Source organism: Pelodiscus sinensis, chromosome 5 (assembly GCF_049634645.1).
Source record: "Pelodiscus sinensis isolate JC-2024 chromosome 5, ASM4963464v1, whole genome shotgun sequence".
NCBI classification, from domain to species: domain Eukaryota; kingdom Metazoa; phylum Chordata; order Testudines; family Trionychidae; genus Pelodiscus; species Pelodiscus sinensis.
Window position 1 is genome coordinate 87,569,572 of NC_134715.1, and position 243,793 is coordinate 87,813,364.

General features: G+C 43.3%; 4 protein-coding genes and 1 long non-coding RNA gene across 10 annotated transcripts; 4 read left to right on the top strand and 1 right to left on the bottom strand.

Moving 5' to 3' along the window:
• The first annotated feature begins 7,996 nt into the window (after nt 1–7,996).
• On the top strand, nt 7,997–112,122 carry TEC (tec protein tyrosine kinase). 4 transcript variants are annotated; one of them, XM_006113450.4, is made up of 18 exons: nt 7,997–8,438; nt 33,995–34,177; nt 71,794–71,898; nt 74,492–74,573; nt 83,875–84,003; nt 85,434–85,474; nt 86,993–87,174; nt 88,401–88,466; nt 92,042–92,096; nt 92,242–92,321; nt 94,897–95,030; nt 96,899–96,973; nt 100,566–100,737; nt 100,889–101,105; nt 102,676–102,740; nt 106,349–106,467; nt 106,837–106,994; nt 110,512–112,122. In XM_006113450.4, exons 1-18 carry the CDS (start codon nt 8,229–8,231, stop codon nt 110,587–110,589), a joined length of 2,151 nt encoding a protein of 716 aa, XP_006113512.2. In that variant the 5' UTR covers nt 7,997–8,228; the 3' UTR covers nt 110,590–112,122. The 4 variants fall into 4 exon arrangements, with proteins under 4 accessions (XP_006113512.2, XP_025035703.1, XP_025035704.1 ...); XM_025179918.2 differs by lacking the exon at nt 7,997–8,438 and adding an exon at nt 30,448–30,791; XM_025179919.2 differs by lacking the exon at nt 7,997–8,438 and having other exon boundaries at nt 34,038–34,177; nt 74,533–74,573.
• Nucleotides 112,123–112,271: 149 nt separating this feature from the next.
• LOC102449644 (tyrosine-protein kinase TXK) lies at nt 112,272–171,190 on the top strand. 2 transcript variants are annotated; one of them, XM_075930463.1, is made up of 15 exons: nt 112,272–115,574; nt 140,955–141,012; nt 141,230–141,335; nt 143,093–143,304; nt 145,717–145,782; nt 147,039–147,093; nt 151,099–151,178; nt 153,693–153,820; nt 154,505–154,579; nt 157,685–157,856; nt 158,283–158,499; nt 160,706–160,770; nt 163,886–164,004; nt 164,825–164,982; nt 166,182–171,190. In XM_075930463.1, exons 1-15 carry the CDS (start codon nt 115,559–115,561, stop codon nt 166,248–166,250), a joined length of 1,596 nt encoding a protein of 531 aa, XP_075786578.1. In that variant the 5' UTR covers nt 112,272–115,558; the 3' UTR covers nt 166,251–171,190. The 2 variants fall into 2 exon arrangements, with proteins under 2 accessions (XP_075786578.1, XP_075786579.1); XM_075930464.1 differs by having other exon boundaries at nt 153,696–153,820.
• A 5,547-nt stretch (nt 171,191–176,737) lies between these two features.
• Nucleotides 176,738–183,552, top strand: LOC142829650 (uncharacterized). The gene is made up of 3 exons (XR_012904302.1): nt 176,738–177,341; nt 179,647–179,831; nt 183,432–183,552. It is a non-coding gene; the product is annotated as an uncharacterized LOC142829650 (long non-coding RNA).
• NIPAL1 (NIPA like domain containing 1) lies at nt 183,395–210,159 on the bottom strand. 2 transcript variants are annotated; one of them, XM_075930465.1, is made up of 6 exons: nt 209,992–210,159; nt 194,762–195,028; nt 192,332–192,388; nt 190,341–190,431; nt 187,001–187,161; nt 183,395–184,068 (listed from the first exon to the last, which is right to left on the bottom strand). In XM_075930465.1, the coding sequence occupies exons 1-6, from the start codon at nt 210,002–210,004 to the stop codon at nt 183,437–183,439; spliced, it is 1,221 nt and encodes a 406-aa protein (XP_075786580.1). In that variant the 5' UTR covers nt 210,005–210,159; the 3' UTR covers nt 183,395–183,436. The 2 variants fall into 2 exon arrangements, with proteins under 2 accessions (XP_075786580.1, XP_006113510.1); XM_006113448.4 differs by lacking the exon at nt 209,992–210,159 and adding an exon at nt 209,628–209,775.
• CNGA1 (cyclic nucleotide gated channel subunit alpha 1) lies at nt 210,049–243,352 on the top strand. Its single transcript, XM_075931125.1, has 10 exons — nt 210,049–210,185; nt 224,526–224,648; nt 226,738–226,848; nt 228,262–228,426; nt 231,132–231,194; nt 231,558–231,587; nt 231,679–231,792; nt 235,446–235,553; nt 239,387–239,493; nt 241,968–243,352. Exons 2-10 carry the CDS (start codon nt 224,542–224,544, stop codon nt 243,350–243,352), a joined length of 2,190 nt encoding a protein of 729 aa, XP_075787240.1. The 5' UTR covers nt 210,049–210,185; nt 224,526–224,541.
• Nucleotides 243,353–243,793: the final 441 nt, after the last annotated feature.

Sequence of the window (243,793 nt, forward strand, 5' to 3'; positions counted from 1 at the left end):
CTCAGCACAGCCCATCTTAAATTTCCTAGCTGACAAATGAAAGCTGTTTGGCAGAGGACTAGATGGGATTCCTTCTGCAGTCACAATTTCTGAACTGATCACCAACGTCACCGAAAGGTGATGCCAGACATTGTTCTCCATTTGCTGCTAGCAATGCTATTTGTAGAGCACACTTATACCCTCCTGGTCTAAACCATTTAGTACCAACATTGGGAATAAAAATATTGGTTGTGCTATGATGAACAAGCTAAACATTTGTTTATGGCCTTTTGTCAATCTCTGATTCTTTCTTAGAGGAACTAAAATGAAAGTTAATTCATCTTCTTAGTTTTAACAGATTATTAGTTTAACCTCCTGGGTCACTGAGTACAGTTCCCTGCCATCCTATATCAGTATTCATAAACATACCAGGTCTATCTGAAAACCAGCTAAATTGTTTGCCTCTGCAGCTCCTAGCGGAAGGCTGTTCCAGAGACTTACATGAGGGATGTTAAAATTAGATTAATCATCTAATCAAATAGTCAGTAGGATTTCCGTTGACTATTCGATTAGTCGATAAAGGCGCTTCCGCTTTGAAGTGTACCAAGAGCCCACCCAGCTATTGCTACATTTCAAAGGTGGAACACCACCGCTGCACCCCTGCCCACTCCCCCTTTCTATTAAAAGTGTCTCCTAATTTCCTTGACTGAGCTCTATTTCATAGATGGCAGCAAGGGTGATGATTTGTGGTCTTTAAAAATTATTCTACTCCTGACATTATAACACCTACGAGTGCATTGAGGCAACATCACTTCTGTGAGCTTGATTGTAAAAAAACCCCAAAAAACAAAAAAGCCCATCAAACCAAAAAACCAAAGCTACACAACTATCAGAGGAGTAAAATTATTAGGTAGTGAATAAGCATTATAAACTGCTGCTGAGGGAGCTATACTTTGGCTTATCTGGGAAGCTTAACGAACCAGCAGCTATAGAGACTTTTGGGACATATACTGGCTTTAGGCTTGACTGTTGAAGGCCTGTCACTAGTGGTGAATTTTATGATTTTCACGTCTAAAAAATTAAGCATCTGTTTATTCACTTTGGGGTTTTGAGGGATAAGGTATGCAAGTGCAAGAAATGACAAAGCTGAAAAATACTTCAGTAAGAACAAAATAGTTAAAAGTAACACTATCAGACTAAAACATAAATCATAGTCCAGATTCTCTGGTTAAGTTGAGCTGAGCTCACAGGAATGGAGGAAGGCAAAGATGGATTTACACCAGTGTTATTCTTCCCCAACCTAGAGGTTGGCCAAGTGTTGTATTGGCTCTGGGCCATAAATTGTAATCTTAAAGCTCACTCAGGGTATGTCTACACTACCCTCCTAGTTCGAACTAGGAGGGTAATGTAGGCATACCGCACTTGCAAATGAAGCCTGGGATTTGAATTTCCCGGGCTTCATTTGCATAAACTGGGCGCCGCCATTTTTAAATCCCTGCTTGTTCGAACCCCGTGCCGCGCGGCTACACGCGGCACGAACTAGGTAGTTCGGACTAGGCTTCCTAGTCCGAACTACCGTTACTCCTCATTCCACGAGGAGTAACGGTAGTTCGGACTAGGAAGCCTAGTCCGAACTACCTAGTTCGTGCCGCGTGTAGCCGCGCGGCACGGGATTCGAAGGAGCAGGGATTTAAAAATGGCGGCGCCCAGTTTATGCAAATGAAGCCCGGGAAATTCAAATCCTGGGCTTCATTTGCAAGTGCGGTATGCCTACATTACCCTCCTAGTTCGAACTAGGAGGGTAATGTAGACATACCCTCACACGCAGCTACCCACAGCTCCCAAGGACCATGAAGACAATTTAGATTGCTGGGCGTAGGTATACCCCCTTCCCCACACCCAAGAATGCTGACAGTAGTCCCTCTATGCCATCCCTGTACCATCCAGGGTTCCCTTTATGATTGGTATACAATCACCAGGATGGCACAAGGAAGCTACCTTGGGACCAAGAATTTCATTCCATTTGTTTAAACAACTTTTTAAAAACATGAAGTATGATTAACACCATAGAAAATTTGAGGAGACAGATTTTTTCAATCTGATTTTTGAGTCATTTGCGGGGAGTCTGTGTACTCTAATTCTTGCATCTTAGATAATGGGAAAAAAATCAATGTTGCTTTTGTTTGTGTTTCACATTCAAGCTCGTTATGATTCAGTTTAGAGGTTCAAAACACTGCAGGGAAATATTTAAAAAACACTTGCCTCTTCACTAGAATTAAATATTTTATTGGGCTTGGTTTTTATAAAAGCACTTTTTTTTTGGTTTTTTTTTTTTTTTTACAAATGTTATATTTTGGGCCAAATTCAAGTTGAAAGGGTCCTTTCATTATTTTTGGGTCTGCCCCAAAAGTTCAGGAACAGTAGGTTTTTGGCGACAACACCGCAGTGATGAAGAGGACCAGGTCAACATTTCCTTTTTAAAGGAACTAAACCCATGACAGCTTTTTTAGCTTTACCCATTCTATTCTATTTTTAATAAAAAAGAAACAAACGCACAACAGGGTAATTGGTCATACTTGATAATAAATAGGAAAGGAAAGGACAGAAAACATGAGATGGCAACTCAAGGGCAGCTTGGGGTCCCCAAAGTTTATACAATAGTCTTCAGATATTTTGTGTACACACAGTATGTCACAGCATGTATTTTTGGGGTTGCCAGGAGATGTCAAGCTGAAGCCCACCCAAAGCTAAAGGCCCTCCTTTGTGGGGGAGGAGCCATTGAACCTGGATCATAAGTGCTAAGGACAAGGGGTGGGGGGAGAAAAACATACATACTAAGGTGAAATTTAATTTAAAAAGGTTGAGAATCCCTGGTTAAGACAATTGAATGCTGCCCTGGAGAATTAGATTCTATCCTTGCCTCTGTGAAATACTTCATGTGTGTTGGACAGGTCTCCTAAACCAAATTTTTTACAGATGATCACTAAATTGTATTCCTTATTTTCTGGTTAGCTGACTTAAAGCAAAAGGTTCTGATTTGCAAAGTGCTGAGTAGTTGCAGCTGCAACTGAAGTCAATGAGAGCAGGCTTTGAATGTAAAAGTGCAAGATCATGCTTAGTAATCTGACAAAAGTCTTGTGTCTCTCAAACTGGGCACTCAAAATTAGTGAATTTTTTATCCTAATATCTCCATGCCTCATTTCATAGGGGTATAAAGGATTTATTACTTGAGTAATAAGCACCAAAGGAACCCATGAAGACACTAACAATTCTGGCCTCAGAACAGGGTTGAGTAGTGTGCAAAGTATGAGGCTATATATTGAACAGCTAGACAAAAAATTTAAACAAACTGCTTATTAAGTGGGCATCATCTATACTATGCACTGAATCAGGCAAGGGTGACATGGAAAAATAGTACACTCTGATGATTCAGGTTTTTAATTTCATGATGCATACGTACAAAAGAGCCTTAACTTTGTATGCTTGACTTTGAAGTCTTAATTTTTAATGTACTTGTGTGTGTGTGTGATAGACCATCCCTAGTAATATCCAGTCAAGCACCTACACAACCCCAAAGGGTGGCCCAGCTCCTCAGGGAGAAGCCTGCAGAGGCAGAAGCTGTAGGGTGCAGGAGCACTGCACTCCCCTCAGGGGACCAAAGGGAAGGCACAGGCAGCAGCCAGCAGTATGAGCCTGTAGATTGGAGAAGCAACTTGCTGTCATGCCACTAGACAGAGAGAAGCAGCACTTTCCCCTTCTCTTCAGCTGGATGGCATGGCCATCTACTAATCTTTCTCAGTCCTCCACTCTGTAGGCTTACCACTGCTGGATGAACGGCAGGATGCAGCCCATGGTAGGAAGAAGGGGTGGCCAGGGTTTGGGGCTAGTGGCAGGAGCAGATACGCAACACACAGCTGCTAGGGAAGCATGAAATTTTGGGCAATTTGGAGCCCCAAATTTTTGGCACCCTACCCACCAGTGTTGTTTGCTTATCAGTAGGGACAGCCCTGTGTCTAGGTAAATGAGGCAGAGTGAGGGGGAAAGAGCTTCTTCTTTCATGAAAGAACAAAAAGACATACAATGAAATTTTTAAAAGGTGGCAAATTCAAAATGGAAAAGGAAAAGCTTTTTCACACATTATAATTAGGCCGGGGAACTCATTGCCACAGGAAGCTACTGAACTTAAGAACTTAAGATACAAAAAGGGATTGGACCCACCTGTATTGATAACAAGAATATCTAGAATTATAACAAGGACAAAAAAATTAGAAGGTATAGTCATGCACCAAGGTTTAAGCCAATGTCTGTTAGCAAGTTGGAGGACACATAACAGAGGGAAAATATTCCTCATCTACCTCTGAACAAAGCTGGTCTTAGGGGTGGGCGAGCCAAATGGTTGCCCGGGTCCGCCATTTTCAAGGGCCCGCCAACAGAGCCAGTCTTAGGGGCGGGCTGCAACCGCATTTTGGCCCGACCTTCCAAATCTTCCTCCAGTTTTTTTGGGTTTTTTTGATTGATGCCCAGGGCCACCGATTGGTTAGGACCGGCTCTGCCTCAGAACAGTTCAAATCAAGTTCCTGTTGGAGACAGGATACTGGACAAAATGGAGCTCAGTTCTCATCTAGAATGGCACGTGAATGTTCCTGAATTCACTTGGGGCTTTGCTACCTGGAAGGCACTTAGGTCTTGTCTACACTGCCACTTTGCTGTAGCTTTCTTATTCAGGGGTGTAAAAAAAAACCCCCATACATACACCTCAGTGGATAGCAAGGCACAGTACTGTTTATACTGGCTCTTTACAGGTTCCCAGTGCTGTTAGCTACTTCCCTCATGGAGTGGAGGTGGTATAAGAGCACTAGGAGAATAATCTCCCAGCACTGGTGCTATGGCCATGCTGTCGTGGCTGTATTTTAAACTTACAAAGCCCTAGATAATGAGATGGCCCCCCTCCATGCTTACTGAAATGGATTTATGGACACGAATATGCATAACTCAAAGATGTTTTGGACAAAATATCTCATGTAACCTATCAATTTTAATGTCACAATCTGCTGGATTTGCATATCTTTTATGTATGTATTTCTCTTGTATGAAAAGAGAAATATGGAGTGGTTTTAAATGTGCAAATGAAAGCCATCAAGGATGTTCCCCTCAATGTCTGGATGATCACCTGTAAACAGCCTCCTTTGTCCTTTAAGTCTTGGCAGTGGTTGGTCCTAGGAACTATCATAGTGCAAATTGCGCAACTTATTTCAATGTTATTTCAAAATAAGGTGCTATTCCAAAATATCCCTTAAACCTCATGTAATAAGGGTTACAGGAATGTCAGAATAGTAAGCCCATTATATTTTGATATAACAGGTTTGCTCTTAAGACCCACAATAGTTATTTCGGGATACGGCCGCTGCGTCGACATAGCCTAAGGTGCCACAGGATTAACATTAAAAACAATTACAGACTTACATGTCTACCCCTTGAAATTTTAAAAAACTTTTAACTAGCTATTGATCCGCAAAGGGATTTTCCTTCTTAAACAGAGGGAAGGAATAAATGACCAGTTTTCACAATGGAAAGAGGTAAATAACTGGGTCTCCAAATAATCTGCAAAAGGGCTTAAGTATTGAGAAGGCAAAATTTGCTAATGATACAAAATTACTCAAGACAGTTACATTAAAAGACAACTTGAGAAGAATCTCAAAATTGCACAAAATAATACACGAAATCCAATGTTTATAAAGGCAAAGCAATGAACTATGGAAAACATCCCTGACTATAAATACATACTGAGTAGTAACAGCTAATTTAGGCACCCTCAAGAGAAATCTTGTGGATAGTTCTCTGAAAACATTTCCTCAATGTATAGTAGAAGTCAACCAAAGCTAACGATGTGAGGGACCACGAGGGGGAGGGAATATAAAATGAAAGAGAAAAATAGTATAATGCCACTATATAAATCCATGCTATACTCACACCTTGAATACTGTGTACAATTCTGGTTACCATCTTTAAAAAAAAGACAGCAAAGAATACAGAGAAGGGTAAAAAAAATGCGTCAGGCCTATGGAACAATTTCCATATGAAAAGAAATTAAAAAGATCCTATTCAGCTTGGAAAAAGAGAGGACTTTGGTAAGTCTAGAAAAGTAGTGTGCAAGTTGTGGTCTACAGACCACTGTATGTCCACAAACTGTGTCCAAGCTTTCCAGAAGAGCCTGTATTCCATTCAGAATTTGAGGTTCACAGACTAAAGACTCAGAGTCACTGGTCTATAAAATTATGAATGGTGTGGAAAATATGAATAGGTATGTGTTCACATTACACCGAACAAGGGATCACCCAATGAAATTAACAGAAAGCCTTTGGAATTCATTACCCCTGGACATTCTGCAGGGAAGAAGTATCAATGGGTTCCAGAAAAGTCATGAGTTCAAAGAGGATACATCCATCAATTGCTTTAGTCAAGATGGTCAGGGGCACAATCCCATGGTCCAGATGGTCTCTAAACCACTGATTGCCAGAAGCTGGAACCAGATGACAAGGGATGATCACTCCATAGTTGCCCTGTTCATTCCTTCTAAATCATCTGGCATCGGCCACTGTCAGAAGACAGGATCCCATGCTAGATAGGTCTTTGGTCTGTTCCAGTATAGCTACTTCCATATTTTTCCTATTTCTCTATTTACTCTCAATCATTCTCTTCTGTTCCTTTCCCACTCAATTAAACTTTTATCTTTATAGTGATGTCATTCCATATAAGTACCAATCTTAACATATTATTAGCATCTTCGAGTCCACAATAGCCAAGTCACTCTTTCTACCCCTCCCCACCTCGTTTTTATTGAGGAAAAAAAAAAGTCTATCGGTGTGGGTTCTCAGCCCTACAAGATTTTAGAAATCTTCCCTCTCTGCATCATCTACAAAAGGGTACTTCTACCTTGAACAGACTTATAGAGGTTTCTTCTTCCCAAGGTTGGCTTGGGTGAAGAGTGGAAACATCATTTGCAAGCAATAACTGAGAGGAGGTGAAATTGAACAGCAGCTGCAGAAGTGACTTTAGTTTAGAGTATATAAAATAAACTTTTAGAGCAGACCAATGACACAGACTTATCACTTGTATACAGGTCTTGTTTGGTATAAACACCCATTCCCTTTATTTCACTTTCCCAACCCAAACCTAGAACAAGATCTTAAACCCTCCCTCCCAAAACACCATATAGTGATTAACTCTCTGAGTCCTCAAGAGACCACAATCTAAACTACTTACATAGTCCTTCTTATTTTAGCACACAAGAGGTTTCTCAAACTATATATGAGTTCTTTCTCCACTCTTTTCCTATCTCTTTCATCATCCCCTTTTAGAGATTGGCTTACAGATTGGTCTGCAAGTACCATTTAAAACAAATCAAGGTTAAGGTCTGCCTACAGCCTCTTCTTTTAGTCACCCTAAATTCACAACTGATCCATGCAATCTCAGGAACAGCAAGATGCAAGACTCTTTTGCCTTGCTACTCAATCCATATAATCATCCTTTCTCCCACCCCACCACCTTTTTTTCTGGAGAACAGGGCTTTCCCCTTTTAAGCTTCCCCCCCTCCAGGCAAACAAGCCTTATAGGTGTGTCTGGTTAGTGCTGGCTGGTCTCAAAAGGAACTTGTTAGCCATTTCCCTCCTAGAGAGAGAGGATGTGCCCACTCACAGGGCAAAACAGCTGAGCTAGCCATTTCAAAAAGAGATGATTCCACATTGTCTACCAGATCCGAAAAAATGACTTTAGGTTAGAGTGTGGATCCAGCTCTGAAAGTTGTGACAGATACGCCCCTGATTATACTGGCATGATACTACACCGAATGTAAACACCCTCAGATGTGGGGAAGTTCAGATTTTTACTTGCAAACTTCCTGATTTGGGGCAATGACTCGTTTCTGACCTCCTCCGCGTGCCAGCAGGGGAGCGCTACCAACAAGGGCACGTCTAGCCACTGCAATCGGAGAGTTTTACGGGTGACAGACCGGAGAAGGGGAGGAAAATGGTGTTTTGGGAAGATGAAGGCGCGCAGGGCACCGGAATCATGAAACCTGCTCTCCGGCCGGCCCCCGGGCCGTAAGGTTTCCCCGCACACGGCTCAGAAGGCAGGTGTTTAGGGAGGGAGTCCACAGGACAGAGCCGAAAACGTGGCCGAGGAGCCTCAGTGCTGCGAGCGGAACACACAGCAATTCGCAGCTTCCTTTTTCTTAGCGGCCGCCGCGTAAAATGAAAGTACAGGAGCTTCACCGGGGGCTGGGCTGGCTGCTCTCCGGCGGGGCAGTGGGAGGAGGAAGAGAAAGGGGCGGCCATCTAATTGGTGACCGGCCCCCGGGAGGGCCAGGCTTCAAGGCAAGCTTGCGCCGCAATAGCGGCTCTAGGGCTCAGCCTTCCCACAGCAGCAGGAGCAGCGCCCTTCGGCTCCAGCCGCGCCTGCAGGTAAGGGCTGGGGGCGCCTCTTTTCCCACCTGCCGCTCGCTACACTGTGCAGCAGCGAGGCAGGGAGGCGAAGGTGTGGGGAAGGGGCAGTGTGCACCCCCTGGCGGGTGGGGGAGCTGCTCTAACAAGGAAGAAATAAAGTTTCAAAGGGGTATCCGAGTTACTTTTGTAACAGGAAAAACTTAAAACAACAATGGTCTGGTTGCACTTCCTAGACTAACAAAACATGTAGATGGTATCGCGCTTTCGTTGGCACAACCCACTTCTTCAGATGACGGGAATGTTGATTCCGATCATCTGAAGTGGGTTATGCCCACGAAAGTACGTGATACCATCTACATATTTTGTTAGTCTAGGAAGTGCAACCAGACTATTTGTTGTTTAAGGAAGAAATAGTTCTGCCGAGAGAACGCCCACACTGTGCTCCTCTTTCCCAGAGGTTTCGTTCTTTCCAGCCTTGGGCACCTTAAGACCAAGGCTCAGTGAGGGTTGTACCCTATCCAGGAGGGCTAAGGGGTGACAGGTCCTAATCTATGCCATGTGCCTAAATACGGCAATGATAGATAAATCCGCACTAACTAGTAATTTAACTGAAGGTGTGCTGCTCCTGTTGCGTGTGGGGACAAGGGAGTAAACAAATAAGTAAAATAAAAAAACTAAGTCTCATCAGTTCTGGAAAGGGTGAGACAAATAATTTTTTGCATGACCTGATAGACTTTCACGATCATTTCATAAGTGAGCAAGTGCAGAGTTTACACATTAGCATGTTTCTGAGAACACTTCACAACTTGTGATACTAAGTATAGATCAGTGTTTCTCAACCTTTTTTTATAAAGTACCCTTTAAAAAAAAAGTGTACCCCCCCAGTACCAACAGTTTTCAGATACACAATTTTTTCTACCATTGTAACACATTCTACCATTGCAACTTAATTGTAGCTGGGTGGGCAACGAAATTTTTGCATGTAAAAAGTACAAAAATACAAAATCGCTGTAAAACTTAACAAAAATTCAGTTCTCCAAATTTCAGTTGTGTTGACTTACCCCCCCAGACTTCTCTCAAGTATCCCTGAGGGTACTCATACCACTGGTTGAGAAACATGGGTATAGATGAAAAAAGTTCTCTACGCAGTTTTAAATCTCACTGCAAACACCCTCAGCAATCGCTTAGAATTGTATATTGCTTATTATGTGACATTGGACTTGAGTGTATTTTAGGGATTGTGAATTTTTAATTTTTAAAGAAAGCATTCAGAGACTGGTTGCTTACAATAGCTAAAAATGGAAGTAAATAAGATGGAACTGATGGACAATGTTGCCCTGGAACAGCATTTTATTCATGAGTGAGGTGTCATGATATTATTGTATCTTATAATTTGATGATAAATTAAAAAACCCTAACTTCATTATTGTAGAATCTTTTGGAAACATGAAGAATTTTGACATCTCTAATAATTTGTAATCACTATAAAAAGTGTGTAGTTTTTATTCTGTTTTAGGATTGGTCAATGTGTATGTTTATAAATTAACAGTGCAAATACAATACATTGTAAAATGTTTTAAGTTTTATGCAGATGTTTATCTCAAATATTTAAGACGTTTTCTTTTTAGAAGACAATGCAACTTTGTACTTCATATGGTCTAGACAAGTGTTTCCACATTTTATTTGGCCTTGAAACTCTTTTAAACTAGAAAGAATTTTGCAGAACCCCTAACAATAGTCTAATATATGGAACTGAAAAAGTAGACTACAAATAAGTAAGGATAATAATAAACATGCTAAACAAGGTCATGAGATCAAGATTTAGTTTAACTGCACATATTTAAAAACAAAAATCACATTTAATGTGTACAAAAAAATTTTAAATCATAAAATGTTATTTTGATGGAATTTTTTTGTGGAACCCTTATTTTCACTTCATAGAACCCCAGAGTTCCGCGGAACACCATTTGGGAAACACTGATCTAGATGGTGATTGTGAAAAGATGCCTATCCTTTATTAGTCAGTGATGTTTTACTTGTTTTAATGTTTTCATTTACCTTTGTTTTCCCTGGTATCCCTTTTCTTGCTGCTGAAATTTAAGACTTTGTTTATGCATGTGTTTGTATAAAGGTTTCACTAATAGAGGTCTCTCTCTCTTCCTTCCCCCACTCCCTACAGAAATGAGCCAGATAACATGGTACAAATATCAGAGAGGTCAACACAATAATATTCTGACATGGTGTGCTAGTAGTTGTTGTAATAAAAAAACCTGATTTTTTCCATCTGAACATTTTGAGGAATGTACATGATTTACTAAGTTTATGTCTAGACTGCAAGCTTCTTTCAGAAGAACCTTTTTTCAAACGAGATTTTCCAAAAAAACTTCTTCTGAAAGAGAGTGTCCACACACAAGTGCATTGAAAAAGCGATCTGCTTTTTTGAAAGATAGTGTCCACACTGAATGGACTCTCTCTCACATTTAAGCTGTGATTACTATGGATGGAGTGGCCACCAGTGCACCTGTGCTTTTTCCTCTTCTTTCGAAAGAACTCCCTCTTCCACATCCACACACACCTTTTTCCAAAAGAGCTCTTTTGGAAAAAGGCTTCTTCCTCACAGAAAGAGGTTTACCAGTGTCGGAAATCCCCTCCTGTTCTGTCTTCCCCTTTTCTTCCTCAATTTTTATTAATATATTTTTAGAAAATAAATACATATAAATGTTTCACTCTTTTTTTGGTAGAGTGGGAAAGCTGAGAATTAGCTGGAACATGTATGCCATTTCTGTCTTTTTAAAAATAAAACAAGAAACAACTAGTAGTGACTGGTATTTGATTATTGTCCTTGTATGCTGGCAATTCTAAGTCACTCTGCCTCATGCTAAACCTTTCAGACCTTTATTCACAGTAAGGATAATAAAAGTAGAAAAAATACCATGCCGCACAACTCTACCAAAAACTAAAACTATTACAAACAATAAGGCTTGGTTTTATAACTGGAGTTTTAGAGGTTTTACACAATGGCTGATAGTGGTCAGAATAAAACATGCATTTAGAAAAGAAAGGGGTTTCTTGAAAGTAGGGTGGGGTGGACTTTTGGAAAGGGTTGGGAGCAGGAGTCAAGGGAGATCAATTCCTAACTGTAGAAGCCAACACAGTGAAGAGCCTGCTGTGTTAAGCATAATCTCTAAAAAGTGAGTGCTCTATTAAAATGAGGCAGAGTGAGATAGAAATTCTTGAATATAGACAAGCTCTACCCCTTGAATGATGTTGCTCATGGTATTTGTATTATATCACCCAACTATTTTCAGGGGGAAAAGGGTACCTATATGTGGTATAGATAACCCCATAAGAAATCCTGTTAGGACCAAGGTCAATATACTGTCTAACCCTGGAACACAAAATTGAGACACTATCAGTTTTACCTCATAAAATATTTTCTGGCTAAAATAGAGAGATTTAGCTTCCTCACAATTAATTCGTACATTTTTCTCTGTCATTTTAAAAGTCTGTTTGCATTTCTTATATGTTTATACTAAGTTGTGAGTGAAGTAGTAGTTCTGGGTGCTATTTTAATTTTCAGCCATGAACCTGGATGATATTTCACTTGTAGATTATAATTCAGTGTGGGAGAGCTATAGGACTGTCTTGAATTTTTGAACTACAGGATTATTTTCTAGAAAAAGCCAATCAAGATTATTTTTTAAATGCCAGTGATAGGAAAAATCTACCACTACTGTTGGTATTTTGTTAATTATCCTCACTGGTTTAAAAAAAAAAGTGCACCTTATTTTGTCTGAATTAAGAATCAGTTTCCAGCAACTGGGTCTAATCAGTCCTGGTCTGCTAGAATGAGGAGCCTTTTGTTACAGAATTGTTGTCCTTCACGCAGGTACTTATAAACTATGATCACGTTAGCTCTCAGCCTTCTCTTTATTAAGTCAAATAGATTGAACTCCTATATCCACAAAGGTATTTAGGAGCCTAAGTTCTAGTTTTAAGCGCCACTGTGCAATTAACAAAACCTTCTCTTGGCTGCTGCTGCCTACCCTGGTAGACACCTACATTCATTTGGTACTTGAGTTTTTGCTGTGAAAGTACCCTAGACACCTATATTTCTGCCTCGGGGAATGTGCTTTAGGGATGTTAAATTTAGTTTAATCAGCTAATCGACTAGTTGATGAAATTTTCATCAACTAGTTAATATGCTGGGGAGCTACAGAGGGGTTAGCTCCTGGCTCTGGGAGTTAACCCTGCTGTGGCTCTGCCTTTTAAATGCCAGCCCTTAATACATTTAAAAGGCTGATGCGCAGTACAGGAACCTGGCGCAAACTGGAACAGCTGGATTCCCAGCTTGTGCCTGGTCCCCCTCCACTGTGTTTATGATTTTTAAATGTATTAAGAGTCTGCCAGGTGTATTAAGAGTGCACCTCTGCTTTTAAAATGAAGTGTCTGAAACTGGGCATGAGCTGGGAATCAGCTGATTCCTAGCTCGCACGGGTCCAGCTAGCTCTCTGCCTCCCCCCGCCCCACCCCAGCAGAGATAGTGCTGGGAGAAACTGGCTTTTAAGCTGGCTCCCTCCAGCACAAACTCCTGCTTCCCCTCTTAGAGGCAGCAAGGGGGGGCGGGACAACTAGTTGAGGGACTAGTTGACAATTTGATAAGCTTTTGCTTATCGGATAGTTGGCTAGTCAATTAGCTCCCTAATGTGTATTGCTGCCTCATTAAAAGAATCCAGATGCCTGTGTCCCACCTAAAAGCTGCACATGATCTTCTGGCATTTATCTGACCCATAAGGCTCAATCTGGTTTGTGGTCTTTGAATGTGCCTACCAATTTGAGTCCTATTTAAAATCTGTCCAGAGGAGGCACCACAGCTCTTTTAGCTCAGTTTCTTACACTCACCTGAGATGTGAAACACTCAGGATCAATTCAGCCCTCTGTCTGATAGAATTTTAACAGGAGAATGCTCTAACTATTGAAGTAGGGGATATGTTGATGTGGGTCTCTCTCTCCTGTTAAAGCTGTTCCACTTTGGATAAATATAATATAATTAGAGCACGGGGATTGGACCCTGGTCCAATTCTGGATGGGTCCCCTAGCTGCGAAGGTATAAAATCACACTCTCAGGCATTCCCAGACTGAGTGCTCTAACCACTGGGCTAAATGTTATAAGGTGGACACCATAACTTACTCCTATTCTGGCCATTTTGTGTGGAATGAGGTAGGTACATAATTAATTCTCATAAGAAACAATTTAGGCACCTGTCTGACTCCAAGAGGGATTCCTGGTTGTGGATCATTAGCAAGGAGGTGCCTGTCTGTGAGACAGAGCTTGGGACAAACCTCTCTTGTAGGTATCTAATCGGGTAGCTCAGGCAGATCCCCACCTTGGGTACTGGCTTTTGTGGATTGCTTTCTCAGGCACCTATTTCTCTGATCCCTTCACTGCATGGGGAGTCAAGATGCCAAACTCAGGCTTTGTGGCTCTTTGTTCCAGTAATTTTGTAGGCACCTACAAGTTAGGCAATGCAGTGCTCGGTCCACTGTGGATCTGGGCCTGGAAGTCTGTCATTTTTAGGCATATTTTCCAAACTTTTAATCATTATTGTGGCTCTTCTCTGAACTTGTTCGAATTTATCAACATCCTTCTTGAATTGTTGAAAGCAGGACTAGTCACACCAGTGCCAAATACAGAGGTAAAACAATCTCTTTCCTCCTATTTGAGATTCCCCTGTTTATACATCCACATGTTGCATTAGCTCTTTTAGTCATAGGGAAAACAGGACTGTATCTAGGTAGCTACAGCTATAGGCTATGTCTACACTGAATAGCTTTCCCAGGATACTGGAGGTATCCCAGAAAAACTCTGCCGCATTCATGGAATGTGTCCACTTTTTTGGAACAGTTTCCAAAAAAGGGGCATGTTCTTTCAGCGTCCCTGTACTCCTCATTTTATGAGGAATAAGGGTTCTTCGAAAGAGGAGGTTTTTCCCACATTTGGCCCCATATAAATAGGCCAAAGGTCAGAAAAGCCTCTTCCAAAAAAACAAGCGGAAAAAGATACATAAATTGTGGTTCACAACTTGTGTATCTTTTTCAAAAAAAACCCAAACCAAATGCAGTGTAGACATAGCCATAGAAACACAAAATTTGTGTCGCAAAATATGTGAACAATTTAGAAGGGTGAACAGATGGTACAGAGGGAAAGAACCTATGTCATACAGGAAATGGTATAAAGAAACATTCTGGCATTCTGTGTGTGCCAATGGCATTCTTTTGCCAGTTTGCTACTGTGTGTGTTATGAGTTTTTAAACTATTTTGGGATGTGGTCTGATTTCTGTTTCAGAGTAGAAAGACAGGTGATTTTGATGTTTAAGTGCTGGCCTACAGATGATTTAATGAAGAGAAGGAAATAGGGCTTAAGAGTAGGGGCTATAGTTTCATCAGTCTTTCATCAGATAATTCAAACAGTCTCTCTTTGGTAGAAATAATTTTTAAAAAGTATTTACAAGTAGGGAGTTGCATCCCAATATCAATTTGAGATCAGTTTGACATCTTCAGAAAAATGTACCTCTTGCCCCAAATGTTGCTTTCATATGACATTTGTTTCATGCTTCTCAAAGTATCAGAAAGGTTTCAATAGTCCCTTTATGTTCCTTGTCAATATAAAGGTAATGAAAAACCAGCTGTAGAGATGTTATGGGAAATAACTTACCTACCTCACAAGAGTGCAATGAGAATTAATATTTAACACAAGGTCAGTTACTACTGTGCAAAGAACAGCCTTTAGAATTCCCCAAAGGATCAAAATTGCTGACTCCAGTTCTGTGGTTTTTCAAACTACAGGTCGTGACCCAGTACTGGGTTGTGGAATGTCAGGCACTGGGTCTTGTTCTGTAGGTTGATCAGGTGACCCGTGGGGGTGCTAAGGCAGGCTACCCACTTATCCTGGCACCACAGACTGCGCTGTGCCCCAGAAGCAGCCAGCAATAGGCCCGGCTCCTAGGTTGGGGGATGAGAGCATGCATAGGGCTCTCTGGAATTCCTCTGCCCCAGGCACTAGCTCTGCATTCCCATTGGCTGGGAACCTGCTGCTGGCTGCTTCTAGGGGACAGCATGCTCTACAGTGCCAGGGGAGGCAGGAAGCTTGCCATAGCACTCCTGCTGCACCACTGACTGGGAGCCACTCAAGGTAAGCACCTCTTGCCACAGCCCTGACACCCTGAAAGCTGGAGCCCCCACATAAACCTCAAAACTCTCATCCGGAGCCCATGTTCTAGTCAACTTATGTTGGGTCACAGGCATCAACTATATTCTTCAACTGGGTCACAAGAAAAAAGTTTGAAAACCACTGCTCTAGTTTCAGTAGGGCCCTATCAAATTCACGTTCTACTTTTGTCCACTTCACAGTCTTATTTAAAAATAGTGAATTTAATTATTTCATCTATTTAATCTGGCATTTCACAGCATTGGAGTTGTAGGGTGTTGACTCCAAAGGGTGTCATGGAGACATCACAAGGTTATTGTAGGGGGAGTCACAATATTGCTGCCTCGACTTCTGAATTGCGGCTTGTAATGGTGCTGTCTTTCAATCTGGACAGTTGAAGAATCGTGGCTACTAGCTGGGAGCCCAGCTGTAAAGGCAGAGCTGCTGCCAGCAGCAGTACAGAAGTAAGGATTGCATGGCATGTTATAGTATAGCTACTTCTACTTCTAAACTGCTGCCTGCAGAACTGGGTCCTCAGTTGGCAGTGGTGATTGCAACTCCGCAGGTGGCAGCAGAGAAATAAGTGTGCCACAGTAGGGTATTTGCATCCCCACTCTTACTTCTGCATTGCTGCTGACAGGGCATTGTCTTCAGAATTGGGCACCTGGCCAATCGTCACCACTGTCCAGCTGCTCAGATCTGAAAGCAACACAGAAGTAAGGGTAGCAGTACCACAGCCCCCCTAAAATAACCTTTTGAACCACCATGCAGCTCCCTTTTGAGGCAGGACCCCTGATTTTAGAAATGCTGGTCTCTCCCATGAAATCTGTATAGTAAAAGGGCAAAAGCACACAAAAGACCAGATTTCGCAGGGAAGACCAAATTTCATGATATGGTTGTGAATTTGGGAGGGGTCTGTTTATTAGTATAGACATTTTTTCTAGATCTTGATCACCTGCGCAGAATGTAAGAAAGAACTTTTGCTACAGAGATCACCAAGTTCTCCCAAATTTCTCCTCTACCTACTTTTTAAGCCTTTGTGGTGCTGCTCTCCTGATCAGAATAAAATTGTAGAAGAAGAAACCCTGAAAATATAGCAATTCTGTATTTGATTAAACTGTTGGTTGGCATTCCACAGCTGATAAGATTGTGGCGACTCTAGTCTCAGTAGAATTAATGGACTCTGCTCCCTATAATATTATGTCTCTCTAAATCAGGGGTCAGCAACCTATGATTCACAAGCCAAATATGACTTACTAGGGAGCCAGATATGGCTCTTGTGCAGCTTGAGCTCAGCCCATTGGTCCCCCTGCAGTAGGGAGCCCACACTGGTGCTCCAGCCTCACAGCCCCCAGCAAGATTGGAGCACCAGTGCCAGCTTCCTGTGTGAGCCTCCGCCCCAAGATCTGACTTACAGGAAAGAAGCTGGAACCAGAAGCAGCTGTGTGGGGCTTCTTCCTTGTTCTCCTCCCTGGCCAGGGGAACAGCAATGCAAGGACACACTTCCTGGAGACTTTCCCTGATGTGCCCACTGGAGCAGCAGAGAAAGCTTCCAGTGCCTGGGAGTGGCACACGGCATGGAAATAAGTGCCCCCTCATGCCCAGACCCTGCATCCCCTCCCTTGCTGAGATCCTGTACCCCCAGCCTGCTCCTGCTCCTTTCCCCCTGGCCAGACACCTACCTCCAGCCTGTTCCTGCATTTTCCCTTGTGCCAGCACCCTCTCTACTGACCAGATTCTGCCTCCTCCCTTGCTCCTGCCCTCTCCCCTTGGCCAGACACGCCACACCTCATGCTCTCACACACTCCTGCACCCCACCTTCTGCCCCGATCCTGTTTATCCATCTCTATCCTACTCACTGGCAGCCCTTCCCTGCACACTGAACCTCTTGTTTTTGGCCCCAGAGCCTAGGGGGCCCTACAAAATCCACTAACCCTTGAACCCCAGAAGAATTAATCCAGCCTGAGGCCTTGAACCTCAGTCCTCCCTCCCCTCCCCATCAACATGGGGCTGGAGCACGAGGGAGTGCGGTGTTTCAGTTGGGGCCACATCAGTGAGGGTTGGGTTTGGTGTTTTTTTCGGCGCTTCTCACTTGTGTGGTCCCCAACTGATTTTTTTGTGGGTCAGTGGCCCAAAATCCAAAAATGGTTTCCCACTCTTGCCATAAATAAAGTCAATGTTGAAACCTTTGTTTTAAAGGGGTAGCAGTGTTAATCTCTAAGGGTATGTCTACAAAGTTAATTCGAACTAACAGATGTTAGTTCGAATTAACTTTGATAGGCGCTACACACGCGATCCACTAGTTCGAACTTAATTCGAACTAGCAAAGCGCTTAATTCAAACTAGGTAAACCTCATTCTACGAGGACTAAGCCTAGTTCGAATTAACTAGTTCTAATTAAGGGCTGTGTAGCCACTTAATTCGAACTAGTGGGAGGCTAGCCCTCCCCAGCTTTCCCTGGTGGCCATTCTGGGCACCACCAGGGAAACTCTTCTGCCCCCCTCCCAGCCCCGGAGCCCTTAAAGGGGCACGGGCTGGCTACGGTGCCCGTGCCAGGTGCAAGCCTGCCAGCACCCAGCCAGCAGACCCTGCACCTGGCACGGCTCGAGCCAGCCACCCGCTGCCACCCAGCCCTCCGCCTCTTCCCGGGACCAGGCTGGCAGCTCCCGGGAGCCTGCCCGGGGCCGCAAGAGGCAGGCGCCCACCTGGTCTAGTGTGGACATCGTGGACCTCATCCACGACCTCCGCACTAGGCACAGGAAAGTGGCCGTCTAGGGCAGGATAGCTGCCAGCCTGGCCACCCAGGAGCAGGTTTGCATGAAAATCAGGGTTGTCCAGTGAGACCCCCGACCCTGAGCCCTGAGCTTAGAATGGCCGTACTGGGTCAGACCAAAGGTCCATCTAGCCCAGTAGCCTGTCTGCTGACAGCAGCCAACACTAGGGACCCTGGAGGGGATGGACCGAAGACAACAACCAAGCCATTTGTCTCGTGCCATCCATCTCCAGCCTTCCACAAACAGAGGCCAGGGACACCATTTCTACCCCCTGGCTAATGCCACTCAATGGACCCAACCTCCATCACTTTATCTCACTTCTCTTTAAACTCTGTTCTAGTTCTAGCCTTCACAGCCTCCTGCAGCAAGGAGTTCCACAGGTTGACTATTTGCTTTGGGAAGAAGAACTTTCTGTTATTAGTTTGAAGCCTGCTACCCATTCCTTTCCTTTGGTGTCCTTTAGTCCTTCTGTTATAGGAACTAATGAAGAACTATTCTTTATGCACCCTCTGCACACCATTCATGCTTTTATAGACCTCTATCATATCCCCCCTCAGTCTCCTCTTCTCTAAGTTGAAAAGTCCCAGTCTCTTTATCCTCTCTTCATATGGGACCTGTTCCAAACCTCTGATCATTTTAGTTGCCCTCCCCTCTCCCATCCTCTCTCTTCCCCTCTCCCACCTCCTTTTCGCAGTCTCCCCAAGTTTTGTTCAATAAAGAGAGTTTCTATTTTTGAACACACGTGTCCTTTATTTTGTACATCAGGAAGGGGGCTAGGGAGGGGAAAGTGGAAGGAGATGAGGGAGGAATGGGGTACGAGCCCCCGATGGGGAGGACTGGGGTGGCTCTGTGGGCTCCTCGGGGTGGAAGCTCTCCTGCACCCCCCCTGGATGGCAGCCTGCGGCAAGTGCAGCCGAGCTGATGTCCGAGTGCTGTGATGTGCCGAGTGTGGGCACTCAGGGCACTCGAAGCCAGGACTGTTTTGCAAGTGGGGCACCCCTGGGAACTGTCTGTCCGGGGTGGGGGGTCGGGTTCCTTTAAGCACAGCCCTCGGCTAGCCTGTGACAGCAGCTCCACGCTCTAAGTCCTATTCTGATGCCCTGCCGGCACTGCTTCTGGCCATCCTTAACCTCGGTTCAGGGTCCACTCAGTGTGGACATGCTAGTTCGAGGTGTACCGGTAGTTCGGAATAGGAATCCTAGTCCGAACTACCTAGTTCGAGCCCCGTGTAGCCGCGCTGCACGGGGTTCGAACCAGTGGGGTTTTAAAAATGGCGGCTCCCCACTTATGCAAATGAAGCCCGGGAAATTCAAATCCCGGGCTTCATTTGCAAGTGCGGTATGCCTACATTACCCCGCTAGTTCGAATTAGCGGGGTAGTGTAGACATACCCATAGTCAACTAGTTGCTTACACCCCTACATCTGGCTGCAGCGATCCTGGCTCTGCTCCTCACCCAGCATTGTTGCCTGAGTGCAGCAGCTCAGACCTGGCCAGGGAAGATAATTCAGCCCCAGCCAACCCCCCACATACTCTAATTCCCATCCTCAGTGCTCTGTCCTGCCTCTTGCACCTCCCTCATACTCCTGAGCCTCTCATGCACCCTGACCCTGAGTCCTGCTCCCTCACATTCACAAATTGCACCCCCAGCAGTAGCAGAAGTCCCATTAAATAAAGTCTTTGGGTACAATGTTTAATTTATGCTATTAATCATCATGTTAATTAACATTATGTTGTATATTTTCAGTCATGCAAGTGGGCATTCTTATACTAGTTCTTGGTTGACCATTTGTTCTGAATTTTGATGTAATTTGGCTCTTTGGTTTGAAAATGTTTCCAACTCTGTTCTACATAAATAAAGTGCCATTACAGGATGAACTCACACACAAGCATGCATGCTTGTGGTAGCACTCTTTTGTAAATAGAAGTAGGTCCTTGCCAATGAATGAACAAATAAAAGTTAACCACAAATACAACAAAATGTTCTTACTAGCATGGTGTTTCCTCTTTTTATATCTGTCACTGGAGCCCAATAACTGAATGAACCTTAGCCCCATCGAGTTTTATAGCAGTTTAACCCTTCCTGTGCAGATTCCTTAACTCTGCAGGCCTAAAAAGAAAACCATGCTTTTGGTCTTGATTCTATTTGGGTAGGTCCTGCCCAACTGTCCAGGGTTTTCTGGGTCCCAGAGGAGGAATTTTCTGATCACACGCACAAAGTTAAACTTATCAATATGTTTAGACAAATAAAAAGATGTTAAGTGTTAAGTTTATGCTATACTTCCTGTGTATTTAAAAATGGATCTAAGTTACAAAGTTCAGATTGAAACTCTTCCATACTTTAGGAGGGTTTGGTTCTGGCAAAATCAAATATGACGGTGCACATATCTACTATATATGTGGGAGCGTTTGTCTGTGTCCAAGTACTTCTAAATTGTAAAACCTAGAACCACCAAAATCGGTCTACAGCTTCCTCCTATCATAACTTAAAGCAAGGTAAGGGTAAGGGTTTGATTATGCCAGGAGAAAGGGATTGCTTCTCAAAACCACACAGAAAAGAGACAATCACCAGGCAGGTGAAAGGGACTGGCTGGGGGCATGCCCCCACGTCTGGGAATGCCCCAGCTCTGAGTCTCCCAGGCACCCTTTTTTGGGAGGGGGCTAAGATTCCTCCACTTTGTATGGTAACATTCCATTCATTTCCTGACACAGGGTAAAAACCTGCAACATGCAGTTTGCTGCATTGCTCACTCTACCTAGGGAATGCAGGGACAGATGAACTTGGAACTGATCCAGCTGTGCCTGCTAGAGGTGGAATGGCTATGGAGAGGCATTTTTCTCTTGTCCCCATGCTGTGGAGGTGAGAGGGGGTTGGGGGTAGTCCTCTCTTCCCACAGCAGCCTGCATACTGAACCCTTCATCCCTAGCCCCACCCCACAACAATGACTTAAATGAAGCATGTACATTTGTTTTTCTAGAAAACAAAAATTAAGTTAAGGACTTGGTCAATGCTAGGTAAATCTTCTAGTAAGTACTACAGGAGAAATGTCAAACCCTAAATTTCAAGACATCATGCGTCTGGAAAATATAGACATCTATTTAAAAACAGACTTTTTTACTGCTTCCTTATTTTTGAGCTCCTCTGCCTACTTCAAATGTGTGTGATGCTTAGTGTTGCCAACTGCCACAAATTTATGTGGTGTAATACAAATCTGGCCACTGGTGAAGGAGATTTCTATTCAAGACACAAGCAAAATTGGGCCCCATTGTGTTAGGTTTTATATAAGGAATCTATATAAGGTAGAATCATCTATGGAAGGTACCTTTAAAGGTTATCAAGTCTAATACCCTGCACTGGTGGCAGAAACAAGCATCATAGACCATCCCTGATGGATGTCTGTCTAAATTGCTCTTAAAAATCTCCAGTGAGGGCAAACTTCCCAGGCAATTTATTCCAGTGTTTAACCACCCTGGCAGTTAGGAATTTTTTCCTAATGTCCTACCTAAACTTCCCTTGTCGCATTTTAAAACCATTGCTTCTTGTCAGAAGTCAAGGAGAACAGTTTTCCCTCCCTCCTCCTTATAACAATCTTAGATACTTGAAAACTGTTATGTTCCCTTTCCATCTTCTCTTTCCCAGATTAAGAAAACCCAAGTCTTTCAGTCTTCCCTCACAGGTCATGTTTTCTAGACCTTTAATCATTTTGTTGCTTTTCTCTAGACCTTCTCTAATTTTTCCACACCTTTCCTGAAACAGGGAGTATAAACAGAGTAAGAGACAGACAGTATCTCCCTGAAGAATTACAATCTAGTGCAAAATGTTTTGAGAGAGTTGGCAATTTCTGCTGTAGCAATTTTTAAAATATGAACCACTATGCTAACCCTGTATTAGTACATAGATTGTTTACTACTGACACTGTACATTACTTTAACAGGATCTTAAAAATAACTTATTGGTAATACAGGGATTGAAAAAACTCTTGCAAATGAAATAATATTCTCTATCCACTTAAAACATGTGACATTGTCACTAGCAATAAAATAGTTGTGAATAAGTACTAATCAAATACATTTACATATGCCACATATAACATTTCAATACAGGACATTACTTTCACAACTATTTACAGTGCTCTAATGCATCTTGTATATTATACATACTTACAGAACTTACTGCAAGTTAAGAACTCAGTTTTTAAGACTGAGATGATAAAATCTGATCAGTCCTTCCTTTTTACATTATTCCATAACTTGAAAACAAGGGGCTGCTCTATAAGTTAATATAGGCATGTTGTCACAGCGTGGACTCACTGCCACAGCAGCTCCTGCTGGTAGCCCTGGGAATTAGCTTTTGTTTGCTCGCTGGACACCTTCCTCTAGCTGGTTTCTCCCTGTGTCCTGACTTCACTCTCCAGTCCAAACCAACATCACTCTTGGACCACAGTGTCCGCTCTAGTGTTTCTTGACCCCCTTCTGGGGGAGGGTTGGGCCGCGTTTATCAGTCTTTGCACTCCAGGCAACACTCAGTTCCCCTCCCAGAAAACATCAATTTCCCCTATATCCTCCTTGTCTCAGTGACCTACTGCCAGTCTTCATCTAGCCCCAGCCTCAGGGGCAAACTGCAGTCTGTAATGGCCACTCATCATTGGCAAGGGAAGGGGGGTGGACCTTCTATCTTTGCCTGCCCTGGCTTCCTCTCTGCAGCCCTAGTAGCTTCAGGCTGTGCATCCTGAGAGCTTGCCTGGCCAAATCTTCCCTAGCACTGCTTTACCTCCAGCAAGAGCAAGTCCTCCTTCTCTCTCTCTGGCTATGTCTAGACTAAGTCCCTCTGTCAGCAGAGGGATGTTTATGAAGCACTTCGAAAGTGCAAATGAAGCCGGGATTTAAATATCTTGCACTTCATTTGCATAATCATGTAATGGCGCTTTTTCGAAAAAGCGCTATTTCGGAATTGAAACCACAGTCTAGACACGGTTCTTTCGAAAATGGGGCATTTTTTCAAAAGATCCTGTAAACCTCAAGGTTCTGTAAACCTCAAGCACCCCGTTTTTGAAAGAACTGCTTCTAGACTGCGGTTTCAATTTCAAAATAGCGCTTTTTCGAAAGAGCGCCATTATGTGATTATACAAATGAAGTATGGGATATTTAAATCCCAGCTTCATTTGCACTTTCAAAGTGCTTCATTTACATCCTAAAGAGGGATGTAGTCTAGACATAGCCTCTGTGTCCAGGAGCCAGTCTTTATTTAGCCCCCAGCTGGGCCCTAATTAGCAATATCAGCCTCAGCTGGGGCTTCACTCTCAGCCCTCACTCAGGGCTGGGCTTTGCCCTCAAAGGGACAGTACAGGGCAGATGCCCTGTCACACACACATAAAACAAAAACTAAAACTTCTTTATACATGATAATTATTTTCATGTATTTAAAATAATTATTTTCATTCTTTCTTTTTAAGTGTGGTAGTGAGTGTGGTGCTGCAGAAGACACAAAACAAGCCAATCAGTTCTTAGTCCAAAGTATTTCTCGTTCATGAGGCAATAGGAAGAGGGCACACTAGGGAGCTGAGAGGAAAGAATAACTTGAAGTCAGCCAAGGGAATGAAATATTACCAGAGGTCAAAGTCAAGCGCTGTGCCTTTGTTAACAAAGAATTGGGATACATTTATGGCCATCTGTAATTAAACGTTAAGATAAGAGGACTCAAGTTTCATGCTACCAAGTGTAAACCCTTCATTTCTGATCTGAAGAAGGAATCTCCCTGTTGCTTCACCCAATTTGCCCAGTGAATTGTGGACATATTGTAACCTTTTATGGAAGCATGTAAGATAGGCCACTGTTAGAGGCAAGATATTGGACATGAATCACTAGTCCAGTTTGATAGGTAGCATGGATGAGTTTTAACATCTCTCTCTTTAAGAGGGACTATCTCTAATTTTCAGAATTATATTGACCATTTAACCAGTCTTATTATTGACAAATCTCTTTGGGTCTGGATCTGATAGTGAGCTATTTTTACTCCATTGTGACTACAGTCTTGAATGGAGTTACTTATGATTTACATTGAATTAAATGAGAATAGAACCGGGCCTTCTGTGTCCAGTAGTCCAATGGAGTTCAACGACTTGTCATTATCTCTTTAAGTCTATATATAGCAAGCCACAAGCTTAAAAAAGAAAAATATGGTAAGTTGTGAAAAACTTAGTGCCCCCCAACTGAGATTGTGTGCTTATGTTTTGCCCTCACAAAGAACTGAACGGTACTTTCATTCTGAAATCCTACTCATCTCAGAGAATCTGCAAGAAGCAAATTTTTCACCCAGATGCCCCTTTGCCTCTATGCTACTATTTTTTATCTCTTACCTTTACATTTTGTTTATCAAGTTATTTACCCTTACAAATAATTAATTACTTGTGTTCTTTAGGCAGTTATAGCTAGATATCCAATTTACACACTCAGGCCTATTTTCACAGAGATTGAAGGTTATGCACAACTTTGCTTACAGTTTTGAATTCTGTATGAAAATTTGACCAAGTCACATTTTTGTTGTTTAAAATAAAACCTAGCACATGTAAGAAAGGAGGGGGAGTTGGAGAGTCTCTGCTTTCATCAAAAGCAAACCAATATGTTTTGACTTCTTCTTTTTGGCAGCATAAAATACACTTAAAATATCCCTATTATGCATTTTTTTCCTATTTCCACTTTCAAAATCATATGACAGACTTTGGTAACAGTCAGTTTGCTATATTTATATTCCTGTGACATTTACCTTTTAAAAGTTTCATCCAATATACCAACATAAAGTGAGCACAGAAGTAGAAAATTTACATACCACTTTTCATCGCTTAACTAACATAGGGCCCTGTTCTGAAATTCTTACTGACTAATCGCACACTGGCTACTCAAAAGAGTAACTACTATTCAGTGTAAATGAGGGTTGCAGATTTGGGATCAGAATTGTGATATACTATCTTGTGAATAAGGGGGATGCGGTATACGTGGTAAACCTAGACTTGAGTAAAGCATTTCATGTCTTCTTGAATGACATTCTTTTCAATAAACTAGGGAAATACAACCTAGATGGGGTTACTTTAAGGTGGTGCATAACTGGTTGGATAACTATTCTCAAGAGTAGTTATTAATGGTTCACAATCATGCTGGAAGGGCATAATAGGTGGGGTTCCATAGGGATCAGTTTTGGGAACGGTTCTGTTCAATATCTTCATCAATAATTACATATTGGCATGGAGAGTATGCTTATTAAGCCTGCAGATGATACCAAGTTGGGAGGGGTTGCAACTGCTTTGGAGGATAGGGTCAACATCTAAAATGATCTGGACAAACTGGAGTAATAGTCTGAGGTAAATAGGATGAAGTTTAATAAGGACAAATACAAAGTACTCCACTCAAGAAGGAACATTCAGTTTCACACATATAGAATGGGAATTCACTATCTAGGAAGGAGTTCTGCAGAAAGGGATTTAGGGTCATAGTGGACCACAAGATAAATACGAGTAAACCTTATGATACTTGGGGGAAAAAAAAAGCAAACATGATTCTGGGATGCATTAACAGGAGTGTTGTGAGCAAGAAAAGAGAAATGATTCTTCCACTCTATTCTGTGCTGATTAGGTCTCAATTGGAGTACTGTGTCCAGTTCTGAGCACCATATATCAAGAAAGATGTGGAGAAATTGGAGAGGATCCAGAGAAGAGCAACAAAAATTATTAAAGGTCTCAAAAATATGACCTATGAGAGAAGACTGAAACAATTGGGTTTGCTTGGTTTGAAAAAGAGAAGACCAATAGGGACGTTATAGCAGTTTTCAAGTACCTAAAAGGGTGTTACAAGGAGGAGGGAGAAAAATTGTTCTCCTTGACCTCTGATGATAGGACAAGAAGCAAGGGGCTTAAATTGCACCAAGGAAGGATTAAGTTGGACATTAGGAAAAACTTCCTGACTATGAGAGTGGTTAAACACAGGAATACATTGCTTAGGGAGGTTTTAGAATCTCCATCACTGGAAATATTTAAGAGCAGATTAGACAGACACCTGTCAGGGATGAAGATGGTGCTTGGTCCTGCCATGAGGGCAGGGGACTAGACTTGATGATCTCTCAAGCGCTCTTCCAATTCTAGTATTCTATAATTCTATGATTCTATCTCTACATGCTATGAAAGTGTGCCCATCAGAACTCTGTGTTTCAAAACCCTTTAAATTGAAGCAGGGGCATTTATATCATTTTAATTCAAATTACATAATGTGTTTATAATCTTCACAGCACTGTATCTGCTGTTAGTTTGTACTGAAGGTACTTTCAAGCAATTCATTTGGCTGACTCTGTGGCAAAGCAAAGGCTAAAGAAGAGCAGTTGTACAGGATGGAAGAAGATATATTTAAAAAACACAGTTTTTCTGGATGGGAATCCATCAATTAAGCATAGCGGCTTTGCACCACAGAACATGAATTACCAGATAAATGTTGCCATACCTAAAGTGTAGACGAACTTGGAAAATACAGAATTTTGAGTTGGGATTTATTTTTTGTTTTGCTCTTCTGGGTGGCGACATCATAGGCATGCGCAGCACATTTCATTAGGGTGTGCACCCGAATAATTTTTTTTAAATGTACTCTTTGACCCCCATTAGCCACACCCCCTGACCTCTATTAGCCATGTCTCTGGGGGTAATACTTTTGGGGCAATATGGACACATGACCAGAAATAAAAGGTGTCCCCCCCAAGGACTTTTCCCACCATTCTCTTACGAATAGGGATTAGTTTGGCCCTCACCAACTGCCCCCCATGCAACTATCCTGCAATTCCTTTAACCCAACGTGTGTGACATTAACTCGGGCGGTGAAGAGGCTGGGGGAAGTGTCCCCTCTAAGAGTTTCCTCTCAGGAGCACAATACATTTTGTGTTGTGCACCAGTACTGAGTTTGTGGCTTGTTTGGATGTGCCACTGTGGCACCCAAGTTATTAATAAGTATCTTGTAAACCTCTACCCTTTCCCTCTGCTGCCATGTCTCCTCCCCTTGCTCCATCAGCTCCCCTGGTGCCTGCTGCCCCCAACCCCCCACCCTCCTCTGCTGTCCTGACTCCTGCCATTCTCACTGCCCTTAGCCTTCTTAAGACCTGCCCCCCTCCACCAGCCCTTCTCTCCCCGCCTGTGCCCACTCCTCCAGTAGCCCCACTCTGATCATGTGAGCTACCCCTCCTCATCCCCTCTCCTAACACCTCCCACTACACTCCTGCCCTGCCTCTCTCCTCTGGTGCTGGTCCCTCCCCTGCAGGTGTCTGCCCTTCTGCTTCACCCCCAGAATCCCCTGGCACCTGTACCTTCCCTACCCCTGTACCCTCCTGGTGCCTCCCCCTTCCCTCACTGCCCCTGCCCCCTGTGCCCTCTTTTTCCCTGATGCCCACCCCCTCACCACCCTCTGCCTCCGTCCTCCTCATTCCCCTGTGTCCTCACACATGCCTTGCTTGATCCCTGCCTTCCTCATGCCCACCCCTTCTTTCAAGCCTTCTCCCGGCACCTTCCCTTCTTCCCTTTAGCGCCCCAAAGCCCTTCCCCTCTCCTCTCCTAGCATCATCCTGTCCCCCCTCTCACTGACACTTCCCCTCCTGCCCTTTTCCTCATTGTCTCCACTTGGCCCCCTGGCATTTGTCTCTCTCCTCCACTCTGTCCCTTGGTGTCTTCTCCTTTCTTCTCCTGACCTGCCCCCTTCCCCTCAGCACAAGCCCCTTCTTCTCTGACCCTTTCCCCCTATTTTTCCCTCCTCCTCCAGCAGCCGCCAGCTGGTCTGAAAGGGTATGTCTACACTACCCCGCTAGTTTGAACTAGCGGGGTAATGTAGGCATACCGCACTTGCAAATGAAGCCCGGGATTTGAATTTCCCGGGCTTCATTTGCATAAGCGGGGAGCCGCCATTTTTAAATCCCCGCTGCTTCGAACCCCGTGCAGCGCGGCTACACGGGACTCGAACTAGGTAGTTCGGACTAGGGTGCCTATTCCGAACTACCGGTACACCTCGTTTCACGAGGAGTAATAGTAGTTCGGAATAGGAACCTAGTCCAAACTACCTAGTTCGAGCCCCGTGTAGCCGCGCTGCACGGGGTTCGAACCAGCGGGGATTTAAAAATGGCGGCTCCCCGCTTATGCAAATGAAGCCCGGGAAATTCAAATCCCGGGCTTCATTTGCAAGTGCGGTATGCCTACATTACCCTCCTAGTCCGAACTAGGAGGGTAGTGTAGACATACCCTCACAGAGTTCTAGGGTCGCCCTGACTGTCGCCCTTCTGGTGCTCCCCCTATTATGTCTCTTAGGTTTCTCAGCCCCCTTTTGGGCCACAAACCTCTACCCCGCACTCTCTGGTTCCCAAAGTTCCAGCAGTCTCCCCATCACCTGGTGCCTGCACCGGGTCCAACTCATAGGGTTGCCAGGTGTCCGGTTTTCTACCGGACAGTCCAGTTTTTGGGCCCTCTGTCTGGTAAAAAAAAATCCAGAAAATACCGGACACATGCAATGTCTGGTATTTCCTGATTTTCCGGCTGGGCGCCAGACTGAAGCCTGGTGGTGGCGGGGGGAATGACTGGAAGGTTGGGCACAATCGGCACTGGGAGCCTCTAGTGGGGGAGGGGGAAGCTAGCGGGGGATCAGGGGCCGCAGGGCTGGCCGGGAGGAAGGGGGAGCTGGGAGGAAGGAGGTGCAGGAAGCAGAGCTGGGAGGGGGGGTTGAGGAACACGGGGTTGGCAGGGAGGAAGAGGGAAGCTAGGAGGAAGGGGGGATGGGAAGCAGCTCTGGCGGGGTGGGGGTCAGCTGTGCTGCCCCCGACCCCCCGCATTGCCCTGACCCAGCCGCGCTGCCCCCGACCCCGGGCCAACCGCGCTGCCCCCGACCCCCCCCCCAGGCCAGGCCAGGCCAGCCACGTTGCCCTGAGCCAGGCCAGCTGCGCTGCCCCCGACCCTGGGCCCGCCACGTTGCTCCCATCCCCTGCCTGGGGACAGGCACACCCCCCACTTTCCCACCCGGGGTTTAAACTTGCCTCGCTTGCTGGGGAGGCGGGGTGACGATTCTGCTCCCTGCTGCCTGTTTCCATGGGGTCCTAAGACCCACCGGTTTTAGCCACGCACGCGTGGCAAACCCCACGCATCATCCCCTTTGAAACATTAGGGTGTGCCTGGGCACACCCGGCACACCCCGTTCGCACGCCTATGGGTGACATGCAGATTTTGTCAAACATTTTTCTGATAACATTTGAGATTGTTGGTGAAAAGCTTACTTTCAGACCTCCACTGTTTTTCTGGCCCACTCTGCCAGACTCCCTTATGACCCATCCAGACACGCTAGTCAAATTATGTTGGGTCGTGGGCATCAACAGTTTTCTTCAACTGGGTCATGAGAAAAATAAATGAATACCACTGCAGTAAGACATTATTTAGAAGTAGATAAGTGCAGGCCAGATTTGGTTGCCTGATTCCCTTACTGTTTACTGGAACATCCACTTTGAAGTGCTAATCATCCCTTAACATTAAAGCTAGGAAACATTTCTTTAGCTGGTATGGATGTTTTAAGAGTTCATCACCAAGTTTACCATAAACAATTATTCCAATGACAGACTACAATGCAATGGTTGGAAATGGGAGTAGGAGATCTGGGTTCCAGGACAAGTTCTGCTTCTGACTCATAATGTGATGCTAGTCAGATTACTCAACCGCTCCATGCCTCTTCCTCCTCTGGAGAAAGGGAATGCTGATATAGATCTTTATAAAGAGCTTTTATCTCTACAGATGACAAGTGCTGTATAATTGTCAAATATTATTATACTGACAGATTTAGGAGAAAGGTTTCTACCTACTGGTATTTGTTCCAAGGAATCAAATAAGCATGTTTTGATGCTTATACACTTGCATATCTACAAGTGCCTCATGTAAAGTTACCTCGTGTATTGACACAGAATTCTGATACTTAAAGTTGGAAGGTATTAACAGTTTGATGTTTTTCAGAGGTGCTGAGCACTGTCTGGTCCACGAAAGCTCATCACCTATTAAACCATCTTGTTAGTCATTAAAGTGCTACATAGTTTTTCCTTTTGTTCTGTGGTAGTAGTGAGTACTCACCAACTCTGCAAATTAGACTATAATTGCTACCATCTGAGAGAGGCCTGCAAGAACAGGGACAGATCCTTGACAACAGGTATTGTGAAAACCTGGAAGGGTGGCACCCCGAAACTCTCACAAGTGACTGGAACAAGATGAGTGATGTGTCAATAGAGGGCAGTTTCAGTTTCTAAAGAATGATTTTAGTAGTAAGCAGAATGCTTGTAGGAAGTTACAGAAGGAAAAATTAAAAACCTGCAGTGAAGCACTAGTATTGACATTTTGGTTACGTACAGGTAAGTTTGACAATGTTAGATTCTCTTCTAAGAACTGGGGCAATTTTGAAAAAAAAAAGTTGCCAAACAACATGTGAGGGTTTTTAACTTCCTTTTAGTAATGGAAGTTGTAGATAAGAAGCCCCACTGCTTTAAAAATGTACAGGTACGTACTCCACTAGAGATTCTATACCAAATCCTGGTAAACTCCTCAAATAGTAATATGTTGTTAGAATTATGTGAAATGGGGAGTTGGTTCCTAATTATAGAGGTGTGAATTTAACAGTGTTTCAGTCTAAATACCACCAGTAGCAACTGAGTATTGTATTTCCTCAATGTTGATAGTGATTGTTTTTTTTTAAATGCATCGTCTTTAACCTTATTTTTGTCAAAAGGTTTTTTATTTGTTTTTGTGTGGCTTAGTACCGAATAGTCTTGAGTTGGTGATGGCTGGTAATGAAATGAGACTTTGTAGAAGCACCAGTTTTTAACTCATGGTTGATTTTGCTTTTGTCTTACATTCCTCTGTGTGTTTTAGTTGATTAAAACAAAGATTAGAATGAGGGGATTATAAACTGAGGCAAATATTTATTGGTATAATTTGCACCTGCTGCCACCTGGAACAGGAATTGGTGTAAGAGAGAGCATGATGGGGGCATGTGTGTATATGTGAGAAAGAGAGATTGCAGTTGGCTAAGCAAGGAAGAAATTATAGACAGGGATGTTTTAAGATGGACTGCAGTCAGAACTGGTAATTTTTAAGTAATTAAAACAAATATTTTCTTACCTGTCCTTTCCCTATCAACTCCATGATCTTTTCTTTTTTAAACAAGGAGTGTCAAACTCATCCCCAAATTTGGTGCCTGAGTTAGTGATGTGAGCAGACAAGATGAGCATGAGTTACAACAATCTTTCTTCACTACAGGAAAGATGTGTGATCAGATGATCAGCAAAATGAAATTTGTATATGTCTGCCTGTGCATGCATGTGTGTGTGAGAGAGGGAGAAAGTTCTTGCCATTTTTTAGATAACTACATATTAATGTATTTATAAGAATATAAAAGTACCACTTCCATTTTTATAATCTTATATACATAAATTCTAACCCATTTTCATAGTTTTTAAATTTACATATAAATCGTAGACTAAATTTATAATATATGTACAAATATACAGTATTTTGATAAGATGGGATATGTGCACTGAGAGAATCTATATATCTGTGCAGGTAAGCAGGTAGATATATGGCAGGGGTAAGAGAGCAGGTAGCACAAATAAAAAGAGGCGTTCAGTGACAGGACCAGACCAGGAGAAGAAGATGTAAAGGTTATAATTTCACTTGCTGTCACCATAAAACACATTTTACATTAAACACATTTTAAAATGTATAAATTATTTGGTTCAAGACAGAGACTAAAGAACAAGAAGGTAGACTGGGCAGTGACATAGGTGCTCAAATTTTATTTAAAATTCATTATTATAATGCAGTATTGAGGGCTCACAACATTTGAATATTTTTAGCACTATATTATGAGATTGTCATTTTATCCATATTAGATCTGAAAAGTCTACCAATAATTTATGAGGACAAACATGCATGCATTTCCTGAATGAATTTTGAAACACTGGTGTGTGCAATGATGTGTTAATGGACTTGGACGCTGAATTCTCTTTTTCATTAATGGGAAGGTCTTTGCCTCCATGCACATGATAAATAAGAGCACAAATTAGAATCTTTAGAAAGCTGACAACACCTGTTGTAGATAGAAGGAAGAATACTCACTTGCTGATTTGGGGAACTTTCAGTATTTGCCTCGAGCTTGCTTTTTAATAAACTTGGACATTTCTCGTCATCAGTGCCTCATGTGAGAGCTCATTTTTAATCTTAGTTTTCATAGGACATTTTGGCCCAAATTTTCAAACATGTCCACTAATATTCAGGGCTTTAGTTTTGGAGTCCTCAACTTGAGACATTGAGACTTTCAGAGATATTAAACACCCACAATTCCATTTGGCTGGTATCAGTTACAGAGGTGAGACTCTTGAACAGGTCGGATATCTACATAAAAAACCCTGTGAGTTCCCTGACCAAGATTTTCAAAGGTGACTAACAATTCTGAGTACTTAAATAGTTAGGTGCCCAATGTGAGATAGTTTAAAAGGGCTTGATTCTGAGAAACAGGTACTTGGCACTTTCTGAAGTTGGACTCCCCAAACTTACGCATCCCAAATCACTAATAAGTTCTGAAAATTTTGTCCAATATAATGTATAAGGTCAATTTTCAAAACATGATCGCTATTGATGCATATTTAATTTTATGCATACATGGTAAATGCAAAGTTGCATGTGCACAAATGGAGGCCATTTTGAAGATGTGGCCCATTGTATCTAAAACAAATGTCAGAATGAATTGTTACTGATTGTGCTACTTTTGTTTTGTATTCCTATCTTGAATTCCTGCTTCTTACCTGACTTTGAACAATAGTTTCCTGTTAAACTTATGACTTTTATTTAAAGAGATATGATCCATGAGAGAGCTATAAAAATAAAGTTAAGGGTCATGAAAGATTTTCTTCCAATTGTTGAAGCTATGATCAGCCTTTGTAGGACATAACTATTATCCATATATACTTCTTATTTTGCAACAGTTTTAAATGTCTGTTTATCTGAAGTATCTATATAGGTTTATGGTGTATATTATTTAGAGATAACAAATATCATAAGGCCTCTAACCGACACCAATCCTGTGCATATGATCTCTTACACCAGCCTTGGCTAATTAACAGTTTCAGATGTACAGTGCATACATTTTCAGGAAAACTTATGCCTAAGTTCACAGTAAATATGGAGTTGTATGTAGCTCATGGAAACTGTAGATCTAAAGTACACAGTATTCTATTATGATCCATAAATTGTCCATACACAAGATGCAGGGTCCTGCAAAGTATGCCATTTTTTTTTATCAGGAAGGTGTAGCTCTCGGGCTTCTGGAAGTGTGCCAGTTTAGCCCTCATTTGAATATTCCTGTCTAATAGTTAACTTTCTTAATTTCCAGGATATTGGGTCTGAGTTATATTTTTCCAAGTTCTCAGGTAGCTGCACATAAAAGATACCTCCATTTTCATTGCAACAATACAGTCTACCTTAATCTATTGGCCTGTTTTTTACCCAGACGTTTATGATCGTATAGTAAATCGCTCTCTTTTCCCACTCCCCCTTTCAGTATTTGATATTCAATGGCTGGAAACGGAGCTATCAAGTGGCTGAAATGAATATGAACACTATCTTAGAAGAGATTCTGATTAAAAGATCACAACAGAAGAAAAGGACATCTCCGTTAAATTACAAAGAGAGGCTGTTTGTGCTTACAAACTCAATGTTGACATACTATGAAGGTCGAGCAGAGGTAGGAGATAAGGTTTTATATTCCATCACCTTTGTTCTTTATTGAGAGAAATGCTTGCTTTTTTGTATTAATGGTTTTCTTCCTGCAATATATTGAACCTTGTCTGTTCTGGGAGGTGTGATGGCTGTATGTAACATCACTTGTTGTTTCTCTGACTGATAGCACAGAGTTATGGAGGTGTAAATGGTAAAGCAATTACAAAGTAAATGTAAACAAAGATCTAATCAAAGTCTCTGTCAACTATTAATCTCTAAAATTATTATAATCTCTCTGAGAAGCATTTAAACCAGGATGGTAATCTCAGCCTCCTGAGTACTGTGTGAGAGAGGCTTAAGCTACAGTAGGAACTTTAATGGTACCCCATTTCCTACAGGACACTAGTGCTACACCCCTTGTTGGGCCTCACAGACGTCTTCACCTACAGAGTCAGTACAGGACCTCACATAAGTGCTGCCCCTAACCCTCTCCCCAGGAACACACAAAAACCTCTCACCTGAGTTAGGTGGTTTAGGTCTGCAATCCAGGATAGCAGACACTGTTCAAGATAAAGGGTAGAGACTGGCTTCTACTTTTTTGGTAATCTGCCCATTTTTTACTTTGCGTCTTCCCACAATTTTCACTTTGTGCCAGAAGGACTGACAAGTTCTTTCACAGTTCATTGGGAAAGAACCATAAAGGTCTGTACAAAAACCAATGGGGTTATGCGTTCAGATGTTCTAGCAACTCACATTTGGGAGAGCTGCACCAGTGAGGACACTGTAACATGGTATGATTTTGCACTATGGCTATTCACACACAGACTAGGCAGGGTGCTGATCACCTGGGCTAACCCTGCAATGAAGAGTTGCACCAAGGAGAGAGGCACCAGTTGCATACACAGAGTACACAGGCAGGCTACATTACAGCAGCATCACTGTGTTTGCTCATACAGTATTATATACAAAAGAAAAAAACAACAAATGGTCTGGTAGCACTTTATAGACTAACAAAACATGTAGATGGTATCCTGAGCTTTCGTGGGCACAGCCCACTTCTTCAGATGACCAGAGTTAACTTTTGTTAACTATACAAAAGACTAAATGAAAAGAACATTGAGATGGTGAAGTCAAGCGTTTTGCAGAAGTTGGGAAAGATGGTGATTAAAATTGCTTGTCAGTTGTACAACCCCATGTAGACTTTTCCCCTCTTATGACAGACTTACCTTCCTTTTGAAGTTATCTAATGTAAATATTGAGTGAAACAGCATTTGATGTGAATAACACAGATTAACTAAATTGTGCTCTCCTTTATATTAGTATACTAATTTAAGCACAGTTACTGAAATGAAGCAGAAACAACAAGCTTGTTCTTTGCTACACTGGCAGCTGGACCACTGTCAGCCCCAATTAGCTATGGTCAGCAAAAAGTCATTTTTGTGGTTTAGACAAATCCTCTGATTCTCACACTCAAGTGATCTCTAGAATCATTTTTATTGGATAGCCTGAACCTGATATTGACAAAAGCATTTTCAAAATCAATGACTGGATTCTCCGTTCTGCTTAGATCACTTTGTGCAGTTTAAGCGGCAGAAACTAGTCTTAAATGGCTGGAGATAGCCAGTGGAGAATTCCTTTTGTTCCGCAGAAAGGGATCTAGAGGTCATAGTAGACCATAAGCAAAATATGAGTCAACAGTGTAAAGTTGCAAAAATAACCAACATTAATTCTGGAATGCATTAGCAGGCGTGTTGTAAGCAAGACATGAGAAGTAATTCATCCATTCTATTCTGTGCTGATTATGTTGGTCCAATTCTGGGATCAACATTTCAGGAAATATGTGGACAAATTGGAAAAAAATCCAGAGAAGCGCAACAAAAATGATTAAAGGTCTAAAAAACATGACCTATGGGAGAAGACTGAAAGAATTGGGTTTGTTTAGTCTGGAAAAGAGAAGACTGAGAGGGGATGTGATAACAGCTTTCATGTAGCTAAAAGGTTGTTACAAGGAAGAGGGAGAAAATATTCTCATTAACCTCTGATGATAGCACAAGAAGAAATGAGTTTAAATAGAAGCATGAGGGGTTTAGGTTGGACTTTAGGAAATACTTCCTAACTACTAGGATGGTTAAGCAATGGAATAAATTGCCTAGTGAAGTTGTGGAATCATCACTAGGAGATTTTTAAGAGTAGGTTAGAAAAACCCCTATGGGGGCTGGTCTAGATGATGCTTGTTCCTGCCATGAGTGCAAGGGACTGGATTCAATGACCTCTTGAAGCTTCTTCCACTCCTATGATTCTGTGATTCCACTTGCAGAAAGTTGGTGGAGGTGGCTCAGTTGCCTCTTGAACCAGCTGTCCCATCCTGGGTGTGTAAGAAGAAGAAAGGGTACAACAGGGAGGTTCAAAGGCACAGTGGAGTGGAGCCCCATTGTGGTGGATCCTCCCCTGGATTACAGCATATTACAAAGTTTACATCCAAGCCAGGTTTTACAGTAGGCCACTTGCTGCTTTAACTTCCACTGGGGGTATGCAGCCAAAGACCAGAAAGCTTCAAGCTGACCCTAGCAGCCGCCATTCTCCACTACTGAGCAGATCTCAGACATACTGGAGGTTCAAGGCCCAGATGTATACTTGTATTACTATATTGACTATGTAGTTACCAGGTGTACTTGTGTTGGGACATGGATTAATCTCTCCATTTTCTGTTCATGTGGCTCTGGTTTCAAAAGTTTCTTCGAACAGTTACCTAACCATGCATGCCTTGTCTCACTCAGTTAATTTCACCATTATTTTGAGCCAGAAATTAATGCCTTTTACTGCTCACCCTGAGGAACCTGTCTTTTTTGTCTGAAATTCTTTTGGATGCTAATTGGGCTTCCATTGATTTGACTCAATCTGCATTCTCTGTGGATTCTAAATTTGGAAAGGCAGGATGCATTTTTTAGTAATTTCCATTTAACAATATCTCTACTCTATATTAAATAGAGATTATTAATATATGAAGGTAGCTCTGAAACACTGATATTAGAGGTCCTTTGTGTTGCTAAATAAATGAAGTGGAAGAGAGTCTGTTTTCAGGTTTCTAGCAGAGGTTATAGATCTTTGTCTACAGTAAGTTAGTTGATGGTATATCTGTAAACTAGATCATGTCACATCTGATGATTCAATATTAAAATAGTCACAGTGCTTCTAGTTATTATATCTTACTGTATTTGAATATAATAGTTGAAGGGTTACTTCTCAATCAGTTATGTGGTTGAAATACAAAGGTTGAATTTTGTTGATGAAGGAGAGATATGGATATAGCATAGAGCTAAGCTAAGGATTAAGGTTGATGTTCACAGTTAAGATTGATGAGTAAGACTGGGCAATTATCAAGAGGATATCGTAATATCTGCGTTCAGTTACAGTGGTATCAGTGTAACGCATTGTGATGCATTAAATAACTCTGGGCCATCATCTACTTCTGGATGCACATACACAACTCCCCAAATAGCCTATAAGGCTGAGGTCTGAAATCCTGACTCAGGCTACGTCTAGACTGCAGAGTTTTTGCGCAAAAATGACTGTTTTTGCACAAAAACTCGCAGAGCAAGTCCACACTGCAAGCGCATTTTTGCACAAGAAAATTGACAGTAAATCAGAAGAAGAGAGGGATTTTTGAACAATAGTTGTTCCTCTTTCTACGAGCTCTTGTTCAAAAAGGTGTGTAAGGATGGGAAATGGGGGTTTTTTTTGCACAAAAACAGCCTATGGAAAGAAGCACAGGTGCCCTGGTGGCCATTCTGTTAATGGCAATCAGAGCTTTCTTGCGAGAGAGCGTCTTTCAGTCTGGACGCTCTCTTGCACAAAAGCGCATCGCTTTTCCCATGTGCTTTTGCAGTGTGGAAGATCTCTTCTGCAAAAAGCTTTTTGCGCAAGAAGCCTGCAGTCTACACATAGCCTCAGTGGGTGTTTTCCTGAGGAATTACCAAGTAAAAAATGAATGAGGAGCCTACAACTTGACTTCAGTTGAATGACTGGGTCAGTCCCTTAAAAAGAACTCAGTTAATGTGCACAAGAGAAATGGATTGTTCGTGACTATACATAAACAAAGTTAGATACAGAAGTGGAAAATTTTATATATATAACAACAAAAGGCAGCCAACCATGGAAACATTTATTCTTGTAATGCTAGTGTGATTTCTAATGAATTGTACTGTATGCAGTCATCAGTTGGAGTACATTTGATCCTTCACATCAAGTTATGCAGAAAACAGATTTTATTCTTGGTTTGACATGTCTTACCTATAATAATGTGTCGTAATGCTATTTAAATAATGAAAGCTGTCTAATAACTATAATGTATTAAATAAAACAGTGTTTTCATGTGTTATTTTATCTGTTCTTAACCTGCTAATTGTGTCTTTATATCTATCCTTAAGCAACTTAGTCAGAACAAACTTATCAGGACAGTGGTACAACATATTCATGGTGAATCTGCATTCTACTGTCCTCTAACAATGTAAAAGTATTAATTAAGACACAGGCACTGTAAAAAGCTGTTGAAATTGAGATGATGTGCAGAGCTTAAGTGTGTTTTTGTGGTGGATAGGGGTGAGTGTCACAGACCTGTTCAGAAATAAGTAAAATATTGAGATTGTTGCTGAGAAGCACCCTTCAAATATTATCTTTACCAAAGCTGCTGCTGCTACCAGAGAGCCTTTCCACTTAACTCATTATCTAATCATGTCACTAGTGCTTTATCAGTTAAACAAATCTGCATCATCAGGAAAAAGGGAACGTTTTGCAGATTAGTTTAAGCAGACAGTTTTTTAAAAGGGAAACCACATACAGTACACTGCATGAAACTGCATGAAACTTTGGGGAGGGAAAATTAGAGCCACGTATGCTTGGGCAAAGCGTTAGATTTATGAATAGTACCCAGGCAATTTTTGCGTTCTTAGTAAGCAGATAGAATCTTTGTTTTAAAGTTAAATTTCTTGAAGATATCCTGCTTTTAGAGAATTGGGAGAACAAAGAGCTTTATTTAAAGTGAAAAAGGACACAAAAAAGCTCAATAATGGAAATACACCAAAGAAAGGTTTAGCTTAATATACTGTGATGAGAAATGTAAGAACTAGTTAGAAAGGAAGGATGTTCTGTTATGGTTAAAGATGGCTTCCATTCTTGGCTGTATTGCTCAGATACTGTGAAATTATTGTGTGGGTGTTGGAAGATCGCATGACTACCTTACAGTATTGTACTAGCGACACAGAAGTAAATCAGTGACTGATTAAAATCCCCCAAACTCCACTAATCTCTTACGGGTTGAACACTGTGTCAGTTTTGGAAAGAAACTTTACAGTCAATTTTCACATTGCAAAAGTGGCCAATTGGAATTGAAGATGATAGAAAATTTTCTGCAGATTTGCTCATCACACATGCACTAGAGATGGAAGTTGGAGAAAATGACCATTGTCCCCCGTTTTAAAACTTGAGCATGTTCACAGATGGGGATGCCAGTTAAGTAGTGTGGGCAGCTGCTCCCTTGAGGAGCACCCCTGGATTGCAAATGCCTACAGGTTCACTTGAGCATGAAGGACAGGCAGCCTGCTAGTGCTTTGAGCAGACCCCAGAGTTTCTTAAGAAGCCTGTTCTCACAGTAGAGCCATGACAGTGCTGTCAGCCACCGTTGCTCTGGGTGGGAGAAGGCACAAGTAAATCAATGCACCCTCTGCACTTACAGCTGGTGAGTGGGAACACTGGGAAGATGGGGTGGAATGAGAATCCACCTTCATTGCTTTCTGTATGGGTTCACAATGGGATTTAAAACATTACATTGCTGAATTTTGCAATGCTTAACTTTCAGGCACCTTGTAATCATGGAACAGTGCAAGGACCCTCAAACCTAGGCTCCCAGTACAATGAGTAGGGAGAGTCGGATGCATAAGAATGTATCTGGGCAGAGCTCATTCCTACTGGTGGCCCTGCCTAGGGAAAATCCACTGCTCTGCTGCTTCCTACCTCCCAGTCATTACTCAGGATGATGTGGCCACAAGAGAAGCCATTGGTGATTGCATGCGGCTATGGTGGCTGCACTGAGAAACAGTGATCTAGATAATTACTACATTATGTTTTATAAATTGCAGCTGGATTCACTGACTGCTATGTATCCTCTTCAGATGTCTTGAAAATATAATATAGCAGAGGTGTTTTGATGAGGAAACAAACTAGAGAAACTAAGATGCTTTTATGATGAAAATATCCCCAAATACACAATCCACAGAGCCCAGGATCAGCTGGGCAGTCCCTAGCTGACCCTGGGCTCCACGGCAACTGCCACTTTGAAATGCCTGAGGCAGCATTTTAAAGAGGCAGCCGTGAAGCCCAGTGTCAGTTGGGGACTACCAGATGATCCTGGGCTCCCGTGGCAGCAGAACTCAGGGTCAGCTGGGTCAGCTGATCCCAGGCTCCTAATGTGCTGCCCCTCTGAGGTGCCGGGGTGGCGTTTTCAAGGGGCAGCGTGATGCAGAGCCCGGGATCAGCTGGGGACTTTAGCTGATCCTAGGCTCACACTGAAGATTGCATTACAATCCTAATCTCTATAGATTTCTACTGATCAGTCTTGATTTCTCCTGTAGGATCAGTAGCCATAGGAACTGATACACCTGTAGACCCTTTCCTCTATTCCAAATCATAAGGATTGGAAATATTAGGAACTTTTTGAAAGTTTGCAACTCTAATTTCCACCACTGCCTGCAGGAGCTGGAGAGAGGCCACGACACTGACTGGCACAGCTCTTTTAGATAGGTTGAAATGCAAATGTGTGTTGCATGCTCCACAAGGATAGAAACAGTCACCCCCAAAGCAGACATAGTGCTTCCTGGAGCTCTTGTTGGGTTGAGTCCATGAATTTCTCAGTGCAAGGATGTGGCTTTATTCCACAATCCCAATCTATTCCGTTACATATAATTTAGATTTTTGTGTTATTTAGCACATTTTTATGCAACTGGGCATAGTTACTTTCACCCACAGTAGTTTTTTTCCAGCATTATTTAGCAAACGAAGTAAGAAATCAGAATTATGGAACTGCTATCAGGATATGTGAGGGGAAACAACTCATTTGTAGAGGTATTTAGAGGAGTATGAGTTTACATTTGAGTGAATACCAGACACTGCAACGATATAAACAATAAAGAAATAAGTGAATCTTCAGGATCTCATATTTAAGTGCAATATGAAGATGCTATTTTTAACAATCACTTTTTATCGAGTATATTTTGGTTATTCCTCTCCCAAACAGTTGATGAGACCTTTCAAAAGTCATGACATTTTATATCAGGAACTCTCAAATATTTTTCATGCTATAAAACATCTAAATCTGGAGATTTTATCTTGAAAATCCACATTTCCAATCCACAATTGTGTAACGTCCCTATGATGACTACTGTAATTGTTTCCACACAGTAAATAGTATTAGAAAAAGATTTACTTCTTTTATTGCAATTTAGTAGCTGAAGACAAGCAAGAGCCAGCATCACGTGACTAGCCAACTCTGACTGAACCACCAGCAAATCTTCCTTCAGCTCACAATTTGAGAACCACCGTTTGCTATATCAGTAACAGTTCTACCTACATTGCCAAGATATCAGTGTTATCCTACTGTTAGAGCTCCCTGTTCAGTGTGAGCAATGAGAAAATCAAGCAGCTATGTCATATGTGAAGTCCCTCTCCCAGATCCTGCACTCTCTTCTACACTGATCCTCCAGGTCACAACCCCCGCCCAGACCTGGCACCTCCTTCTCCACTCCATTCCCAGGTCATAACTCTCTCTTTCACCTAACCTTCATCCCAGCCTCTACACCTCCTCCATTAATATCACTTGACCACTTACCAAATTCTTGGAATGGCCCTCATCAACACTTATTGCCAATATATGTTTGGGGGACTAAAGACACCTGGAAATCATATGGATAAGTCTCAGCTAGTCCTCAATTCTGACCTACTCCCTATAATTCTTCACCAGACCCTTTCCAGAGATATAGCTCCTCTTCTCCCTCAAGAGCATAAGAGTTTACAGTCTAAATATAAGTTGAGACAAGAGGTATCCCCAATAGAAACAGATGGGTATTGTTTGTGGCGGGGGGGAGGAGGGTCAAGCAAAGTCTCACCAAGGGCTGGTGATGGGTTTAACAGCTATACTTTGTTTAGGATAAATGTAAGACACAATTAAGCTCTTCTATAGAATAAAGACATCTGAAATAATAGGAGCCACCAATCACACTGGCTGGAGCAGCTCCTGATCTTGTGTGCCAACTTCAGTGCAGACTGTCAAAAAGCAAAAACGTCAGACTGGTTATGTTTTCTATTCTTTGATTTCATCAGCCCAGTAACAAGTATGAACTCCCAGAACACTGTGATAGTCTTACCATGGAATCCCAGACAGTCCCCTGCTACATTCTAGTCCAGTGTTTCTCAAACTGCGCTCCGCGGAGCCCCAGAGCTCTGTGAGACATCTCCAGGGGCTCTGCAAGGTTGACAAACTGGAAACATCGCTAGATACAACACATACAGTCAGTGGACTGCTGGGACTCCGCATAAATTTTTACGCATGTAAAGGGCTCCAGAGCCCAAAAAGTTTGAGAACTGCTGTTCTAGTCTATCTTGCCATCCAAATAAGCTTGACTCTGTGGTTGATTGTCATTTTATACCAAAGATCACACAATATTCAGGTTACTCACAGTTCCAAAGGACCAGTCACTTATCCATTTGCATCTTAGATCTCACACAAAGACAACACTTAGTCAATCCTATAGTAAACTAACTAAGGATATAGGCCATGACCACACTACAAAGTTAAATTGACCTAAATTATGTTGGAATACAGCTGCTGCCAATTATTTCACTCTTGCATGTCTACACTTTGTTTCTTCTCTCAGAAATGTACTTCTTACCAGGAGCAATTGTATTGGCTGTACTGTCAGTGTGGGGGGCATTGTGGGATGGCTTTTGAAAGCCAGTAATAGTCTAAGATGTGTCTAAGGTGGTGTAGCAGGGCAGTTACTTTGGTGGAAGAGAGATTTTAAGCATAAATACTTCCATAGTTAGGTCAACCTAAGCTGCCTTGTGTTGACCTAATTCTGTAGGGTAACTCAGATCTTATTAACTAAGAAAAATACATAGTTATTGACAAGGTCAAAACAGATAAGCATAACACACTAACAAAGGAATTACAGTGAGGCTTCAAAAAGTAATAGGAATTTCTATTGTAAGCAAAGTCTGAATATGCTTTAGGGGCTAAATTAGGCAAAAAAGCCTAGGATCCCTGGCACTTGCTTAGAAATTCTCTCCCAACAGAGTTCAAACAACAAAAGAATAATAAATTTTCATTAACAGACATTAAAGCTGTGATGAATTCAAGCTTCCTTCTATTGAGTTGTAGGATTCAATAGTCCTGTCCATCAGGAATAATACTTTCTGTAGGAATCCAGCATTTTGCATTAGGTGAAGCGTTCCCTCACATTTGCTAAATTACATAGTTTCAGAACAAACATTTTACAGTTAGGGTGTGTCTAGACTACAAGGTTTTGTCAACAAAAGTCTACTTTTGTCGACAAAACTATATCTGTGTCTACACTACTGCCAAGTTCTGTCGACATAATGTTGACAGAACTCAGCGTTTTGTCGACGGCAGTAAACCTCATTCTATGAGGAATAATGCCTTTTGTCAACAGAGTTCTATTAACAGAAGGCGTTATTGCATCTACACTGTCCTTTGCATCTACACTCTCATGTCGACAAAGCGGCTTGCTTTGTCGACAGAACTGGATGTAGTCTAGATGCTCTTTGTCGACAGTATCTGTCGACAAAGCCTCTGTCGACAAAAGCCTGTAGTCTATACGTACCCACTGAGAGCAAACACATAAGCGCTACTTTATAGCATGGGATATTGAAGTTATAAATTAGATTAATGCCAGAAGCAACTTTCCAAGCTTTCCTTGTTTAGTTTAGAAAGAGAAGACTGAGAGAGGATATGAGAGCAGCAGGGTGTTACAAGGAGGAGGAAGAAAAATTGTTCTCTTTGGCCTCTGATGATAGGAGAAGAAGCAATGGGCTTAAACTGCAGCAAGGGAGGCTTAGGTTGGACATTAGGAAAAACTTCCTAACAGTCAGGGTGATTAAACACTGGAATAAATTGCCTAACGAGGCTGTGGAGTCTCCATTGCAGGAGATATTTAAGAGCAGGTTGGATAGACATCTCTCCGGGTTGATCTATTCTAGACAGTTCTTGGTCCTGCCATGAGGGCAGGGGACTGGACTTGATGATTTCTGGAGGTCCCTTCCAGTTCAAGTATTCTATGATTTTATGAAGTCTTGTAACATTATTATAAGAGTAATTTCTATTTTAACTAAACTGACTTATAGGTGAGCTAGATTGGTTGGCTAGATTGGTTGGTAAGGCTGGAGATGGATGTCACGAGACAAATGGCTTGGTTATTGTCTTCGGTCCATCCCCTCCAGGGTCCCTAGTGTTGGCCGCTGTTGACAGACAGGCTATTGGGCTAGATGGACCTTTGGTCTGACCCAGTACGGCCATTCTAAGCTCAGGGCTCAGGGGTCTTAGTGGACCACGTTGATTTTCATGCAAACCTGCTCCTGGGTGGCCAGGCTGGCAGCTATCCTGCCCTAGACGGCCACTTTCCTGTGCCTAGTGCGGAGGTCGTGGATGAGGTCCACGATCTCCGCACTAGACCAGGCGGGCGCCCGCCTCTTGCAGACCCGGGCAGGCTCCCGGGAGCCGCCAGCCTGGTCCCGGGAAGAGGCGGAGGGCTGGGTGGCAGCGGGTGGCTGGCTCGAGCCGTGCCAGGTGCAGGGTTTGCTGGCTGGGTGCTGGCAGGCTTGCACCTGGCACGGGCACCGTAGCCAGCCCGTGCCCCTTTAAGGGGTCCGGGGCCAGGAGGGGGGCAGACGAGTTTCCCTGGTGGTGCCCAGAGTGGCCACCAGGGAAAGCTGGGGAGGGCTAGCCTGCTACTAGTTCGAATTAAGTGGCTACACAGCCCTTAATTCGAACTAGCTAATTCGAACTAGGCGTTAGTCCTCATAAAATGAGGTTTACCTAGTTCGAATTAAGCGCTCCGCTAGTTCGAATTAAGTTCGAACTAGTGGAGCGCTAGTGTAGCGCCTATCAAAGTTAATTCAAACTAACGTCTGTTAGTTCGAATTAACTTTGTAGTGTAGACATACCCTTAGTTTCTTGTCAATATGATTTAATTAGAGCACAGCAACTGTGGAGCTAATGTGCACTAAGGGCCTTGCCAGTGTGGACACTTCGAGAGTTACATTGCTGGGAGCTGTTTTACTATGCTCAAACTTGCCAGAGTGCATTTCAGACATGAAGAAGAGCTCTGTGTAAGCTGGACTGCTTGTCCCTTTTACCAACAAAAGTTTGCACAATAAAAGATGTTACCTCACCCACCTTATCTCTCGAAGGGTATGTCTGCACTAACACCCTAGTTCGAATTAGGGTGGTTAATGTAGGCAACCGAAGTTGCAAATGAAGCCAGGGATTTGAATTTCTCGTGCTTCATTTGCATCTTGCCGGGCGCTGCCATTTTTAAATGTCCGCTAGTTCGGACTCCGTGCCCGCGGCTACACGCGGCACGGACTAGGTAGTTCGGATTAGGCTTCCGATTCCGAACTACCGGTACACCTTGTTCATGCAAATGAAGTCCAGGAAATTCAAATCCCGGGCTTCATTTGCAACTTCGGCTGCCTACATTAACCACCCTAGTTCCAACTAGGGTGGTAGTGTAGACATACGCGAATATAGCTTTTGTCCTGCAAGGAGGCTCTAGACCAGTGGTCTCCAACCTTTCTAAGTGCAAGATCACTTTTTGAATTTAAGTGCAATGTAAGATCTACATCAAACCTGAATACCCTTGCCTCTTCATGCCCCTTCTCCAAGGCCTTGCCCCTATACTCTCTGTCCTTTCTTCCTCCCACCCTTTCACCAGGCAGGGGCAGAGGGTTGGGGCACAGGCTCTGGTCTTGGGCTAAGGGATTTGGAGTGTACGGAGGCTCTGAGCTGAGCCTGGGGCAGAGAATTGGTGTGTGTGGGTGTGGGGGAGTTCAGGGTCTCTAAAGGAGTTTAGTTCCAGGGGGCTCAAGGCTAGGACAGGGCCTTTGGGTGAAGAAGGGGGTTCATGACTGGGACAGGGGCTCAGAGCTGGCTCCAGCTGGACACTGCTTACCTCAGGTGACTCACCCCTGCCCTGGCCCTGCACTTCTTTCAAAAGCTGCCAGCAAACTCCTTCCATCCCAAGCCCTGTTGTGCTGTGCCTCCCCCGTCCTTCCCCCACCCCCCATTCTGTGGAGATAGAATACAGGGTAGAAGAGGGGGCACCCTGACATCAGTGCCCCCTCCTCTCTCTTCCCTGCTCTGTGCTGCAAGCAGGAGGCTCCCAAGGGAACGGGGAGCTCCAAGGCAAAGGGCAGGAGATGCGCAGCAGTGTGGGGAGGGGCAGCTGAAGTGCTGTGCTTTGTAGCCCTTGGCTAAATCAGTGACGATCCCCTGTCAGAGGCTCCAAGATCTACCAGTAGATCCCGATCACCTGGTTGGTGACCACTGCTCTAGACCAACTGTGGCCAAACCGTAGTGCGGCTCTTGCCCCCCAAAAGTGCAGTTTGTGAAGCCGCTCCTGTGCCCGCACCCCCGCCAGCTCCCTCCCAGCCCCTGGCTTCCCTGTGCTTACCGGGTTGGAGCTGCGGGGTTTTAAAAATGGTGCCCAAGATGGCACCCGTCTTAAAGGAATGGCTTCCTTTAAAAAAAAATTTTTTTTTTAAATTTGTGTTTGCTTGACAATTCTGTTCTGGGGGCTTTTGTTTGCTTGACAATTCTGGTGTGTCTTTCTGCATTTTTTCCGCCACTGTTTCAGCTCTCATTGTTAAACGGGTTGGCCACCCCTGCTCTAGATATGTATACTATCATACCATGTTCATAGGACACCTCAAAACAGTTTTGTTCTTCCCCATGTCCCTCTCTGATAATAATCTGTCCACTCCACCAAGGCTGACCCCATCTGATAGCTGAGCTTTTCTCTTTTTTAAAGCTCTCTCACCAAGTGTAGTATGCCTCATGGGTAGGGTGGGGATTTCTGAGCTCATAGCCTTTTCCTGTTGAGTTTGGGGTTTGTATCTCAGTAGCCATCAGTATAAAACACTTATGCAAATACTTTTACTGGACTTAAATTAAAGGAATGTGCTGAAGCTAATCCTTCTATAAAGTTTGCTAAACTAAGGCTATATGTACATTACCTCTTTTGTCAGTATAACTTAGGTTTCTTGGGTGTGGGAAAAAACCCCACAGGCAGCGTAAGTTATACCATCAAAAGCACTGGTGCAGATGATGCTAGGTTGACAGGAGAGCTTCTCCTATTAACATAGCTACTGCTGCTCATGGAGGTGGTTTTATTAGGTCCATGGGAGAGCTCTCTCCTGTCACTATAGAGTAGCCACAGAATGATTTTACAATGGTGTAGCTGTATCAGTACAGATATAAGCTTGTTAGTGCAAACTTGACCTAAAAATCTCAATACCTTTATAACATTATGGCATAGTCACTTTCATAGGAAATATTGAACCTTAAAAACCAACTGAACTTGCAAGAGTTACTGCTCAAGCTGGAGAGGAAAAAATATAAAGAACACCTGAATTAGACTGTTAACCAAAATGGAGTTCATATAATTATTCCCCCTTTCTCTTTTATGTAATGCCTAGACACTCTGTTCTATATGCAGAACAAACATATAGCAAGAGAGTTCATGCTCAAAATGTTATACTCGTAAAAGGTCAAAGAATGTGAGGGAGGAAGTAAGTATTTTACAGACGAGGAATAAGACACATTTCATCTTTGTGCAAAAGACCTGCAGAATGGACCATGTAAGAACTCAAAATGGCTTAGATGGGACATACATGGTACATATGCCTTAAGATTCTTATCCTCACGGAGATGAATTTCACGATATGTGAAGAAAAGTAAATTTTGAAGCAAAATCTCCCAATGTTGGCTGAGAATTATTTGGTGACTGTCAAAAAAATAAAACTACAGAAATCTTCCTGAAAATTCATATTGTAATTTTATATATTTAAATCATCCTTGTGGGATTCCATGTTATTGTTTACTTGCTACATCAGCATCCATGTCAAAGAAGTAAAGGTGCAACTAAATATTAGGTCATGCATGGTAAAGAATGAACATAGCCCTACTTATGTGCCTTATGCAAATACAACACTGTAGCAAGTGCATAAATGTCTACGTTTGACTGATAGCTTCTCTGTTACAGGAAGAATAACTTACAGATATGCTGTAGCAATGGTTAGGAAATTGCATCATCATTGTTGCTGAGGAAACAGGGCTGGTATGCTGAAGATTTTTCCTTACTCTTAACTTGGCCATTAGCTTCCTTCATTTGTATTCAACTGTATTCTCAATCTATGGCAACAAATTCTCACTTTTCTGCTATATAAAATGAAATCTAAACACTTCCTTTTGCTCTATTTTTTTCTTACTGTTTGCCTCATAGAGTTCTATTAACAAATCCTATCACTTTTTGTTAGTTGACTTTTATCTTAAATTCTCATTTTATCAGCTACTAGAAGACTGACCTGGTATTGCATGGGTCATTCGGGGCAGAGGACTAGCAATGTGGGAGGTAAAGGAGTCAGGACAGAGCCTTGGAGATGGGGGGAGGGGTCTCAGGGGAGGAGGGCAGGGATATAGGAGGAAGCAGGAATCAGAGTGGGAGGTTGAAGAGGGGTAATCAAGGCAGAGGGCTGGGAATGTGGGGATGCAAGAGTAAGGTTTGGAGGTGAGAAGGGGCTTAGGGCAGAAAATTAGGAAAATGGGGGAGATCAGAGGACGGGGAGAGAGTTTAGGGCAGAGGATCGGGTGGCCATTGGCTTCTCCCCAGGGGCAGCCCAGGGCAGTGGGGACCAAGCACCCTGCCTGTTAGCTTATCCTTAAGGGCAAAGTGGGACCAGTGGGGCTTTTTCCCTCACCCCTCCTCACTCCTGGGTTGGGCAGGCCGCAGGGGCTTTCTCCCTTTCCCTCCACCCTCCCAATCTGGAAGAGGCAGCAGGGTTTTTCTCCCTCCCACATGATCCCGTGGGAGTTGGCAGGGGCTTTCTTCTTCCCCCAGTTTGGTGCAGCGGCCAAGGGGGAAAGGGGTTTGAGGTGGGGGAGCCACCAACCCTGTCCAGGGGCCAGCCATTTAGAGCCCTGGTCCCCAGCTGGCCATTCTCTTGGTGGTTCGGTGCCCCACTGTGGTCGCTGCAGTATAGCTGTCCTCTGTGCTCGCTGCCTGCAGAGATTACTCTGCATATTGCTCTCCTGCGATCAGCCCCCTCCCTTTCATAGTTCAGGAAAACAGTCCAATTCTAGGCAGATCCTATTTTCCTGGCACAACCAAACCCTGACCCTGCTTTAAGTTAGGAGTAGAGGAAGCTGCATGCCAAATTTGGTGGCCCAACTCATGTGGGCTACGTCTACACTGGCCCCTTTTCCGGAAGGGGCATGTAAATTTCACCAGTCGTCGTAGGGAAATCCGCGGGGGATTTAAATATCCCCCGCGGCATTTAAATAAAAATGTCCGCCGCTTTTTTTCCGGCTTTTAAAAAAGCCGGAAAAGAGCGTCTACACTGGCCCCGATCCTCCGGAAAAAGTGCCCTTTTCCGGAGGGTCTTATTCCTACTTTGAAGGGGCCAGTGAAGGGCACTTTTTCCGGAGGATCGGGGCCAGTGTAGATGCTCTTTTCCGGCTTTTTTAAAAGCCGGAAAAAAGCGGCGGACATTTTTATTTAAATGCCGCGGGGGATATTTAAATCCCCCGCGGATTTCCCTACGACGACTGGTGAAATTTACATGCCCCTTCCGGAAAAGGGGCCAGTGTAGACGTAGCCATGCTGTGTCTAGACTACATACCTCTGTCGGCAGAGGCATGTAGATTAGACACACAGGCAAAGTCAAACGAAGCCACGATTTAAATGATCGTGGCTTCATTTACATTTACATGGCTGCCGCGCTGAGCCGACAAACAGCTGATCAGCTGTTTGTCCGCTCAGCGCGCTAGTCTGGACGCTCCTCTGCCGACATCAAAGCCCTTTGTCGGCAGCCCCGTTATTCCTCATGGGATGAGGTTTACCGGGGCTGCCGACAAAGGGCTTTGATGTCGGCAGGGGAGTGTCATTTAAATCGCGGCTTCATTTGACTTTGCCAAACAAACAAATCTACATGGCTCCGTCGACGGAGCCATGTAGTTTAGACGTACCCATACAGTCTGGGGGGAATCCTTGAACAAACGAACTCATGGATGTGCATTTCTAAAATATATTGATAGATTTCAAATTAAAGGAAAAATTGAGATTAGTTTGTATTTGCTTTATTTATAATAATATATACAAAATCTTTACTTGGAAGCATTTAGAGTTGCTAGACATTCAGCAAAACTTAACACAAACCAAAAAGAAAGGAAATGAAAATGAGGCTCCGTAACAGGCTGGGTACAACTGAATGATTGTTAACGAATTAGGCACTTATACAGTTAGTGATTTAGGATAAAAAACCTGAAAGGTATTGAAAATTGGTAGTTAGTAGACTAAATGCCCTTGAAGAGCTGTGTCTCATGGTCTTTTCCAATTCCCTAGTCTGAAATCCAATGAAAAGGCTCTTGTTCATTTTAATAGTTTTTGATCATACCCTAGCAGAAAAGCTGGCTCCACGGGATACTGGGGCTAGTCAAACTTGCATGAGGCTCCTGAATGTTGCAGAGAAGATGTATAAAATGAGGGCTAGTGTTCAGGACAGCCTGATCTAGTTTCATGCTTAAGTTTTGGAACACAAGCTCCCTATGAAAGTGGGCTAGCAATATCATGGCTATGAGATTTTCCAAGTATAAAAACAGGGGACAGGCAGCAGAGAATAGACAGCATTGAAAGCAAAGAGATAGAGACCAAGCATGAGTGAGAATGGAGCTACTTCCTGGCAGAAAGGTTTGACTCATGAAGGCTTAGCTGGCGTTCTTGCAACTCGAATGGCTTGTGTGTAGTTTTTTGACACTTGAAGATAAGCAGAACTTTGGTACATTTTGTAAGTTAATAAGTAATAAGAAAATTTGCAGAATCACCAGTTTTAGTTCCAAAAGGGAAATGACCACTGAAAAGTTCTACATTTGTTTCTATTCACCGATGAGACAATAACATGTTTGTAAAAACTGTGATTAAAACCCTCTTCCTCAAACATTTGTCTATTTCTTCTTACCTTAGATTTTCAGGGTAAGAATTATGTCTTTATATGAATTTCTACAGCATCTTATAATGGGGTCCCAATGCTGATTGTAGCCTCTAAGTCAGGGTTGGGCAATAATTTTTGATGGGGGGCCACTCCAAGATTTTGGAAAGTGGTCAAGGGCCACATGCTTCCCTGATATTAATGGAAGAGATGCGGGGTTGGGATGGAGGTTGGTTGCAGAAGGGAGCTTGGGGTAGGAATTCAGGTACAGGAGGGCCTGTGAGGTCTGTGAGGGAGTTTGGCTGAAGGAAGCAGTTGTGACCTGGGGCACGGGATTGGGATTCAAGGGTTTGGACTGTGAGGTTTCAGAACAAACTGATAAACTTGTAACAGTAACAAGTCACCGGGACCAGATGGCATTCACCAAGAGTTTTGAAAGAACTCAAATGTGTAATTGCGTAACTATTAACTGTGTTTTGTAACCTATCCTTTAAATCAGCTTCTGTGTCTAATGACTGGAAGTTAGCTAATATGACATCAATATTTTAAAAGGGCTCTAGAGGTAATCCTAGCAATTACAGACCAGGAAATATAATGTCAGTACCAGGCAAATTAGTTGAAACTATAATAAAGAATAAAATTGTCAGACACAGATGAACATAATTTGTTGGGGGAAAAGTTAACATGGCTTCTGTTAAGATAAATCATGCCTTACTAATCTACTAGGGTATGTCTACACTACAAAGTTAATTCGAACTAACAGACATTAGTTTGAATTAACTTTGATAGGGGCTACACATGCAAACCGCTAGTTTGAACTTAATTCGAACTAGCGGAGCGCTTAATTCGAACTAAGTAAACCTCATTCTACGAGGACTAACGTCTAGTTCGAATTAAGTAGTTTGAATTAAGGGCTGTGTAGCCACTTAATTCGAACTAGTTGGAGGCTAGCCCTCCCCAGCTTTCCCTGGTGGCCACTCTGGGCACCACCAGGGAAACTCGTCTGCCCCCCTCCCGGCCCTGGAGCCCTTAAAGGGGCACGGTCTGTGTATGGTGCCCATGCCAGGTGCAAGCCTGCCAGCACCCAGCCAGCAGACCCTGCACCTGGCACGGCACGAGCCAGCCACCCGCTGCCACCCAGCCCTCTGCCTCTTCCCGGGACCAGGCTGGCGGCTCCCAGGAGCCTGCCCGGGGCCGCAAGAAGCGGGCGCCTGCCTGATCTAGTGCGGAGATTATGGACCTCATCCACGACCTCCGCACTAGGCACAGGAAAGTGGCCGTCTAGGGCAGGATAGCTGCCAGCCTGGCCACCCAGGAGCAGGTCTGCATGAAAATCAAGGTGGTCCACTGAGACCCCCGACCCTGAGCTCTGAGCTTAGAATGGCCGTACTGGGTGAGACCAAAGGTCCATCTAGCCCAGTAGCCTGTCTGCCGACAGTGGCCAACACCAACTACTCCGGAGGGGATGGATCGAAGACAACGACCAAGCCATTTGTCTCGTGCCATCCATCTCCAGCCTTCCAAAACAGAGGCCAGGGACACCATTTCTATCCCCTGGCTAATACCACTCCATGGACCCAGCCTCCATGAATTTATCTAACTTCTCTTTAAACTCTGTTCTAGTTCTAGCCTTCACAGCCTCCTGCAGCAAGGAGTTCCACAGGTTGACTATTTGCTTTGTGAAGAAGAACTTTCTGTTATTAGTTTGAAGCCTGCTACCCATTCCTTTCCTTTGGTGTCCTCTAGTCCTTCTGTTATGGGAACTAATGAAGAACTGTTCTTTATGCACCCTCTGCACACCACTCATGCTTTTATAGACCTCTATCATATCCCCCCTCAGTCTCCTCTTCTCTAAGCTGAAAAGTCCCAGTCTCTTTATCCTCTCTTCATATGGGACCTGTTCCAAACCTCTGATCATTTTAGTTGCCTTCCCCTCTCCCACCCTCTCTCTTCCCCTCTCCCACCTCCTTTTCCCAGTCTCCCCAAGTTTTGTTCAATAAAGAGAGTTTCTATTTTTGAACACACATGTCTTTTATTTTGTACTTCAGGAAGGGGGGCTAGGGAGGGGTAAGTGGAAGGAGGTGAGGGAGGACTGGGGTGGCTCTGCGGGCTCCTCGGGGTGGAAGCTCTCCTGCAGTCCCCCGATTGACTCCCCCCGGATGGCAGCCTGCGGCAAGTGCAGCCAGGCTGATGGCCAAGTGCTGTGATGTGCCGAGTTTGGGCATTCAGGGCACTCCAAGCCAGGACTGCTTTGCTGTCCCTCATCGAGTTAGACAAGCGAGTGGGGAACCCCTGAGAAATGTCTGTCCGGGGTGGGGTCGGGTCCCTTTAAGCACAGCCCTGGTTAGCCTGAGACAGCAGCTCCACGCTCTAAGTCCTAATCTGATGCCCTGCCGGCACTGCTTCCGGCCATCCTTAACCTCGGTTCAGGGTCCACTCAATGTGGACATGCTAGTTCGAATTAGAAAAATGCTAATTTGAACTAGTTTTTATGTCTAGATGCACTAGTTAGAATTAGCTTAATTCGAATTAACTAATTCGAATTAAGTTAGTTCAAATTAGTGCTGTAGTGTAGACATACCCCTAGAGTTCTTTGAGGGGGTCAGCAAACATGTGGACAAAGGGGAGCTGTGGATATAGTGAACTTAGATTTGCAGAAAGCCTTTGACAAGGTCCCTCACCAAAGTCTCTTAAGTAAAGTAAGTTGTCATGGGATACGAGGAAAGGTCCTCTCACGGACTGATAACCGGTTAAAAGACAGGAAAGAAAGGGTAGGAGTAAATGGTAAATTTTCAGAATGAAAAGAGGTAAGTAGTGGTATCTATACTGGGACCAATCCTATTCAACCTATTTATATATGATCTGGAGAAAGGGGAAAACTGATCAAGATAGTTAAGACTAAAGCAGACTGTGAAGAGCTTCAAAAGGATCTCACAAAACTAAGTGATTGGGCAACAAAATGGCAAATGAAATTTAGTGTTGACAAATGTAAAGTAATGCACATTGGAAAAAATAATACCAACTATACATACAAAATGATGATGGAGGTCTAAGGGTATGTCTACACTACCTCCCTAGTTCGAACTTGGGGGGTAATGTAGTCATATGGAGTTGCAAATGAAGCCCGCGGTTTGAATTTCCCGGGCTTCATTTGCATAAAGCCGGCCGGCACCATTTTTAAATTGAATGAGGCATACAGCTAGTTCGGATTAGGAAGCCTAATCCGAACTAGCTAGTCCGTGCTGCATGTAGCCGCGCGGCACGGGGTCCGACCTAGCCGACATTTAAAAATGGCGCCGGCCGGCTTTATGCAAATGAAGCCCGGGAAATTCATTTGCAACTCCATATGACTACATTACCCCCCCCTACTTCGAACTGGGGGGTAGTGTAGACATACCCTAATTTAGCTATAACTTTGCGAGAGAGATATCTTGGAGTCATTATGGATAGTTCTTTGAAAACATCCACTCAATGTGCAGCGGCAGTCAAAAAAGCAAACAGAATTTTAGGAATCATTAAAAAAGTGATAGAGAATAAGACAGAATATCTTATTGCCTCTATATAAATCAATGGTATGCCCACTTCTTGAATACAGATGTGGATGCCTCATCTCAAAAAAGATATATTGGCATTGGAAAAGGTTCAGAAAAGAGTAACAAAAATAATTAGGGGTTTGGAACAGGTCCTATAAAAAGAAAAGTCCCAGTCTTTTTAATTTTTCAACTTAGAAAAGAGGAGACTAAGGGGAGATATGATAGACGTCTATAAAATCATGACAGGTGTGGAGAAAGTGAGTAAGAAAGTTATTTACTTGTTCTCATAATATAAGAAATAGGAGTCACAAAATGAAATTAATAGGTAGCAGGTTTAAAACAAATAAAAGGAAATTTTTCTTCATGCAGCGCACAGTCAACCTGTGGACCTTCTTGCCAGAGGAGGTTGTGTAGACCAGGACTTTATTATAGTTCAAAAAGAGCTAGATAAATTCATGGAAAATAAATTAATCTATTGCTATTAACCGAGATGGCTAGGAATGGTGTCCCTAGCCTCTGTCAGAGGCTGGAAATGGATGAGAGAAAACCAGCAATGATTATAACTGCATAAAACAAGAGAACAAGAGTTCTATGACACATTGGATGACGCGACCCAGTGATTATAACAGATTGTGTTTTTAGCCTCATGAAGATTTTCAAAGTTTAGTTAAGATTTTAAAATTTTGTCTGGAAGCACGATGGTAAACTTCAGAAGAAAATGGTAGTTCAAAGGTGCTGTGAGGTAATGCTCCCAGTTTAATTTATAGGGGGGCTAAATTCTGTCCCCACTGAAGTCAACAGAAGTTTTGCCACTGATTTCAGTGGTCTCAAGGTTTCTTCCTGTGTAGTTATAACCCAAAACTCCCACTGAAGCTAATCAAAGCTTCTGAATAAAAACTAATGAAACAACAGGGTTTTTTTCCAGAAAATTATCTTATCAGGAGGGAAGGAAAAGGTGTCTTTACCTCCTCAGTGTTTTCAGAGTAGGTTTCCCATTTATTTAAGAGTAAGTGTTCTGTTCCCCCTCCCCATTTGTATAGGAACACTGCTCGCTATTCCCCCTTCCTCAGGACCCAAGAGGAAAGTGCAGTTTTCTGCATTCCTCACTCTGGCTAGAGCAATGATTCAAATTAAGCATGTACATTTTCCTTTTATTTTCCAAAATACAAAAATTAATTGAGTTAGGGTACGTCTACATTAGGGAGCTATTTCAGGATATCGGAAATATTTTGAAATAGCTATTCTGTTTCTTTTTAGTGTGCCTGTTATTTTGAAATATAACAGGCTCGCTATTTCAACGTCCCTGTAAACCTTGTTTCATGAGCGCTAAGAGATGTTTCGGAATAGAGCTTTATTTCAAAATTACTTTGAAATAAACTGCACACTTTGCGTAGTGCAAATTGCACAGCTTGTTTGAGGGAAGGGTGCAGTGTAGACATACCCTTAAGGAACTGAGTGATGCCAGGGAAATTATAACTGGAGACAGATTGTGCTTTCCACATATAGCAACCCCCATATACAGGTTTAATTTTTATTTAAATGAAGTTACTGTTTTAAAGCTAAATGGACACAGAATTAATTATGCCACTGTCTAATGGGATTTTATTCAAATAATGCAACCCTCTAATTTGAAAACTAACTAAAAGCAACGTAATTTCTTTTGTAATAGAGGGTCACATATGAAAAAGAATCTTCATTAGTAGTTCTCATGGCTAGGAACCAAGGAGATTGTGTCTCAGGCCCAGCATTTTAAGGGAGAGCTTTGTTTGTAGGCAGGGATAGAAAGTGCAACAGTCAATTACTGCATTTATGTTAAGTCACTCTGTTTTACTTCACCACAAAGAGGTTTAGTGGTCTGTGAAACTGAGGGGAAGTAGAGTAGCAAACTTGCACTTGTCTTATTGCTGAAAGAATATTTGGAATCAGAGAGGAGAGAATTCAGATTTAATTACCCACATTTAATTTTTTCCTATGTTTATCATCTCCAAAGCATTAAATAATGCGCCAGTGGTAAAACTGTGCCAGTTACTTGAACTGGTTTGGCACACAATGGATGTACAAACGGAGTAACCTAGATGCAGAGAGGGTAAAAGATGATGAGTCAGGAAACACAACCATTTGTTACAGGTGGCACAGGTAGTGACATGGGGGCTATGTCTACATTGCCCCTCTTGGGCGCAAAAACATATGCAAATGTGGCAAGGCGTGGAATATCGCCGTGCCTCATTTGCATAATTAATTAGGCTCCATTTTTGTGCAAGAGGCTTTTGCGTAAAAAGAAGCTATCTACACAACTCCTTTTTGTGTAAAATCAACCTCTTGCATAAGAGGGGGATTTTGCACAAAAAGGAGTTGTGTAGATAGCTCCTTTTTGTGCAAAAGCCTCTTGCGCAAAAACAGAGCCTCATTAATTATACAAATGAGAGGTGGCATTATTCTACACTTTGCCTCATTTGCATATGTTTTTGCAGAAAATGCTATAGTGTAGACATAGCCAAGATGTTTATATGCAGAGGCAGTTTTTTCTTACCTCAGGAGGTTAGATACTTATCCTGCTGCAGTCATCTTGGCATATCATTTACATTCCTTTTGCATATCCATTAGTGTCAGATTGGGGTGAAGGAGTTCACAGAAGGGAGAGGGGAGTTTGTGTGAAGAAAAGATAATGCAGTCACAGGCTTTATCATCTTCAAGGAATTTCCATGTGGCCAGAGAAGAAAAACAGTATATATCCTTTTAGTCTCTTCTCCAAGTCACCCAGCCTCCACACACCCCTAGTGAAGACCCAAACAGGGCAGAGTGGTCTTTACAGGGTACAGAAGAATAGGTATATGATACCAGGGCTGTGGCTAAGCTTCTCCAAAGAGATGGGTCTAAAAAGAGTTCTTGTTATGCGCACACAGCTCTAGAGGGGCAACCTAACCTACTTATTTTGCTGGAATTACATAGTATTTTGAGTGCTGTGACTTACAGTATTTGCAGATTCAGGCCTTAACATTCTAATCTGACTAGTCTGTCCGTTGTCAAGCTGAAATACTGGTATCTATCTGAGGATTCTTTTTTTCTGACCAGGTATTACATGATTCAACAAATTATTTTTTGTCATTCACTCAGATATATTCATACAATTCAAACAATACAGTTTGGTGATAGACAGGACTGATGGAATGTGATATAGATAAGAAAGAATTGTTAAAAATGACTTCTTGGTAAAAAACCTCAAACCCCAATTTTGCTAAGTGCAAAGTATTTTTAAATACTATAAAAGACACTGGAGTCATACGGCTTTGTAGTAAAAAGTATAAGAGTGTCACTATATGCCTTTCTGTGCTGAAATTTGAGATTAGTAATGTGCCTAATTTTGTTTTTTTAATTTTGAGAAAAAAACTTGTTTTTGTTGAAGAATATTTATAGATTTATCTGGAGTTAAACATCCTGTCATTCTTCCTGATGCCTAACCACTGAATCATAAGCTTTTAAGACACAACTTCTCTGCCTGCTCTCTCTCTAACTGCTAGCATGCTAAAAGTAACAGGGTACTTAAAAGTGTGTCTTAGACCTTCATGTTTTCATTCGTATATAATTATTAAGGTTATCATTTATTGTATGCGATACAAATAGTGATGCTTCTAATTAAGGCTACTTTACACCTCCCATTATAAGACTGTTTTTAGTTGCTTATACTTTTGGCAAACTTTAACCATTCAGGATGAAATTTCCCATGCCAAGTGTCTGCTTCAGGCTGAATTTGTTGTGAAAGTTTTAGCAAAAGTGTTTCAGACATTTCTGAGAATGAAATTAGGAAAGATATGTAGTTTTGACCATGTTAATAAATGAATTTGAAAAAAAAATTAGATGCTATGTAGTTCCTCCATGCTTTGGAACAGGTATGTGAAATTTGGCTGTAGGAGTGGACCCTCTGCTGGGCATATACCCTCTTCTTTTTCCATGGAAAACCATTCAAATTTGGCCAAGATATGGACCTCTGAAAAAAAATCATTTTGCACATACCCAATAGAGATTTAGCTGTAAAATCCTAATTCTGAGAAGATTCTGTGTGCACTGAGCATGTTTCACACAAACCCTGTGTGAAGACCAGACTGCGTATGCACCATCTCCATAAAGCAACTTGGTAAGCTTCAACTTAGGCTGCAGGGGCTATGCAGGACTTTTCCTGCAACTAGTGTACAGGATCAATGTGAGGCTGGACACCAGAATTCAGAATAGGAAAATTGTTTTTCCTGTCCTTTCAGTGCCTCCTCCTCCCCCCCCCCCCCCCCCCGGGTCACCCAAGCGGTGAGCAGGAACCAACCTGATTTAGAATGCAATGGAGTGAAGAATGGTGGACATGAGTAAAGGTGCTTCCAGAAGTTATAGAATGGCAAGCAGAGGGGGAGGGATGGCAGTAGCTATAAGTTGCAGGGTCGGGGGGAGAAGGACACAGGAGACAATATGGGATAGGAGTTGGTGGGGTTGAATAGGAACAAAAGAAGAGAATGGGCAGGAGCCAGGGGTCAATGAGTGGAGGGGAGAGGGCAGGAGCAGAAGGGAAGGGAACAAGAGTCAGAAGGTTTTATGGACAGATAGGAAGAGAGGAGAACAGAGGAAGAAAGGTCTGTAATTACAGGTTGGACCTCTCTGGTCAGTCCCAAATGAGGGATTTTGCTGGACCAGGGGAGGTCGACTCCCATTCCTCTACTGATGAACTCTAGTCTCTCCCAGGGTTCATCAGCAAACCCTCTGTCAGCTCTGCTGTCAGCCAGTCTGTCTCCCCTCCTGCCCTGAGGCTGCTGGGGCTCTGCTGCTCCTGTGATGCTACTCTGTGACTGCCCTAGAACACCTAGGGATATAAAGGACTAGTTGACTCTCCAATAAGCAAATGCTTATCAGATAGCCAGTTGACTAGTCGATTTCCCTCCCCCTTCCTGCCTATATCAGGGTACGTCTACACTACCCCGCTAGTCCAAACTAGCCGGCATTTAAAAATGGCGCCGGCCGGCTTCATGCAAATGAAGCCCGGGAAATTCAAATCCTGGGCTTCATTTGCAACTGCGGATGACTACATTACCCCCGCTAGTTCGAACTAGCGGGGTAGTGTAGACATACCCTCTGATAGCAAAGGCAGCAAAAGAGGGGAAGAAGGGATATTTCAAAGTGGCAGCACCTCGGCGTTTCAAATGGGCAGCCGCACAGCTGATACCCAGGTCAGGTGTGCAGTGCTGCCATGCGTTGAGCCTGGGGTCAGCTGGGGACTCTACAGCTGACCCTTAGTTCTGGGGAAATGCGGCATAGAACCTGCAGTCAGCGGGGGAGCCCCCCACTGACCCAAGCTCCGCATGGCATTTCAAAGCGGCAGCGCAGCATGGAGCCCCACTAGGGACTCTTGTACATTTCAAAGCTCGTATGCTGCATGCAGCCCGGAGTCAGTTGGGGGCTCTTGTACATTTACAAAAGGAGGAATGTGGAAGTGCCTATCAACTAGTTGACTAGTCAATTAAATGGTTACTTAACATCCTTAGGAACACCAGACTCCTGGCTCCCTGCCTGCTGCTGGGCTCACTAGGCTCTCTCATCCAGAGGCTCTCTGGTCCAGCAACATCTGTGTTCCTGCTGGACCATGGATATTGCCAGACCAGGGAGTCCCAGACTACAGAGGTTCAACCTGTACCAGATCACATTCCCCTCCAGAACCTGAAATTGAATCCAGGAGTTCTGAGACTCTCCCTTTACTGTTAACAAAGAGCTGTGAAACCCTCTGACAATGTGTGTCTCATCCCCTAGTATTGTTTGACCCACAGAGCAGAAATACCCAAACTGTGGAGAGAAGGAGAGCTACTCAGCCCTGTTCTTTCCCCAGCTCTGCTCTAGTTCTGGCCATATTCTTGTCCACAGCCTAGGCCGTGGCTTCAGCTCCCGACCACAGCCTGGAGCTAGCCAAGGCCCTCAGCCATGGCCCTTGCTACCAGTCCTAGCTCCTGGGCCTGTTCTCAGTCCTTGGTTCAATCCCGGGCCACAGACCCTCCTTCCAGCCACAGCCTCAGCCCCAGCCCTGGCTGTGACTCCATGTTCCCAGCCTTGGCCTGACTCCAACCTCCATTTTTGAACCCACTCCTGGCTGTATCCCCAACCACAGCTCTGGACTTGGCTTCAGGCCTCAGTTCTGACTGGAGAAAGGGGAGAGCACAGATAGATTACATGACAGGTAAGGGGGGCACCACATAAAAATGTGGGGACCACTGCATTTGGATAAAAGCCTAGTACTACTGCCAGGTGGTTTGTTAGCTCAAGTGGTAGAGGTCCGTTCAGTGAACTTAAAAGGTTCAAAGTTTAGATACTAGTCACAAAGCTTCAAACCTGATGATGATTGAAGTGGGGAGGTGTCAAAATAATTCCATATGAGAGAATACCAGTTTTTCTTTTGTTGGTTTGACATTATCAAATTACATACAATAAACTGCATTAAGTTTGGTAGTCAACCATGCAAAAAGTTAGGAGATTCATACTTAATGTTGCCCATGCAACTTTAATTTGGTCTTCTTGTGCATTCACATAACATAACATTTAATTATATGATAAAATATTATTTTTTCTACTGGACCCCAGCCTCTGAATGCATCGTACTCTGGGAATGAAAGAGGGATGTATAGCAAATGAGACCTTTGCCCATGTCTTCACTCAGTAGATCAACACTGTCACGATCAATCTTCTGGGGTTTGATTTAGCAGGTCTAGTTAAGTACCTTTAAAAATGGAACTCAGAGGGTGAACATAAGAACATAAGAACGGCCGTACTGGGTCAGACCAAAGGTCCATCTAGCCCAGTATCCTGTCTACCGACAGTGGCCAGCACCAGGTGCCCCAGAGAGGGTGGACCGAAGACAATGATCAAGCGATTTGTCTCCTGCCATCCCTCTCCAGCCTCTGACAAACAGAGGCCAAGGACACCATTTTATCCCCTGGCTAATAGCCAGGTGCTCCCATTAGCATCCAGTACTCCTCCTGTCAGCCTCCCTTGACACTGGGGAAACTCAAATTAAAGTTCATGGACTCCAGCTATGTAATTAATGTAGCTGGAGTTGCATCTCTTGATTCAATCCTTCCCTTTAGTGTAGACCACGTCTTTGTATTAGCCAGGCATCATTTTTTACACAAGATAGAAGGTGTGTAGTAGATGAGACAGGGAACAACAGCAATAGAATAGATAGTCTGATGATGAAGGACATTTAATTACACTCTAGAGAGTCTATTCTTGTCTCTACCACAAAGTTTTTCTGCTGCACAATCCACTTAAATCAGAATATTTACAGTTGGCCACTAACTGCATGTTACTCATTTTCTGAGTGCCAAATGTGAGACACCTGGGGCCAGATTTGCAGATGTCTGCCAGTACCGCCTTTAAATATAAAATGTGTTATAAAAATGTTAAGTACTATGGAAAATTAATGTCTAGTTGTTTCATTTGAGGCATGCAAAATTAGAAGACACTTGAGAATTTTGGCCTAAATTCAGAAATGCCAGCCTTACTCTGAGACTTTTAGGGATGTTTAAGAAAAAAATTAGGAAGGTTTCTTGGACCAGTGGCAACGGCCAAATATGCACAGCCAAATACAGATAGGGTGCTGGGATACGTGCCTTGAAGAGTTGCAGTGCATTTTAGAGGAACTTCTGTGCATATTGGAGTAATAACAAAAGTGATACATGTCGTACCTCAGTGTCTTGTACCTTGGTACCTTCGGTACCCTTAACTGTCAGTGTCGTCTGGTCCGGATCATCCTGGCGCGCTCCTGACAGGACCTCTACTCTGTCGGTGATGATAAACTTTCAGCTGCGTGCGTAACAATCGGTACTCCCTTTATCTAGAGTGTTAGACCCGGTGCACTTGGGTCAACACAGGAGATCTCTGAGAGGCACCGGAAACGACAGATGCAGGCAAGGTTTGAAATCAATTGAGCAGGTTTATTGTCAAATGCGAAGCTCTACCAGTTGGTAACAGAGATCAGTACAATGTTACACCACTGGGTACTATGGCTCGCGTTGACAAGGTACCAACACCGGGCAGGCCTATTGCCATATAACAGATATTAACAGCAGTTAGTCAAAGTTAAGCTACTGTGCATTCTGTAAGTTTAAGCAATGACACCTGCCGTTCAGGCACCTACTGCACCCCCCGCCAAGGTTGGCCAGAGAGCACCTTTTGCGGTGTCCTTTTATAGACAAACAACTTACATCACTTCTTTACGTGCCAGGTTACCACCCTCTATTGCCTAGTTACCACCCCTCACCTTATGGAAGGGGGGCTTATTTACTATCCTTCATGCTGTCAATCTCTACCCGGTCCTGAACCTAGGTCGGTATGTACATTAGTTTTTAGGGAGTCTTTGTACCAAGACATTTCTTATTAAGATGTTCCGTTACTCCCCTTTGGCTTACAGTTTGTACCCAGTGCCTCCCTGTGTCCTTCCATGCTCTACCTAACTTACACAATTACACAGTTATCAGTAGGGCCTCTTTCTTGGCTCCTGTGTTACTCAACCAAAGTCTTGCTCACTAGATTGCAAACCTCTTGCTGTTTTCATGTTACAGGCCTCTATTTAGGCCTACTTACTCCATGTTACTGACCCTCAACTTACTACAATACAAACTGAGTAACATTTTACTTAGTAAAATCAATAGCCACAACCATGTCAAGTCATGATATTGGCGATATTCTGACTGCTTTGCAAGCACCGTGCAGGTTGCTTGCTTGGCCTGTGACAGGATTGTCTTGTCTCAATTTCTCATGTCAGGGTTGAATTAGTATGTGCGCTTTGGTGATCATGAGTGATTCAAAATTTTTATCACCAAGATTTGGTCTGAATTCAGTTTGTGCACAGGAGAAAACATTTCTGAGTCAGAGTTCCTGTTAGGAATTTGAAGTGTTACTTTAACAATCCAGGCCAGAACACTATTGCATCCATTATCTATGATATGGTATGCTGCTGTTTATCACAAATGATGCATATCAGAACAGATGATTGCATGGTATCGACCTAGTAAGGAGCAAACTGTTCATGCTTTGTGTCTTGCTGTAACTGATCTTTCAGCAGAGATGAAAGCTGCTGCATGAAGAATGCAGTATCATTATCTATAGCAGTCGTCCTGAATGCAACATTAGCTACTTCTGCGTATTGTAACATAGGATCAAGCAGTGGCAATTTATGCATTATGAACATGTCCACGTCTCAGTTGTACTAAATGGAAGAATGGCTTTAAGTCTATTAGCCTCACTGTCAGGGGGCTGCCCCCCTCTTCGGGAGGTGCCGCCCAAGTCCAGGGCATAGTTTATGTTGGAGGCAAAGGAGAAGTAAGAGGACAGTTAAAATAGTAGTTGTTCTTTCTCACCTGTTAATGTTATTTGGTTCCTTAAACTGTTGGAGTGTTGTCTGTTAACCCCCTACCCCTTCCCTGAGTGAGTGCAGAAGAATGTCTGAGGTAAATAGCAGGAGTAAACAACAATACACACGGCCCCCAGCAGGGTGTGCACACGGCCCCAAGAGGCCTAGACTCAGAGGCTGCATGTGGCTGATCCTTGAAGGAGAGAGGGACAGAGACACAGTGGTGGTGGACCATCAAGTGAAGCCTCCCAGAACGCCCTCTGCTCAGATCGCCTAGCCAGCGGACCAGCTTAGGAGTCAACTTGGGAAGATCAAAGAATATGAACGGCCTTCTGCTCGCCTTATCATCCTGCCTGGGACTGTAAGTGTGATTGAGTGTATGAATGAGATTCCCCTCCCTTCCCAGTTTTAGTTGAATAAAAAATCCTTTACACTCCCATGTGGTGATCCCCTCTCCTTAGTGTTTAAAGCAGTTGCAATCCACATCCCCTTGCAACAGTTTAGACTGCTCGGGTCTAGTCTCACAGTATGCTGTCCCTATATTAGGGGAAATACGGCCCACTGGCCTAGTCTTAAAGTACGCTGCCGCTGTCTCAGGGGAACACGGCCCACTGGCCTAATCTCACAGTATGCTGCCCCTGTATTAGGGGAAATACGGCCTCCTGGCCTAGTCCTTTGTATACAGGCTCTGAGGCCTAGTCCTTCAGCCGAGCCCCCGCTCACCGGGGTTCAGGGCAGGAGGGGTGGGGGGGCCCGGGCCCTCCCTCTCCACCGGGCCCCGACCCAGGGCCCTATCAGTGGCAGGCGGCTCCCCCCACTGGCTTGGCGGCGGTTCCTCCCCACAATGCGCTGAGTCCTCAGGGGCTTCTCCAGCTCCCTGCGCTGGGTCACTTCCTGCCCCCTTCCCCCGGCCCGTGGCGCTCCCACCGGTCGGCGTGAGTCAGGTGGCTGTAGCGGCACTTCCCACGTCAGCGTCGGGGTTTGCGGTGGCAGGTCCGGTGCCTGGGTCATGGGGGCCTGGCTGGTGGCTCCATCGTTGGGATCAAGCCCAGCTTGGGCCTGGCAGCGGCACGTCCAGCGGGCCTGGCGACTCCCTCTCTGCCGGTCGGGTCTGCGACTCAGGAGGTTGGGCGCTAGCTCTGGCTCTGACGGCGGTCTGCCCCCTCTGAGCAGGCTGGCGGCCCTTTATACCGTGGCTCCCCTGGGAGCATGCGCAGTAGAGTTGCGTGGGTGGGGCCCTCTCCACCCCCTGCGCCAGGTGGTTTCCCTGAGCTTGAGTCCGGGGCGGGGCCGCCCCATCACTCTCACCATATTCTCAGAAGGAGAAGCAGGACTGGCAAGTATCTGAGCTGTCTGATAGCATCATGTGTCATAATATCCTTGTCATCTTTCATAATAGTCTTGTCATCTTCCTGATTAGAAGTGAGGTTGTACTCTACTTCATTTTGCTTCTGCAATAACTAGTGGCTTGATAATGTGACTAGAAATTCCTTCAGAAGACTGAGCAGCTGTTGTCTTGGTGTCTGAATCAGAGATTCCTTTTTATGTTTGAAGTGTGCAGTTTGTCAAAGATCAGGGTCATGTAGTCAAAAAATAGGCAATAAACTCAGCTTCTTATACTACAGGCAGTCCCCGACTTACGCGGATCCGACTTATGTCGGATCCGCACTTACGAACGGAGCTTTCTCGCCCCGGAAGTCGGGGCGAGAAAGCCCCGTTCGTAAGCTGCTCCGGTGCCCCTGGTCTGCTGGAGACCGTCTCCAGCAGACCAGGGGCACCGGGCGGGTTCCCGCGCTTCTGAGGCTTTGCCAGAGCAAAGCCTCAGAAGCGCGGGAACCGCTGCTGCTGCCCCTTGAGACCCGGTGCCTGTGGTCTGCTGGGGACGGTCCCTAGCAGACCACAGGCACCCAGACTGAAGCCGCAGCCGCGGGGGGGTCCCGCGCCTCTGAGGCTTTGCCAGAGCAAAGCCTCAGAGGCGCGGGGAACCGCCGCTGCTGCCGCTTTGACTGAAGCGGCAGCAGCGGCGGTTCCCCGCGCCTCTGAGGCTTTGCTCTGGCAAAGCCTCAGAGGCGCGGGACCCCCCGCGGCTGCGGCTTCAGTCCGGGTGCCTGTGGTCTGCTGGGGACCGTCCCCAGCAGACCACAGGCACCCAGACTGGAGCGGCAGCAGCGGCGGTTCCCCGCGCCTCTGAGGCTTTGCTCTGGCAAAGCCTCAGAGGCGCGGGACCCCCCGCGGCTGCGGCTTCAGTCCGGGTGCCTGTGGTCTGCTGGGGACCGTCCCCAACAGACCACAGGCACCCAGACTGAAGCCGCAGCCGTGGTGGGGTCCCTCGCCTCTGAGGCTTTGCCAGAGCAAAGCCTCAGAGTCGCGGCACCCCGCTGCCGCTGCGGCTCTGCTCCCCGTGTCCCTGGTCTGCTGGCGGGGGGGCGCAGCTAGTGTGCTCCCCCCCCCCCCCAGCAGACCAGGCTTTTGTTTTGGACTCTGGGGCAGAGCAGCTGGGGCGCTGCCGATTGGTCCTGCAGCGCCCGTGGGCACTACTGGACCAACCCGGCAGCACCCCAGCTGCTCTGCCCCAGGTCCTGATTCAGCCGCTGCTGGTCAGTTTCAGCAGCGGCTGAATCAGGACGTCTGGGGCAGAGCAGATGGGGTGCTGCTGGGTTGGTCCAGTAGCACCCCAGCTGCTCTGCCCCAGGCGTCCCCAAGTCAGCTTCTGCTGAAACTGACCAGCGCTGACTACAGGAAGCCCCTGGCAGAGTTGCTCTGCCCCGGGCTTCCTGGAATCAGCTGCTGATCAGTTTCAGCAGCAGCTGACTTGGGGACGCCTGGGGTTCTTAAGTTGATTCTGTATGTAAGTCAGAACTGGCGGTCAGTTTCAGCAGTGTCTGAATCTGGACGCCAGTTCCGACTTACATACAGATTCAACTTAAGAACAAACCTACAGTCCCTATCTTGTACGTAACCCGGGGACTGCCTGTATTACAAAAACTTTCAATGCCAAGTTCTGCATTTTGTTTCTTTTTAGGTAATCTGTCATGTTTGGCACCAACAACCTGCGGTCACAATGATCTTTTTGAATATTCGTTTTGCTGAAATATATGGTTTTAATGTTGATGACTGGCTTTTGGTGGCAGCTACACCTGATTTGCATTTGGTTTTGATTTTGGTTGGTCCTGATTGTGGTTCCCTGTAATCTTAGTGCTTGGGCGGCCACCCAGGAGAAATTCAGGTGCTGCTCAGTTGATTAGCAGAGCACCCACAGCCTCCCAGAGCCAGAAGCATGTGTTTCTATTGGGCTGTGTCCAGACTCCATGCCTCCGTCGACGGAGGCATGTAGATTAGCGAGATCGGAAGAGGGAAATGAAGCCGCGATTAAAATAATCGCGGCTTCATTTAAATTTAAATGGCTGCCCCGATCTGCCGATCAGCTGTTTGTCGGCAGATCGGGAGAGTCTGGACGCGATGCCCCGACAAAGAAGCCTTTCTTCATCGACACAGGTAAGCCTGGTTTCACGAGGCTTACCTGTGTCGATGAAGAAAGGCTTCTTTGTCGGGGCATCGCGTCCAGACTCTCCCGATCTGCCGACAAACAGCTGATCGGCAGATCGGGGCAGCCATTTAAATTTAAATGAAGCCGCGATTATTTTAATCGCGGCTTCATTTCCCTCTTCCGATCTGGCTAATCTACATGCCTCCGTCGACGGAGGCATGGAGTCTGGACACAGCCTTGGTGGTGAACATCTCCACATGCTTTGGTTCACGTAAATTTTAATCTGAACATGGGAGGAAAATATTATTAGAGGGATCATTGTTTCTGATCTCTGGTCTGCATGGCCAATGTTGGTTTTCAGTAGGTTGTCACTTAGAGTCTGGACTTGTTGGCTTGTCACATTAGCACTTGCCTTATTGGCACCTATGTCCACTTTATGTTGCTGTGAAGAAGGACGGTGCAGATTGACAGCCATAGATTTACACTTGGTGCTGCATGTAGGCACTTGGTGCCTTCTGACCTTACTGCTTCAGCCAAAAGAAGAGTTGAAAAGGTCAATTTCAACTACTAGATGAGCTGAGTCAGACATAGGCCTAGTGACACCCAGTGTGTGCATCTGGGTTTTGGAATCTTTTGGACTTCTGCAAAGAATAACTTCTTAGAAAATGAGCTCCCAGTGATGCTTGGTGCTCTTCTCAATGTAGCAATAGATATCAATCAAGAGATTCTCTGGTGACAGGGCATTTTTCTCAACCATGACGTATACTAGCTGACATAGGCACCCACAAGAAAAACAGATGATGATGTTTTGAAATGAATACTGCAATACACTTGTGCAAGACCATCATGACCGAACTATTGTCACTGTCAAAAAATCAATTAAAAAGAAAAGGAATTTACCTGCACTCTATATTTTGATTCAGAAGCTGAAAAATATTTTGTTAAAATGCACTCTGTACTGGTTGGGACCAGCATCGATACAGTGATTACTTTATCTCTGCTGTCATCAAAATATTGACTAATGAGTGGGAACAGTTTGTTGATGCCTGAATCAGTGGCTAGAATAAATGCGGAATAATGCATGCTTTCTGCTAGGCAGGTCACACAGTCATTTACTGTCTCTTTGATAATGGCTGTCATCTTAGGTGCATGCACACCTAGGAAGATTTCCTGGTAACTTTTGAGTATGGGGAAAAAAACAGTTTTCAGCATGTTTTTTAAAATAATTTTCCATTTGGTTCCAGGTTTGAATGGTGTGTGGCAAATAAAGCCCAGAGCCACAGGGTATGTCTAAACTACCACCCTAGTTCGAACTAGGGTGGTTAATGTAGTCAGTCGAAGTTGCAAATGAAGCCCGGGATTTAAATAAGTTGCAAATATCCCAGGCTTCATTTGCATCTTGCCGGGTGCCGCCATTTTTAAATCCCTGGTAGTTCGGACTCCGTGCCTGCGGCTACATGCAACACGGAGTAGGTAGTTCGAATTAGGCTTTCTAATTCGAACTACCGTTACTTCTCGTGGAACAAGGTGTACCGGTAGTTCGAATTAGAAAGCCTAATTCGAACTACTTACTCCATGTTGCGTGTAGCCGCAGGCACGGAGTCCGAACTACCAAGGATTTAAAAATGGCAGCACCCGGCAAGATGCAAATGAAGCCCGGGATATTTAAATCCTGGGCTTCATTTGCAACTTCGATTGACTACATTAACCACCCTAGTTCGAACTAGGGTGGTAGTGTAGAGATACCCACACATTGAATGAGGATGATAAAAATATGCTGAATAACTATTTATTCATGGAACAAGGCTGGATTTCTGTAGAGAAAATACTGTGTGATCTATGTGCTATGATGTAATTAAAGACTGTCGTAATGCATGTATAAAATGGGGCTTAATTAAGACTGCATAGGCACCTTTAATTTTGGCATTTAATAACTTATGAGTGTTTGCATTTGCAACAATAAAATTGTTTAATAAACAAAGTTACATTTCAAAACTCATGTATTATTATGATGACTATAACACTCCTCAACTCCAAATATATCAGGTATCCCAGTTGTGGTGGGTGCATTTTTAATACACATTAAAAATAATTTACAGTTTAAAGCATTTTAATTAGGGAACTGAATAAACCAAGTCTACTCAGATACATGTTAATGAATTCTGTACCATGTGCTCCATGATCTAGTGGCAAGTGCTGAAAGCAAGATCTTCAACTACTGGGTCCTATAGGCTATAGTATTCTATGAGGTAAACACAGGACTAAATTTCTGCCCCATCCCAGAATGACGTGTAGCCTAATCCTTTTCCTTCAATTCATACTAGGGGTGAGGATACAGCAGATTTATATGTTTATACTTCAAGGTCTATAAGAGATATTTCTTACACTACTTGTACTGAGGGCTAGATGCTACTCTCACTCTTATTATTAGTTTTACAGTTGTGTAACTCTATATACTACTCACAATTTACTCTAGTAGCTGAATCAAGCCCAAAGAAACTTTTCTTCTAGATCAGTGGTGAGCTACCTGCAGCCTGTGGGCTGCATGATTCCACCTGTACCCCACCCAGCTGATTTGCAGCATTCAAGCTCTGGGAGGGAGGGAGAGGAGCAGGGATGGAGCACAAATAAGTGGATTCATGGTGGTCTGAAAGTGCTGGGAGGGAGGGGAGGAGTAGGAAGTGTGGGGCTCCAGTACATGAGAGGTGTCGGGGAAGAGAGCAGACAGGGTTCATGGGCTGCAGGCTGCCCTCCGCTAGATTTCAATAATGCACCCCACTTCCTAGTCTTGGTTGCCTATCGCTATCTAGACTCTCCTGCTAGGTAGTTCTGCGGTAAGGAGTGTAAATTATTTCTGCTTTGTGGCTATTTTATGATGTTTGATTAAAAAAACATACATATATGTTCTTGCTTTGGAGAGCTGAACTCTTGTCAAACCTGCCACACACCAAGTGTCCCCGAGAACACCTGCTGCTGTGCACTAAAAGTTCTATAGGTTGCTTCAATCTATTTCCTCTTGCAAAGAGGAATAGATTTACATTTCAACTTGTGAATGATATGTTCATCTAGATAGCCCCATAAATTACAGTATCATAAAACTACAGGTAAAGTTTTGCATCTGTTCTGTTCACGGATAGTAAAAATATTCAGATGGGCACTGCATGGACTGTAATTGCTCTGTGCATCTTTGTTTTCTTTATAGTAGTTTGAATTACATTATTTAAAGCAAAGATCTTTAACTTTTATATTCTTCAGTACAGATGACTATGAATAGGATTGCCAGGTGTCCACTTTTGAACCGGACAGTCCAGTATTTGAGCTTTCTGTTCGGGAAACAAATTGAGAAAATATAAATGTCCAGTATTTTCTAAATAAGATTTAATGTAGATTGTGATCTAATGTCAAGTGTGTCCGGTATTTTTATTGAAACCATCTGGCAAGCCTATGAAAACAATCATGTGACACAGTGAATACATGATTACAGACTCATAGACTTTAAGGCCAGCAGGGACCATTACGATCATCTAGTTTGATAGCCTATGCATCACAGGTCACAGAACTTCAGCCACTCCCACAATAGGCTCTCATCTCTGGGGGTATGTCTACACAGCAGTGTTATTTTGGAATAACTGACATTATATTGAAATAATAAAGTGCATGTCTAGACAGCAAGTTGTTATTTTGAAATCATTTTGAGATGGAGAACTTCTTACTCTGGCTCCTGTAGCCCACATTTCACAAGGAGTAAGGGAATTCGAAAGAAGAGTGTTCTTCCTTTAACTTCCTGCTGTGTAGGCAGGGTCAAAAGCCAAATTAAGCTATTTCAACTTCAGCCACGCAATTGACATAACAGAAGCTACGTATCTTAATTCAACATTTGCCCTGCAGTGTAAACTTGCCCTGCTGTGCAACCGTACAGCACATTTATTTTTTGCTCCACAATGGATACATATGGGATTTTTGCTTTTTTTTTTTAACAGAAAAAATACAGAAAGGGATCTGTTGATATTACAAAAATCAAGTGTGTTGAAATTGTGAAGAATGATGGTGCCATTATTCCATGTCAAAATAAATATCCATTTCAGGTAAGTTCAGTTGGTTTATTTAAAATGTAATACTCCATTTTTCAACAAAGCTCAGTTAATTTATATTTGTTACTTATCTTGTAGTTTGTTTCTGATTATTTTATTGGCGTTTCTTCAGATACTGGGCCCAATTTCAGTCTCATTGACACCTGTTTTAAATAATTTCAGTGTGGCTATCCTGACTAACTCTCATGTCAGGGAGAATCAGGTCTATTCAGGCTTTTAAATTCAACATTCAATACGTCTACACTGGCCCCTTCTTCAGAAGGGGCATGCTAATTTCAAACTTTGGGGGATGCTAATTTCAATTCCTACTTTGAAGGGGGCTACTTTGAAGTAGGAATAAGAGATCCTCCGGAAAAGGGCTTTATTCCGGAGGATCGCGCCAGTCTAGACGCTTTTTTCCGGCTTTTCCCCAAGCCGGAAAAAAAGCGGTGGCATGTTTATTTAAATCCCGTGGGGGATATTTAAATCCCCCGCGGATTTCCCTATTCCCAAGTTTGAAATTAGCATGCCTCTTCCGAAGAAGGGGCCAGTGTAGACGTAGCCCATATGTTTTGAATAATTTCACAATGGAAAGTAAGGAGTCTGAGAGGAAAAAAAGATGGGTAAACAAATCACTTGAGTCAAATTCTCTCTCATTAACAGCAGTGAAATTACTCTGAATTTCAAATGGTATAACTGAGGGTATGTCTATACTACAGAGATTTTTTTTGGAAAGACAACTGTTTTTCTGAAAAAACTTCAATTATGTCTATACTGCAATCATGTTCTTTTGAAAGAAAATCGAAAGAACAGAGGGGTTTTTCCCGCATTGATAATCCTCTTTATGCGAGGAAGAAGCCTTTTTCTGTGTGGATGAGGAAGAGGGAGTTCTTTCGGAAGAAGAGGAAAGAGGAAAAATCATAGGTGCCCTGCCCTGGTGGCCACTCCGTCCATAGTAATCACAGTTTTAATGCAAGATAGTGTCCATTCAGTGTGGATGCTCTCTTTTGAAAAAGCAGGTTGCTTTTTTGATGTGCTTTTATGTGTGGACGGTCTCTTCCGAAAGAGGTTTTTCCGGAAGATCTCTTCCAAAAAAAAGCTTCTTCCGAAAGAAGCCTGTAGTCTAGGCATAACCTGAGAATCTTCCCTCTTCTTCCTAGTAACAATACCTACTTTTTAACCAATGAAAGCAAGAAAAATAAAAATGATGTGCAGATGAAGAAGACTGTCCAAAAAGTTATCTAGGACAATATGGAATCATAGTCATACCTGTAAAGTGACAGGTACAGAGGGAGGTTCAATTAGACACTGACACTATTAATTTTATTTTAAAGAAAACCCAAAGGTGAAGAATAAACAAAAGATGTCTTTTGTTTTTTGATGTCTTTTGTTTATTCTTCACCTTTGGGTTTTCTTTAAAATAAAATTAATAGTATCAATGTCTAATGAAACCTCCCTCTGTACCTGTCACTTTACAGCAGTGGTCTCCAACCTTTTAAAGTATCAGATCACTTTTTTAATTTAAGTGCAATCCAAGATCTACCTCAAACCCAAATAGCCTGGCCCCGCCTCCTTTGTGCCCCTTCTCTGAGACCCTGCCCCTGCTCACTCCATTCTCCCTTCCTCCCCCATCCTCCCTCACTTTCACCAGGCAGGGGCAATGTTTTGGGGGTGCAGGCTCTGGTCTTGGATGAAGGGATTTGGAATGTGAGGGGGCTCTGAGCTGAACGTGGGGCAGGCAGTTGGGTTGCCAGAGGGGGTTCTAGGTGCAGGCTCTAGGAGGGTATTTGGATGCAGGGGTTCTTGGGGCTGGGGTAGGAGCCTGGCAATCAGGAGGGGGTTCATGACTGGGGTAGGGTTTCAGGATGTGGGTCGATTGAGCCCTGCTTACCTCAGGTGGCTCCTGGGTGGTGGTGCAGTGGGGCAAAGGCAGGCTCACCCCTGCCCTGGCCCTGCACCACTCCCAAAAGCAGCCAGCAAACTCCATCCCAAGTCCTGCTGTGCCCCCTCTCTGCTCTGTGGAGATAGGACACAGGGTGGGAAAGGGGACACCTTGACACCAGCACCCCCTCTTCTCCCTGTCCTGCCCTGCCCAGCAAGTAGGAGGCTCCGAGGGGCAGGAGAGGCAGCTCCAAGATAAAGATCAGGAGCTGCACAGCAGTGGGGGGAGAAGCAGTTGAAGTGCCAGCACTTGACAGCCTCTTGGCCAAACCAGTCAGGATCACCTGTCAGAGACTCCAAGATCTTCCAGTAGATCCCAATGTACTGGTTGGTGACCACTGCTCTACAGGTATGATTATGATTCCATATAGTAATGTAACCAAGCAAATGGTTAAAGGAACACTGTGACTTTCACATTAATATTAAATTCCATATTTGTCCTATCAACAGCAATTTATATTATTAAAAATAAAATATTTTTTTCAGTCTAATTGTTCATCATTTATATTTTTTGCACTCATTTTGTATGCTAAATACAGATTTGTTAGTTTTGCTAAGCCTATTAATCAAGAAATACTTGTTTCACACTATATGGTATTTACTAAGAATCAAGTTTAAAATTATTTCCATATAAATGTTATTTATATCTTATTGGATTTATTTTCAGGTTGTGTATGATACTAATACACTTTACATTTTTGCGCCCAGTGCACACAGCAGGGATCAGTGGGTGAGGAATCTTAAAGAAGGTAAAGAAAACTAATTAATACATAACGCCTTTAAGAAGCAAGGCAGTTGCTTGCACTAGAAAATATGATGCACAAATGTGTATGCTCTTTGTTTAAAGGATTATATATGTATTGGGACAGATTCTGCATTGGTTAATATCATATACTACAATATTCTGTTTCAGTCATGCCTCTGTAAACATAAAGTAACCTCAGTGACAAGACTGGAATACTTCTTGATTCCCACCATCATAAATGAAAACAGATTTTGACCCTGTGGTGTTGCACAAGCTAAAAGTCATGGGAGAACCTTATCCATAGTAGTTCATGCCATTAATCATGTACAGAAAATATATTTATATATTTTAAATGAAAAGTATTATAAGCCTCATTCTCCTCTCATTGAGGCTGGTTTAAAACCAGTGTAATGCCCTTGACTCTAATAGTTACTCCTATTGTATTTAAGGCTCATAACAATGGCCATACTGGATCAGATCAGTGATCCATCTGGACAAGTATCTTGTCTTCTAACAGTGGCTGGTATAGGATGCTTCAGAGGGGAGGAACACAAGAGGACAATCAACTTACATTTGCGTGAAGGGAAAATGATCAGGCCCTGTATATTCAAGAGATTTATCAACCTCCTTCTGAGAACAGATTTCCATAGGAAATTTTGTCGCCTTCAAATGTAACCAGTTCTCATAGTCATTATTCTAGGAAAAACTTACATTTCATGTCTTTGGCGAAAGATATAGTCATGCGCTATTTAGGAAAGTTGGACTCAATGGCAACTTTTCATATATTTGCCTTTTATTATTCTTTACATTAGCTTCTGCTATTAATAATGTTAAGATCAGCTGACTAAAATAGTAGTTCTCAACCGTTTTGGGCTCAGGATCCTTTTATAAACCATGATGGCCTGTTGTGACCTAGTAAGTGGCTATAGTTCAAAAAAACTCATGTATTAAATATTTCTTAGCCACAGTATACAATGCACATTAACATAATACTAGCACTAACAACATTTAATACCAAACAAGGACATCAGGTGTATCATAGTGCCAGCTCCTGCAGCCTATGTCCTGTGGGATTGGCTGGGCTTGGCTGCCTGCAGGTGGTGTTGTGACCTTCCAGGTTATGATGTAGCTCAGGATTGGCCTAGCCCAAATGGGGTGGGGGTGGGGGGGAGGCAGCCAGAACAAATGTGAGTGAAACTGCAACCTGGTGTATGGGGTCACAACTCCATTCACTCAAATTTGGCCCAGCTGGCCCCCTCCATCATCATGTCAGGGGGGCAACTAGGACAAACCTGAGAGGGCTTGCAATTCTGTGCACCAGGTCCCAATGTCCAGAGTAGGGGGCTGAACTCAGCAAGCTTTGCAGTATCAGATCCACAAGAACTGCCACTGGATGGTGAGTGTAGCATGACTTCTACAGTCACCTCCCCTGCATGTCCCAGGATCTTCTAATCCTTTTGGGGCAGGATCTTCCCACTCCAGGCATCCTATGTGATTCTTTGACACATTTGTTTTACAACCAATGGGTTGAGAAACCCTGGAATAAGACTTGCAGATATGCCCCCTTAATAACACTGCTACCCCTCTGAGACCCCTTAATCACATTGCAGGTCCAGTCTAGAACCTTACCAAATTCACATTCCATTTTGGTTTATTTCATGGTCATAGGATTGTAAAATTAGTCAATTTCACAATTTCAGACGTTTACATATGGAATTTCACAGTGTTGTAACTATGGGGGCCCCAGCCCAAAAGGGGATCATGAATGCATGTTTTGCAAAGCTACATTAGTAGGTCATGGACTTGCCACCCTTACTTATGCATTGCTGCTGGCAAGGGTGCTGCCTTCAGAGCTGGGGAGCTGGAGAACAGCAGCTGTTGGCTAGGTGCCAACCTCTAAAGTCTGCACCACTGCCAACTGCAGTGCAGAAATGAGTATCACAAGCATGGGTAGCAAGTGATGCTTCCCCCCAGGGAGGCAAGCTCCCGTCCTGCTTCTTTGATCTAGAGCTCCACCCCTGCTCCACCACAAGCCCTGCTCCCTGCTCACTGCATTCCTGCTCTCCTTCCTCTGTCTCTGCTCACCACCCTGCTTTTCACTGCATCCCTCCTTCCACTGGAGCTCACAAATCTCTCCCGACTCCCTGATTCCTCTGCACTGCCCCATTCTCCATGCTGCACATCCACTGCTCCCTGCATCCCCCTTTACTTGCCCCCTCACATATGCCTGTTTTCCCATCAATCCCCTCCTGCCCTACCGCCTCTTCAACCCCCTTGTGAGCCCAATCCCCCCATGTGTCACTGTCCCAGCCCTCAGTACAGTGCAAGCTGGTTTCACACACACCGCAAACAATGGGAGTTGGCAACAACTTTCCTGGCCACAGGGCTGGGAATCACAGCCAGTTCAGCTGGGAGCAGCCTGGGGCAAAATCCTCCCCCTGCAAACAGGAAGTAATCAGGGGCATTGCTTCAGGAAGAGGAGGGGAGGGTCTCTATTTCCTTCCTTCTAAGTGATGGTCCCCTGGGAGCAGGAGACTGGGTCCCAAGAAGGGGTATCCTGGCCAGACTGGAGTCTGCACTGGAGACAATGTTACTACTGTACTCGAGATTCACCTCTCCCTGCAGCAACCAGACCGCCAAGGTTCCCAGCAGCAACCCCAGGAGATCTTGCAAGGAGCCTAGGTCTCCGATTCACTGCAGGGAGTGTGGTGTGATTCACTTTCCTGCTGCTGCCAGGATGCAGGGAGTCCAGCCATTGTTCCTAGCTAGCTCCTCCTGGGTCACAGTGTGGAGCCAGTTCTATTGTAGTGAAGTCCCTCTGCCCCAGGTCCTGCCTCCCAAGGGCTCCACATCCATTAGGCATAGGCATGGCCAGTTTCTTCCCGCATTAAGGGGGCATAGTATACCGAGGCCACTGTACTGATGAGAAGACAGAAAGGTAATCAGATCCCGGGGGTGGGGGAGAGGGAAGACAAGGAAATATGGGTAGCACCTAGGGATGCTAATGGGTAACTGGTTAAACAGTTACCCGGTAAGCATCACCCTTAATGGGTAATGGTTAACTGGAACTCAGGAGCAGCCCTCTACCTGCAGCCCAGCTGTGGGTGGAAGGCTTGCTCCAGCTTAGCCGGGCTCCCCGCGTAGGGCTACCAGCTCTCAGCCCGCATGGGCTGGGAGACACAGTGGCAGTGGCAGCCTCCACAGGGGTGGGGGACCGAGAGCCACCATGGTGGCAGCCCCCCGAGAGGGTTCTAGGGATGTCAACATGCATCCCACTACACGATTAACCAATACGCATATAGGCATATTGGTTAATCTTATCAAATAATGCACTCCCCTCTCCCCTGATGCCTCGATATCAGAAGCAGTAAATGCAGGAGGGGGGGGAGCAAAGGGAGCTGATGCCTGTGAGGAACTAGCTTTAAGCAGGCTCCCCACGAGCACCAGATCTGCCTGCCCACCCCACCCCCACGCTGCTACCTCTGATAGAGAGGAAGCAGTGTAGAGGTTGAGGGGGGCAGGCTGGAGCCGATACGCACGGGCAGCCGGCTTTCAAGCAGGCTTCCGATGTATGCCAGCTCTGCAGACCCAGGCAGGAGTCGGTACTGGGGAAAGCTATCTTAAAAGGCAGAGATTGATCCACGGCAGCAGACCCTGTCCATGGGGAGTCTGAGCTCCCCGCAGACAGAGGCTGGAGCAGGCTGGTCCAAAGACAGGGGCTGCTGCTGGACCAGCCTCTGTACACGGCGGACCGAGGCTCACCATGGTCAGAGGCTGCTCCATGGGAAGTGGAGCAGCCTCTGTCTGAGGGAAGCTTGGACCCCCCCCCCCACACACACACACAAATAGGAGCTGCTGATAGGGCTGCCAGATGGTTTCAACAAAAATACCAGACACACTTGACATTACATCACAATCTACATTACATCTTATTTAGAAAATACCAGACATTTATATTTTCTCATTTATATTTTCTCAATTTGTTTCCCGAAAAGAAAGCTCAAATACTGGACTGTCCGGTTCAAAACTGGACACCTGGCAATCCTAGCTGCTGCTGTGGACCAGCCTCTATCTGTGGTGAGGCTGGGCTGCTGTGATACAAGCTGCTTTGTGGCAGCCTCCTTGGCCCGGTTCCCCTACAGCAGCCTCTGTCTGCGGGGAGCTTACACCCTCCACCGACAGGGGCTGCTGCCACTCCATGCTGCTGCCTCTGATTCAGAGGCAGCAGTGCAGGGCAGCAGGCAGCCACTCTGTGTAGGGAGCTGGTTTTTAAACTGGCTCCCCTTGCAGACCGGCTCCCACCTGCCGCCCCACACTGCTGCCTCTGATAGAGAGGCAGCAGCAAGGGATGGCATGAGGCTCCCTGGGAGTGGGGCCGAAAGCACACTGGCTGTCGTCCTGTCCCTGGGAATTATCAAATAGTCATGTAACTGCTAAAATTTCATGAACATGACTATTCAATTACTCTATAACTAGCATCCCTAGAGAAATGAGGAGCTGCAGCGGCATCCCCCTCTGGGGTAGGGAGACTAAAGCAGCCAGGTTTGCTGCTCTAGCCCAACCCCAGCAGACGGGAGGGCTGCTCCAACCTCACTGGAGTGTCTCCCTGTCCATCTCCCCTTTAATCGGATAATGGGATTTTATATCCCTAGTAGCACTCAGAAGCCCAAGACAGATCAGAACCTTGTTGCATTACATTCTGTAAAAATGCAGAACAGAAAGATGGCTTGTAAAGTCTTTAGGAGCAGAAATTATAAATATTTTGTGCTATAATCCTATCATTTATCATAAGCTAAAAGGGTCAGAACACGGAAGTCTTCTAATAAGCAGCTGCAGTGGTAAGTGCTGCTTGTGATTCAGTGGGCAGTTTGCTTATCTCTGAATCACACTGAACCATTTCTTCAATGAGGTTTCAGGAAGCAGAGTGCTGCTACAGGTACCATCTTTTGGGTGATGTCCAAAACTTAGATTTGATCACTTGGGATCATTAAAGACCTCAAAGCTAGTTTTTGTAAGAGAAGCATTTGGTAACTCTGGTGGACTGACCTAGGGTATGTCTACACTACAAAGTTAATTCGAACTAACAGCTGTTAGTTCGAATTAACTTGGATAGGCGCTACACATACAAACCGGTAGTTCAAACTTAATTCGAACTAGCGGAGCGCTTAATTCGAACTAGGTAAACCTCATTCCACGAGGACTAACGCCTAGTTCGAATTAACTAGTTCGAATTAAGGGCTGTGTAGCCACTTAATTCGAACTAGTGGGAGGCTAGCCCTCCCCAGCTTGCCCTGGTGGCCACTCTGGGCACCACCAGGGAAACTCGTCTGCCCCCCTCCTTGCCCCGAAGCCCTTAAAGGGGCACGGGCTGGCTACGGTGCCCATGCCAGGTGCAAGCCTGCCAGGGGAGTTTGAGTAGGAGTTTGTAAAGTGAGGGTATGTCTACACTACCCCGCTAGTTCGAACTAGCGGGGTAATGTAGGCATACCGCACTTGCAAATGAAGCCCGGGATTTGAATTTCCCGGGCTTCATTTGCATAAGCCGGCCGGCGCCATTTTTAAATGCCGGCTCGTTCGAACCCCGTGCCGCGCGGCTACACGCGGCACGGGCTAGATAGTTCGAACTAGCAAGCCATTCCGCACTATCTGTACGCCTCGTGGAAGATCAGGTGATCTTTAGTGGGATTCTGCCTGTTCCTAGAGAAGGGCAACTAAGATGTGACAGGATTATGATGATCAATAGATGGCTTAGGCAGTGGTGCTATAAGGAGGGCTTTGGGATGTATGGTCACTGGGAGGCATTTATGGACAGAGGACTGTTCTCTAGAGATGGACTTCACCTAAGTAGGGAGGGAAATAGACTTCTAGGATGGAGGCTGGCTCAACTTATTAAGAGAGCTTTAAACTAGGAATTTGGGGGAGACGGTTGGGAGATGCCCAGGTAATCTCTACGCCAGATTTTAACACTGAGAGGGAGGAAAACGAAGTAAGAAAGGATATAGCTGGGGGTAGGAGAATGAACATGAGGAAGGGAGGGGGGGATACTAGTCTAATAGGTCATATTGGAGGTGTAACGTCTGTGCCAAATTGGGTAAAGAATGTGAATGAGGCCAAACAGCAAAAATTAAGATGTTTGTACACCAATGCGAGGAGCCTAGGTAACAAAAAGGAGGAACTAGAGCTATTGGTCCAGGAAGTGAAACCAGATATTATAGGAATAATAGAAACATGGTGGAATACTAGGCATGACTGGAGTACAGGTATTGAAGGGTATGTGCTGTTTAGGAAAGACAGAAATAAGGGTAAAGGTGGTGGAGTTGCATTGTATATCAAAGATGAGGTAGATTGTAAAGAAATAAAAAGTGATGGAATGGAGAAGACAGAGTCCGTTTGGGCAAAAATCACATTGGGGAAGAAAACTATCAGATCCTCCCCTGGGATAGTTCTTGGGGTGTGTTATAGACCACCAGGATCCAATTTGGATATGGATAGAGACCTCTTTAATGTTTTTAATGAAGTAAATACTCATGGAAACTGTGTAATCATGGGAGATTTCAACTTTTCAGATATAGACTGGAGAACAAGTGCTAGTAATAATAATAGGGCTCAGATTTTCCTAGATGTGATAGCTGATGAATTCCTGCATCAAGTAGTTGCTGAACCAACAAGGGGGGATGCTATTTTAGATTTGGTTTTGGTGAGTAGCGAGGACCTCATAGATGAAATGGTTGTAGGAGACAACCTTGGCTCGAGTGATCATGAGCTAATTCAGTTTAAATTAAATGGAAGGATAAACAAAAATATTAAATGGAAGGATAAACAAAAAAAGAATCAGGACGCCTGGGGCAGAGCAGCTGGGGTGCTGCCGGGTTGGTCCAGTAGCGCCCAGAGCAGCGCTGCGGGACCAATTGGCAGCGCCCCAGCTGCTCTACCACGGGCATCTGGAGAAAAGCCTGGTCTGCTGGGGAGGGAGGCGTACTAGCTGCCCCCCCCCCCCCCCGCAGCAGACCAGGGAGACGCGGGCGGCGGACCGAGACGCACCGTGGTCCCGCCGCCTGGGTCCTCCGTGGCTTTGCTCCGCGTCTCCCTGGTCTGCTGGAGACCAGCAGACCAGGGAGACGGGGAGCAAAGCCTCTGAGGATGCCGGCAGCGGGACAGCCGCACCGCGTCTGGGCTGTCCGCTTCCCGCGTGCTCCCCGGCTTTGCTCCCTGGCTTTGCTCCCCGGCTCCCTGGTCTGCTGGTTTCCAGCAGACCAGGGAAATGCGGAGCAAATCCCGTTCGTAACTGCGGATCCGACATAAGTCGGATCCGCGTAACTCGGGGACTGCCTGTATTATAGTGCTACTGCTTTCTGCACTTTTGATACTTCAAGCTCAAACCTTTTCCACTACAGTTTTACTTCTGGAAATATTTTATTAGAGCAGTAAAGTACTAAAAAGCAGATATATCCCTCTAAGATGGACACAATGGATCTGATTTGCTTCAGTGTGCAGTTTAAACTGTGCACTGCAGCATTATGTGCATGAGTTGGAGGAACAGTGGGGGCTGTAAACAAGATAATTCTTTGACTCAGTTGCTAAGCATTTAAATTATACCAGATGGGTGATCCAGTCCTCCTGCTCCAGTCATGCTAAATTATTTACCCAAAGTGTAACAGCTTCAACTGGAGTGATTGCTGAAGCCTCTCATCAGGATATTCTACAGTGGCCTAATGGTTAAAGAACTTACCTGACAATTGGCAAACCTAGCTCAAATCCTCCCTTCCCCCCACCTCAGCTGGTGTGTGACTCAAACCAGGGGTCTCTCATATCCTAGGTGAGGACCTTGACCACTAGACTAAAAATTATGAGGGAATCTTCTCCTCCCCAGTTACTTTGTGTGAACTCACCTAAGGGGCCCAATCCAGCAGGTGGCTTCTCAAACATGAACTGGATTGGACTCCATATGTGACTTAAGTGGCCAAACACTTACCCTCTCCTGGTGTGTGAATCACTTTTAGATGTAGGCACGGAGATAGGTGCCTGAATACCTAGTGGGAGGAAGCAGTGCATATGCTTAAAGGCAGAAATATAGGTGCCTGGGGAACTTTTGCTGCAAAAACTTAGGCACCAAATGTGTTTAGGGGGCTTTAGGGCTTGGCAGGTGGTTTTCTGCATCACAGAGGTGCCAAAACTTGGACTCAGACACCTAAAACAGAGAATTAGGCACCTAACTCCTTTTGTGATTTCCAGATCTAAGTGATTTCCTTTTGTGATTTTGTGATTTCCAGATCTAAGTAATTTCACAGTTACTGCAGGTACAGTAAAACATATGGCAATTTAGTGGTTTGTATAAAAGGCCTGATGAAAAAATCAGCCTCTGCAGAATGTTGTCAGAGAGGCCATCACTGCTATGCACCAATTGTCTTGTGTCCCTGCCAAAGCAGACATGAGTTGGAATGTTACATTATTATGTATTGCTGTTTTTTAAGGTAAACAACTATTGATGGCACAAGATAACTAGGTTCAGACTTAGGTCTATAAAGCAGGTCCTGTAAGAGCAAACATTACATCGTTTGTCCTGTCTTCTGGACTATTTGCTTGCTGCACATTTAAGAAACTGAACACCTCAGATTCAGAGCCTCAGAAAAACAGTAGGCAGCAAGACTTTGCTGATTATATAATGCACTGAGGGCACATTTATACTATAAAGAAGATCAATACTGCCACAGCCCATCTTCTGGGTTCGATTTAGTGGGTGTTAGTATAGACCCGCTAAATCAAATTCAAAGGGTGTACCTGTTGGTGCCAGTACTCCTGCTCCTCATAAGGAGTAAGGGAAGATTATCCTCCTGCTGTGTGGATAACATCAAAATGCAATGTAAGATATGTCGACTCCAGCTTCGTAATTTTTTTCAACCTTCCCATGTAGTATAGACCAGGCCTCAGTAGCAATACCATAATGTCAGGAAATCTTGATCTAGGCAATGCTGTTATTTTGATGCACTTCATAATACAGCTACTGTAAAATGTTGGACTCTTTCACCTAGCTCCATTAAAGTGAATTGTTAAACAATACTCTGAACTCTCAAAAGCATTCTTGCAGAGAAATCATCCTGGGGCTTGAAGAAATTATCACTTATATTATTTGACACCCACATTCATATGTAATGAATCTCTCAAGAGTAGTAATATTGCAATAAGTATTAAAGTAGTATTGATTATGCCCTATGTTAAGAGTTATAGTATTTATGAATTAATAGCATGACGTTATTCTTATTATAACTTTTTAGTACATTAAACTATTTACCATTTACTTTTTTTAGAAATAAAGAAAAATAGTAATATAATGATAAAGTATCATCCTAAATTCTGGACAGAAGGAATTTATCAATGTTGCAGACAAACAGAAAAATTAGCACCTGGCTGTGAAAAATACAATCTTTTTGAAAATAGTAAGTATATGTTTTTTCCTATATCATTACTTTAGCCTGATTTTTGACTATCTGTTTATATGATCCTTACTATCATGGTATCTGAGCACCTTCCTTATTAAACAAAGCTAATGAATCATGGGAAAAGTGTTGCCAAAAAAGCTAGTATTATTCCGGGAGGTATTAGCAGTATTGTAAGAAAGACAAACAACGTTTGCTTTACTTCACGATGATTAGGCTTCAGCTGGAGTAATGTGCTCAGTTCTGGATGCCACATTTCAGGAATTATGTGGACAAAGTCCATTTTAATTGGAGAAAGTCTAGAGAAGAGTAATAAAAATTATTAAAGATCTAAAAAACATGACTCGTGAAGGAAGATTGAAAAAACTGGGTTTGTTTAGTTTTAAGAACACTGAGAGGGAACATGCTAACAGTTTTCAAGTGTACAAAAGTTTGTTAGAAGAAGAAAAGAGAAAAATGGTTCTCCTTAACTTCTGAGTATAAGACTTACATTAAATTGCAGCAAGCGTGGTTTAGGTTGGACAGAATTTCCTGTCAGTGGCCAAGCACTGGAATAAACTGGCTAGGGAAGTTGTGGAATCTGCATCACTGGCGATTTAAGAGCAGATTAGACAAGCACCTGTTAGGGATGGTCTAGATCAGAAATGAGCAATGACCGGCCCACAGGCTGGATGCGGTTTGTCAGGGTAGATGATGGTGGACCACCACATGCTTTCTTTATTTGAGTATCTGCAGGGATAGCAATTTTCAGCTACCAGTGGCCACAGTTCACTGTTTTCAGCCAGTGGGAGTTGTGGGAAATGGCGTCATTAACTGCATCAGGCCTGCAGGCCGGTTATTGCTCACCCCAGGTCTAAATAATACTTATTCCTATCATGAGTGGAGGGGCGACTGGACTAGATTACAGCTCTATAAGCCTGATATTTTATAATTTATACCAATGTAAATGAAGAAGAACAATGTCGTAAACAGTATAATTATACCAGTATAAAAATGATAGAAGAGGAGAATCAGGGCCAATATATATAGGGAAATAGGACAAACTTCCGTAACATCCCACAACTTCCACTGGCTGAAAACAGTGAACTGTGGCCACTGGTAGCTGAAAATTGCTATCCCTGAAGATACTCAAATAAAGAAAGCATGTGGTGGTCCACCATCATCTACCCTGACAAACCGCATCCAGCCTGTGGGCCGGTCATTGCTCATTTCTGATCTAGACCATCCCTAACAGGTGCTTGTCTAATCTGCTCTTAAATCGCCAGTGATGCAGATTCCACAACTTCCCTCTTTTTGTTTTCTATCAGTTAAAAGTTTGTACGATGTGGAAGGGCTGGTTAAAATGTTAAAAATCTTGTCTGAATTTTACATTTTTGTTTATCAGTCTATTTATAAATTTAACATAGTTCCTTCTACTGCATTGCTTTTAGGCATAAGGAAATCACCTTCTCCAATATCAGATACAAATAAGGTAGGTGGAATCTTCAGAATGTTGAATAGTTCACTGCAATTGACTGAGAATGGTTTTGCATATAGTAATTGGGTTCATTATATGTTTCTTTCAAGGATTAGGGACCAATTTTGCAAACATTATCAGGCATAGAGTCTGATCCAACTTGAATTGACATCAGTGGGCTTTCCATTAATTACACTGGGATTTAGATTGGCCCGTAGGGATTATTATTTTGAATAGCTCTATTGACTTGAATTAGATTACCTGCCATAGTAGGCATTATGGCTGGTGATAAGTTTTAATAGAATTGGGCCTTTTTATTTACAAAAATAAGCCAGCATATCAATGTTCAAGTAAATTTGCCTAAACTGTTCAATACTGTAAATGTAAAGAGAAGCCTATGTTATAACAGACATCAAGATATTTAGCTGTCTGTTAATAACTAGGAAGTTGAGCACTTTATTGTTTCTTTAGGCCAAGTTTATTGTGCATACCAAGGGCTCCTTGCACCCCTCATTCTCACCTGTACAAGCTCCCTGTGTGCCAGCCACCTATACCTCCTCTTTCAGGGAATCACTGCAATCTTCTATCCCTTCCCTCATGCCAGGGACTATGCATGATCCTCCCACCCATTTCTCCTTGTACAGAGCTTCTGTGTGCCATCCATTCCCCTCCCCACCCCCCCTTGGAGTTCTGTGTGTATCCCATCCCCACTATACCAGGGTCCTTCATTCTCACCGCTCCCCCCGCCCCCGATGCCAGGGGCTTGATGTGCATCCCTTTCTCTCTGCCAGGGTCCTTCAGTCTTTCCCTGTCCAGCACTCAGTATCGCCCATTCTCCCCCTTCTTAACCCAGGGTCCTGTATTCTCCTCTTCTGTCTTGCCTCCATATTTTTTTTCTCTCATGCCAGGAGCTCTTTATGCTCCCTCTTGCATCATGCCCTTACATTCCCCACATGATAGGGGTTGTGGGCCCACCTTTCCTTCCCCAAATGCCAGGATGTCCCCTACTCCCTCTTTCGACCATCACCATTATTTTTTCTCTTAGGTCTATCCAGAAGATGAGTCACTCTAGGCATGACTACACAGCAGCATTATTTCATTACTGACCTTATTCCAAAATAACAAAGAGTGCATCTACACTACAAGCCTTTATTTTGAAATAATGGCAAGCTGGAGGACTTCTTACTCCAACTCCTGTAACCCTCATTTTATGAGGAATAAGGAAAGTTGAAGGAAGAGTGCTCTTCCTTTGACTTCCTGCTGTGTAGATAGTTCCAAAAGCTGAGTTAAGCTATTTCGACTTAAACTATGCAATTGGTGTAGCTGAAGTTGCATAGTTGAATTCGACTTTAGCCCTGCTGTGTAGATGTACCCTATGGGACATGGGGTGGCAACTGGTTAAACTGTAGTAGGAGGATAAGCAGAACTGAGATAGGCATATTGCTATGCAAAGAGATATTTAATGGGTCTTTCATGTCTCAGAGTGTTTTGCTTTGCCTAAATGAAAAACTAATAATTTTATCTCATTTTCAGCGAAGGCCTCCACCACCTCTTCCCCCACCTGAGGAAAACGAGGAGGAAGATGAGGAAATAGTAGTAGCAATGTATGATTTTCAACCTACAGAGTCTCATGATTTGAGACTAGAGAGAGGTGAAGAGTATACAATAATAGAAAAAAATGACATTCACTGGTGGAAAGCAAGAGATAAATATGGGTAAGACACATATCCATCCCTTCTGTGCCCATTATGGTATTGAGTAAGATTATTCACTTATTTCAGTTATTCATATTGATTATGCCTATTAAATAACAAGAATAAAGTATCTAAAAGCCAAAAATGCTTAGCTGACCAGATCTGATTTTGGGCCCCAGTCCTACACTTTGATCCATGTTCATGGGGCTGTGCACAAACCAGGTTTGTGCGTGTGTGTAAATTTCCTGTGATATTTCAGATTTTTTAAAACTAAAATGTACTTAGTTTTAATATTTATAGAAATTAAACAAACAAGCTCCACATACCTCTTCCCATTTATTTTAAAGATGTTTTAGACATCTCACATTGTTTTAATGATACTTTTCTTGCTTCAACATTTATCACCTCCATGTTGAAAATTGTTCATGGTAATTTTGAGTTAGTTAAAGATTGTAGGGTTGTTGTGGCAATATATTTTTGGGGAACAGAAGGCACCTCGTCTCAACCAAAAATCTCAGTCAGAGCATATCCCCATGGATGGAGGTAAGATTGCTGAAGCAAAAAGCTGGCATGGAAGCCCAGGGCTTCTAATTTTGTCTTCTCCTGCCTGTTGCTTTTCCTACAGGAGAAGTGCGTTGACTCAGTATTTAACCTTTATCTTCTGCATACAATGCCGCTTCGTCAGATGCAGGGATGATGAGGTAGAATAAAAAAAACCCATGGCTCTATATATTAGGGGAGAGGAACCTTTTTTGGGTTGGGGGTCACTGACCCACAGAAAAATCAGTCAGGACCACACACAAGTGAGAAGCAAAACAAAGAAAAAACCTACCAAAACCTCACTGACATGGCCCCTGACTAAGAAGGAGAAAGATACTCCACATTTCCCTCCAAACAAGAGCTTATAAGGGCCCAGGCTAGTAGATTTTGTATGCTCCAGCCCAGTGGTAGGGTGGGGGAAGAAGGGGTGGAATGCCATCATGGGCTCCCTAATGCTGGAGGGAAGCCCTGAGCCTTGGGACCAGATCCAGGCAAACCAGGGGCTGCATCCAGCCTCTGCAGTCTGAAGTTTCCCTGCGATATATAATGAGAATCAGAACTGGTCAATGATTAGGTAAAAGAGTGCTGGTGACCCTTACTAATTAGCAGTATGAAGAACTGTGTTTTAAGCACACATGCTGTATCCTGTTATCTAGCCTATATCATTATTAAGGCTTATGGCACAATGTTTCTCTTACTCTTTTTAGAAATACAGGATATATTCCAAGCAACTATGTAACAGGAAAGAAGTCCAACAATCTTGATCAGTATGAGTAAGTGAATATTAGCATAAAAGTGGGGAAGAGGATAAAATAAACTTTAAACTTGAGCAATTTCAAATACATATATATTAAAATAAAACTGCACAAGTGTATAGATTATGCAAATAAGATCACAGGTAAAACTTTTTAAAAGATTTGAAATACAGGCAGTCCCCGACTTAGGCGGATCCGACTTAGTCAGATCCGCACTTACGAACGGGGTTTCTCGCCCCGGAGCTCACAGGCAGCGGTCAGCCACCTCGAGCTCCGGGGCGAGAAAAGCTGCTCCCGGTGCCCCTGGTCTGCTGGGGACCGTCTCCAGCAGACCAGGGGCATTGGGAGCAAACCCGCAGCCGTGGCGGGTTCCCGCGCTTCTGAGGCTTTGCCAGAGCAAAGCCTCAGAAGCGCGGGGACCCTGCCGCGGCTGCGGGTTTGCTCCCGGTGTCCCTGGTCTGCTGGGGACCGTCTCCAGCAAACCAGGGGCACCGGGAGCAAAGCGGTCCCTCGCCAGAGCAAAGCCTCAGAGGCGAGGCACCCCCCCACTGCCGCTTTGCTCCCTGTGTCCCTGGTCTGCTGGGGGGGGGGGGCGCAGCTAGTGTGCCCCCCCTAGCAGACCAGGCTTTTGTTGTGGACCCTGGGGAAGAGCAGCTGGGGCGCTGCCGGTTGGTCCCGCAGCGCCGCTCTGGGCACTACTGGACCAACCCGGCAGCACCCCAACTGCTCTGCCCCAGGTGTCCTGATTCAGCCGCTGCTGGTCAGTTTCAGCAGCGGCTGAATCAGGACTCCTGGGGCAGAGCAGCTGGGGTGCTGCTGGGTTGGTCCAGTAGCGCCGAGGAGCGGTGCTACTGGAGCAACCCAGCAGCACCCCAGCTGCTCTGCCCCAGACGTCCCCAAGTCAGCCGTTGCTGAAACTGACCAGCGCTGAGTACAGGAAGCCCAAGGAACAGTTGCTCTGCCCTGGGCTTCCTGGAATCAGCTGCTGATCAGTTTCAGCAGCAGCTGACTTGGGGTTCTTAAGTTGAATCTGTATGTAAGTCAGAACTGGCGGTCAGTTTCAGCAGCAGCTGAATCTGGACGCCAGTTCCGACTTACATACAGATTCAACTTAAGAACAAACCTACAGTCCCTATCTTGTACGTAACCCTGGGACTGCCTGTACATGATTTTCTAATTCTTCTTTTGCTGTCCATGTTTCACTGTGATGCATATCCTGATTTCCACTGATGAAGTTAGAGGAGATTCAAGCATGTAGTTTTGAATCAAAATTTAAATAAAAACAAGTATATTAGAAGCAAGAGGAAGACCAAGGACAGGGTAGGCCCATTGCTCAGTGAAGAGGGAGAAACAATAACAGGAAACTTGGAAATGGCAGAGGTGCTTAATGACTTATTTGTTTTGGTTTTCACCAAGAAGTTTGATGGTGATGGGACACTTAAGATAGTGAATGCTAGTAGAATTGGGGTAGGTTTAGAAGTTAAAATTTAAAAAAAGAAAAAACTGAAAATGACTTAGAGAAGTTAGATGTCTTCAAGTCACCAGGTCCTGATGAAATGCATCCTAGATTACTCAAGGAGATGATAGAGGAGGTATCTGAGCCTTTAGCTATGATCTCTGAAAAATCATGGAAATTGGGAGAGATTCCAGAAGAGTGGAAAAGGGCAAATTTAGTATCCATATATAAAAAGGGAAATAAGAACAACCCAGGAAACTATAGACCAGTCAGTTTAATTTATGTGCCAGGGAAGATAATAGAGCAAGTAATTAAGGAATCCATCTACAAACATCTGGAAGATAATAAGGTGCTAGGTAACAGCCAGCATGGTTTGTAAAGAACAAATCATGTCAAACCAATCTGATAGCTTTCTTTGATAGGATATCAAGTCTTGTGGATGAGGGAGAAGCGGTTATCCTAGATTTCAATAAAGCATTTCATATGGTCTCTCATGACCATCTTATCAATAAATTAGGGAAATACAACCTAGATGGGGCTACTATAAGATGGGTACATAACAGGCTGGATAACCATTCTCAGAGAGTAGTTATTAATGGTTCACAATCATGCTGGAAAGGCATATCAAGTTGGGTTCTGCAGGGGTCTCTTTTGGGACTCTCTGTTCAATATTATCATCAATGATTTAGATGATGGCATAGAGAATACGATTACTAAGTTTGCAGATGATATCAAGCTGGGAGAGATTGCAGGTACTTTGGAGGATAGGGTCAAAATTCAAAATGATCTGGACAAACGGTCTGAGGTAAATAGAATGAAGTTTAATAAGGAAAAATGCAAAGTATTTCCACTTGGGAAGGAATAATCAGTTTCACACATACAGAATGGGAAGTGACTGTCTAGGAAGGAGTACTACAGAAAGGGATTTAGAGGTCATAGTGGATCACAAGCTAAATTTGAGTCAAAAGCATGACACTGTTGCAAAAAACAAGCAAACATGATTCTGGGATGCACTAACAGGAGTGTTGTGAGCAAGACACCAGAAGTCATTCTTCCACTCTTCTATACACTGTTTAGGCCTCAATTGGAGTATTGTGTCCAGTTTTGGTCACCACATTTCAAGAAAGACGTGGAGAAATTGGAGGAGATGCAAAGAAGAGAAACAGAATGATTAAAGGTCTAGAAAACATGAGCTATGAGGGAAGACTAAAAGAATTGGGCAAGTTTAATTTAGAAAACAGAAGACTGAGAGGGGACATGATAATGGTTTTCAAATATCCAAAAGGGTGTTACAAGGAGGAGGGAGAAAAATTGTTCTCCTTGCTCTCTAATGATAAGACAAAAAGCAATGGGCTTAAATTGCAGCAAGGGAGGTTTACGTTGGACATTAGGAAAAACTTCCTAACTGTCAGGGTGGTTAAACACTGAAATAAATTGCCTAGGGATGTTGTGGAATCTCCATTACTGGCGATATTTAAGAGCAGATTGGATAGATATCTATCAGGGATGATCTAGATGGCACTTGGTCCTGCCGTTGAGGGCAGGGGACTGGACTTGATGACCTCTCCAGGTCCCTTATAGTATTTTATGATTCTGTGATATTTGAATGGTATTCTGGTTGCAAAGTGAGTTATGTTATATGGACTTTATTGGGCTCCATGCTTTTGTGAGAGCTCATTGGGTCTGTGGTTTTGTCTGTACATTACACAATATAAAGATGGCTAAATGTTCTTTTAAATTCACTATAATTCAATAGATTCAGTTCCTGTCCTCGTGTACTGCAAAATATGTTGAATCTGTTTGACTCTGTCTTAATAACTGCATAACATTTTGTTTTCTAAACTTAAAAAACAACAAATGGCCTGGTAGCACTTTGTGGACTTAAAACATGTAGATGGTATCATGAGCTTTTGTGGGCACAGCCTACTTCCTGTCATCTGAAGAAGTGGGCTGTGCCCATGAAAGCTCATGATACCATCTACATGTTCTGTTAGTCTGTACAGGATAAACTTAAAACAACAAATGGTCTGGTAGCACTGCATAGACTAACTGGGCTACTTCCTGAAGCTTCGGAACATTTTGTTTTATGTATGTTTTTTAATTACGAATATCTTTAAGAGTTTAGAATTTTTTTCAGATGGTACTGCAGAAATCTGAACAGAAGTAAGGCAGAACAACTTCTCAGAGATGAGGTAAATATTTTTATTATTATATCAACCTTGCTCAAAAGTTAGCTCCTCTTAAAGTGAAATAATCAGTTAATTCTGATTCATGCAAATATCAGCACAAGCATAACATTGACTGGAGCCTAAAATTGTTATGGTACTTGGATTTCAGGATAAAGAAGGTGGCTTTGTGGTGAGAGACTCTAGTCAACCGGGTCTGTATACAGTATCCCTTTATACAAAATTTGGAGGGTAAGTTACTGTTGCCACTAATTACAATTTCTTTTGTTTGAATTTTATTTGCTTAGATATACAAATTCATAGTTTAGAAAAAGGAGATTTATTCGTTCAATGAAGAATTAAGCCAAATATTTTAAAAAGTGGATGCCTAAAATTAGGCCCAAAATCCAGAGTTAGACATCTAAATATGTAACCTTTTCAGAGGTGTTTAACACCCACAACTGTTAATGGGATTAGTGCAAGTTGAAGGTGCTCAAAACTCTGACAATTGCTCTAAGTTTCGGTCTAAAACAGTGGTTTTCAAACTTACAGTCTCAGGACCCTGTTGAAGAAAATTGTTGATGCCTGTGACCCAACATAATTTCACTGAAGTGTGTGCTCCAGGGATAGGGGTGAGGATGAGAGCTTTAGACTCCGTCTTTGGGGGGGAGGGTGAGTCAGGGTCAGGACTGGGGCAGGAGGGGCTTACCTCAAGCAGCTTCTGGTCAGTGATGCAGTGGGGGTGCTAAGGCAGGCTTCTTTCTTGTCCTGGCACCACAGAGCATACTGCGCTACAGAAGCAGCCAGTAGCAGGTTCCCAGCCAATGGGAATGCAGAGCTAGTGCTCAGGGCAGGGGCAGTGTGCAAAGCCATATGCACTCTTCTCCCTATCCCCCCAGGAGCTGGGCCTGTTGCTGGCTGCTTCTGGGGTGCAGTGCAGTACTGGGTCATGATCCCTAGTTTGAAAACCACTGGTTTAAAATTTACAGCCTTGATAGTGCCTTTAAGACACAGCCCCAGTTTGGGAAAGGTGCAAATTCCACTGCACCAAAAGGGTGTCTGAAACACATTGTGCTTAAAAGCACGGCTGTGCCTCCCAGAGCTTCAGGGAGAGCACAGCCAGTGATTAGGGTTGTGAACTTTCTAATTGCACAAAACCAAATACCTTTGCCCCACCCTTTTTCCAAGACCTAGTTCCCTGCCTGTTACATACCTCTTCCCTTCATCACTTGCTCTCCTCCTCACTTTCGGTAGGCTGGGGGGAAGGTTTGAGATGTAGGATGAAGGGTTGAGATGTAGGATGCCTTTGGCTGGAGGTTTGGGGTGTGGCTGGGCCAGGGATGCGTGGTTTGGAGACGGAGTTCAGGAGGGGCTCCAGGCTGGGGCAGGGTGTTGGGATGCAAGCTCCAGGAGGGAGTTTGAGCACAGAAAGGGGCTCGAGGTCTGGGACAGAAGGTAGGTGCAGGGAGGGGATGAGGACCCTGGCTGGGCATGCAGGCCCTGGGGTGGGGCTCGGGATGAGAGGTTTGGGTGCAGGTCTGGGGCAGAGGCTTGGAGTGGGAGGTAAGGTGTGAGCTTTGGGAGGGAGTTTGAGTGTGGGAGAGGACTCCAGGCTGAGGCAGGAGTGAGGGAGGGGGTTCAGGGTGCCAGCAGCACTTACTGCAGCTCCCAGGAAGTGGCTGCCAGGTCCCTGTGATCATGATTTCTGACCAATGGGAGATATGGAGTTGGCACTCGGGGAGCAGGACAGTACATGGAGTACCTGCTCCACAGCTCCCACTGGCCAGGAACCATGACTAATGGGAACTGTGAGGGGCAGTGCCTGCGGGCACAAGGGCAGCATGTGGACTAGGGATGTTAGAAATTGGTTATTTTAATAACTGTGTAACTGCTAAAATTCTTAGTGGTTACATGGTTACTCAGTAGCCCCCCGAGGCGCAAGGATGGCAGCCAGTACACTCCTGGCCCCATTCCTGGGGAGCCCCCTGCCATTCAGCGCTGCTGCCTCTATATGGGTGGCAGGTGTGAGCTGGTCCATAGGGGGAACTGATTTAAAAACTGGCTCCCCATGCAGACCAGCTCCCACCTGCTGCCCTGCGCTGCTGCCTCTATATCAGAGGTAGCAGTGCAGGGTGGCAGGTGTCTATCCTGCCTGCACTTCATTTAAAACTCAGACCAGCAGGCTGGGAGTGAGCTAGCCTGGCAATCTGAGTTTTAAATGCAGAGCATGCAGGGTTGGGGGGTGTTGCGGTTATCTGGGACTGTTAACCAATAAGCAGTCACTTATTGGTTAACCAGTTGCCCTTGTAACCATTAGCATCCCTAATGTCGCTGGAGCCTCCCTATGCCTGTCTTAGCCTGTCCCCCACCTGCTCTCCCATGCCATTGATCGGACTTTTAATGGCCTGGTTGGCAGTGCAGACTGGAGCCACCAGTCCCTTCTTCAACCAGGTGTTCAGGTCATCAGCCGGGCACCTGGCAACCCTGCCAGTGATACCTTTGAAGTGGGTACACATGCTTTAATCCCAAGAGACCACTGATGCTGAGCAATACATATGGGTGAGTTCACTCATTACTGCCTCCTGTGGACCCAGTACTGCCACTCTGGGTGCTAGGCTAACATAGTCTTTGAACTCTGTGGCCACTGTGATTGATTGTTTACATCTTTTGTATGTGGTGACAAATCAGGAGGACATTTGTTCTTCTATATTCATCTGGCAGGGCTAGGTACAATTCTACATGTAGAGGTGATTTAATTTCCTATTTAATATGTACCTCTCTCCAGGATTCATTCTTAAAAATGCCATATTTAATTTTTGTTTTTTAGAGAAGGTTCATCAGGAATAAGACACTACCACATAAAAGAAACAATGGCGTCACCAAAGCAGTACTATCTAGCAGAAAAACATCTTTTTAACACCATTCCAGAGATAATTGAGTATCATAAACATAATGCAGCAGGTAAATGAATCTGATCTTTCTGTCAATTAAACAGAAGCGGATTTGAATAGGAAGGTGATGCAATTTTTACATAATTTCCCTTCAGACCCATGAATGCCCTTTAAAGGGACTGTGACACTGCCTTTCACAAAATGTTTGTTTAAAAATATTCTCTCCTATTCATGAATAACCACTACATTTTACACGTTGAACAAACTCCTCATACTTACGGAGTATTCTGAACAATAATAGCTGTTTCCTTTTACTGTTATAGTTGATTCCCTTTTACTGTACTTTCTTATTAAATTTTAAATCCATCCAGTATCCTCCATTAGCTTACTATACCGTGGACTAGATCCTTGGCTACACTTTAGGGACAGACAGACAAGCCAGTGAAGGGGCTGTGTTGCTCACCTTTGCATTCCCCCGATCCTGATGTTGCACTGTGCAATATTAGTAGCTCAGAGTAACATGAGGGCTTTTAGCAACACTGGCTACTGACAGATTTAAATGGCCTAATTGGCATCTGGGAATTGGTATGTACGTATTCCAACAACATCTTCTATGCCGGCACTAAGGAATAGATGGTTTAGGAACCTGGACACCAGCCAAATGGCACCAGACAATCCTGCTAGTATTAAGGAGATCCTGTAGCTGGCTATACTAAGCAGAGCAAATCCAGTGGCCATTTGGCACACACTCCAGGATCTTGACCAGAGCACAAAAATTAACACAATACAGTGATTTTTATTCAAGTCCAGATTGTGACACATCAAGGCATATATTTATAAGATGTTTACGAATTATCTGAGGAAGTTTTTTATATTTGACTCTAAATACTTGATTATTGTTCCCTGTATTTTATCCTTTACTTATTTAATGTCATCATCTTTTCCTAACCAGGTGTTAGGAGAATATTTAGTTAAAATGAATTTCATGTGTGTGACTCCTGTTATTGCAAATGGGAGCTACTGATCACCAAACATAGTGATGAGACTATACTTTTTAAAGAATGTTTACAGCTTGAGTTACAGTCTCTGCAGTCCTTATTCAACAGCCAGCCGTGTTATTTTAGATGTTAAATGTACATTATTTTTGCAATAAAAATACAGAGAACATTTAAGCCAAATTTAGGAATTCTTATTTTCAGAGGTGCTGAATGCCGATGGCTTCATTTTTAATTTTCCTGAGCACAAAGCCAAGATGTATACAATACGCCAAAACTAATTTCAATTCTATTTCTTTCTCGAAGAACTTTCACTATATTCTCACTATTTTTTATTTATTTATATGTATTTTCTGTCCTCTCTTGCATTTTGCCTCTGACACTGGGTAAGCTCAAAAAGTTGTCTCTTTCATCAACAGAAGTGGGTTTAATGAAAGATATTACAGTGAAAGCTTTGTTATCTGGCACTTATGTGAAATGAGGGTTGCCAGTTAATTGAATATGCTGGATGACAAAGCTTATTGCGCTGATCCACCCACTACCTGCAGATCCAGCTCCTGGCAGCTTGAGGCAGGCTGAAGGTGAAAAGAGGTGCCTCCTGATGACATTAGCTGGCAGTGCAGGTTGTGAGAAACTCCACAATGGATGGCTAGACAGGCAGGAATCAAGTAAATGCACCTGAAAATGCATCAGTATTGTGGCTGGGAGCAATGCCAGTTAACAAAGTTTTCCAGTTAAACAGAGTGCTGGATAACAAGGCTTTCACTGAATCTCACCTACCTTCTTTCACTAATCTCGGATCAATATGGCTACAACTACTATGCAAACTATAGTCTCATGGTTATCCATCATTATAATGTATAATTAAATTATGATTGATTTGCTGCTTAATACTGTTTTCAGATAGAGTATGTTCCATTTATAATTATTCTCGGAATTTTAGGTCTTGTTACACGGTTGCGATACCCAGTGACTCCAAAGAAGAAGCCTGCACCAACTACTGCAGGGTTCAGCTATGGTAATAACACACCTTCATAAATATACACTAATTTCCTAGAAAGTGACATTGTGTAAATCTAAATTGACAAAATATATACTAAAAAGATGGAAATTTCTAATTATATATATTGATTCTCTGTATTAATTCTTTGAAGCCTCACAGGAAGGATAGGTTTGGAATCCAAGTCTACCAGTACATGCAAGGACTACATTGCTCCAGAGGGAAGCAAGTTGCCCAAGAAGAAGTGGTAGGAGGCTCTGTTCCTCCACAATAATTTATTGCCCCCCTCTATTGCCCCTAGGGATACCTCGAGATCAGTATGATTACAGGGTCATGCCCTTGCCTCCATTGTAGGCTCTCAAGCTTTTTTTACTACTTTAATTTGGGCATCCTGTATTTTGTTTTGGTGTTCCATGGGATGGGAGGGAATGGAGTGATCTTGCTCCCATTTAATGCACCAGACGTTGTATATCTCTAATTTATGATGCTTAGATGAACTGGCACAACTTTAGATAAGGGCAATTTGCTGATCAAGTATATACACTTGATAATACAATGTCACTCTCTATAACAGGAGTCCAGGATTAGTATTCTGTGTCACTCTGAAGCCTGGTATGTCTTAGAGTCAGTCTGAAATGATGGAAGCAGTAAGCATGATTGAGGGTTCTTTTTATACAAAGTATCACAAGGTTCAGTCACCACTGGATTTTCCAGTCTGTTACCATCCAGCTTTTAAGTTCTCAATGAATTACACCATATATCTATGCCATGCCAACAGTCTTACATCATTGTAATATCAGAGGTAAACCAAAGGACCACCATCCTTACTATAAATCTAATTTGCATGCCACAGTTTCATTGATTGTATAAGGGAGACTGCACAGATGGTGGATTAAGGTCAAAGAATTTAAGACAGAAGGTACCAGATCACCTAATCTGACCTCCTGTGTATCACAGATCACTGCAGCAACCATAAATCAGTAACTGCACACTAAACTGAATAACTGAAATTAAAACAAAACATTTCAGCTCTCAAGAGACTAAACCACATGGGTTACTTGATCCAACTGCCACCCACACAAATTATCATATCTCTCAGCATCAATCCCACATATGAAAACAACCACCCATACAACACAAGCAGCATACACAATAAACCCAAACACAAACAGACTCTCTCTTCAGCATACTCTCCTATTTGCCACCTGCATAAATCCACACAACTCTCCCAAGGCAACACAGGCCACACATAAAATCAATGCATCCACTCACACAACAACACAACCACTACACATAAAAACCTCCAATATCAATCTGAAGCCTAGAATGTGTGTTTGAGTCAGTGTCATGTGATGGAAACCACCATAGGAATGGCCAAGAGCTCTTTTGTTAGACTGCGTTTGCGGAAAATAAACCCTCTCAAGCTAATGTGATATCTTTTTTGATGAGAATAAGAAGTTTGGTTGTACAAGCCAATAGTGTTGACATAATATACTTAGACTTCAATAAGGTGGTTGACTGGGTACCACATGACATTTTGAGTAATAAACTAGAACAATACCAAATTAACATGGCACACATTAAATGGATTAAAAACTACTGATAGGTCTCAAAATGTAGCTCTAAACAGGGAATCATCATTAAGCTGTTTGGTGTCCAGCAGGATCCCATATGGATCAATCCTTGGCCTTATGCTATTAACATCTTTATCTATAACCTGGAAGAAAACACAAAATCACTATAAAGTTTGCAGATGACACAAAAATTGGCAAGTGGTATACAATGAAGAGGATACTATTTCAGAGTGAACTTGCTTGCTAAACTGAGTAGAAGCAAACAAAATGCATTTTTAAATGGTAAATATAAATGCATACCTCTAGGAAGAAAGAATATAGGCCGGGGTTATAGGATAGAGGACTCTATCCTGGGAAGCAGTGATTTTGACGAAAATGTGTGGGTTGTGGCAAATAATCAGGTGAACATGAGCTCCCACTGTGACTCCCTGGTCAAAAGAGCTAATGCAATCATAGGATGCATAAAACGAGAAATCTCAAATAGGAGTAGAGAGGTTATTTTATCTCCATAATTGTACTGATGATGACATTCTGTGTCCAGTTCTGGTGCCCACAATTCAAGAAGGATGTTCATAAATTGTAGAAGGGTCAGAGAAGTGCCACAAGAATCATAGAACATTAGAACTGGAAGGGACCTCAAGAGGTCAACGAGTCCAGTCCCCTGCCGTCACGGTAGGACGCGGTACCATCTAGACCATCTAGAATGATGAGATTATTAGAAAATAATGACAGACTCAAGGAGCTCAATCAATTTAGATTCACAAAGTTAAGATTAAGGAGCGACTTGATTATAGTCTATAAGTATCTACTTGGGGATATGTATCTATATAGAGATGTAAGTATTTACTATATTAATTATCTATTCATCTACTATACTGTTTATCTACTATACTAAGTATCTGTTTAATAATAGGCTCTTTGATCTAGCAGAAAAAGGCATAACATGATCCAATGGCTTGAAAGTTGAAACTAGACAAACAGACTAGAAATAAGGTATACAGTTTAATGAAGAGAGTAGTTAACCATTAGAAAATTTTATCAAGGGTCACAGTGGATTCTCTATCACTGACCATTTTAAAGTCAAGATCGGATGATTTTTCTAAAAGAGACACTCTAGGAATTATTGAAGGGATGTTCTATAACACCAATGGACAAGCAAGTCTAGTGAGTGGACTGCATGAGTAGTTCTCCTTAGTCTCAGTGGGCTGCAAGATTGAAATCAGTCATGTGTTCTAACCCAGATGCCAAGAATAAGATTACATACATTATTACATTAATACATGGCATGCTAAAACAAATAGAAATGGTTTAATCATTCATATATTAATAGAATGATCATCAACTTCAGGTAATAATAAACAAAAATTTACATATACTCTTCCCCAACTCCTCTCCTAAACACATCCTATCCCTGCTCCTTCTCCTTCCTCCCACCACTTCCAGAGTGCCATGAATTAGCTGATTCATGGCATTCAAGCTCTGGGAGGGAGAGGAAGGAGTGGGAACGGGGCGCAAATCAGTTGATTCATGGCACTACAGAAGTGATGGACGGGAGTGAGAGGAATAAGTAAGTGGGGGAGGGAGGCAGAGACTGGGGCATGAAGGTCACATATGAACCCACAAAGGGCCACATGTGGCTCATGGACCACAGGTTGCCCATCACTATTTTGTGGCTGGTGCTATACAATATGACCAAGTTAACTCATCACTGGGAATCCCAGTCTATTACTGTCCAATTTCAGTTCTTAAGCTTTTTGAAACATGACTTTATGAATGACTTGAAAAGATTGTGGGCTTTCAATGATTAGTATTTAATTAATGGTTTAAAAAACAGAGTCTGATTTTCGCCTCTGTCTTGGTTAAGTTTGTTGTAGTCTGTGGCTGTTTCACAATTTATGAAATACAAACATTTTTAAAGCAGTTTGAAGGTACTTTACACTTAAATCCCAACATTTCCTAGTAAAATTCCTCTGTCACTTGAAATCTAATATGTTCCCTATTGTATTGTAATTGTCACTGGTTTTTTGTTCATATAGAGAAATGGGAAATTAATCCATCAGAGCTGACATTCATGAGAGAATTGGGGAGTGGTCTTTTTGGAGTGGTGCGCCTTGGCAAATGGAGGGCACAATATAAAGTGGCTATCAAAGCAATCCGAGAAGGTGCAATGTCTGAGGAGGACTTCATAGAAGAAGCTAAAGTAATGATGTGAGTTGCTTTATAGCACTTGTACTGTAGGGCCAAGGTTTCTGGTACATATGCATTTCTTTATAAATAAAAAAATTCTAGCCTGGTGAGATTCGTACAACTTCTTGGAGGGAGGGACATTACAATAACTCTATGTTTTAAATCTTTTCAGGAAGCTAACACATCCTAAATTAGTTCAGCTATATGGGGTCTGTACACAGCAGAAACCTATTTATATAGTGACAGAGTTCATGGAACATGGGTGCCTTCTGAACTATCTTCGACAAAAACGTGGACACTTGAATAAAGATATGCTGCTGACAGTGTGCCAGGATGTATGTGAAGGAATGGAGTACTTGGAGAGAAACAGTTTTATCCACAGAGATCTGGTAATATCACATCAGCCACTTTACTACATTTCTGATTTATGCATTAATAGCTATGGGTAAGAAGCTGTTTTTATTCTAAACAGGTCTCTTTTTCAGTTACTCACAACTTTCTCAAAATATATGCTATTGTTTAACTGGTTGTGTTTGTATTAAGCAAAATCTGCCAAACTGACCCATCTGGGGTAGGGAAGGACGACTGACCCTGCATGAGCTGTGGATTAAATACCTCTAAAGTGTTTTAACAAGACTATTATCATCAGTTCCACCCAGAAAATTATGCTAATTATGCTTTATAGTAAAATAATTTCATTCAGAATTCTTACTAGCCACATCAAGTAATTTCTCCTGGTCATTTTAACATTATGTTTCAGTATGCAAATATATTTGCACTTGAAGAATTTATTATTTACCTCTTGTCTGTTTCATCATTGATCTAGTGACTGATCTCAATGAAACATTGAACATGGTGAGCAATGGGAGGAGATCCTGAAAGCTCTCTATATTTGTGTATCTTACACAGTGGTTCTAATATGACATGGTTTCAAATAATGTGTAGAAGTGTAAGAAAAGTATTATTATTCCTCTAAAACACTGTTTCATTTGAAACATTGCTTGCTTTACTATCAGAGAGAATCAGATCATTAGCGTTTTTATATACTGTATTAATATGAATGACAGCTATACTAATGGTACTTTTCACTGGAGAAAACTAAATTATGCAAATTTCCCATAGTGATGAACTAATTCTCTCCTCACTTATACCTATAAATCAGATTTAACACCAATGAAATTAATTAGACCAAAGTTGATAAGAAAACAGGGCCCGAGACGGTTCTGATGCAATAGAAATGAAAAAATGCTCAGTGGCAGATAACATGATTCTGACCAGCGCACTGAGTTTATACCTATGTAATTCCATTGCTTCAGAGGAATTATTCTGTCTTTCCACTGGAGTAAGGGAGAATAGAATCAGCCCCATAGTTTTAATTGAGTAAAGTAATAAGAAATATGAGCAGATATCACCCAATAAGTGTCTAATTTCTGAGTCAAATTCTGGTTTTATACTGTTGTAACTCTATTGGTCTCAGCTGACATTGATTTATGCTAATGTAACACCAACAGACTCTGATTATCTGTGGGCAGAATCAAACCTAGGATCTCTGAAGCTTAGTGCATGGGCCTCTACTACATGACCTAAAAGCCAGCTGGCTGTTTGCTGAGGCTGTAGAGCAGATTCATTATTCTCTCTGTAAGTGGTGTTAGTGTCACAAAATGGGACAGTACATCACACCCAGAAAGTGTGTGGGTTAGTAACATAAGTAAAGAGAGGATCAGGCACTACATATAGAAAATAAACATGCAGATAATGTGGCATTTCGTTTTTCCTCACTATAAATTATGATTGGGCTTCACAGCAATATATAAAACTGTATAGCTATTATTCACACAAAATTCCTATCAAATTCAATTTTCTAATCAGGATTCAGGGATTTATCCCAATATACAATAAATACATTTCATCTGAACAGTTCTTATTTTGACCTTTCCTCATTAATTATTCCCTTTGCAGGCTGCCAGAAACTGTTTAGTGAATGAGTCAGGAGTGGTGAAAGTGTCAGATTTTGGAATGACAAGGTATGGCCAAGTTGATCTACTTATTTGCAAAGCTTTTTAATGGATTTAGAATAACGTGTTCTTACACTTGAGACAATACATCACTTTAAATTATAGGCAAAAATTTACCTCTTAACCACTTTAGCTCATCTTGATGTAAGGAATTGTAGCATCTATCCTTCTTTGAACAGAATACAGAGACGAGGCTCAATCTGCTGCTGTGCACTGCCTATGGAGACTAGCCCGATGGGTAAAATGGGCCATAAAAAGGTGTCGTGAATTCAGTAAATGTATTCAGACTTCAGGGTTAACCGCTATAACATATTATTTTTGTAAATAAAGAAAACAAATAGTACATATTAACACTGGATAGCGTGTCATCTGAGTTGATGGTGTTGCAGGAACACTGGAAGGCACTGTACCACTGTGTGGTACAATTTCTCTTGGAGTTTCTTTACACTTCTTGCTAACTGTACTGTTGAGTCGTTGTGGGGACACTATGAGGAAGCAATCTGATAACAGAGGCTTCAACCGTGCAAGTTGTCAAACTGTACTGGTCCTAGATCTTTTCACCCTTCCCACCTACTCAGCTTATGCACCCACACAATATCTGAACTCAAACTGTCCCATGAGCAACAGATCTGTTAAATAAGAACTATCATTTTTCACATTAGTTATTTTCCCCTCTCTGTTACAATTTAATTCATACGTAACCTAGGTATGAAAGTAGTAACTACAAGGGAAAATAGACAGTGTAACAATGAGAAAAGTTAATGGAGACTAAATAAAGCCTTATCACTAGGGCTGTAATTAACTAACACGATTAACTCAAATTAATTAAAATTAAAAATTAATCCTGATTAATTACAGTCTTAATCACACTGTTAAAAATAGAATACCAATTGAAATGTATTACATTTTGGATGTTTTTCTACATTTTCAAATATAATTACTATTTGAATTACAATACAGAATACAGAGCTCACTTTATATTATTTTTATTACAAATATTTGCACTGTAAAAATAATACAAATAGTATTCTTCAGTTCACCTCATAGAAGTACTGCAGTGCAATCTCTATATTGTAAAAAAGCAAATTACAAATGTCAATTTTTTTGTTACATATCTGCACTCAAAACCAAAATAATATATAACTTTAGAGCCTACAAGTTCATTTAGTCATACCTCTTGTTCAGCCAATTGCTAAGACAAACAAATTTATTTATATTTACAGGAGATGATGCTGCCCACTTCTCATTTATAATGTCACCAGAAAATGAGAAGAGGCATTCAAATGGGACTTTTGTAGTTGCATTGCAAGGTACAGTAAACTTCCGATAATCCAGCACCTTTAGGACCCAGGGGGTGCCGGATTATCAGATATGCCGGACTATCAGAAGGGGGGGCTATGAGGGGTCTGGAGTGGGGTGGGAGGGGATGCCACCCCAGACCACTCATAGCCCCCCCTTACGATAGTCCGGCTTTGCCCCAGGTGTCCCTGATTCAGCTGCTGCTGGTCGGTTTCAGCAGCAGCTGAATCGGGGATGCCTGCAATAGAGCAGCTGGGGTGCTGCCGGGTTGGTCCCGCAGCACGGAGGGGCGGCGCTACGGCACCAACCCAGCAGCACACCAGCTACTCTTGGGGATGCCTGGGACAGAGCACCTGGGGTACTGCCCGGTTGGTCCCGTAGTGCTGCCCCTCGGGGCTGCGGGACCAACCCGGCAGCACCCCAGCTGCTCTTGGGGACGCCTGGGGCAGAGCAGCTGGAGTGCTGCCGGGTTGGTCCTGCAGCGCCAAAGGACGGCGCTGTGGGACCAACCTGGCAGGACCCCAGCTGCTCTGCCCAGGGGTCCCCAATTCAGCCGCTGCTGAAACAGATCAGCGGCTGATTCCAGGAAGCCCGGGGCAGAGCTGCTCTGCCCGGGGCTTCCTGGAATCAGCTGCTGATCTGTTTCAGCAGCGGCTGACTTGGGGACCCCTGGGGCACAGCAGCTGAGGTCCTGCCGGGTTGGTCCCACAGCACCGAGGGGCGGCGCTACGAGACCAACCCCGCAGCACCCCAGCTGCTCTGCCCCAGGCGTCCGGATTCAGCCTGCTGGTGAAACTGGTCAGTTTCAGCAGCGGCTGAATCCCAACGCCTGGGGCAAAGCAGCTGGGGTGCTGCCAGATTGGTCCCGCAGCGCTGCCCCTAGGCACTGCGGGACCAACCCGGCAGCACTCCAGCTGCTCTGCCCTAGGCGTCTGGGGTGCTGCCAGGTTGGTCCCACAGCCCTGAGGGGCAGCGCTACGAGACCAACCCGGCAGCACCCCAGGTGCTCTGCTCCCAGCTTCCCTGATTCAGCTGCTGGTCAGTTTCAGCAGCAGCTGAAATGGGGAATCCTGTCCGGCTGCCCCAGCACTTCCGGGTTCCTGATGGTGCTGGATCATCAGGAGTCCCGGAGCATTGGATGCCGGACTAATGGAGTTTTACTGTGTATATACATGACAGATATGCTAAACATTCATATGTCCCTTCCTGCTTTGGACACCATTCCTGAGACCATGTTTACATGCTGAGGATGTTAGCTAAAAAAATGCCTTAATTATATGTATTAATGAACTCATTGGGGGAGAATTGTATATCTCCAGCTCAGTTTTGCCCCCCTTTTGACTTATATTTCAAGTCATGGAAGCCTCAGATGATGCCTTAGCATATGTTCGTTTTAAGAACACTTGTGCTGCAGATTTGACAAAATACAAAGGAAATATCAGTGTGAGATTTCTAAAGACAGCTACAGCACTTAACCCAAGGTTTAAGGATCTGAAGTGCCTTCCAAAATCTGAGAGAGACAAGGTATGGAACATGATTTCAGGTGTTAAAAGAGCAACACTACACTGGGAAAACTATAGAACCTGAACCAGCAAAAAAGAAAATTAACCTGGTCTTGGGGACATCTGACTCAGATGATTAAATGAGCATTTGTGGGTTTGCATTGCTTTGGATTGTAATCAAATAGAACCCATCATCAGCATGGACACATGCCCTGTGGTTGAAGCATGAAAGAACATATGAATCTTTAATGCATCTGTCTTGTAAATATCTTGCAATGCCAGATGCAAATGTAAAGAAACTTGTTTGTCTGAGTGATTGACTGAATAAGAAACAGGATTGAGTAGGCTTGTAGGGTCTAAGGTTTTACGTTGTTTTATTTTTCAGTGCAATTATTTTTGTACATAATTCTACATTTGTAAGTGAAACTTTCATGATAAAGATATTGTGCTACAGTATTTGAATTCTTGGTTTTTTACAAAAGAAGTATTTGTAATCAACAATAAATATAAAGTGAACAATGTACACTTTGTATTCTCTGTTGTAATTGAAATCAATATATAGGAAAATGAAGAAAGCACCAAAATAATTAACTAAATGGTATTCTATTATTAACAGTGTGGTGAATAGTGCAATTCATTACAATATTTTTTAAAAAAATACTTATAACTACTACTGAAGCCATGGACACTTTATGATACTAACAATCATTAAGCACTAGGTGGCAATGTGAGCTCCTAAAATAAAACTAACATGAAATAAATGGCGATTTCTGAAAGGGAATCAGACTAGAAATATTACATGCTTTTGTTTTTTAGGTATGTCCTTGATGACCAGTACACAAGCTCTTCAGGTGCTAAATTTCCAGTAAAGTGGTGTCCCCCAGAGGTTTTTAATTATAGCCGATTCAGCAGCAAATCAGATGTCTGGTCATTTGGTAAGAAACTCTTCAGCAATTAAATAAGAAATTTATCTTTTCAATTTACCAATAAGTTATTAGGGTCCAGCTGTTCAAGGAGAATCCAAGCCTCCTAGGGGTTGTTCCATTAAGTCATTGCTCCTGACCCTTCTCTCATTTGTCCCAGTTTTCCCTTGTGTAATTTCAATGAAGTCAGTGGAGTAACTTCTTATTTACAAAGATGTTAGGTGAATTAGGCCCACTGAGTATTGAGCTTTTTCAGGGTAGGGTCCTTAATTAACTCATTTACCATTTGAAAAAACAAATGCATAATTAGTGGCACACATACATTTTAACAAAATATTTGTTAATTGACTTGACAATCTATTCATGCCTTTTATTTTCCAGGTGTTCTAATGTGGGAAGTATTTACTGAGGGAAAAATGCCCTTTGAGAAAAACACAAATTATGAAGTGGTAACGATGGTTAGCCAAGGACAGCGTCTGTATCGGCCAAAATTAGCTTGCAAGAATGTCTATGATGTAATGATGATGTGCTGGCAGGAGGTATATTTCTTTTTCTGTACTTTATTTACCCCCTAAAAGCAGAGTTTTATTACCACATCTAATTATCGGTGTAAAATTCTGATTGCATTTTATTCAAAAGCTACCTTTCTCAAACATGGGGTAGCCTGAGTATCCCTCCAAGACCTTCAGGGGAACATGAAAATGGAGAGAATAGTGTCTTGGTGAATCAGAATGGGCAGGGTATTCCATGAATCAGACACTGTGAAAAAAAACATGAGGAAAAAGAAAATGAACAAGGCAGCTAAGCTGCTATGGTTGATGGACCAGCATGGGCAGAAAATGCTAAGCGATAAGATCTGAAATCTAGGCCAGGATGGAATTTTGTATATTCTTAGATGAGTTTTAAAAGTTGATGAATTTCAAAGGAGGAACCAATGGAAAAAGACAAAAGGACAGGGTGACATGAAGTGATCCAATGGGGAATAAGATTGTTTTAGTGGCCATGATTTGCATGGAGGATGAATAGTTAGGTATCTGAGTGATCACGTATGAGCACTTTGAAAGATACCCAGAGGTAGTTATACAGATAAGGAAATACAATTAAAAAGGCGAGGAGAAAAAAATAACATGCAGCTATTAACAGAGAGCAGTGAAAACATGTCAGTAATGGTACCAATGAGAACAGAGAGAAACATAGGAAGTAATTATAAATAGGAACAGAATTAAATGTTGTAATGTAAAAGATATGATGCTCCACAAAGAGGGGTTAAAGGCATTAGAGCCCTATGTTTGGATCTTCTATATCAACTGATCACACACATTCTTGAAATCACCCCACAATGAGAATAGAAGACTTTCTCTTTCATTGACTATGGGCCAAATTGTGCTCTCACTGAAATCCATGAGAATTTTGCCATTGATTTCAGTGTGAGCAGGACTAGGCGCTGTGATCTGGTAATTTTTAATATTACTCTTATGACTTTCTGAGCTATTTCTCTCTCTCAACTTTTCGGCTACGTCTACACTGGCATAATTTTCCGGAAATGCTTTTAATGGAAAAGTTTTCTGTTAAAAGCATTTTCAGAAAAGCGCGTCTAGATTGGCAGGGCGCTTTTCCGGAAAAGCACTTTTTGCAGAAAAGCGTCCGTGGCCAATATAGACGCGCTTTTCCGCAAAAAAGCCCCGATTGCCATTTTTGCGATCCGGGCTTTTTTGCGGAAAACAGTACTGTGCTGTCTACACTGGCCCTTTTGCGCAAAAGTCTTTCGGAAAAAGACTTTTGCCCGAACGGAAGCAGCATAGTATTTCCGGAAAATCACTGGCGATCTTACATGAGATCGTCAGTGCTTTTCCGGAAATTCAAGCGGCCAGTGTAGACAGCTGGCAAGTTTTTCCGGAAAAGCAGCTGATTTTCCAGAAAAACTTGCCCGTCTAGACACAGCCTTGATGTTTATTTCTTAGGGGAAAAGATTTCTTTATAGTTGATCTAGAGCAGGGATAAGAAAAGACCACAGGGGAAACATCTATAAAATCAGCAGTGTGTCAGTGCAAGGAATTAAACAACAACAGGCAGCTAGTAAAAATTGCAAAATCCAAATACAAAAAGCCTCAAAGCAAAATTAGTTGAATTAGAATGCCTCACAACAGAAGAGGATTTGGTGTAACAGGCATTACAGAAACATAGTAGAATGACAAAAATCAATGGAATTTTGTAGTACCTGGCCACAAACTATATAGAAAGATAGACAAGGCTGAAGTGGCGAGGGAGTAGTGCTGAATGCAAAATATTCCATGGAATCCAGTGAGAGGACCATGCAATTGAATCTATGGATATAAATCCCAAGCTGTAAGAATACCAATATATTAGTCTGCCTATACAAACAATCTCGGGATCAAGAAAAGAATATTGGGTGTATAATGCTGGAGAAGATCAGAGGCAGCAAAACTGAACAAAATGCTTTTCAATATCAATGAGCAAAAGGTATTTTAAAAAGTCATTAAGCATTCTTCAAGCACATCCGAGTCAAGAATCGTAATAGAGTTAGTCGATTTGCTGGACATAAAATAATTCATAGAAAAGTTAGGTCAAGGTCTTTTATTTTTGCTGTCTAATAATAAAAGAACATGGGGCTAACAAATTTCAGAAGAGATGTTAAACTTTATGGCTCAGAGTTCAGGAAAATCTCTGAGAGTACATTTACACTACTGGACAAAGTCATAGAATCGGAAGGGACCCCAAGAGGTCATTGAGTCCAGTTCCCTGCTCTCATGGCAGGACCAAGCACTGTCTAGATCATCCTTGCATGTGTTTGTCTAACCTGCTCTTAAATATCTCCAGTAATGGAGATTCCACAACCCCTGTAGGCAATTTATTCCAGTGCTTAACCACCCTGACAGGAAGTTTTTCCTAATATCCAACCTAAACCTCCCTTGCTGCAGTTTAAGCCCATTGATTCTTGTCCTATCATCAGAGGCCAAAGAGAACGATTTTTCTCCCTCCTCCTTGTGACACCCCTTTAGATACTAGAAAACAGCTATCTTGTCCCCTCAGTCTTCTCTTGTTTAAACTAAACAAGCCCAATTCTTTCAGTTTTCCCTCATTGTTCATGTTTTCTAGACCTTTAATCATTTTTGTTGCTCTTCTCTGAACCTTCTCCAATTTCTGCACATCTTTCTTGAAATGTAGTGCCCAGAATTGGACACAAACACCAATTGAAGTCTAATCAATGCAGAGTAGAGCAGAAGAATGATTTCTCATGTCTTGCTCACAACATTCCTGTTAATTAAGTCAAATTAAGATTCTCAACTTCTTAGTATTAAGATACTACGTTAATTGCATAGCTGAAGTCAAAGTACCTTATCTCGGCTTTTGGCGCTATCTACACTACGGGAAGTCAAAGGGAGACCACTCTCCTGTTGATTTCCCTTACTCCTTGTGAAAGCAGGACTACCAGCAACGACTGGAGCGCCCCTCTCAGTTCGAATTAGCTGTCTTAACTAGACCCACTAAATCAAACCCTGGAAGATCCACAGTGGCCACTTCAATCTTCCTCTATAGTGTAGATGTACTCTAAGGGGTTATGAGGAGATATAATGTCAGGGGAGGAGCAAATTATCACTTTCACTTAATGAGAAGGCTCTGGCACCTTCCTCTGAAGCATCTAGTGCAAGAGTACTGTCAAGTATAGGCCACTAGCTTAAATGGATCTTGAGTCTAATTCAATATGGTAATTCCTATGCTCCTTCCACCTCAAAATCTATTAAGAAAAATCACACTGTGTAGCATTTTCAGCAATGTGTGAGGTTCTGAATACATTTTAGATTAATAGGAAATAATATAGTACACAACCTCATTTCATGACTAGCAATACTTTGGGTTAAGAGAAATTTACCTGTCATGTTTCTTTCCAATGCCTCTAACCTACTTAAATGTAACAGCATATTTTTCTTTACATCCACATTTTCCCTTATATTTTATTTTGTGCACATTATTGCCTTAGCAAAATAAACTCTTTCTGATGTGATTTTAGTACAACTGAAGTATTTTAATTCATAGAAACCTGAGGGACGGCCCACATTTGAAGATTTGCTGCGTACAATTGATGAGATAGCGGAGAGTGAAGATGCTTTCTGAAGAGAGGAACAGAGGCACAAGAATTCTACAGTACAACAAAGAATAAACGTTGTAAAGACACAGAATTATTCTTTGAGCATCATCGTGCAAGATTTTGAGTATGCTGAATGAAATGTGGCGAGCCTAAGCATTATCATTTAGCATTTTCTCAACAGACACATGGAAAAATGATTATGCATTGTAGAGAAAGATGCACAATATATTCACCAACCTGAGCAATGCATGCAGCCCCCAACTGGGGAAGGTAGCTCCTGCACCCAACCTCTTCTGCCAAAGACCCTGCCCCATCCCTTGCTCTCACTGATTGGCCTGCCAACATAGCTCCACGCCCTGGGTGGTGCCCAGAGCATCCCAAAGCCTGTGCCAGCCTGCAAGTGCCCCTAGCAGCCCCATATCTTGGCCAGCCCACCAGTGCCCCGAGTATTCCTGAGGAGCCCTGAACCTCAGTCAATCTGAGTCCAGACTGCTCAGAAGAGCTTTCAGTCTGATGCAGTCCAACCTTGGGGCTGTGGCAGGAAGCATTGGCAGAGGTTTATGGAGGCTTAGTCTTTCCTATTATCTATTGCCCATGTTAATCAATGTAAGAACACTCCTAAGCTCCATCAGAGGAGTCACCATGAGATTAGTAAAAGGTTGGGATTGATGCATGGAGCAAATGACAGGATATGGCCAAAGCACAAACACTAAGTGCAATCCTGTGCAAGTGATACATTTAGTGTTCATGCTTATGAGTTTCATTTACTCTTACTGCCAGTCAATAGTAGTAATAGTCAATTGTGCATTTAAAAGCTGTGCTTAAAACCTAAAAGCAAGGTCATTTGGTGAGGGCCACCTACTCCTATAGCAATGCTTCCAAAGGTTCTAAATTATTATTTCCTCACAGTCTGTTGACTGGTGATTTATGCCATATACTAGGGCCAATATTCTTGCTATGCTGTTAGTCTATTTTACACACTCCCCTCAATTTACTTTTCTTTGTGCGTAGCAAAGTACCATGGTCAACAGCGTAGACCAATGGCTCAAGTGCAGCACCGAAAGTCCTCTCTGTGGCACTGAAAGTCCTCTCTGTGGGACTGAGTCCTAATTTATTTTATGCCAGGGACTGTTTCTTGGGACTTTTTCACCCAAAGAGCATTGGGGCCCAGTCCTGAGCCCAATTATAGTGATGAACAGCACGAACTATACATCACAGCTGACTTTCAGTGAACTATATCACATTGACTTTAACTATTAAATAATTTATATACTCTTTGTACTATAAATGTATAATGTACACATCTATTTATATGAAATGTAAGTGTTCCTGAAAATGTTAAAACACAAGTTGCTCTATTTTAGGTTACACAAATAGTGTGATATATGGTATCTCTGGATGAAAGAAAATATACCATGAATGTTGATAAAATGACAGATTTCTATCATTCTATCGGTCATCAGTTGTGCACAATGAAATAAGCTTTATAGATTGTATAGCAAATGTCATACTACAGTATGTGTATAATAAACCACATGTTAATTGTTTGGAATCTGGAATAGCAGTTTGCCATTGATTTATTGTCAGAAAATGATTTATTGGCCAAATATATTGCTGGCAGAACTATTGACTTTCATGGATTTACATCAAAGATGTAGGACTGAACATCTTCAGGTATGTGTGTTAAGTGCTTACATTAGGATTCAATGTCAGAGGATGCGTATGTACAATACATACAGCTCTGAGCCACAATATGAAATATCTGACATATTTAGAAATTTTATATGAATAAAAGTGAGGATTACAGTAGATGTCCTGCTGATATGGGATGGAGTTTACCATTGCAGAATGGGTCTGATCACAAAAAATGCTGAGCACTACTTATATAGCATTGAGCTCTCTTAACCCTCACCAAAGGCCCCCATGTGTAAATGAACTATAATATGCATACAAGGTGAGAAATTGATGGGGATTATTAACTAGGACCTAACACGGCAGTCTTTTCTATTGAAATCACTTGGGGTGCATCTAGACCACAGAGTTTTTTTGGGAACTCCGTCCACACTAATCACACTCCGTCCACTCTAATCACAACTCCAGAGTTCCTGTCTCCTTCTAGCTCTTAAAGCTGCAGGCACCCGGGACAAGCCTTGTGGCAGGAAGCCGGCCTTGCAGCAGGACCTTGACTGCATGGCTGTGACTGCCACAGGCCTGCTGACAAGTGGCAGAGCCACAAGCTCCCCGAAACCCACCTGGCCTGCACAAGGAGCCACACCAGAGATCCCAGGACCCACCCGGGGGCACCAAATACCAGGCGCCTTCCTGGACCGGGCCAGAGACCCTGTCCCTCCTGAGCTGTGGGGGGAAGAGGAGGCCCTGAAGGATCTCAGCTCCAAGCACCGCAACGCAGACATTTATGGGTGCATGGCCGAAGGTCTGGCCCACGGGACACCACCCCTGCACCCTTGACCAAGTTTGGAGCAAGGTCAAGGAGCTCCGGCAAGGGTACACCTGGGCCAGAGAACGCAGCACTCTCTCCGGGGCAGGACCACACTCCTGTCCCTACTACGAAGAGCTCCACCAGATATACTGGGTAGTGGGCAAGCCCTTTCCCCACACTTAATAGCCCTCTTGGTGTACTGGGTTTATTAATACAAAACAAACTGTAAATAAAACTCAAAGTTCTCCAAATAAGGTCAATTTATATATTCACACAATCCAAGGTTTCTCTTTCTTCTTCCAGGTGTTCCTGAATGGAGCCTCTGTAGTTCTCCCTGCTTGATCAAAAGACCTCCAGACCTCTCTGCCTGCAGAGTTTTGCAGTTCCCTTTCCTGTTCAGAGAGCTTGCAGACTGACTCAGCTTCCTAAACTGTCCGCCATTCTTCACGGCAACTTCCTACTCCTTTTAAACACAATTACCTGATTCATCTCCAGCACCTCATCCTCTATCAGGGCTGGATAAGCTCCATGCTCTCCAGCCCATGAAGGCAAAACACCCTGTTTCAGGGCTCAGACCTTTCTGATGATGCGTGATAAGGGAGTTGTTATAGTAATACTTTCCTTTTAAAAAACAACCTAGGAAATTGCATACAAAATATCAAGTTTTATATGTAAAGTTGTTTGGATTGCAAAGTCAAGCATGTGAAAGTTGGGAAATGCTAGATTTAGTTAGCACAGAATTACAGTTGTTGGGGAATTTCAGCAAAACAGTGACTTGTCAGATAATGCCAAATCATCAAACCCAAAATGTTTTGTGGAAACATATTGGATTCAATTCACTCTCCATGATCTATAAGGCCTCCAGGAGCCACTGCTCTGAGGTAGCTATGCCATATGGACAGCCTCAAGGTGAGGGAACCCCAGAACTTCCAGGGTTTACAATTTCAGGGCTACCCACCAGGCAGAGTGCCCCCCCCCCCACACACACACACATACTGTCCCACTGCCTAGTGAAGCAGTTGCCCGGGCACTGGACAGCCCTTGAGCCACAGACCTTGGATAAAGGCTCTGGCAGCTGCTGACTCAAATGTACTTTCTTCTTGGAAGTGTTAGGGCCATTCAACACAGAATAGTAGCTGTAAAACTGAGAAGAATCATGACAATTTCATTTAGCATCTGCCATGCTCCTGGAAACATATTTCATATCATCATTCTAGGGTACATTAACAGGCGAGTCACATGTAAGAAATTAGCAGTGGTTCCACTCTACTTGGCAATGGTAATGCCTCTACTATAGTAACATATCTGGTTCTGGATGATACAATTAAAGAAATGTTTGGACAAAGTGAAGAGAGTCCAGGGGAGAGCCAAAATGTGGACAAACGGACTAAAGACTTTTCGAAAATCTAATCTATAAGGAAAGATTACAAAAACTGGGTATGTGTAGTCTTAAGAAAAGGATGAGAGGGAGACGAGACCTGATAACATGTTAAGGAGAAATTACAGAATCCCTGTCTTTGCAGGCTTTTAAGAAGAGAGCAAACAAATGCCTGCCAGAAATCTTCTACCTATATTTAGTCGTGCCTCACTGCAGGGGGTTGAACTAGATGATGTCTCAAGGACTCCTTCCATTTCCATATTTCTGTGATTCAATTCAGAAATACCATGTGTCTATTTTCTAAATGAAAATTATATGGAATTTCCATTTTGGAGGAAATTTTGAAATATCAAAACACCAGAAGCTCTGTATTTTGGTCAGGTTTTTTATAGTTTTTAATTACACGATCACATACATTTTTTCCCATAGGATCCCTGCCAAATTCAATGCAAAGTATGGACACAAAGGAATAGATTCAAGGTTTCACTGGCAACTGTTAATCTGGCATTTCCTAACTTTTGATGTGTGACTTTGCAATTAAAGTTATGTTATTTTAACATACTTTTCAATATGTATTTTTATTGAAGTTCATCTAAAATGTGAAGACTGAATTCCAGTGCTGTCCTCCATCAACACACTCAATTTAAACATAGTCTAGGCTCCAAATTGTTAATTTTGTATTGGGTCATCTTATCATTAGAGTTGGCTGCCGTGTTCAACTTTTGAATAGTCTGAAGAGAAATCTGTAAATGATATTTTATAATTTTCTCTGGAGAAGGTCAATCACTCTTCAGACACTTCTTTCTTACTCTTTTTATTGGTATAACTTAGTTTCACATAACAATAAGCGCAGCACAGAAAATCTGCCTGAATTACACCAAACATCTACTATTCTTTCTAGTCTCAGACTTGTTTTAAAGTAGAACAGACACCTAGATTTCAATTCAGTTATTCTGCTGTAGAGCACCAGACTTCAGTGGAAATACTCCTGATGCAAGTTTAGTATCAAGTCTCTAACTTTTTTTTTTTTAATAGGAAAGTAGGTGGGGTTAAATTTGGTCTGTGCTATACCGTACTGCTTATCTGAGCTAGATTTTCAGTTAGAGAGGTTTTACTGTTATCAACACAACTGAAGGAAGGATCAAATTTTTATTTGAATACAAGCAAACAATCAACTATGATTCTTTCTACCTGTAAGTAAAATGTGCCATATATTTTGTTTGTATGTTCTTTTTTGTACATTAGTAGTGTAGCTAGCAAATGACCTCGATAAATATCACCATATTTTCCCAATATCGTGCTCTTAAGTTGTTCTACTGAGTTAAAATTGTTAGTGTTAACTTTCCAAACAATTTCACAAAATTGCAGTCATACCTTCAGCAAAGCTACTATGGTTACCAATATACAGACTGATGAACTCCTCAAAAAGGGAACACCAGGGGAACAGGAATCAAGGACTGTCCTTAAGATAGTGTTGTACACAGACATGACAGAGATGTTTAACAGACTTATAGGCAAAATTTCTGATTATGAATACTGAAATATTGAAATTCCTAAAGTTTTATTAGTGAAAAACTCAACATTTGTTTTAGAAAAAAGCAAGCACTCTTAGAAGCAAATAGTACTGTTGATTTCCAACAGGATATGATTTGATAGTTTTTTCCCATCTGGATGATAGGCAGGTAATACCTAATCAATTGTTGGGTGCACTGTATATCACAAAAGAAATATTTTTGAAGAGCAGGGTTAAGTTAGGTGGGCAGACTACCCCTCAATGTGCCAATTTATACAGTAACTCGATCAACTGAAAAATAGTGTTGATCAAAGTTTGCTACAAAAACATGATTGCTTAGAATCAGACTAAGAATTTAGCATTGTTCTATCAGAAATGGCAAAACAAAATAAAAAATCTGAAGATTATAGATTCAGATTATAAAAGTTAAAGACAAGAAAAACATTTCTAAATTAGCTGTAGGTTTTGTCTAGGTAACGGATTCCACCTCCCAGTTATCTCTAATTAGAGAAATTTGTATTAGGAGATGGAAAGGAAGTGGCACACATATGTGGGCATCTTTATGAACTCAAAGAACACCATGGGCCCTACAATTTTGTGCAGCACCTATAATCTTAATCTTGTAGCTCCAGTGTAGCATTTAGTAGCAATGGGGGAACAGCTCAAAGATCAAAGGGTTCCTGTACTTCCATCATGCCCCCTATAATGTCACAGAGTTGTCTCTGTAGTTTCTCCTCCTGCCCACTGGGACAATTTTTTTCTTCCCCCTTCCTTCTCCAGGCACCCAGCACAAAACTCTTCTGCTGTGCATAGAACCAGTTGAAGATCCTGACTTAAGTTGTTTACTAGGATGGCTGCTGCTAAACATGTAAACTAAATATGCCTCTGGTACTCTTGGTTAACTATTCGCCATGTTATGTCTCCTGCACATGTGTCTCTGCGTGTATCATGTATCTCCAAAATGGTGCCTCAGAAATCACTGAATCCTAAATCTGGGCATCATGGACCTTTGGTGAATATGGCTTTGCACAGGTATTTCATTTATGCTTGTCAGCCAGCCAGCAGAACGTAACTAGCTACTCTTTTAAGGACAGGTGATATCCTTTCATCCACTTTTGTGGAGGTGGGGCGAGGGAAGCAAGCTGTAAGACTGGTCAATTTTTCCTATGTGATTTCCCTGCCTTTGTAAGATTATTATTGTTATCTGAGAGCCAGACTGAGCTTTGTTTCAGACTATCAAACTACATGAGGACTGGAGAAATGCGATTTTTAACATTGCCACCAAAAGTCCCCGGGGGTAGCCGTGTTAGTCTGTGACTTTTAAAGAAACAACTAGTAGTCCTGTAGCACCAAAGGCTATGTCTACCCAGCAGCATTATTTTGAAATAACTGACTTTATTTAGAAATAATGAAGAGCATGTCTACACTGCAAGCCATTATTTCAAAATAATGGTGAATTGGAGGACTTCTTACTCTGACTCCTGTAACCCTCATTTCACAAGGAATCAGGGAAGTCAAAGGAAGAGTGTTCTTCCTTTGACTTCCTGTTGTGTACACAGCATCAAAAGCTGAATTAAGCTATTTCGACTTCAGCTATGCAATTGACATAGCTCAAGTTGCGTAGCTTAATTTAATTTTAGCTCTGTTGTGTAGACATACCCTTAGAGGCTAACAAATATATATATACAGTAACACTACCACCGAAAACAAAATGCATGACAATATCTAAGACCTATGGAATCAATCTTCAGATGGCATACATTTTAAATCACTGACTTTATGTTTTTGTTGGTAAGTGTAATCCCATCATTTGAGAAGGACTGAAAAGCATGCTTTTCCCACACATGTATTATGCAGACATATTCCAAAACAACAATTTATTGAAACAAGTTACACACAAAATACATCTTTGTATTATCAGCAAAGGGGGAGGGCATTTTCTTGGCAGGGCCATGTCCCATTATGTCTGTGGGTTACAATATTTCAAACCTCAACAGCTATTACATATGTTCCCTTTGGCAAATGCATTAAGGACCAACTCTTGGACTCCTTACTGAGACAAGATTCCCATTGAAATCAACAAAAATTCATTATAGAAACTCTGAAATCTTGGAACCACATACTGAGGGTGAAGGCAGGCAGGCAAAGTGTGTGTGCATGTGTGCTGAGTACACCTCATTACTAGGGCCCTGCCAAGTTCATGACTGTGAAAAACATGGACCATGAAATCTGGTCTTCCCAAAGAAATCTCACTATTGTGATTTCTGCAATGCCTTCAGAGGTGGGTGGCCAGGGAGTGATGGCTAATAGCCAGGCACCCAGCAGCAGTGCAGAAGCAAGGGTGGCATGGTCTGGTATTGCCATCCATTTGTGCCACTGCTGGCGGCAGCACTACCTTCAAAGTTGGGTTCCTGGTAGCAGCCACCACTCTCCAGCCACCCAGCACTGAAGGCAATGCAGAAATAAAGGTGGTGGTACTGTAACCCCTCCAATAGCCTTGTGATCCCTCTTCTATTATCTTCTTTTGGGTGGAGTGAAATTTAAGATTTAAATATCTGAAATCATGAAATTCAAGATTTTTAAAATGCTATTTGGTGAATTTGGTAGGGCCACACTCATTACTGTTCAGCAACCTTCTCTGGTGTATGCAAAGGGTTTTTCCAAAAGACAAACTACTCTACTAGACCATGTCTACACTAGATTATTTCGAATTTACTAAGTTTGACTTCTGGGAACCCGATTTTACAAATCTGAAGTTCCATGTCCTCATGACAGGGAAGAATCAAATGTAGTCTGAGGCAAGCTCCATTAATGCACTACCTCACACTCAGAACCTCAGGAAGCACTCTGGGGAGCTGCAGGAGGCCTCCTAGAGGCCAATTAGTTCAAATTAGCAGCAGCAGCAGAGCACCCATACTAACATTATTTCAGACTTACAAGTTTGGGAATAGCATTATTCCTCATGAAAAGCAGGACTACAGAGTTTGAATCCTGCGGCCCCTTATTCTGGAATAATGAGCTTGGTAGTGTGGATGCACATCGCTTGCAAATTTGACATTGTGGGGCTAATTTTGGACTAAGGTCCTAGAGTAGACCGGGCCTGATCCAAACCCCACTGAAGTCAACGAGAATCTTTCCACTGATTTCAGCAAGTATGGTTCAGGCCCTAGCACAATATGAATTTGGGGAGAAAGTGTGTAAAAAAATGTTTAAATTATAAGAGTAATGGGGCAAAATTCTGTTTCAGAGATCCATAGATTCCAAGCCAGAAGCGACTGTTGATATTATCCAGTCTGACCTCCTGTGTAACACAGGCAGAGAACTTCTCCTAAATAATTCTGAAAGCATCTCTTTAGTAAAATAGTCAATCCAGATTTAAAAGTTGTGCCTGATAGAAAATAAATCCACCATTACATCTGGTAAGTTGTTCCACTGATTAATTACTTCGTTAAAAATGTACATCTTTTTCCAATCTAAATTTGTCTAAATTTCAACTTCCAAGCACTGGATGTTATACCTTCCTCTGCTAGACTGCAGAGAGTGTTATTAAATATTTGTTCCCTGTGTAGGTACTTACAGACTATAACCAAGTCACCACTTTACCTTATCTTAGTTAAGCTAAACAGAGTGAGCTCTTTAAATCTACAACTGTAAGGCATGTTTTCTAATCCCTTAATCATTCTCATGAGTCTTGTCTGAACCCTATAATTTTATCAACAAACTTTAACTGTACATACCATAACTGGACACAGTATTCCAGTAGTGGTCACACCAAAGCTAAATACAGAGGTAAAATAACCTCTTTACTCCTACTCAAGATTCCCATTTATATATCTAAGGATTGCATTAGCTCTTTTGAACACAATATCACATTGGGCTACGTCTACACTGGCATGATTTTCCGCAAATGCTTTTAACGGAAAAGTTTTCCGTTAAAAGCATTTGCGGAAAAGAGCGTCTAGATTGGCAGGATGCTTTTCCGCAAAAGCACTTTTTACGGAAAAGCGTCCGTGGCCAATCTAGACGCGCTTTTCCGCAAAAAAAGCCCCGATTGCCATTTTCGCAATTGGGGCTTTTTTGCGGAAAACAAATCTCTGCTGTCAACACTGGCCCTTTTGCGCAAAAGTTTTTCAGAAAAAGACTTTTGCCTGAACGGGAGCAACATAGTATTTCCGCAAAAGCACTGACAATCTTACATGAGATCATCAGTGCTTTTGTGGAAATTCAAGCGGCCAGTGTAAACAGCTGGCAAGTTTTTCCGCAAAAGCAGATGATTTTGCAGAAAAACTTTCCAATCTAGACACAGCCTGGGAGCTCAAGTTTAGTAAATAATCCACCATTGTCCTCAAATTTTTTTTCAGTGCCACTGCTTCCCAAGATAGAGTCTCCTATGATAAAATTATGGCCTTCAATCTTTGATACCAGATATATACATTTACCTTAAACCATATTAAAATACATGCTTGTTTGTGCACTTTACTAAGTACCGGTTATCCAGATTGCTCTGTATTCAGTGATCAATCCTCTTTCTTATTTACCACTTCATCAATTTCTGTATCACCTACAAATTTTATCAGTAATGAATTTGTTTTCTTCTGGATCAATAATGTCTGCAGGACCACTCTAGAAATACACCAGTTCCATGATAATTCCTCCTTTATAAGTGTATTCTGAGAGTTTTTAATTCATTCAACGTATGCCACTTCAATTTTATTTCATTCTAGCTTTTTAATCATAAAAACATAAGAATGGCTATACTGGGTCAGACCAAAGGTCCATCTAGCCCAGTATCCTGTCTGCCAACAGTGGCCGATACCAGATGCCCCAGAAGGAGGGATCCCAACAGGTAATCCTCATATGATCCCTCCCCTGTCACCCACCTCCAGAGAAATAGCTAGGGATACTATTCCTACCCATCCTGGCTAATAGCCATTGATGGACATAATCCCATGAATCTATCTAGCTCTTTTTTGAACCCTGTTAAAGTTCTAGCTTTCACCACATCCTCTAGCAAGGAGTTCCACAGGTTGACTACGTGCTCAGTGAAGAAAAACTTCCTTCTGTTTATTTTAAACCTGCTGCCTATTAATTTCATTTGGTGACCCCTAGTTCTTATATTGTAGGAATAAGTAAATACATTTCCTTATTCACTTTTTCCACACCATTCATTATTTTATAGACTTCTATCATATCCCCCCTTAGTCTCCTCTTTTCTGAGATGAAAAGTCCAAGTCTTTTTAATTTATTTTCATATGGGACCCGTTCCAAACCCCTAATCATTTTTTTGCCCTTTTCTGAACCTTTTCCAATGCCAATATATCTTTTTTGAGATGAGGCAACCACATCTGTATGCAGTATTCAAGATGTAGGCGTACAATGGTTTTATATGGAGGCAATGAGATATTTTCTGTCTTATTCTCTATCCCTTTTTTAATGACTCCTAACATTCTATTTGCTTCTTTGACTACCGCTGCACACTGAGTGGATGTTTTCAGAGAACTATCCACAATGTCTCCAAGATCTCCCTCTTGAGTAGTTGTAGCCAAATTAGTCCCCTTAATCTTGTATACAGCCGCTCCCTGAGTTACGAACAACTTACGGACCAACACTTGGTCCATAACTTGAAGTATTCGTAACTTGGATCCCATAGAGTTACATGACGACCGCGCTGTTCGTAAGCGCGGATCGCCGTTCGCAACTCGGATCCACATTTACGACCACTTTGGTCGTAAGTGCGGATGGTCGTAAGTGGAAGTGATCGTAACTCGGGGAGCGGCTGTATAGTTGGGATTATTTTTTCCAATGTGTGTTACTTTACATTTATCAACATTAAATTTCATTTGCCATTTTGTTGCCCAATCATTTAGTTTGGTAAAATCTTTTTGAAGCTCTCCACAGTTTGCTTTCGTCTTAACTATCTTGAGCAGTTTGGTATCATCTGCAAATTTTGCCACCTCACTGTTTACTGCTTTCTCTAGATCATATATAAATAAATTGAATAGGATTGGTCCCAGGACAGACCCTTGGGGGACCCCACTAGTTACCTCTCTCCACTCTGAAAACTTATAATTTATTCCTACCCTTTGTTTCCTGTCTCTTAACCAATTATCAGTCCACGAAAGGACCTTCCCTTTTATCCCATGACAACTTACTTAAGAGACTTTGATGAGGGACCTTGTCAAAGGCTTTCTGAAAATCTAAGGGTGTGTCTAGACTACTGAGTTTTGTTGACATTTAGACTACAGGGTTGCATTTAGACTACAGGGTTCTGTCGACAAAGCAGCTTGCTTTGTCGACAGAACTCAATGTGTCTGGACGCTCTTTGTCGACAGAAGTTTTGTCGACAAAACCCGGTAGTCTAGACGTACCCTAAGTATACTATATCCACTGGATCTCCCTTGTCCACATTTTTGTTGACCCCCTCAAAGAACTCTAGCAGATTAGTAAAGCATAATTTCCCTTTACAGAAACAATGTTGATTTTCCCGCAACAAATTATGTTCATCCATGTGTCTGACAATTCTATTCTTTACTATAATTTCAACTAATTTGCCCGGTACCGGCATTAGACTTACTGATCTGTAATTGCCAGGATCACCTCTAGAGCTCTTTTAAAATATTGGTGTCACGTTAGCTATCTTCCAGTCAGTAGGTACAGAAGCTAATTTAAGGGATAGGTTACAAACCACAGTTATTAGTTCCACAATTTCCCATTTGAGTTCTTTCAGAACTCTTGGGTGAATGCCATCTGGTTCCAGTGATTGGTTACTGTTAAGTTTATCTATTTGTTCCAAATCTCCTCAAATGATACCTCAATCTGGACAATTCCTTAGATTTGTCACCTAAAAAGAATAGCTCAGGTTTGGGAATCTCCCCAGTATTGGCAGCCGTGAAGACTGAAGCAAAGAATTCATTTAATTTCTCCGCTATGACGTAATCATCTTTGAGTGCTCCTTTAGCATCTCGATCGTCCAAGGGCCCCACTGGTTGTTTAGCTGGCTTCTTGCTTCTGATGTACTTAAAAACATTTTTCTATTACTTTGAGTTTTTGGCTAGCTGTTTTTCAAACTCCTTTTTGGCTTTTCTTATTATATTTTTACACTTAATTTGAGAAAGTTTATGGTCCTATTTTCCTTATTAGGATTTGTCTTCCACTTTTTAAAATATGTCTCTTTATCTGTCTCTGTTTCTTTTACCTGGTTGTTAAGCCACGGTGGCACTTTTTTTGTTCTCTTACTGTTTTTTAATTTGGGATATACATTTAAGTTGGGCATCTATTGTGATGTCTTTGAAAAGCTTCCATGCAGTTTGCAGAGATTTTACTTTTGTCACTGTGCCTTTTAATTTCTGTTTAACTAACTTCCTCATTTTTGTGTAGTTCCCACTTCCTTAAAATGTCAAATGTCAATCAAAATGTAGTGTGTCTGTATGTTATTACTTTGTGAAATGCCTGTACACTATTAATTTGTATAACCAAATTTGTAATCTTGCCAAAAATTATCAAGTTTTTTTTAGAGGATCTATCTCCCATAAAACTATATTGACATTTACATTCCCCACCTTTCATTCTTTATTAATCAAGTTCTGTATCAGTTGCTCTGTTAGCTTGTCTGGGATCCATGGCAGACTGACAGGCATATGATTACCAGGATCATCCTATTTATTCATTTTAAATATTGGCACATTAGCTTTCTCCCATTCTTTTTGATCTTCTCCAGCGTTCCAATACTTATTGAAAATCAATTTTAATATTCCAGTGAGCTCATCAGCCAGCTCTTTGAAACTCTTGCATGCAAGTTATATGAACCCATTAATTTAAAAAATGTCTAACTTCAGTAGACATGCTTCTGATATACTAGTGAAATAGAAAGAGTGTTATATGATATGACCGCATCATCTGTTCCCACTCCCCAACACAGAACAGAAATAGTTATCAAACACTTTTCTTTTTCTGCATTATTACTGATATACTCCCATATCCATCTAATAATGGATTAATACCATTGTTAGGATTCTTTTTGATCCACATATACTTAAAAACTCCTTCATATTATCCTTAACTCTGTTGGCCATAGATTTCTCCCTATGTCCCTTTGCTTCTCTTATCAATTTTCTACAATTCTTACCTTCTGATTTATAGTCATTACCGTGAACTTTCCATTTCTTCCATTTGTAATACATTAGCTTTACTTCCCCACTAAACCATGTATGTGTTTAATGAATAGGGTCTTCTTTTTCAATTGGGGGATTGTGACTTTTTGGGCACCTAAGAAACAATTCCCAATTATCATTCACATTTTTTATTAAATTCTTCCTCCCAAATGATTTGTTTTCATCCTTGTGAAACTGGCCCTTATAAAGCTCCAAGTATATACATCAAAGGCTGGACTTAATTTTGTTTGAACATTAAAAATATGATCAAATCATGATCACCTGTACCTAAATTGCTATTGAGCCATCTGGAGTGGCTCAGGAGCATGAATACCAACCTCAGAGCAGACTATTGAGAAACAGAGGACACACCCAAATTGATTGTAAGTTCTATACTTAAATTTCACCAATCAAGTTTCAAGTGTGAACTCCTTAGGCACTACAGTTGTCTTAACATGGTGTAGCAGAGAGATAAGAATACCTAAGAGGACTCTCTTCCTACCCAGGTAATCTTGCCTTTGGTCCTTTGAAACATATTCATGTTATTCTCAGTTCCAATGATCAGTCGCTTACCCCAGATCACTCACACTTAAGATCTTACAACAAAGACCACACTTGTAGACAATCCTGTAATAAATTAACTAATAATTTACTGTACAAGAAAAAGAAATGAGAATTATTTACAAAGTTAAAGCAGGTAAACATACACACACAAATGACTTACAGCAGTGGTTTCCAACCTTTTAAAGCAGGAGATCACTGTATGAATTTAAGTGCAATTCAAGGTCTACCTCAAACCCAGATACCCTTGCCCCACTTCCTTTGTGCCCCTTCTTCAAGGCCTTGCTCATTCCATCCTCCCTCACTTTCACCAGGCTGGGGCAGCAGGTTGGGCTGCAGGCTCTGGTATTGGATTTAGGGATCTGGAGTGCGAGAGGTACTCTGAGCTGAAGTTGGGGCAGGCAGTCAGCGTGCCAGAGCGGGTTCTAGGTGAAGGCTCTGGGAGGGTGTTTGGATGCAGGGGTTCTCGGGGCTAGGGCAAAGGCTTGGGGTTCAGGAGGGGGTCCATGACTGGGGTGGGGTTTCAGGATGTGGGTTCCAGCTGGGCACTGCTAACCTCAAGTGGCTCCCAGGTGGTGGTGCAGTAGGGGTAAGGAAGGCTCACGCTTGTCCTGGCCTTGTACCATTCCCAAAAGCAGCCAGCCAACTCCATGCCAAACCCCGTTGTGCCCTCTCTCTGCTCTGTGGAGATAGGATACAGGATGGGAGAGGAGGCACCTTGAAATCAGCACCCCTCTTCTCTCTCCTCTCCTCTGCACTGCTCCTGGGGGTGGAAGGAGACAGCTCAAAAGCAAAGGGCAGGAGGTGCACAGCAGTGGGAGGAAAGGCAGCTGAAGTACCAGCATGTGCCAGCCTCTTGGTCAAACTAGTCAGGATCACCTGTCAGAGACTCCAAGATCTACCAGTAGATCCCGATCTACTGGTTGGTGACCACTGACTTACAGTGTTAGGTTACAAAAGGTAATAGAAGCCGCTAAAATATACAAGTTATATCAGTACTCTTAGGGTTAACCCAGACCAGCCACTGAAGATTAGGGATGTTAACTAACATGTATTTGTGTAAACATGTAACTACTAGATTTTTTAACGGTAACACGTTTACATGTGGGGGGGGGGGGTGTTGAGGTGTGGCAACAGAAGACTGCTTAGTGGTGCTTCCGTATGTGCTGACAAAGTCACTGATACTCACCTCCTTTGCTTTCTGGGGCTTCTCTCCAACCTGTCCTGCTGAGCGATCTCACCTGGTTTCTCCCATCCAAGAAATAGAGCTGAGATCACCACCCCAGCCCCGGCCAAGGAGCAATACAGACATTGAAACTCTTCAGGTCTGAGGAAAATGCAGTTTTGGGCCCAGCTTCCAGGGAAACTCCCCAAATGGGATCAGAACCCTCAAATTAATTATTTAGGTAAGCCCCCTTCAACAATGAAAGGAAGATGTACATGCAGGGAGTTAGCTTGAAATCTGCTTCCCATGTGTATGGGCTCCTGCCCGATGCCTCTCTATTAGAGACAGCAGTGTGGGAGAAGGGGAAAATGACTCCGTGGGAGCAGGTGTTTGTGAGGCATTGGCTTTTAAACCAGCTCCCCCACAGCACCAGCTCTTGCCTGCCCTCCCCTGCTGCTACCTCCCACTGGCTTCCTGTGCATACCAGCTCCCGCCTGACCTCCCCCCAGGTGAGTTTGTAATAAGCTCGAGTGTGTATTAGAATTAGCTCTGCATTGTTTTGTGATAGAGGCAGCAAGTGGAGGGTGTGTGTGTGTGTAAGCACTACAATTAACCAATGAGCCCAGGCTTAGCAGTTAATTGTGTAAATGGCTACACACTAACATCCCTTTCGAGGATTCTTTGTTTATGCTTAGCTATCTTGGCCTCTCCATCTCCAAGCAGCACAGAGTTTCAGTTCCTTCTTGTCAGGGATTTTTATTCCCTTAACTCAGAGTTCAAGCTGATGAGAGGAGTCTACTTGCACATCTCATCTATATGGGTGTGTGCTGTTCATTTGATTCCAAGGGGCATTCTTGGTGAGAAACACCTAACATCACCTCTGACAAACTATCATTTCACATTTAGAAATGCTTTGCTCCTGACTGCTGGTTTCAGAACAAACATTTTTACAGTCACAAAGGAAACATTTAAAAATGACCTTATAAATAGGATATAGGGAAGTGAAATTAATGTATGTAGCAACCTACAAGCATTTCATAAAGCCTAATCACTAAACACATTTTAATAAATCTAATACATATTTTAATAATATTAAGACACAGGCAAGCCAGACTGCTTCCAGCTATGCATTTGTCAGCGTGCAGTTGAGGACAAGAGTCTTTGGCAGGAGCTGGCACCTGGTCTACCAACATCACAGCTGTCATTACATATTTAGTTCAGTGATTAATTCTTCTTTATCCTCATGTACATTAAAAAAAACAGAATTTGTTTTTTTGTATGCAAATGAAACTATTTTCCTTTTGGTTACACTTTGAATTCTGGCTGCTTCTCTCTTTTGAATGGAGAGATTTTAAAAAATTAGGTAATTAAGAGTGCGGATGGCTATGTGAGGCAATACGCTGCATGTGCTTCTGTCAGGAAGTGCAGGCTTCCTGTAAGACTTTATTCACCATTGCTATAATACTTGGAGGCAGCTCTGTGTGTATATAACTTCCTGTCTTGCTACTACAAGATTGTGAGGAGAGCACAGAACATCTAATTGAATTATTCACACAAAGAGCCAAGCAATTTGACATTTGTGGTGGGTACTTTAGATGTGCAGATATCAATCATGTTTTGCTTCCTGAAAGGGGGCTGCAGAAACATTATGGGTTATTCTGTCACATTAGTGATATGTGAACTCCAAATTCGCTAATCAAGGATGGAGGTCAGAATGAGAAAGAAATGCCACACGTACTGCTTAAATAGCAGTAACCTCTCAAAATACAACAGTCAACCATCCACCTAAACAGGCCTTCAACTGATCTCATCGCAGTGTTTTAAATCAAAGTATCCAAATTTGACTAAACCCATAGAATCAAATACTAAGACCCACAACTCTCTGTAGGCTGCTTGTAGTACTGTGAGAGCTGAAGGGCTCGCACAATACTTCTCATTTCATGATGCTGCCTTTTGCTGACTTGCCAGATTTCCACACAGAAAAATGGGGTGTCAGCAATACACCTCACAACTTTACATCTCACTGAGACACTCTGCAGCTGCTACTGAGCAGCCAAAGTGGGAATCAATGCAAGGACAAAACAATTTCTCCAGAAGCCAAACTGTAACAAAGAGGCAGACAGCCAAACCAGGAACTATGCATGCAAACAAATCTTCCTCTACAAAGCTGGGGATGTTCCTTCCCAGGGACCTCAACCCCTGTAGCTAGAGAAGGACACAATAAGATAGGAGGGAGAGGAAAGGCAGCAAAGATGCAGAACTGCCTTACCTCTCAGTAGGGATGGTAGAAATCTTTTATTCTGTGTAACCTCAGTAATTCTTAGTGGTTACACAGTTACTAAAATGCTCCCCTCTGGGAGCTGGGTGGGTGGCCAGTGTGCTCCTGGCTCCCAGCCCCACTCGCAAGGAGCCCCCTGACACCTCATGCTGCTGCCTCTATCAGTGGCAGTAATGCATGGTGACAGCCTGGAGCCGGTCCTCGCACTGATGCCTCTGATACAGCTCCCCACAAGGATTGTCTGCCACCTGCTGCCCCGCGCTGCTGCTGTTGTTGCAGTTAAATGGGACCATTAACTGATACGCAAATGCTTATCGATTAAACAGTTTGCCAGCTTGCCGCTAACATCCTTACCTCTCAGGGCTCCTTCACATTCATTTCTCGGTAAGAGATGTTAATCTGGACCATAGTTACTGTACTATGGGTCATATTATGTACTCTTTTTCAGCCAAAACACTGAACTGAGTGAAAGTTTTGGTGGAGTAAGGTGTACAGAACAGGAAGCTACACTGTATCCCATGAAACACCCTAATGCAGATTCAGCTTATGGTTTGTTATGATTCCTTAGTCATTATAAAGTCTAGCTGGTAAATATGTTATTACAATATATGTAAAATGCATTACACAAATTTAATTTACTATTGATTTCTTTTAACCTAACAAAGTAGATTCAAAAGTGGAAAGTGGCTGTACTTTGCAGAAAGTTTGAAATTCAGTGATGGCAGAAAATTCCTGAACTGACATTCCACCTTTACTGGGACTACCCTGAACTGTGAATTAATTTGGATTTGTGATTATAATCAGATCTTCAGTGTCACTTAAGAACGTTTTAATAATACTTTGAAGTGCTACAGCCCCTGATCTAAATGTGTCTGGTAAATACTTTACAAATGTCCATTGAGCCTTGCAGCATTAAGGCAAGTAACAAAGTATTACTTCAGCCATACTGAAATGTAGACACCTGAGTTGGTGGTGGAATGAAGAAGCTGTTTTAAATGCATGGTGGCAACACACTGAGTCAGGGACAAACACTGGCACCAATTAAAAGACCTCAGAAAGTTTTCATAAGTAGGTGATTACTCAACTTGGAATTTTATCACCCTTCCTCCAATGAAAAATGCTGTGAGATCTCTGCTGGACAAAAGTGGTCAGGTCATTTCATTCAAAAGTCAGCTACTACAACTCCACATTCCTATCTACAACAGTGTGAGCAACCTGCAGTCCACTGGGGTTCTACATGTAGCCTACGAGACATTTTGTTTACCATTGCCCATGGTCAGGGTTGCCAGATTCTGCTATTTTCCATCCGCAAACATTTTTCCTACCAGTATTACTAAAGTAACACGCATATAAAGCAAGGACACATGAAATGAGGTCCATGCTGATTGCACACAACATTAACTGTGAGAGCTGTGCACTCCCGCTGCATCCAAAGTGCTGCTACAATTCAACCAGCTCACCCACCAAAATTCTAACGGCACAGCAAAATTACCCTATCCTGGGAGACTGTCTTGGTTATGACAATCTTGCATCCCACTGGATCAGGCTAAGAATGTTAACTAGCAATTAATTGACTAGTCGAGTAGTCGATAGACTTTCCATTGACTACTTGACTAGTTGATAAACACTTCTGCATTCCGCCTTTGAAATGTACAAGAGCCCCAATGGGGACTCTTGTGCATTTCAAAGTTGATACGCCATGTGGAGCACAGGGCCAGCAGAAAGTCCCACTGACTCCAGGCTCCACGTGAGAGCTTCCTGCTGGGGCTCTTGTGCATTTCAAAGCGGAAGCACCCGCGTGGAGCCTGGGTTCAGCAAGGGATTCAGAGTCCTGCGCTGGCCTCAGGCTCCAGGCTGTGTTCCTCTTTGAAATGCACAAGAGCCCCCACTGGGGACTCTGTACACTTCAAAGCTAGCACACTGCTCGGATCCCCATCTGATCCCACGCTCCAAGTGGTGCTGCTGCTTTGAAATGCCACGTGGAGCCCAGGATCAGCTGGGGACTTCCCACCTGACTGCTATCGTGCGGCATTTCAAAGTGACAGCACCGCTTGGAGACCAGGATCAGCTGGGGACTCTCCAGTGGTGCTGCTGCTTTTAAGTAGACCCCTCTTTTCCCCCTCAGCTGCCTCTATCTGATAGAGGCAGCAATGGGGGTGGGGGTGGGACTATCTGATAAGCATTTGCATCCCTTTACATCCCTAGATCAGGCCTGGGCAAAATATGACCCACGGGCTGGATCTAGCCCGCCAAGCCACCGGATACAGCTTGCGGACACTGTGGGGAGCCCCAGGCAGGCTCCCTGCTTGCCTTGCTCCACCCATATGCCGCTAAGAAACCCAGCTGCAAGGTGCTTTTTCTTTAAAAACTGTGAGTCCCAAGAGGAGGGAGGAAAGCTTTAGGAGCTGCTCCCATCCCCAACACAATCTCACTGGCCAGTTTCTGGCCAGGAACTGGCCAATGGGAGCTGCATGTTTCAATAACAGGCAAACAGAAAGCACAAGGAGCTCCAGAGCACATGGCTGCAGCCTGTGTGGGATTGGCGCAGCAAAGTTCCGTCTAAGCTGTGTGGTGCCACAGCTTCACAGGTGATTAATCAGCCCCAGCCAGTCAGAGGCTCAGGGCTCCATGCATAGAGCTGACTGACTGGGAGGGGCTGATTAATCACCTATGAAACTATTCCACTGTGCAGCTTAGAGAGAACACTGGCAATCAGGGAGGCTGATTAAGGAACGGCTGCTGGCTGGTAAGTCTCCTGGTCAGAGCCTGCCTCTGGCACCCAGTTCCTCCCTTGCCCAACCCTCTGTCCCCCACTCCTGCCCCCTACTCCGCATACCCAAATCCTCTGCCCCCCTCCTGTATTCATATCCCCCCCCCAGATCCAGCACCTTAATCCCCTGCCCCAGATCACAGTCCCCTCCCGCCCTAGCTCACAACCCAAATCCCTGCACTCCCTCCTGTATACCAATTCCCTACCCTAGGTCACAATCCAACCCAATCCAGTGCCCCCAAATCACAACTGCCTCCTTCACCCAAACTCCCATCCTTACCCCAAGCTCCCTTCTGCACCAAACCTCCATCTGAGACCCTGCACCTCCTCCATTAATATCATGGAAGAGTGTGGTCCTCAACCACTTTCTAAATTCTTGGAGTGCCCCCCATCAGAAATTATTGTCCACCCCTATACTGGATGAAGAAGGGCCACTCATGCACCCCACCCACTAGCCTAGGTTGCCCATCAGTGATCTAACACTATGTCCAGTCATTATTTCAGTATTATTTCAGATTTTCCCTCTGACTTTCTCTTTTTGCATGTAAACATTGCATGTAAACATTTGTTTTTTGTTTATAGTTCATGCTCCTTGTCTGGAAAATATGGTAAATGCACTAGAAATTTTTTTTTAAAAGGTTAATGTCAGCTGGCTTGGATATTTCCAATCTTCATATTTTGCATAGCCGTCACTGGAAACTTTTATCAAGTGGTTTATGATATCTTGTGATAAAAATGGGTTTGCCAAAGTCCCACACTGTAGGCTCTTCACAGGATGTCATGGTCTATTGCAAATTGCCCCCACAAGTGTCACTGGTAACTATTCAAACAGCAAAACAAGCACAAGCCACAAGACTCTTCCTCTTCCGACTAAGAACTAATTTTGATGTTATCTCCCTGAACTTTGTCATTCTCTTTCTCTTTCTAAAGTGTGAGATTTGTTAAACACTGTTTATACCTTTGCAGGTCAAATAATTCAAGTTTCACTGAGCATAATAAGGCTCTTTAACCTCTCAAATGTTATAGTACACAAATTCTTAGTAAACTTCACTGTAGGGCTATTCTAATCTATGTGCATCTATAAAATTACTACAACTTCTCTATTTAGTAAGTTGCTGCCTATCCCACACACAACCTAGTGATGATGGGAGCATTCCAGCCAAATTTCAGCTGCTAAACCTTCCTTTCTATTTCAGCTACCTAAAGGTCTTGCAACCAAGAAATCTGGCTCAATTTCCTCTCCCACCTCAAGCATCATCCATCTAGAAATTAAATGACATTTTAAATATCAAATCTCTTGCTAAACCTGATACCTTTCAATGTCTTCTCTCCACTTGTTCATTTGCAAGAAGCATATGTGTAATGATATAAATATAGTTGCTGTGATGCAAGATAAATAGAAACACAAGTCAGATGTGATCTCTTAGTTTTAAGGCTTCTATACCAGAAAGACTTATAATAATGATTTGTACTGAAATGATATAATAAAAGATGCCAAAGCTCTTTTATAAACATTACTTAGTTCTCACCATGTCTTATTTACATTTTACAAATGGATAAATGAAATAGAGAGTGGATAATTTATAAGTTATCAGACCATGGTCACACAGCAAAAACGGGGCTGAGCCAGGACTAACATCAAGGGTACGTCTAGACTACAGGGTTTTGTCAACAGAAGTTTTGTCGACAGATACTGTCGACAAAGCTTCTGTCGACAAAGAGCGTCTAGACTACATTCAGTTCTGTCGACAAAGCAACCTGCTTTGTCGACAAAACCCTGTAGTCTAGACACAACCCTACATGCAATAACACCTTCTGTCGACAGAACTCTGTCGACAGAAGGCGTTATGCCTCGTAAAATGAGGTTTACCAGCGTCGACAAAACTGCTGAGTTCTGTCGACGTTATGTCAATAGAACTCAGCGGTAGTGTAGACGCTGGTATAGTTTTGTCGACAAAAGTCTACTTTTGTCGACAAAACCCTGTAGTCTAGACACACCCCAAGAGTCCTAACTCACAGGTCTTTGTACCAACCATTCTTCTTCGAGTGGTCCCCGTGGGTGCTCCACTCAAGGTGTCGGGTCCCGACCCGGCGCTGCTAGTCACAGATTTCCAGAGCCGTAGCCGAGCCGGACCATGCATGCGCGAGAGCAGCACGTGGCATTCTTGCCTTTGCAACATCTCGCGGTCTGGCCCCCCCTTGCCAGTTCCTCTCAACCACCTGTGGTTGCTGGCGGAGCGCCGTTTATCTCTTCAGAAAAAAGCCATTCTGTGAAAAAAAACAACACCACACAAATAGTTTAACTCTAGTACTTATAGGTTGTTAGTTAGTAGTTAGTTTTTGCTCAGAAAAGCAAAAAAAAAATGTCTAGTTACTGTTTTCTTAGTTTTATTAGATTAGTCACTGTATATAGTTATGCTGATTGAGCATCATGCCTGGGTCACCTGGGTTTAAACAGTGTACTCAGTGTAAAGACGCGATGCCTGCATCTGATGGGCATGTGACATGCATCAGATGTCTCGGGGAATCACACGTCCCACAGAAATGCGCCCATTGCATGAAATTGACACCGAGAGCATGCAGGGAGAGAGACATGTGGTTAAAATTCCTGCTGTGAGAGAAGGCTTTACAGCCTTCTGATGATCATGGCTCAGAACCTCCCGCAGGGAAGAAAAGGAGAGCGCAATCTGCTGCCAAAAAGGAAGAAAGCTTCTCCTATGCGCTCTCTTCCAGCTGGTTCACTGTCCCGGATTAGTTAGGGAGACATGCTGGGTACGTCCGGAGTGATGGGACAGCCGGAGAGATCATACCGGGCACTATCGGTTATGCCCGCACCTCCGAGCTGGTCAGCATCGGCACTGGCTCTTCACCCCTGTAAGCGCTCGGCGTCTCACCACGAGCGATCGGCACCGCCAGAGGTGCTTGAACCGGCAACATCCGTGCAGCCGCAGACTCTAGCGGCACCACAAGTGGCACCGATAAGCTGGCACCGGAGTCGGCAATGAGGGACGAATCTGGGGAGGAGCACGAATGGGCCCGATGGCTGAGCTCCCCGCAGCACACTGAGTCGGCACCGAGAAGTCGCTCTCTGTCAACAGTCTCGGAAGAGACAGAGCTGCCCACAGTGCCGTGTGGGATTCCAGCACAGCGGCACGGTAGCACAGTGCATAAGACGGAGGGCCAATCCCCTCCTCTCTCCCCCCGTTCTTTACCATCAGAAGAACATGAATCTGCTCATACAACTAAGGTCCCTACAAAGGCGGCTAGAAAATCAATGCCAAGGCACTCGATTTCACCGTCACCAGTTTTTTCCCCTGAATCTTTGCTTTTGCCGCGTCATTCAGCGAAGGTCAGAGATTATTCAGCGTCTCATCATGCAATGCGCTCTCCGCGATGGAGATCAGAGTCTTGTCACTCTGATCATTACGACCGGTATCCCTGTTATCACCGGGGACCATCATATAGGTCTCGCTCACCTAGCTACTCCTCTCCAAGATTTTATCACAGGAGGTATGCTAGCAGATATTCCTCACGACAATCGTCCCCTTAGCACGTTGACCACAGGAGTCACTGTTCATCCTATGAGCATGGCAGATCTCAGTCCCGTTCCCATCTATGCTGCTGCCATACCTCTTATGGGTCACGACAGTCACCTCCGATCCAGGATTGTCAAAGGGCAAAATCTCATCTAGAGACCCCCTCGGCCCCAGCTCAACTGTCAGAGCCTGAGGAAAGGGCAAATTTCTGATACGGATGATCGCCCGCATCCTATATCTCCGGAGGATATTTCGTCATCCTCCCCAGACGATGCTGTGTTTGCGGGGGATTCCTCTCCTCCTGACGACACAAAAGAATTTCAGGATCTTTTTAGGAGGGTGGCTCAGTCTCAGGACGTCCAATTATCAGATTTACATCCCAAGCAACAATCTAAGGTCGCTCTCCCTATTGATGAGGCAATCCTCCAGTCGGCAGCAGAAATCTGGCATAGCCCGGCTTCAACCACTCCAATTTCGAAACCGGCGGAAAAGCGTTACTTTGTTTCATCTAAAGACTCAGAATTTCTTTTTACCCATCCTCAGCCAAACTCCTTGGTCATCGATGCAGCTCTACAAAGGGCTAAGAACCCGCAGCTAAAAAACATAGGGGCAGATAAGGAGGCCAAGAAATTGGACATATTTGGCCACAAAGTATACTCATCGGCCACGTTACTTCTTTGCATTGCGAATTATGCAGCCCTATTGGCAAACCATAGTTTCGATAATATCGCGAAGCTTACAGACTTGGCCCAAAGAACATCTGAGGCTGATAAAGAGCTCTTACGGACAATCCTCAAGGAGGGCTACGCGTGCTCGAAAGTGAATCTCCAGATAGCTATGGATGTGGCAGACACGGCGGCTCGAGGAGTAGCAGCAGCAGTGTCTATGAGACGCTCATCCTGGCTCGCCACAGCGGCAGTACCCAAGGAGCTACACTCCAAAGTCGACGACCTCCCATTTGACAGGGTTAAACTGTTCGCAGAAAAGACCGATGAGGTACTTCATACTGGCAAAGATTTAAGAACGACATTCCGTACACTAGGAATGTACATCCCACCATTCTGTTGTCATTGTTATTTTCTGTACCAGAGACAGTATGATTACCAGTCTCGTAGACAGCAAAACCGCATGTTTGACCAATCCTGCCCTAGACAGCAGCCTCAGTGAAGGTGCCCACAACCACTAGAGTGTCCGGCACGTCTGCCTCAAAACAGCAAGTTTGACTTCTTTGTCGAGGGCATGCGAACTCCGCCAATCGTTATTGCGCACACAGATCCCATTTTCCACCATCGTTTATGACCCTATTATCACCAATGGGTCAAAATAACATCAAACAAATGGGTGCTGGGAGTCATAAAGGTCGGCTTCACCATCCCCTTCACTTCCATCCCTCCCACCACCCCACCTTCCCCGTCCCTTTTCAGGGACCCATCTCACAAAGGCCTCCTGCGGCAGGAAGCCCATTGTCTCCTTACCATTGGAGCAATAGAGCGGGTCCCAGATCAGGTCAAGGAAAGAGGGTTCTATTCGAGGTACTTCCTAACGGAAAATAAAACAGGGGGTTGGAGACCCATTCTCAATCTATGCTGCCTAAATTGTTATCTCCACAGGCAGCGCTTCAAAATGGTGACATTGAATTCCATAATCCCGTCCCTCGAATACAACAATTGGTTAGCTGCTCTCGACTTACAAGATGCGTACTTTCACATAGCCATACATCCTGCTCACAGGTGCTTTCTCCGATCTGTGATAAATGATGATCATTTTCAGTATTGAGTTCTGCCGTTCAGTCTCGCCTCAGCGCCCAGGGCTTTCTCAAAGAACCTGGCTGTCGTAGCGGCTCATTTGCGTCGGCTACGAGTGGTAATATTCCCGTACCTGGATGATTGCTTAATAAAAGGTTCCACAGAGCAAGAAGCGTCACAGATGGTGGCGATGGTCGAACGCACATTCAAATCCCTCGGTCTTCTCCTGAACAAACAAAAATCAACATTTACCCCGACGCAAACTATAAAGTTCATAGGGGCGAACTTGGATTCCCTCATGGCGAGGGCATACTTACCTCAGGAGACGTTTCAGGCCATCAAAGATCTCATCACCATACTCAATGGGAATGTGAGTGTCTCTGTTCACAATTGCCTCCGTCTCCTGGGACACATAGCTGCTGCCACCGTTGTAGTTCCTCATGCACGACTCCCTCTGAGGAACCTCCAACACTGGTTGTCGAAGGTTTATGTTCCTGTGAAACACGACATTCACAAGACAGTATGGCTATCTTTGCATGTTCAAAGATCTCTGCGTTGGTGGACAAAATCTCGAAATCTTTTGTTGGGAGTTCCATTCCACCACCAACAACCATCGGCACAAATAACGTTGGATACCTCACTCATCGGCTGGGGTGCTCACATGGCCAACAAACAAATTCAAGGCAAATGGTCTCTCATCAAGAGGCATCTTCACATCAATCAACTGGAACACCAAGCAATTTTCTATACATGCAAACATTTTCTCCCACATATCAAAGGTCTCACAGTAAAAATACTGATGGACAACGTAGCGGCGATGTATTATGTGAACAGGCAGGGAGGAGCACGATCACGCTCCCTATGCGCCGAGGTGGTGCGGTGTTGGAATTGGTGCATACAGAACAACGTAACCATAATAGCATCATACTTACCTGGCACCGCCAATGTAATTGCGGACTCCCTTAGCAGGCGTTTTCCCATGGAGCACGAGTGGGAAATAAGGGCAGACGTGATTCGGGCGATATTTCGCAAATGGGGTATGCCCCTGGTAGACCTTTTCGCAACGACCAACAACAAGAAGTGTCGCTTATATTGCTCCAGAGCAGGGCTCGGCAAGGGCTCCCTCGGCGATGCACTTCCGGTCAGCTGGAAGAAGGCACTCCTGTATGCTTTTCCCCCCATGGTCCTCATCTTCAGGACACTGGAGAAAATCCGAGCAGAGGCAGTGACCGTCATTTTGTTAGCACCAGCCTGGCCCAGGCAAGTCTGGTATCCATTTTTACAAAAAATGTCAATACAGCCACCATACCCCCTCCCTCTCCACCAAGATCTTCTTTCTCAGGAACAAGACTTGCTGTTACATCCCAGATTCAAGTCATTACATCTGACGGCATGGCTCCTGAATGGTTAAAAGGAGACGAAAACCTGTGTTCTGAACAGGTCAAAGTGATACTGCTGCATAGCAGAAAAGAATCTACACGAAATACTTACCTTGCAAAATGGCAGAGATATTCCAAGTAGTGTCTTCAGAATAATGTACAGCTGCTTCTATCTCCTTTGCATCATGTTTTTGACTACATCCTACATCTACGAAATTCGGGACTTGCGTTGTCATCTTTAACGGTGCATTTGGCAGCTATTAGTGCTTTCCACCATCCAGTAGAGGGTTCCTCGCTCTTCTCTCATCAAATTACAAAGAGGTTTTTAAAGGGGCTCGTGAATTTATACCCACCACGAAGGGCACCTCCCCCTTCTTGGAATCTCGACCTAGTGCTGAACATTATCATGTACCCTCCTTTTGAGCCACTAGCATCGGTTTCCCTACATATGCTAACCATGAAAACTGTGTTTCTACTTGCAATTACATAAGCGAGAAGAGTGAGGGTATGTCTACACTACAAAGTTAGTTCGAACTAACAGACGTTAGTTCGAACTGACTTTCATAGGTGCTACACTAGCGCTCCGTTAGTTCGAATTTAATTCGAACTAACGGAGCGCTTAGTTTGAACTAGGTAATCCTCCTTCCACGAGGATTAAGCCTAGTTCGAACTAGCTAGTTTGAATTAAGGGGTGTGTAGCCCCTTAATTCGAACTAGTGGGAGGCTAGCCCTCTCCAGGTTTCCCTGGTGGCCACTCTGGCCAACACCAGGGAAACTCTACTGCCCCCCTCCCGGCCCCGGACCTCTTTAAGGGGCACGGGCTGGCTACAGTGCCCGTGCCAGGTGCAAGCCTGCCAGCACCCAGCCAGCAGACCCTGCACCTGGCACGGATCGAGCCACCCACCCGATGCCCCTCAGCCCTCCCCCTCTTCCCGGGACCAGGCTGGCGGCTCCCGGGAGCTTGCCCGGGACCGCAAGAGGCGGGCACCCGCCTGGGCTAGTGCGGACATCGTGGACCTCGTCCACGACCTCTGCACTACGCACAGGAAAGTGGCCAGCTTGGGCAGGATAGCTGCCAGCCTGGCCACCCAGGAGCAGGTGTGCAAGAGAATCAAGGGGGTCCACTGAGACCCCCGACCCTGAGCCCTGAGCTTACAATGGCCATCCTGGGTCAGACCAAAGGTCCATCTAGCCCAGTAGCCTGTCTTCCGACAGCGGCCAACCCTAGGGACCCTGGAGGGGATGGACCGAAGACAGTGACCAAGCCATTTGTCTCGTGCCATCCCTCTCCAGCCTTCCACAAACCTTGGGCAGGGACACCACTCCTACCCACTGGCTAATACCACTCCATGGACCCAACCTCCATGACTTGATCTCACTTCCCTTTCAACTCTGTTCCAGTTCTAGCCTTCACAGCCTCCTGCTGCAAGGAGTTCCACAGGTTGACTCTTTGCTTTGTGAAGAACAACTTTCTGTTACTAGTTTGAAGCCTGCTATCCATTCCTTTCCTTTGGTGTCCTCTAGTCCTTCTTTATGGGAAGTAATGAAGAACTTTTCTGTATGCACCCTTTCCACCCAACTCCTGCTTTTAGAGACCTCTATCCTGTCCCCCCTCCGTCTCCTTTTTTCTAAGCTGAAATGTCCCAGTCTCTTTAGCCTCTCTTCACATGGGACCTGTTCCCAACCCCTGATCATTTTAGTTGCCCTCCCCTCTCCCAGCCTTTCTCTTCCCCTCTCCCACCTCCTTTTCCCAGTCTTCCCGAGTTTTGTTCAATAAAGACAGATTCCATTTTGGAAGACACGTTATCTTTATTTTGTACATCAAGAAGAGGGGCTAGGGAAGGGTAAGTGGAAGGAGGTGAGGGAGGAATGGGGCACGAGCCCCCGATGGGAAGGACTGGGCTGGCTCTGCGGGCTTCTTGGGGTGGAAGCTCTCCTGCAGCCCCCCGATTGTCCCCTCTGCCCAGATGGCAGCCTGCGGCAAGTGCAGCCGGGCTGATGGCCGAGTGCTGTGATGTGCCCAGTGTGGGTACTCCGGGCAATCCAAGCCAGGACTGCTTTGCAAGCGGGGCACCCCTGAGAACTGTCTGTCCGGGGTGGGGGTCGGGACCCTTTAAGCACAGCCCTCGGCTAGCCTGAGACAGCATCTCCACGCTCTAAGTCCTCCTCTGATGCCCTGCCGGCACTGCTTCCGGCCATCCTTAAGCCCGGACGCGCTAGTTCGAATTAGCAAAACGCTAATTCGAACTAGTTTTTAGTTCTAGATGCGTTAGTTCGAATTAGCTTAGTTCGAATTAACTAATTCGAACTAAGTTAGTTCGAATTAGCGCTGTAGTGTAGACATACCCTGAGTGAGCTGGGGGCTTTGATGAGAAATCCCCCTTTCACTGTTTTTTTCCAAAGATGCGGTAACATTACGATTACACTCGGCCTTTATTTCCAAGGTCTGCTCTCTTTTTCACATTAACGAGACTATTGTCCTCACAGCTTTTTACCCCAAGCCTCATTCTTCAAATAAGGATGCTCTTTTCCACACGCTCGATGTCCGGTGCACACTATCCTTCTATATAGACAGAACCCATCAATGGCAGCAGACAGACAGACTGTTCGTATCAACGGCACAGAGATCCAAGGGCAAGGCACTCTCCACCCAGCACGTTGCCAAATTGATTACACTTTGTATTACAAATTGTCATTCGATCCAGAACAAGCCTCTTCCTTCTTTACCTCGTGCTCACTCTACGCGAGCAGTTGCAACTACAGAATTTGCGGGGGGAGTTCCCCTCACTGTTATCTGTCGCGCAGCTACCTGGGTCTCTAGTGTAACTTTCGCGTTTCATTATGCCATAAGTAGGAGGTGGGCTTCGGATACCGCGGTGGCCTCTGCGGTCTTATCCACGGTAGAAAATAACTGACCCGGAGCGCATTCTTGGTTACTGCTTTGTAGTCACCTTTAGTGGAGCACTCACGGGGACCACTCGAAGAAGAAGAAGAGATTACTCACCTTGTGTAGTAACAATGGTTCTTCGAGATGTGCCCCCGTGGGTGCTCCACGTCCCGCCCTCCTCTCCGCTCTGGGTTTTTTCTGGTTTTTTCTCTTTCAGAGACTGAGCGGTAAGAGGAACTAGCGAGGGGGGGGGGGGGCGGACCGTGAGACGTTGCAAAGGCGCGAACGCCACATGCTGCTCTCGCGCATGCGCGGTCCAGCCTGTATATAGGAATAATACTTAGCACCTGGATAATGCTTTTCTTCTATGGACTTCAACATGCTTTACAGAAGCAATGAATCCCTAGCCTTTCCATGCCTCAGTTTCCTCACCTGTTAAATTAAATTATCAATGCTCCATAATCTGGTCCCAACTAACTAGCCTAGAGTCTCCCACAAAGTCCATAGCAGATAACCTATTACACACCTCAGTGTAGGTAAACAAACAAACAAAAAGTACTAAAAATACTGAACATTTTCTTATTTTCAGATCACACCATCCAGTCTGTTTTTTGCTGTTGCTGCTGCTGCTGTTCAATGCAGAAAAGGTAACTCGATTTTTAGCTTCAACTTGCCAGTAATTAAGCTAATCAAAATTAGTTATTTGCTTTCAAAACAATTACTTATAAAAGCCTCTAAAACCCTTCAGTTTTCAGTAAATCTGCTGAAATTTGTAAACATGTACAGATCATTCCCCTCCACCACAACTAATCTGTTTGGTAATATATTCCAATAATAAGCACCGTTTTAATTCTCCAAAATTAGAGCAGTGAAGAGGACGGAACTGAACCTGGACAATGCTGGAGACTTGATGGCTGAATACTCAGTATCACAACAACAACTCTCCTATGTGTCTACCCAAAAGTACAGAGTAAGTAAAACTGCACAGCTTCAGGAAACTGAAGTGCAAAGATATTAAGTGACGTGTCCAAGGCCAGATAGTGACTATGTGCCAGAACAGGAACTAAACATAAGAATGGCCATACTGGGTCAGGCCAAAGGTCCATTTAGCCCAGTATCCTGTCTGGGCATCTGCCAATGCCAGATGCCCAGAGAGTGAACAGAACAGGTAGTCATCAAGTGATTCCTTTCCTGTCATCCATTTCCAGCCTCTGACAAACTGAAGCTAAGGACACCATTCCTACCCATCTTGACTAATTAGTATTCATGGACTTAACCTCCATGAATTTATCTAGTTCTTTTTTGAACTCTGTTCAAGTCCTGCTCTTCACAACATCCTCTGCCAAGGAGTTCCACAGTTTGACTGTAGACTTGTATAAAATAAATCCCTACTAAATCTTTAAAGTTGCAGTACTAGATACTTAATATAAATATTGCAAAGAATATTTTAGTAAGTGTGCAAAGATTTAGAAGATTTACATTGTTATGTATTTTTTCCAGATACAAAGGAGCTGAATATGGTTTTATTTTCAGCTGACCTAAATCTACTGACTTAGATGGTGTTCTTCCAAACTTTACAACAATGTAACTGAGCACAAAACCAGACCCCATAATCATAGATCATAGAATCATAGAATAATAGGACTGGAAGGGACCTCGAGAGGTCATCGAGTCCAGCCCCCCGCCCTCAAGGCAGGACCAAGCTCCGTCTACACCATCCCTGACAGATGTCTATCTAACCTGTTCTTAAATATCTCCAGAGAGGGAGATTCCACCACCTCCCTTGGCAATTTATTCCAATATTTGACCACCCTGACAGTTAGGAATTTTTTCCTAATGTCCAATCTAAACCTCCCCTGCTGCACTTTAAGCCCATTACTCCTTGTCCTGTCCTCAGAAACCAAGATGAACAATCTTTGCTCAGCGTTTCCCTGGTCTTCCTGAGCAAAGCCGCGGAGGACCCGGGCGGGACCACGGCGCTGATCTGGAAGCGCCGCGATCCCGCCCGGGTCCTCCTCCGCTTTGCTCAGCGTCTCCCTGGTCTGCTGGGGGGGGACGCAGCTAGTGCGCCCCCCCCCCCAGCAGACCAGGGAGATGTGAAGCAAAGCCCCGGGCCTGTGGTAGAGCAGGTGGGGCGCTGCCGGTTGGTCCCGCAGCACCGCTCCTTGGCACTAGTGGGCCAACCCGGCAGCACCCCAGCTGCTCTGCCCCAGGAGTCCTGATTCAGCCGCTGCTGATCAGTTTCAGCAGCGGCTGAATCAGGACACCTGGGGCAGAGCAGCTGGGGTGCTGCTGGGTTGGTGCAGTAGCGCTGAGGAGCGGCTGCGCTACTGGACCAACCCAGCAGCACCCCAGCTGCTCTGCCCCAGGCGTCCCCAAGTCAGCCGCTGCTGAAACTGACCAGCGGTTGACTACAGGAAGCCCCTGCCCCGGGCTTCCTGGAATCAGCCGCTGATCAGTTTCAGCAGCAGCTGACTTGGGGATGCCTGGGGTTCTTAAGTTGAATCTGTATGTAAGTCGGAACTGGCGTCCAGATTCAGCCGCTGTTGAAACTGATCAGTTTCAGCAGCGGCTGAATCTGGACGCCAGTTCCGACTTACATACAGATTCAACTTAAGAACAAACCTACAGTCCCTATCTTGTACGTAACCCGGGGACTGCCTGTACTACTAATAATACCCAGGGAAAGAAATAAAAACTAATCATGATACTTTTTTCTCTCAACAGTGTGACACACAATTTGTTCAACAATCAAAGAGGAAGCCGCTACCATCATTACCCCAACAGTTCCCTGACGAGTGTGATGAGAATATCAGAGTCATTGCACTCTATGATTTTTTTGCCAAAGGACCTTCTGACTTGACGCTCAGAAAATCAGAAGAATATATTATCCTTGAGAAGTATGACCCCCACTGGTGGAAGGCAAGAGACCAGTTTGGGTAAGAGAAGAGGCATTTTTGGACTCATTTATTTCTATATTCCTAAAAAAGAATCCTCAAGAAACAAACAAAAAACCATAAACAATTAGAGGCATAAATACATTTTAGGGATAGATTTTTAACGTGTTTTGTCTCTGAGACATCAATATAAAGCAGTCAGATTTTGAAAAACATTCAGCACCCAGAATCTTCCATTGAGAAAGGGAATCTAGATCAGGAGTGGACAATAATTTTTAATGGAGGGGCACTCTGAGATTTTTGGTAAGTGGTCAAGGGCTACTCTTCTATGGAGGAAGTGCAGGATCCGGGATGGAGGTTGGGTGCAGAAGAGAGCTTCAGCCATGGGGAAGGGATGAAGAAAGGGGTGTGGCATCTGAGAGGAGTTGTAACTTGGGGTAGGAGCTTGGGATGCAGGTGCAGGAGAGGATTCTGGCCTGGGGGACGGGTTCTAAGAGGGAGTGCACAGTCTGGTAGGGAGTTGTAACCTGGGAAAAGGGGCTAGAGAGAGTTTGGGTGATGACCCCAGGCAGGGGAATGGGGTGCAGGGTTCAGGAGGGGGTATGGGTGCAGGAGAAGATTCTGGCCTGGGGGATGGATTTAGGAGGGAGTGAAGGTCTGGGAAGGTGGTGTGACCTGGAAGAAGGGGAAAGCAGGTACAGAAGGTTTGGGTGGTGGCCTGGGCCAGGTAGTTGGAGGGGAAACAGGAGGTGGAGTGCCAGAGCCATTCTCTGGCTGGGAGGCACTTACCTAAGTGGTAAGAACATCCCTGGTTCAGACTAGAAAGGTTCAACCTGTACTGCAATTAAGCCAAATTCTGCTCTCAGTCACACTTGTGTCTATTTTCCCATGCAGTTTCATATGGTGTTATCTTATATTGAAGTTACCACCATTATAGCTGAGATAATTGTAGAAAGGTTATGTAATTCAAGTAAAATATTATTAGATAAACTTAAAAAAACCCAAATAGTCTGGTAGCACTTTAAAGACTAACAAAACATCAAGATGGTATCATGAGCTTTTGTGGGCACAGCCCACTTCTTCAAATGATTTCTTCAGGCGCCTCTGCAGGTATTCAAAGGGTCAGCCCTGGAGCCTGGGGTCAGCTGGGGATTCCCAGCTGATTCCGGGGCATGGCATTTCCCCAGAACCTAGGATCAGCTGGGGAGTCCCCAGCTGACCCCGGGTTCCACAAGGCACTTCCTTGGGCACTTCAGCTGGGGACTTCTCAGCTGATCCAGAGTCCTAGGGAAATGTCGTGGGGAGCCCGGGGTCATCTGGGAAGTCCTGCTGGGGAGTCCCACTGGGGATTCTTGTGCATTTCAAAGCAGGCACCTACCTGCAGCCCAGAGTCAGCAGGATTTCCCACTGGCCCCGGCTATATGCAGAGTTCCACATTCCTCCTTTGAAATGTACAAGAGCCTCTACTGGGGCTCATGTACATTTCAAAGGAGGAATTTGAAAGTGCCTGTCGACTAGTCAATTAACCGCATTTTAACATCTTTATTGTAAACCCATTGGAGCAGGGACCATGTCTTCCTCTAGAAACTGTACAGGCAGATGCTCACTGACTTACATAACTACCTTTGGACCAGAGGCATAGTGAGGGTGTTATGTGCCTGGGGGCAGAGACAAAATTTTCACACCCCACGGCTGCATTGCGGGGCCCTGAATCTGGCACACAGCTGAGCCCATCCCTGGGAGTAGGAGTGGGGGAGTTTGTACCGCGTTTCCCCCTGCCCCCTCCTGTTTGGGGCTGGGCCCTTGCACGCACTAACCCACCAGCAGAGATAGAGGAGGCTCCAGCCAGCCGCAGTGGGCGGAGGAGCAGGTGAGCCAAGGGATGACAGGAGGGACTAAACTGGCACCCCCCTAGCATGGCACTTGGGGGCAACTATCCCGCCCTACACCACTGCTTTGGACATAACGGACTCTTTTAGAAGATGGGAATTAAAATAATTGGCAGTTCTATAAAATATAGGATCATTAATTAATACATGTGCAACTCTGACAATCTAGCATTTGAGCCAAATTCTGCTTTTTAATGTGGTCATTGGCCATGCATATGTGTTCAATGGTAAACTTGGCTTAAGTGCCATCTAGTGGGGCTCATGTAGAGCTGGCACACAAAAACATAATTACCTATTTCCTGGTTTTCCAAAGAATAGTCCCAAACTGAACAATTCATATAGAAAGCATTTGCCCATCATCTGCCCATTGAAAAAATCACCAGCTTGATAATAAGAAACCTGAGGTCTTTTTTCAATGACTGTTTGAATTCAAGACACATAGGTCATACTTATACATGGCCAACAGTGTAAGTTGCCCTTTTGTTCAGTGAAAGGAATATTCACATTTTAATCAAATTCATACTTTACATTGTGTTATAACATCTTTTATTTGTATTTAATTTAGAAATGAAGGCCTAATTCCCAGCAATTATGTAACAGAGAACAAGCGAAATAATTTAGAAGCACATGAGTAAGTACAGTTGAAAATGATTATTGTGCCAGCTCCCTAAGAAGTTAAGGTTGTTCATTTTTATGGCCTGATCTTTCAGTTCTTACTAAAATCCAGCAGGAGTTTGCCTGAATAACGACTGCAGAACTAAGGTCCTTATTTTTTCTCTTGTCTTCTAGTTTTCATATTCAGATTTTGGACCTGATCCTCAAATGCATGGCTGTTTGCTTTGAGATCAGAATGTCATAAACACTGGTATCTCATAAGCAATCACATGCAATTATGTTATTTATTGTTTAAGTCAAGATGTCATGATTTGGAAGTTTCCTTTTTGTGAGCACTCCTACCTGGATGCTATTATGTTCTGATCTTTTCCTGTTCTGTACTTTTCAGTGACTGTCCAATGCTGACTTCAACCTATTTAAGGTTCATTGGCTGGTGAAGGGTAAAATTCCCAAATATTCCAGTCAGAGATGGGCATGAGTCTCCAAGTGTAAATGCAAATTTCCTCAAACTTGTGGCTGTTTGTATCCAAGATTTTGCTTAGAGTCAACTTTAGTTACAACAAATGGGAAAAACAATTGAAATACATCCCTCCTTTCCCAAACTTCATCCCATCACATATTCAATTACATGACACGATATGAGCAAAAATTCTATACCTTGGACTATAAACTGTGAATCCACCCATTTATTAAAGGCAAGAGACTAGACCTTCAAACAACTATTGTAGCATTGGCAAGAAATCACAACACTTCATATTACTACTGCGTAGATTTTTTTAAAATAAATTAGTGAGACCCAGAACACCACAGGGGCACATCTTAAAAATATCACTATGAAACAGGAAACACCTTTTTATTTAATTAGGAAACTAATGGGATTTTTCACTAGTTTGGATGAGCTGAGTGATAGTAAGAGGTAGAGATAAAATTAGTAGTGGTACCTTTAATTATTTCCAGACTTTCTGACATTTTGATTTTTCACACTATGACTTTCTAACTATTTCAGTTTGCAACAATATTTTTTTTTAAAGTTAGCTCTGAATTTCCTCATTCGCAAATATTTGGGTTTTTTTGTGTGTTGTTGTTGTAACTGAAATGGTCTTACAAAGTTGTTTAAAATGAATAATTGCTTGTTTCCTGAGTTTTTTGTTTGGGAACAGTATAATGGTTAGGAAGTATTGCTTTTTAAAATAGAATTAATAAGTGTTTTTTATTAAAACAGCTTGAAGTCAGAACATAATTTTGCTGTCTTTTCTTCGTCATTTATTGTAGGTGGTACTGTAAAAACATAACAAGGAATCAAGCAGAACTTCTACTACGGCAGGAGGTACAGTAATTCAGTTGATTTATAAATAAACTTCCATTGTTTTTAAAGTTAGGTACAAATTACATTTTTCTGTTAATGTTACAAGATGCAACATGAGCAGTCCAGAAATTAAATCCAGAACTGTGTATACAATAACAGTATTTTAAAATGAAGGGATGTCTTGGAGATCTAAACATGGAGGCTGTGTCTAGACTGGCAAGTTTTTGCTTTTGCGGAAAAACTTGCCAACTGTCTACACTGACCGCTTGAATTTCTGCAAGAACACTGACTTCCTACATTCTGAAATCAGTGCTTCTTGTGAAAATACTATGCTGCTCCCGTTCGGGCAAAAGGGCCAGTGTAGACAGCTCAGATTTGTTTTGTGCAAAACAGCCCCATCGCAAAAATGGTAATTGGGGCTTTTTAGCGCAAAAGCGCGTCTAGATTGGCACGGATGCTTTTCCGCAAAAAGCATTTGCGGAAAATCATGCTAGTCTAGACGTAGCTGGAGTGTTGAATAATTAGACTCCCTAGAATTTGTTTTGTTTAGGTCTTCTACTTTCCATATTAGATAAACTGAATTCTGTGCAGCTTATTGCATTTGTCTTTGGATGAGATTTTAAAAACAAATCTGTCTCCTTTGTATAAACATTAAAAATCTAATACTTTCTTAATTTAAAGTAGAGGTTTGCTGCACTGTCCTTAACTAAAATCTCCCCTTCACTAATTGTCAAGCTGCAACTTATGCCCATTTAGTCCTGGCCATAAGCAATTGTGATTTATTGGTCACAATATTTTGTGTGAAGCATTGTAAAACTTTGGGGAAGAAAAGTGCAATGTCAGTATAAAATACAACTGCTATGGCTTCAAATTATTTCCATTTTAGAAAGAATAACAGAATTTTGCTCAAGGGCCAACACAGGGATTGGATAAAATGTGGCTCAGCCAGAGGCAATGCACAGAAATACACATCATTATAGATGTTAGAGGTGCAAAGGAACAGCTGTTATACAATCCAGTCTATCACCCTGCTTTACAATATATTTTCTATTGATTTGTGTGGTTTAGTTTTCAACGCTCCAAACATGGAGCTTTCACCACTTCCTACAGGAGAGAATTCCAATATATTTACTTCTGAGAACTTTTGTTACAGTCAGTCTAATTATTCCATTTCTTAATTTCATTCCATTACCATAAGTTATACTCCCATGTATCACTCTAAGGATACATCTACATTGCAACGCTTTTCCGGGATACCAGAGTATCCCGAAATAGCTATCCAATGTCTTCACAGCAAGCCCGTTATTTCGTGCTCGCTATTCCGATGTCTCTGTAAATCTCATTCTACAAGGAGGAAGGGATGTTTCAGAATAGCACTTTATTTTTAAATTTGGCGCTGTGACGAAATAAGAGATTTCGAAATAGCATCAAAATAAGATAATGCAATTTGTGTAGCTCAAATTGCGTATCTTATTTCAAAAGTTACAGTGCAATGTAGATGAATCCTACGTGATTCCTAGTCACCACAGCATTATCACTCTTCACATATTTATAGACCTGGATGTTCTATCTTTAGTTTTGTGTTAACAAATCACAGATATGGAACTCTACTAGTCATTTACATCCTCCAGCCAATGGCATGGCTATGACTACAGCCCTTAAGCTACCTTATATAGCAGGGGTGGGCAATAATTTTTTGCCGGAGGCCACTTTAGAAATCTTTGAAGTAGCCCCAGGCTACACCAGAAGAGGCAGGGCTTCAAGCAGAAGAGGCGGGGCCAGGATACTTCCCTGCTTCCCCATCCACAGACCATGAATGGTCTGGGGTTGGGGAGCACGTGAAGTCTTTGCCCCGTAGTAGGGTTCCCCTGAGGCGACCATGCCCCTGGGGTGGGAGGAGACTTTGCATGTTCCTCCTTGTGCCCCCAGGCCAATCAGGACTTGGGGGCAGGGGAACACACAAAGTTTCCTCCGCCCTGCCCCTGCCCTGCAAAGAACACATTGCACTTAGAAGCGTCTTGCACTCCTGGCAGGGTGGGAGGAGGCTTGGCGTGCTCCCCTACCCCCAAGTCCTGATTGGCCTGGGGTGGGTGGAGTATGCAAAGTTTCCTCCACCCTGCCCTCCTCCCTGCGAGGAGCAGAAGGTGCTCAGAAGTGCCGTGCAACTCCTGGCAGGGTGAAAGAAACTTTGTGTGCTTACCCCTGCCTCCAGGTACTTAATTGGCCTGGGGGCGGGGGAGCGGCAGGGCCTCTGCAGGCCAGATCAATTTGCTTGGCAGGCTGATCCAGCCCGTGGAGGCCCTTTTTCCCATCCCTGCTGTATAGCCAAAGCTTACTGCAACCTGCTACACAGTGTTGAGGCTATATGATTTACACAGGTCACAGTCCAACTGACCACATTTCTACAACACAGATGTCCCACCCCCAACCTCCTTTCCACATTCCTATGAAGACAGCTGCCAAAGTTTGTGGTCATTCTCCTCCTGGTGGCCTGAACACGAAGTAGCATAGTGGTTCCACTACATTTGGAGCCTTTTGCAGATGCCAAATAGCCATAAAGTTTTAGCTCTTTATTCTTTGTTTCAAGGGTCTGTACTGCATTAGAGCAAAGTGAACATTATCAGAAAAAAGTGAACTGGGTTAAATGTAAATGTTCTTAAGATGTTAATATGAATTATTTTCCACATACTGCTGACAGGCACCAGCATTTTAATGATTAGCAATGAATTATATCCATGGAGTTGCACCATTCATCTGGTATACTGAGTGTAATACAGCACAAGGAGTCTCCAGACACAGTGTTACAAACATAGCATTCAATATTACAAGGCTTGTATACTTGGTTCAAAAATATAAGCAATGAAATAGCTGCAGATAGGAAGACCATCACAATAGCTAGAAACAGTAATAACTGTATGGATATAAAAATTAGGAGGTTAGCTAGAGATCATTACCATACTAGATTACTATACAGGCAGTCCCCGGGTTACGTACAAGATAGGGACTGTAGGTTTGTTCTTAAGTTGAATCTGTATGTAAGTCGGAACTGGCGTCCAGATTCAGCCACTGCTGAAACTGACCAGCAGCGGCTGAATTAGGACGCCTGGGGCAGAGCAGCTGGGGGGGTGCTGCCGGGTTGGTCCAGTAGTGCCCAGAGCGGCACTGCGGGACCAACCGGCAGCGCCCCAGCTGCTCTGCCCCAGGGTCCACAACAAAAGCCTGGTCTGCTGGGGGGGGGGGCACACTAGCTGCGCCCCCCCCCCCAGCAGACCAGGGACACGGGGAGCAAAGCCGCAGAGGCGAGGGACCCCGCCACGGCTACGGCTTTGCTCCCGGTGTCCCTGGTCTGCTGGGGACCATCTCCAGCAGACCAGAGACACCGGGAGCAAAGCCGCAGCCGCGGCGGGGTCCCACGCCTCTGAGGCTTTGCCAGAGCAAAGCCTCAGAAGCGCAGGAACCCACCGCGGCTGCGGCTTTGCTCCTGGTGCCCCTGGTCTGTTGGAGACGGTCCCCAGCAGACCAGGGGCACCGGGAACAGCTTTTCTCGCCCCGGAGGTCGAGGTGGCGGGACCGCTGCCTGCGAGCTCCGGGGCGAGAAAGCCCCATTCGTAAGTGCGGATCCGACATAAGTCGGATCCGCGTAAGTCAGGGACTGCCTGTATAAGTAAGGCATGTTTTCTAATCTCATAAACCATGCAAGTAAAGTTTGACTCAAAATAAACTACATAATTTGTGTAGCTCAAATTGAGTAGCTTATTTTAAGCTGAGGGTGCAATGTAGACATACCTTTACAGTACAGTGCAACTGTTAAATATATTACCTTATTTTAGAAATTACTCTTTAGTCAACAGTTAAAGGCCATAAGGAACCACCAGATCATCTATTCTTATCACCTTACCTTTAGCATCCATTGGCTCCTTTATAGGACATTCAACAGAATTTTGTAATCAGCGGAATGTCTTATCATATATGAATGTTTTGCCATACACAAAAGAAAGGGTAAATTAAATCTGAATTTATTTTCAGTCCAAAGAAGGAGCATTTATGATCAGAGATTCAAGCCAAAAGGGAGCCCTCACAATGTCTGTGTATTCACAATCTGGTGGGTAAGTGATTTTTGCTCTAAATGACTAAGAATTTAAATAAGTAGATGAAAACATATCTTAATTACAATTTGTTGCTTGCTGCATAGTACACATGTACAGAACAATACAGTACAGCATTGTTCATGGTGTATATAAGGAACACTAAAAACCTTGCTGCAAATTACAATCCTTACAGTTAATTAATCTGTGCATGCCAATACAAAATATTAAATAGAGCAATTTTGCCCCAAAACTTGCAGTGGACACAAACATTCATATGCAGCATGACATGATCACCTGCACTCTCAGAAACCCAAAAGGTTCCAGCATAATTCCCATTCATCCACCCAATTAAAAAAATAAGCAAACAAGCTTTCTGCTCTTACTGTAGCATCCTCTTGCTTCTCCTTCTATGGTGCAGTTCTTGACTGACTGGCTCCCACACAATGCTGTAGCAGTCTTCAGCCAGCACTTTGACCTGCTAAATCTCCAACTTCTCCTTCCATTCCTTAGTTATCTCTGCTGGAAACCCTCCAGCCTCCCCTGTTGCCCACAGACATCTTGAATGCTTCCTCCCTCTTGCACAAACCTCTTTTCTAATAATCCCAGCCTTGTCTCTCGAAGAACCCCCCACTCTCTCCTTTCCCCAAGCTGCCTCAGTCCTTCCCTCACCCAAAACCTCTCCTTTGCCCCTCCCAGTGCTGCCTCTTGCCCATCCCCTCAACCCTGCCATTTGTCTATTTATACAGAGTCCCCTCATGGCTGCTCTCTAGTGCATGTTCCCCTTACACAATAATCCGATCTCCCTTGGTGCCTACCCATCCCTAGCTATGCCCCCAATTTATGCCTGTCACTCTAGAGGTGTCCTGTCCCCCTCCTTTGTCCCTGCCACCCTGTGGGAAGGAAGGAGGAACAGAAGCTGTTCCAGTCCTGCTATTTCTTGAAGCCCCAGTCAGCCAATTCCATCTGGGCAAATCATCAGAGCCAGCAAGGGCAAGGCCTAGGCAAGGAAGGAAGGAAGATGGCTATGCACAGTAGCCATAACAAGAGAAGCAGGGAGGACATAGAGACCCCTGCTGCCAGGAAGCTGTAATTGCAGTTCTCTGAAGTACAAAACAATGGCACATTCACCTGACCCCAGAACTCACCACATAGAACTAACTCAGGGCACTGTCTTCTCATTTCACCCTGGGAGAGGAGACCAGCCCCTGTGGGCTCTGCTTCCTGGGGTCACCAACCTCACCAAGCTGGATGTGGTGCTGTCTGAATCTACTTGGTTTTTGCCCCGTGGCAAACCCCACAACAGGTACAGTATTTGCATACAGATGACCAGCCGCTGCCAGCCCCGAACTCCCCCATCCCATTCAGTGGTTCAAAGCCACTTATTCCTGCAGCTTGAAGACACTCTGGAGAGAGAGCTCCCTCTGTACAGGTATTGCTGCCCCATAACTTGCCCCACGACAACAACCAAGGACTAGGACAACAGTGGGTATGAGACTGCCAAAAGCCAAGACTTTTAATGTCCTGGGCAGGCATACAGATTTCCTTGTTTTCAAGTATCTAAAAGGGTGTTACAAGGAGAAGGGAGAAAAATTGTTCTTCTTGGCCTCTGAGGATAGGACAAGAAGCAATGGATTTAAATTGCAGCAAGGGGGTTGAACATTAGGAAAAACTTCCTAATTGTCAGGGTGGTTAAGCACTGGAATAAATTTCCTAGAGGGGTTGTAGAATCTTCATCATTGGAGATACTTAAAAGCAAGTGAGACAGACATCTGTCAGGGATTATCTGTTCTAGAAAGTGCTTGTGTAACCCACACACCTAGTGTGGTTACTGAGCAATGTAAGTGGTACCCAGACCACAGCAACAGTTAAGATCAAGAGACCTCTACAACATGGGCTAGAAGCCAGCTAGATTTTAGCTCAGAGGGTAGAGGCTTCTATACTCAGCTTCAAATCCGCCTGGTGGCAGTTATACTTGGTCCTGCCAGGAGAGCAGGGGACTGCACTTGATGACCTGTTAAGGTCCCTTCCAGTTCTATAATTCTATGATTAACTTAGGTTCCAAATTTTAATCATGTTGGAGTCAATAGTAAAAATCATTCTGGTCTCAAAGGGACCAGGATTTGGCCATCGGAGACATTTAGGAAGTCAAAATGTTTTAATAAATGACTGCAAAACGGTTACAAAAGGGTCATCTTTAGGGAGGAAAGGGATTGGGGGAGTTTTTGGCTAGCATCTATGGCTCTCAAAAGTTCTGTTTCATTATTAAGATCTCTTTAACTCTGAGATAATAGATCTCATCCCTAGAGTTGGGAGAAATATTCAAATAGATAGGTTCTGTTTCCCCTACTCACACCGCCGTAACATTATCTCTACCATAATTCTATCAAGCAGTTTTAAACAGGAATTTCATATTTCCTCTCCATAGATTTTATTGTATAATAGTAATTCTCATCCAAAATATTCTTTAAATCAAAGTTTTATACTATCAAAATATGGTTTATTTTCAAGTAACTGATGTTTTGTTGATTTCAGAAGCCTCCGTGGAAATATCCGACATTATCAAATTAAGCAAAACCATTCAAAACAGTATTATGTAGCAGAAAAGCACCTCTTTCCATCCATTCCTGAACTCATCCAGTATCACCAACATAATGGAGCAGGTAACTGCAGCTAAGTGAATAAGGATTTAATCCTGATGATGACTGCAAACTTATTACAGATAAAATTTTGAGAGCTCAGAAATAACCCTTCCTGCAATCAACATTTTTAAAAGAAAGGTTTGCAAATTGTTAAAGAGAAAAGTTCAGTTTCGTAGCCATCCTTTCTGCCAAATCAGTAATTTTGTACGGTGCCCAATCTGGGGTTGAGCCTATATCCCTCTGTTGTGTCTTTTCCTTTATTTAGGATATAAGTTCCTTGGCGAAAGGATGATCTTTTTGTGCTGTGTTTGCAGACACCTAGCACAAAGCAGTCCTAGTCCATCACTAGGGCTTTAAAGTTCTACAGTAATACAAATAATAAATAATTACTACTATTATTACTACTACTAAATAAGATAAATCCTATGGCATTTTGGAAACAGTAATAATGTATTTGTCTTCCCACCTTTTAATACCTGCCAGACAGGCTGCAAAATGCCAGTGTTCTCACCCCACCCATCCAGGGACTGTTCCCCCAGTTCCTCCTTTTCAATAGGGCTACACCTGAAAGAGTCATAAAAAATACAGAGAAAAGTAACTGAATGAGTAAGAAACGTGTAGATATACACCAAAAAGGAAGCTAAGGTAGATATATATATAATAGGATAATTGTTCTAAAGAATATTATCACTTTGTCACCAATAGGTCTCATCACCCGCCTCCGACATCCAATTGGATCAATGGGCAGTTGTTTACCAGCAACAGCAGGATTTAGTTATGGTAAAGTCTGAGGTATTGTTTTACAGTTGAACTTCACAAATCCGGGACTCTCTGTCTGGCAATATTCGTTGTCTGAAAGGAAAGACCATGGATGTTGCTGGACAAAAGAGCTCTGGAAGCGAGGAGCATGAGTCAGCTGGGAATCCCACGGGTGCTGGGAGTCCCAGTTGGGCTTGCAGAGACTAGTCCTATGGTGGTGGGGAGTCCAGCTGTGGGGAGCTCCAGGCCGGAGAGCCCCTGCAGCAGCTGAGAGGAATCCCCTGTCCCAGCCAGGAACCCAGGCAGCATCTGAGCCAGCTGTGGGTGCAGAGACTCTCCAGCTGGAAACTGCAGTGGAAGCAGGGCAAGCAGTGGCTGGGGGGAGGGGGAAAACAGGGCAGTGGCGGCTGAGGGATCCCCAGTGGAAGTGGGGCCAGCAGTGGCCAGCGGGGATCCCACAGCAGGAGCGGGGCAGGTGGCAGCCAGAGGGAATCCACGGCCCTGGCCTGGGGCTAATGGGAAGCTCTGGCCTGGCCTGGCCAGGACCCCAGCAGAAAGGGGCCACCAGTGGCAGGGGGGGAATTCCAGTAGGCTGATCCTGGGAGCCCCAGCATGGGGCTAGCAGTGGGGAGGGAAGACCAGTCTCCTCCCAGAGAGGAGCCTTGACCTCCCCTGGTCCTGCAAACTCCATGGTTCAGACCGAGGGTGCTGGACCAGGGAAGTCCAACCTGTAATAGAATTGTAGGTATCTCCCTATGTTTTTGTATCATGCTTCTCATCCTGCTATTTTGAGGTACACTACAAAAAATCTCTGTAATAATACTATATATTTGCGAGAGTCTGTCTGTTCATCCATCTGTACACCATTTGTACAAGAATTTCTCCTATATGGTAAGATTTAGGGCCACCAAATTCGATATACAGCTTCCTCTTATCATAACTTAAAGCAGGGCTACTCAACACATGGCCCATGGGCTACATGCGGCCCGTGGCCTATTTGATGGTGGCCCGCAGTGCAACTTGGGTTTACGTGGGGCTCAACATGCGGGTGGGAACCAAAACAAAAAAGTAGTCAATATAATGGTCTTTTGTTGATATGCATTTTGGTAGTTAAATTTCTGGACTGTCATTGCTTATTAAAACTGCTGTCATATGGGTGGAAATCAGATAAATATATTTATTAATATCAGCAGAACTGACTTAAATGGGGCCTGTGTGTTGTGTAGTCTTGCCTTAATCTTTGTATTCATGCCCGTCAATGTGAAAAGCTATTTGCATATATATTTGCATGTATATACAACCACACTTAAGTTGAGACCCTCAGCATGTGCTGTGAGTATCATTGTGGACCCCAGAGCTTCCAAAGTTGAGTAGCCCAGCAAGGGAAAGGTTTGGTTGTGCCAGGAAAATGGGATATGTCTGGAATGGGGTTGCTTCTCCTAAAACAATACAGGAAATAGAATAATCAGGCAGTGATGGTGTACCCCAATCTGGGACTGCATCAACCCCCAGCCTCCCAACTCCAGATTCCCTTTAGGAAGGATGGGTGTGGCTGAAGCTCCCTCCAGTGCATATAGGTATATTTCTAGCTGCTCCCATTTGCCAGGGAGCGAGGGGAAAGTGCACAGTTTTCTGCATTCCTCACTCTGGCTGGGCAGTGCAAAGGGCAAACAAAGTTGGGCTTTCTCCAGCTGGGAAACATGCACCCCTCCCCTAGCTGTGTCTGCTGGAACTGCAGCTGCCATGGAGAAGAACTTCTCACCTGTGGCCTCAAACTGCTATTGGGAGAGAGAGCCAGGGTTGTCGTCTCTCCTTGGGGCAACCTGCATACTGAATCCCTCATCCCCAGATCCACCCCTGAGCAATGATTTAAATGAAGAAAACCAAAAATTTATTGAGTTCAGGACCCATGCAATGCTGGGTAAATCTTCTAGTAATATAGATAAAAACACATGTCCATCAATAGAAATTATCCATTTTTACATCATTTAGAACTCAATGAAATACCTGTCTGGACAGGTATCATTTTAGAAAAATGGTCTTACTCATATTACTAGCATTACTTATATATTTTCTCACATTTTGTAAACCAAGACCTAAGACTTCATAGTCTTTTAAGAGCCACTGGAGCTTATGTGAATGTATATAGCCAATTGATATAGTAACGTTAATTGTGATAAAGATTGGTCTTGCAAACTAAGCAAGTATTAGAAATAAAAATGACATTTCACAATGCATAAAAGAATAGTACAAATCATTTTGGTTTATTTATAATACAGGTTGGATCTTCCTAATCTGGCACCCTCGGGAGCTGATAGGTCCCGAATGAGGGATTTTGCCAGACCAAGGGAGGTAATTTCTGGCCCCATGCTGCCGCCACCCCTCCCCCACTGTGCTGCCCCACTGGGCTTCCTAACTCCCCCAGCAGCCCAGCTGGGTCATGAATTGGACTTCCTGTCCCTCCCTCTGGCCCCCTTCCAGCCCAGCTGGTCACATGTTGGCCTTTCTGCCCTCCCACCCAACCCCAGCTGAGCCACGTGCCAGGCTCTCTGGCTCCCCTGGGCAGCTCAGCTGGGTCGCACGCTGGGCTTCCCACCCACCTCTGCAATCCATTTGGGCTATGTGCTGGCACTCCCAGCTCCCCACCCCCCAGTCCAGTTGTGCTGCACACCAGGCTTCACAGCTCTCGCCCCCTCCCCCAGCCCAGCAGGGCTGCATTCCAGGCTTCCTAGCTCCCACGCCAGCCCAGCTGGGTTGCACGCCAGGCTCCCCACACTGCATTGCGCTAGCCCCCCCGCCCCAGCATGCCAGAACTCTCTGATCCTGAAACATCAACGGTCTTGCCAGACCACAGATGTTGCCGGACAGAGAGTTCTGGTTTATAGAGTGCAAACTGTTGTAAGTAAAGATCACCTGGCTGGTGAATACATATACAGAATGAGTGCCTCCAAACTTGCCTCTCCTTCCTGTGCATGCCAAAACAGCAGAGTTTCATAGATTTCCTAGAACTAATACTTGTGGAAGGAAAAAAATCATTGTGGATGTCAAAATAGAGCCAGCTAATCAATACTATGACATGACTGTCTGGGGATGGATGGCAATAACATGTTGAGCTCATTTTTACAGAGAAGTGGGAGATAAATTCATCTGAGCTGACTTTCATGAAAGAAGTTGGGCGCGGCCAGTTTGGAGTTGTTCAGCTGGGTAAATGGAGAGCACTTGTCAAAGTTGCCATTAAGGCAATCAATGAAGGCGCGATGTCTGAAGACGATTTCATTGAGGAAGCTAAAGTCATGATGTAAGTGCAACGCTGTGTCTTTAGGTCACTTCTGTTTTGAAGCCTGACTAGGGAAAATATACTAAAAAGTATACTGTTGTTCCTTTCTAGCTGTTCAACAGCACAAAGCCTGGCACAGTTTGGTTTGGAAAGACAAGGAATTGAAAGGTCAAATCTTGATACAGTGCCTGATTATTATTTTTAATTTTTCAGTGGACTATCACTGAAAGAATTCATATAGAAGGGTGATTTAAGAAAGGATTAGAATTAAGAAGTGCATGATAGTACATGATATAACCAGTTTTATATCTGTTGCAGTTGAATACAGTTTATCGTACATTGAAATATATTAACATTTCACAAAGTAATTCCTGAAATCATCTTAATAATCAAAATTTCTGCTTGTCAGTGGCAAACGTCTAGTTACTGAAATGCGTTTGTTGTTAGGAAATTATCCCACCCAAAGCTGGTACAGCTTTATGGAGTATGCATACAGCATAAGCCTCTCTACATAGTGACTGAGTTTGTGGAAAATGGCTGCCTGCTCAATTACCTTCGGCAAAGACAAGGGAAGCTGAACAATGAAATGCTACTCAGCATGTGCCAGGATGTATGTGAAGGGATGGAGTATCTGGAAAGAAATAGATTTATTCATCGTGATTTAGTAAGTATAGAAAGTCTTCTGTAATTTACGGTGGCAGTCACAAAATACATGTCATTGCACCTTATAGATTCTGATCTATTTTGTAAGTGTTAACTATGCAGGATCCAGTGGACCAACACAATGTTATTTTGATGGAGGAAATATTGTAACAGGGAAATATTTCTGAAGCTCACCATTTTTATTGTGAAGCAAAATACAGGACTATGTAGCACTTTAAAGACTAACAAGATGGTTTATTAGATGATGAGCTTTCATGGGCCAGACCCACTTCCTCAGATCAAATAGAGCTCATCATCTAATAAACCATCTTGTTAGTCTTTAAAGTGCTACATAGTCCTGTATTTTGTTTCAGCTACACCAGACTAACACGGCTACATTTCTATCACCATTTTTATTGTGGTTTGTAGATTTTTGTAAACTATTTAAATCCTTTAAATGTGCATATATATGGTGTGCTGTATAAATTAACGTATTTAAACTGTTTTCTACAAATGTTCTTAATTTCTGTAGGCAATTGCTGATGTTGGAAATTCACAAGCCATTTACTTTATTATAACCCCCTTTAAACAAAAGATATTCACCACCAAAGAAGTAGAAAACACTTAGGACTTGTCTACACTACAGAGGAGATCGGAGCTGCCGCAGTCTATCTTTTGGGATTCAAATTAGCAGGTCTAGTGAAAACACATTAATTGGAACTGAGAGGGCGCTCCCATTGGCACTGGTAGTCCTGCTCCTCACAAGGAGTAAAGGAAATCAATAGTAGCATGTGCTCCTGTTAACCTCGTTGTGTGAATGGTGCCAAAATGCAATTTAAGATCTTTCAACTCCAAGTACGTTATTAACGTCGTGGGAGTTGCGTATCTGCCCCTTTAGTGTAGACCAGGCCTTAATGTCTGAATGGAGTCAGAGAAAGTCAAAGTCATAGAATCATAGAGCTGGAAGAGACCTCAGGAGGCCATCAAGTATAGCCCCCTGCTCAAAGCAGGACCAATCCCACGGAGATTCCACCACCTCCCTAGGTAACCCATTCCAGTACTTCATCACCCTCCTGGTGAAATAGTTTTTCCTAATATCCAACCTAGACCTCCCCAGATATTGTGTTGTCTTAACACATTGTCTTAACAAGTCCAGATATTGTGTTGTCTTAACACGTCATCATCAACAACTGATCTTCTTCCACAACTCAAACATATTAGTGCAACATCAAAACACCCTACCAAGACCAGGAGCAGCCTTAGATGAGCTGTCAGCACTTGGCACCCTAGGCGAAATGTGCGATCGGCGCACGATCGGTGTCCCCACCTCCAAACCCCTCAATGCCATTTAACTTTGGCACTCTAGGTGACCGCCTAGTTCACCTCTATGGACAGGCCGCCACTGACAAAGACTATTTTGGCTCCGTTTTAGTATTGCTTGAGTTTGGATGTGTTTGGTGTAAGACATCTAGAAGAACATTTAACAAGATACTGTATGAATAAGAGTGATAAGACAATGTAATATCTTTTATTGGATCAACTTCTGTTGGTGAAAAGAGACAAGCATTTTGAGTATACAGTGCTCTTCTTCTGGTATGGGAAAGATATTCCAAGTGCCACAGCTAAATACAAGATGAAACACATTGTTTAGCAAAAGTGACTAATACATGTTGAAAGAGACAATTTATCACGCTTTTACAATCATAGGACAAAAATGCAGGGTTAGTGGATTACAGATTGTTGTAGTAAGCCATAAATCCAGTGCCTGCATAAAACCATGATTTTTATTCTCTAGCAAATGTATTAATTTAAGCTCCCAGGCTTGTCTTTTGAATGTGTGTAGGTTTTCTTTGAGGATGAGGACAGAGAGGTCAGATAATGATAATTTTGTGGAAAGTGTTCACTCAAAGGTGTTATGTGGTTTTTATCTCATCATATTTTCATGTGAGTTCATTTGAGATCATAGTGACAATCTGCTTGTTACTGGGATATTTAGTGCACCTGATGAGAGATACCACATTGTGAAAGGCATGCATCGGATCCATGCATATTGAAAGATGTGCTGTGGGGGGATATTCAATGCAAAATTTAGTTTCTTTGATATCTTGGGACCAACATAGCTACAATAACACAGAAAACTGCATGAATAAAATACTAGCAAGCTGTTGCATTTTTCTTGGGAGTCTTTAGTAAGATTTCAAATATATGTTTTTCTCATTTTCCTATAGGCTGCAAGGAACTGTTTAGTCAATGCCAGGAATATAGTTAAAATATCTGACTTTGGAATGACAAGGTATGCAACAATTATGTATAATAACCAGGGCTCGACAAATAATGCAATCTACTCGCCCATGGTGTGTAAATGGAGTTATTATTATATATACAGGTGTCGGGAATAATTCTGGACATTCTGGATGCAGGTGAAAACAACCAGAGGATTTATTATGCACCAGAGCTAGTGGAGTACCAACCAGGGGTTAACCTGGAGAGCACTAGTTAATGAAAACATTACCATAGATTATATAGGCAACAGATAGGCAGAGTAGAAGCAATTCGATAGGGTCTGGCGGCAAGACGTAATGAGCACATAAGCCAATAAACTATGAAGGTTACACAGCAGCTCCACTCATTGCCAATTAAACATCTTATCAATAATACAGGTAGTTATTCCTAACAAGCTAAATAAGCCAACATAAACAAGACAAGCATTTTAGTGGCAATTTTATCTGTTGAAACTATGATGCATCTACTGTGAGATGATACCACCTCACATTGGCATAGTCTTTGGATCTCAGGCTTATCTAGGATTAAAGGAGACAGTGAGAACGACTTCCGTGAAGTTTGTTTTGGTACGAGCCAGGGTCTTATCAGAGTGAGGCCCTCTTGGAATGTGGTTGCTAGGATGACCAGGATGATGTTAACTGCTTGTGCTGTGCATTCCCAGGCCTACCCTGAATTTAGGATAGCTTAGGGGTTCTTAGCAAAATACCATGGACTGCCTCAGTTTACCCCTACAACAGGTATAAAGTGTAAGGAAAATCATGCAATGTGTCTCCCTGATATGGCAGCTAGCATGAATGAGTGCTGGGAAGTGCAATATCTAAACAAATGTTCCAGAACATCTTTTTGAGTATGGATCATGTATAATATCTGTTCTTAATCTGAGGGCATGTGTGAAGGATGTGAACGCACCTCTCATGGTCCCCTATAGTACCCTATGAGGTCAATTCTGGACAGGCTGGGGAAGGTTGTGGTGGCATGTTGTCCCAGTCTCCCTCCCTCATGCTCTGGCCAAATGGAGAAAGGCTGGGGCTGATTTCCCCTCCTCTCCCCAGGAGCTTTTATTGCACTATATCAGGACAGGTGCAGAGCAGGACCGGGCAGCCCTGGGGAGAGCTGCTGTCCTTCCAGTATTTTCCAGCATGGGTGTCCCCCACCACACACACTAAGAGCATTCCTTCCACATGCCCAATTGGCTAGCTCAGATCTTACCCCTTCAAGCTGGGTGTTAGCTGTATAAAGGGTCTCTCAAGAAGTAGGTTTAGACCTGATCCCTAGGGTATGTCTACATTTCATTCCTCTTCCGAGAGAGGAATGCAAATGCAGACGAGCGAAATTGCAAATGAAGTGTGGATTTGAATTTCCCGTGCGTCATTTGCATAATCGCGTCCAGCCAGTATTTCGAAATACCCTATTTTAAAATAAAAAATGCTGTGTAGATGCAGTTATTTTGAAAGAAACCCCTTCTTTTGAAATAACCATTAAACCTCATTTTTTTAAGGAGTAAGGGTTATTTTAAAAGAAGGGTTTCTGTCAAAATAACTGCGTCTACACAGCCCTATGAACAGCAGCACATTCTGCCTCTCCCTCAGCAGGGAATCTAGTCAAAACACGCCAAGGATACCTGGGTGGGAGAGGCTGCTCCTGCACCCTCCCTGCGTTACTTCCTACTGCTTTGTTTGGATCAATATCCCATATGGTAGCTGGGTCTTCCAGCTCTCCTCAGCCTCTTCTCCCTGGAATTCCTCACGGGTTGCATTGTGGCTGTCACCCGGGTCTCCGGGTCTCACCGCCAGGGTGGCTGGCTGCAGCAGTTCAGGAGCTCCAGCAGGAGGTCCTTGTCCTTCTCTGATCCACCCAGACTGAGCTGCTCTGCTGCCTTTTATACTGTTCTAGCACTTGAAGCATGCCCAGTCTGAGTGAAGGGGTGGGACTTCCTCCGCCCACAAGTCTTAGTCCCCCCCCTTAAAGTGCGGGATATGCACTCCCTGTCTCACATGTATAGAAGTGATCTTGTTTTCAAAAGTGCTGAGAACCCAGTAGCTTCTATTACCTTTAGTACTTTGGAAAACCAAATCTTTTAAGTGCCTGTAGTTCTGCTATTCCAATGAGGTCTCTGTAAATAAACCTTTGCATCCTGCAAAATCAGAAATTGGGATCCTAACGTTAGCAGGCCCGTACGCAGGGCCAGGGGTGGAAAGGATGTGAACGCAGATTCCCTTTCTCCCCAGGAGTAAGGCCAGGAGTGAGGCTGGGCCTCGCCTTTGGGGGAGAGAAGGAAAATCAGCCCCAGCTTCCCCTGGCTGACCAGAGCATGGGGGAGGGAGGCTCAAGCAGTGCGCCACTACTGCCTTCCCTTGGCCTGCTGGAACACACTTGAGGAACTACAAGGGGTACGTTTGCAGCCTTGTGGCCCACATTTACAAAAAAATCACCCCCTCTCCCCCAGAAATTCCTGTATACGGGCCTCTTAATCCATGCTGGAATTCTTTAGAGGAAATAGGTATTACCCTATGGACACAATATTTCTGTAAGTGTTTTTATATAATCATAAATCATTTAAGGATAGGTCTACTAAACATTTATCCAATATAGGTTGGGCCTCCCTGGTCCAGCACTGTCAGGACCTGACTGGTCCCAAACAAGAGAATTTGCCCGACTAAGGGAGGTCTCCTGCCACTGGCCCCCAAGCCCATCGCTTGCTGCTGGCAGGCTGCCCTACCAGGCACCCTGCCTTGCCCTCCCCTATCCCCAACCTGGCTGGGCTGCTTGCCCGGCTGCTGCTGGCTTTCTGGATGGCCCAGGCTCCGGCTCCTGCTGCAGCGCCCCGGCTTCAGCCCTATGCTCCTTGGGCTTCTGTGGCGCTCTGGCCCCAGATCCACGCTTCATGCAATTGCCACGGGGCTCTGGCTCTGCACTGCTGCAGGCTGCTGAGAGATTCTATCCTTGCTCCCAAACTGCTGATCCTCTTGCTTCTGACCCCAGCTGGCCCTCCAACCCTTAGCCTCCAGCCTGGTTGGTCCAGAAGTATCTGGCAGGACGATAGATGTTGCTGGACCAGAAAGAGCTGGTTTTCGGAGGTGCAACCTGAACTCTAATTTAAATACATGTTACCTGGTTTTCTTTAGATATGTTCTCGATGATGAATATATCAGCTCTTCAGGTGCCAAATTTCCAGTCAAATGGTCATCTCCTGAAGTTTTTCATTTCAACAAGTACAGCAGCAAATCTGATGTCTGGTCATTTGGTGAGTGGATCAGTTTAAACTAATTTGCAACTCCTCACTTTTCTTATAAAAACTGCAGAACATAACTATAGTAAGTGTATTTGTATAAGAAATAATTTATCTTGAGTTGTAATGAATCTATTTGTTCCCCAGGTAGATCTTTATAGATTGTAATCATGTCTTCTCTTAATCTTCTCTTTCTTAAACTAAATAGATTAAACTTTTTTAATCTATCACTATAAGGCATGCTTTCTAATCCTTTAGTTATTCTCATGGCTAAACCCTCTCCCGTTTACCATCATAGTATTGGTACATCCAGGCCTGCCAACTGGGGAGGTGAGGGAAGGGGCAAAAGGCGCAGTTGCCACACGGCCCAGTGATTCAAAGGGGCCTTGGGCACCCAGCTGCCACCATTGTTACTGTGGCCCTTTAAATTACTGCTGGAGCACCACACGGCTTGCTCTGTGCAGCTCTGAGGGAAGATGGAGCCATTCCATGCTCCAAGCAGTGCTGGGAACTGGCTGCCTCTGTCCCATTCCTTCCACCTGAGGCCCCTCCTCTTCTGGAAGTGCAGAATCAGCCCCTCCACCTTGCCCAGAGGCTCACGGAGGCTGTCAGTGACCCTGGCTACAGCTCCATATTATAAATTGGTGCAGCTACATTTAAGTCAATGTAGCTATTCTCATTTACTTCAGCTGAGGACAGGTCTGGCCCTCTCTCTCAATCTGGTCCTCTCTTTCAATACAGCTCAGATGTTCCACGAAAGAAAATCTCTGGTGTTCCTCCTTCTTATTATGATAGAATAGTTTTGTGAACATTTAATTTTCTGTATTATTTCTAGGAGTTTTAATGTGGGAAGTTTTTACAGAGGGCAAAATGCCTTTTGAAAATAAGTCAAATTCTGAAGTTGTCCATGAGATTTCCAAAGGTTACAGACTTTATCAACCACATCTGGCATCACTCACTGTGTACAAAGTCATGTACAGCTGCTGGCATGAGGTATGTTTCTCTTATTTTCATGTTCTATGTATTGATATTCCACTGCCAGGGTTGTCATTCTAGATCTACAGTTAAAGACAGTCATTAAGAGCGAGAAATTCAACACCAACTTCCATTCTGTGATATTCGCAGAATCTTTTATGTGTTTTTCATGTATCCTGGCTAATATTAGAAGCTTCTGTTTCTTTTAACTATTAAAACCAATACATATTAATATATTCACTACTTAATCTGAACTCACGACCCTCTGTCTGAACCCTTCTCATTTTTCCCTTCTCTATCCCCTTCTCCCTATTCCACATCATCAAGACCTTAAAAATTGTTTCCCTGCTTATATGTTGGACCTGGTGCACAGTTCTGTTGTCCAGTGCCTTGTGCAGTCATTTATGTGAGTACAACACATGTGCAGAGTCTGTATAAACAATTGCCATTCTGATTTCCCACTGTTTTACATCCATCCTGCACGTGTTAATACAGTGTTCAGGGCAGCAAAGACTCTGGCTCTGCTATCTTATTCCACCTCTTCCACATTCCTCCTGTTTTGCTAATGATGCTTGACTTGGTGCCATGTTTATCTGCCTCACAGATAAGCAATTATCTGTGCTTTTTTCTTGACTTGCTTCTTTATATGGAATGCCCTCTCAATATGACCAACTAGCCTCTAGTAATTTGTATTCTTCCATAAGATGCACTTCTCCATGGCTACATCTACAATGCACCTCTCTTGCACAAAAGCCTATGCAAATGAAGCACAGATTAGCATATTGCCACGCTTCATTTGCGTAATTAATTAGGGGCTGTTTTTGTGTAAGAGGCTTTTGCGCAAAAAGGAGCTGTGTAGGCGGCTCCTTTTTGTGCAAAACTCTCCTCTTGCGCAAGAGCCATTCTTCCTCATTTTTTCAGACATAGTTTCTGTCTCCCATGGTGTAGCTGCATGAATGTAGCACTTGAGAGTATACTTGCCCTTAGATTTACGTTCCAAATGCGTCTATGCTCGTGATGCTGTTGTTCAGAAAGCACTCCCATCAGCTAGCACATTTATATTACAAAGCCATGATTTTCCTCCAGATGATAACATACAACTTTTCTTTCTGAAAATGTACATGTGTAACGGTGTTCTAGGTATTCTGCTTATGAAAAGTCTACTTTTATGTCAGATCAGGCTGTACCTTAGAGTTACCCTTTGCTTTGTTTTTCAGAAACCTGCAGGTCGCCCTGCTTTTGCTGAGCTGCTGCAGACCCTCTCAGTTATAGCAGAGACTGGATAATCAGACGGTCTCCTCCTAGCTATTCTCATTGCAGAGATAGCACAAAGCTGCTCATGTGGTGGTTCTCAATCTTTTACAGCCTTAGCTAGTTACATCAATCAGCAGCACTAAGAATCTAACGCTGTAACAATTATGAAATGAATTTGAATATAAATTCGACTCGCTCTGACTGAAGATATTAATTGTCCCTGAATCAAGAAGCCTTTATCTTGCCTGATAAATCCTTAATCTCTATCACCGGGGACCTCTTTGTCTAAATGACAGACACACACAAATTTAGGGCCAAACCATATATTTTAAAGACTTTAAAATAGCAAACACAGGAACAGCTTCGAATATAACTCGCCCTATCCCTAGAAACAGAAAAAGATAGAAAAGACCGTAGACAAAATGGAATATATGTTACAATCTCACCGTCGGAGCTCACGACCTACAACTCTTTGGCTATTTTGAAGCCTCGGAGGAGGACCAGCGAGGAGATCCCTCGAAGCCTGTTGACGTAAGGCTGCTAGGTGATCCTCAACTGTCTGGACAATGGCTCTTCTGTGGATACAGTGGTGACTAACCCTTCAGTAGAGTCACTCGGTCCAGAAGGGTTGTGGAAAGGTGACAAAAGTCCAGCTGCTGCTAACTCCAGCCTGATCCCCTCACATGGGATATCTGCACACGCAGGTGCCACATATGTTAATCACACAACAGGATCCACATATACCACAATGTCCATAAATGTTAAGTAAAACAGGAACAGAAGAAACCAAAAAAGGAACGGAACGGGAAGGAAAGGAAAAAGGAACCCAAGCCTTCTTCTGCCTAAGGCTTTTACTGGCTCTTAGGTGGGAAAAGAGACTTGTGTACTGAGTGCATTAAATCAAGGTCATGTGCAGCAGTTCAGCGGGATGTGTGCAACCTTGAGGAATGAGTGCAACTTCAAGGGGACAAAGTGCACAATGTTTGAGGGAGTGCAAAAAGTGGACTGAGTGCAAACACTGGCTTGGTGGGAAAACTTGTGTTCTATAACTGAATTCTATCCCTCTCACAAAATGGAGGTCATAAAGACTCCATTTAGTTTATACCCTACCAACATTCTTCACTGATTAATATACTCATGGTTACACTGTGCAGTTTAGTCTGTTTTCACTTTCAGAGTTCACCACTTTTTTAATGTTTTGGGGAAAATGTTTAGTTCAGAGAACTGGGGTTGGGCTTTTAATCTTTTGATGCAAGATTGATAGTGCAAATCAAGACCAGATTCATGATGATCATATCTATACTTGAGAGGAATAACAGGAGGAAGAATACATGGTACGTAGATTTAAACTGCATAAGAAACCCTTCTGCATTATGTGGCAGATTTACACTAAACTCTGCAACAGTGCCATTGATGAAGAAATCATTTGTTAATTGGTATGGCTCATTGATTGGGGAATAAGGACAGGTAGCAGCAGGAAAGACTTACATACTCATAATAGACTTCTATAAGAGTACTAGAAAAACAAGGTGAGCAAGATAGTATCTTTTATTGAACCAACATCTGCTGGTGAAAAAGTCAAGCTTTTGAGCTATGCAGAGCTCTTCTTCATATCTCTCTCTCGGTAGTCAGACATATTTGAACACGGGACCACACTGCAACACAGGCTTCTGTTATTTGATTTAAAAGAGCAACTTAAGATATTAGCAATAGTAAGCTATTGTCATCTAGTAGACCAGCCATTAAAGGGAAACAGAGCTTACATTGTTTGTGTACTATACATTCTCTTAGAGAAGAGGTGGGCAGGTATGCAGGAAGAGGCAGGTATCATAGAGGTTCTTAAGCCCCATCTGAATAGAACACTACCCTGTAACAATTTAGAAGCTGCTACCTGGTGAAGGTGCCTGCCTTCGTTCTTTAGGAGCATGAGAAAACAACCACCATTTCCTGCAAGCCTGTGCCTGCTTTCTCCAAGGCAGTTTCCCATGCTACCTTTCCGCCTCTTGCTGATGTGCATACTTACCTAATGCCCGCCTTCATTCACCTACACTGAATCCCCTCCTGTGGCATGCCAATGAACAAACTGAAGAAATAGCAGGAAAATAGAACCTTTTTGCATGTGTGTGGCATAAATAGATTTTTGCAAAATCATAGCAAAAAGATAAGTTATCTGGCCAATTTGTGTGACCAATATTTATTATAATTGGAATCCTGTGAACAACAAGTGCATTGGTAACTTCTCCTGTACATTATATATTTGTGGTGACTAATGTTAGCGTAAAAAAAGCTTATTGTTTGTAGTTGGGACTATCTGTTAAATTTAGGAGAGGGAAGAGAAATAGCAGAGCACTAAAGAAAAAGGAAACTAAATAACTCGCATACTGCATCTATAATCATATGTATTTTTTTTATGCATAGATGCATGTGTCTATTTGTATTTTACAGCAATTTGTGGGGAGACAAAATACTTAAAACCTACTGATTGAAGAACAGTTGAATTCTGCATAACTTCTACAGTTTTACCTTTTTAAATTCTAAATAAAAATAAACATTGTCACAGTTTTTGGAATTATGCCCAATGATAGAATCATTGGACTACATTCAGTTCTGACATAAGCCTGGGTAACTCCCAGCTATGGTAATAGTGTGCAATACTTGCAGGCAATATGATCACCTGCAGTTATTTGAAGAATGTAAACATTGAAGAGGAAATGTTTAATTACCCAGTTGCCAGTTCTTTCACCTGCACTGTGAAAGCATCTCAGTTTCAAGAGAAACTAGAATTCCTGGTTCCCTTACATAACCTTTTAAAAGAATTTTAACAAAACTATACCACTGTTTGCACTTACATTTGACTCATGTAGTACATATTTCATCCCATCTCAAATGCATGTTGAATTCAGAATGGTACAATGTACTAAAGCCAGGAGAAAAAAAGAGTAGTGTGTCTGAAAGAGCACAGTGGCTGCAAGTTTTCCATTTAATTACTGAAATCTTTCTGCCCCCTCGTGATGTGCTACTTTTTTCAGCAGGTGTTGCTGTATGAATAAAACAATGAAATGATATCCATATTGCAAAGTATACAAGTATGGTTCTAGCTCCACGCTAGCATGTTGCACATTGCATGAGAAGTTCTAAGAGATCATACTGAAGTGATTTTGCTATGCATTGGTTTGTTACTGTTTGCCAATATGTAGCTAGGAGATATCACCCAATTATGAAAACAAAAAATATAAGCAATGGGAGGGCTGAAAGCTGTGCTTGTGACTGCTCCACAGTGAATACACACACATTTCTCAAATGTTTCCACACGTTTCTCTGCTATGTTGAGCTAGGGTTGCCAGGTGTCTGGTATTGACCCAGACAGTCCGGTATTTTCACCTCCTGTCCAGTAAAAAAATTTCAGAAAATACCGGACACCTAAAATGTCCGGTATTTTCTGATTTTTTTTCCTGGCCAGGAGGAGAAAATACTAGACACCTGGCAACCCTACGACACACTCGGCAACTGGGCCCAGCCCCCAGCATCCCCCATGCCTGGGCCTCTGAAACTCCCAGACCTCCTGCTTACCTGGTTCCACAGGAAAGCTGCATTCTGGCTTGATCAAGAAAAAATGGCTGCCAGCAAAAAGCCTAAAGACCAAGGGGAAGCAATGCCTTCCCTGGGTATTAGTGCACAACCGTGCCCCTGTTCCTATCACTATTCTGACTCTGTACACACTCTGAAAGGGGCCATGCTGTTTTAATGCTGTTTTATTATTTAATTTTTCCCCCCTCAACAGAATTGTTTCCCCGGTGTTTTCTTTTTTGGGGGGGAGGGGGAGGAGTTTGGTATTTTTGATTAAACCATCTGGCAAACCTGTGCTGAGCTATAATTTGCTTAGTCATCCAATACGTTCAGTATTAGAAAGTAACGTAAAAAGTGACTAGTATGGAAGAAAGAGAGCCTGAGATATGGGGCCTGGTATAAAAGGCCTAGTGTAAGACTTGAGGCCCAAACAGAGACAAGGCCTGCTAATATTAAACAGAGTTATCAAGAGTCCAGCCAACTCAGGTTCTGTCCAGTTACAAAACAGATTAATTTGGCAAGAGCAAGACTGGCACTACAAAAACACAAGGCATTAAGTATTCATGTAAATACATTTCAGAAGGGTAGTGCCAGAATACCTCGATTCAGGTTTATGGTGTAAACACACTCTCCAAAATGGTACAAGAACATACTAATCACTCTTAAAGAAAAGGTCAGGATGACATGGTGATGGATAGAGATGTTTTGCTTGAACCAGTTAGTACAAGATAAAGGATGGTAAGTAACAGTGTCAAAGGACAATATGTAACTTGTTTGTATCAGTATATAAAAGAAGGGTTTGTCCAGTTGAAGGGGGAATAGAAAGTCCCACTGGTTACTGGGCTGAATCCGTTGTCTTGAGCATAGGCGTGCACAGCACATTTAATTAGAGTGTGCACCCAAAGAATTATTTTAAAATGTACTTTGGTCCCCATTGGCCACACCCTTGAGCCCCATGGGCCACACCTCTGGAGGTAACATTCTCAGGGCAAGATGGACACATGACCAGAAGTAAAAGATGTCATGTGACACCCCCCCCCCGCTCCCGGACTTTTCCCACCATCCTCCTACCAATAGGGATTAATTTGGCCCCCACCAAATCCCCCTCATGCACCTATCCTGCAATTGCATTAACCCAATGTGTGTGACATTAACTCGGGAGTGGAGAGGCTGGGGGAAGTGTTCCCTCCAAGAGTTTCCTCCCATGAGCAGAATGAATTTTGTGTTGTGCGCCAGTATTGAGTTAATGTGGCTTGTTTGGATGTGCCATTGTGACACCCAAGTTATTAATAAATATCTTATAAAACTTTACCTTTCCCCTCTGCTGCCATGTCTCCTCCCCTTGCTCCATCAGCTCCCCTGGTGCCTGCTGCCCCCCAACCCCTCACCCTCCTCTGCTGTCCTGACTCCTGCCCTTCTCTCACTGCCCTCAGCCTTCCTGAGACCTGCCCCCGCTCCACCAGCCCGTCTCTCCCCCCTGTGCCCACTCCTCCAGTAGCCCCACTCTGATCAGGTGAGCTACCCCTCTTCTAACACCTTCCTCTACACACCTGCCCTGTCTCTCTCCTCTGGTGCTGGTCCCTCCCCTGCAGGTCTCTACCCTTCTGCTTCACCCCCATAATCTCCTGGCACCTGCCTTCCCTTAGCCTACACCCTCCTGGTGCCTCCCCTTCCCTCACTTTCCGTGCCCCCTTTGCCCTCTTTTTCCCTGATGCCCTCCCCCTCACCACCTTCTGCCCCCAGTCTCCTCATGCCCCTGTGCCCTCACACATGACTTGCTCCATCCCTGCCTTCCTCATGCCCATCCCTTAGAATCATAGAATAATAGGACTGGAAGGGACCTCGAGAGGTCATCGAGTCCAGCCCCCCGCCCTCAAGTCAGGATCAAGCTCCGTCTACACCATCCCTGACAGATGTCTATCTAACCTGTTCTTAAATATCTCCAGAGAGGGAGATTCCACCACCTCCCTTGGCAATTTATTCCAATATTTGACCACCCTGACAGTTAGGAATTTTTTCCTAATGTCCAATCTAAACCTCCCCTGCTGCACTTTAAGCCCATTACTCCTTGTCCTGTCCTCAGAAACCAAGAGGAACAAATTTTCGCCTTCCTCCTTGTGACACCCTTTTAGATATTTGAAAACCGCTATCATGTCCCCCCTTAATCTTCTTTTTTCCAAACTAAACAAGCCCAGTTCATGAAGCCTGGCTTCATAGGTCATGTTCTCTAGACCTTTAATCATTCTTGTCGCTCTTCTCTGTACCCTTTCCAATTTCTCCACATCTTTCTTGAAATGTGGCGCCCAGAACTGGACACAGTACTCCAGCTGAGGCCTAACTAGTGCAGAATAGAGCGGCAGAATGACTTCACGAGTTTTGCTTACAACACACCTGTTGATACAACCTAGAATCATATTTGCTTTTTTTGCAACAGCATCACACTGTTGACTCATATTCAACTTGTGGTCCACTATGACCCCTAGATCCCTTTCCGCCATGCTCCTTCCTAGACAGTCGCTTCCCATCTTGTATGTATGGAACTGATTGTTCCTTCCTAAGTGGAGCACTTTGCATTTCTCTTTATTAAACCTCATCCTGTTTACCTCTGACCATTTCTCTAACTTGCTAAGGTCATTTTGAATTATGTCCCTATCCTCCAAAGAAGTCGCAACCCCACCCAGTTTGGTATCATCTGCAAACTTAATAAGAGTACTCTCTATCCCAATATCTACATCATTGATGAAGATATTGAATAGTACGGGTCCCAAAACAGACCCTTGAGGAACTCCACTTGTTATCCCTTTCCAGCAGGATTTAGAACCGTTAACAACAACTCTCTGACTACGGTTATCCAGCCAATTATGCACCCACCTTATCGTGGCCCTATCTAAGTTATATTTGCCTAGTTTATCAATAAGAATATCATGCGAGACCGTATCAAATGCCTTACTAAAGTCTAGGTATATGACATCCACCGCTTCTCCCTTATCCACAAGGCTCGTTATCTTATCAAAGAAAGCTATCAGATTAGTTTGGCATGACTTGTTCTTCACAAACCCATGCTGGCTATTCCCTATCACTTTATTACTTTCCAAGTGTTTGCATACGATTTCCTTAATTACCTGCTCCATTATCTTCCCTGGGACAGACGTTAAACTGACCGGTCTATAATTTCCTGGGTTGTTCTTATTCCCCTTTTTATAGATGGGCACAATATTTGCCCTTTTCCAGTCTTCTGGAATCTCCCCTGTCTGCCATGATTGTTCAAAGATCATAGCTAAAGGCTAAGATACCTCCTCTATCAGCTCCTTGAGTATCCTGGGATGCATTTCATCAGGACCTGGTGACTTGCTGACATCTAACTTTCCTAAGTGATTTTTAACTTGTTCTTTGTGTATCCTATCTTCTAAACTTACCCTCTCTCTGCTTGTATTCACTATGTTAGGCACACCTCCAGACTTCTCGGTGAAGACCGAAACAAAGAAGTCATTGAGCATCTCCGCCATTTCCAAGTTCCCTGTTACTGCTTCTCCCTCCTCGCTAAGCAGTGGGCCTACCCTGTCCTTGGTCTTCCTCTTGCTTTTAATGTATTTATAAAAGGTCTTCTTGTTTCCCTTTATGCCTGTAGCTAGTTTGATCTCATTTTGTGCCTTTGCCTTTCTAATCTTGCCCCTGCATTCCCGTGTTGCTTGCCTATATTCATCCTTTGTTAGTTGTCCTAGTTTCCATTTTTTATATGACTCCTTTTTTATTTTGAGATCATGCAAGATCTCCTTGTTAAGCCAAGCTGGTCTTTTGCCATATTTTCTATCTTTCCTACACAGCGGAATTGTTTGCTTTTGGGCCCTTAACAACGTCCCTTTGAAATACTTCCAACTCTCCTCAGTTGTTTTTCCCTTCAGTCTTGCTTCCCATGGGACCTTACCTACAAGTTCTCTGAGCTTATCAAAATCTGCCTTCCTGAAATCCATAACCTCAATTGTGCTGGTCTCCCTTCTGCCTTTCCTTAAGATCATGAACTCTATTATTTCGTGATCACTGTCCCCTATACTGTCTTCCACTTTCAAGTTCTCAACTAGTTCCTCCCTATTTGTTAAAACCAAATCCAGAACAGCTTCTCCTCTGGTAGCTTTTTCAACCTTCTGAAACAGAAAGTTGTCTCCAATGCAGTCCAGAAACTTATTGGATAGCCTGTGCCTCGCTGTGTTAGTTTCCCAACATATGTCTGGATAGTTGAAGTCCCCCATCACCACCAAATCTTGGGCTTTGGATAGTTTTGTTAATTGTTTAAAAAAGGCCTCATCCACCTCTTCCACCTGGCTAGGTGGCCTGTAGTAGACTCCTAGCATGATATCACCCTCGTTTTTTACCCCTTTTAGCTTAACCCAGAGACTCTCTACACAGCTATCTCCTACGTTCATCTCCACTTCAGTCCAAGTGTGTAAATTTTTAATATACAAGGCAACCCCTCCTCCCTTTTTTCCCTGTCTGTCCTTCCTGAGCAAGCCGTACCCTTCCATACCAATATTCCAATCGTGCGTCCCATCCCACCAGGTTTCTGTAATACCAATGATATCATAAGGCCTTCTTTCAAGCCTTCTCCCAGAACCTCCCCCTCTCCCCTCTAACCCCCAATACCCTTACCCTCTCCTCTCCCAGCATCACCCTGTCCCCCTCCCACTGACACCTCCCCTCCTGCCCTTTTCCTCATTGTCTGCACTTGGCCCCCTAGCATTTGTGTCTCCGCTACCCTGTCCCTTGGTGCCTTCCCCTTTCTTTTGCTGAACTGCCCCCCTCCCTCATCTTATTGTTCTCCCCTTCCTCTCCCCACTCTTATTTCCCCCCCCCTTACCTTACCTTCGGCTTCTGCCTTCCAGCTTGCAGGGCTGGAGTCAAAGTCGGCCAAAACTACAGGCGGGCCAGGCCATAGCCCGGGGTGCCTCAGGGGTGCCACACGGTGCTGCCGGGCTGGGCAGGGGCGCCCCCGGGGAGGCCACGCAGTGCTGCCGGGCGGGCGGGGGCGCCCCCAGGGAGGCTGCGCAGTGCTGCCAGGCCGGGCGGGGGCACATCCGAGGGGCCGCGTGGTGCTGCTGGGCCAGGTGGGGGTGCCTCGGGGGGCTGTGCTGTGGCGGGAGCCCGGGCCGCAAAAATGGCTCGGGCCGGTGTGTGTAGTCAGGCCCCAGCTGCCTCTGGAGCTAGGCAGTGCAGTTTTAAAGTCCCGGACCTGATGTCATGCCACGCCTGGGCGTCTACCCTCTCACCTGTTGGGTGGTGTTTGAGGATGCCGCGCATGCTCTCTCTCTGCCCCACAGTGCCCTGTAGATAGCCACAGGGAATTTAAAATGAGGGGCTGTGGCGCCCCATCACAAATCCCTTTCTAGCCGGCCCGAGACATTAGGGTGTGCCTGGGCACACCTGGCACATCCCGTGCGCACGTCTATGGTCTTGAGCATACATGTGCTAGAGTAACTGCTGACACTGATCCAGGGAGCTAGAACAGTGCTTCATCAGCAGTAAACCTGGGTGAGTGACTTCTCTACAGAACCGAGCCTTTTAGGGAAGTTGACTGAGATGTGCTGAGCTGACTCGCTGTGCAGAACAGAAACAGATACTTCCAGTCAGTTGTTGGCTGCATATTTACGTTCTTCCTATTTACTATCCCTTTTGTTGTACTTTATTCTTACATTTTAAGGTTAGCTCATGAAAACAGGCAAAGTGAATTTTGACAATGCTAGCAATATAATTTTAAGAATATTCTGGGAAGTCATGTGGAGTTTGGAAGCATTTTTTTCATTTTGATTGTATTTACAGATATGTCAAATTGCTGAGGGAAGGGCACTGTGCAAGACCATGAGGAAATGAGAAAGCTCTTGCTGATTAATAAAGTCTGCGCGTATATGATCTACATGAGTAGTTTTCAGCCTTTTTTCATTTATGGACCCCTAACATTTTGAATGGAAGTGCAGATCCATTTGGAAATCTTACACATAGTCTGCTGACCTGCAGAGGCTTTAAACCGTAGGCTGAAAACTACTGATCTACATCTTCTCAATGGCCACAATAAAGAGTCACAAAGGCCCCATTTATTGTCATTTGCTGCACATCTGATCACTAATCTGAAGCAAATGAGCTTTGCCCACAGATGGAGTGGAAGGTCAAAACCAGGTGGCTGCCCTGCAGTGGGTTAGAAGCAGTTAAATTGGAGAACAATTCTATCTGAGCTAACTTGAATATTCACAACTCAATGAACTTGCACTTATTTCCTGTGTGAGAGCTGATATAGGCTCATCCACCCTTAAACTATATAGCGGAGAAGGTAGAGTTGTTTAGATAAATATATCCAAATTACAGTGGCTGATTTTAGCAACTACTCATCTGCACTTCCCAGCCCCTTCCACCATCCTCTATCATGTGCTAACTATATGTCATTTCCTACCTCCATTACTGATACCAGCTTTCATTGCCCTCTTGTTAAAGTTTTCAAACAGGCACCTTCCTTATTTCTCCCATGTTGCCCCCCTTATATGGAAAGAGTTCCCTGTGAACATCCACAGAGCTCATTGTCCTCCTTAAAACTTCCCTTTGTTGTGATGCCTACCCAACATTCCCCCACCCCCATAACAATGAATAGATATCTGGGACAGCACGACCATAGCCTATCATTCTGACCAATATTGTCTTGTGTCACCCAGGCTGCCTGTACCCATCTACTTTCTCCTATCTTCTTAGATTTTCTGATTCTGGGGACAAGTACAGTTTTTGTGCTCTATGTTTGTACAATGCCTAGCACAGTGGAGTCCTAGTACTGAAATACACATACATATCACAGGTAAGTGACAGTATTGACTATTACAGATTTGCTGTCAGTATCTCTCTCTGATTACTCATCACTCAGATACCATATCAACATAAAAAAACTTTTATTTGAAAGCACAAATAAAGCAGCTAATATTGCCACATTCATTGTACTGACAGAAACCCTCAAAGACAAATACATGCAAAATGAAACCACCTAACAGTATATTTCAGCTAGAGCCCAATTTACAAGAGTCCTAATGAAAGATTATAAAGAAAAACCAAACAAAAACTAAGCAGACAATTCGAAGGGCATAAAAACTGACCCTGTATGAAATTCTACATCTATAGGTCATCTGCTTTAGAGAAAAATATGAATTTACAACCCATTGTAGAATGCAACCCTAACTATGGAGTTTGTACCCATCAGTGCCATAACGTATGTAGGTAAAAGTTGTGTATAAATGCTGATCTACATGTCTCGTTACAGGATTTTGTGAGAAAAATTGGTATATCCATATGTGACGTGGCAGACGGCCCCGCACTGAAGGGCTGGGAGTAGCCCAGGCCCTCCAGCCCTGCTGGGCATGCTCCCAGCAGAGCCAGCATATAAAGGCAGAGGGAGGGTAGAAAAGCTCAGGCTGCAACCCCGGTGTTCCTGCAGCAGCTGAGGGCAGAGTGAGGGCCAGCATCGGACTGCGGGAAGGAAGCTGGCAGACCACCCCGCCTGAGGGACCAGACCACCTACGCTGCCAGCCCCGGTAAGGGCTGCCGTGGAGGCGGACAGACTATGGGGGTGTCAGGGTGGTAGGAAGCAGCCCAGGACAAGGGGTTTCTATCACAGCTTGGTGTGTATCAGCTGGATTCCCCACCGAGCAGGCAGGAGCAAGAGTCCCTGCCTACAGGGCCCTGGGCTGGGACCTGGTGGAGAGGGAGGGCCCAGGTCCCCCTACCACCCTTTTCTGCACCTGGGGCAATCACCCCCGGCTGGGAGAGGCCTTTCCTGGAGGTAGGCCTCAAATACCACATATGCCCTGATAGAGGGGCCTGGACTTTAGGCTGAGAATGGTAATGCTGTATTACCCCGGATACAGGGTATGGACTTTTATGTTAGGACTGCTGGGGTTGTATTTGCCCTGATAGTGGGTAACGGGACCGTAAGGAGCGCACCCCACACCAGGGGTGTGCCCCGTGACACCATATTTTTGCAGATATACTCATTGTGCCTTTCTTTGAAAAATATACCTTTACAGGCTGTGTTGTTTGTTTCTGAGGTGTATTCCCAGGTCCCTGAAAAAACTAAAAGGATGTTGGCAATAGTAAAGTTTGAAAATCACCTACAGGTTGTACCTCCTTCAACCAGGACTCCCTGGCCTGGCAACATCCACAGAGCCCAGGAACAGAGAGATCTGGTGGTAGGGCATGAGCATCACAGGGGGCACCAGCAACTCAGCCAGTAGCCATGTGTGTGTGGAGCGGGGGCACGAGCAGCACAGCAGAGAGGCAGACGGCACAATGGCAGCCATGGAGCTCCAGTCCCAGTGGCAGCCAGAGAGCTCTGGCCTTGGCCAGGGAGCTCCAGCCCCAGTCCATCATCCAGGCCCCGGCTGTGCAGCTCTGGCTCCACCTTTGGAGCCAGGTGGCTGTGAAGCTCTGCCCCATCTACAGAGCTCCAGCCCTGGCTGTGGAGCCCGGCAGCTGTAGAACTCTGGTTGTGGTGCTCCGGCCCTGGCAGTAGCAGGGCTGGCAGCATAGCTGGGGAAATAGCAGGAGCAGGCTAGAGCCCTAACCTAGTGACAGCATGGGCCAGGAGGGGAGGGACCACTCTTTGTCCGGCAAATCCCCTTGTTTGGGACCAGTCTGGTCTTGAGGGTGCCGGACCAGCCTGTACATAGGATATGCATATTTATAATTACCCAGAACCATTTAGTGGCAGGACTTATAATTTATGAGAGTCCTCTTGGTGAGAAAGCAGAACCTTTGTTCCACTCAGTGGTGTATGAGTGACTCTCTCTGGGTACATCTACACTTGCATCCTAATTTTAACTAGGGATTTAAATATCCTGCCCTTCATTAGCATGATCTTGCTGGTGCGTTACTCTGCTCAACAGCTGTTTCGAAAGTGCATGCTGGGACATGTTAGTTCGAACCAAGGGGTTTGGTTTGAACTAACGTTACTCCTCAAAAAATGAGGGAGAGGGAAACCGCTCCAAGGCAGGAGGTACACAGAAGTGGGGGGGGGGGCATGGGTGGCGAGTTGTATGGGCTCATGGTGCCCAGGCTCCACCAATATTTGGAGCTGGAGCACTATTCCGAAATAACTTTGCAAGCGTCTACAAGCCAAACTGCTATTTCAAAATAGCAGATGGCTTATTTCAAGTTCTGTAAACCTCATTCTATGAGGAATAGCGCCTATTCCAAAATAGCTATTTTGGAATAGGCACTGTATAGACAGTGACTAAGGGATAAATTGAAATAGGAGGCCTTCATCCCTTCCCAAAGTGCCCTGGTGGCCGCTTTGGCCACACACAGGAAAACTCTATTGCCCCACCCCTCTCCTGAAGCTCTTAAAGCCTCCGCAGGCAGGGTTTGTGGCTCACAGGAGGCCTGACAGCCCTGAGCCACCTTGCAGCTTTCCTGACTCCATTTTGGCCCGAGATGAGCCAGACAGACAGTGCCAGCCAGCCTTTCACTACTCCCCAGGAGCATTTAGCCAGCTCCCAGGAGCCTGCCAGGGGCCGCAAACGACATGCGTCTTCCTGGTCTGATGTGGAGATCCTGGACCTTATTGAGGTTTGGGGGGGGACGAGACAAACCTCCAGACTCTCCATACCAGATGCAGGAATGTGGACATGTATGGCCGCATGGCAGACAGCCTGGGGAGAAAAGGCCACATCCACACCCAAGAACAGGTGTGGATGAAGGTCAAGGAGCTCCGCCAGGCTTATGCCAGGGCCAAAGAGAGCAGCTCCTGATACGGAGCAGAGCCCCACACCTACCCATATTATAAGGAGGTGGACCACATCCTGGGGGACATGGCAGTCTGTTTCTTCCCCCCCCCCATAGTTATAGGCTTCAGGGTGGAGACGCCAGCCGTCATCCTCGCTGGGGGCCAGACGATGTCAACAAAGATGCAGCAGCGGCCCAGGACCTGGATGAGGCCAGCCAAACCACCTAACTCACCCAGGAGCCCCAAGTCCTCCCTGTGGACATCTCCAAAGCGTTGTCCAAGGCCAGGGAAGGAACATTGTGTGAGTGCCATCACTTTCCCATCATGCAGGGGATTGGGGGGGGGTTGGGGAGGGAGGGGGGAGAAACTAAGCGCTCCACGCTTGGGCCTTGCTGGCCATAGATTAGCAGAGCTCCCACAGTTAGGATGTGTTGCTATTAAAGGTGCACCTTTCCACATACCTCAATGCATGTAAAATATATTCTAAAGGTGGAGGGAAAAAATCCACACATGGATGGAAAAGCGTAGTGGGAACATTGCCCTCCACCCCTCAAAAACACTTCATGTAACTTTAAAAAGTGTATGCTGAGACAAGCAATTCACCTGAAAGCATAGAATCCACCAAGTGGGAGTAGGTGGTTCATTACAAGATAAAACAGTAGAATATCTTTATTTTCATATAAAAACCTTTGCTTTCTGATAAATCACTAAGAATAACCATTTCCAACAAAAATATAAAATTTTTATATTAAAATTCATTAAAATAACTGTAAGAATCAAAATCAGCACACAACCATAATCATTTGTTTCTTGACACTTTAGAGTATTCTTGGACATAATGAAACTAAATTAATTTTGATGTTTTGATACTCAAAGAAGAATGAACATAAAAATGTTGTTTTTCTTAATAAAATTAACTGTGTATAAATACAAACTAAGCAGGTTCATCAGAAGAGACTTATGGCATACCTATGACAACCAAGCAGATTTTGTAAGCACCAAGTTTGAAAATAGGTAGCCTACGTTAATATGCCAAAAGATACAAGTATGTGTTCATTTTTTAAAACAGTCATGCCTGTACATTTATTAACAGGGCATTGGTTCAGACAAATAATCATATGTACATACAATTGCGATAGTTATTTGTGAAAACACAGGCAAGTAATGTGACAATAGACTGCCTTTTAAAAAAGTACAACTTTTCCCCTAAATATTAAGCTCTAACCAGCTTAATTAAATTCCACTGAGAAGCAATGTAAGTTTTTATTAAAAGGCCAAACTCTCTAAAGTTAATGGTGTAAATTTACAGTGACATATTACCCACTTCTTGTGCTGAATCGTTAGATTTTACACACCTGACTAGTAAAACTCCAATAATAATGGGATTGAATAGTAGCATCTCGTTATTTTGAATATCTGAAGAATAGCTAGAGCCATATGCACACTCGTATTTCCAAGGTGTGAAGAATTTTTGTAAGAATCTTTTCCTGTTTCATGCAACATTGTTAAAACTACTCCAGCATTATTACATATGACTTTTTTTGAGAAGCATAACAGGCTGTGCTCCTGAACTATCATAGTCAAGAAAGCATCTTATATTACCAACATTTCCTGTAATATTGTATATACCACATTGAGGAGGAGTACAGATAGACAATCACTTCAAACTAGTATTTCACAGGAGGAAAAAGGCAATCAGCAAATGATTGACAAATTGTATCAGTTGTAGCAATGTGTGCCAATCACCCTCATAACCAAGCTAAACGATATAGTAAGTTTAAAACGGTTTTAAATTTGTGTGCTGAACACCATTATTAGTCTGGTTTTGATGATTTTCAAAGCATTGTTATAGTAAGGGAAAATCATCATCATTAGCAAATAAGACATATTAAGAATACCTCTCAAAATAAATAAAATACACAACCTTATAAATTATGCAAAATACAAACACACTCTTTGTATTAAAGAACTCTTTAAGGTCAATAAATCAACTTTCTTATACATCTGCACTAAAGTGCACTTCAAAGAACAGGTTTACTTTATAAAAGGAGAAAGAGCAACACTTCATTCTTCAAATTGCAAACTATGTTTTTGTGCTTCCTTGTTGCACATGATTTTTGAGAAATTGGTTAAATCTTAAAATCAATTCCTGAGGAGGAGGCTTGGAAATCAGTAAGGAAGCCGTGCTGCATGGTGATGCTGTGCTGAGGAGAAGCTATAAAACTTGACCATTCTAGTCTATTGGACCTACATTTTTATAGTTGAAGTCACTTTCTGACTCTTAATATAGCAGGAAAAGAAGTTAAAAAGAAATTGTTCAATAAAATGCACAGATCAGCTGGTTTTTTTTTATAGGTTTCATGGTCAACTCTGTGACATACGGGTTCTCACAACATAGGTGATAGCCATCAAGAGGGATATTTTAAATAAGTTAACATCTGTGAGGCAAATAATAAGTAGCTGTAGAAAATAGGGCTAGACAAATCACTTCCTGCAATGATTGAATGCTTCTTGATCACTCAATACAGAAAAAGTAAATTATATAGTTTTCCTTTTGCCTAATACACATTCAGCACTACAATGCATTAGAAATAGTTGACATATCCATTTATAGTTTTTATATAGAAAAACATTCAGTCCTGTGTAAATGTATTGCTCAGATTGTTTCTTTTGCATTGCTATTAGGCATAAGAAGGAACTTAGTCTGCTTCTGTAACTTGCCACTCCGCCACACTCACACCTGTGCACAGATACCACAAAGCCCACTACATTTAATTTAAGAGTCCATACTCTTCCAGACAGGAATCATTAGCAGTTATTCTTAATTGTTGAAACAAAGTCTGAAATAATTAGTAAGACAAAATCTATGTTTAAAGTAAATGTTATATATTCTAGTCAAAGCATCAATCCAGCAACTCTACTTTAGATGACCTTTTGCAGAGCTGCATGATGTCACATACTGAGTATTGCTTTCATTACTATTGGAAGGCTTATGGAAAGCATGAAGAGATTTTGCCATTTGGAAGAGTTTGAGCACATATTGCCTGCCTTCCATGAAATAAGTTGTTTTTGTCTTACTGAAAACTTGTATGCACTTATTTTTAGCCAAAAAAATATTATTCAGTTTCGGGAGATTCTTGGCCATAAGAAAGGTAGAGAAAGACGTTATAAAGGTATAAGCATCCCAGTTAGAAGAACTTGACTTTAATGTCAAGAAACAAAAACTAACAGAGGAAAATAGGAAAAGTTTGCAGAAATTAGATATCAGAAAACTGCTACAAATGTAGGTTTTTTTATAAATATCAAAATATCTGTACTGGGTTCAATGCTCACAAATGAAGTCCTCATTTAAACAAATTAAGTTTTAGTGTATAACTGTTATCGGGGGAAGTCAGAGTTTTCTTCAGGACATCTGTTAATGGATGGCTTCAAAGTTGTATTATATAACACTAATTATATATTAAGCATTTCAGTTTTTTAAATGGTCATATTTTCTAGTAATGCCTTTACTAATATAGCTATAGAGTGCCTCTTTTCTCAATAAAACTGTTTATTCCCCATATTATGAAGGAAAATGGCACTTTATAAAAATATATTGCAATTCTTCAGCTGAAAAGAAAGTCTTCCGATTGACAAAACCACAGTAAGGAGACTGAAGAAACTCATACTGTCAGAGATATGGGCAATGAAAAATGGTCTCAACCAGGTTTCTATTTACGGCGTTGAATAGAAAACTGTTGTATATAATCGATAACTAGCATCATAGTGTCTTATCTCTTTCTCCAACTATACAGTGTTGTTGCCAATATTTTTCTCACTTCATAAATAGGGTGGGGATTTTTTGCAGGAAAAAAGCAAAGGCAGTTCTGATTGACATAGTGGATCTGTTTTACTTTTCTAGATATTTTAATGGCACATAGCTTCCTGAGCATTTCCTCGACGGAATAAAGTATTGTCATCCTCATATGCCAAGGTTGGGCTCTCCATGTTCTCCAATAAAGTATGATGAGCATCATATCTATGCAGAGGCAATGAGGGTTCTTTTATAGCAGTGGACGTCAGTTGCTTCATGGTAATATTAGTATTTTTGAAAGCATGCAAAAGGAAAATGCCTATAATTATGGTGAAGAATCCACTGAGACTGCCAATGATATCACCTAGGTCCATGCTATTCCATTCTTTAAATAGGATGATGGAACACGTCACAACTGTAGTGGTGAAACACACATAATAAATAGGTGTCACTAGAGATGTATTAAACATGTCCAATGCTTTGTTAAGATAGTTGATCTGAGTGCTGACTGAAAGCACTAAAGTCGCCACCAAAATATAAACCAATGGATGTTGGTGAACCGGCTTCTGCTCCAGTATTTCTTTAATGGCAATACCAAGGCCCTTGACAGATGAGACGGAGAAGGCACCAATCACTGAACAAATGGATATGTAGACTAGTATATTTGTCTGACCTTTCCTTGGAGCCACAACAAAAATCAGCACGAGGGAGACCACACTTATAACCACGGCAAATGCAATAAACACTGGGAAGGAAGAAAAAAAAAGTTACACACAGTGAACGAGGGACTATTCTAAATCAGACTCAGGTAGGTATAAAAAGATATATAGTTTTTCTAACTGCAGTATAAATATTGACACGAATCCATGAAACATAATTCCACTGCAATCAACAGAGCTGTACCCACTTACTCAAACAGGGAAACTGACCCAGTATTTATGTTTAAGCATCTAACCTGCTTTCTGCTTACAGAATTTTGGCACAGTATGTCTTATAATTGTAAATAAAGTTATGCATTTTATTTGGCCATTTAAAATACAACTAATGAACTATAATCAGACTTTATGTATACATTTATAAAAATGATACTGGTGAACTTTCTCTGCCCACATGGGTGAGTCCATTATATTTTAGCCTAATCAAGGGAAGCTCACTTCACTGAGGCAATTTCATAGCTTTTGTTTGGATTTGATAGTCTCAGCTTTTCAACCTCTCACTCTGGGCAATCCACCTTTCCATACTATCATCTGTTAAACCCTCTCACCCTCTTTTTCACAGCTGTGCTTGAATATAATAGGATTCTGATAGCTACTCCTGGTGCTTTTTATATAGTGCTGTTTATTATTCCAAACACCTCTGGTCAACACTGATTCTAGATGTTAGTCCTAAAATTAGTCCTAAACAAAAAACTTCTTTGTGGCTTCAGACTGTACCAATTATTTTGGAGAGTTCACCATACATATGATGATGATTATTATTAATAATAATGTAAAGAATGAGTATATAATTCATTAAAGGTTCCAGATTGACAGACAAGAAGAGTGATGAACTCTAATTTCACCCAAGAACATGTACAATGCTAGTAGCAGCAGTGCAAGTTTCTGAATATTTGGACTGTCCGCTAAGTCAGACAATTATGGACCAGTTTGTGATATGGCCACATTTACTTGAAATTAGAATGAAACCAGTAACTCATTTCACATAAGCCAGAATCAGTCATGAGGGCAACAATTTCTAGTCATTACCATGCAGTTGGCTTGGAAATGAAAACTTTATTAGTCGGATTTCTTCTTCCCAGGGAAAAACTTAGATGATTGTGCTGAAGAACAGAGGAAAGATTCACATAGTTTTTAAAAAGATCATTCTAGGCCTCTGCCCCAAGATAGGGCAGGACATTTTATTCTCAAAATTGGCATCTCCTGGAGAACATGCCAGAGGCACAGCAGTATGTACGTGAAAGCTTTGAGTTCCTACATTAAATAGAGGGAACTCCTGGGCCATGCGCCAGTTGTGGCCCGTCCATATAGGCGAACTAGGCGGTCGCCTAGGGCACCAAGTTAAATGCGGCACCACAGGGCGCCAAATGGTGGTGCAATATCGTTGAGGGATTTGGAGGTGGGGGTGCAGATTGCATGGTTCGCCTAGGGAGCCAGTTGCTGGCAGCCAGTCTAGGGATGCTCCCGTGCACAGCTAGGGCTTCTCCAATGACTCTGATCTAAAAAAGTATCCCTAGGAGACAATGAAGACCTATATTTCTAAAGACTTATTATGTTATCAGCTTGTACCTGATAAACAGGTGAGTTTGGGGGATTTTTGTCCTCTCCTCCTTAAGGCTAGGAACTGCAAAGAGAAGACTATGAGGGCATTTGAGGCAAGTCTAGAAGTGATCTAAGAAGAGGAGAAAAAGATGACTTGATGCAGAAACTAAGTAATATATATTATTCCTGAGTGAGTATCCAATAGAAGCCACATATGTATGAAATGATGCCTGGTAGAACTCATGGAAGAGAAGCTATGAGCTGCAGCTGGAGAGGATGGTGGAGTTTAAATGAGGATTTGAAGACATGGAGGAGAGGAGAAAGGAAGTTGCAATGACTCAAGATTTGCAGACAACATGGCTACGTCTAGACTGGCATGATTTTCCACAAATGCTTTTAACGGAAAAGCTTTCCGTTAAAAGCATTTGCGGAAAAGAGCATCTAGATTGGCACAGACGCTTTTCGGAAGAAGCACTTTTTGCGGAAAAGTGTTCATGCCAATCTAGACGCGCTTTTGCGCAAAAAAGACTCAATCGCCATTTTCGTGATCGGGGCTTTTTTGCGCAAAACAAATCTGAGCTGTCTACACTGGCCTTTTGCACAAAAGCTTTGCACAAAAGGACTTTTGCCCAAACGGGAGCAGCATAGTATTTCCGCAAGAAGCACTGATTTCAGACAGTAGGAAGTCAGTGTTCTTGTGGAAATTCAAGCGATCAGTGTAGACAGCTGGCAAGTTTTTCCGCAAAAGCACCTGCTTTTGCAGAAAAACTTGCCAGTCTAGACACAGCCTATCTGTTGCACAAGAGTACTCAGAGGGCAGACTGCTAAATGAGGAAGTTGGCCACTGGAAGAACGTGATCATGAGGAAAAGTCAGAGCACGCCTTGATCCCAGAAAGTTAGTACCTTAAGTACTGATGTCATAACCAGCTCACACAGAGTTTCTGCACAAATGGCCCTCTGCCTCCAACATATTTGCCAAGATATGCAGATTGGGAACTGGGAGCAACAAGCAAGAATAAAAAATTAGCTACAGCATAAGCACTATTATCATGGTTTTAATGCAATAACAAACATGGCTCTGAGAGTTAGCTAGGGTTTCTTGTATATACTGATTTTACTTTGTTTATTTTTTAAATATCAGTGTAAAGATGCTTTACATAAGTCTTGCTTGCTTATATTCACAGCCTGATTATTGCCTTCTAGGTATGCAACATTAAAGTAACACACCAAAGAGATATCAAATTCCACTTTCATCTTCAGGGGAAAGTGAATGGGATGAAGGAGGTGATAACATATAACAATAAAACCCTCCAATTATTCACTTATGGACTGGTCTCATGTTAGCCGGTATGCCTATGAAAGTAAGAGACACTGAGAAGCATTTTTTTCATTCAATACAGATGATTTAAGTTACAGACCTGGATCTTTCAGTTTAATTTCCATTTCATCTAAAGAAGTGACTTCCTCTTCTTCAGGGGCATGAATAACCATCACAGTTGACCCCAATATGCTCAATATACAGCCTAATTTCCCATGAACATTCAGCTTTTCATTTAAAAAATAGGAAGACAATATTGCACTGTGGATGTAAAAAACAAAGTAATAAGTTCGGTTGCACAAATCACTTGATAATATAATCATAACGCTTTTATGTATAATTATACTAGTTAAAAACATTGAATTGGGGATGAGGAAACCAGCTGAGGATACATAAAAAACAACAAAACCATCAAACCTTTTTCCAAAGCTTTTTTAATTTGATAAAGGTCAGATAAGTCTTGCCCCATTTTCTACAGCTTTCCAACAAGTCTTGACTCTCCTCTCTCCATCCTTCCCCATAACTTTACAAAGTCAGACAGAGCTCCAGTATATCCAGTCATATTTCCTTTTGGATATATATCTATGAATTACCAAACATAAGCCCTACTGACATACAAACCATAGAACAAAGACTTAAAGAATTAATGACCCCGAAGTTTCGAAGTTTAGAAAGCTGGAGATTGGCTTTTCTGAAGTTAGTGTGGCAAGGGAAACACAGGACTGTAAAGTAGAAGACAGCGTGTAGTACTGTTGGACCACAACCATTTGGGACTGTAACTAAATCATTTTCACATACAATCTGAGCAAGACCGATGCCCCAGTCATGTGCCAGCTTTTTAAAATTTGCATTTGTTTTAGTACAATATAATTATACTACTTTGGCATTTACATCGTCACAGAAAGATACCGGTGTTCACGAACAGATAAGCATCTCAACTCTCTTCTATGAGATAAGGGATTGTGTGCAGTCAGATAACATGGAGATGGAATGCAGTATTCAAACATAGATACACCTAGAAATCCTTTTATCTACTTCTGAAACTGTGTGCACAGTAACATTTACAGTAGATTTGGACAGAAAGTGATATGATCCAGTTGAAACGCCAAGGAGACATTGTAGGGAAATGGAATATAATTAACATGTTTTAGGTGAATACAACAGCTTGTTTTAAGTACACCTAAAAGAGGCACAACTAGCTGCTCTGGGGGGCATGCAAAGTATGACTTTGCCCTTCTCCTTCTTTCATGGCTTACCTCTTGAGCTTTACTGCTTAGCTAGTGTTAATTGTTATACCACATCTTCTAGTGTATTAAAGAATGGTTAAATAAGTTTGCACTGTTTTAATTGTGCCTCGTATTTCATTTAAAGACCGGTGTGAAAGTAACTTAAGCTTCTTATAGGTACTGTCATATTGCACTCCCTTTTGGGGGGGGGCACCCAGGATGTGAGAGGGTGAAATACAACAGTCCCTCTAAAAAACTGGGGTGGAGTGTATGTGTGTGGGAGCTCAGGGCAGAGGGTTAGAGTATGGGAGGGGGTTCAGAGCAGGGGGGTTTGAGGGGTTCAGGAAAAGGGCTGGGGATGGGGCAGCTCAGGTAAAAGGGGATGTAGGAGGTACAGGAATCAGGGCAGAAAGCTGGAGGGGGGTCAGAGCAGGAGGCTGGGAGGTATGGGGTGAGTACAGGGGGGAGGAGACAAGAATTTTGGGAAGGCAGTGGGGCTGCCGATGGACATACTGGGTCACTGCTGCTCTTCCTCTTCCCCTGATAATCAGGGATTGAAGGGAAGAGTGCAGACTATGTGAAATCTTCTCTGCCCCTCCCCATAGCAGCTGGGAGCAAAAGGAAGGTGCACAAGCTGCTCACTTTCCTGTCACAGAGTTCTGGGTATATGTGGCTGCAGCTCCCGCTATCCTCTCTAAAGGGACTGGGGGATGGGGGGAAGTCTAGGGGATGAGGCAGGCCCTGTCCAGTGGGGAGGGCTTGCACACCCTTAGCCAGCTCCTTTCATCTTCCTGACTGCTGCTTAGCAAGGCAGCCTCAGGAGAGCCCTGGAAGCCTGGTTGAGAGCAGCTGCATCTAATACCTCACCCCGCTGGCTTCCTTTTGCCGGAGTGCTGCACTGAGGCACACCAGCTTTCACCTCTGGATTGGGCCCCCCTGTGGCTGTGGGTATGCATGCCCCTTAGCTGTGCCCCTGAGTACACATTAATGCAAACAAGCAAATCGAGACGTGCATGGCTAGATAAAAACTGGAATCTTAAAAAAAACCTGATATAATTACTGATATACTGTAATTACTAGATTTTGAGACCACAGAGAACATCTAGTCTGACTTCCGATATATGGAAGGCCATTTCATTTCACCAATTATTCTTATAGGATTTCAAGCAACTTGACTTTGAATAAAACAAAGTCCAGAAAGGCATCCAGTCAGGATCTGAAGACATGCAGAATCCACTAGTCACCTTGGTAGCTATATTTTTCCAATGATTAATCACCCTCACTGATAATAACTTGAGACTTATTTCTAATTTAAATTTGTTTGGCTCTAACTTTGAGCCATTGGTTCTTGTTATCCCTTTCATTTCTCAACAAAATCTCTCTATATAAAAAAGATTTTCCTGATGCACGATGGAATGATATTATCAGGCTCTCTGGCTGCAAAAGTGGCCAGAGAGAGGGCAGTTGGTGAGCATAGCAAGTAGGAGGCGCACCCCCCAGTAACCCTCAAGTATTCAGTATTTTCTCTCTGTAATCAAGTCTCATAGACATTAAGGCCAAAAGGGACCATCATGACAATCTAGTCCAGTGGTTTTTAAATTATGGGTCACGACCCAGGACTGGGTCATGGAATGCCAGGCACTGGGTCTCATTGCTCCAGGGTGATCAGTGGGGGTCCTAAGGCAGGCTTCTTGCCTGTCCTGGCACTGCAGATCCTGCTGCTGGCTGCTTCTGGGGCACAGCATGGTCTGAGGTGCTACAAAAGGCAGGAAGCCTGCCTTAGCATCCCCTTCTGCCCCAGCCCTGATCCAAAAGTGATGTTCTCATCCTCAGCCCCACCACACAGCCCACATTTTAGTCAAATGATGTTGGGTCACAGGCATCAATAATTTTCTTCCACTGGATCATGAGAAAGTTTGAAAACCACTCATCTATCACGAATCATGGTGGATTCCATTACTGACAAGTTTAAAATCAAAACTGGATATTTTTCTAAGAGATCTGCTCTAAGAATTATTTGAGGAAAGTTCTATGGCCTGTGTTATACAAGCAATCAGATTAGATGATCACAATGGTCATTTCTGGCTTTGTAATCTATGAAGCAATTTTTTACCTGGATTTTCTTTTAAAACTCCTCCTTGTACAAAAAAATACAGTATTTTCTCATATAGAAAAAGGCTAACTTTTCAGTGGTTCCTTTCAATTCATACTAACCTTATAAGAACACTCAGTGCACCCAAGGGGGTAACCAAGGTTGCAGGTGCGAAGGCATAGGCAGCAAAGTTGGCAGCCTCCCCTATTCCCACTAGAAAAGATACAATATTAGTATAGAAAAAAATCCTACAGTGAAAGCTTTGTTATCTGGCACTGGAAAACTCTGTTAACTGGCATTGCCCCCAGCCATCGGTGGTGGGTGAAAGCCCAGCTGGGGAAGGCAAGCCCCAGCCCCACCTCACCTAGCCCCGTCTGAGCCTAGCCCCTGCCCACTCCCAGCCTGATCCATCCTGGCCACATGGAGAGCCAGGACTGCAGTGCTGCGGCCCCGGCGCTATCCCTCCCTGGCAGCTAAGGGAAGCCGAGTTACTGTGCCACGGCTCCATCACTCCCTAGCGGCCAGGGGAAGCCGGGCTGCCCTGCCGCAGCCCCAGTGTTCCCCACTGGTGGCCCCAGCCTTCGTCAGTCAGGCATGTAGGCAGTTTTGGGAAGGTTGTGCTTTCCCTTGCCTACATTACTGACTGCCCATGCCCCCAGCCATAATACCACCATATCTTCAGGCACACGCACCTGACTCCTGACTGTCTAGCTAGCCATTGCAGGCCTTTTGACAGCTGGTACTGCTGGCTGACATCAAAAGCAAGTTGCTTCCTTCCCCCTCATTCTGCCTCGAGCTGCCAGGAGCAGAGCAATAAGCTTTTGTTATAAGGCACATTTAATTAACCAACAACCCCCATTCTCTATGGGTGCCTGATAACAATGCTTTCACTGTATTAGAAGTGTTAAGATGATGAGTACTAGACAGAAGATAAAATATTTGACAAGATAGTAGGAAGTAAAATACTAGTTCTTATTATCTACTATAAATGGTGGTAGCCACTGCAGCCTATGGGCCATGTGCAGTCCATCATAGTAATACGGTTGTAGCTGCAAGACACTTTGTTGATGTTGGCCACCAGTAGGTACCACCCCCACAGTTCCTAGTGGCCATGATTCTCTGTTCCTCATCAATGGGAGCTATAGAAAACAGCGGCCAGTACATCCCTGTGGCCCCTTCACCTAGAGGTGCCACGTCCCAGAACTCCTATTGGCCAGGAAAAGAGAACGATGGCCACTGGGAGTTGCGGGATGCCAATGCATGTGGATAATCAACGTCAGGAAAATGTCTAGTGATCCACAATCACATTAACCTGATGGGCAACTTGCGGTACAAATATTCTATTCAGAATTCTAAATATCTATCAATTACTGCTGGACATAACCAAAATAAAGATATCACAAAGTTAGTGCACACACAGGAACACATTTTTAAAGTACTGTGTTAGTATATTAAAATATAACAATAATGATAGTGGTGGGGAGAGCATTTCATGTACTATTTTTTACTCCTGCCATGCAAGTCCAGTTTGTACTCCTAAATTTCTTTAACAGTATTGGGAGCAGAAGGAAAGAGAACAAAAATCAAACAAACAAGCCTCAGTTTAACCTCAACTAGTCATTAAAGCAAACTCTCATTCATGAAAGAGTTTTGGAAAGCAAAAAACAGTATTTCATGAAAATATATCCTGGGTACCAAAATGAAATTTGGAATAAGTCAGTAGTGACAGATGGCAGAACAAGGAGCAATGGTGTCAAGTTGCAGTGGGGGTGGTCTAGGTTGGATATTAGGAAAAACTATTTTACTAGGAGGGTGATGAAGCACTGGAATGGATTACCTAGGGAGGTAGCGGAATCTCCATCCCTCAAGGTTTTTAAATCCCGGTTTAACAAAGCCCTGGCTGGGATGGTTTAGTTGGGGTTGGTCCTGCTTTGGGTAGGGGGTTGGACTTGATGAGCCCTAGGATTCTATAAAGTCCTTTGCCAGGTGGAAAAAAAAGTTGCCTTTTTGCCTTGAAGTCTTTTTATTAAAAATTTGAATATCCCTTTTAAAGTTATACATATTGCTCTGTTTTAGATGTTTCAGAGAAAGAAACATTTTTACTGTGACTTACTTGAAAGTAATCCTGCCCACCAGAGCCATTCTTTCAAATAAGAATATCCACCTTCTCCTGAAAAATATTTTTAATATTAGAAAAAAAGTTAAAATGATGCTTCAAAATTAAAATTTGTAATAAATATTTCAAATTCTGTAGATTATAAAATGTATTCAAATTAAAGCAGTTCAAGTGGCATGTTCAGTCTGTATGGGACACTGGAAGAATCAGCTACACCTAATTTTGAATTATTCATGAAATACGACTGTAAATATTAAATTATATTATTTCAGATCCTGTCTGCTGAATATGAATTTCAGTAGACACATGAAGGAATAATACTACCTCATTAATTCGGATTACTCATATGCTTAAAATAAAGCATATGTTTAAGTGCTTTGCTACATCAGAGACTATACAGCTATCTATACCAAGATGCATCTGGAATAAACTACATAAAAAGCAAAGCTGCTACAGCTACTGCAGGTTTCTCTTCCAAAATACAAACAAGTTATATACTGGGAAATCCATTTTTCCTCAAATACTGAGAATATCCAGAATGCTAGGGTATTATTGTTTGCTAGAAACATTCCAAACAAAAGGAAAATAGCAAACTGAAACAAAATCAAAATATTCAAAAACATGTAGTGATAGTTCTAATACCAGCAAAGTGGGATTTTCAAAAGCACTCCACACCACTCTATTCCTATTGACTTTGATGGGAATAAAATTAGGCCAACTCTCTCTTACAGTGGAGATAATTCCTGTACTATACAACTGTTAAGAACACAGCATGTTCAAAAAACAGGACTAGGTAGCATTTTAAAGACTAACAAGATGGTTTATTAGGTGATGAGCTTTCATGGGCCAGACCCACTTCCTCAGATCAAATAGTGGAAGAAAATTGGCATGACCATATATACCAAAGGATACAATCAAAAAAATGAACACATATGAAAAGGACAAATCAAATTTCAGAACAGAGGGAGGATGAGGAGGGGAGGTAACTGTCTGTGAGCTAATGATATTAGCAGTGATAATTGGGGAAGCTATCTTTGTGATGGGTAAGACAATTAGCGTCTTTGTTGAGACCTAGGTGTAAAGTGTCAAATTTAAGCATGAATGACAGTTCAGAGGATTCTCTTTCAAGTCTGGTGTTAAAATGTCTTTGAAGCAGGATGCAGGTAGTTAAGTCGTTGAGACAATGCCCTTTCTGGTTGAAATGGCAAGAAACTGTTTTTTCTTTGTGATCCTGTCTAATATGTTTTGTGTGCATTGATTCTTTGGCGAAGTGTCTGAAACGTTTGTCCAATGTACATAGCAGACGGACACTGTTGGCACATGATAGCATAAATTATATTTCTGGATGAGCAGGAATATGTGTTCTTGATCTTATAACTTAATTGGTTAGGTCCAATAATGGTATCAGCAGAGTGAATATGTGGACAAAGCTGGCAACAGGGTTTGTTGCAAGGGAAAGTTCCAGGGTTGGTATTAGTATGGTATGTCCTGTGGTTGTTGGTAAGAATCATCTTGAGGTTAGGTGGTTGTCTATAAGAGACTATGGGTCTGTCTCCCAGAGCCTCTCGGAGTTTAGTATCCTGTTCCAGTATAGGTTGTAGTTTATTGATAATGTGTAGGACAGGTTTAAGTCGGGGGCTGTAGGTGATGACAAGTGGTGTTCTATTGTTGGTTTTCTCGGGTCTGTCTTGAAGTAGATGGTTTCTGGGTGTTCGTCTGACTCTTTCAATTTGTTTTTTTATTTCTCCGGGTGGGTAGTTGAGGTTTATAAATGCTTGGTAGAGATCCTGAAGTTTCTGGTCTCTGTCAGTCTGTTCAGTTAGCTAGTAAGTTTTTATTAATACTCTGTTTTGAAGTGACTTGTCCTGATAGTTCTTAATTTACAAAAATAGAGTTCAGTTCTCTTTAGACTGCCTAATTCCACATCCTGCAACTCCACAATCTGGGGAAATATTCAAACACCTATTTTTATAACTGTATTTTAGGGTTGCCAGTTGGTTTCAACAAAAATACTGGACACACTTGACATTACATCACAGTCTACATTACATCTTATTTAGAAAATACCGGACATTTATATTTTCTCAATCTGTTTCCCGAACAGAAAGCTCAGATACTGGACTGTTCGGTTCAAAACCAGAGATCTGGCAACCCTATGTATTATCATAAGTTAAATGTTTCCCTCACTCATACTGAAAGGCAAGAAACAGTGAAAATCTTTTTTGGGAGTGGGGCAGTGGAAGAACTTTTTTTTGACACCTAGATATTATTGTAATGGGTGCATTAGAAATACCTTGGTTACATACAATACTATCTGTAGACAACTACAGAAAACATCATTAGTTTTGAACCTTGAACTTGCTGATTTATGATGAAGAAATAGACTGATTTTTCTGTCAAAAATAAGCAAGGGTAAACATTTCTTACCAGCTCTGGTGACTCCCTTGTCAGCCAGTTGCAGAAGGCCCTTCTTTTTCAGTATAAAGCTGGAACCAACAAAAATACTAGAACCTATTGCCAAAGCTACACCTACATAGAGCCTATATTTGCTTCCTGCAGATGTGGAAACACTCAGGTTTGTTTCATTGGAATGACTGTCTGGATAGGTAAAGAAAGAGGCCTGTGTTTCTGACACGTTGATGATCTGGCACAATGCTTCATAAGAGTCATGACAAATCAAAGAAAGAACAGCACCTGGGGAACAGAAGGAGAAAAAAGGTATTATTTCTCTAGAAGATTCATGACAAAAACCAATGTAGAAAGCATGATACACAGCAATTAAAAATAATATTGTCCTCATATTATATATAATATTTTAATAAATGGACACTACTAGGCCACTAACAAATAAAAAGTTTAATTGCAGCGTGACTTATCTCCACCCTTTGGAAAAGAATGAGCAAGGGCTGGAGGCTGCTGACCAGACATGTTCTACAGCAGGGGATTTAAGGACTCCACATGTTAGCTACTACAGGTATGTCTATACTGCAATTAAAAGCCTGCATCTGACCTGTGGCCTATGATTCCAGAAGATTGGAAAAGGGCAAATATAATGCCCATCTATAAAAAGGGAAATAAAAACGACCCAGGAAACTACAGACCAGTCAGTTTAACTTCTGTGCCAGGAAAGATAATGAAGCAAATAATTAAGGAAATAATTTGCAAACACTTGGAAGATAATAAGGTGATAGGGAACAGCCAGCATGGATTTGAAAAGAACAAATCATGTCAAACCAATCTGATAGCTTTCTTTGATAGGATAATGAGCCTTGTGGATAAGGGAGAAGCAGTGGATGTGGTATACCTAGACTTTAGTAAGGCATTTGATACGGTCTCACATGATATTCTTATTAATAAACTAGGCAAATACAACTTAGATGGGGCTACTATAAGGTGGGTACATAACTGGCTGGATAACCGTTCCCAGAGAGTAGTTATTAAGGGTTCACAATTCTTCTGGAAAGGTATAACAAGCAGGGTTCCGCAGGGGTCTGTTTTGAGACTCTCTGTTTAATATCGTCATCAATTATTTAAATTTTAGATGATGGCATAGCGAGTACGATTATTAAGTTTGCAGATGATATCAAGCTGGGAGGGGTTGCGACTGCTCTGGAGGATAGGGTCATAATTCAAAATGATCTGGACAAATTGGAGAAATGGTCTGAGATAAACAGGATGAAGTTTAATAAAGACAAATGCAAAGTGCTCCACTTAGGAAGGAATAATCAGTTTCACACATACAGAATGGGAAGCGACTGTCTAGGAAGGAGTACAGGGATCTAGGGGTTATAGTGGACCACAACCTAAATATGAGTCAACAGTGTGACGCTGTTGCAAAAAACCCAAACATGATTCTAGGATGCATTTAAAGGCGTGTTGTGAGCAAGACACAAGAAGTCATTCTTCCGCTCTACTATGCACTAATTAGGCCTCAGTTGGAGTACTGTGTCCAGTTCTGGGTCCCACATTTCAAGAAAGATGTGGAGAAATTAGAGAAGGTCCAGAGAAGAGCAACAAGAATGATTAAAGGTCTAGAGAACATGACCTATGAAGGAAGATTGAAAGCATAGGGCTTGTTTAGTTAGGAAAAGAGAAGATTGAGAGGGGACATGATAGTAATTTTCAGGTATCTAAAAGGGTGTCACAAAGAGGAGGGAGAAAACTTGTTCTTCCTGGTCTCTGAAGATAGAACAAGAAGCAATGGGTTTAAACTGCAGCAAAGGAGGTTTAGGTTGAACATTAGGAAAAACTTCCTAACTGTCAGGGTGGCTAAACACTGGAATAAATTGCCTAGGAAGATTGTGGAATCCCCATCTCTGGAGATATTTAAGAGTAGGTTAGATATATGTCTATCAGGGATGGTCCAGACAGTATTGGGTCCTGCCATGAGGGCAGGGGACTGGACTCGACCTCTCAAGGTCCCTTCCAGTCCTAGTAGTCTAGGATTCTATGATTCAGGCTCACAGGGCTGAGGCTAAGGCAGGGGTGGGGAGTCTTAGGCTCAGGGGCCAGATGCGGCTCCCACCTTGCTGGGATCCAGCACCTGAAGCTCAGAGGTCCCCTTAGCATTAGGGAGCCAGTGCTGGTGCTCCAGCACCTCTGCTGCCCATCACAAGGCTGGAACACATACAATCTACTAGCCTGCACCCCATCCTGACTCTAGGATTTTAGGGGAATGTGGGGACTGTGTCTTTCTCCTTTTCAGTTGAGAGCCAGGTCAGTGAGGGTTTGTTTGGGTTTTTTTGCTTCTCACTTGTGTGCAGCCCCCGACTGATTTCTCTGTGGGTCCATGGCCTCCAACCCAAAAAAGGTTCCCTACCATTGGGCTAAAGGGTGATGTAATTGTGCTGTAGATGTTTGGACTTTGGCTGTAGCCAAGGCTCTAGGACTTTGCGAGGTGGGAGGATCCCAGTGTCAAGGCTGCAGACCAAGCCTGGCAGTTTACATCTCAATTAAACAACCATTTAGCACAAATCAACTATGAATCTTAGTCAACTGGCATGGGCTAGTTGCAGGTGTCTAACTGCAGTATAGACACACTCCAAGACTGAGATGGTAGCCCTGTTTTGTTTCCTGGTAATTTAACACCAGTTTAGTTTGGGGTACTGCTTTATATTATTATTTTTTCAGGTAAATGTAAGGAACAAGAGCCATAAGAAAAACTACAAATGGTAAGGACTTTTGAGGGGAGCAGGAAGGAGATGTGATAGAAGGTCAGGTACTAATCACACCTGCTGCATCACTTTGTTTTTTTACAATGTCTTTTGTGTTAAAAAATTATAATTTTTGGAATGCCTAATACAGTACATTTACAGCAAGTTATATTTATTAGAAGCAATACTGACATCCATTGGGCACTTTGGATATTATGAAATAATGAGACGATACTCTGAACGTGTTAAGGATGCATGGCATCTGTGATCCATTAAAGAAAAGTCCCTATTTGAACTGTCAGTGAATGAATGCACAGATGACCTTTCATTACCTTCCTTAGTTAAATATCTAATTTTAATAAGTGTTGCTTTACTGAAGAATGTCTCAGATTTCTCCTCATTGTGAAGCTATACCTACACCCCTGCTTAGGAACAAAAGCACATGGTATAAGCACCCTGCGTATTTATGGTCTTATAAATGGAAAGTAAACTCTCTTTCAACAATTCCTGTTGATTCTTTAGTTTCCAACCCACAAACAACTTTCATACCATCTAACAATCAACTTTCAATCATTCCAAAGTCACTTAGGTCAGTGAAGGAGGATCCTGTGCCAATAAAAAAATATTCCTTCTCAATGCCTACCACAAAAAATATCTTTAATTTATGAAATCAAACTTTTGTTGCATTGTAAGATCGTAAAATGTATGACAGGAAGTTGGAATCACAATACATGCCATCTACCAATTGTGACGATAGAGATTAATTTCAGGGTAGTTATGATTTATGATCTGATCTAAGCTTAAAAATTAAGAGTGCATTGACGTATATAAATCAAACAGTCCTTTGAGGGCTGGGGGGAAATGTTATATAGTCATCACTACTCTTTTATCCACCGCTGGCAGTGGGAAGGAGGCAGATTAGACTGAGTAGGAAAAAGTCAACAAACGGAATAACCTTATTCAAATCCAAGTGACGGGCTTCTTTTTAAAGAGTATTTTACATTCATGAAAATGTGTCTCTGAATAATGTCTAGTTTAACAGCTATTTCATTTCCCCACTTCTGGGCTGTCAAAAATTAGTGATATGCATTTGCTACCAAAATGTCTTCTCACACATACATATATTGATTTCAACCTCATGACAACAGTAAATAATTTCTACCGCTTCATTCTGAAATCATCTGACTGCTCTCAGAGTTCAGTTAATAGTGTTATATTATTGAAAATGTAAGCACTTAATAACTGACCTACTAGCCTCAAATTAATCCAAACTGTTAATCCTATTTTTCAAACTGGCATAAGACACAGACACTGCAGGTTTAATAACTAGCAGTATTAGCTCAAGAGTATCATTCACACCTTCTGTTTCAGTTCTCTTAGTCACCATACAAGCTGCTTGCTTAATGTATTGCTTTAGAAAGGATACTTTATTTCTGATCATTTCTGTCAAGGTCATAAATTAGTGTGCACATAATGCAAGTACTACATTAGAATTCAAATTTGATCTGTTATTCCCCTTTCAAAAATCAAATTTATGATTGAAATATTACTTTTGTTCTGCTGATGTCAAGCAGTGAGTCATTTTCAGGACCAAGAACAAATACATCTACTACAGTTCAATACTGGAAAGGAATTAATCATTTTCCAGTCTGCTGAAAACGTATAGAAGATATTAAACTAGGACAGTTTCTCGCTAACAGATCACTTTTTGAAAGAACAGGCATATTTTTATGTAGATGGAGCCTTATTTTTCATACAAATTATGGAAAATTACGTTTGCTCATCCTATTATAAAATTCTAATGTCTGATAGCTGTTATCTAGCTAGTTCATTTCTCTTTAAATTAATGCTAGAGTGTTTATCATGAAACACTTTTTGCTTAATTTGTAAGAGTCCTAGAATTTACTATGATTTGATGAAATTAAGCACTTCATTCCCTTCGCAACTTTTAAATTAGATTAAGAAAATCCAATTGTTACTGTATGCATTTTGTCATTTTATCAATTGGCTATTTCCCCTAAGCTGAAGAAAATTATGACCAAAACTGATTGTGAAGAAAAAAGTTAGACAGAAAAGTGATTATTTGTAATATACATAAAACTCCTTAAACACTGGATAGGCCCATTACTAAATGAAGATGGTAAAATTGTTAATAAGTATGTAGAAAAGGCAGAAATGTTCAATACATATTCATATTCAGCATTTTCATCAGTGATCTGGAAATAAATATCAAGTTATCTGCTAATAAAATTTGCAGATAATACAGACTAGTGTAGTGGTAAAAAAGGATGAGGAGAGGGCAGTAATAGAGGGATACTTAGATCATTTGGTAGACTAGGCATACTCAAACAAAATGTGTTTTAATACATCTAAATGCAAAGTTATATATGTAAGAATAAGGAATGCAGGTCATACACACAGAATGGGGTACACAGGAAAGCAGTGATCTGAAATGGATTTGAGGGTCAGAGCTCCCAGATAGTAATGCTATTACCAAAGGGCTAATGAGATCCTTGAACAAATAAAACAGGAGGAGAGTAAGTAGGAGCAGAGAGGTGATATTATCGGAAAATCATATGCTGGAATATTGCAGACAGTTGGTTCTAGGGTCTGATCCATGAAGATACTTAGGTGCCTATATCCTATTTTTAGGCACCACTGTAATCCACAAAGCTCCTGCTTGGCTATCTCCTAATACTGTAGGTGCCTGAATTCACTCAGTGCCTAAGATTTTACCTCTGGGCATGCTCATGCTATGCATCAATTTCCCACCTAAGCATGCACATACTGCTGCTTCTCTCTAGGTGCCCAAAGCACTCATCTACTGCCCAAGACTCTATATCTATACTGCGCCCGTTTTGTGCAAAAAATATGCAAATGAGGCAAAGCGTGGAATATTGCTGCACCTCATTTGCATAATTAACAAGGCATTGTTTTTGCACAAGAGGCTTTTGCACAAAAAGGAGTCATCTGCATGGTTCTTTTTTGTGCAAAAAAAACCCCTTGTGCAAGAGCCGTTCTTCTGCATTTATTTCAGGAAGAATGGCTCTTGCGAAAAAACAGAGCCTAATTAATTATGCAAATGAGATGCGTTGATATTCCACACTTTACCTCATTTGCATATTTTTTGCACAAAATGGGCACAGTACAGGCAGTCCCCGGGTTACGTGGATCCGACTTACGTCGGATCCCTACATACGAACGGGTCTTTTCTTGCCCTGGAGGACGCAGGCGGCGGGACCGCCCAGACGCGCCGTGGTCCCGCTGCCCGCGTCCTCCGCGGTGAGAAAAGCTGCTCCGCGTCTCCCTGGTCTGCTGGGGGGGGCCCCCAGCAGACCAGGGAGACGCGGGGCAAAGCCGCGGAGGACACGGGCAGCGGGACCGCGGCGCGTCTCAGCGGTCCCGCCGCCCGCGTCTCCCTGGTTTGCTGGGGGAGGGGAGCGGGGCGCAGCTAGTGCGCCCCCCCCAGCAGACCAGGCTTTTCTCGCCGTGGAGGATACGGGTGGTCCTGCCGCCCGTGTCCTCCGTGGTGAGAAAAGCCGCTCCGCGTCTCCTTAGTCTGCTGGGCCCCCCCGCCCCCCAGCAGACCAGGGAGACGCGGAGTGGCTTTTCTCACCGCGGAGGATGCGGGCGGTGGGACCGCCTGCGTCCTCCGCGGCGAGAAAAGCCTGGTCTGCTGGGGGGGGGGGGCACACTAGTTGCGCCCCCCCCAGCAGACCAGGGAGACGCGGGAGGCAGGACCGCCGAGACGTGCCGTGGTCCCACCGCCTGCGTCCTCTGCGGCTTTGCTCCGCGTCTCCCTGGTCTGCTGGGGGGGGGGGCAGCTAGTGCGCCCCCCCCCAGCAGACCAGGCTTTTCTCAGCTACGCCTGGGGTAGAGCAGCTGGGGCACTGCCGGGTTGGTCCCGCAGCGCCGCTCCTCGGCACTACTGGACCAACCCGGCAGCACCCCAGCTGCTCTGCCCCAGACATCCCCAAGTCAGCTGCTGCTGAAACTGACCAGCAGCTGACTACAGGAAGCCTCAGACAGAGCAACTCTGCCTCCGGCTTCCTGTAGTCAGCCGCTGGTCAGTTTCAGCAGCGGCTGACTTGGGGACACCTGGGGTAGAGCCGCTGGGGTGCTGCCAGGTTGGTCCCCGCAGCGCCGAGGTGCGGCGCTGCGGGGACCTACCCGGCAGTGTCCCAGCTGCTCTGTTCCAGGAGTCCAGATTCAGCCGCTGTTGAAACTGATCAGCAGCTGATTCCAGGAAGCCCGGGGCAGAGCAGCTCTGCCTCGGGCTTCCTGTAGTCAGCCGCTGGTCAGTTTCAAAAGCGGCTGAATCTGGATGCCAGTTCCGACTTACATACAAATTCAACTTAAGAACAAACCTACAGTCCCTATCTTGTACGTAACCCGGTGACTGCCTTTATAGACATGGCCAGAATGATTCACAAACCCAGAAGACAGGTGTTTGGCCACCTAAGTTGCATGTGTGGCCCAATATATGAAATTCATGCTGAGGCTGCTTAGTCCCAAAAAATCCAGATGGTCAGGGAAGGTAGAGTCCCTTAACTTGGTGGCTGTACTGCCCCTCCCCTCCCCACTCAGGACACAGAAGGCCCTTGGTTCAAGCTCTCCTTCCTCTTGAGGGGGAGAAATGACCTGAACAGGAATATGTTGCCTCTCATGCTACTGCCCTAAACACTAGTCTGTAGAGTTTTTCATTGGCCCAATAAGTACTTAATGATTCAATTAATTCATAGTAGAACAACTTCAATAGTAGAGATGAAAGAGACCCACATGAAAATATTCCATAGTCCAGTGGTTAGGGCACTAACCTGAGAGAAGGCAACCAGGGGATCCTGTTCAAATCTCTTCTATGGAAGACCGCAAGCTTCAGAGCCCCCAAAACCCCAATGTCCACACAGCTGTTTTCCCTGTTGTATCCTGAGCCCTACATGCCCTACTTGACCCAGGCTCTGAGACTTGCTGCCACTTGCTGAGTGGACATACCCTAGCATGCCTGCCTCTCTCGAGGACGCTGAAAAATTAGAGGCAGCATAGAAAAAAAACCCTGGCTAGAGAAAATGCCTTAGTGGGAGAGAGACTTACAGAGCTCATTCTGTTCTGTTTCCCATAAAAAAGATTGAGAGGTGAGTTGATTACAGTGTGCACATTCAGATAAAATCCTGGGTACTAAAAGTCACTTTAATCTAAAAAACAAAAATCAATGGCTGGAAAATGAAGACAGACAAATTCAAATAAGAAATTTGGCACTAATTTTTAGCAGTAAGGATGATTAACTATTTAAAAAAACTACAAGAGAAGTGGTATATTATGCATCTCTTGATGTCTTCTAATCAAGAATGAATGCCTTTCTGAAAGATACACTTTGGCCTAACATACGTTATACTTTAGCCAAACAAGCCTTCAGTCTATATACTGGGGTGACTAGATAAAATGTAATGCTATGTAAAGTACAATCCAGACTAGATGCTTTAATGGTCCCTTCTGGCATTAAACTATGACTCCCACTTTTTAAAAAAATAACATCTATTTTTCTACCTTTTTCCTGTCCATACAGAAAATGGATTTCTAACTGCCATATACCATTGTTTGGTATACTCTGTACGGATCAAGTGTACTGACAGTATCTGTTTATACAGACACAGGCAATGTGTATATTAGATTAATTAAAAGTGATAAATTAATCATAAAACAATGCAAGACTAAAGGTTTAGTGCTATTGTGATAAGCAGGGCTCGACAAACAAGGTAATCTACTCGCCTGTGGTTAATCTACTACCCCGGAAGAGCCGGCGCAGAGCGATCTGCGCATGCGCAGAGCGCAGAACAGTGCGGCTGGCGAGCAGGGGCTCGCCGCCCCTCGGCGAGCCCTGGTGATAAGTGAATACAAATTTAGATTCCAATCCTATAAACACTTACACATGTGGGCACTCACCTGTAAAGTTAAGCAGTAAGTATTAGTATTTACAACGATGGTTGTTAACATGGGGTCTGTGGATCACTGGGGAGCCAGCAAAAGGGATTCTCAGACTTGGAAGAAACTAATACCCAGAGAGGCCAGAAGTGATAAGTGACCCTTTGACATGAGTGCACAGAGGTCTTCTATTGGAAGTCTTCTTGAGAGATTCCAGAAGACTGGAAAAGGACAAATATAGTAACGGTCCATAAAAAGAGAAATAAGAACAATCCAGGAAACTACAGACCAGTCAGTTTAACTTATGTGCCAGGGAAGATAATGGAACAAGTAATTAAGGAATTCATCTGCAAACATCTGGAAAAAAATAATGTGATAGATAACAGTGAGAATGGATTTGTAAAGAACAAATACAAACCAATCTGAAAGCTTTCTTTCATAGGATATCAAGCCTTGTGGATAAGGGAAAAGTGGTGGATGTAGTATACCTAGACTTTAGTAAGGTATTTGACATGGTCTTGCATGACCTTCTTATAAAATAAACTAGGGAAATACAACCGAGATGGGGCTACTATAAGGTGGGTGCATAACTGTCTGGATAACCACTCTCAGATAGTAGTTATTAACGGTTCACAATCATGTTGGAAGGGCATAACAAGTGGGGTTCTGCAGGGGTCTGTTTTGGGACTGGTTCTGTTCAATATGTTCATCAACGATTTAGATGATGGCATAGAGAGTATGCTTATTAAGTATTCAGATGATACAAAGCTGGGAGAGGCTGCAAGTACTTTGGAGGATATGGTCAAAATTCAAAATGATCTGGACAAACTAGAGAAATGGTCTCAGGTGAATAAGATGAAATTTAATAAGGACAAATGCAAAGTACTCCACTGAGGAAGAACAATTAGTTTCATACATACAGAATGGGAAGTGATTGTTTAGGAAGGAGTACTGCAGAAAGCGATGTAGGGGTGATAGTGGACCACAAGTTAAACATGAGTCAACAGTGTGACACTGTTGCAAAAAAAAAAAAAAAAAAAAAAAAAAAAAAAAAGCAGACATGATTCTGGGATGCATTAACAGGAGTGTTGTGAGTAAGATACGAGAAGTCATTTTTCTGCTCTACTCAGCATTGATTAGGCCTCAACTGGAGTACTGTGTCTAGTTCAGGGCACCACATTTCAAGAAAGATGTAGAGAAATTGGAGAAGGACTAGAGAGGAGCAACAAAAAAATGATTAAAGATCTAGAAAGCATGACCTGTGAGGTAAGACTGAAAGAACTGGGCTTGTTTAGTTTAGAAAAGAGAAGACTGAGAGGGGACATGATAGCAGTTTTCAGGTATCTAAAAGGGTGTTAAAAGCAGGAGGGAGAAAAATTGTTCTCTTTGGCCTCTGAGGATAGAACAAGAAGCAATGGGCTTAAATTGCAGCAAGAGACATTAGGAAAAACTTTTTACCTGTCAAAGTAGTTAAACACTGGAATATATTGTCTAGGGAGGTTGTGGAATCTCCATCCCTGGAGATATTTAAGAGCAGGTTGGATCGACATCTATCAGGGATGACCTAGACCGGGGTGGGCAATAATTTTTGACCAGGGGCTACTTCAGAAAAATTTTAAGTGGCCCTGGGCCGCTCCAGAAGGGCAGGAGGCTCAGGTGGAAGGGGCAGGGCCAGGACACTTCTGTGCTTCTCTACCCACAGACCCTGTTTGGCCTGGAGGGATGGGGATGCACACAAAGTCTTTGCCCTCCCTAGAGAGAACCGCAAGCTGTTCTGAACAGCTGGCAGTTCCTTCTAGGTATCCATACCCTTGGCAGTGAGAGGAGACTTCACATGTTCCCCACTGCTGCCCCCAAGTTAATCAGGGCCTGAGTTTGGAGAGCATGTGAAGTCTCTCACTCCCTGCCCCCATCCTTCAAGGAAGTGCCATGCTTAGAGTTAATCACCAGGGGTATGTCTACATTACCCCGCTAGTTCGAACTAGGGTGGTAATGTAGGCATACCGCACTTGCAAATGAAGCCAGGGATTTGAATTTCCCGGGCTTCATTTGCATAAGCCGGCCGGCGCCATTTTTAAATGCCGGCTTGTTCGAACCCCGTGCCGCGCGGCTACACGCGGCACGGGCTAGGAAGTTCGAACTAGCAAGCCATTCCGCACTATCTGTACGCCTCGTGGAACGGCTTGCTAGTTCGAACTTCCTAGCCCGTGCCGCGTGTAGCCGCGCGGCACGGGGTTCGAACAAGCCGGCATTTAAAAATGGCGCCGGCCGGCTTATGCAAATGAAGCCCCGGAAATTCAAATCCCAGGCTTCATTTGCAAGTGCGGTATGCCTACATTACCACCCTAGTTCGAACTAGGGTGGTAGTGTAGACATACCCCAGCTGAGCAGCAGCTGGCAGTTCACTAAGTGCTGAGTCCCTTGCAGGGAGGGAGGAGACTGGGAGCAGGGGGAAGTGCATGAAGTCTGCTGCTCTGTCCCCACCCTGCAAGGAGGGTGTGGCACTTAGATGCACTTCATGCTCCTGGGAGGGCGGGAGGAGACTTAGGGTGTGTCTAGACTACATGCCTCCTTCGACGGAGGCATGTAGATTAGCCAGATTGGAAGAGGGAAATGAAGCCGCGATTAAAATAATCGCGGCTTCATTTAAATTTAAATGGCTGCCCCGATCTGCCGATCAGCTGTTTGTCGGCAGATCGGGGGAGTCTGGACGCGATGCGCCGACAAAGAAGCCTTTCTTCATCGGCACAGGTAAGCCTCGTGAAACCAGGTTTACCTGTGCCGATGAAGAAAGGCTTCTTTGTCGGCGCATCGCGTCCAGACTCTCCCGATCTGCCGACAAACAGCTGATCGGCAGATCGGGGCAGCCATTTAAATTTAAATGAAGCCGCGATTATTTTAATCGCGGCTTCATTTCCCTCTTCCGATCTGGCTAATCTACATGCCTCCGTCGAAGGAGGCATGTAGTCTAGACACACCCCCAATGTGCTCCTCCACCCCCAAGCCCTGATTGGCCTGCGGGCAGTGGGAGCACACAAAGTCCCCTCCAACCCTACCCCCATCCTGCAAGGAGCATGAGGTGCTTAGAAGAACTGCACCCTTGGCAGGGCAGGAGAAGACTTTGTGCACTCCCCCCTAAACCGCCAGGCCAATCAGGGCTTGGGGTTGGAGGGAGCGTGCGCTAAGTCTCCTGCCGCCCTGCCAAGAGCATGTGGTCCTTCTAAGTGCCACACATTCCTTGCAGGGTGGGGGCAGAGCAGGAGACTTCATGCACTTCCCCCCGTCCCCAAGCTCAGATCAACTTGCTTGGTGGGCTGGATGTGGTCCGTGGATGCCATTTTGCCAACCTCTGATCTAAAGAGTGTTGGTCCTGCCGTGAGACTAGGGGACTGAACTTGATGACCTCTCGAGCTCCCTCACAGTCCTAGTATTCTATGATTCTTCTTGAAGAGGTGATGGCTGTTAGAAAGATCATCTTAGCACTGAGAGGTGTAACAATGAATTGCAGGCTAATGGCTTGAAATGGGGACCCATAAGAGCTCCACAACACCAGTTTCAAATCCAGCTGTGGAGTAAGGTCTCCAATAGATGGGAAGAGTATTTCTATGTCACTTAGAAATAGAGAATATAGAGGAGAAATGCAGACATTGCACTTTTATGCAGCTAACTGTTAAACTTGACTCTCTAAAGTGTAACAAATAGTCCAAGACCTTTTGAACCATACAGTGAATAAGAGGCATGGCTAGTCTCCCAGACAGAGAAATGCTTCCACTTTCTAATGGAAAATAGCCCTTGTTTCCCACTATTAAGCAAGACACTCTAGAATGATTCTGAATAACAAGCTTCTTCTAGATTTACCCACTAAGGAACCAGAATGTGAAGTATAAATGACTAATCGTTGGGTGTGACACAAGACAGTGATTCTGCAATATCAAGCCCTTCACTAAAGGCAGGAGTAAAAGCTTCCTGACTGACCATTCTGGCAAGTCTGAGAACTATGGCTACCTTGCCCATGCTGATTCAATGAATATCATTTTGTCCCCTCTTGTTTCACCTTAAAAATGACCTTGGGAATCAGCAGCACTGGATGGTAGGCAAATCGCATTCAGAAGTAAGGTCTGTGTTTATAAACTGGTGGGTGCCCTGTCTCAGGGGAAGAGAAATGTTGGTAAAGTTAATCTGTTGTTATGGCTGCCCAGGAACAGAAGAGAGGGCATTAACATTTCAGTTGTCCAGGTCACTGCTTACCGCAGTTCCCCTTGGCTGCAAATGGTGAACCACAGCCAATGGGAGATGCGAGGATCCATGGTTGCGGAGCCATTAAGTAAACAAATTGGAGCAGCCCATTAGCAGCTTTCTTAAAGTGGGGCTACAGCTCAGTTTGAGAAACACTGACCTACAAACTAGGATAGATGATGATCCCTCACTCTCACAGACCTTGGGAGGCAGGACAGCCCTCTCTTACAAACAGAGCATTAACCTGAAACACATACCAACCACACACTTAACAACAGAAACAGTAACTCAAGAACCAATTCTTGCAATAAACCCAGTTGCCAAATCTGTCCACACTTCTACTCTAGTGACACCATCATAGGACGTAACCATATCAGCCTTTCAAAGGCTCATTCACTGCTGCCATCATGTGCCAGCAGTGCCATTTACATTGGACAATGGGGACTGTCTCTGCGCAAATGTACAAAAATCAGACACCAAGAAAGGTAACACACAAAAACCAGTGGGAGACCTTTTTCACCTCCCTGGACACACAGTTACAGACTTGAAAGTTGTCATTCTTAGGCAAAATAACTTCAAAACCAGACTGGAATGTGACACTTCTGAGCTGGAATTCATATGCAAATTCTACACCATTAGAATGCATCTGAATAAGAACTGGGAATGGCTCTCTCATTACAATAAGTAACTTTCCCCTTTAGGTATTCTCACCTTCTTATCCACATCCACCCTGATCGAACTAGCTCTGATGTAACACTCCCATCTCTGTCTCACTATCACCTGTTTCTTTTTCTTTCACTTCATGCATCTGACCAAATGAGTTGCAACTGAAGAAGTGGGTTGTGCCCGCAAAAGCTCATGGTACCATCTACATTTTTGTTAGTCTTTAAGGTGCTACTAGACTATTTGTTGTTTTTAAGTTTTTCCTGTTAGGGTATGTCTACACTAGCCCCCTAGTTCGAACTAGGGAGGCTAATGTAGGCATTCGACCTTGCAAATGAAGCCTGGAATTTAAATATCCTGGGCTTTATTTGCATGTTCCCGTCTGGTTGCCATTTTTAAATGCCACTAGTCTGGACTAACTGCCCACGGCTACACGTGGCAGTTAAATGGTAATTCGAACTAAGTCCTTAGTTTGAATTACCTGTTACACCTCATTCCAGGAGGAGGAGACTGGACGGGCACATACCAATAATATCCGGGCTTCATTTGCAAGTTTGAATGCCTACATTAGCCTCCCTAGTTCGAACTAGGGGGCTAGTGTAGACATACCCTTACAGACTAACTCGGCTACCCCTCTGAAGCTATAATAAAATTGTTAGTTATTAAGGTGCCACCAGACTCCTTGTTGTTTTGCTGAAATGGACTAACATGCCTCTAACCTCTCTGAAATCTATGACTATTGTAGCAGCAACCAAAAGTCCCACTCAGGCTCAGAGACCCGTGCTAACTACTGCTGTGTAGTACTTTGTACTGTGTGTGTTTAAATTATGGAAATACTGCAAATACTGCAAGAAGAGTTGCGATAGAGGCAAACATCAAATTAAATTCTCTGCACAAGGTTTTGCAATCTGTGCAATCCCTCCTGCGGCACCGGCTGTATCACTGTTTTGCGTGTTGATAGTGGTATGCTGGTGCCTCAGTGCTACAAGCTGTGCATAACAGACCTCCGTCCAGCGCTAGGTGCTGCCCTAGAGCCACACGGTGTTTCTTTGTTCGCCCCAGGAGCAATACACACCACACCTCACTGCCGTTCACCCAGGGCGGACTCCACTCCTCGCAGCAGCGCCTTCTTCCAGCTGACCAGCCCCTCTCCAGGCTGCTCCCTCCCTCCCAGCCCGCTGCCTCCCCAGCCGTCTGCCCACTCAGGGCTCCCATTGTGCCCCCGGCCAGGGCCACCTGGCTGCGTCTCCTCAGACCACCAGCCAGCGACGGCCCAGCACTGCCCCCCTCCCGCTCAGCTCCTGGGCGGGGCGGAGACTGACCTGCGCGGCAGGTCTCCAGAGCTGGCGCCATCACCGGCTCCCCCATGCTACCCGCTCTGGCCGAGCGCTGAGTCTCCTCACTGCCTCATCCCGTCCCGCCCGGCGCTGCACTGGCAAGCGCCCCTCCCCGCTCGCTCCGCTCCGCTCCCCACCTTCCTCAGCCACTCCCAGCCCAGGTGCTGCCGCCAGAACCCTGCCCGCCTCATTGTGGTGTCACAGTGACGGGGCGTGGGGAATCGAGGGCAAAGGGGAACCCAGAGGGCAGCTTCTCGCCTCCGCCTGGCTTGTCGGGGGATGATGCCTCCCTTCCCCGCTCAGAGGGACACGTGCGTTGTTTGGGCGGGGTCCCGGAGTGGACACTTACAGTCTGTTCTCATGCTCCCGTCCCTGAGTTGAATGATGCCTCACATGGCCTCGTCTGTCCGCAGTGGGCCCCAACGCATTTACCATCCCTCAAAGAGTAGTGGGAAAATCCCACCCCCTTGGCAAGCAGTGGGAGTTTTGTCCTTGAAATCCGTGTGGCAGGGCAGGATTGCACCCCTGTCTTGCTGGTTTCAGGTATGAATGATGTCACTTTCAAGGAGAGTAGGTGGCAAAAACATTAGGATCCCCAGCAGCAGATTTCAGACTGAACACGTCAGTTTTAATATCTTAAATTTTAAGTAAGCCATTATGAAAAGATCAGTCTCACATAGGGTAGAACACAAGGGTACAGCAGGTATGAAGGCAGAGGACCTGTTTGCCTCTGGAATGCAAAATAAAGGGCCTGGGTTGTCGCTCTGCACCACAGACATTGATGGGAGTAAGCTTGGGGAGAGACTAGTTTTCAGAAAACATCCCCCAAAACTGGCATGGAAAGGCCATGTGACTTCATTGAATGTACCAGTGGTAAAAGGGGAGATGTGCTGCAGTTTTAGGCCCTGGTTTCCTGTTGCGATGTTTTTACTCAGGCTCTATGCAGGTGAAATGCTTTACGCCATAGGAATTTTCTGCATATGTCAAATGAGCAAAATGGGTGCAGCATGTACACACCAATAGCGTGACTCACTTTGTTGCCACTGTTATGTAATCATAAGAATATACTAGCTTTATTATTTAGTGATTTCACAACTGAAATCCAAATCTTGTTTTTCTTGTTTTAAACTGTGCCACTCACATAAAATCCAATGCTTTAATTTTTAAAATATATTGATGCAAACTGCAATTTGCTAGTTAAGCTATATCAATTACAAATATCTCATTCAGAGTGATAATTTATGTGGAGTAGTGTCTTTGATTTCTGCCTCAAAGCCGAGAATTATACATCAAATTTTAAATATGTCCCTTTTAAATGGAGAGTCTTACTATAAAATATGCATAGTTCATTGTTAATGTTAAATGTAAATCTTCAAAACAAACTTCAAATATTTAGGAACAAACTGTTTCTCTTATTAGCACAATTATATCACTAAATCAGTTTAAAGGAGCTTCATGTTCAGAAGACATGGGGGGGCAGTAGCTCCTGGGATCACAGTTGGAGTGTATTTTGAAAAGAATCGTTTTGATAACTATTGATGCAAACTGCGATTTGCTAGTTAAGTTATATCAATTACAAATATCTCATATTATTCAGAGTGATAATTTATTTGGAATGGTGTCTTTAATTTTTGCCTTTGATTTCTTCAAAATACCCCATTGGAGTGTATTTTGAAAATAATCATTCTGATAACTTCTCAGGCAAATTCCAGGAATGGGTAAGTTTGGACCATATTCAGTGTCCAAGAACTATATAAGGAAATAGTGCCATCAACTTATGAAAAGAAAAAAAAAAGTCTCTTGTAAGAGAGACTGATGATCCAAAGCATTTAAGGTGCTTATAGGGATAGCTCCAGAAAAAGAAACAGATATAAAGAAATGTGAGCTAATAATAAATGTAAAAACAACCAAAACAATAGTAATTATTTAAATACAAAGTACTGAATAATGTAACCACATAATCTAGAGCAGAATTGCCAGCAGCATTTATTAACAAATCTATCTATTTGCATCCAAATAGATATTACCCATCAAATAATGTTTTCTGTTCTTACCTTTTAATGTCTAAAATCGGGCTGTTTTGGTAGATGATTGGTTGGTAAACATTAGCATTCTTTGTGACTGGCCCTCCTTGATGGCAAATTTGTAACAAACCCTTTCATTCCTTTATAAACTTCCTTCCTTCACTCCATTTCAATTCCAGGATTAATGGGGAAAAACTGCTTTTGTGGTGTGTCTTTTTAACAGCAATATTAAGAAGCAATAAAACCTGAAAACATAACTAGCAAACTCAGTTCTGTTTCAGCTGTTTCATTTAGCCACTCATTCCTAAGTTCTGGACACAAAAGCTACAAGAGCAAAAATGCTAAGTATAGTAGAAATGAAGACAGAGCATAATAGATCAGTAGCACTGGCAGTGTGCTTGATAGCAGCAGAGCAGGATGCACAATTTAAACATGGGATCTGATATTATATGGTTTAATTTACTTTGTAGCAAACTTGATGTAGTTATTGCATCAAAGTCACTGTGGCTATTCTGTCCTAACAAAAGGGAGACAAACTCCAGAAAAGTGAAGTCACAAAAGTTTGGAGTGACAGTGAGTCATGCTCACTTACTTCTAAGTAAAAATTACTATCGTAAAAGCTATAGTATATCAAGAGACCATTACAAAAGTTAAAAAAACTGCCCCTTTACTCCTGTAGAGCTAATGTGGATATTAACTTTGGGTGAGTTATCCCAGTTACCTAATCTAGCTCTAAACCTGCAAAGGTTTATACAGTTGCTTAACTATTTGCATGTAGGTAGTCAATGGACTACTCATGCCATTCAGGCAATTGGATTGAAACATTAGTCTCAACACTATAGTTAAAATGGGGTAATTGGATATATTTTATAAAATTTCACATTTTCCTTGAATTATTGACCCAGATAACTACAACATAGTAAATTTCTGATTTTCTTTCTGCATACAAAGCAGAGCCTTTCCTTTCAGAAATTAATGATATATAAATGAATAATGTATCTGTGTCATGAAGGAGAGCTTGCAAATAGAGACAGCCTTAATAGGATTGAGAAAAATTGTAAAGGAGCTGACAAAGCAAGATACTGAAATAGATTAAAGCAGGCCTAGTAAAACAATAATCCAGGGTTTCTACCTTCCTTTCATCAGTCAAGGTTACTTGATTCAAATCCAAAAAAATGTAAGAAATCCCTATGGGAAAATACTTTTGTATAAACAATGGAACTAACTGAACTCCCAATGATGTTAATGGGATTTCTGATTTTAACGGAAAAGGAAGCACACTATTCCTGCAGCTAGAGCATGCCCATCTGGGCTGGGGGGCGGGGAATGGCTCTCTCAGCCAGTTTGCTGCGGTTAACTCTTTCAGGCCCAGTGTGAGGTTGGTACATCTTGTCACGGAGGGGTGCTATTATTTTCTAGACATTCCAGCCATTTAGTTAACTAAATTGCCTGTAATACTACGCACTTTGCCGGAAGAGGCAATGCAAATGAAGCACGGATTAGCATTTTCTCATGCTTCATTTGCATAATCTCTTCCAGTGTGTTTTTGTACAAGAGGTTTTTGTGCAAAAACAAGCAGTATGGATGTTTCCTTTTTGCGCAAAAAACCCTTTTTGCACAAGATCCTTATGCTACCCCTTTTTAGCACAAGATCCTTAAGCCGGGGGCATAAGGATCTTGTGCACAAAGGGGTTTTTGCGCAAAAAGGAAACGTCCACACTGCTTGTTTTTGTGCAAAAACTTCTTGTGCAAAAACGTACCGAAAGAGATTATGCAAATGAAGTGTAAGAATATGCTAATCCTTGCTTCATTTGCATTCTCTCTTCCGTCAAAGAGCGTTAGCGTGAGTGTTAACCCCACAGAAAGTGGGTCCTTAAGAGTCTCCAGGAAGTGTTGGCAGGGGATCAGGAGAGTCAATGAAAACAGAGTGTGGATTTTGTATTAAAAAGCAGGACCTTCCTGCTACAGTCTTTGTGAGACTAGAGCCAAGATGGGTGATATGAGTTAAGCCATGAGCAATGCATGGAATTTCCAGAGATATATATGCCTTGGGAAGGATTAAACCTTGGAACAACAGATACATGAGTAGAACAGGGAATATTTAGTCAGACACGATCCTTTATTTTTGTGTTTGTTGGACTCCTCTATGGAAAGCCCATGTACTACCCTACCCCGTACACTATACCTTTTTAACTCAATTCTACAAAAGCAATTCTCTATGTTTTTAATCTTGCCTATCTTAGTGGCTCTGTAACACCTAGCAACCAAGTAATCCTTTACCAAGTATATCTTCTTTTTTTGTTAATAAAATCACCTTTTTCCTGATTCCTATGTATTAGAAGGCAGGAGGTTTTGTGTGCACATGCCTAAACCTGCCAGGTCAGTTATTAGCTTGTTTTCAAGCTCTCTCTTGAGAGAGGATGTTCTATAGAAAGAAATTCCCAAGTGCATCTTCATGGATTTTCAAGGGGTTTTTGCAGTTTGGTGGTGGCAGCATACGACCCAAAATCAGAAAATCTGTGATCATGGGGAGTTTTTTAAGCAGAAGCCTTTGGTGTCAGAGTATTTAAAAGTCTTTTGTGGGCCCCCAACTTCTGCACATTAAGTGCTAGAGTGGGGAATACTGCATACTGCCTAAGGGATGTAGGTTGGGAACTTCTGCAATAGACCATTGTAGTGTGCAGAGCTGTTGGGGCTTAGAATACCCCAGCCACTCCCTCTTCTACCAAGCCACAGAATATCTCCTGAGTCTGACCTCCCTCTTCATAAGGATTGTGAATAGCACAGTAAGCCACAGTTATGTGGGCAGCATTGATCCAAATTGATCTGTAGATATCTCTAATAGAATTTCAATGTGCCAAGAGCATATTCAACACCGCTTTATTCCTGCTCAGACTATAATTACATTGTCTTTTGCCATGGCCTCTAAAAATCAGGGTAAAGTTTCATAATGAAAGACTAAAGGGGGTATGTGAAATCCCTCAGAATAATAATAGGAACAATAATGCTGTACATCATAATGTTATTTGGTGGGAACAATGTACTATTCTTCCTATGAATATAGACTCCTGAAAGGTGAACAACCCTGGCATCATGAACCTTCCCATATTAGGGATGTGAAGGACTAGTCAACTAGTTGGCTATCTGATAAGCAAATGCTTATCGGATGGTCGACAAGTTTGTCGACTAGTTGCTCTCCCCGCCCCCTTTGATGCCTCTATCAGAAAGAGGCAGCAAGGGGAGAAGAAAGAAGGAAGTACTTCAAAGTGGCAGGGCCACCTGGAGCCTGGGTCCAGACTCTAGGCTTCATTCAGTGCTGCTGCTTTGAAATGCTGCCGCGGGAGCCTAGCATCAGGCTCCTCTCAGCATTTCAAAGTGGCAGCACCGCATGGAACCTGGGCTCAGTTGGGGAGTCCCCAGCTGATCCCTGGCTCCATGCGACATTATCTCTTTGAAACGCCACCGTGGGAGTCCGAAGTCAGGCTCTCCACATCATTTCAAAGTGGCAGCATTGCACAGAGCATGGGATCAGTGGGGAGTCCTCAGCTGACCCCAGGCTCCATGTGGCATGTTCACCTTTAAAGTATAGCAACCCCTCTAGGGCTGTTTCTACACTTCAAAGGTGGAAATGCTCTATCAACTAGTCAAATAGTCAATGCAAAATGCATCCACTATTCAGTTAGTCAATTACCCACAATTTAACATCCCTATCTCACATTAACATTTATAAACTAACCTTTTTGGCTCACAAGAGCTTGTACAACAATGGAGTAATACCTCTTGAGGTTTATGTATTCATGTTCCTTGAGAAGGGCAAACTATGAGCATGAGTCTCATCAGTGGTGCTAGTACAGTTTGAAAACCCCATTCTTTTAAAGCCAGCAATTAGGAATATGAAGAATATCTCTTATGCTTGCCTCTTTGAGGTAAACCTGATAGTCTCAGAAACCTATGCCACCATTTTATCTGTAGTCATCTTTCCAACACCAGTCTCGGTGGCAGAGGGTCTATAGCAGCCTGGGGTAGCAGTTTTGAGATTATTGTAGTAACCCACTTCTGGACCAGGATGGTTGTCCTCATGCACATGTCTTTAATTGGAGGCTTGGGATAAGCTCCTTGCAAAACTCCAGAACATAGCTTTCTTTATGCGAAAGTTCTGGACATCTGTTGGTCATCCCAAATCTGCATGATGGTGTGGTTGCACCAGTCTGTGCTTGTGGTTCTGCTCCAGATGACATACACAGGGGACATCTGTGACCATACTCAGTGTCATGAATAGTATCAGCCATTTTGAGTCTGCCATGTCTGTGTCTTTTTCCTCCTAGTTCTTCATAAGATCTGTCAGGTACCTTTGGTGGGCTAGAATATGCCACCAAAATGTTCACCAGCATCTCATGGAAACTACCTGTTTCCTGACATGGGATTGAAAGCTCAAGCAAAAACTTATTGAAACGGTGCCTTCCCATGTTGCTGGCTCTGCACGTAGGGTGCACATAGATCAAAATGACAGCTTAGCAGCATGTGTTGGTGGGCTGTTCAAACTTCTTGTGATGTGCAGGGTGAACAGTCAAGTTTCCCCACAGTACTACATGATCAAAGAATTAGAGCAGTCACACTTTGGAGTGGCAGTAGGGAGCTTGGGATATGGTTGGTTTGAGTTGGGCCTGTGTGCTACATTGTGGTTGCCATGGTCCCATGTTCAAGCCTGGCATTAGAAAATCCCTCATGTAAGGTTAAAAATGAATGTAAATGCTCAAATCCTGTGTTCTCTAACCCAGGCTCATCTGACTTAAGTCCTGCCTAGACATACTGAAAGTGCCCTCAGGGAAATTGTGAATTGAGCCCTAAGGGAAAAGTAGAAGGGAAACCTGTGGCAAAGGTAGGATCTGAATCACGTCTCCTGGCATCTATCTGAGTGACTTAACAAATCATGCTTTCTTGTCAGCTTGTGTCAGTTTTATGTTCTGACACAGTTTTATATTCTGATGACATAAATCTATGTGAGATTGTCTTTTTTCAGAACCTAAGAGCAAGGTGATTTCTATTAATAGCTTTTCTCTATCTGATAGCTAAAATATTTTTTCCTTGGAATTGCCAAGAAATAAGTTATAAACAACATTTTCCACTGAACATATATGAAACGTTCTATAATTATTTTAAGCACCACAAGGAGACAGTATAGTCTCTTAGACCAGGGCTACTCCACATGCAGCCTGTTTGTGGCCCACGGCGCAGTTTGTGTTTAGATGGGGCTCAATACACAGCCCACAGGTGGGATCCTTTGAACATGGCCTCCACTGGGAACACACTTCACAACAGCGTCTCCCAGGCAGGGTGAGCATTGAAAGATGCAAGCGGACGGGCTGGCTGGAATAGATGAGTACAGGGTGTCAACATTTCTAGCCCTCAACAAGGAGGTGCTGGGAATGCCGGGGCATTGTGTGAAAGAAGATATTTGCATTGTGCCCCTCAGCATGTGCTGTGAGTATCATTGTGGCCCCTGGGGCTTCCAAAGTTGAGTAGCCCTGTCTTAGGCTATGTCTACACACCAGCTTTATTTTGGAATAACTGACGTTATTTCAAAGTAACATAGTCTGAGTCTATACAGCAAGCATAGACATAATGTTGAAATAATGTTATGCTGGAGGACTTCTTTCTCCAACTCCTGTTACCCTCATTTTATGTGGAGTAGGGGAAGTTGGAGGAAAGGTGTTCTAACTCAGACTCCCTGCTGTATAGACGGCACCAAAAGCCAAAATAAGTTATTTCAACTTCAGCTACACAATTGACGTAGCTCAAGTTGCGTAGCTTATTTTAGCTTTAGCTCTGCTGTGTATATGTGGCCTTACAAAGCTGGTATTAGTTTGGCTGAGAAGTTTCCAAATTGATTAAAACTGTAATTATTATTAAGCTATTTAATAAAATATGAAAGAATAAACAGTAAGCCATATCTATTCTGGTGAAAGACCTAGTACATTAATAATGTATGAAATCTGAAATAAAAATAATAAAAATACCATGAGACAATATTGCTATGTAACATTATTCATTAGTTTTTGTCAAATCCCATGCATATTCAAAGTATTCATAAGCTTCTGCTCAGGTGAGGGATAATGGTGACTGTCACTGTCACTTCCATCTGTCTCTAAATCTCAAAATCCAGCACTAGGTCAAGGAAAGCCTTTTCTAAGGTCCGTGTCCTAGTCTTGGAATAATACAGAAGTACCATTCAACTACCCATAGAATAAGGAAATTAATAACCTGAAATGTTGATTGTGTTTGGATTTTCATTGTTTACTTTCAATGTGGAAATGCGGATGACTTAAAGAACTGCAATCATTACTAGGAATAGATTACATTACCAAGGTAAGCATCCACAATAGCAAAACACCTTGTGATAACAATATTGGAGAGTCTGGTTTTTAAACTTACTTTAAAAAAATTGCTTTATTTTAAATGTATCCTATTTTCTAGAGGGCAAAAGCTAGAGATTTTGTCACAACACAGTATTTAACGTAATGCAATTTAATATTTTGTATGTTGTTCTTCAGTGATTAAAAATAAGCAGATAGACACACTGGGCCAAATCCCTGTTGTATCTTATTGAAGTCACTACATCCCTGAAGTGAGTATGAATACAGCAGGGGTGAATTTGGACCATTGTGCCAATAAGGACTGGCTAATGCAAAAAAGCACCGCAGACGAATCTGCTGATCCTTCATTTATTACAATTCTGAGAATGAATAATGCTTTTCTTTGTTTTCTTGCAACTTACATCTCTTGCCTTACAATTGATAACGTTTTGTAAAAAAATTTGGACCTTTATCTGTTTGTCATCGCTCTTATTTTTTTAAAAAAGAGAATGCATGGAGTCAGATTATTTGTGAAATCCATGACATGTTAATAATTGTGAAATATTTCTAAAGAAAAAGTTCATTTGCACTACCTTGAATTCTAACTTCCTAAATATTGTAATCTATTGTTGTGGAATGGGCTAGAAGGTAACAGTGACTAACAGTTTGTGCTAACATGATATTTTAATTAAAATTGTGTAGCTAGAGAATAAGGAAAAGCTGTATTAACGTAATTAATATAGTCCAAATATTTTGTTTAACATAACTTCAGTAGCGAGAGGGATTTTGAGCCACAAGTGCTCAAAAAGAAACACCACACTCATAAATCACAAGAACCTTGCCTGTGTGCTCACATATATGCAAACAGTTATGTTTTGTCATTTCCACAGTACAATTTTGGGCTTCTGAATTTGTGGTCTTTAGCTTCTGAAATTATAAAAAATATTCTTTAATGCTAATATAATTTGAAGACAGGGGAAACAACCTGGCCCTGCACTATTTCGATCCAAATTCTGGCCCACTAATTTGGGGCTGTTGGGTGCCAAGTCCTTTCCACTTCCATGTGTATGAATTACCACACCAGTTAGACCAGGACTATCAGGCTGGAGAAGAAGGGGTTTCAGGGTATGTCTACACTTTTTGTTGGATAGTTAACATAGGTTTGGATTAGTCCCCTGCCCACTCTGTGCAATTTTATCACACAAAGGGACTTCAGCTGAGAGCTTGATCCACACCAGTGTGAGTGACACTCTGAATGCAACAATTTTATAGCATCTCAACTTTGAATGGGCAGCTTTATGCAATTATATCTCAGTTGTACACTTTATAGCTTCTGCTGATTGAATGTATTGCACACACTGATGCTCCTTACATTCCTCCAACTGTCTCACCCTACACCTTCCATGTGACCTGAGTTCCACCCTCCCATCTCCTGGTGCAACTCTCCTGACACATGCCAAGGGCTGTGTGTGCCTGATTTCCAGCTCCCCCTATTGCCATTTCCCAATCTCTCCCTCATGCCAAAGGTTCTTGCTCAGTCTCTCCACAATTCCTTTTTTTCTGCCCACAGTCAATTTTGCTAAAAAAGAGATTTCCACTGTTAACAGTGTTTCTCCCTTTTTCCTGTACTGAGTTTGACCAGGAAGATACACAGCTTTAATTCACACTAATAGTCCAGATTGAGTCTTTTGGTATAGCTTCTTTAGAGAGTGGCTGAACTGGAGGTGAATCAGAGCTGCCTTTGGATGCTAACATTGCCTTCTTTTGATATTGCCCCATTTGTGTATGGAGATAGTTATTTAATACAGCTGGTGTAGTTTCAATTCTTAATGCCCTCCGACATTGTTTATTGCTGCAGCAATCCAGTGAAAATCCTCCTTCCAGCACTTATGCCATGGTTGACTGATTTATAAGCTCTTGAAAATGTTTTTCTTCTGTGACTACCTACTTATAATCAAGTCCTACCATTAGCCAATTTAAAGGTTGACAGCAACCTCTCACAAGATATAATGGAATGATACTTGTTACTGTTGTTAGCATACAATTGTCATCTTTTTATTTTATGGACTGCAATAGATGTCTGCACAGCTTGCATGCACTGCCTATTTGACTACTTATTGGAAATAGAGTTTCCTCTCAGATCTCCCAGATGAAATAGGTTAGACAAGTGGCTTCACTTTCATTGGATAACACAAAGACATAATCCACCAAAAAATACATCATATTCCTATCGATTTTAGCAGATACATGGCATTTTATTGTACTTTACACCAGCACAGCAAATCATAAATATGTCTTTTTAAAACAATTGTTTATGTCAGTTACAGGCAGTTTCAAAACTGTCAACTTCATGCAGCTCCAGATGCTTTTGCCTTTCAAATTCAAACTAATAGGCTGACAGAAATTGTGCATTTAGACAAATTTGAAATGCTCAGGACAAGCAACTGGATATCATGCTGGGTATAGTGAGCTGCTAGGAAAGCATTAAGAATGAAAAAAGTCAATGGCAAAGTTTATTTTTAAAGGACCAGGATTCCATCCTATTTTTTTTAACAGGACAAAGATATTGGACCTGATTCTTCTGCCACTGACACCAGTTTAAAACTAGTATAATTCCATTAACTTCAGTAGGGCTGTGTCTACACTGGCACCCTTTTCCGTAAAAGGGATGCTAATGAGACACTTCGGAATTGCAAATTCCGTGGGGGATTTAAATATCCCCCGCGACATTTGCATGAACATGGCTGCCGCTTTTTTCCGGCTCGGGGTTTTGCCGGAGAAAAGCGCCAGTCTAGACGGGATCTTGCGGAAAATAAGCCCTTTTCCAGAAGATCCCTACTTTCAAGTAGGAATAAGGGATCTTCCGGAAAAGGGCTTATTTTCCGCAAGATCCTGTCTAGACTGGCACTTTTCTCCGGCAAAACCCCGAGCCGGAAAAAAGCGGCAGCCATGTTCATGCAAATGCCACGGGGGATATTTAAATCCCCCGCGGCATTTGCAATTCTGAAGTGTCTCATTAGCATCCCTTTTCTGGAAAAGGGTGCCAATGTAGACACAGCCTAGATGTATTCCTGATTTATACCAGACTGAGAAAAGAATCAGCTCCCTTACATCTATCCTAAAGTTATAGTAAGTAGGTGAGTGAACTACATTTAGTTTTGCAATTTGTGTTTTATACTCAACCTAGATTCTAATTTCTTATCCCGGTCTGTCCTTAAAATTTATGGTGTTCTATGCAAAGGCAGTGTTGTAAGTCAGGATTGGGGTTGTCCCGATGGGTTGGTGACAGGTCCTCTACTCCGTCAATGATGATAAACTTTTGGCTGCGTGCATGCATTGTTTTGCTTTCCTGTCTAGCATGTTAACCATGCGCAATTAAGTCAACATGACAGACTCCTGAGAGAGCCCCGAGAGACCACAAATGAGATAAGGATCAAACGCACCCAAGTAGGTTTATTGCCATGCGACCTACAATAATAATTGTCAGTGAACACACTTGCTGCTGTGTCACTACACCCTGGCTATGTCTAGACTGGCATGATTTTCTGCAAATGCTTTTAACGGAAAAGTTTTCTGTTAAAAGCGTTTGCAGAAAAGAGCGTCTAGATTGGCACGGACGCTTTTCCACAAAAGCACTTTTTGCGGAAAAGCGTCCATGGCCAATCTAGACGCGCTTTTGCACAAAAAAGCCCCAATCACCATTTTCGCAATTGGGTCTTTTTTGTGCAAAACAAATCTCAGCTGTCTACACTGGCCCTTTTGCGCAAAAGTTTGCCCGAATGGGAGCAGCATAGTATTTCCGCAAAAAGCACTGATTTCTTACAGTAGGAAGTCAGTGCTTTTGCAGAAATTCAAGTGACCAGTGTAGACAGCTGGCAAGTTTTTCCGGAAAAGCGGCTGATTTTCTGGAAAAACTGGCCAGTCTAGACACAGCCCTTATGTAAGCCATGACAACGGAATAGCATCCAACTAAATGCTCTGGATTTTAGTAACTCCCCCCCCACCACGGTCAGTTGACGATCACCCTTTGGGGTACACTTTTATACTCACGTTCAAACAAATTACATGTCACTCCTGACGTATCGGGTTGCCACCCTCTGTTGCCTAGTTACCACCCCTTACCTCACACAAGGGGGGTTTACTTGCTATTCTTCATGCTGTCAATTTAGACCTGGTCCTGAACCTAAGTTGGTATGTATGTTATTTGTGGGAAGGTGGTTGGTACCAAGATGTTTCTTAATGAGGTGTTCTGATATCACCCCTCTGGAATGTGTTTTAAGGTCTGTGATGGCACCTTTTGGTGTTCTTTATGCTTGATCCTGCTTGTACTATTTCTCTTGAGCCCTACCTCTTCCCTGCTTGCAGTTTCACTGAGCCAAAGTCTTGTTCACTAGATTTCAGGCCTGCTGATTTTATGTTACAGACCCTCAACTTACTACAGGCAGGTGGGGGATGAGTGGCCATGCCACAGGAGTGGTGGGAGCTGCTCTCAGGACTGCTGCAGAGAGTGGAAGCAGAACAAGGAGGCTTAGATGCAGGAACTGGGGGCATGTCGCAGCATACTAAATTTTATGTGGAGTCCTGACTGCCACCCAGGACTCAGCCATCAGCCCCTGGGCTGGGCTCCTTGCTGCTTCCCAGTGCTCCACTCCCAGACATATGCCTGCCCCCAGCTGTGGTCCCAGTCTTGGTCTCCAGCCCTGTCTGGGTCCCACCCACTCAGAAACATGGCCTTGTTCCTAGCTCCAGCAAGGTGAAGAGGGTGAGCGATGCTGGGCACAGTCTACAGGGGCTGGGCAATGTGTCTGCCAGAGCCAGAGCTGCCTGCCTTACCTGTTTGATGTCCCCTTCTAGTGGTGGCCGTAGGCAGCATCAGTGGTGCCCTGAATTTAGTAGTGCCCCCCACAGCTGCGTATGCCTAAGGACAGCCCTGCTCATATTCTCTTAATCAGTCTTTTTCTCTTATTCTTAATTGTATGCAGTAGCAGGTAAAGGCACCAATCAGGAGCAGGGCCCACTTGTGCTAGGTGCTGTACAGACACATAGGAAGACACAGCCTTTGCCCTGACATGCTTGCAATCTAACCACGGGCAAGATATGACAAGTGTCTATGAAAAATGGAAGGAGGAGGGAAGGAGGAGGCGGGGGGTATGCTTCAGCTAGAATGCCTTTGCCATTTATTATTCTAATAGGGTATGTGCTTGACATATTTTTATACTTAACAATTCTTAATATTTTCCAGTGTTCATTGGGGTAAGTCAAATATTAAACCTGGAGCCAAACTACCGACATACACAGAACTTCCACTGACTCCTGAGGGTACATCTACACTGCAGCACTATTTTGGGATATCGGATTATCCCAAAATAGTTATCCCAGGTCTTAACAGCAAGCCTATAATTTCAGGCTCACTATTCCAATTTCCCTGTAAACCTCATTCTATGAGGAATAAGGGACATTTTGGAATAGCACTTTATTTTGAAATTTGGCACTGCATAGACAGTGCCAAATGACGAAATAATCTATATTGAAATAGCATCAAAATAAGGTACACAATTTGTGTAGCTCAAATCACTTGTCTTATTTCGAGTTACAGTGTTGTGTAGATAAACCCTGAGAGAACTACATGCTTGTAAGGAACTACAGTGCTAGACTTTAATGTTGTAATGTGAATCGAGATTATGTGTTACATGTGTTTTTATTGAATTATACATACATATATGTAAATCATATCCATATACCTAGAATTACATTACAAAGCAGCCTTGCTTAAGATTCTTAAAGCACACAATTATGTCTTATTACATTTCTGTTTTTATTTGAATGGTCCCATTTGTGGAAGACAATTTTTTTTCTTGATTCTGCCTCCTGTTATCTAGGGCTGTGTCTACACTGGCATGATCTTGCGCCAAAGCGGCTGCTCTTGTGCAAAAACTTGCTGCCTGTCTACACTGGCTGTGTGTTCTTGCGCAAGTAAACTGACGTTCTATTGTATGAAATCAGGGCTTCTTGCGCAAGATCTATGATGCTCCCACTCAGGAATAAGCCCTTTTGTGCAACTGTTCTTGTGCAAAAGGCCAGTGTAGACAGGCAACAGGAATTTCTTGCGCAAGAAAGCCCTATGGTTAAAATGGTCATCAGAGCTTTCTTGTGCAAGAGAGCATCTACACTGGCATGGATACTCTTGTGCAAAAGCACATCTCTTGCGCAAAAGCACATGCTTGTAGACGCTTTCTTGCACATCTACTTTAACGCAAGAACTCTTGCACTAAAGAGTTTTTGCGCGAGATCGTGCCAGTGTAGACGTAGCCTAGATGTATTATGATTCAGGAACAAAGGGCTCAATGTATAAATTGCATCTCTCTACTTTTTATGATCATTTTTCTACTCTTTGCCCAAGAGCAGGTAACATGTAAAAGTCAGGCATTCTAAGGTTTATTTTTGTACAGAACCACAAAAGTACTTTTTTCCCCCATTTTGAAATGATTCCTTCTCTCTCACCCAAGGAATACAAATCTGATCATGAAGATTGGCGTGATTAACACCCATCATTCCTATATAAATGTTCCCAGGCTGGCAGTACAAAATGCTGATAAAGGCATAGGAAGGATGGAGAATGGAGACAGCAGGTAAGTCAAGTATAGTAATTAGGTCAAAGTCTGTTCTCAGGATGTTTTCATTTGTATTAGTTTTCAATGGGAATGACAGAGGAACAGATGTTTGTCCCTGTCTTCTTGTCTTCTCTCTTCTGTTCATAAGGCTATTCTATCAAAGGCTAAACCTACCTGTGATACATTGTCCATTGTAATTAATTAAGATAATATAAAATGTAACTGTATTTGTTAGTCAAATGATTTTACTTTCTTAAGAATGAGTTCAACTAGTCAAAAATACACTCAAACAGTCATTACCAAGTTTTCACCATTCAGCAAAGTACCTCTTGCTTGAGTTGGGAAAATACTGAAAAAATATAATTGTGAGTTAATCCCTCTTTGTTGGCATTCACAACCCTTTTTATCTGATTATTTGTAGCTGTTGAACAGAGCTGTTTTTTATTCAGAAGAAGTCCACTGAAAGCTAAGCAAGATGGAATAGTATTCTGAATAAATATATGTGAGCATTAAACACTAGGAAGGCCATTTTGAAAAACTTTTTTGTAAAGAACTACCACATAGTTAAAAATGTTTGTAGATAATTTTACAGATAGAAAAGGGAATTATTTCAAGTGTCTGCAACTTGCTGCCTCAAAGCAGGGAGCTGAAATAATACCCTGTGACTCAGATGATTGATCATATGGCAAAAAAACTGAATAATAAATTGTGATTGTTCACAGGTTTATACTTTCATATCTGGCTGCCCAAATTTAGTCTCCTCAAAGCAGGGAGCTGAAAAAATATCCTCTGACACAGATGATAGATCATATAGCCCCCCCAAAAAGGGAACAACAAATTATGATTGCTCATAGGCTAGTTCTTTTATATTTGGCTGCCCAAATTTAGACACCTCCATCCATATTTTGGCTTCTAAATAAGCATATTCTGATATTCAGAGGTACTAACCACCTGGAGCGTCCACTGAAATCACATTATAGTCTGCGGTTTGTTTATAAACAAGTTACTATGGGTACTTCTACACAGCAATGTTATTTCAAAATAACTTAGTCCGCATCTACACAGCAGGCAGTTATTTTGAAATAATGTCAAAATACTGGCAAGCTGGAGGACTTCTTATTCCGACTCTTATAATCTTCATTGTACGAGGAGTAAGGGAAGTCGGAGGAAGAGTGTTCTGTTTCAAAATAAGAGCTGTGTAGATGCTCCCTATTTTGAAATAAGCTATGCAATTGACATAGCTCAATTTGCGTAGCTTATTTCGAGTTAAGCCCTTCTGTCTAGATGCACACTATGTGACTACATTTTTCAAATCTGAGTGCCTAAAGACATCTGTGTTTAGACAAATAAATAAATGTGGTCTGATGAGCATCTGCAGCAAGTCCAAATGATTTCAATGGGATTTACAGATGTTCAGCACAAAATTGTGTATGCAAGTTTTGCTTGAGGAATATGTAACTAGCCAATTTGTACAAGCGCATGTCTGGTGTAGCTGCAATTTAGGAAGGTGGTCTAAAAATTGGACCCCAAATATTAAAGTGAAATGAACAGTGCTCCCTCAGAAATTTGCGCTTAAAGTTCCCATTAATAGGCTGGCGGAGGCACTCAGTAGACATATTATCTTAATTTTGTACAAATATTATTCCTTCTGCTATTAAATAGACTATCTAGTTCACTAAAGAATGCACCATGAATTCCATGAGAACATCCTATGATCAAGCAATGCACACTAATATAGGGGTACATTTTCTTCTTGGTGTAACTCCACAACTTAATCCCAAACCTGCAAAGATGCATGCTCTTATCTCTACACATGTGGATAGTTCCACTGAATTTGCAAGGTTGGAACCTTAGATTTGTATTTTCTGCAGGATTAGTGAGTACAGTATATGGGGACAATTACTGAAAGTTCTTCTGTATTTAGTACAGTACCTAGCACACTCTCAGTGCTTTACAAATAATAAAAAAACATACCAAAAATAATGTTAATGCAACTTTAATGTTTAGAGATAAAACACAAGTAAATCATTCCTGGGGACCACTATTTATGAATTGTTGCTGTAGTACAGTAGATCATTTATTCACTGTACATACTGTTTAATTATAGGTCCTTGGCTGTAGAGTATGATGGTTTATCCATATTACAAACACAGGAGCGTGGGGGCAGCTGTAGTGGTTCCACAAACAACTCTCAGGCAGTGAAAAGAATTCTACAGGGGTGAGTTACATCCCAGAGATCCACATTTAGCACATGTCTACATTTAGTATGTCTACATATTTAGTTGTTTACTTATCTATGTATCCAGTTATTTATACAAGTTTAGGGAGATATTTTGGTAATCTCACTCATATTTAAACAAACTCTCTAAAACATATAGTACAGGTTGTATCTCCCTAAACCAGGATCAGAGGGGTAGCCATGTTAGTCTGAATCTGCAAAAGCGACGAGGAGTCCTGTGGCACCTTATAGACTAACTGAAGTGTAGGAGCATAAGCTTTCGTGGGCAAAGACCCACTTCGTCAGATACATGCATCTGACGAAGTGGGTCTTTGCCCACGAAAGCTTATACTCCTAGGCTACGTCTACACTGGCCCCTTTTCCGGAAGGGGCATGTAAATTTCACCTATCGTAGATAGAAATCGTAAATTCCTTCAAAGTAGGAATAAGAGCCTCCGGAAAAGGGCGCTTTTTCCGGAGGATCGGGGCCAGTATAGACGCTCTTTTCCGGCTTTTTTAAAAGCCGGAAAAAAGCGGCGGACATTTTTATTTAAATGCCGCGGGGGATATTTAAATCCCCCGCGGATTTCCCTACTACGATAGGTGAAATTTACATGCCCCTTCCGGAAAAGGGGCCAGTGTAGACGTAGCCCTACACTTCAGTTAGTCTATAAGATGCCACAGGACTCCTCGCCCCTAAACCAGGACTTTCTGGTCTGGCAACATCCATGGTCCAGCAGGACTACAGAGCCCAGGAACAGAGAGGTCTGGTAGCAGCACTACAGTGAGGACCAGTGACTCAGCTGGGAGCCCCATGTCAGGAGTGAGGGCAGGTGGCACGGCAGAGTGTGCTGACTCCAGCAGCTGGTCAGTAACAGGGCCAGCAGTGGCCACGGAGCTCTGGCCCTGTAGGCAGCCAGGGAGCTCTGTCCCTGGTCCCAGACAGGGAGCTCAGCCCCAGCTGCAGAATTCCAGCCATGGTACACCAGCAGTGGCCACGGAGCTCCAGCCGGGGAGGCAGAAGGGGGCTGGTGCTAGAGTCTGGCAGCAGTGGGGCTGGGCTGGAGCCCTAGCCCAGGGGCAGTGGATCAGCACAGGCCATGAGGGGAGGGACCTCCTCTGATCCTGCAAATCCTCTAGTTTGGAACCGATCAGGTCCCAAGGGTGCTGGACCAGGAAGGTCCAACCTATAGATATTTTGGAAGGAATGCCCTCAAATCTAAGCAACTGAGAATCTCTCAGCAGTAATCATTAGTTAGATTAATTCTATGTCATGGTGCCAGATTTGTTCCTGGTAGTTGATTACAGTAATTATTGTGACATTTGGGTTCAATATATAGGTTTATTTTTCCCCACAAAGAAATTACACTTATTTAAAAAAAATCTTTAACTAGTATTTGTATCTACTTTTAGAATACCTCACTTTCTGAATACCTTAAAGAAGTGGGACAAGAGGATTTCCAATGAAGGCTGCCAAATCCCAGACTCTTTCTTGGAAAAAATTCAAGGTCCACAACCAAGATGGAGCAATAATTGTAATAATCATAATCACTGTGATAAGAAAGCAGAAGAAATCATGTGAGTCTTGTGCTCCTTGTGTGGGGAACATATCAAATCTTTGACTTTGTCCATATGATCCTACTTAGGTGGATTTTTATCTGCTTATTTTGGAATCTCACTTTATGCAACAAAATAATTTTATTGTATCTAATTTTAATAAAATCTTTTTTGATTAGGTGCAACATTAATGGATAGGGCCTAATTTTAAAACACAGGGACCTTGATAATACAACCAGATTCCCTATATGTGCATTCAGTTTGCTCAGTCATTAAAAAATGGTTCAGTAGGGTTGTTAACTAATGTGTAATTGTATAAACTTGTAACCAGTGGAAATTTACTGGTTACATGTTTACATGCAGTGGGGCAGGCAGGAGCCAGTGCTTGCAGGGAGCCAGCTTTTAAACCAGCTTCTGCCTGCTTCCCCCTGCTCCCTTCGATAAAAAGGTAGCAGCATGGGGGACAGGTGGCTCTGTGGGAGCTGATTAAGGATGTTAAATATTGACTAATTGAATACTCAATGCATTTTTGCATCCACTATTTGATTAGTTGATAGGGTGCCTCTGCCTTTGAAGTATAGCAACAGCCCTAGGAGGGGGTACTTAAATGCAGCAAAGCCACTTGAAGCCTAAGGCCAGACACCAGGCTCCACGCTGCTTTAAAATGCCACAGGAAGCCCGGGATTAGAGGAGCAGGTAGTCTCCAACTGATCCTGGGCTCCACGTGGTGCTGCCACTTTGAAATGCTGCGTGCAGGCTGGGATACCCCAGGTGGTACAGGGTTGCACGCAGCATTTCAAAGTGGCAGTGCTGCATGGAGGCCAGAGTCTGGCCCCAGGCTCCATGTGGTGCTGCTGCTTTGAAGCATTCCCTTCGTTCCCCCCACCCTTGCAGCCTCTTTCTGATACACCCTAGAGGAACCGTCTTGAAAGCTGCTTCCCACATGTACCAACTTCCGCCTTGCCCCCACTCCCTGCACTGCTGCCTCTTTATTAGAGGCTGCAGCACGGGGGAGGGGAAGGAAGACAGACAGGTGGCTCTGGTGCTCATAGGGAGCTGGTTTTTAAGTTCTCTCTCAAGAGCACTGGCTCCCTCTTGCCACCCTGTACTGCTGTCTCAGTGGGAGGTGGCAGGGGACAGATGGCTCAGTGAAAGCATCATTCACGGAGAGACAGTTTAAAAGTCCGCTCGCTGCGTATACCATCTCCCACTTGCGCACCCCTCTTCACATCCTCTGTGCTGCTGCCTCTCTAGCAGAGGCAGTAGGGTTGTTAACTAACAGGCTCAGGAGGAGCTAGTTTTTAAGCTGGCTCCCCCTGAGCACTGGCTTCCGCCTGCCCCCCTGTCACTGCTGCCTCTGTGGGAGATAGCAAGTGGGGGAGAGGCAGCTCCATGGAGCTGGCATGCACACACAGCCAGTTTAAAAGCTGTCCCCCTGAATATATCGTCTCCTGTCTTATAGAGAGGCAGCAGGTGGGGGAGGCAGGCAACTCCACAGGAGCCATCACATGTAGAGAGCCAGCTTAAAAGCTGGCTCCCCATGGGCACCGGCTCCCACCTCCCCACATTGCTGCCTCTGATACAAAAGCGGCAAGGAGGGGGTGGTGGTGCCCAGGCTTATCAGTTAATTGTGCAAACAACTACACTCTAACTACTACTTCCTATGGTCCGTTTGAATGCCTAAATATGGAATACCCTAGAAGCTACTAAGACACCTGGGCTACGTCTACACTGGCATGATTTTCTGAAAATGCTTTTAACAGAAAAGTTTTCCGTTAAAAGCATTTTCGGAAAAGCGCGTCTAGATTGGCAGGATGCTTTTCCACAAAAGCACTTTTTGCAGAAAAGCGTCCATGACCAATCTAGACGCGGTTTTCCGCAAAAAAGCCCCGATCACCATTTTCGTGATCGGGGCTTTTTTGTGGAAAACAGTACTGTGCTGTTTACACTGGCCCTTTTGCGCAAAAGTCTTTCGGAAAAAGACTTGTGCCTGAACGGGAGCAGCATAGTATTTCTGAAAAAGCACTGACAATCTTACATGAGATTGTCAGTGCTTTTCCGGAAATTCAAGCGGCCAGTGTAGACAGCTGATAAGTTTTTCCGGAAAAGCGGCTGATTTTCCGGAAAAACTTGCCAGTCTAGACACAGCCCTGCAGTTTAAAAACCAGATCCATGGTGGTCAGGTGGAACCCACAGTCCGTCTGGTGTGGTGTATTGTCTCATATAGTGGCACTGACACCACTTACAAAGAGAATAATAAGTCTGTTCTACATCCTTAGCTACCAGCTCGCTGACTTTTAGCTCATATGATAGAGGCTCATGTCCTAAACACCAGAGGTCCCAGGTTTGATTCTGCCCGCAGATGACCAACGTCTGCCAGCCTCACACAGGCATTTAATGGGGTAAACATCATTGGTAAAATCCTGACTGCAGTGAAGCCAATGGCAAAATTCCTCATTGTCTGAATGGTACCAAGATTTCACCTCTTTTCTTTTCAAAAGTATTGAAACTCCAGGAATGCAAAACAGAGACATAAACAACATTTCAAGGGTTTTCTTCATCTATATATTTACTGGTGAATATTTTCATTCTACACTTATAAAACAATTAGGCAATCTTAACTAACTTATGCAGTAGTAAACCTTACATTAAAGGACTATTTTACACTTGCTAGCTTATTTAGTATCATTCAGCAGACATAACTATTTTATTTTACTGTTTCTTAGGGAACAGTGCCAACCTAGTGCCTTTGCACAGTACAATGTTAACAACAACAGTAATAAAGATGAGTAAGTACTCTACAGTTTTTGTATAAAGTTATTTGTAGTGTAAAAAGTAGCAACAAATGCAATACACTTAGTCCTTTCTTTGCAAATTATTGTATCATACAAGTAATTGAATAAGAAATTACATGAACGTCTGAACTGTATGCACAGCCAATGTTTTTATAACACAAAAGTTATTAATGTCCCACTTAATCATACAAAAATGGAAATAGTTGAAAACGATATAAAAGGTTTTAATCAAGGGTAAAAATAATTAAATATATAGGTAGATTTATAGAACTCAACAGATTTTAATAGGAAAAATAGTGGAAATAATAGTTACATGCATCCCAAAAGCCTGTCACAGAAATATTGCTTCTTTTTTAGAGAGGAGAAAAAGAAAAAAGAAAAGAAGAGGTAAGACAATAATATTACATTGCAGAAGATAATTATTTGCAAACTATCATTTTAGTTTATCTGTAAAACTAACATTTGAATCCATTTTTAGCAAGTCTGAAGGTAAAAAGGAAAAGAAAAAGGACACAGAAATGCAAAAGAACAAGGAAAAGAAGGAAAAACATAGAAATAAAGATAAACATAAGAAGAAAGTTAAGAAAGATGAGTAAGTGTTCTTTATTTGGTTTCAGAGTAGTGTTATGTTTTAGTAAGAATGCTTTGCCTGTACAACTGAATATATTCATAGGTTTATTGCAAGCATGTTATGTATGTTAGCCCTAGATAAGTGATAAGTGCTGATCACTGTTAGGTCTTGTTTGTTCATGAAGTTGTTCTTAATTAATTCCATGTATGGACACTCTTATTCCACAATAAAATGCCTTTTCTTTATTAAGCTTAAATCCTAAACAGGAACAATGTACACTTATGCTCTGTCTACACTGCATGCCTTATAGTGCACAACTGTGCTAGTACAGCTGTGGTGTTGTGACATATACAGTGCAGTCGCTCCTTAAAGCAGCAGAGTGCTCCCCTGCCAACAACAACAACAAAACCCCTCCAATGAGTGGTGGTAGCTTTGCCATTGGACGAGCATCTCCCACTGACAAAGCACTGTCACCACTGGTACTTTTTGTTGGTAAAACTTTTGTTGACTAGGGAGGTGGCTTTTTTGCTATAAGATTTCCTGTGTAGCTTGCTCTATGCTGATGGGAGAGATCTCTCCTGTCAACATAATTAAACCACCCCCAAAAAGTGTTGGTAGCTATGTTGGTGAGAGAACGTCCTCTGACATTGTAGAGCTGCCCACATTGGTGCTTCTGTCTGTGAAATGTATGTTACTCAAAGGATTGGTTTTTTTCCACACTCCTGACCATGGGCAGAAAGTAATGGAGGCTAGGATAGGCTCTCCAAGCCTTGTGCTGCCATGGGTGGGGGGGGGGGAGGGGTAGTGGCAGATAACAACATGGGCCCAGGAGGCCCATGCCCAGGGGCCCTAACTAATTTAGGGGTCCTGAAAAAAATCTCCTCCCACCACATCCCCAGGACTGCTGGAGCTCTCATATCTGCTGTGGCTACAAAACTTTTCTAGTTTGGGGGCTGCAGCAGGACATGTGTGCATAGGAGTGAGTGGCAGGGCCTTAGGGGGAAGAGGCAGTGTGGGGTGCTATGGAGCAGAGGTTGTGGGTGGAACAGGGACAGGACTGCAGAGAAAGAGATGTTGCACTGTTGTGGTTCCTGGCATAAAGGAGGAGCTCCAGGCTCTCAGCCCACTTCTATGACTCCAACTGAGCTCTCAGCCTCTGCCCCATCTATTGGAGCTTTCAGACCCCATTTTCATGCCAGACAGGCCCACAAGGAGGCTGATAGAAGTGAGCAGGGGTGTGTCCTCAGCTGGAAGATGTGGGGCAGGGTGCTAGCTCCCCAAGGGAAGCTTCACTCATATTCCTGACTGATATAACTCCCAGTGTAAACATAACTTTACTCTAGAGCAGAAGTGTCCAAGTTGTGTCTTGTTCCTTTTTAGGGCTTAAGCTAAACAGACACAAGGAATTCTTATTCTGGAATTAAAATGTCCATTATGGATGTTAAAATGCATTTATTTAGGTAAATGTGTAACGGCTGAAAAATGTCAGCCGTTACATGTTTACATGGCGGGGGGGGGGGCGGGAAGAGGAAGGAGAGGTGAGGAGACTCTGGGGAAAGTCTCCTTTTAAGCCGGCTTCCTGCTCACACCAGTTCCCGACAACACCCTCCTCCCCCATGCTGCTGCCTCTGCACCCTCCCACCTCTGCTGCCTCTGCACCCTCCCACCTCTGCTGCCTCTGCACCCTCCCCCCATGCTACTGCTTTTAAGCCAGCTCCCCATGCATACATGCTACCGTGAAGATTAACCCATGAGCACAGTCTCATTGGTTAACTATGTACTGGGTACACATTCACATCCCTAATGTCTACACATGAAGTTAATCAGCAAAACTCCATGTACAGACCCCTTGGCTGTGTCTACATTGGCACCCTTTTCCGGAAAAGGGATGCTAATGAGACACTTCAGAATTGCAAATGCCGCGGGGGATTTAAATATCCCCCGCGGCATTTGCATGAACATGGCTGCCGCTTTTTTCCGGCTCAGGGTTTTGCCGGAGAAAAGCGCCAGTCTAGACGGGATCTTGTGGAAAATAAACCCTTTTCCAGAAGATCCCTTATTCCTACTTGAAAGTAGGAATCCCCCGCGGCATTTGCAATTCCAACTGGTCTCATTAGCATCCCTTTTCCGGAAAAGGGTGCAAATGTAGACACAGCTCTTGTGTATAGACAAGTCTTTTATGTACTTAAATTTTTCCATCTTCTTCAGTCAAGCAATTTTCATTATCACTTCTTCTGAAAGACAAGACAGAATGTTACTGTCCACTTACAGCAGGATGTAATTTCAGAATCTGAATATATAGTACATAGATTTTGGTAACCTGTTTTAGTTTAAAAATCTAAATATCCCAATACTGTATTTTTAGAATCTTGATAATTTCACTATTATTACGCTCAACTGTGAATAGATAACATGTAATAGATCTAATATACCTGGATTTCGGTAAAGCATTTGATACAGTTTCATGCTCCAAAATCACAGACATAATAAGTTCACTAAGGGTATGTCTACACTACCACCCTAGTTCGAACTAAGGTGGTAATGTAGGCAACCGGAGTTGCAAATGAAGCCCGGGATTTGAATTTCCTGGGCTTCATTTGCATATAGCCGGGCGCTGCCATTTTTAAATGTCCGCTAGTGCGGATTCCGTGCCGCGTGTAGCCGCGTGGCATGGAGTCCGCACTAGCGGACATTTAAAAATGGCAGCGCCCGGCTATATGCAAATGAAGCCCGGGAAATTCAAATCCCGGGCTTCATTTGCAACTCCGGTTGCCTACATTACCACCCTAGTTCGAACTAGGGTGGTAGTGTAGACATGCCCTCAGTATTTTACCTGGGGCACAATAAATGGTGACGAAGCTGCATGTCAATAACCTATTAGAAATGATACAGTCCTCGTCTCTTTATTGACCCTCTCAATAATGCCATACAAATATTGAGCAAGAAGGTTATAAGATAGAACTATTCAGAACTTTGTATAAAACTTGAGCACCACCCTTGTGAGAACCCACTGTTAAGGATGGACTGTAGCCATAATAAAGAAGCCTCAGCCATCCAAACTAAGATCCAGAGATGCGTTAGCACCTACAATGTAAATAAACAGATTGGAGGTTAGGGGAAAAGGCAAGAGGAACAGAAAGCAATAGAATGCTCTAAGTTCCTTAGTTTTATTTGCCATGCTTTGCACTATTTCACAATCAGTGTTGGACTCCCCTAATACTGAAGGCATGATCTGTTCAACGTATTTAAATAGTAATGGGCACATAACCATTTATCTTCTGAAAAGATGAAGCATAGATGCTTTGAGTCATCTAACCTACAAAGAAGAAAATTAACTTAGTGGGAAAGAGATTATTTTGAAAAAAGTTGAAACTACATTTGTCACTGTGACTTTGTATTGAGGCTTGCCAATTTAATTTCTCTTGGTGGGGTGTCCTAGATTCTAAAATCCCAATCATATTCACCATCTAGTTTCTTGTGCTCCATACATTCAAACAAGGCGTCTAATTTTCATTTAAGGGTGTGCTTGCACTAACGAATTGCTTACTAAACTAAATGATCAGCATATGTTAGTAAACACAGAACATTTTTTGTAGTTCCTAAAATCCATTTTATAAGTTTCATTTTTATAAGTTTCCCATTAATATTCCCTTTCTGTTGGGCTTATTGCTCAGGGAGAAGAAAGATCTTTTTGTTATTGATCCATCAGGAAACTTGTATTACTACTGGCTGTTTTGCATCGCCGTACCTGTCATGTACAACTGGACCATGATCATTGCTAGGTGATGTATAACACTGTGCATTTGTTTTTAACTTCTCTTTTTCCCCATTAAAGTAATGAAATCCTCATATCTTGTTCCCACAAGGAAAGCTTTTTGTTTATCATATAGAATGGATGCAGATAATGTATTGACTCAATGCTTTTACTGTGTTTATCTTTTCAATCTGGTATTAAATACGGTCTACAGACTCTTATCTTCAGTAGTGGAGATCACACACATTTATTTACAATCTCTGAAGTTCTTTCCAGCATGTCTTTTGTCCAGTTCAGTAAAGGATTTGCATTAACTTAATTTCATTATTTTTTCTATCTGATGCTTCAATACTCTTATCAGTCTTATGCTCCCTGGTAATTAAATATACATTAAAGGAGGTTTGGCAAAGTTATAATCAATATAAACAGGGACATACCAAATTAATGGCTTTGAAAAACATGTCACGAATTATGAAATTTGGTCTCCCACCCTGTGAAAAGCTGATCTTTGGTGTTCTTTTCTCTATACTATACTGATCTGACTGGGAGACCAGCATTTCTCAAATTGGGGGTCCTGACCCAAAAGTATGTTGCAGGGGAGTGCTGGGTAGCAAGGTTATTTTAGGAGGGGTTGTCACTGAACTGTTGAGTCCCACCACCACGTAGAGTGCAGAGAGAATATTTATTCTCCCTGTGGTCCCACTCTCACGTCAGGTAGGCTACAGCCTATTGGCCTAAATCAGTTTCTAGATCCACGTGGCCTAATGGCCAAAGTCAGTTACAGCAGCCTTTTCCCTCAGGGCAGTGAGACGTAATGGCCAAAGTTACTCCCAAAGGGTATGTCTACACTACAATGTTAGTTCGAACTAACGGACGTTAGTTCGAACTAACATTCATAGCCGCTACACTAGCGCTCCGCTAGTTCGAATTTGAATCGAACTAGCGGAGCGCTTAGTTCGAACTAGGAAAACCTCATTTTACGAGGATTAAGCCTAGTTCGAACTAGCTAGTTCGAATTAAGGGGTGTGTAGCCCCTTAATTCGAACTAGTGGGAGGCTAGCCCTCCCCAGGTTTCCCTGGTGGCCACTCTGGCCAACACCAGGGAAACTCTATGCCCCCCTCCCGGCCCCGGACCCCTTAAAGGGGCATGGGCTGGCTACGGTGCCCGTGCCAGGTGCAAGCCTGCCAGCACCCAGCCAGCAGACCCTGCACCTGGCACGGCACAGAGCCACCCACCCGATGTCCCCCAGCCCACCCCCTCTTCCCGGGACCAGGCTGGCGGTTCCCGGGAGCTTGCCCTGGACCGCAAGAGGCGGGCACCTTCCTGGGCTAGTGTGGACATCGTGGACCTCGTCCACGATCTCCGCACTAGGCACAGGAAAGTGGCCGTCTAGGGCAGGAGAGCTGCCAGCCTGGCCACCCAGGAGCAGGTGTGCATGAAAATCAAGGGGGTCCACTGAGACCCCCGACCCTGAGCCCTGAGCTTACAATGGCCGTCCTGGGTCAGACCAAAGGTCCATCTAGCCCAGTAGCCTGTCTGCCGACAGCAGCCAACCCTAGGGACCCTGGAGGGGATGGACCGAAGACAGTGACCAAGCCATTTGTCTCGTGCCATCCCTCTCCAGCCTTCCACAAACCTTGGGCAGGGACACCACTCCTACCCCCTGGCTAAGACCACTCCATGGACCCAACCTCCATGACTTGATCTCACTTCCCTTTAAACTCTGTTCTAGTTGTAGCCTTCACAGCCTCCTGCAGCAAGGAGTTCCGCAGGTTAACTATTTGCTTTGTGAAGAACAACTTTCTCTTACTAGTTTGAAGCCTGCTACCCATTCCTTTCCTTTGGTGTCCTCTAGTCCTTCTTTATGGGAACTAATGAAGAACTTTTCTGAATGCACCCTCTCCACCCAACCTCTGCTTTTAGAGACCTCTATCCTGTCCCCCCTCCGTCTCCTCTTTTCTAAGCTGAACAGTCCCAGTCTCTGTAGCCTCTCTTCATCTGGGACCTGTTCCCCTGATCATGTTAGTTGCCCTCCCCTCTCCCAGCCTTTCTCTTCCCCTCTCCCACCTCCTTTTCCCAGTCTCCCCCAGTTTTGTTCAATAAAGACAGAGTCAATGTTGGAAGAAACGTTATCTTTATTTTGTACATCAATAAGAAGGGTGGCTAAGGAAGGGTAAGTGGAAGGAGGTGAGGGAGGAATGGGGTACGAGCCCCCGATCGGGAGGACGGGCTGGCTCTGCAGGCTTCTGGGGGTGGAAGCTCTCCTGCAGCCCCCCGATTGTCCCCTCTCCCCAGATGGCAGCCTGCGGCAAGTGCAGCCGGGCTGATGGCCGAGTGGTGTGATGTGCCCAGTGTGGGTACTCCGGGCAATCCAAGCCAGGACTGCTTTGCAAGCGGGGCACCCCTTAGAACTGTCTGTCTGGGGTGGGGGTCGGGACCCTTTAAGCGCAGCCCTCGGCTAGCCTGAGACAGCATCTCCACGCTCTAAGTCCTCCTCTGATGCCCTGCCGGCACTGCTTCCGGCCATCCTTAAGCCCTGTTCAGAGTCCACTCAATGTGGACTTTCTAGTTCGAATTAGCAAAACGCTAATTCGAACTAGTTTTTAGTTCTAGACGCGTTAGTTCGAATTAGCTTAGTTCGAATTAACTAATTCGAACTAAGTTAGTTCGAATTAGCACTGTAGTGTAGACATACCCAAAGTTAGTTATAGTGGCCAGAGTCAGTAACCATGCCCTTGTTTGCAGGGCAGTGTGTCCCAATGACTAGAGTCAGTAAAAGTAGTTTCCTTTCCTCCCTTTGAACCTCATCCTTTGGCCTTAATTGCAGGGAGGGTGGCCCACCGCCATGTCAGCAGTGAATTCAACTGCAACACACTGACTCAGTCGGGTGGGAGGTACCACTTGCTCACCTTCTCTGGGTCATTTCCTACCCTCTGTCCTGGGGGCTGTTGTCTGCGGTCTCCTGTAGTTATGGGACTCCTCCACAAAGTGGGCCCCCAAGGCTTCTCTGGGTGCTAGGCCCTGTGACCCAACAGGGCTTTCCAACCAAGGTATCAGCAGTTCTTCAGCAGGAGTTTCTGTCACAGGTCCTTCTGCACTGACCATCCACTCTAAGCTGGGTTACTGCCTTTTATATGTGTTCCCCAGTTAGAGAATGCCCAGTCTTGTGGGCATGGTCTTCTCAGACCAAACAGTGGGATTAATCCCCTCAGTACCAATATGGGGCTGATGTGCCCTGTTACGTAGAGTTGCAGTTTTGCCACCCTTACTCCTGTGCTATCTTCAGAGTTCATAGGCTTGAAACTGGCAGCTGCTGGCAAGAAGCTTAGCTCAAAGGCAGTGCCATGCCAGCCGTAGTGCCAAAGTAAAGGTGGCAATACTATACTATGCCACCCACACTTCTGTGCTGCTGCCTTCAGAGCTGAGTGGACAAAGAGTGGCAGAAGCTAACTGAGGGCCCATTTCTGCAGGTATACTATGCCATCCTTACTTCTGCACTGCTTCTGGCAGAGGCTTTGTCTTCAGAGCTGGATTCCCAGGCAGCAGTGGCTGATCTCTAGCTACCCAGCTCTGAAGTCATTGCAGAAGTAAGGATAGCAGTACTGCAACCCTTCTTACAATAACTTTGCAATCTACACCCCCCTCAGTCCTTTTTGTTGTTCTGAAATCAGATCCAAAACCAAATTTTTCCACAAAGCTTTAAAATACACTTTGTAAATACTTTTGTTTTTTAACAAGCATGACCGAGATCTTTTAGAGATCATGTACAAAAATCTGTAGGGCCTCTGAATATATGGCAATTTTACTGTAATTACTGGTCTAATGGGACTATTTCAATTGTGTATTTTTTTCCTACCCAGAGCCTGTTTTGATGAACTTCAGAATGAATATTTAGGAATGTGGTTCTTCTTTGATTACATATCAGATATAATCTATATTGCTGACATGTTTGTACGGATAAGAACAGGTAAATGTACCAGCTGTTTAATTATCTTCCTTTTATCTTCGGTAGGCACTTTAAAATGCCCATCAGAATATGACTTAGGGGCCAAAAGAAATAAAGAATTGTCTCTCTCTAGGATTGACTGTCCAGCTACACTTTATTTCTATGAAATGATGATGTAAAGTATCTTTCTGGTAGCGTTCTGGCCTCCTTTACTGAGGGAAGGACTTAACACTGAAATATCTCTTGAGATACAAGGTCATCCTGATTTTTAGCAGAAAGGAGTCTAAAACTGAAGTTCTTCCACTGGAAACATAATTTCTACAGTTTTGGAGTCACACTTCAAATATTTCACAAATGCTCACATTTGCTTATATTTGGCAGTACACTTCATCATGCTTTATATAACAGACATGAGTTTATCTATAATCTAGTTTAATGTCCTAATTTAAATGTTCCATAAAGCAGGGACAAATTCAACCTTCCCTTTTTAGGCATAACTGCCATTGAAATTCAATGAGAATTTGTCTGAACAAAAGAGAGCAGTGTCCTTCTGAGTAGGCACAAAATGGGTTTGTTAGGAAATGTAAAATTACTATATAGAAAACAGCATTATACTTGTGGCAGGGATGTGCTAATTTGTATCATCCACTGATAATACTCCTAAAAAGCCCAGTCAAAGGAAACTATACTCAAAGGCTGCGTCTAGACTGGCATGATTTTCCGCAAATGGTTTTAACGGAAAAGTTTTTCCGTTAAAAGCATTTGCGGAAAAGAGCATCTAGATTGGCACAGACACTTTTGCGCAAAAGCACTTTTTGCAGAAAAGCGTCCGTGCCAATCTAGTCGCAGTTTTGCGCAAGAAAGCCCCGATCGCCATTTTTGCCATCAGAGCTTTTTTGCGCAAACACTTTGCGCAAGAGGGCTTTTTCCGGAACAGGAGCAGCATAGTATTTGCGCAAGAGCACTGACAATCTTACATTAGATCGTCAGTGTTCTTGTGCAAATTCAAGCGGCCAGTGTAGACAGCTAGCAAGTTTTTCCGCAAAAGCAGGAAAAGTTTTGCGGAAAAACTTGCCAGTCTAGACGCAGCCAAACTGTACTACTTAATCAAACTAAAGCTAGAAATTTTAGTTTTTTGTCTTTGTTAAAGATTTTTAAATAACTTTATAATGTAATAGTAAATATTTTCTAAAAGAAGAGAAGAAACCCCTAAGAAAGAAGGCATCCTTTGCCCTTGTTTGTTGGGAATCTCTGGTGTGCAAATGATCATATTAGTAGAGGAAACATAAAATTATACCCACTTTATTTTAGCCTATGAGCTGCAAATCAGGACATGCCACACTTATTCATTAATAAGGAATCTATAAACCTCTTGCCACCATGTAAGCCAAATGCAGTCTTTGCTGGCTGAATTTGAGAACTATCTAGAACAGGACAAAGCATAGAATTCACTTGCTCTCTCTAAGAGTTAGGATCAATATTTTCAAAGATTTGTTACTAAAATTAGGTTCCTAACTTCACATTTATATACCTAAATCAGTAGCATGGCTCTCAAGAGTGATGAGCAGCCATTTTGAGCAACCTGGGGCTGTAGCAGGCAGGGAGCCTACCTCAGAGTCCTGCAGGGCTGCTAGCTGGGAGCCACCTAGGTAAGCAACTCCTAACTATAGTCTGCCCCGGGACCCCAGCCCCTCCTGCCCCTCAACTCCCTGCCCCAGGTCACTATCTAAACCCTCTGCAATCCCCACCTTTCCTACCCAAGATCGTAACTCCCTCCCAGACCCTGCAGCCCTCCCCCCAAGCCAGAATGCTCTCCTGTACCCATACCCCCTCCCAGACCCAGCACCCCAAGCCTCTGCCCCAGATCACAACCCCTCCTTCTCCCAAACTCCCTCTCAGACCCCACTCGCTCTCCAGGACCCCAGCTCTCTTCTGCACCCAGGCTCCATCCCAGATCCTGGACCCCCTTCATAGAAAAATGTGGCCCTTAACCACTTACCAAAATCTTGAAGTGGGCCCCCATCAAAATTATTGCTCATCCTTGGCCTATGTGCTAAGACAGCAGAAACCATAGAAGACAGGGGTGGACATGGGAGGCTGTAAGTGCAGTACTTCTACGATGGGAGATGGTTTCTCCCTTCAAGATTTCTATAAGACTCCACAGAGCCTAGCCAGGCCAGACAGTACTGATGTCTCTGCTTAATCAAGTCATCCAGGGCCAAAATATGGCTGCAACTGCATATCTGCAAAAAAAAAAAAATCAATTGATTATCTGCAAAAATCAAATTCCAGTTAACATATATAGCTGTTTAAACTATGAATCATGATAAAAAAGATGGAAAATTATGTACTGTCAGAAACTCTACAACCAAAATAATTTTAAAGATTAAGTTGACATTCACATATTACAGGATTCAGCAGATGATAAAGGAATAGAAAAGTCCAAGTCAAATAATAAAGTAAAATAATTTGAAAGATTTTATATTTTATTTTAGGTTACCTGGAACAAGGTTTGTTGGTGAAAGAAGAACTTAAACTTAAACAAAAATATACAGGAACTTTACAATTTAAACTAGATCTACTGTCAGTCATACCAACTGATCTACTTTACTTTAAATTAGGGCTAAACTATCCAGAACTAAGAATAAACAGAATACTTAAAGTATCTCGGATGTTTGAGTTTTTTCAGCGTACAGAAACAAGGACAAACTATCCAAATATCTTCAGGATCTCTACTCTTGTTATGTACATTGTGATTATTATTCACTGGAATGCATGTATGTACTATTCAATCTCCAAAGCCATTGGATTTGGGACAGACACATGGGTCTACCCAAACATCTCTGATCCTGAATTTGGCCGTCTGGCTAGAAAATATGTATTTAGCCTCTACTGGTCAACGTTGACCTTGACCACTATTGGGGAAACACCTCCTCCGGTAAAGGATTCTGAGTACTTCTTTGTGGTTGTTGACTTCTTGGTTGGGGTTTTGATCTTTGCTACTATTGTTGGTAATATTGGTTCCATGATCTCCAATATGAATGCTGCCAGAGCAGAGTTTCAAGGAAGGATTGATGCTATCAAGCAGTATATGCACTTTCGAAATGTGAGTAAAGAAATAGAAAAAAGAGTTATCAAGTGGTTTGACTATTTGTGGACAAATAAAAAGGCTGTGGATGAAAGGGAAGTTTTAAAATACCTACCAGATAAATTAAGAGCAGAAATTGCAATCAGTGTTCATCTGGACACATTAAAGAAAGTTCGGATTTTTTCAGATTGTGAAGCTGGCCTGTTAGTTGAACTAGTCTTGAAGCTGCAGCCTCAAGTTTACAGTCCTGGAGATTACATTTGCCGAAAGGGGGATATTGGAAGAGAGATGTACATAATCAAAGAAGGCAAACTTGCTGTAGTAGCTGATGATGGAATTACACAATTTGTGATCCTGGGTGATGGCAGCTACTTTGGGGAAATTAGCATACTTAATATCAAAGGCAGCAAAGCTGGCAATCGAAGAACAGCCAACATCAGAAGCATTGGATACTCAGATTTGTTTTGTCTATCTAAAGATGACCTCATGGAGGCTTTAACAGAGTATCCAGATGCAAAGGCAATGTTGGAAGAGAAAGGTAAACAAATCTTGCTGAAGGATGGGTTACTGGATATCAATGTTGCAAATGCAAGAAGTGATTCTAAAGACATCAATGAAAAGGTCATTCAAATGGAAGGATCGGTGGACAACTTGCAAACAAAGTTTGCTAGGCTTTTGGCTGAATATGATGCCTCACAGCAGAAACTGAAAAAACGACTGACACAAGTTGAAAAAATACTGAAATCAACTACGCACTTTGAATTCTCAGATTTAGAAGAAACAGATAAATAAATCTGGAGTGTCACCACTGGAATAAGATCCTAGGGACTGCCACTAGCAGTTAAGGATAAATCCTACAAGATACTGAGTGACCTCAATTATTTTCCTTGGGGATCTGATCCTTTATAGGGTTGCCAGATGGTTTCAACAAAAACACCGGACATACTTGACATTACATCACAATCTACATTGCATCTTATTTAGGAAATACTGGACATTTATATTTTCTCAATTTGTTTCCCGAACAGAAAGCTAAAATACTGGACTGTCTGGTTCAAAACCAGACACCTGAACACACTAATCTTTTATTATAAGCTACAACACAGTCATGAAACATCATTTGTTTCCTTATTTAAATAATTGCCGCTTTATTTACATCAAAATGGCCACCGCGCTGTGCTGATCAGCTGTTTGGTGGCACAGTGCGGTAGTCTGGATGCTCCACGGCCAACA

Excerpts from the sequence above, each read along its gene's own strand:
- TEC (XM_006113450.4), top strand. The coding sequence starts at position 8,229 with ATGAAAGTACAGGAGCTTCACCGGGGGCTGGGCTGGCTGCTCTCCGGC. Across the intron at positions 71,899-74,491 it reads AAAATAAATATCCATTTCAG|GTTGTGTATGATACTAATAC; the intron begins GTAAGTTCAGTT and ends ATTTATTTTCAG. Across the intron at positions 92,322-94,896 it reads CTTTATACAAAATTTGGAGG|AGAAGGTTCATCAGGAATAA; the intron begins GTAAGTTACTGT and ends TTTGTTTTTTAG.
- LOC102449644 (XM_075930463.1), top strand. Across the intron at positions 147,094-151,098 it reads AACTTCTACTACGGCAGGAG|TCCAAAGAAGGAGCATTTAT; the intron begins GTACAGTAATTC and ends ATTTATTTTCAG. Across the intron at positions 154,580-157,684 it reads AACAGCAGGATTTAGTTATG|AGAAGTGGGAGATAAATTCA; the intron begins GTAAAGTCTGAG and ends TCATTTTTACAG.
- NIPAL1 (XM_006113448.4), bottom strand. The coding sequence starts at position 209,673 with ATGGGGGAGCCGGTGATGGCGCCAGCTCTGGAGACCTGCCGCGCAG. Across the intron at positions 192,389-194,761 it reads CAAGGGAGTCACCAGAGCTG|GAGAAGGTGGATATTCTTAT; the intron begins GTAAGAAATGTT and ends AATATTTTTCAG. Across the intron at positions 187,162-190,340 it reads GCACTGAGTGTTCTTATAAG|TGCAATATTGTCTTCCTATT; the intron begins GTTAGTATGAAT and ends TTACATCCACAG.
- CNGA1 (XM_075931125.1), top strand. The coding sequence starts at position 224,542 with ATGAAGATTGGCGTGATTAACACCCATCATTCCTATATAAATGTTCCC. Across the intron at positions 224,649-226,737 it reads ATGGAGAATGGAGACAGCAG|GTCCTTGGCTGTAGAGTATG; the intron begins GTAAGTCAAGTA and ends GTTTAATTATAG. Across the intron at positions 231,588-231,678 it reads AAGAAAAAAGAAAAGAAGAG|CAAGTCTGAAGGTAAAAAGG; the intron begins GTAAGACAATAA and ends ATCCATTTTTAG.